Source organism: Agelaius phoeniceus, chromosome 8, assembly GCF_051311805.1.
Source record: "Agelaius phoeniceus isolate bAgePho1 chromosome 8, bAgePho1.hap1, whole genome shotgun sequence".
Taxonomy (NCBI): Eukaryota; Metazoa; Chordata; class Aves; order Passeriformes; family Icteridae; genus Agelaius; species Agelaius phoeniceus.
Window position 1 is genome coordinate 21,886,129 of NC_135272.1, and position 221,372 is coordinate 22,107,500.

At 40.0% G+C, this 221,372-nt stretch overlaps 4 protein-coding genes across 15 annotated transcripts in view; 3 read left to right on the forward strand and 1 right to left on the reverse strand.

Annotated features, from left to right (window-relative positions):
- Nucleotides 1-40,092: 40,092 nt before the first annotated feature.
- Nucleotides 40,093-56,269, reverse strand: CDC7 (cell division cycle 7). The gene is made up of 11 exons (XM_054638249.2): nucleotides 56,141-56,269; nucleotides 54,050-54,136; nucleotides 52,189-52,324; nucleotides 51,455-51,548; nucleotides 51,211-51,353; nucleotides 49,300-49,549; nucleotides 48,664-48,759; nucleotides 47,490-47,668; nucleotides 46,209-46,291; nucleotides 43,363-43,512; nucleotides 40,093-42,398 (listed from the first exon to the last, which is right to left on the reverse strand). The coding sequence occupies exons 1-11, from the start codon at nucleotides 56,232-56,234 to the stop codon at nucleotides 42,022-42,024; spliced, it is 1,689 nt and encodes a 562-aa protein (XP_054494224.2). The 5' UTR covers nucleotides 56,235-56,269; the 3' UTR covers nucleotides 40,093-42,021.
- On the forward strand, nucleotides 56,207-113,133 carry HFM1 (helicase for meiosis 1). Its single transcript, XM_077182263.1, has 41 exons — nucleotides 56,207-56,314; nucleotides 72,818-72,893; nucleotides 74,467-74,521; nucleotides 79,961-80,059; nucleotides 80,355-80,476; nucleotides 81,935-82,232; nucleotides 82,989-83,254; nucleotides 84,765-84,812; nucleotides 85,970-86,040; nucleotides 86,509-86,641; nucleotides 88,837-88,988; nucleotides 89,327-89,404; nucleotides 89,548-89,709; nucleotides 90,132-90,332; nucleotides 90,414-90,502; nucleotides 91,154-91,197; nucleotides 91,289-91,390; nucleotides 92,667-92,812; nucleotides 93,211-93,305; nucleotides 94,080-94,213; nucleotides 95,127-95,174; nucleotides 97,119-97,199; nucleotides 97,831-97,922; nucleotides 98,584-98,690; nucleotides 98,778-98,825; nucleotides 99,019-99,116; nucleotides 99,204-99,335; nucleotides 102,204-102,289; nucleotides 103,189-103,272; nucleotides 104,285-104,442; nucleotides 105,160-105,263; nucleotides 106,743-106,898; nucleotides 107,150-107,245; nucleotides 107,653-107,771; nucleotides 108,597-108,679; nucleotides 108,771-108,880; nucleotides 108,985-109,083; nucleotides 109,515-109,605; nucleotides 109,872-109,977; nucleotides 110,343-110,500; nucleotides 110,766-113,133. The coding sequence occupies exons 4-41, from the start codon at nucleotides 79,989-79,991 to the stop codon at nucleotides 110,830-110,832; spliced, it is 4,335 nt and encodes a 1,444-aa protein (XP_077038378.1). The 5' UTR covers nucleotides 56,207-56,314; nucleotides 72,818-72,893; nucleotides 74,467-74,521; nucleotides 79,961-79,988; the 3' UTR covers nucleotides 110,833-113,133.
- A 7,593-nt stretch (nucleotides 113,134-120,726) lies between these two features.
- Nucleotides 120,727-195,933, forward strand: ZNF644 (zinc finger protein 644). 8 transcript variants are annotated; one of them, XM_077182268.1, is made up of 9 exons: nucleotides 148,974-149,097; nucleotides 168,483-168,538; nucleotides 177,639-177,711; nucleotides 178,967-181,010; nucleotides 181,437-181,992; nucleotides 182,163-182,768; nucleotides 185,313-185,435; nucleotides 192,715-192,817; nucleotides 193,310-195,933. In XM_077182268.1, the coding sequence occupies exons 4-9, from the start codon at nucleotides 178,998-179,000 to the stop codon at nucleotides 193,500-193,502; spliced, it is 3,594 nt and encodes a 1,197-aa protein (XP_077038383.1). In that variant the 5' UTR covers nucleotides 148,974-149,097; nucleotides 168,483-168,538; nucleotides 177,639-177,711; nucleotides 178,967-178,997; the 3' UTR covers nucleotides 193,503-195,933. The 8 variants fall into 8 exon arrangements, with proteins under 8 accessions (XP_077038382.1, XP_077038380.1, XP_077038383.1 ...); XM_077182267.1 differs by lacking the exons at nucleotides 148,974-149,097; nucleotides 185,313-185,435 and adding an exon at nucleotides 120,727-120,845 and having other exon boundaries at nucleotides 178,967-181,992; XM_077182265.1 differs by lacking the exons at nucleotides 148,974-149,097; nucleotides 185,313-185,435 and adding an exon at nucleotides 123,867-123,990 and having other exon boundaries at nucleotides 178,967-181,992.
- Nucleotides 195,934-212,845: 16,912 nt separating this feature from the next.
- The window catches only part of LOC129124059 (uncharacterized), a 14,077-nt gene continuing 5,550 nt past the window's right edge, over nucleotides 212,846-221,372 (forward strand). Inside the window, exons 1-4 of one of the 5 annotated variants that reach the window (XR_013183288.1) lie at nucleotides 212,846-213,570; nucleotides 214,826-214,969; nucleotides 219,447-219,587; nucleotides 220,218-220,264. Coding sequence is in view for 1 of the 5 variants with exons in the window: in XM_077182269.1 (XP_077038384.1) it covers nucleotides 212,988-213,570; nucleotides 214,826-214,969; nucleotides 219,447-219,451 (732 nt within the window). In the remaining 4 variants the exon portion in view is untranslated. Of the gene's footprint in view, nucleotides 213,571-214,825; nucleotides 214,970-219,446 lie in introns of all 5 variants that reach the window. The other 4 variants (XR_013183286.1, XR_013183287.1, XM_077182269.1 and 1 more) reach the window with 4 other exon arrangements.

Here is a 221,372-nt window from a genome sequence, read left to right on the forward strand (position 1 = left end):
GGGGAGTGGCTCACGTTTTTATCCTGACTGTTAGCTTGCCGTCTCAGTGGCACACTGTGTGGGAGCCGTGAGGGCTCTGCAGGGATCCCTGCCGCAGGGAGCACCGGCCCAGCCTGGGGCTCTGGGCATGAACAGGCCACCTTCACTCTTACTTTCCGTGGAAAGAAACCCAAAGGTGGGGTTTGGATCCCAGTCCTCTGATGAAATGTCTCAAACCCCTCTTAGAAGCACATGCTTGAGAGGCAGCTCTGATGAGCAGGGAGTGAGCAGACACACACGGGTGTGAGGTGGTGAGGGGTGCTGAAGGTGGGGAAGATGGTCAGCTGAGAGGCAATAGCAGGTACGGGATGCCAAACACCACGTGAAGAAGGTGAGGCTGTTAACTTTGATCTACATATACTAAGCTGGTTGTGCTCTCAGTATGATGATGTGGGGAGGCAATGTTGATAATTAAGAGTGGAAAAAGGAAGAAATCCATGATGAGGTTATTGTCAAGTTGGTTGACAGAGCAAGTTGGATGAATGCTGTGATTATGAGTGTTGCAGCATGACTGCTGTATTTCTCCAGAGAGGGCTGAGGGATGATTACAGTGGAAAGCACGTACCCCACTGACATGCTTTGTACCATTACAAAGACACAGTGAGTACGCCCATGTTTTTACTGGCAGTGCTTAGTGAACTTTTCTGTGACTTCTCTCAAGTGTGTGTCCCTGAAGTGAGTCATATTTTACTACATGCTAGACAACAAGGGTCTGTCATAAACCAAGAGGTCTTGCCTGGGTCTGCTGCTGTCCCTGTGGGCTATGGAAAGCAAAGGATGATCTGCTCTGAGGACAGAATTATTTCTTCTGCTTGGGTTGTGCCCATCACCTGAATCTGGGATCCCCTACCAAGGAGGCCACAGTTATATTGGGAACTTCACAAATCTAGCTTTGGCAAGGCATTGTGAATGGTTAATTTTGTTTTCTGGTTTAATGGTAGGAGTAGGGTTATGCCAAGCTGATTTTTCTGTTTGTTCTTCTGAACTTTTGTTTATTATATTGCTCTTCCATTAAAAGATAAAAATTTATAAGATGTTGAAACTTAGACTTTTAGACTGCATGCCTTTTAATCAATATCAGGTTAAACAGCTATGAGCCAAGACCAAATTTGCTATTCTCTCATCTAGCTGTTGTAAGAAATCTTAATTGCAGTGTTTATTTGATTAACAACAAATTGTATGGTTACATAGACCAGAGCTACATTGTATAGATTTCTCGTGCTTTTATTAAGCAAAAACAAAACTGTTATATCCAACAGTTATATGGTTGTGTTATGTTTTCATATGGTTATGTTTTCAATAAAAATGCACATGTATATACAAACACACATCATTCCAACTAGCACTGGGTGAACCCATGAAGGGAAAGTTCCAATGTGTATTGTAGAATGCACGTGGCCATGAGTAGTGCAAAAAGCATGTAGAGTATGCAAGCCAGTGCTCTTGTGAACAGGCAACTTACATCTGGAAGTTTTGACTCAGTTGTGCTGTCTTTCAAAATCTTACAGGCCTGACTTTTGTTGGCTTGCTTCAGGCAGTTAGGGGAGCCATCAGCCTGTGCCTCCTGTATGGTGGCTGGAGGAGCAGCCCATGGAGATGTGAGAAAAATCCCTCTACTAACTGAGCACTTGCATGGGCTGGGGTGAATCTGCAAGGACATCTTCTCCAGAGGGCATTGCTCATGCTGGGAACCAGCTCCTAAAAACCCCTGTGCTTCAATCTGAATGAACTCATCATTCCCAGACCTTTTCTGTCTGGTGGTGCCAGTGTAGGAATATGTCAGCACAGGTTTATTTTGACACAATCCATAAAGGAAACAGTTACATGGAAGGAGACTGGAGGAGATCAGGGTCACTGCCATACAAGCATGGAGCTTCTCTCTCTAGGAGGGATAACTCCAGTCTTGTCCCCCGCTTACAAACCTTTAAGATTTTTCACAGCATGGAAAGAAAACAATGTGTGTAAAACTGGAGGCATTTGCCAGGATCCAGGTTCAATGCCACATTTGAAGAAAAAATAGTTTCTGTTATTCAGAGTCCAAATTTCATTTTTAAAGCAAACTAAGGGCCAAATTCTCACCTGGTATAAACCTGCTCTGTCAGCTTCCATCAAATTCTGTCTATTTACACCAACAAAGCATCTCTCAAGTGTGTAAGTTCTTCCTTAGTACCTAATAACAGAAACATAATCTGGCAAGCAGACAGTTTTGACAGCTGCCAGTGTACTTCAGATCCAAAGATGATTTCTTGAACTTCAGCTCTTCCCTCCTTCTTTAGACTTTTATTAAAAACAGGACCTATTCCCTTGTCTCTCATGTCATACTTACTGCAATGTTAGTTCAGCACACTACCCATTTTCTCCAAACATCTGAATTCTGCTCCGCAGCTGTAAAGTCCTTTTCCTCCACTCTAATCAGCATTAAAATCTCTTATTTCCAGCTGTAGTTCTGACAATTGCAGTGCTGGTCCTCCTATTTGCATTTAAGTCAAGAAGGCTCACATTTCAGACCAGCCAGTGCAAAATGCCATGCTCATTTTTTACAAAAAGATGTCTTTTGAGCAGGTAAGGCAGCAAGGCATAAGAGCTATCCTAGCTTCAATGAGGTGAGAGGGTTTTGCTATGAAAACCCCAAGAGAAGGTTGAAGCAGGTGTTCTGCACACCTGATCACAGCACACAGACGGTGGCACTTGAGGTCTCCTCACTCACACTGTGGCTATGGCCTTGCCCAGACAAGTGCCCCTTGTTATATTTGACATTGTCTTTCTGTGGCAATGTCACTCCCATAAAGGGAGAGAAATGTGTGGAGCACTGAGCTGTGTTTCCCAGGTGCTGTCACTTTGGCACTTGAGAAGGTCAATGGCTGCCAGGCTGTCACTGCAAGGGCCCCTGCTGCTCTCGTGTCCCTTTCTCAGCAGCACTTGCTCAGGTCTCCAAGGAAAACACCAGCATTAGTCATACATGCATCAGCTGTGCCCATCCCACCCTTACACATCCTACTCCCATTGCCTGCTCCCAGATGGTTTCAGCTGGCAACTGCTTTGAAATATGTCCCTGCTGTGGCCAGGACTGGAGAAGCTGGCACTGCATGTGATGAAGCCCAGTCATCAGGGAGGCTTGAAAACTGTTCTGTTCATCCAAGTTTTCAGGAAGGTTTCTTCCTCTTTTCCTTTGAACTCATTGCCATTCCTGCATTGAGTGCTGTCCATTCACACTTCCAAGTATGCTTTTTGGACAAAGCAAGCACATCTCTATCTTAACACTTCTGCCTTTGTCTTCTGGGAGTCAGTTTGTAGGTTAGGTGATGTCACTGAGACAAAGAAGTAGCATGTGGCATTTGAATTCCCGAGTATTAAAGAAATATCTCCAGATAACAGTCTGCAAAAAATTACATAGACTGCAACTTGCATTCAAGGCTCATCAAATGCCTTCAAATATCAACTAAAATAGTAAAATCACAGAGTGCTCTTGGACAAGTAATAGATAAGTGGTGGTGGTGGGGGAATAACTGTATGGGATAAGTATTTTCATTGTATTGAAGCCTTTGGAAAAGATTTAGAGTTTGTGGAAAGAAGTGACCATTCAGTTTTGCAAACACAGACACATGAAACTATTGCACAGTGCTAAAATATTTTTGAGGAATTAGAGTTGTTCTTTTATCAGTCACCAAATTTGAGGAAACCACTCTTCATGTGTCATGGGCTGTGCTTTCAAGATACTCTGTGATTCATTGCCAAGGACTAAGAAACTTCAGGGATGTTCTCTGAACTTCTCACCTTCCCTAGGACTGACTGCCTTTGAAATGCACATTACATGACCCCTGACTAAAAGCTTCTAATGTGTGATTCAAACTGAGACTTGACCAAGTATATAATGGGAAAACTTGCATTTTCCCTGAAACTTTGCTTTATTTTCCTGAACAGTTTAGTGCTAAAATTAAGCCTATTTTAAATGGATTTACTGAATTACATCACATGACTCTCTATGCCTCTGGCTGTGAATTCAAATAGGCAGCCAGCTGAGGAAATTTCAGACTTTTTTTTTATTCCTCTAAAATAACTTGATAACTTCATGTGGATGTCATTGGGATAGTGCAAAACACTTTCATAGAAGGATTACCCATTTCTTTTTTCTTGAGGAAGATTGGTTCAAAGCTTTCATATAAATCTTGCAAACCTGTCAGGTGTTGCTCTCCATAACACAGTAATAAGAGCTATTCACTGGTGATGCTAATTAAGAAAAACATTTCTCCCTGGCAGTGGTTTTCCTTTGATGTTGCTGTTGGGCCAGTGCAAACAGGCAAATGCCAGAGAGCTGAAACCTGATTGCTGCTAGAGTGTCACTGGTATCTCACACTGCAGGTCTGTTTGCCAATCAAGGCATAAGGAGTTTTCTGGATAAACTGTTCAAGGCCTAATGGGAATTTCCCCCTAAAACTCTCTCCTGCAGATCCAATGAAAAATGGGCTCTTTACTGCTGTTCTCTGAGTATGCATCTTCCTCTTCTCACAGTTTGAATTCATTTTGCAATAGAAGCAGCTTGTGTTTGTTCCCTTTCTTTTTAAACCCTGATAGTGACAAATAGGTCTCAGCAAGCTATTTCTTGTTTTTCTGCATACTCCAGGTATTGCAATACAGTGGAATTACCTTTGTAATAAAGTACTCAACATTGTAAATGAGACATAGCAAAATATCTATTTAGGCCACCTCGTCTGAGACATCTGGAGGTTTGATGCACATTTTATAGCAGAGAATTAGTGCTGGTTTCTGTGACACAACTCCTGATTATCACATGAGTGAGTCAGGTACTGGTACCCAGACACAAAAAACTCAGAGCAGATCTTGATAGGTCTAAATGCAGGGGATTTGGGGTGTACTAATATATTCCTTGAGATTTATACAATCTACTTTAAGTCCTTTGGGGGCAGGCAGCTTTTATCTGCTCAGTTTCATTTAGACATTAGTTCTGAAGAATGACATTCCCTGGCCAAAATGCCATTTGAGAAAGGTAACTTGTACTTCCTATGGAGTGGTGTAAAGCACTCTGAGGGCACAGCACAGTGGAGAACCCAGCTCTGCCAACAACCATGTCAGGGCATTTGGATTTTCTTTGGCTCACTTTTGTTTTTTTGTTTGTTTGTTTTGGTGAGGCTTCCCTAATAATTTCAGCAATTTAAAGAAGATGTATGTCTGAGACCTGATGTTCTGGGGGGAGGTGTCTGTTCTACTTTCACTACTTCAGCAATCTGAAATAAAATGTGAAAGGTTAAAACTCTTTGCTCTAAGTGTTTTTGAAATTTTCTTGCTGAAAGGCACATTCTGCCAGGCGAAAAAAAAAAAGGAAGAAAAAGAAAAAAAGTAGTCCTTCACTGTATTTTTAAAGCATTACATCAAGAAAATTTCCCTAAACTTTTGAAGAACCTATTGCTTGTTCCTCTTGGTAGTTTTCTTCCCCCATTCTATCTGCCAATGCAGCTTTTCAGTTGTAAATACATAAGCTACATTAAGGGATAGTACGTAGGATGTAAGAGGCTGTTCTTTCTCTTTCCTGCTCCCAGCTCTCATCTGGTGTGTTTACAGCACAGCACCTTTGTCACAGCACACAGAATTTGTGGAGTGAATCTGCACAAGTGTTAAATGCCAGGCCATAAACTAAACACTCCCAGGAATGGGAAGCATCATGAAGGGGTTCATGTGGTGAAGAAACATCATTTTCCTGGGTAAACTTGGAACAACTGTGTTTCCCACTTGCAAAACTAATTGCATATTCTGAGATTACTTTGGCTCTAAGTGATGAATGCCATGCCCTGTAATATTTAATAAGCTTTTCACTCTTACATAGAAGAGTGCTCTGTAGAATGATGGATATAGAAAATATCCCAGATTAATAAAGCTGATTTGTAGGTCAATGGAATTAGTCTAATAATGATCATTGATTATTAAAAGATGTTGAAATGTACTGGATCCTGCACTTCAGCTGTGGCTAGTTTATTTTAAAGTTTCTCATGCTGAAAGGAGGAAAGTTGTGTCACAGCTGGGTGATTCACACCATCCAGTGAGACCTTTGGTACAAAGTATTTTCCTCTTTAGAGACCTGGGTGACCTCTGGTGTGGCTGAGGCTCAGAACTGCTCTTCTCAGCTCCATTCTGAGGCTGACCCCCATGCTGGGAGCTGGGATACCCCAGTGTGATCCTAACCTCTGTCTACTCTGTAATTTGGATATATTATAAAATGTCCTTATTTGTACCACTGTTGTCTTTGCCTAGTCTTTTTCTACAGGAAGTCTGAAGTTTGGCTGCAAAATCTGCCTTTTGTTTTGTGGAGCTCTGCACTGCAGTGCTCTTGTCTTGCTAGGAATGAGGGGTATCCTGACTCTTTGGGATCTGATGGACTCCTGTCCACCATCTCCTGCTGCTGGACCACCTGAAGCACCTGTGTTGCTCCTGCTCTGGGACATCTTCCTCCACTTCCAGCCAGACATGTCCAACCCACAAGAAAGACTCCTTCTGTAGATTGTCTTCTCCATTTTTAATTCTTCTAACTGTGCACTCCATTCAGACTGGTATCCAGCACATTCAAAAAAACAAAAATACTTAATAGTGAAAAAACCACGGGTGATAGTTTTGCTGGGGCAGGCGTGTACTTTATCCATGATGACTGCTCTGAAATTAGGATGAGCAACTGGAAGAAGTGCCAGGGGAAGTTCAAACTGTTTTGGAGATTTCTTGGAAAAACACATGGGGTTTTGAGATATTTATTTTGTGTGATATGATCAGTATATGCTGGGTGCACTATGGAGGTGACTCACTCGTTGCTTGGGTGCAGGGGGGTGGAAGAGAAACAAGAAATGTTGGCTGTATCCTTGTAGAAAACTTTGAGTTTTCTTTCTTTTAACCATTCTTGTTTTAACTTTTCATAGAAAACCCTCATCCTATTCTCAGTGTAATTATGAAGTTACTGACAGAGGAAGACATTTTCCCATCTAAGCAGCCAGCACAGAATAAAGACTACAGGGGACATGAGTAAGTAACACAGGAAAGAGAGGTGGAAGGCAAAAGGAACGATAATTAAAATCATAACTTCTAATACATTGCAATTTATGGTTGTTCGGGGTTGTATAAATACTTTCCTGCAATGCAGGAATTTAGATATCCTTACAGAAATCCATTTAGTCAGATAAATCAACAGGCACAAAAGTATGGTTCAGGTTTTTTTACTCCCATTACCTCTCCCATGTATTCACTAACACTCTTGGTTCTACTTGGGTATTTGTTTACACAGAGTATATTATGTCCATAAATCTTAATTTAATCTTTGACCATGGCAGTGATCAACTTCTTGCTCACTAAAATCCACCAGGCAGAGCAAACTGTACATGGAGATGGGACTCTCTCCAGCAGGGAGACCACTTCATTTGAAAGGTGACTTTGGGGGAATAAGATTACATGAAACCATTCTAAAGGTTCTTCTTCCTCATCAGAGCAGTTCACTAACTTGAAGTTTTGGTGCCAAAAGTAGTGTTTTGTTTTCAAAATATTTGGATAGGATTTCTTGTATGTGCCTTCTGTTGTTATTTCCCCAGCCCAGTGGAGGTTCATTAGGTGACCATCACCCAAGTGGGGTCAGCTGTCCCCACGTGCCCCAGGCTCCAGGTGTGTGGGGTGTGGCTCCTGGGTCCCACCCAGGTGGGGCTGCTGCCTGAGGACTCTTTGCTGGTGCAGGATGCAGAGGGAAGGAATCAACCCCCTTCAGGGCTGGAGTCCACTCTGAGCTTGGCAAGCAAAGGTAAGGCAGACTAAAAAAATGAATATGCTTGATTTTTGCTTTTGAAATAAGGCTTTTGAACCTAAAATTTCATGAACCCTATGGTGAATTTGTCTCTGAGAGTAAAGCTGTAGCAAATAGTGGGAGAGTGGGGGATGGGTGCATGAAGAGCCCTTGTGCTGTCTATATTTGACTTTTATCAGAAATAATTTTAAGCCTAATTTGAAAGGCTGTATGGGCAGGTTTTGCAGATGCTGAAATGGAGGGATTGCTTTAGCCAACATATGGAAAATATTTACAGACCTTACACAATGGTGATATATAAGAGTAAACAGAATGTCAGATAAGCCCTGCATTCCTTTATTTTCACTTAAGACTCAGGAAAAAATGCATGCTTCTTTCTACAGGGAGAGAGGAGGGCATGTTGGAGGGCAAACTGATCTGGAGAAAAATGTGCATGTTAAGCAAAGTGAACTATCATGTTTAAAATTCCTAAATAATTCACGTGTCACGATGTCTCCTCCAAAGTCTGTGCAAAGGCTGACCTTTGTGGACTGGGAGCTTAGGTTATGGCGCCGTTTTCTGTCCACCTCCATTTAACTTGCAATTAGAATTTCAAATATCAGAATTACTTTGGCCCTGCTCGCAGTGGGGGTGGGAGTCGGGGATGTGTCTGTGCCAGCTGGGGAGGGGGACAAGCCAGCCCCTAGGGCAGGTTAAAGCTGTTCTTCCTTTCCTTGGCACCAGAGCAGCAGCCGAGGATTTCTCATGGCAGCCCAGTCTGGGACGCTGAAGGCAGAGGGTCTCCGGGTGGCAGCTCTGCCGGGGGAGCAGCGCTGGGCTCGGTTCTGCCCCGGGCTGGGAGCCAAGGCCAGGCTCGGCACTGAGCCTGTGCTCCCAGGCTGAGCTTAGCTGCTTGCGCTTAGGCGTGGCTACATTTTCCTGTGGTTTTATCCTGTTTCAGTGTCTGTATTGCATAAATGTGTGTTTGCCTGCTCTCCGGGATTCCCTGGGAGCATCGCACAGGAACAGCGCTGTGTCCTGGCCGAGCAGCCGGGGGCATTGCTCAGGCGGGAACGGCAGGGCAGGCTGACAGCTCCAAGGGGATGCAGCACAGCTGCTGCAAAGCGTTTCTCATCCTCCTCAGCGATGCCTCTGAAAGAGAAGAAAAAGAAAAATAAAAAGAAGCAATGTTGCTAATATATAGGAAATTCAATACATTGCTAGCTAGGTGAGGGAAAAATGCATCTTTGACCACGTATGTTACCAAAGTGGAGATCTTAAGAAATGTTAGCTTGTGCAAAATACTGGTGGTTTGACACAATGACATTTTTAAATGTTGCTGGCCTAAGAACTTTCTTTGACTTTTGCTGTTGTTTCTTTTGGATATGCTTAGTTGTTTATCTAAGCAACTCTCGTCATTGAATGAGGTTTTAAGAGAAAAGGTAAGCAGAGGAAAGAAAATAATACAGGCAAATACAAATAACTTCTGCTGTAGCAACTATGTTTCTTTCATTTCGAAACTCTGAGCCTATTTTAAAATGTATTGACTTAGTAAAATTTTTCATGTTTCTAAAAAGAGCAGAATTGAGAATATTTACCCATACTGAAATGCTTAGGAACTACCTAAGGTTTGTTAGTTTTGGCACAGGCCTGCAAAGGCAGTCTAATGTCATCATGTTTGAAAAAGGAGGACAGTGGCAAAGGGTGATTCAAGTGCAGCATAAACTGCACTTAATTACAGCTGTTAATTTACAGCACAATCTTAGTTTTAATAAAAACAGGAGAATTGGTACACACTGCTGGCAGAAAGCCTGAGGCAAAATCAGATTTAGCTGTGGATATCAATTAGGAAGAACAGCCAATGTTTGCCATTGCTACATATATATTTTGTTGCTTAATCTTTTCAAGATTGCTAAATCTGAATGTTGGGTTAGGGTTTTTTTCAATTTTGCTTGTTTTGTTTTGTTTTAAAGGCCAATCTGCAACTGTGTCTGAGGTACTTTTTATATGACTTTGGTGTCCTGGTCTGCTCCAAGTTCCACTGACAAACACTCACCAGGTCACTTGCTGCCTGGTGCTCACTCATGTCAGTGCTGGGTCCAATAAGAACCAGCTGTGAATGCATCTGAGCTGTCTCGGATACAGTTCCAAGTCTGGAAAAACTAATTCCTCCCTTTCTTTGCAGACAGTGTTGTGCAATGGCCTGAGCTCACTAAATTCTTCTGTTGTTCAACAGCAAGTAACCTAGGTACTATATCTGCTTTAATGGCAACTGGCTTCTTGAGGCAATACATGTTTGGGAGTTTTTTGCACCCTAAGGTCTGTTTATACCGACTCACCTTTTTATGCTGATGGAATTACAAGAAATCAGTATAACTGTTACATCTTGGCCACTATTTCCATACTCTTTTGCCAGCTAAGCAGAACTGAGAGACACTGTTTTCTGGCAGAACTCCAGGAATCAGGTTAATTCTGTTGCTGCTGTACACACAAAACCACTGTTAGGGAGTTTCTGTTAGCTGCTTATAAAATGCTTTGGGGAAACATTTTATAGGACAGATTTCCTTAAGATGTGAAATGGTACCATGATCTAAGGTGGCTAATTATGAAACCATATGGAAAATCAAACGATAAAGCAAGAAAAACAACCCAGGCGCTTTGGAATGTGGTATTGTAATGTTTCCTGAAAGGGGTGAGCTTGGCTAGCAAGATTTCCATCATTATCCTTTTCGCCTTCTACCCACTACATCCCTTGGCTCTGTAGTGCTCCTGCAGGTGGTGTTTGTTGCAAAATACATCTAATCCCCAGGGAATCTTGATGAGTACTCAACATACAATAAGCTATTTGGGCCAACTGATCTCTATTTCTACTTTTGGAGAGAGAAGTTTGCTGTGGTTTTTCTTCACGAGGTTTTTACCATCTGCCTTAATAATTTTAGTGTTTACAGGTCTGCAGTTGTTGACAGCATTAACTGCCTTGTTTGTTCCCTTTCCTTCTGCAAGTAGTCTGATGTTACACAGAAACACCATCTCAGCCACTTTCCTATTTTAGTATTCCAGCAAGCAATGTTGTTTTCCTGGGCTGTTTATTCTCTGCAGCTGTACTCCAAGGATCCAAAATGAGGGCTGAAAGGTAGAATCAGTTAAAGCTTTGCCATAGTACAGCATTAATATTTGTGGTTTATCTTCATAAAATACTAATGCTAAGATAAGAAAGTGGCCACAAATACAGTTTACAACAGCACTTGCAATGTTAGCAGCCTACAAGCTGGTCTTTGTAACAAATAGATATTCTAATTTCCCATCTCCTTTCCAGTAAATACAGCCCATATTCCAGGCCAGGATAATCAGCTCTCTGAGCTGGTGGAACTCTCTAAGATTTCCAAGGACTACATGCCCACAGCTCAGGACTAGCTTGGGTTTGGAAAGACTAATTATCAAAGTGAAAAAGCAGTAAGAATCAGCTCTTGAAAGAGCTCCAGTGATCTCAGGGGAGGTGGCCCAGCTACAGTTAGGGTAAAAATTAGAAAAAGCCAAGGACTACAACTGGTGTAGAGGCAAAAAGTAGTTACAGAATGGAGGGGTGGCCTGCACAAGGACTTGGCAGTTTAGGAAATGACTGTTGAATGTGGAAAAGGGTTCTGCCCATGCCTGGCGTTATACTTGGGTTTAGGGTTAACAGAGAGACAAAGCCTCAGTAAATGCTGACCCAAATCAGAACCTGCATTGTTGTTCCTGGCCTGAGCCCATGACCCCCAGTTATGCCCAGAGGCATGAGCTGCCAGGGATCTAATGTTTGCACAGCCTACCCCTCCCTCTGATCAGTGTGTAATAATGCCCAGTTATGGCCCAGACAGATACTTCAGTATTTATTAATTTGTGTGGCTAATCTATTATTTTGGTTACCCTTTTGCATTCTGTCCTCCCTGCCTGGAGCTGTCTCTCTCCTAACCCTAGGAATGGGCTGAACCTCAACTTGTGGCCACATAGCATGACCCAGAGGCCATGGGTGAAATCCTTGTGCAGCCATCCTCCTGTTCTGGCAGCCCTTTTCCATCCCACAGCAGCTGGAGCTATTCTTTCAAGGTAGTGAGCAGACGGGGTGGTGATCATCCAGCCCTCATTACATCATGTTCCTAAGAACAAGTACATTACAAAGAGAAGAGAAGAAATGCCTTTTCTCCAGCCCTATTCTGCTTGGCAGACAGACAGCTTCTACACTGGTCTGTACTGAGGCTTGCTGTAGCTACCTCCTGACAGAGCCTTCCCCAAAACTTCCCTGTCATGGCCACAGTTTGTGTTCTTCTTGAAAAATGGCCTCTCTGGTGGGACAGTTTGGAATGTCCTTTGTCCAAGCTCACAAATTTCAGAAGGCTGAACAAGTGTGATATTTCAGGACTGTTGTTCTGTGTTCAGCAACTTCATTTGAAATGTAGCCTTGAATAAATGATTATTGACTCAAGCCACTTAGTAGGGGACCAAAGCACTGTCAAGCTCATGGAAACATGCTAACAAATGTAATGCTGACCAAATGTCCAGTACATCGTGTCACATTTTTGAGAAATGTCACAAGGTAAAATAGTCATTCTTTGGCAAGGGGAGGTCTCAGCTAGGAGGTGCCAAAGCAATTCACAAAGCTTTGGAAATCTCTACGTATCCCTTTCTCTAGGGAAAGAGAGAACTCAAACATGAGTTTGAGCATGACTGTTTACATCTCAAAGTGAAAGCTGGAAGCTCAACAAGGACACACGAATTTCAAGACAGTTTCTTGCCACAGTTAGCACTCTGTGGAATATTGATTCTGAAGCTGTTGAACCTGTTCTCAGGGGTCTGCTTTGTAATTTATATTGTAGGGTTTGCATTGTATAATCTAATTGGAATTTGCAAGATTTTTATGCATGTTTGTTTATAAAAATCAAGGCTGTGTACTAGGTTTTTTAGTCTCTTCGGTGCTAACATAGATATGAGCAGGGTGTATTCAACAATCCAGTCACTGTTAACTCAAGCAGAAGCAGGTAAGGCCCTACCTGGCCTTGGATGAAACAGCTAAGATCAATTAAGGTATAGAAGGTCATTAGAGCAACTTCTGCTTGTAGTATTTCTGAGATAACAACTGATACAAATTCTGATGTGAAAGAGTGCACTTTGTTCAGCACTGGTCCCCCACACTGACTTACCATGGTCTCAGTACTGTTATTTGGTAGTTTAGGACTCTTCCCCTGGGGCTGGTGGTGTGTTTGGTGTAAGCACAGGTGTTGCAGCACAGCGCTGTCTATAGCAGCAGTACCTGAATCTTCACAGCCTCCCCACTGGTGATCAGATCTACTCTGCTCTGGAAAATAAAGTGGATCACAGGTCTGAGGATCCTGAAGTATATTGTGCAGCAATATTATTGTGGGCACTTGGGCATCTAAGAGGCTGCCATAGTCTGTGCACTTCCCAGCCTCTGTGTCCTCCCTTGCCTGTGTTTGGGTGGAAAACTGAAAGAATTTTATTTTAACAACTAAGGAAAGGTGATTTAGGGACATTCAAAATGCACTCTGCTGCAGCTCCTGGGAAGAGTTGGTATTTTCCGTGATGGTGAATTAGCCAAAACTAGTGGCAAAGACTGGTGGAAGTTAATTACCTCAGGTAACTGGGGAAGGCAGATTCTTTTGTTTGAATATACTGTGAGCATTTGTCACATCATTAATAACATGGCATCAATTGCTTCTCTTTTGTTTCTCCCTAACTGCTTTCGTCAGGCATTCCTGCTCTTAATCAGGCTTATTTCCCTATGCATTCATGTGCATTTTTCTATTTTTCTCCTGACCTTTCTGTTGTCTTTTTTGTCTTTTTTTTTTTTTTTAATTTTAGTTTCTTCTCTTTTTTTCTTTAGTTTTATTTTCTTCCCACAACACCCCTTTGCTTTTTATCCCCATGCCCTGTTGGCTGTGGTATTCGGTTAATGCTACAATTCAGGCCTTCTAATCACATCTGTTAAAAATCTCATGATTGAGCTGGGTATCATGTACTCAGGCTTGCTGAAGCTTTGTGGTACAGGGTTTGCAGAAGAGGCTCAGACAGAGCAAGCTGCTCCAGGTACTTCCCCTGCTTCTCTAGTGGGTGCTGAAACCCATGTCAAAGTGTATGCTAGGAAAGAGAAGTTACTGTTACTCATTTTGGCTGTCTTAAATTTGGCATGGATTTATCGTCTCTGATCTGAGTAGCAGGTACCATAGGATTAACCAAAGCTGCAAGGACAGCTACAAACAGCTTACTCTCCTTAATCAAATCCGAGGGATTTATTGAACAGGTTCCCAAGACAAAATTGAAGAGTGCTGATAAAATTACAGTAGTTGCCACCATGGACTTCAAACAAACTCTTAATCAGCCTGTCATTTCATACCCCCATTAAAGGACAAAAAGTGAAGCTGGGTGCCATTTCTGCTCTGAGGGTTTTCTGTCCACCAAAAAGCTCCAGGCTAGCTCACAATATGTAAATTCTGTTTATGTCAACCACTATTTTGTGTCTTTGCTGATTTATGTCCTACTTGAGTGAATAATGCCTTGTACTAAAATTGATTGGCAGATTGTTGGTTGTCCTTAACCTCTGGTGTTTCTGAGGGTGTTGAACCATTAGCAGTGCTGGGAAGAAGCAGAAGTTAGCCAGGAACTGGTATTTCATCATGTCACTGTGGTGGTATGAGCTTGCTGATAGCCTGTGATGATGGATCAGGACAGTTGGCCTTGGAGAAAGTCTTGCCTGTTTAAGGACTAACATGAGGAGAGGCAAGATAGCTGTCATGCCTCCAGGCTGTTTCTGTGTAAGAGAAACAGACCACTGGGCTGTTTTGCCAGTTAGGATGGAAAGTGTCTTTGGTTTATGTCTCATATAAATAATAAAAGTAATAAAAAGACACAAATACCTCACTGCAAATGAAGCGGTCAGGAACAAATTTGAGAGAAAAACAAATAGCTGACCAGAGCTCATTAACCACTTGGACTGAAGTCTGGCTTCAGTCTGCAATAAAGGGCTTTATTAGCCTCTACACTTGATGTGCTCTGTTGATTTAAGCACCTAGGGGTTTTTTTCCTGCTTCTGGCAAAAACAAGAATTGATGAGGACAATGGTGCTCATGAATGCCCCTCACTGGGGAGAAGAAGGGTGCCAGGACTGCTTGCTCACTCTTGTCTGTGCCCAGAAGGCCAGTCAGTGCTTGCTCTGTCAGGAGACGCTGGCAGGAGTGTGTGTTTCCTTGGCAGAGGTGCAACCTGTTACACACACACAACAGTACACAATGTCCTCTTTCCTCAAGCTGGAGGTGAGTGCAATGCTGTTTCCTTGCTCAGACATCCAAGCCTGCCTTCCAGAGAGTGCAGTGCCTGAGTGCCAGCCCTCAGCCCCAGGTACAGTGGCCAGGCTGGGGCTGGGCTCCCCCAGCTGCACCTGACACTGCTCTGCTCCCCAAGGGAGCTGCTGAAGCCAAGCTCACAGGCAAACAGTCTAAGTCTTCATCAATCAGCCTATATCCTGGCCAGTGGCTTCTGGTGTCTGTTTCTTCAAAATGCAGAGCTATTAAATTTATTTAGCTACTTTATTTAGATCAAATATAGTTTTATGGTGTCTTGTAGTATGTGAAGGTTGTTGTCATCTCCTCACACAGTCTTTTGTGAAAGCTTTTTTTGCAGTGGTTGACTTTGTGTTTGTGAGGACCAATTAATATTTAGGTCCTCGTAATATCTTTTTTAAAAAAGATGCATACTTTAAATATATGTTTTTCTGCCTGTGCGTGGTTCACAAAAGTCAGCTTTATTCAATGCTGAAGAAGACACCATGGGCACTTTCTGCTGATATAAGCTGCCATTAGCAGAAACATATCAAATACATCAGCAGACAACAGGAGTTCTGAAGTGCTTAGGAAAGATTATATTAGTTAGTGTACATATTTTAGTTATTACTACATTTCTGACCTTTAGTAGATGATTACTTCACACAAGAAAACTCACAGACCAGCCATGCTGCACCAGTGTGGAGGGTAGGGACAGCTGTCTCTTTGCTCTAGAAAAAACTTATTAAAACTAAAATACTTTGTATATAAGCATTTGGTTGCAAAAGAATCTACCTGGGTATTTCTTAGGGAGGAATGAATTTTGGGTCTGCAAAAAGAAGCAAGCAATTTTCAAATGCCTTGGTCTGGTGCATGATGCACCAGCTGGGTGACACTGCACCCAGGCTGTGGGTGCCAGTGGAGAAACAGCTGAGACTGAGCAGACTACCAGGGTTTGTCTGCAGGCATTTTTTCCAGATACCAGGAACTATAATCTTTCCTGGCTTCCTTGAAATGCTGAGTGCTAAAATAAGTGTTGTAAATGGAAAAACTGAAGGAGAACACACAAGCAACAGATCAAATTGAATGGAGGCCCAAATTTCATGTTTTAGGTTTCCTTCAGAAACAGGATTAAGAAAGATGAAGATAAAGGTGATGATACTTTAGGAAAAACAAGAAAAAACTCTGTGGGATGTATATTACCCCAAAGAAAGCATACAGCACTTATAAGTCTCAAAACCAAAATAATTTTTTACTGAAGACAATAAGTCAGTTTTCAGGATAGAACAAATAATTTTTGAAGTCTGAGGGAAGCAACAGTTCTCTGCTTTGGAAGCCAGGGCCAGACAGGATGGTGCAGCCTGCTTGCCAGGACAGAGCCTCCTGGGACATGTGTCTTAAGGCACTGATCAATCAGCTGTTGCAGTCTTCTCAGGAATCTCTCCGTGGAATTTGTACAATATATACTTGTCACAATTTATACTATGGTTTAAAAGCAATTATAATAACCTGTGATTACCAATTTTTTCTGCATTAACTTGAGTTTTAAGTTATAAAATTTAAGTGGCTTGGACACCCCTTGTAAAGAAAGTCCTGCCTCTCTAGAGGTCAGCAGAGGTGTTGGAGCTGGAGTTCCCTGGATAAATGGGAAGGAGTATCTGGTGCTGTCTTCCCATGCTTTTTGGGAATGTTCTGCTCCAAGAGCATGTTAAATATGTTAGCCCTGAGCACCCTGCACAGGCTATCTTCTCCCCTCTCTGCAAAATCTCTTGGAGTGTGTGTGTCAAGGTGGATATGTCCATTTTGTAGTTCTTTATTCTGTGGGATCCGTGCCAGAATACTGCAGGGGTGCCTCCAGTTGTATCACAGAATTTTGAAAAACTGAAAAGAAAAAAACATGTGAAACATAACCCTACAGTATTTCAGAGGAGCAAAAGTATTCTAACTGAAATGAGGCCTGGAAATGCAAGAGTTATTTAGTCACCTTCTATCCTGACATTCTTTCTCTTTCTCTCTTACCACAGCACATTTCCCTCATAGGTGAAGGCACTGTCAGCACTTCATTGCAGTTAGCTTGGGTGCACTGGGAAAGGCAAAAGCAGCTTAATCCTGCCTGCTCTCAGGAGTGCAGCTGACAGCAAGGAGTTGTGTGCAAGAGATGCAAAGATATGGAGTTGGCAGGAAAGTGTGAGCATTGTGTAAATAATCCTGTGGAGCCAATGTGTATGTTCTGGATATTGATTATGCTAGAAGTTTAATTTGAAGTGATCAGGAAAAGAGACTTATCAATGGCTTGAATCTGATGGTTGCTGAATGCTCTCAGCTCCCTAAGGAGCTTGAAAAGATGGTTCCTGTTGCTTGTTACTGTTCCCTTCTTTAATCAGTATTCTCTTGTGACATTTTATTTTATCTTTATTTATGGATCTGGTTTTTGTCTGGGATGTTAATTGAAAGGTTTTTTATAAACATGACAGGCATGCATGCTAAGCATGGAAGCTGTGTACCCACAAAGGCTACAGAGAATTTTAAACAGAGGAGTCGGGAGTGCCATTGGGTAGGGACAGACTGTTGTGCATGCAAGGCATCTGTCTTGGGGAATCTGCTGTTTGGTTAAATTGATTTTTGGAAAAAAAAATGTTCTGGGGACAGTGTTTGTCAGTGTGAGACTATCAAACCACACTGAGGAAAAACTGAGAAAAAAGAAGGATGCTTTTCCCCCTTTGTTTTAAGGGGAAGCAAGTTTATTTGCAAAAGTAGAATCAAGTTTTGAAAGCAGGGCTATGCTCAGTGGGACTGTGTATTTTTTGCACCCCTTGGCTGCACCAAGATGTCCAAAATGTTAAAGGGTTCTTAGTCTGACATTGCTCATGCTAGTAAGAACAGACAGAGTGCAACTCTTCTCTCATTGAAAGCTTCTTTTAATAGCCTTGTGTAAAGCTCTCAAAGGCCAGTGGAAATGTTCTAACAGCTAACCTCAGTGGGCACTGAGCCAGGTAATACATCACATCTGTCCTAGTCACCTGCAGATGTGCAGAAATAACATGCAGTAGAATGTGCTTAAACTGTGCAGTACAGTTCAGGAGTTTTTATAATCTGTGACATCCTCCTTGTAAGAACTGGAACACAATGCAACCCTTTTAAAAAACATAAAAAGACCCCCCAAAACCCACCAGCACACAACAACAAAAAAAACCATACCTACAACCAAACAAAAACTCCCCAGCAAACAAACATAAAACTCCACCAAATAAAACAAAAAACCCAACTCCAAAACAAAACACCAAAAATATTGAAGGCAAATCCTGAAGATCTGCTTCTGAAAAACGCGTTTATTGTGTGAAAACTGGAGTCCAAAATCGGTCCAGGGAAGTTCTATGACATTAAAGGAAAACAGAATTTCCTGCTGTAATACAGCAGATGGGGAGGCTGTGAGCCACTATATTTGGAAAGAACAGGTATATGAGCAAATGGATTACAAGTCCTTTAGAAACTTGCTCTCTTTAGTGTTCTCAAGCTGAAGGCGCCTCTCTGGGCAATAGAGAAATAGAACTCCTGTGGCCAAGAGAGGTAAAAAGCAACTGGCCTGGTGTTTTAATTCTCCTTCAACCTTCAGATTTGAAAACATGATGCCTTGTCCTTTGAAATTTTTTTTTCAGTATCTTTAACATTACTTCAGACCTGTGGTACAGAGATCCATTTCCTAAGATGCCTGTGACTAGCAGGTGATGAAATCCTTGTCAGAATGATGTCATCTGTTATCATTAGAGATGACTATTTTCTGACTCTTTTGAGGGGATTCTGGCACCGAAGGAGTCTGAAGAGGCAGTGGAGGGGCAGCACCCCTCTTCTTTCAGCAGGATCTGAGCTCCTTTCTTGTTAGCTGTAATAGCCCCTTCCTCTGGATCTTTGTTTTCTATCCACATGCTGCTGGTCTGCCAAGACCTTTCTCCCAAGTGCTGGAGGTGCCCACTGACAACTTAGTCTTTCTAAAACCTCTTTGTATGCTTTTTCTGTGCTGGACTGGAAAACTTCACTACATTAATGACAAGCCCATTTTCAGAAACGAGCACATTTTCCTTAAAAGCCTTTGCTGGGAGAGGGTGAAAGTTTGTATTTTCTTCAGCTGTTACAGTTGGCTTTTAAGTCTTTTTACTTAAATAGCTTGATTTATTTTGGTTGTCAGAAATTTGCACATTCAGAGCTCTGGTAATATGTACAAATATTTACAGATGGCAGCAACAGTTGGAATAATGTCTGAACAGCCTTCTTCACAGCAGTTAGCAGGATATCCAGAAAGAACTGAAACTACAAGAGGGTTTGCTAGACACAAGCAACAAGAGACAAACAGCTTATTCAGTGGAGATGGCTAATCTCCATTATGATTTTGAATTTGCTTTCTCTATCTTATTAGTCTACATTACTGGAAAGAAGTGTTATCAAAACCAACTTTCTTCACTTTTAATAGGGCCTCTTGCAGAGCAATTTCTCACACACTCTGGATTAGATGCCCTCTCAGTTTGAGAAGAGTTAATGTTTGACATCTCACCTCATATCTTGTGAGCATTCGATGAGAAAATGGACATTTTTATGTAGCTGGTGAGGCAGCTTCTCTCCACAGCTAAGGTATGGGCTTCTACACATGGTATCTTTTCCACAAGAAAGAAACAGGATTACTCTGCAGAGTCTACCTCTTCTATTGAGATACATAAGAAAATTGGCAAAATTTCCTAGGCTAAAGCAGGTCTTCTTCCTCGTCTCTTGTAAGTCATCAGTTGCAGGCACCAGCTCAGTCTCTGGATCAGCTCCTGTGGAGCTCGGGTCATGGCAACAGCGATGCTCTCATCAGATGAGAGACTCTGCTGCTGAGACTGGGGAAAACCTGCCCTCCTGATAGTTCCTGCCTTTGTGTCAGAACTGGTGCTCACGTACATGACTGTCAAGCAAACCACACTGGTGGCATGTGCAAAGGTGAAAACTAAACATTTGAGACAGAAGGAAAGGGAGGGAAATTAATTTTCACCCAAATCATCTCCCTTCTTTATCTCATGGTTGCATTGCTATTCCTGCTGATAAAGAAAGAGGAGAATATAAAATTGGCTCTTGTGACAGCAGCCTGCACTCAGATCAGCATGAGACAAGTGTAAAACCACTGCCCAAGGCCCAGTCTGTACAGCCCTCACATTTGGCAAGAGAATCAGAAGCACAGTTCCCCACAGCCATTGGTTTGCCATTTTAAGCATCTGGTTTAGCCAAAAACAGTGAATGAAAAGTTGTAACTATGAAGAGTATGTGGTATGGAATTCATGCAAAATATTGAAATTCAAAACAGTTTTAGAACTCATATGGGACTAACATGCTCTGAGGCCATAACTGTATTTTGATCTGATTTGAATGTGTCCACAATTCCACAATGTGGCATGAGATGCCACAAATGCTACTTGATTATTGAGTTCAGCTTTCAAGGCCTTGTCCCTTTACCTCCCTGGAGGGGAAATACTGAGAAGATACTAACAAGAGCCTGATAGCGTTGACCTGAATGAGTCCTGAAAAAATATCCATCTCTTTCTAGAAGTTGTAACAAGCTTCCTAAAAGGCTTCCCAAAACCAGGCAGTTCAGTTCCTCAGGAGGAGGCGAGTACTTGGAATGTGGCTGGATTATGAAGCCTGTTATTTATTCCAAGTGTATTGCAGCATGACTGACCTAAATTCCATCTCTTTAAAATTCCTCAAGAAAAGTCAAGCTCAGTATGTAAAAGGCTAGCGTGGTGTGTTGTGCCATGCCTAATAGCAGAGAGCAGCACGGTGCTGTGTGGCAGGGGCTCGGGCTGGTGCGTGAATGCTGCACAAGTGCTGCTGTCCAGGGAGTGCAGCGTGGCCAGGGCTGGTGAGCCCCAGCAGGCAGGGTGAACACAGCTGCAGGGTGTGTGGTGGTGCCCACTGCCCTGCTCTCTGCAGCACCAGGGCCAAGCTCTCCCTCAATTCTGGTGTGGACAAGTGGCTTTAGGACACCACATTAGGTAACGTGCCATGGGGACAAGGTGCACTTCAACGTTTGAGCAGGGAGCAGAAATCACAGCTTCCAAACAGCTTTCAGAGATAAAAAATTGCCTCTAAAGCAAGGCTTGTTAGGCAATGAAAGATGCATCTAGTGATCAAACAAGAGGTGACTGTGCTGTTCTCCTTGTAGGATTTGATGACAAGTTGCTGAGAGTGATTTCAGCCCTAAGATGTCTGTACAGAAGTTTTTTCAAAGATCCCTGGCCACTTATCTTGGCAAATCCAGTCTTAATCAAGTTATGAGAAGTATTACTTAACCTAAAGATGTCAAAAAATTATCTGTGTAGTTAAACCAAAATGATGGAAGAATAAGTTATGGCAAATAACCATGTTAAATGAGGGTCAGGTTGCTCTCTTAATCAAATAACTTTGCCAAATATTTACTAAAATAGGACAGACTCTTGTAAAAGTATAAATAGTTTGTTAGTTATTTAAATAAAAGATCCTTACAAGCCTTATTTGGTATGATTCTTTGATAGTGTTTATGAGGGGGGTTTTAATAGCAGGATCTCCATTGTGATTTTTCACTAGTGAAAAGTAGTGAAGTTTTGTTTTTTTCCTGGCAAAGTAGATTTTCCCTATGAAAATCTGATAGAAAATATACTACTTCATAAATTATGAGATTGTAAACACTCCATACATTAACTTTAGCACTAAATAAATATTTAATTAGAAAGGGTGTTGCCATTTTTGGATTTTGACTAGGTGTTTTGTTGCCACTTTGCAACAGACAGATTCTGAATCCCTGATAAGAAAATACTTAGATATGCATGGAGAAGGGGGAAGGTTCTGGAAGAAAAGCTTACAGTCTTTTACCCAAACATGTTCTTTGTGCATGTTTGTATTTGTAGAACAGGATATGTTCAGAACAGGCGAGACGGATATTTTTAAATGTAATATTAGAGACTATACATAAAGTAATGCAACATGAATATTGAGAGTAAATGTGCATGTTTTCCATCTCCCGGATCTTGTGGAGTGGGGAATGCCTGTATTCATGTCTTGTTCTGTCCTGTTATGTACAGTTTACAATATTCCTTAAAAGAGGCCCACAGAAAAGAGTTAGAAGATACAAATTACTCTCTAGTAGTATGGAAGTCCTGCATAAGGAAATTAAAAAACTTTAAGAAGTGAAAAGTAAAGGATAATTACATTTTGGACACTTTTTAATATGTGAGAAAAACTGAATCAGAATTCTGCTCTTGGTGCCACAGGTGTTAATACCATGCATCCAGTGTAATTACAAATGGGATGAGGATGGGAAAGTGTTAAAAAATTCTAGTATGAATGGATAAATCAGAAAACATCCCTGATTAGGCAATGATTGCTCATCAGGTTAACCTGAATAATCATCTTGGTTATCCTATGTCTAGTATATATCAAGTTTTTGCAATCACGGTCCGACTTAGCTGAATGGGGGACTCTTGGGACAGCAAATGTCACATGAAAAAGGTGGGGTTGTGTTAGAGACAAACTAAAAGATTCAGTAATATTTTCAGCCAATCTGTGTACAATAAGCAAATTGGCCTGAAGTATTGAGGGCTGATCTCTCTGGCTGCTGATTTGAAAGTAGGATTATGTCAATATCTAAATCTTGCTGCTATTTTTAGTATTCTGATTGTGTAACCTGTAGTTGTGATGGTGAGTGTTTACATGGGTCCTATCTCATATCTTTGGCTTTGGTGGAAGTGGCAATAAGTTTTACCAACACCAACTTCTGCTTTCTAGTTTTCCTCTTTTTGTCCAACCCTGCTCAAGGCATTTATCAAAGTCAGGTGCATATTGTACTGAGGCACTGTCACAAGGATAGAAGCATTCATTTCTTTCTGGATGTGAAAATGACCTGCTCTGAAGGGACTTCAACTCCACAGAAATAGCTGGAACTATTGGAAATTACTGATTCCAAGAAGGGATTGAGCCTGGTGTTCTCCAGGCGAGGTCAGAAAACCAACTGGAGTCCCAGCTGCCAACCACCAGAAGCCAGACCATGAAAAAAATGGGGGCTGCTCACTTTCATTTACCGAGGCTCCATCCTGACCTCCTGTCTGTCTCCATATTGTAAGGAGTAATAAGATATAAATTTATTTTCAGTTGAAGATCAATTCCATCCATACAACCATAAAAATGTGGAGTATACATCATTCCCTGCAGTCACCCAAGTGGAAAATACAGCTAGCTAAGAGCTAGACTGCCATCTAACTCTAAGCATAATACCCTGTAATATTGTTTCAAAAGTCTGGAAGTATTCCAGTATGTGATCAGATTATTTGAGTCCAAATGATACCTAAGCAAGTGAGTCAATAAAGAGATTAATCATAGATGAAGCAACTAAAAACATGTCAAACAACTGAAAAAGGACCAGTAGAAAATGGAAACAAAACATAAGGAGTGCAAAACCATAGCAACAGTCAGTGTTGCTGGCTACAATAGGCTTGTGTTAACTAGAAATAGAACAAAGTAATGCAAGGGATCGGAAAATAAAAGATAAAGGCAGTTTCAGTATTTTCTGTTATAAACCATACCATTTATGGAGTAATACAGCAGAAAGCAGTACAGTTTAAACAAACAGTGTTAAAAATGGGAATAGATAATTCTGTGAATGAAATGCATTCTACATTTTAAACTATTCAATGAGAGAAAATTCGAAGTGTTAGCAGTTTTTTGCTTAAAAAAGAAAATACTGCTGATGCAAGCAGATTGTGCTGGACTTTTCCTGTGCAAACATCTGCAAAATAATCAGTCATGATTAAATGGCAATTTCTAACTGGTGACACTGTTTATGTGAAAAGCAATTTCAGTGCTAATGCCTTGTGGAATATAATGGCAAAGTGAGATGTCGTTTTCAGCAAAAGAGAGACAAGCAATAGCACCAAACTCATAATACTCAAAAAATTAGGGAAAAAACCAGAAAACCTGAAAATAGACAACTGAAAAGAAAGTGAACTGCGAAATCTTTCAAGTTGTCTGTTAATGTGTGGTTGGGAGTTTGCCAGTACAATGTACAAGGTGGCTCTCCTTCAGGAGATTTTAAAGCCTGGACATAGCTTATTCCTGCAAGTATTCTTGAAGAGTTGAGGGTGTAGAAATCGATCTGGGTGCTGATGCCATACCTCAGGCTTTCTGCTCCCAGGTTTCCTAATATGCCTGTGGGTGGATGTCTTGCTATTCTATGTGCTCTTTTATATATACTAGAGATAGTCCTCTTGTGGGGAAGAAATTTGGGTCTGTCCCATGGGCCATCTATTAACAAATCTTAGAGGTTTCTACTCTTCAGCAGTTTTGGTAGAAAAAGTCCAATGTGGGTTAGTGGATAAACAAGAGATGCATGTACAAACAGTACAATCACTAAAACCTCCTTACTGCAGGAGATCAGACCACAAGCCAAGGTCTGCTAGGTAATATGCAAGGAGAAATGTATCAGTTGTTTAACTGAAGGGTGTGTTGAGTGAAAGAACATGCTTTGGGATGGGGAAATAAACAGCTGGGACTCATTTCATTGTAACACTCAAAGCACCAGACAGTAGTGTCAGAATTTCTGCAAAGCCAAGAAATCCTCAAGAGACAATATTCATCTGCTGACTTGAATGGAATAGTGGGAAGAATAGCATCAGCCAAATTACTTAAACCTAGCTTTGCTCCAGTGAATAGTATCTGATGAGGCAAATTCTAGAATATTCACTATAAACAAATTGTTTGCACAGCATCAATTTCTGTCTTTTCCTAGTGTTCTGTTCCCAGTGTTCCTCTGGACACAAATGAAAATATTTGGTGGGGACGCAATATGTTTTGAGCAAAGATTCCAGAAATGCACAAAAGCAGCTAAAACTAGTGTTATGTCTTTGGAATTGAGACAGATCTCCCTTTTTATTTTTTTTTTTTAATAGATAGATAACATTGATACTGGGAAAGTACAGAGATGGGAAAGGCTGAAACAAACAGAAGAAGTTGAGCAACTCCAGTCATGCTAGTGCCCTACAATGGAGGAGATGCTTCTTGCATATTTACTTTTATGTGGAATTCCTTTCTTAATAATATAGGCAAAACTGTTTTGCTGTCTTTTCAAAGGTGAGGATGGATGGGAAAGTGAGCTGGTTTTAAAGCACCTTATCAGTGTTGTTATTTTATCCAAAAAAATCAAACTCTTAATCAGCTATTTCTGATCTGAACTTCAGACTTCAGCACCCACACAACTGCAGTTGTAAAACCACTAAAATAAAAATTTCCAGGAAAATATTATTTCAAAGGCATTGAGCAGAAGAGATAATTTATATTTTTTTAAATTGTGAACAAGGAAACCATAGAACTGTGGTAGTATGTGTTCTCTATACATGCATGGGGGGATTTTGATGTGTCCTTTTCAATGGCAGTGTGTTATCCATGAATTTGGAGTAAATCCGCTTGAAAGTCTAGTTTGATACATTTGCTCTTCTAGCAAGGCCTATCAGAAAACAAATCCTGTCTCTCCCACAGCCTAGCCCCTTCATCCCCCTGTGTTCTCCCTGTAGTTCATTATCCCCCAGGTTGTGCTGGTGCAGTGGTGAGATGATCTGCCTCTCTGAGGGGACGCAGTGGGTGCTCCATTGTTTGTGGTTCACTCTGCAGCAAGGTCAAAAAAAGCAGTTGTGTCAGTGTGACAGAGTCAGGGGGTGGGAGGGCAGAAGATGTTCTTCTGCAGGAGGGATCCTCCTAAAAATGTTTCTGGAGCAAAGGTGGTTTTGCTGCATCTTTCAGGTATTGCATCTCAAGAGTTTGAAATCTGTAGATTGCTGTCACAATCTAGAATGTAAACCTAGTGAAACTGCAGCTGATCATACCATGCATTTAGTTTTTTCGAGTGATTTGAGGAAACTCACTAAAAGCTGTGTGCTGTATTCTGGCCATAAGGGTCTATGGCACTTCTCTATAGGACATAAGGATTACCCTTCAATTCCTACCTTATTTAAACTTTAACTTGATACAGAACTGTTGTTGGGGTCTACAGACAGCTCGGTCAAATCTGTTCTGGAGGCGTCTCAGAGCAAAGAAATTGGGCTATTAGTCACACCAGTTTGCCAGGAGACTTTGCCTTATATGTCATACAGGAACTGCAAAGGGGAACTTTGGATTTATGGTACTGTGCACAGCTACAGAAATACACGAATAGCAGCAACAGCAGAAGGCACAAGTGAGTCAGTGTTGGAGTTGGTGTTCCCCCACAAAGCCAGGATCTGGTGGCTGACTCTGCTGCTTTGTACTTTGACAGAAAATGTACTCTCAGGCAATACTGTTCTGTGATGGCTGGGTCCTGTGTGCTCTGACATGTCTCTGCCCTGAATTTCTTGTTTAAAGAAAGGTTTATATTCACGAAATCTTTGTTTATGAGTCATCTTTATCATCTAAGAGGAGGTGGCCTGTGCAGGGAGGCTGTACCCTGATGCAGTGACCTGAGCTTGGTGATGAGAGATGCAGAGTTTGGACAGTGGTCTTGGCTTTTTGCATCTGTGAAATCTGATTGTGCACAAGACTTTTGGAGAGATGAAGGTTCTGGGGTGAATGTGCATGTGTTACCTATGTGCCCCAGATGGCTTAAAGTAGCTTCATCACCATGAGAGGAATGGGGAAACAGACTCAGTTCCTCCCATGGTAGCTGCTGACATGTAGAGGTGGGCAAAATGGGATCCCTGATACATGCTGGCATCTCATTTAACATCTTGGTTTTATTATTATTTTGCTTAGATTTATAAACACCAAGTACTGAACAAATACTAGATTTTTGTGGGTTTTCCCTACACAGGAACACCCACAGTTCTCTCTGTAGCATAACATCACTTTCCTTCAGGGCAACTGTTGTCAGGAACAATCAGTATGGCCAAGTATTTCCCACTGCCTCCACCCAGTCAAGAGGCTGTTGGACAAATCTGACTCAGCCTGCACTCAGATGGAAGCAGGATATTGAGGAAGTTTAGGGGTTTTTTCTCCTCAAAGAAATAAATAGACTTGTTAAACTTAAAAAATCTAATTGATTCCAACTTCGGAAGTGCAAAAAAGATCTAGAGAACTAAAGTCTCACTCTTTGATTTTTCTCTATGAGACAGTAGATATAAATATTTTAGAATCTAATTTTTTTGAATGCTGATGATTATAAAAATCAATTATACTCAGGCAAATTAAACTCTTCCCTATGAAGATCTTTTGATAAATCAGGATATTTTTTTCCTCTGGAAATGACAACTTCCTACTGAGACACTGGCCAACATTTTCACTTCCACGTTTTGGGCTAGGGACTTGAGCTAGCCCTAATCTTATCAAATATCTATTTGACAGAATGCATCCTCAAAGGAAATTTAACTGAAGTAATCTATTATGACCATACATTGATTTCAGGATGAATTTTCAATGCTAAAGAAAATCAGCCCTGAGGTTTTGCAGCTATTCACTGGGAATCTTAGTATGATACAAACAGATTTGGGTTAAAAGGCAGACATATAACAGCTGTGTTGTTGGAAAATTAGGAATCTTATTCTAAATATTTTAAGCCAAAAGAAATGTTTTTAAAAATCTGCTATGCTTCAAATTTGTCTCATGTGAGCAATTTCATTATCTTTAGGGGAACAAGGACTATTTAACTGTTTCTGGATCTTGTCCTAAACTGGTGACATGTTTATATATTCCTAATTCAGGAAGCAAAAAAAATTAAGAAACCCTTGTGTTCTAGAGATTATAATTGAAGTTACTAGTGTAATTTACAAAAGTAACTCTTTAAAATACAAAGCTCCCCTATATCTGTAAAAAAACCCAAAAAACCAGAGAGGATTTAATTTCGAACTTCAGCGAAACCAAGAAATCTAGGTAATTCTTGGGGTTTTTTAAATTAGCAAAGCACATGGGGAGCAGTGGGTGGAGGAGCTTGTATTTCCCTTCACTTTGGCACGGGAGGAGCTCCATCAGTCAGAGTCCTGAGCCAGGTCACAGGGAAGCAGCAGAGAAGCAGATGTGAGCTACAGGGGCCAGTGTTGTGTTTTCTTACAGCAAATGGGTCACTCCTGGGAGAAACAAGGGGATAGAAGAATGTTAGTTGTTCCTCATGGGCTCCATGCTGGTGAACTCTGTTCATCATGGACTCATCAGTGCTGAAAAGAGATGACATTTACCAGTAACTTGCTGGGTGGCACACACTGGTGAAACCCTCAGACTGGGAAGAAAGGATCATACCTGGATCCTTCTTCAATTATGAAGAGCTGCTCTGTGTTCTAGCATGAAGAAAGTCATCTCTGCTTGGAGAGGCAGAAATGAGGAGGGTTGCTAATGCATGCCTACTATATAACATTTTGTGACAAGTGACACTGGTGGTAACTGGAGCACTTGCTTGGGTATGAAATAGGGTGAAATTTAAGGAGAAGTGGGATTTGGAAGGTCTGGTCTTCCAGGAATAGCAGGTGTGGATTCTGTCGTCAACACTGTAGGAACCCCCTTTGCAGGGAACTTTGTATGAGTTGGACACTTCTATTCTGCCTTCTGTACTAAACTTAAAAGAATTCACAATTTTGTTTGTACAGTTTATTCAAAACTATCTAACTATCCATCTCCCCCTTACAGAGTTCCCAAGGGTGGAGATAACCCTGCCTAAAACAGGCAGCATGAAACTTCTTATCACTGTTATACTCAAGCTTTCATGCAAAAAGTGAACCACATGTCTTGGAGGGGAGGAGTGGGACATGTGTTTCTGTATTTCCACTGATGAACGTGGCTGTTTATGATTTGGTGCAGCAATTCAGCACAACTCTTTCAGGACAGGGGATTTACAAATATTTTCTGTATTTCACATTTCTGAAATGTGGGATCCTCTATGGAGTCTCTTGTTGCTTAATGCATTTCCACAATGCTCTGAGTGTTCAGAGAGGGCAGCTATCTTGCCAGGGTCAGTGGGCCTGTCCTAACCCAGGACTCTAGGGCTGGGCAGCCTGTCCTGAAGCAACATCTCCAGATGTTTGGAAACATCTGGGGTCCTTGGTGCCAGAGCTTGAGAACAAGGCAGCCCTTTGTAGATCTCAAAAGTAAACCCAGCTCCCCTTTCATTGCTCATAGCAGACACCTGATTGGAAATCAAGCAGTTTGGAAATACTTGGAGAAGTTGGGATAGGAGTTAGAAGAGAAGGACCAGGGCAGGCTGACTTTTCTGAGTCCCATTCAGTTGAAAACCTGCTCTTGAGTGCTCTGCTGCAGCCCTGTAACACACAGGCCATCTGACAACAGTGACCACGTAGAGGTGCAGTGTGCTGTCCTGACACACTCGATTTCAGCTGAGCCCCACTCTGCCGGCTTGGCAGGAGGCTTGCTTCAATGCCTGCCTTATTTTCCTTTTGCAAACTAACTCTTTAGTGGAATAATTACTGTCCAAACTCCAAAGCCCTGCAAGCTGCTCTGCGTTCCAGTTCCACAGGAAGTAAATTCCGAGCTTGCCAAGTCTGCTCACTCCTCTGCGGCTGCTCGGCATCCCGGATCCCTGAGCCTGTCAGCAGGGGTTACGTAACAGGCACACGCCAGGGCTGTGGCTTTTTATACAGAAAACCAGAAATGAATGAGTGTGATGTGGCAGGAAGCAGCTTGTATGAAAGGCCCAAATGGAGATTGAGAGATGACAGTAATATGTTTTCAATACTAAGTTGAAGCAATGAAATACTCACTTGAGCAGCAACTCTAAAGTCCCTGAAGCTGGTTTTAAAAGGTAAAAATGAAGTAAACCTCAAAAATTGCATGGTCAATTTATTTGACAGCATGAGCTTAAATTACCCTAACAGCTGGTTTAAAAACTGCTCTCTTAAGAGAGAGACAGAAGTATTAAGGCAGCTGCCTTTCTTTTTGGAAACACGATGATAAAGGCAATAGGATTACAACAGTAACAGCCTCTTGCAAGGAGATGAGCAGTTAAGGTTTGAACCACTATCTTGGGACCCTGAGCGCAGCCACCGGTCCTGGGGCTGTGTTTCAGCTCAAGCTTTGTCAGTGTGTTTGTCTCCAGCCCTGGTCCTACCTCCGGGATGCATCTTGGATCTGCACTGTGGTCTTGCTTCCACCTTCACCTCCTTTTGCTACTGCCTGGACCCTCTGCATAAACCCTGGACCTAATTTATGTCCACTTCAGGGACTTCAGTGCTGATGCGCTGGCACCCAGCTCCACCTGTCCTGGTCACACATGGCACGACTGGTTTGTGTGTGAGGGCCCTGTCTGCACTGGGCCACCTCAGCCTCTGGCTGACAGCCCTTCATGGAGCAGCCCTGCTCATGCTGCTCTTTACTGGCCTTCAGTGGCCCTTCCTTGCTGCTGGATTGAAGCTGATGCTCGTGCCAGAGGCACTGGACATGTCCCAGGGTGGGACACCCCAGCCTCAGCAGTGTGGTGCTGAAAGGGTGAGACACACCAACTCCACAGAACTGTTGGGCTGAACTGCCCTGCACATCACCAAACTGCTACAGAAGCTGATGGAAATCAACTTCATCCTGTGCCATTTATGCTTCTCAAGGGGTAACAAAACTCCTCAAGGTGTCTGTCATGTAGTCAGACTAAGCCAATTGACAGCATGTTTCCTGACCTCTCTTTTCAGATCATATCTTTTTCCTGTGTACTGAGGGCATTGATTACTTCTTGGGATGAGCTCAAGCTTTTGTTCAACAAATTTCCTGTTGCTGTGGGGACCAGAGCAAGGGCAACAGTTTCTTTAGTGTTCTTCTTACAGTGTGTTACCAGGCTTTGGGGTTCTTGCTGCAAGTTTGAACCTTGCTGATGTTTGTTGAAAATGATTTTATGTGGTGATATTTGGAGACCTTCAGAGTTGTAATGCAGATATGTTAGACTTGAACAAACAGAACTGTTAAGCAAAATACTCTGTTTCCTCCAAGAAGAAGAGAGATTATACAAGGAGGAAGCTTTTGGGTTTGCCTGACCTGAATCAGGACCTGCAGCTCCAACAGCACAGCAGTGGCTGAGCTTCACCTGTTTGGAAATGATTGGAAATGGAAATGCTATGTAAAAGCAAACCTATGTTTTGAAAGGAATATAGAGTAAAATCTTTCTAAAATATCAGCAAATATTTTCAGGTGATTTTTGGTCCTTTCAAAATAGTAACTAGAATTTAGAGAGAGGAGTGGAAATATTGTGCCTGTTCTGTAGAATTAGAATCAAAACAGAGAAAAGATGGAAGGGAATTGGTGATAATTAATTTACCAGGATGCTCCCACTCTCATTCAGTGTGCTCCAATAAAAAGTAAATGTAAATCCAGATTATGTCTGAGCACATGAAGAAATGAACAGTTCCTGTGTGTTTCAGAGAAGAATGAACTTCTCATTGCTGTGGTTCCCAGTGGTTCCTCAGTTTACCAGAGATGGTCATTGTCAGTACATTCTTTAAACATGAGCTAAACTAGTTTTTGTTTTGAAGTTACGTACTTCTATCATCATCAACACCCTAAGCAAGACACTTTGTAAACTTTTCTCATATTACAGTTTCATAATGATAAAACCAGACTAAAATACGTTATATATAAAATTTAGAAGATCATAAGGTACTGCCAGTATCTTTTGGGGGTAAATTCTCTGGTTCCTCTGAAAGGATTGCTAACCTGATACTGCAGAATTCTGGTGCCTCAAGCAGTGCCTCATCTGAGCAATCACTTTAAAAGTATAGCTCTCTAGGGATGAGAAGAAGAACTGTCTTACCTCTACCATTGTTTATTATTATGAAAGCTAATGGAAAAATCAGATTTGGAAAAGATATTATGCAGATTCTCTGCTACTAGAAATCCAGCAATTTTAGAAAAAAAATTTATTCCTTTTTGCTATGGGTATCCTGTTTCTTTCCTTGTGCTTCACTGTGTCCTCTCTTTGTGAAGAGGCAATGGAATTTGTTTGAAAATCCAAGCAGGGCCTTGGTCATTTTTACCAACCTGACTGGGCAGGTACAGCCAGCACTTACATAGGCTATTGATCATTTTTAGATCTGGTTTTAAAATCATTGTAGAGTGTTTAATAGAAGGAATTTCATAAACAGTGTAAATTTCTTTTATACTTTTATATTTATGTTTATGTATTTTTAAAAAAATTATAAATGAAAATATTTTCTAGTACACTTACGTGCTCTGTATTGTAGTTCATGTTCCAATGGTTCAGATTGCTTGCACTTGCATGTGTGCATTTATCCCCCTGAGGGATGATCTTTTTCTGTGCAGCTGAAGTTTTTGGGGAACTAGTATGTTTCAGCAAACTTAACTGGCTTAAATATGAAGAATGTGCGCTTTATCACTGCAAATGTCACATGTGAAGGGAGTAAATATATTTAACCTTTAAGAGAAATGCTTAGGCTTTCTCCCATAGATTCCTCTTAAATGGATCATTTAACTTGCTTCTTCATCGTATGCTTCAGAAACTAGAAAGGACTAGAAAATACTTTTTTTTTAAATTGTGACAAGAGTTGAGCATTTTCTGGCCCTCTTATGTCTTCCTCCCAAATGATATGTGCATCTGCAGCATTTTTTTTTTTGAAAAGACAACTCTAAGGAAGAGGTATTTTCAGTGTAGCTTGATTAGCAAGTCAGTTGCTGTGTGTCTGGAGCACCAGGGAAGGATCTGTGTGCCAGTTTGCCTTTGTAGTCAATAATCTTTTGCAGGAATACACTCATGTATTCACAGACTGCTTCTGTACCTCTGGCATGGACTTTTAACCAGCACATCTTGCAATCTGTTTCACTACCACCCTTGACTCCTGTATACGTTGCTTGCCAACTATAAATAATGGACTGAGTTTTACAGTAATGCATGAGCATGCTCTTGGTATATGTCCTAATTCTGGAAAAAGTTGTGTTACCCAGGCCTCAGTATGGACTGTATTTCTGTACTAAATCTGAGCATGTGCTGGTGCCTTCAGAAGGCTGTTGCAAACCTGTCTTTAAAGCTTTCCTGCAAGTCAGACTATTCTGAAACTTGGCATGCAGCATTTGGAGTGGGTGCAGTTCTTTTTGTTCAATCCAGGTCTGTCTCCTGCTCTCTTTTTATAGCCCAGGTTCCCTAGGGCAGAGGGAAGTACCTAATTGCAAATCTGTCCTGCCAAGTGCTTGGCAGCTGGAGCTTCCCCCCACAGTGGAGTCTATCTCTGAACTAGATAATGTCCATTTGGAAGAACCTGACATTTTAGGCTAGAAAAGGGCAAAGAGTTTTGAAGAATAACTTAGAGATTAAACTCAACTAACACACTTATTTATAGACATTGTGGATAAGACAATTTTAAACATGTGATTGGTTGAAAAGAATGTCTTGTAACAAAATCTGTATTTTTTCCTTTCTCTTGCATTTTTTTGTCTTTGGCCACTATTGCTTTATTGCATTTTAGGATATTTGGGTGAATGATAATGTTATGAAATGTTATTAGTTTATTAATGTTATTATATCATAACATTTTTATGATAACGTTACGTCATTTTGTACTTGTGTATCACACAAATATATCTATATCTAATTTTCAAGAAATTTATGAGCTTTATTTGAATCAACTAGATAGCTAGAGTTTGAAAAGTACTTTTATGGCTTTGTGTATGTTACAGAAATCTGGCATCTGGGTCTGTGCTTGCAAAGTGTGCATACCAAGGAGCACATATCAGCAGAGCAGAGGCACAGCAGAATGAAGGGTTGGGGTTGCTGTGAGTCAGTTCTGTAAACCAGCAATCCTGCAGAGTCAGCACAGGCCCCACGAGCAGAAACCTAAACATCTGGTTAACTTTAAGCTTGTGCTTAAGCTTCTTTGACATGAGCTGCTAAGGGGGGGTGGGTTTGCTTTTAATCTCCGTTCCAAGAGCTTTCCTTTGCAAGGTTACACTTAGGAAGCACTTTTCCAGCAGGATGGAATTTGTTCCCTAGCTTCAGCCTGCCTTCACATGGTGGGGCAAGGCAAAGGCATACAAGTTCCCAGGTTTCTCCCTTCCTTTTCTCTCTCTCCATACGTGAGCTCTGCAGAGGGGGGGAGCCAGCCTAAGAGAGAGCTGTGGCTTGTTCATGTAAATATCCCAGGTGGAGCATCAAGGGATGCAGAGGTGCTGGGTGCACACCTGCCTCAGTGTACAAATAGCCTACAAAAAGTGTAGTGCTGAGATTTCCCTTTTGGCTGGGTGGTGTGTTCAGTAATACCTCAGTGTGTGGGCTGAGGCACAAACCAGTGTTTGTGCAATTATCTGAGGGACTCTGGCTGTAAACACTTGCAGTGGGCTTATTCCTTTACTCCCCCAAGCTATGAAAACAAATTGCTCTTCCTTTTGGATTGAATTCCATTCCCATTTCAGTTTATTGCTGCTCTTCCTCTGTTTCTCTCTCATGTATTTTCCTCTGTTTGCCTCTCAAGATTTTCTGTATTCATATTAATTGTTACCTGCAATAGTTTGTATACATATATTCTACATTTGTATACATATTCTATTCTATTTGTATACATATATTCTATATATTACTTTATAATCAAGTTCTGAATTAAATTCAGTTTAGTTCTAATGATAGCATAGTCAAAGAGAACTCTACAAGAACAACCATGACTGAAAAAGCTCGGGGGAAATTGCATTCTTGCCATGACACGGATGTTCTATCCGAAAAGCTGCCAGAAAAATGGCACTAGGCTGTCAAAGCTTTTCAGCTGTGCTCTGTTCTCCCAGACAGTAGAAAATGTTGCTTTGATCCACCCAAATAAAGGAACTCAGTTTTGGAGGCCTCTTCTGACTCTTTGGTCAGAAGTGGGTTTGGACCAGTGAGTTCAGTAAAGTTCTTCAAGATCCCTGCAGTGCTTAGGTCTGATACCCTTAATTACACATTATAAACTTGACAAACTCATTTTTGGGAAGAAGAATGTAGAAGTCAAAGGAAGAGAGTGGGAGGCAAACACCTTGTACTTCTAGAAATACTTAATTCTGAACTGAGGCAAATAAGGCTTGACAACAAATGCTGTTTCTGTTAACTGACCAACAGGATGATCTCCCTCCATCCAAGTGGGAGGATGTTAATGACTCATTACAGTTTGTTTGATGGGAATTGGAATTTATTGTGGTATCTGGTCACATCTATCTTTCAGTCCTTTGTCTGTTTTGATTAGGAAAAAATCCTGTGCTGCTGTATCCAGCTTCATTCCTCCTGATAAATAAGCTGCATATCTTTATAAACCATCAATTACCCTCTGTTTGTCAGTTTTATAAACTGGAAAAGATTAGTGGGAAGAGAAAAGGAGGGTTGCAGTTCATGTTGTGTGCAGGACTGGATGGTGTCAGGGAGGGAGCTGAGTGCTCCTGCTGAGCAGGGAAGGTGGGTGGGGGACACCCCACCAGGGCACCTCCCTGCTGCCCCTCCACACCTGCAGCTCCTGCCCAATCCCTGCGTGGCCAAGCATGAAGGAGCAGCCGTGCTCAGCACTGCCCTGTTCTCCAGGGCTGGGGAGCCCATTGCTTGGACCAGGGCTGCTGGTGAAGGATAATGTCTTCTCCTGGGCTGAAAGGTGCCCTGGGAGAGCTGCCCTCTTTGTAAGCACCACCTTGAGAGCTTGCAGTGGGCAGAGCTCCTCCTGCATCCACAGCCCCTTGCTCAGTCGTACGTGGGGATGCTTTTCTAACTGTGCAAGCTGCAGTGCTTTTGGGACCATTGGTTTCCCCTGCCACAAACACTGAAACTAGCAGAGGCAGGTGTATTTCTTGTGCTACCTGAATTTTACTTTTGATCTCTTATTCAATGTAGTCCTAGCTTTTACAGAAGCCTGCCTCATAACTTCCAGTAAATTCACAAGGAGCTTTTTGCACTGGAAGATAGAAAATAGACCTGCTGGGATTAATCCAGACTACATGCTCTTGGCTGAATCACACCAATGTATTTCTCCCCTGGATATTTTGAGACTTCTTTGAACATTTCAAATTAGCATTTCACTCAGGCTGATGCTAGTGATCAGGAATGAGTGACGTTAATATTTGAAAACTCTGTAGTAAATCTAATTTTCAGGTTTGCATGCCAAATCTTAGCATGTACTAAGGCACTTGAAGCTGACACATAGATCTTGTAGTTACAATTTAAATGTGTGGCTTGTCTCCACATTTCATGCTCTAATATACAAATGTTACAGGGTTAAAGGCAGTGTGTTGTAAGCAGGATGATATGGCTCTTTTGAATAATTAGTACCTGGAAGAACTAAACACCATGTCACAACCTGTGATTATGGTCTGTCACCGCATGAAAAACAACTGGGCTGGTAATTTTAATTTACTTCACATTTTACTGGGAGGCCGTGGGCAGAGTGATGCATGTCTAGATTATGCTCTGATCTCCAGGGATCAGTTTGTATTCCTAAGGGCAGTGTGACAGCAGGAGCTCAGTGGTTCAGCTGAAGTGGCTCAGTAATGTCCTATCACACTCATTAGGTTCCAAAATGGCTACAAATAGTAGGCCTTGATTAATCAGTTTGATGCGCTCTATGAAAGTCGTAGGTGATGAAACTCCATGGAAATGTTTCAAGCAAAAGCCCAACATTAAGTCTCCATTTTAAGCCCTGAAATAAGGCCAGGGAATGCCGCTCTGGAGTACTGTTGGTCCAGTATTTTTGTATCCTTGTCCAAAGTAATTTACCACAGATTTTACAGTCCTCTTTTTGCTGTTGTGATAGAGGACTTACCACACGTATGTCACAATGCAGCAAATTAATACAAGCATTGATTTTTAGTGAACAAAAAGCTGAGCTAACGGGAGGTAATTAACAGACCTTCCTCCCCTCCCAGCACAGGCTGCCTCTAAGTGAATATTTCAGAATACTGTCAGTTTTACAAAGACAGCTGGGGTAAATACCTATAAATTCAAACTGCACACTGTTTTTTCATTAAGCAACTGCAATGAATGTGACTCAAGTTACAGAGTTCCAGAACTAGTTGTAAGCAGATCTGCAATGGAAAACATATGCCAGATTATGAAGGATCCCAGCAGGCAATAACTGCTTGGCTGTAAGCTGTGTGCAGGACAACTCTGTGTCCTGGTGAATTGTCAGTAGTAAATACCACAGTTTAATCCATTAAATGCACTAAAAGAACAGAAAAGGGCCTCGATATATCTGAGTTCAAGAAGCATTTGGACAACCCTCTCAGGCCCATGGTGTGACTCTTGGGAGGGTCAGGAGTTGGAGTTGATGGTCCTGGTAGGTCCCTTGCAGCTCAGGATACTCTGATGCTGTGTTTTCCCTGCTGCAGTAAGTGAGCCATTGTAATCCCCTCACTTCTGGGATGTGGAAGGAGCCCCACAAGCAGCTAACACAGCCCATGAAACTGTGTTGGTCTTCAGAAGGTGGAGTAACTTCTTGGAGTTTTGAAAGAAAGTTTGAAAAAAATTTATAGCTTAGTATCAATCTGGTGAAGGAAAAAGATGTTGTTTATAGAACAAGAAAAAAGCTGGCTGTAGCATTTTGTGTCCTCTTGAGATCCACACTACTCAATCTCCCCTCAGTGCTTTCCTCCTGACAAGTGTATACTCACACAGTAGAAATTTCAGCAGTTCTCTTTGAAATTGGCATTCCCAGATCTGATAAGAGACTACAGACAAGAAAACTGAAATGCTACAGAGAAATTTAGCATTCTTACCTCTACTACCAAGTTCAAGTGGGGGGAGGGGGGGCTTTGATAAGGAAACTGAGCTCTTTGGAACAAGTAAACAGACAGAAAAACAGGAGCAGGGCTCAAGAGGACTCCCAGGACACTTGGAAATAATTGGTACTTTTCACATAACACACAGTAACTCTTAAAGCAGCAAAGAATGATTAAAGCCAAATGCCTTATAGCAATACAGAGTGCATCTGAGTGGAGTTTTTGGGGGGAGATGATGAGAAAAAACAGCAATGGGAGGTTTTAAAAAACGAGAGAGGTTTTATCAATGAGCTGCCTGCTGTTATACATGACCTATGGCATTCATTATATCAGTCATTTAGCCTTTCCTCCCAAGATCTTGATTTTTATTTTTTTTTAATGTCAGTTGTTGGGCTACATCCCTATCTCATCACATCAAGAAGTAAAACTAATTATGTATTATTTTTTACAATTACTTTGTTTATGCCATATAAAAGACATGGAGCAAATTAATACCTTCCACAAAACACTTTTAGCACTAGAATTTTTGAAACAGAAGTTTAGGTCTTAGATTAAAATCCAACTCTTCTGAAAACTATGGAAGAACTTTATGCAAGAAACCAAATAACATGTAGCAAAACCACTCTCTTCCCTGCCATATCCCCAGAGGAAGATGTGAGTCCTTCCATAAATGGAATAAACAATACTCTGGGGATACTCAGGAATGCATATAGTGGTTAGTTTTTAACATGATACAATAAACCATTGTATAGGGATAATTCTAGCAGTCAGTGGACATGAAAGTAGAAAGGGTTGAGTCATGGAGAGGCAGAATTGAGCACATAACAGGCATATTTAAAAACTCTTGGTTATCTAGGTTATGCTGATGCAAAATATCCAATTTACTGGACCCTCAGCTCAGCAGTACCAGAATTTTTTTGTTACCAGGGTAACAAAACTCTATATGCTGGCCTTTGTAAGCCTATGATCAAAGGGACTATCCAGTTTCCACCCACTGTGTGCAGGCTGCCAATTTAAATATTTACTACCCCTTGAACTGGCCAGCCAGGAACACAGCAGCAGAGAGGGGTATGAACCACATATGTACTGCCACTGACCTGGGACGTGTTCTGTTTTCTGGATAAGCTACAAGAGAATTCTGAAGTGAACATGCTGTGGCTACATTAGTAAAATAATTTACTATGTGCTCTAAAAAAAATAAACATTAGAAACACCCAACCAAGAAACATTTACAATTGTGCTGCAGGAAGAGCATTGCTTCAGTAATGTCTCAAGAGAACTGTCCTTGCTATAAGCCTACCACTTGATCTGCATAGTTCCATTATAGATTTGGAATTTATAAAGCCATAAAGTACTAATTTCCTTTAAAATGCTGTTGTTCTATTAAGTGATTTGAAAGGTTAGTCATTTTCTCTATACAGCCAAGAGGTCTTTTAAATGCGGTGTAAAATTGAGCAAATGAGGAACCTGGGTTGTTGAGGTTTTGACTTCAGTTGCCTTGTGTGGTCTGCCTTCAGGAGGCAGAAAAATTCAGGTGTCCCCTGCTAAATGCAAGCATTATTTATATCACCTCACTCAGAACATACCTTTTCATCACCAACAAATATATGAAGCAAGTTCTAAAGATTTTTTTCTTTCTTTGTATTTTGCTCACTAGTAGAATGTAATGGCCAGAAAGGTGCTAGGAAAATAAATATAAATATGCATTTGTTACCCTTTTCAACTAGGATGAGCATCATAAACATGTCACAATTTCCTCACCTAGTCTGGCTTAGTACTGAGAATAAACTAGTCTTCCCTATGCTAAATACACAGGTGTATTTAGATTTGCTCCCAGCATCCTGTTCTCAGAATTCTAGGTACCAGTTTCTATTCATCTCTCCAAGCCCATGCAGCTTTTTGCTGCCATTTTTGGTTTCTGCCCAATTAGTTACTAACCTTGTCATAGATGGTGTCCAGAACTTAACACTCACCCAGCTGTGACCTCACAACCAGTGAACATTTGTTGAAGCAATGTAATTTCTGTGCAGAATTTTTTCTAATTGCAGCTCTCATGGTACAAGATTCATGTTCAGTTTATAAATATCTCAAATCATGTATTTCAACTTTAAAGGAATCTTAGTATTTGGCTCTTACCTATGGTTTTTAGAGACCACTGCTCAGCCCTAGTGTTTTCTTGCTCTTTTCCTTCATATTTTTCTTTCTTCTTTTTTTTTTTTTTTTTTTTTGGTCCCTGTAAGAGCCCATTGCATTTAACGTTTTGCTTCTGGCTTTCTTCTGTAGAATGCGGCAAAAATTACTTCCTTCGCATATGCTAGTTCAAGCACACTTTTCTTTTTACTTCATCCTTCATCCTTCCACTTGAAACAAGAATTCTCCACATTTTAAATAGCTGACTGGAAAAAGGAATACCAATGTGTTTTTCCAGCTTGTTATGGAATACGCAGAGCTTAGAACTGTTCCTTACGAATTTCATTTACCCTTAGTGTTTTGGTAAAAATACCATTAGCAATGATTTTTCCTTTTTGGCTTTTAAACCAATGCAGAGTTTAATTGCTGTGGGTCTGAGGGGAGGAGCTGCTGAAGGCTGTTAGCAGGGAAAGCTTGAAAGCTCACAAGAGATAGCTGACATATTTTTGCTTGTTGTCAGCTGGTGCTCTCATAAGCCCATAGACAGCACGAGTGAATGTAGGAGGAAACAATACATCTGCAGACACTGGCAGACAGCATTGCTTGCCAAATTTGGCCACAGTTCCTTTAGATAAATAATTTCTCAGTGACGTGCTGTGTTGAAATTATATAAACAGCAAAAATTACAAGACCTGGGCCCCAGGGTCTTGAGGGTTTCAAGATTTTCTGCAATCAATATTCTGACATCTGCAAATATTTTTCCCCTAACAGCTGATGCCAGAAACAGAGCAACGTTACCATTATTTTCTATGTATTCAAGATTTTGAAAATATTGATATCTTGTCTCTTCAGCCCCAGTCCTGGTCAGGATCTTTGCACTGTCATAACCATCAGCTCATATGAGAAGGCTTTTACAGGAGTTATCAAAAGAACCTCTTAGAGCAACTCCATCAGCATCTCAAGAAATGTATATGGAAAAACACTGTATTATGTTTCAGTCTCCAGAATCATCAAGGGATTTAGAGAAACTTCTGTTGGATGTGATGTAGCTTACTTTGCACATTGAAGGTGTGGGATTTTCCTCCTCAGGACCAGAAAACAGCTAGCTAACTCTGTCTAAGAGTTCCTTGACAATTAGGATAGGTCTGCTATAAGAGCCATACGCACTAAAGCTATCCAAAGTGGCTTCTGTCACTGAGGAAGGAATGCAGGAAACCAATGTGGAAGACTCCCTGAACAGAAACATCCTACAGGAAAACCTTACCTGAGTTTTATAGAAGCATCTCTAGACAAGCTTCTGAAGTTATAAAACCAAATCATTTATTGAACAAGCATTTTTTAAGAAATCAGTTTCTAGAACAGAAATCAAACCTATGCCTGGCACTCGACATCCTTGAAGGCAGCAGCTGTGGAATACTGGCAGTTACCCATGGCACTGAGGAAACATGCAAAATGAGTAACTGCATTTATTACTGTTTCCTAAGTAGCAAAGACCAGACAGGGACAAAAATGTACTTTTAAAAGTTATGCTTTTCTTTTGATGATGTAATCTCCAGCACCTGGCCTTTCTTCTAGCAACACTCCCAAAGTAATACTGTTCTCTGAATATAGTCTGAACAAAATGAATACTCTTTGTTCCATTTTCAGTCCCCCATGTACCAAACAGGAACAAAGCAGAGATTTGCAAGTACAGAAAAAAGTATCTCAAACACTTTCTTATTTCAGTCTTACCTTAAGGCAAACTTGTAAATTTTAAGGGAATATATCGAGAATTAAGCATAGATCTTATGAAACTCTTTTTTCTTTGTTGTTTTTGATCAAAGTTAACTTTTTTAGAGAACAGGTATACACAGCAATAACCTCTCAGAAGTGTCCTAGGATAAGACACTTAGTGATCACGCTAGTGATGTTTATGTAACTTTTGCATCTGCAAGTATTTCTTAAACTGACATTTGCAGTCTAACTGTACAAGACAAAATTTCAGTAGTTCAGAGCACAGTGTGATGTTATTTCAGTGAGCGTAAATGTTGAGGGCAACAAGGTAAAACTGCCTCAGTATTTCATTTCTACACAAAACATATGAAAGGAATAACAAAGTAAGTTATCTTCTCAGAGCCTTATGTCTTTAAAAAAAGGATGCAGCAAAGCCTCTTTTGCAGTTATTCTTGTTGCAGGGTTTAAGTCTAGTAGCTTATCAAGTAGGTCATAGGCTTCATCAGGAACCTGATCCCATCCTTTCATGTCATTTTCCTTCATTTCCAAAGCACCATCACCTTCCTGAAGACTCTCTAAGTGTTGAATTTGTTTTCCAAGTGTCTCAGGAGCACAGGGTTTGTCTGCTGCAACTGACAGAGCTGTGTTGTTTTCAGACCTGCTGGGCCCTTCCCCCTGAGATCCCTTACAGCTGCTATTTGTTCCTCTCAGCTTTTCACAGAGGGTTCGTAGGTTTTGAGTTGGGACAACTTGGGTACACACAACTGATTTGCCTAGGGGAAAAAAAGTTGTACAGGAAGCCACATCTTATTATACTTTCTATGCCACTGTAACTTTTGTTTCAGAGAAACTTCATGTCTCAAATTATAACCAGCATGAAAGAAAAACAAATCTATCAAAGAACCAAATCCAGCCCCCTGTGCCTCCACACCAGCCCTGCTGCTACAGAAGCAGCCAGCAACCCCTGAGAGTCAGAAGGAAGGGGTCATCATCTCAGTTCTGCTCAGAACAAAGAGCTTTGGGTTATGTCAAGTTATGTAGTGACAGGTTGTCAGCCACCCTGTACACCAACTTGCATTTCACTGTCATTAAAACAGAACTGAAGACAATTAAATACCCTGATTTTTACACCCATGTCTGGAGAATGAAAATTGATGCTGGCAGTTACACATCCAGGTAGCAAGTGCTGCAGCATTTAGCCTGCAAGCAATTAGGGGAATGGTTATTTGGATATTTTGTGTTTTGTGGTGATTGTGTCTTTTTTAAACAGGCCAGCTGTTGGGTATTGGGTTTTTAGCTTGTTTGTTTGTTTTACTAGGCCTTCTGGGGAAAGGGGTGGGGGAAAAGGAAGGTTTACATCATCTAAATTTTAAGTCACATTGACTTAAGCCTCCAGGCCAAATTTTGTAGAAATAGAAACACTGTCTCAAGAATTCTAACCAAATGCCAGTAGGAAACATTTCATTGGCATACTTCACCTCAAGTAGCCCTGACTTAGTGAAAGGCAGTAGGCAGGCTGGGAAAACTATGACATAAAGTACCCCATACACAGACTGTAAAAGACAGAAAAACACAAAACTGTCTAAAAAGTCTCTCAATATACACTTCAAAAAACGTGATTTACTTCCAAAATTACTCTCAAACCTAAAAATATATTTATTTACACAAAAAAATTGATTGTAAATCACAGTATTAAGTAACATTTCCCCCCTTCCCCCAAAATGAAGGTTTGCATACCAAAAGTTCTAGCAGCCTGAATGGTTTCTCTGGATCCACGAACTGTCATGATTTGTGCCAAAGCAGTTAAATCATCACTTGCTTTGAAAAATGGATACCGTCCACTGAGTAAAGAAAGGAATATGATTCCTGCAGACCACATGTCTATTGCTGCAAAGGAAAGCAAATTTATTAATAACTAAACTCACAATTTCATCACAAACACAATCTCAACTTTAAAAATAAATTATGATCTGAAAAGTTTCTATGAGCAAAAGTTATGTTCTGAAGTACTTCTTGACTTTGGTCACACAGATAATACTTCAGATAATAGTGGAAACTTCTGTAATTAGATTGAAGAATAATTTCCTACTTTAATGCAGAGGGAGTTTTTTCATATGAGTAATTCCATTAACTTGCTAAACTTAAAATGAACCAAAACAATGTTTGAAGTTGTTTTACCTGGGAAGATGAGAGGGGGCAAATGAAATGGCTGGTTTGATAAATATTTAACTTTACTTTCTATGGAGAAAATCTATATAAGGGTCACAAATAAAAAATGTTTGTGAAAATCTTTTGGGGATTGAGGCTGGCAGGTAGGCAGTACTAAGAAACTGATCTTATTATGAACTTTGTTCTTCTCTCGTATGAACTCACTCGACAAGGTAGGCAGTTTAAAAACTGTAATAGTTCAAAGCTATTCATCACTTTCATTGTGTTATGAAGAGTACAGAGAGTACTCTGGGGATAGAGGCCAAAGCCTGATGGAAACTTCAGTGCTGGAAGTTACAAGAATACCTGTCTGCCATAATTTTTTGGCTCACTAAGGTGCACATTTTAAGAGATGGCAAGGAAAGTGAAGGAGAAAGTTTGAAGGATCTCAAACTCCAAAGAGAAAAATTAACAGTTGGGAAATAGAGGCATATTCATCCTAGTCCTATTGAAAAAAGTAAGCAGCAAAATAGGCAGTAATTAATTTGGATGTTCTAATTAGAAACACTCAGCACAGGACTTTGATTTGGACAAAAGGTATTAGGTTGACTTTAGTTGCAAAACCAGATTTTATGTCTTTTATTTAGAAAAAAAATCCAAGTTAATAATTTGGCACAATTTACAGTGGAAAGGTTTTCAGCCTTCTGCACAGTTCCTGTAAAATGTTTTAGTATCATCTTTCCAACAGTGATACAGTAATACTATCTGTTTGAGGGGCCATGCATCCCCCTGAGGATGTGGTTGGGTAAGCTGGAGTAATCAAGGTCAAGACCTTTGAGAAGGTTTAATTATGTAACTCTTGCTGAAATTATAAGGCTTTATCCATTTGAGTGGGCAGTAAATCCTGGCCCCACAATTGTAGTAGAGCTGTGATCATCAGCAGAGTGCAAGATCTTGTGGAATGACATGAAAATCATGATTCCTCCCTATGCTATTGTCTAGTGTTACCCAGCTAGTGAGGAAAGGGGAGCAAGGGACAAACCAAGGGAAAGTGGAACTGGACCTGTGTAGCCTCAGCTTGGGAGTTTGGGTTGTACTCCCAGCACTGTGAACCTGGGTCAGACGTGCTGTAGTAGCTCTGGGTAGAGTCACCTGGATTCAGCCAGTAACTTGGGGTCAGCACAGAGGCCAAAACCAGGAGTGACACTGCTAGGAGTACAAGGAGGTGACTCCAGCAGCCCCAAATGAAAGTGGACAGTAATACTTGCTAGTTCAAATAAAACATGGTATCATAAAAATTAGTATTAGTGTACCCAGTTTGAGTTCAGGGCTTTGTTGATGTACTGCAGGAGCTCAGCACCACTGACTCAGTCCAGGGATGTCTGTGCCATACCCAAGGGTGTCTAGATTTGCCCCTCCTTTTTGTAATCTCATTACCCTAAAGAACAGAGATCCATCTGAGAGCGTGCTGAACACCAGCACATGTCCAAGATTTCCTAGGTACATCTTCTTCCTGCCTCAGTTCTGTCTAGACAGATTCAGAGGTTGTCTAAACTTGTCCTAGATTTCTGGATGACTGCTAGCCCATAAAGCTGGCTGTTACAGCACAGGCACAAGAACTCCAAACAAGCTGCCATACCTTTGAAATCCCAGTCATACTCACACCACAGATGCTGTTTCAAACAGCAGTAAGCTACCTAGGCATAAGGTGATCAAATATATTGATAATTCTATTTTGAGTGTTCTTACATACTTTACTGAAAATTAACAGCTTTCTCAAAAGCTATTCAGAAAAAAATGGCCAAACCTTATATTTTAAATCCAGTTTTTGGGGATATTTGTATTTTTTGTAAGTTAGAACTCCTGGCCATACAGCAAATATTTAATGGGTAACTTTGCTCCTATTGGTTCTCCATCCTGCAGGTAGGCACCACCTCTCCCACCTTGCTTGCACCAGGTAATGCATTAACCATCCCTCTGCTCTGTCCCAATATTTACCCAAACCACTGAATCTTATGAACTAAATTTTAACACAGGGAAATTAAAATTTTAGTTCAGAAAAATTATGACAATTATACACCATCTACTTAAACCACTAACAAAAAGTAAAAATATGATAAAAAGTCATTAAATAATGCTTTCTAGAACACATTTGCAATTATAACATTAATTATGCCTGCTATGGCAGCATAAGTTACAACTTGCCTAGAAAAGGCTAAACAATGCTCCCTCTCCCCAAGATTTATTCAAGATTTTTCTTCCTCTGAATAATAAACTTTTAATTAAAATCAGGAAATACCTGAAAAGCGTTAGAAAGATGACAAATGAATTTCAGAAGTTAAAAAAATCCTCCCATAAAAAAGACAACAAAATATGCATAAAGGAGAAGGATGAAAAGGTGAAAAAAGCCATTGTTTGAGTCTGTTGGGCAGTACCTGTGGTCTGAGTGGGGCACTTTGTTAATACTTCTGGTGCTCTGAACCCAGGTGTTCCTGCCCTGGGAGCCACTTGCTGACGCCTTGTAATAAGAGACAAAAATATTAGAATGTAGAAGTTGATAAGTAAGTTCTAAATCTAATAATACTTACTATTATTTTTAGAATATACTTGTGTAAGATGTGTAAACATCCTAACCCTGCTTTATTCAAGTTTTACAGAGGTTTCAAGCATCTTATCTAGCATGAAATCCTAAGATACACACATAATATCTGTATTATCTATTATAGTATATTTTAATTATATTATCTAGCGTAAGATAATACCAGAGAAATACTTATTGTGTACTTAATTCACAATGACCTTTTCTTGGTTTCATCTAAGAGAAGTGTTATTTTTGTTAAAGGCTTGTTTTCATGGGAAACTTTAAAGTTGAAGCTAATTAACCCAAGGCAAAAACTATATGAGATTCTTGAAGGTGGATGCTATGACTTTGTGTCAGTGCAGAGCAACCTAAGGGTTGTTCTGAGTGTTGCCAGGAATTTACTTTTTGTTAGATTAACTAAAAGGTCCAAGGTTACCATTATTTAAAAGATCATGTGTGGATAAAAGGCAATAGTAGATCATAACCAGAATACCTGCAGAGGGATGGAGTTGAACTCAGCTGCTAAGATTGTCCAAGATGAGGCACTGGAGCAGGCTGCCCAGAGCAGCTGTGGATGCCCATGCCTGGCAGTGCTCAAGGCCAGGCAGAATGGGGCTTGGAGCAGCCTGCTCTAGTGGGAGCTGCCCCTGCCCATGGCAGGGGGTTTGGAAAAAGATGACCTTTAAGGTTCCTTCCAACCCAAACCATTCTGTGATTCTCTTGGTTTTTTAGATGAACAAATACAAAACAGTCATCCTTCCTTTTTATTCTACATCTCATGATTTCTGACTGTTGCTATAATTTAGGCCTATTAGATAACTACTAAATGACAGAATTTAGAACACTTTTCTAAGTGTTGAAATTAACTCAAGTGATTTTCTACAGCACATGTAGGTGAATAAATAAACACAACAAGAAAATAATTACCAGTGAATCTTTCTAGCTGCAGATAGCAGTGGACTAATCCATGAATTCCATCAACTATTTTTGTTTAAAAAGAGCATACTCAGTCTCTTAAGGGCTGCAGAGATCAAATACTATCTTCCACACTAAATCAGCAGTCTAGTAAATCTAAGTTTCTGACTTTGCTTGACAGCAGAGTAGACAATTTAACAACATTATCAAAGCAAATTACCTTGAAAGGCAAACACTGCAGACTCTGTCCGTTGCATAACAGTCACAGGGCAGGTTTAAAGGGCAGGCACTGGCAGCTTTCCTGGCTGCCCCATTGCTCACAGTTCTGGTAGAAATAATCTTCTTCTTTGTTATTAACTTCCTGGATGAAACATCTATCACCTTTGATTGTTTTAGGAGCTGCAATGGAGATATTTTAGAGAAGGTGACATATTTAAGAAGTCTTCCTTTACATATAGATAGGACAGTTCCTAAAATACTGACCTAACAGGTGGTGATGAACAAGAAGAATTTTAAAACAGACAGCAAACCTCTTTAACAGTACCAAAACTACTATATAACAGACACTCGAACTTTCTAGATAGCTTGACTTCCTCCCCTGCAGAAGACGTTTTCAGTGTTTACAGAAAAACCAATATATATTAGATATTCTGAAGCTACAAGGCAAATATTTTTCAAGTTAGTATAGTGTTTCAAGGTTTTTTTTGGCTCAATATGAAAATAAGAAAAAAAAATGAAATTACACAGCAACACACTAACTCTAGTTCTACAATAAAATACCATAAACCAAACCCTCTAATTAGTTGGGGTTTGCCCCTTGTCATATTAAATACTGATTACAAAAAAAAATAGTTACAAGTTTTATCCTCAGCTTCAACTGCAAAATAATTTTTTTTTTTAAATTTCACAAGGTAAGTAGGAAGTAGTTTAGCACAGGAACAGGCTCCCCAGGGCAGTGGTCACAGCAGCAGCCTGCCAGAGCTCCAGCAGTGTCTGGACAATGCTCTCAGGCACACAGTGTGACTCTGGGGGTGTCCTGTGCAGGGCCAGGAGTTGGACTCTATGATCCTCATGGGTCCCTTCCAACTCACTTTATTTTGTGATTCTATGATTAGCTGCACAGATAGATGTATAGGAAAAAAGATTAACTTAGCATCCAAACAAGATCAGCTAGGGAGACAGCTACAGAATTCCTTGTTTAGGAGCTTCAAAAGGGACTCAAACAGAAATGAAAAATTCTTTGAGCCTTTCAGGAAAGACATGTTTAATGGTCTGCTCAAAACCTTTGAGTTGCACAGCATTCTAGAGCAGTGCTCTGTCTTCCAGAACAACCAGTTCTATACTTTTTCAAATATGCAGCAGATTGATCCTACTGATGAGTCAATACTTCTTACTTTTGTGCTTGAGTTCTCCTGGTATGTGGAGCTGTAGACATTGAAATTCCTCTCTCCAAAGACAGAGCGCTGGACAGAATGGTGCACAGAGTCCTCCTACAGACCAACAAAAAGGACAGTAAGGATCCTGTTTAACAGGCATCTGGGTACTGACAGTTCAAAAATGTGTGGAGTGTCACAAAACAAAAACAGCTGCATGTAAGTAATTTTCAGGCATCAGGTTACTGTGGATGAAGAAACATGGTCTAGACAGAACAGCAAACACGTTTACAAAACCACACTTCTTAAGTGCCCCAAGACAATCCAAGTGTAGTCTGTATTGCACTTGTTATGCAACTAGTAACTAAACATAGGTGAATGATTATTGGCTTGGGGAGGAGTTTCCCCATCCATGCCTCTAAAAAAGGATTTAAGGCTATTTAAATAGTAACTCATGTTAGGGTTTATAATGCCTTCAGCCCTGTATTACATCTAACAGATAATGATAAAGCCAATAGTTATGTAGAAGTGGCTCCTTAGATATGAACACTGTGCTGCTGTGCAGGCTCAGCTTCTGTGCAAGTACTGCATCCCCCCCTGTTGGATGAAGGAACACATTAAACATATACAACAGCATTAAGGAAAGAGATTGAGAACCTTTCCTCCTCTTCCTTGTTTCATCTGTACTTTTGAAAGTGAGCTGGACCTTCTGTCAGCTGCTTTTGAGGCTGACTGTTGAGCTATCTGTTTGGGTGCTGTGACACTGACAGAAACCCCATTTCCCAAGGTTACAATGGGATTCATTTGTAAGCAACTTCCCTGCTGGTCTTCAGAGTGGGCAGTTTTAAGAAGCTCAATTTTCGTATCAGGGGTTCCTTGTGCCAAGCCAAAATCTACCAAGGCATACCTGAAAAGACAAATTCAGAATCAGGAGTCACAAAGTATCTATTAGTCGTTCAATTTACTATTCATTACTTATTTATCTTTCTTTCACACTTCATTCAACGTTGCTTATCTGTACTCTTGCCAGCATCACAGTCCTATTTTCTTCCTTCTCCTCCTACTGACCCATCTTACCTATCTCCTCAATGTTTTCACCCTACACCATTGTTCATTGTTTCTTGTCCCAAAATCTTATCAAGTGCATCCTTCCTCCAAAGGTGTTAAAAAAATATTTCCAGCAACTCCTTTCTGAAGTTTTTCTAATCCTACAGCCCTGAACCTTCAGCCAGCAATCATGTACAAGTGACTCAACTCGTGCAGGATTCCCAAGGGCACAGGACAAAGGTAGCAGTGAAGACAGACAAGACCAACAGTGCTAAAAGTTTTGACAGAGTTCTGGCAAATACTACTGGAATTTACTTTAGTCTTCAAACAGGTAAGGCTACATTAGTTCACAGTTCAGATCTGTCTCTAAAAGGATTATTTTTTGCTACAACCAGTACAGAGACAATCCATCTGTCCCCGGGTCTCAAACTCAACTCCACACCTCTAAACACAAAGGAGAGATTAAGGCTCAAAAAAATGTAGGAAGAGCAAGATGACAGTACATGTTCATTTTGACAGATTAAAAAAGCCAAAACAGTATTTCTCAAACTTTTAAGCTTGTGGTTTAGCAAAATGCGATCAAATCTCCCCTACAAACTTTCACTGCATAGAATCACAGAAACATTTAGGTTGGAAAAGACCTTTAAAATCAAGTCCAACTGTTAACCCTGCTGTGCCAAGTCCCACAAAAGCGTGTCCCTAAGTGCTGGATCTACAGGTCTTTTCAATTCCTCCAGAGATGGTGACTCAGCCACTTCCCTGGACAGCCCATTCCAATGCTTGATAAACTTTTTTCTAATATTTAATCTAAACCTTCCCTGATGCAACTTGAGGCTGTTTCCTATCATTTCCACATTGGGGATGTGCATCCTGCTACAGTGCTTTGTTTTGGACACACTCCAATACCTCAGTGTCTCAGCTTTGCAAGCACTATGCTAACAAGTACAGCTATAGGACTGCTAGCACTGTAGCACTCTGTCTATTTCAGCTCTTCACAAAGAAGCAGTACCTCACTTTTTACAGTCTTTATATTTTGTAACTTACAGGCAAAAGAGCCAACTCTACTAGTTATAAACATTCATTCAATGTAAGGTGAAAACAGCCCAAAGCCAGCTATCTTACCTGTATCAGTTTTACTCTATCCACTATTAAAAATGTACAAGGATCATTCTTTGCACCACAAGTTATAATTGACTTTCTTATTTAAAAAACCCCCATATTTTATTCTTCTCATTCTTATTTGAAAATGCAGTACTTTTACTCAGTAGTAAAATCTTCATTTTATCAGGTCTTTGTCACTCTATGAAGCAGATACTACCTTAAGTAAAAAAAAAAAAAATCCTTCCCTTCTCAAGTCCCTTAACAGTGAAAGAAAAATTTTACAAATAAAACTCCACGTTTTCAGCTTTATTATTTAAGCACATGTTATGGAGCTGGAAGGAAAGAAGCTTAAAAGCCTAATTGACTCTGTTCTGCCAAGGCACACATCCCCAGATGAGATCACAGTATGGCCAGACTCACTTTTTTAGCTGCCTGTTGTAGAGGAAGTTGCTGGGCTTGACGTCACGGTGAACAATGCCGAAGTGATGGATGCGCCTCAACGCTTTAAACAGATTAAACATGTATTCCCTCACTTCTTCAAAGGAAAGGGAATTCAAAATGTCCTGAAAGAATATTTGGATACCGTAATTTATAGAATTGTAGAATAATTATGCATCTGCTTTTAATTAAATGTTTTACTACATATCAGAAGTCTGAGACTCACCAAGAAGGACTCGTGCTCCAGATATGGCATAACAATGACAACGTGATCGTTTTTCCGAAAGCAGTATTTAACTCCCATAACATTATCTTGTCCCCTAGAAGAAAAGCAGTTTTACTGAACAAAGGACAGAAGATGGATGTCTATTTTCCTTTATTTTTTCAAAATAAAAACTTCACTCAAGCTTTCTTTTAACCCTAATTTATATTTTGACAGCAGTCTTATCAGCAATCAGCACTTGTGCTCTTGCTGCTCACAGCTCTGTTCCATTTGAACTCCATTTTATGCTCTATTCTCCAGTTTGGAATAGAACTCTGCAGATTATCTGTGGGGTGTAGTTTGTAGTTACCACTGCAATTAATATAGGCCCTAACTTTCATGATCCTACTACTTTAAGAAAGTGCTATTCAGCACACTCCACCAACAAATATCCATTCCTAAAACCACATTTCTAATGAAGTCATTCTTTTTTCTAAGCATTTCAGAGCTGGAACTTTGTTACCACAAAGATATATAATGGAATTTCTCAGCTGGTAAATAGAGCACCCCTCCAAACTGAGACTATCAGCAAAGGGCATCCATTACAGGTAAGACACTCCTTTTGTTATTTGCTCTCGAGAAAAAGAATGTATTTGTGTGTGTTTAAATACAAAACAAGAGAAGTGCCAAAACTTAAATACAGAACAGTGAGACAACGTTCAGTAGTTAGGAAAATCATAATTTTTTAGTTTATGTACCCTGCCACTGTGAGGCACTGAAGTTCAGCAGCTATTCGCAGAGGGTGGCTGGTTGGAATCAAGTGTTTCAGAGCCATTTTCTCCTCATATCCTCTTTGTAGCTGTGCTGTGGCCAAGTAAACAGAACTAAAAGTACCTGTAAACAAAGGAGAAAAACACAGTCTTCAACATTTTTAATTAGGTCAATGCAGATTTTTACAGAAATGATCTGACTGTTCACAATCCTGCAGTACACTTGATACTACATCAAAAGCAGATTCTAGAAGAGAAAAATCCAGTTCCTTTTTTCTACTACTGAATTTACTGATCTTGTATACAAGTTTTTTATGTCAGTAAAAATGCAAATATAACACTGTCTAACTTGCCTGGGACACAGTGCTCTTTGAATGTAAATTTCCTATCTTTGATTTGCTTTCTTGTTTAGGTAGCTTACTTTCATCTGACATCTACCTCCTCTCCCTACAATGTAAGAGGAATATATAATGCTAATCTGGAAAGCACTGCCAGTGCTACTCAAAGCACTTCTGAAATTGCTACATTTTCCTTAATTCTGTACTTTATCTATAAAGTAAGGCTTCCCACATGATGTCTCACTGCACTGTTTATCTGCCCAGAGCATTTTACCACACCCAATGTGATACCTGTGCTTGAGCAAGGGAGTATTCAGCCTGTATGATAAGCTTACCCAGCCACTTCATTTTAAGGATGCCCTAATAAGCCTCTTAGGAGGTTAATTTATCCTAATGATCTGAGATATCTGAACATACAAGTTGAAGTGTTCTTCCATATGAATAAAGAATTACATTTTGATTACATTTTAAGTAATGTGTTTGCATCATGCTGGTTCAACAGTCTGAGTGCAAACATACATCAAAATGCCAGCAAAACCTAAATACTTCATGCAAGCATAAAAAAAAATCCCAAACAATCTGGAGACCCACACCTCCAACAGAACTAATTGCAGCAACAAGGGTTACCAAATTTGACTTAAGACATTATTTTTGGTGGTGAGAACTGCTAAAATGAAAGTGATTCCAGAGCGGAATCCTAAGTTGAAGCTTGTTTTCTCATAATGCTGTTGTACTGCAAATAGTATTCTTAAAAAACATTGTTTGTTCCCAAGAGCAATATCAGAGTATTATTCATAACCAGAAATTTTGTTTAATTACACAATCTTTTTTATGATAGGAAAAAGTTTTGGGTTTTTTTTTAATTTTACATTCCTGTGGGGAATGGAGCTGGGGGTTTTTAAGTAGCTTGGTGGTTTTTGAAATAAAAACTCTTAGGCATCTAAAAAAGTGCTGAAATCCCACACTCAGAAGAACCTGGATCTATTTATAGTCATGGCTGACACTAATTTAAGGTATTTGCAACACTGTCTTGTTGAAGGCAAGGTGAACAAAAGCATCCTAAAATTTGATACCGTATGTCTTCAACAATAAAAAAATTGTTCATTTTTTAAGTAAAGCAGCTCCAACCTTTCAGTTTCCTCATCCACTTCTGCCCAAGAGATTTTAGTGGAAACAAAGCTAACTTAAGGAACACCAATTAAGTATGTCAAAAACACAGCTACACATAAGTAGATTTCTCATATAAGGGAGAAAAACGAATGGATTTTTAAGACTATTTACTTGAATCTACCTAAAAAGTTTTTAATTGCCAAAACTGGAATGCTGTTTTTTTAAAAGGCTTTAATATACCAGATTTTCAAGAAAATAGCTTGAAAGTGTTCCTAATTAATACACCTATGTGCTCAGAAAGAATTCCTACAGAGACCATTTGGGATCTTAGATTTATACTTTTTAAGTTAGAAATGCCAAAAGAAATCTTAACTCCAAGCAAGATAAAATGAAACATTTACCTTCTCCGATTTTTTCCTTTATTTTGAACACATTTACAAGCTGTGGCACTGCTTCATAAAGTTTTTCAATATCTTTTTTTACTCCTGCTGTGGGAAGAATGGGGAAAATAAGTTAGAAATTTTATTACTTGATTCAATATCTGATCTATTTTGGAGATCACAAATTACACTTCATAGGACTGTGGGTTCACATACACAGAGGAAAGAACAGCACAAAGGTATTCTAGCCTATTGACATTACTATGTGGATACTTGATATTGCTGTTCTTCATCACACTCCTTTCTAAGCTGCAGCATTTAAACTATTTTTTTACTTATCTGACATATAGCAGACTCTGAGAGGGCAAAAGCTGCCTGGTTTGCAGGACACCTACAGCTCATCACTAAATGTTTATGTGGCATTTGCAACAGCAATTTGACAAAAGGCAAAACTATAACAATTAATTTCTGTAGGCACAGGTGCAAATCCATAAGATGCAAATCACAAATGCAGAAAAAGCAGTATTTTTTAGAGATTTTTAAGATTGGTAATGTGATCTTTCCCACTGTTACTTAAAATAGCTGGCACCAAAGCCCATGTTTGCTCTGCATTTCAGCTGCTGCACTTCATGCTGCAGTCACTAGATGGCACGACAAGGATGCTGTACTGGATTATTTCAAAAAAATCATGTAGTTTTCCATTCAGTTTACAAATCCTTGTTGTTCAAGCCTTTTCTATACCCCACATAAGAATACACTTCCTTTGAAGCTACCAATTGTGTAGAGGCTGTAACTAATTTCTGTGAAGTCAGGGGTAAAGAATATTACAGTATACAGAACTAAGCACAAACTGGTATTTGAAAAGTCAATCAAATGAGTATACATTTTTCATCCTAAAAATAAATAAATTAAATTTACATAAACAGATAAATTGTAATGTATTGTATATGTCAAAATGGATCATGTTCCACCAGGGCATTAAGTCATAAGCAATAAGATTTTGTTTTTAAAAATCAGATGTGCTAGAACCAAAGCATGGATTAGCATGTATCTCTAGGCTTCTGTGTAGCTTACTTTAAACAACAACAAAAACTGCCTCAAGAACATTCTTCTTGCTAAAACCCCAATAAATCAGCTAGTAATTCAAGTCATAGTTAGCTTTCACTTTCAATTTTTTTTTTATTTCAAGATTTTATAAAAACTAACATACTAAAAATGCTTCTGAGAAGTGAAACCTACTGCCTCACTTAACTATCCACTTACATTCCTTTTTTTTCCTTTAAGTTGTTCTCTCTGCTTCTTCAAATTGTTTTAAGACATTTTGGGAAATATTTTAGGAATGAAAAAATCCTAAGGTATATACTAACCACCATGGAGAACTAACTCAACAACTGCTATAGAATCTGCCAGATACCCCATTTTGTCCAACACTGAATTCAGATTCCTCCCTGGAGAAAGTTAAAGCTGTCAGACCATTTGAAGCAAGGTGGCAGAGGCTTCAGGCAAGGCACTGACAGCATTAGGAGCTCAGTAGAGCTGGTTTGGGTGAAAGAGAGAAGTGCTGGAACAAGTCAGTGACTGTCCATGCTGAAGGACAGCAGTGGAAACATCACCCGCTCTCTTCTGGGGGCCTGAATCCTCACTGGGTACAGAGAGCATACAGTCATGGTGCCATCAGGGTAGTGATACCAGTCAGTAATATTAGCCAGCATTTTCTGTCAGCAGATTTTAAAGTGATTTCTTCTCATATTTGGAAAGCAATACCAACAGTATTCAGCATCAATCTGGGCAAAATACTGGGTCTGTGCACTTGTCTGGTCAGTTTTATTCTCAAGGGCTGGCTTTTTTTATTCTGGTATCTTCTTATAATATGTTCTGTAATATATTAATAGTAGGTTTAGCAAAACTACTGTTGCTGAATTTTTGTAACACACAAATAGCAGGAATAACCTTAAAATCAAAAGCCACCTCAAATGTTTTCATTTCATTAATTCTTTATATAAAAGGATTATATAGAGACAGGCTTATAATCAATACTGAAATTTCCCTAAGTGATGAAGCAGCCTGTCAACACCAAAATGTAATGTTGACAATCCCTGTTTCAGCAGATACCTGAAAGCTTGCTGTTCTGCTCCAGATTCCCGTGGAAGTCTTCAGCCTGCTGAGGGTGCTGTTCATCACAGGGAGACTTCAACACCGCCTCCATCACAAAACAAGTCTCAAGTAAAAAAAAAATCCAAGACTCTGAGGGCCACTTCTGGACACCTGGGGGAGCAAGCATATCTGGTAAGACACTTCCTAGCCCTGCACTCAGTTCCTGAGATGAGATTCAGGCAGTCTGGGGAGTTCCTCTGTGCTACCTAAAACAAAGCGCCACCCACCATCCCAGTGAAACAGTAAACCAGTAAAGCAACGAGGAAAGAAGGGGGAGGGAAAGGGAAGGAAGACTTTAGCAGGATAAGCTTAAATACAGCTGATTTTCATCTCTCATGTTTCCTCATTCGCATTAAAGCATTGTCTTTTCCCTAAAGTTTGCTTTGAAAGGCAAGGAATGGATGCACACAGAAATAGCTGCACTGCACACTGCAAAAGCTATAGAAAGCCAGAAAGACTGAAAGAAACTATAAGAGAAAAAAAATACCTTTTCCATATGAGAAATCTCTCCCTCCTAGATAAATTCAGCAAAACATAATTATTCATTGCCCTCCCACCACAAGAAAAACAGAACATGCTTATTTTGAAATGCTTATTCCCAAATTTTGGAAACACTACATAAAACTGTGAACTAATAAAGTCCACTAGTACTGTACAATAAAAAAACCCAAACTGATAATCCCTTTTCAGGAACAAAAGAGTGGCAGGGACTCCCAGGGCAGTAATACCAGTGATAAGTAAGACTGGAAGCAGCAGCTGACAGTTACTAAAACTGGTTCCATTGAAAAACTTTCCTTCCTTGTTACTTTGCCAAACCTTTAAAGATCTGGATGAACTTTTCCACACAGGGGAAACAAATTCCAAAAAACTCCTGATGAAAGGATTCATCTGTTTCAGCTGTGGAGCCAGAAATACATTTTGTCCCCAAAGAATTTGAGCTCCCTTTACTCTGTCATCCTTGTGCAACAACAGGGCCAAGAGGCAGGAGCCGTCTCTTTGGAGCTCCGTTTTTCTGCAGGAGCTTTAGTGCAGCGGGCCTGGGACGCTGCTGGAACGGGATTAGAGGCGGTTCCAGTCTCTCACAGGTAGGCACTCCCGCTGCTAGAGGTCAGCAGGCACATTGGCCTGTTCCCAACGCGCACCACCACGGCCTGAGCAGCAGCGCAAGCACGGCAAGCTAACACACAGAGCTGCCGTCCGCTGCAGGCGAGCGAGAGCCGGCACCCATCCGAACGCTGGTGCTGGCACCAGGGCCGCACCGAGCGGGAACAGCCCGAGCTCGGCACTGCCCTTACGGGACAGCCCCCGCCAGCCAGGCTCCGGGCCCGGCGCACGCCGCGGGCTTCCCCATCGGCCCCGGGGCTCACGGGACGCAGACGGGGCCCTTCGGCTCCCCGCGTGGAGCCGTCACTCAGCTCCACTCCGGCCGGCCAGGGGAGCCGCCCCCGCGGGGATGGCGGGCACCGAGGGGCGGAGGGTGCGCGGAGCGGGGCCCCCCAGAGGAGCGGCTCGGTGCCGGCTCGGCTCAGCTCGGCTCGGTTCGGTGCTGGGGCGGCAGGGGCGAGGCTGAGGGAGGGGGGGGGGAGGGAGCGGGGGGCACTCACGCGGACACCGGCGCGCGCCGGGGTTTCGCTGCCGCCACCTTTCGCGCCCGCGCGCCGCCGCCAATCCCGACCCTCGGCGGAAGCCGCGGCCGCGGCCAATGGCGGCGCCGGGCGGGGAAGAACGCGCTGCCATTGGCCGGAACGAGGGGCGGGGCCCTCCCGCAGCGGCGCGCGCGGGGCGGGGCGCGGCTGTGCCCCCGCCCCCCCCGAGGCCCGGCCCCGCTAGGAACGGGAGCAGCCCGCCGGGTCCTGTGCACCGGAACGGTGTTTGTGCCTTAGAGTTCGTTTGCTACCCGTGGTTATTGCGAAATAACTCAACCTCAAGTCCGCAGCAAATTCTTGTTCTCTGTAGGTTCGCTAAAAATTCAGTCAAATGACCCAGAGGCCAAGGAAGGCTCCACCCACACCATTGTAACGGAGCTTGGCTTGCAGCTTTGCCTTACTGCTGATTACACAGCGAAAAGGATCGCACAGAGTACAACATTACATTTGCACCTTGGCTCTGGTCTGCGCTGTAACTGCTGACCAGCAATGGGTAGGACTAGGAAACGTAGTGGAAATTTTGGAACTATTCACTGTAAGGTTTCCTGAGGTTTGGAGTAGTTGGATTTTACTGAAACTAATGCAGTTGTATGCTTGTAAATGAAAGAATTTAGCACTTCTTGGCTATTACCCATTTTTGGTCAATTTTTCTTTTTTTAAAGATAAAAAAGCTTCTTTTGTTGAAGAGTAGCTCCACTGCACTTGATAATACATAAATCTCTTCTTCACTACAATATGAACTGAAATAATCTTGTTTATTGCATAATTCAGGCAGAGATCTGTAACTGCAGCCCTTATAGCAAGCTGTACTTGGGTTAACAAATCGTTAAATGCAGAAACAGGTTCCACCACTTTTGTTAAGCTGCTCTTCCTATTACAAATTTTAGAAGGAGGGTGCTGAAATGAGTTGCTGAGCTGCTTTGTTGGTTTTAGTAGGTTTTGATTTGATGTGTGGGGTTTTCTTTTCCTACAGTTGTTCTCATTTGCACTTTCTATTTAGGGCTCTAAGAAGTCAGTGCAGCAGTTTGAGATTTAGCGAAGTTAATTTCAGTTAAGTGTGACTGAATTTAAAAGCAGATTATCCCAAACATTAATTAAATGAGGTATAATGACAAAATAATGTAGGCCAAATTCTGTTCTTTCTTTTATCCATGTAATCTTACAGAAGTTCAAAGGGCACCCTAAGCATTCATGAGTGCAGGTTTGTCCTAGTGCTAATGACAAGCAACATCATTCTAAATTAACCTCTTGGGACAATCTTACCTACAGCCATTTCTGAATACTGTTGAACCAGGAATTCTATCTGCCAGTTAATACTTGCAAAATAGCTGCTGATTATTTACAGGTTGCATACTTAGCTCTGCTGCCTCCTGGCCAGGTCAGAGTTTCATCCGCCTTCCTTGGCCTCCCTGCCTTGGAGTTGTCCTCATGTGGAATACCAAATCACCATTTCTATGCAGCTCCCATTATTGGCACTTCTCTGTCAGTCATATCCATGCTAACTTCCTCCTCATAACTTCAGTTGCACTTTCACATAGCAAGAAATCTGCTTTCTGTATGTCTTCTTATCAAGACCCTGTCTAGCTGTGGTTTCTTTCCCTGCAATGTCTCAATTCATCTTGGTTTCAACACTTAAAATTATTTTCATTTAGACCCAGGTCATTTATCTAGCTTGATCATTAGCTCCTCTCCATTTCCTCCTTTCTTATTGATCCAAATATGTTGTGCTCTCTCATGCCATCCTTCCAGTGATTCTGGTTCTCTATCATGTCAAATTTATATTTTTTTGTTCCCATGAGCATAACTGGCCTTACAGTATAATCTCATATTGTTTCTTAATTTATTGCCCCACCCTTTCTAGCCTGCCAGAAACGCCAGCCTTCATGCTTGCTTTCATTTGTCTTTTTACCTTCTTGTTTCTCCTCTGTTTAAGGAGGAAGTTAAGTCAAATTGGATATGACTGTTCTCATATCCTCTCAAAAGTCACCTCTTCATCAATGTTTTTCTGCATGTACATCTTCACAGGAGAGAGATTATATGTGCCATTTCCACTCCATTTCCTCAGTACTTGCTTAAGTACCTTCAGCTTATTTTTGCTCTAATTTGAATGAATTTAGAAAAAGTAAAGGTATAGCTTCTGCTTTGCATCTGCACAGCTTCTGTGCCTTTGCTGTAGCATGAGACACTCCCTGTTTGCTCTTGGCTTGGATAAGCAGAAACTCCTCCTTCACTCGTGGGGCAGAGAAGGCTCCATCTTCTCATTCAACACCGAGTGTCCAGTTCCAGCCTTGCACCATGGCAGGAACTTCTCAGAAGGAAAGAGAAGAAATGGCATTAACTAAAATTGACAAACAAAGCAGCACATATAATGCTCTGTGAGCCAAACTGCTGCACTGCCTTCTCTTGTGGCTTTATCTCCAGGTTGGAAATGAAGGGTGAGAAGCCAGATGACAAGCCAGGCCCGTGCAGAATGTTCCCTACGGCTGACAAGCAATGGCCAAAACCCACAGCTGGGAGCTTGCCAAGAAAGGATCCAAACATTGCTGTGTGATTGCATCCACTGCTGCCAGAATCTGCAGCTGAATCAAACTTTTGCTGTCTGCTGACAGGCCTAAAAGGATCTGTGCTGACACTAGAGCACATCTATTAACAGCTTCCTAGGTCAATTAAACCAGAAGCCTCCCTGTGTTTGTGCTGTCCTCCAGCCTTAGAAAAACAATAAGCAAGATCCAGGAAGGTAATTGATGAATTGTATCCAGCACAAACAGAGGCAGGAGATCCTTAATATCCTCTTGCTGCCAAGAATATCCATTCATAAATTAGAAACTTAAAATTAGAAGTCAGAAGCTATTTAGAAATGGGCAAATAAGAGCTGGTGTTGCCCTGTCAGTATTAGAAGCGTACATATACCCATATAGACAAAAGTCAATTTTAATGACAGTAGAGACTGTTAAATGTACTACTCAGTTTTCATTAGCCTAAATGACACATGCTTTCCTACTTCTAATTACTCTTTTTGTTAGCAATATGAGTCTATGGCAAAAGTTTGCTCTCTTTGGCACCAGGTTGAGACACATCTCTTCATGCTATTGTGCCCTTTAGGAATACTGTCAAATTCAATTATTCAGGACTCATGAGTCTTGCACTAACATGAAGAGATTGATTTGAAAACCATGAGACTTAAGTCCTTTTTTCTGTTTTTCAATTTCCATTTCTTAACCAGGAGAACTGAGATTGCCAGCTTTGCTCTCACATGCAGATGAGTGCAGCCCTAGAATAATGAACTCAGATGTGTCAGCGACTGTCTCTGCCAGCATTTTCTGATCAGCTGTATCTGAAATATCAAGAATTGTTGTGGTGTCAGAAAACATACCACAATAACAGTCTCTACAGCCTATTTAAAGGCAGTTAAAAATAGATAAAAAAATTACTTCAGGCAAAGACAGAGGAATTCTCAACCTTTTATAAACTGGGTCTCATTCAAACAAAGTATGTTTTAATAAAATCTATTGATATATACCTAATAAGGAATGTAGGCTCTCCTACACAATAGAAAAGTTGAAGAAGGCCAAGCTGAGTAAGCTGATGAGTTTCCTGTAACAGAAAGGGTTTGTGCAAACATTGACTTATAGACAGAGCACAGCTGTTAATGGTTACAATTTTTATCTGTATGTGCAAAGTGCTGAGAGTGGTTGGGCCATGGTGTGCATGGTTCTGATGCTCACATTGCAAGATGGATACTAAAAAAACAAAGAGAAGAGCTACAGAATGATCAGGAGTCAGAAAATGCAATGAAGAACTAAAAACCTTAACTTACCTACTGAATCAAAAAGATTGAAAGGTGAGTCAGTAACTGTATACATAAATGCACAAAAAGAATGTTGAATATCAGGGACATTTGAACCTGGCAGACCAAAATAAGAAGGAATAATGTCTAGTAGCTGGAATCAAGCAAAATAAAATAGTGTTCAGTATTGTCATAAAGTATTCCTTGGAATAGTTAAGGGCTGTCATTGATTACTTGGCTTTGGGTGTCTTCAGATTGAGAGCCAGTGCTTCCCTGGAAAACACAGGCTAGCCAAACATAGGCTGTGCTGTGTTTGAGTACAGCAGTGTATTCAGGGTTGAATACACTTGCCTGTAATTTACAGATCACACTATATACTTCCATAGTCTTCTTTAGACTTTATAAATAAATTTATGTACTTCGTAAACTCTCCAAAACATCTATAAATAATTCTCTTCTTCCTCCCACCCCAAGTTTAGCTTTACTTTCCATGTGTGTCTCATCTGTATATGACTATTTTGTCCCACTTGCACAGCACTGTGGCTGGATAAAATATCACTGACAGGTTAAGGAGGCACCCACTTCTTGTCTCAGCTGCTGAGACTGCACAACACCTCTCTGAGAAGTTTCTTAATTAGTGTCATGGCCCTCAATTTCATTTGACCTCTAGGAGAATGTGCTTCATCCAGTTCAGCTCTCTCTCTAGCTGCTCTGGGGTTGTGCTTCAGAGATTTTTCAACCTTTCAAAGAAAAGGGATAAAATCAAAGCTTTCCTCAGCAACAACAGTCTGTCTGAAGTAATTCAGGTGTTCTTGTAATTGCAGCAGCTTTTGTGATTGCTTACACCTAACAGAAGTATTTGGCTTGGCCAAACTGGTACCTGTGTAACTAAGAGCAAATCTGGCATCTTATGTGTATGAGCTGTGTGCTTTTCCTTTCCTCATGTTGTATATTGTCTCTTTGAATGTAGAGCTACAGTTTTCTGTGTTCTTTATATTTTATCAACACACAAGAATTTCCTCATGGTTAAATAAGAGATTCTGGTCTCCTAGTAGATATGCAGATAACACTGTGGTTTTGCTCTAGTAGCTGACTTAAAGCTGAATGTGCTAACTTCACTTACTGAATGATTGTGTTGTCATTGGGAATACTCACACATGTAAAATGAGTAGGATTTGGCCCTTTGGTCATATTTTTGTAATAAAAGATAAAATGAGATTTTTAGGAAACTGCAGCTTATGACCATAATATTTATGAGGCTGTCAAGACTGCACTGTAAAAATTCATATTATTTAATTCTTCACTCTGACACTAAAGCATCATTTCATTTATATGCAAATAGGAATATGCTGTTTCTTCACAGAAGAAGCTGTTTGAATTATTCAGATTTTATTAATAAAGCTTCATAAATAAGTATTTTTTCTACTCAATTGGTAGTGGCCAGGGGAGAGAATCTATTTATCAGATTTTGTTATTAGGAGCTTCATAACAAAATATGAAGATTTATGGAGTACATAATTAGACATTATGTGATTCTAATGGAAACACTAGGTTATCCAGATGAAATACTGTTTTCTTTATGCATTTCTCCTTGGCAGAGGCACTTTCTGGAGAATGGACAAAACCTGTCTCCATCACTAAGTTCTAAGAAATGCCCATGAAAGGCAGAGAAACTTAATACCTTTTTTTAATCATACACACTGAAACAATTTTGAATAAAAGAAGGTGTCTAAGAAAGACTATAAGAAATGCCAGGGAGAAGCAGGTAGAGAAAATGCCTCCTCTGGGCAGAGGGGCTGGGTTAGCAGCAGTGTGCTGCTGTTAGCAGCATGTGCCAGGTAGATAAGTGAGTTTGTGAGTGTGTGTAAATGGGCAGGCAGCTACCTGAAGGATCCTGCTTTGGATAACGCAACCACAGGGGCAAAGGATGTTCTGCATTGTCATTGTGGACATAATTATGGTCAGAGCAAAACTTAATAATGTAAATTAATTCTAGCCCTTTAACATGTGACCAGGTGTTTTGAATGAGAAAATTCCTAAAAAACCACCCACTTTTCATGCTAGCTTGTATAACCACTTATTTTATTTCTATAACATTGAATAAGACTTGAAAACACTACACCTAAAGTAGTCATTGCATCAATTTTTGAATAATAACTCTGTAATTTTAATTTCTGAAGTTTAATTAAAAAGAAAAAAGTCAATACAGTAATGATGAGCCTGATCACCCCCACCTGAGGCCTCTCCCCACCTTGCCCACCTCCCTATTTCAGCCCAGCCTGGGCTCATTGCCCTGGCTTTGGGTGATGTTGTAGGACTGCTGCTCTCTTACTCCTTCCAGGCCTTCTTGGCTGTGGGCTGGTGTCCTGGGCTGTCCCTGTGCCCAAGGAGGTGACAGAGGGCTCTGGGGGCTGTCTCCTCCCTGCCCTGCCCCTGCCTACACTGGAGGTCCTTCCCAGCCCTCCAAGATTATATTATCATTATTACAGGTAAATTTTACTGAGGAGGAAATGCCAGACTCTGTTCTCCTGTACTCTTCTCCTCCAGAGCAAAGATGTACAGCAGAGACTCTCCATGGAAGCCTTCCAGAGCAGGTAGGTTTTGGCCCAGGTGTTTCCAGCCTGGCGGCTCTTTGCACATAACTGGATGTGCTGCTGGTTCAGACTCCCAGGTTCTTTGGCCATAGGAAGCAAATATAGAAATTTAAATTGGGTGCCACATATCCTAGTCTGGGCAACTAGGCAACCTAATATTTAGGCTCTCACAGCCCAGGAGTAAATTGGAAGAATTCCTTGCTCTGGACTGTGATATATTTGTAATTTTCTCCTGTTGCCACTTCAATTTTTCCTTGGGGCAGAAACAGTAAAATCTGAGAAAAATTATTAATTTCTTGCAATCTCTCATACTGAAAGTAGTAATATTTCCAAGTCAGCTGCCACCAATACTACTGTAGTACTTGCCAGCCACTCTAGGAATAACAGTACTGAATTTGAATAAAGAGCCTTTTTTGGTTGTTTTTTGCTTTGGATTGTTTTCCCTTTCACTGAGAGGATAACATGCCTTGGAAAGGCTTTATTTTAAGTGTGTACTGGTGCACTGCAGAGCTTGTTCTGTATTAAATTCCAAGGATGAATTCTCTTGTGAGTAGTTTGCTGTGACTTGACTGATTCATTTATTTTTAAAGACAATTGTCTGGGGTTTTTTATTTTTCCTTTTTTTGTTGTTACTCTCAGCTACAGGTGATGAAATGAAAACTAGCTTCATTGTTATTATATGAAAAACTACAATGAGGTGACTTTTCTAATGCCAGAATAAGGTGGTAACTTCTGTGGGCTGGCAGAGGAACAAGTTGAAGTTTTCTGTGGCTTCAGCCCCACGTGTCAGGATACAGCAGAAGGCTTTTCTCAAACTGGTACAGGGAAGGCAGGGATGTGATCATGTGGAAAGGCAGTTCTGCTTCTCTTCCTCCCTGCATGGAAAAGCATGCCATGTTTCTAGTCTGCTGTGACCTCTGGCCCATACATGGGAGCCATGTTCTCCTTGTTACCAAGGTCCATGTTCAGGTGTCTCAGACAAGCCCTCTCCAGGCAGGTGAGGCAATGGACCAAATAGCACATATGGCTGCATCTGGAATAGACAGGACACTCACTTAAAAAGGAACCCTTTTGAGCCCTCAACTGCCTCAATCTTCTAATGTTCCTTTAAGCACAGAAACTCACCTAGAATACTTTATTTTGTGACACTGCCTTGCCTATATCTGGTTGCTTGCTGTCTGCTGTAGTATGTTTTTTGTGGGGAGGCATACAGGACATTAGTTGTTCCAAAATTGTTCCTACGCACCACCATTTCTGGAGTTTGTGGATCCCTTTTGTATCCTCGGTGAGGAAATATTTTAGTGCTGTAATTTGGTGTGAGCATGCTCCAAGTAGTGGGTTTTTGCTGCACATGAGCTTTCCATGGAGACTTTTGGTGACTACATTCTGGTTTTAGTTCTGTTCTTCACTCTGTGGTATGCAAGCCACAGGACCATATGGTATAGCTACAGAAATATGTGTGCTCATTACAAAACTGCTTCCTATTACAGCTACAAAATATGGAAACTATGAGTTAAATTGATCAAAAGTTATGTCACTATTCAAGAAAGCAGCAAGCCCAAAACACTTACCTGTGAAAATGGAAATGTTGTTTTCTAATAGGCATTTCTAAAATATCTAATGTTAAGAAGGAAACTGGAAAATAATTTACTTCACAAGTAGCACAGGGAGTATTCCAGGTATTTTGCCGAACTGAAAATAGATTTTCTGCTAGCATTCCCTGAAAGGGGCATGAGGGATGCAATGGCTGCTGTTCATATTTTGTCCATAGGAGTTGTCAGCTACCTAGTGACAAATGCATGTATTCAACAAACACAGGATGTTGAAATGTCCCTGGTTTTGGTACAAATGTGGTAGCAAACTGGCCTTTATGCAAGTCCATGGCATTCTCAGATGTTGCTCTCTGTCACTGAAATCTCTTGTATTCTCTCTTTTGACCCTCTGTTAACTGAAATTTGTATCAAAGTACAAGGAGTCATTTAGAAACAGGTATTATCATAGGAATTTTGAAAACAAATGGGAAAGCAATAGGATTGGATGGAAGGACTGAGAAAAGGATTTTTTACAGATAGCAGAAGCAGTTTTGTAACCAATGCTGGTAAAACTCTAACAAAGGACAGAACAGACCGGAGCCAGTGGTGCTTAATGAGGGGGTGGGAACTCACAGGAGCATCACAGAGCTCATTTGGAGTGACTGGAGAGAGATGAAGTCTTGGTGTTTGTTCTTCTAGCAAGGACCTAAAGCTGTTGTGGAAACACACAGCTTAGCAGGGTGTCTTCCTTCAGAGATTTGAGTAGGGAAAGGAAATAAGGCAACTGTAATGCCTCCCTCTGCTATGAACACTGCCTTTCATGCCAGAAGAAAGGCACAGCCTCTCAGCCTTTCTGATCCCTATTATATTCAATATTCGTATAGCCACAGGCTTTGTGTCCTAACCATTCCCTCTCAACTCAGAAAACTCAATTTCCTCTTGTTTTTATCCAAAATACATCCTTTCGGCACAGTCAGGGGTATTGTGTTGTAGATGGTCTGTTTATCCCAGTGCATTCTTGCATAGCACTGACCAATGGGACCTTATTCTCTGCTGACTTTATCTGCATTTGCATATATACAATGCAAACAAAGCTGTATGTAACAGTTTTACTTGATGGCATTTGATATCCACACAGCTCTGATGAAAGTTACTTCCTAAGGAGAGGTGGAATGAAAAGTCCAGCCTTAGATGAAAAGGTAGTCTGGAGAAAATCCGTGGAGGAAAACAAGGAGAGACATTTCTTAACAGAGCCTGCAATCAATGAAGAGCTGGTAGGGATAGCTGAAGATGAAAACTGACATAATTTTACATTAAAATTGGCCTTTAGAGGATTAATTTTAATGTTTCTGCAGGGTGCTTATACTGAGAAACACTGAGGTCAAAATACAAGTATTTCAAATTAGGAAAGCAAACAGCTTCGATGATAGCTTGAAATGATCAGATTTCTTAATGGGAGACTTCAGTGAGGATGAAATGATGGTAAAAAATAGATTGCTAAAGCAATGAGAGCAGTAATGTGCAGCCACAGGAGAATCAGGGTGTGGAAGAAAGCCAGGGTCAAGGATGAAGCCAGCATCCCAGCCAGCAGGGACAGCCAATAGGTCAGGCTGGAGCAAAACAAGAGAGGGAGCAGCACATGTATAATAAATGTGATAGGCAGGGCCAAATCCTGCCCGAGCCTGCATCAGTACAACTTCAATGGCTGAAACCTCTTAACACAATGTCACTTCCAATATGATCTAACAACATATATGCAGGCTTTTATTTAAATCAGTGCACAAGACTAGACTTTCCACTTTCCTGTGCTGTTTCTAGGCAATGGTAACTTCATTGTTTCACTGCTATTACTTTGGGGTCTTAGCTGAATTTCTTCTCTTGTGTATCTTCTATGAGTAAAAATTCACCTGTTTGTTACTGGCCTTCTGTTTTAGCAAGACTAAATTCTTCAAGTTAAAAGATCATTTTAGGAAAGCATGATATTGTTCTCTATTTCTTGAACAGTTTTATTCCGATTTTAAAACAGAATTCTTTGTGCATTGTACCCACTGATCCTCATTTTAAAAAATTAGAGGTTGTTTTTCTTTGTTTTTCTTTTGCTATGCTGCTTAGTATTCATGCTCTCCATATTTTGGCATCAGTGGTTTACAAAAAGGCGATAAAGAGGAGAGTCAGCTCCCAGAATTAATAAGCTGGAAAACTGACTTTGTTTGAAACACCTTTCTTGTCATATCTTTTATACTTGTAGCATTTATATTATTTTTGAAGTCGTCACTGATGTGAGAACAGTTATTTTAATCTAACACTTAGCTTTCCAGACAAGTAAAACTGTGCCCACTTATCTGTAAATATGCATGCACAAGGATTTACTGCTCTAAACCCAGAAGAAATTACAGGTATTTATGTTTTTGAACTGTAGCTTTTAAACTCTAGTTCTTTTTTTTCATTGTTTGGCAAAAAAAGAAACAAACCCCTATGGGTGATGTTACAAATAAAAATCAAAAGATTGCAAATCTCTAAAAGCTGCCACATCCCTGCTCCAAAACTCTAGGCTTTAGTTACTCCTTTTAATGTATACTTTCTCTTAGCTTAGCCTTGTAGAGTAGACTGTATTTCCTCCTCGTTTCCATCAGTATAACGGAGGTGGAGTTAACCCTTAGCTCATAAAATGGGACTGTCTGGGGTTTCCCTAAGCCTGCGCTTTCCTCCCAAGAGCTGCCAGCCCAGGAGCAGGGAGCCGGGGTTCCCGAGAGCAGGGTTCCACAACTGCATGCAGGAGGAGGAGGAGGAAACGCACACAGGAGAGAGAATCTGTGTTTGCCCGGCCGGCAGCACCCTGGTGGAGCTGTGCCGGCATCCCGGTGGGCACAGGGAGCGCCCTCCCACCGGAGCACTCTGTCAGAGGGAAGTGCCATACCGAAAGGAGAGTCATGCATATGTCACTTAAGGCAGCTAGCTTAAAATATTAACAAGGAGGACAGAGCTGTGGTAAGGAGAGTTCTTTTAGAAAATTGCCTGTGGACTGTATTTTAATGTACTGAAGCTGTTCCCTCAAGCTATTTTACACAATACCCAGTTTTCTTGACTTTCAGAAGTACTAATAATTCAATGGATGCAGAATCACAGAAAGCTCCTGAACTCATACTCTCCTCTAGTGCCTTGAAGTCCTATTTTCAGCTAGTGGTTCAGAACTATAGAGCATTGCAAAGGGGTACAAAACTCTGGTGTTAACTGATACCTCCTTTGAAAGAAATTAATTTTAAACCAGAGAAACTGGATGTATATGAATGAAATTTTGTTTCTTTTTCCTGAGAGCTGGTAGATTACTAACCTGGATGCTTGGTTTAACTCAACAATTATAGTAATGAAATTCAGCGTTGTCTTTTGTGTTTGGTATCAGGGGTTTTTTTTCCTCTCTTTTCCAATATTTCTGTAGATATTTCTTGAGGGTTGTTATGCTTAAAATAGAATAAAATTTCTTGAAACACTGTAACATGAATAGAAATAATGTAAGTAGCAAGCCCCTGTCCCCAGTTTAATATGAGGATAGTGCTTTTTTAATCCTCTCCAAAAATATGGCACACAATTCCTTGTATAATGTCAAAATATATGTTAGAAATACCATTTTGTGAAAATTTCAGTTGTATAGGACTTGAGATACATGCTGCATACTGTCTAGCTATATAAATCATCAGAAGAAAATTGTTTTTATGACAATAGCAAATAACATTGCTGAGATTTTTCACTATTAATGTAAAACTAGGAAAAATTTGGATCATGTAAAAATATAACTGAAATGTTTGAAAATCCTGCACCTAAAAATCTAATTTTAATGCCTTTTTCTACAAGACTGTTCTGAATGAATTAGAAATTACTGAAGTACTGTTGAAGCAAAGCCACAATCTGCTGAATTTTTACCATAATAAGAGTATTCCACTTGAAGATAGAAACTTGGCCCAAGGTTTTTATGGAAGTTTAGTTCTGTTTAGTGCTAGAGGCATGTTTCATGCCCTCAGTGTCAGATAAAAAGGACCAGGTGACACCCAAACTGTGTTTTCAAACCTTGAAATAGACACAATCCACACCTGTGAGCTAATGACAAAGCAGAAAGACTGTGGAAGACAAATTCCTTTTAATCTTTGGGAAACAGATGACAAGAACCAGTAGTAACAACCTTGATTAAAAGCTTGGAACACATTTGGAGAAATAGGAATTTTCTTTTGAAACATGAAATACCTGTAAATAAGATCTGTAACCAGATCTTTCTTTTCGTGCTGACCTAGGCAGGTGCTACAGAAGGGGCTTCAAGGTCCAGATGCCCCTCTCAGGAGCCCCAGCCGCTCTTGGAGCCCTTTCCTATGTTTTTTGGGGTTTTCTGGTTTTGGGGATTTTTTTTTTGAGTAAACTTCCTCTGTTTTTCTGCTGTCTCCTGTTTTATTGCAGAGTTGTTATTGTGGTGATAGATCTCAGCTCCATCGGGATAACTGCCTTGTGCCTCTGCTCTCCTCTGCCATCTGGAAAACAGTGGTTGGAGCTGACTGGCAGTATGATAAATGTGTGCTCTAAAACAGCATTATTGCTGGGCTTAATATTTTAATGCATTAAAATATTAAAATATTTTAGTGCATTTTTCTTGCTCACGCTCCAATTTTTAATTACTATTATTTTAAAAATATACTGTAAGTTTTAGTTAATTCTATAGATCTATATTCTGTATCTTGTGCACAGGTGGTAAAGATTCTTCCCCATACCTATAGAGTAGCTATGAGGAACACCTTTTTTGTGATTTTTTTTTTGTTGTTGTTGTTGTTAAGAAGAGATTTATCCTAACACTTTGTTTTCCTTGGTACTCCTGCTGTTACCACTTCTATTGCCCAAGGAAATGTTTCTACCTCAAATCCCTCTGCTTCCACAGACTGTGAATATAGGCCATAGGTCACGCTTTGGAGAAAACAGGAGGGTGGAGAGAAAAGTTACAGGTCTCAAAAAGGGGGTGACTTAGTGAACTTTAATGGCTTTTTACATGAAGCAGCTCAGGTTGGGGATTCTTACAGCCTCCTTGGTCATACCATTCTGGCTCTGTAGAGGTTAAGTCAGAACAGAGAGCTAAAACAAGGAGATAGGAGATAGATTTCTTTTTGTATATGTATAAATAAAAATACTGTCTGAATATAATGAGAATTTTATCTGTCAGCCACTTCTCAACAAAGAAAATAAGACTTTTTATGAAATAATTTATTTTCACATTGGGTATTTTGTAGTCAGCTTATGAAGACCAAATGTTAAAGTAATTTGCCTAGATGTTGCAAATATAGCTTGTTTAACAGGAAAATATGACACAAGTACAAAGAAGTAATAAACACTAGAAATTCACACTTTATAACATTTAGCTATGCTATAGCATACTAACTTATTTTTTGTAAGTTAGTATGACTTGCAGAAACATTCTGTTAAGGCATGGGGTTTTAATCTTTAGTTTCTTCCATACTAAATTAAACAGTTTAAAGACATATATTAAGTCCACTCCTGCAATTCAATGTTATTAGCATGAGAACAATTTTTCACTTTTAAATAGTGATTTGACTTTTTGGCTTTTCTTGCAAATGTGATCCAGACATCACTGATGTCACTAGAAATACTTTGCTTACTTATAGTGGGTATTTGGTTCCCAAATATAGTGGGTTTAATTCCTTTGCATGAAATAACCATTTGGACAAGAGCACAAATGACTGTGTTCTCTGTAACTAGGGGAATGCAGTGATTTGGTTTGGGGGGTCTCACAAGTCTAAGGTTAGTGGTAACCAAACAGTGGTTATTGGCACATATGTGCTCTTTCTACATAAGGTTTAATTATTCCAAAGAACTTTAAATGATTTTACCCTCAAAGAGCTGGTACAGGCTTGGATCACAAAACCCAATAATGGAGTGACTGGAGCTTTCACTCATGAGATGGGAGATGTGGACTGAAATCACTTCACAGAAAGGGAAGGGATCTCAAGTGAATACTGTAATGCTGTTTGGTAAAATGAGAAGGGAGAACCCTACCATACTACATAGTGCTGGGCTAGACTTAATAAATTCCCAAGTCCTCTTTAGAAATACATAGGAAGCCAGGGCTTCCAATTTTCTACAGAATGTTTCAGCAGAAAACACACATACCACCTTCCAGAAGAAGACTCACAAAACTGTCAGACCATTATGACACCCTGAATTCTTCTGTAGACAAAGTCCAGTGATCATTCTGTCTTTTCTTTGTGTATTTAAATGTATATGTCCTCTTCTGAACATCTTAACCCAAAATTTACCAATAGGTCTGTATGGTCTGAATTAATACATGAAAGGGTTGATTAGTGAATAGCTGGACTAAATATGCAAATTACAAAGTTTTCTTTGAGGCTTTATATGAGAAGATGTTTTAAAAACTTTATCAATGTCAACATGTCAGATTGCATTTCTCTGTGAAATCTTGAAACTGCTCTTTCATCTATGTTGTAAACACATCAACAAGTATGTAGAATGTCTTGACTTTGAAATGCTGTCACCTACTTTCTGTATCGTTGTCAGTAGTCAGCTTGTTATAAAAGTGTTTCATATCTAACTCTGTTTCTTTTGGTAGTGTGTCAACATACTGCATTTTTCAGCTGTGCTCCTTGCTGCCTCTTCCATTTTTATCAAAAATTCTGTGTGACAGAAGTTTTTATTTGAAACATGTTGATATCTCAGGTTCTCCACTGTCACCAAAGCAGCCGTGCTACTTTGAGGATAAGTTGAGTCTGTGTAAACCATCTTCAGTGTTTTGTGCCAAAGTTCAGTGGGATTTTGTACTCAAATGTTTTTGTGATGATGAGAAGTCCCCAAGCTTCAGTCATTGTCTTTACTTCTTAGTTTGGAAGTTTCCCAGAATGTCTTCTATTTAGTACTGTGCCTACTCCTGAGATGCTCAGCTGTTGGGAGTCCACAGTTTGCTTGGAACAAACCCATCTGGTGATGGACAAGTTCTTAAATGTGAGTGTACTCAGACATTCTATTCTACTGTTTCTCATAAAATTTTTTTTTGTTTTGGGGTTGTTTTTCAGAATATATCAGGAACAATTGCCTCAAGTGCCCCAGCTGGAATCTGAACATCTGTATTGAGTTACTGCATTCCAAAATGTAAGACACTTGCTACTTTAAAATTTTGAATTATACTGTTTCACAAGGATTTTCAGTTCCAAAATACAATACTGCTGGAGTTTACAGTGGTGCAAATTTGGTTGAGTTGGAAAAAAATATTCTGTTCAAATGCCTTTGAGACTTGTGCAATGGAATTGCATAGATTTGCAAAGAAGGGCAGTGAGCCCATGGACTCTGATGAAGTACTGAACAGATAACCATAGAATCCCTTAGGTTGGAAAAGACTTTTGATATCATGAAGTCCAACTGTTAACTCAGCACTGCCGAGTCTACCACTAAACCACATCCCTAAGAACCATGTTTGCAGACATTTTAAATCCACCCACAGATGGTCACTCCACCACTTCCCTGGGCAGCCTGTTCTAATGCCTGCTAACCCTTCCCATGAAGAATATCCAATATGCATCCTGTCTGGTGCAGCTTGAGGCCATTTCTTCTCATCCTGATATCAGATACTTCTGTCATTCTTGTGTGTTGTTGGATCTTGCTGCATCTACAAGAGTACAGTTTCAAAGGTCAAGTCATGTTGAGTTCCTACATCGATTTAGTTCCCGTGCTGTAAAACATAATTTCCTAGTATCTGATATGGGTCAGGAGGGTTGGCTTGTGTCCATTCCATCATCTGCAAGGATGCACAATACTTCTGCACTTGTACTTTCTGTTGTGCATTACTTGCACTGCAATAATATCCCAATGATCTCCTCAGGACTAGACCACCTTGTCTTGTACCTGTGTACAAGACACACAGTTTTGCACTTAACCTTCTTATGATGTATCAGTAAATATATTATCCAGCATTAAGTTAGTAAATTTAAAATCATAAGGTTTAAGGCAATGATCATAGAAGTTGAAATAGGGAGAAAATATAAACTTTGAAGAATGTATTCTTTCTCCCTTAATGCAAGAAGAATAAACTTCATTTTTGAAGAAAGATCAGTGCATGAACTTGTTTCCTCCTCTATCAGTATAGATCACAATCCTGATAACTAACATATCATAAAGAAACATTTTCTAGTTATGGTATGTTTCAAAACCAGGTTGACATGAACCAGAGATCAAACAAAATCTGTATACACGGACCTACTTTGAAAGAGTGAAGGATCTGTAGGGTGTTCAGATCATATAGTCTGTAGAAATTTAATTGGCATATTGTTGCTGTTTAACTTAAAATGCACAGCATAGCTACAGTATGGAGGATTATTAAGGAGGATTATTATAACTGAGTAAGTAGGCTGTCATTCTAGGAAAGACAGTTTCAAATTAACAGAATTATTTTTGGAATATTTATGTGTCTTAGCCCTGACTACATCAAGCTGTTAATCATACTGGCTGGACCCCCCACACTTTGCATATGGATCACACTGCTGCTTTAAACACTGTTTGTGGTTGAGTTGTTTAGTTCCACCTTAATCAGTATAAATTTAATAGTTGGGATGTGACCAGGGAAGGCAGAAAATGAAGATTAAGTTTTCTAGAAATACTTGGATGAGCATTTCAAAGAAAACAGTACCTAAAATATTTGTTTCTTTTTTTTTTTCCAAACAAAATGGAGCGGACACAAAGCCAAGAAAATAAATTCCCTTGAGGAGGAATCAGACACATAGTTGGTAAGTGGCCATAGTATCACGGTTTCCTCAAATCATTGTTTGCCAGAGTAATAAACCACACTTGAAAAAATATAAACTTTCTTGATGAATAAAAAAGCTATGTGTAAAACAAATGTTTTTGTTTTACAATACATTTATGATGTATTCTAAAAATTCATCATATATCAGACCCGTATTTTCAAAATTCACAAATTTTCATCATTTTTTCCTTGACTACAGACAAATATTTATTTTTTACAAATGAAAAAATTATTCTAGGGAAATAATCTATAGATTTCCTACTACACTTATCTATTTAAAGGAAGAACTCAAAAAAAGTTCTACTTTTCAGGAGTTCTGGATATTTTTAAATTATAGAATTATAATTTCCAATCCCAAGCAAGAAATCTTGCTGACAGGAAACATTTTCAAAGGGCATGAACCATTAGATGATCTGGAATCCAGATGTTAGCTGTATAGCTGCAAGCAGAATTGATTCATAGTGATTTAAAACAAAAAGCTTAAAAAATAAGAGCATGCGTTGTATTTCTGTTGAGAGCTGGCTTCAACAAAATAGTTCTAGCTTAAAAAAATCCATTCCATCCCTACCTTTAAAAATATATATTGTTGGAATTGACAAGATGAAAATAGCCAGATATTTTCCAAACCAGGGGTTGCAGATATAACTTTCAGGTTTGTCATCTGTGCAAAAGCAGACTCCATGGACACTTTTCAGTGAGACATTTACGTTTCATTTTTAAGGGAAGCAGCAATGACTTGGCTTCTAGGAGGTGCATTGCAAAAGAGCAAATATCACTACAGCATTAATCTAATTTTCTTTCCTTCTGTGTATGTCTTGTTTTATCAGCTGAGCACTTGATTTAGGTATGCAGGAATTGTCAAGTATCAGCTATTGAACTATTAAGTCTATACTCAATACGATATCCCCTTTATCTGTGTGCAAAATTGCTATTGCCTCTAATCAGTATAGGACATAAAATAAGTGTGCGTATGTGACAAGATTTGTTCAGGGTGGGGTTGTAAATGTGGAATGTGCTTGGTTTGTTAATTTGAAGCATGAGCCTAATACTATACATAATGAAAATACTTGGTTAGTCCGTACCAGAGGGTTCATCTCTTAAAAGCTTTAAAAAGAACCCCAAAACGTGTATGGGTAAGAAATTGAAAAAGGAAACAAAAGTAAAACAATACAGGGAAAAAAAATAGTGCTAAAAATATTTTAGTTTAGCCACACAAAAGTCAGAGTTAGGAGGGAGCAGCCTGTGCGCGGCCGAGGGCTGGCGGCAGCGCCCTGGGGGCCGCGCTCGCCGCAGCGCCGGGCCAGCCCCGGGGCGGACACGCGCAGCGGGACTGGGGCGGCCCCGCGGGAGCGCGCTCCGCTCTCCCAGCGCCCGGCCTTGAAACACTCGTGCTCGGGAGTGACTGCAGCTGCCACAAACCTACTGATTCACCTGTTCCAGGGTTTTGTAGGGGTGAGGCAACATCCGGCCCACATTTGTAAATTCTACGTTTAAAAATGTTGGCGTTAATCCATCAAAGCCTACATGATAAAATGGAAGGAACTCCCCTTTTCCTCACCTAACTAGCTAACTTCATTTTTGCAGTATTTCCACTTGTATTTTATTTTACTGGAAAAGGTTATAGGTGCAAATATTTTTTTAAAATTATTGAGTTTTACAATTTCTTTCATGAATGAATGATTGCAACTACCTCAAGCACTGATAAAAGTCATGCAGTTCAGGGGTTGCCTGTGATTTCATGCCTTCTAACATTTCCCAGTGGTTTCTGCCATGAGGAAGGCAGAGACGTCCTCCTGGCTTTTTAGAGACCTCAGGCTTTTTAGAGACCAGTGGTGTTGTCATGTCTCTGAAATTGTGGATAAAGCTCAGCAAAGGAAACTGAGAGAAGTCTGCACCAATTGTGAGCTCACATCTTCCTACTTTTCTACCCTTAATTTGCTGATTTGTAAGTTCTGGAGAAAACTGAATGTTCTAACAGCCCTGTATTTAGCAAGTATGAGAATTATTCTGTTCTCATATGGATCACTGACCAATGTCTGGTGTTCATGATTTTCTAGTTGTGTTGCTCCAGAACATGCAAGTTTATGACTTAGTATGTGATCTCTATGAGCTGGAAAGACTCAAAACATATGGCAGATCAGATGTTAGGCTTGGGGAAAATCAAAAATTAAACTGTCTCAGAGCAGTTGAGAGACTGCTTTGCTATATATTTTATGTGATTTGTGTGTGTGTTGAGGGAGATGTCACCTAGGGAAAGGAATTGAAGAAAAAAAATAGCTTGAAAAAATGAACTGTTTGTATTATGGCTTTAAACATTAAAGTCTGGTCAGCTAAAAGCAGATGTTGTGAACTAAGATGGAAACTTGCCTGAGGCCAGAATCAAAGAAGGCATTCACTAATAGTAAGAAGGAAAAATGCTTTCTGGTTTCAGAATTTTTTGTAAGCAAAAAAATGAATGCTTACTGCATGCTTATGCACAAACATTTTCCCTCTTTTATTCAGATTACTGAATAAGATTGATGGTTTCAGAATCTAATTTCACACAATGGGTTCATTATCAATCCTGATTGTATTCTAAGCTCCTTATAAAATCTTTTGTTATTCCGTGCTGGCCAAGATCCTGTCATGTTGGAAGTAGGAATGAAGTGCTTCTCACCTTCGGCTGTTTGCCCAGTAATTAGATGGGGAGGTGGGTTAAAGCATCTAAATGTGTGGTATAAAAATTGGAATACTGTAATACAATACAATTCGGATGCAAGTCTTTTAAATGGAAGAATAAATTAAAGGAAAGACATGAATATGCACTAGATAGTAAAAATAAACATAATATTTCTTGCATTGACCTGGATCTTAATTGATCTGGGCTTGGACAACTTGAGTGAACAAACATTAAGTAAATACACACAATGTCTAAGAATTTGAAATGAAAAGTTAAAAATTAATATTTTCAAGAAAGAAAAAAAAGTTGATTAAATAAAAATTATTTATGTTAAAATCAATCAATATTTGAGAAAATATTCTCCTTTTCATCTATTTATGTATGAGGAAATACATATTTACAGTAGCTGCCTCTATAGTATTTGTTGAATGTCATGAAGCTTTGAACCAGCTTAAAATTTAGACTTCTTAGACAGTTGTGCCATTTATTTAAAATTTGCTAGTTCAACAGCTATGCTCTAATGGCAAGTCCAGAATTTTATGTTGCAGTATTTCAGGGAGGAGCAAGGTAAGTGACCTAATTCTGCGTTTTGCAAGTACTTTGTCATATTGTTTCAATTCATATAACTTGAAGAATTTTGTTGTACCATTTGAACAGCAAGGAAAAAACCATTATTTTCAAAAATCCACAAAAAGGATCCATATTTTTGCTATCCTTATTTCTGTCTCCAGGAATAATTTTCCAAACTGAGTTGTATGGCTCAGAAATCAGCTGCCTTTTCTAATTTCCATCAGGGTTGAAGTGAGTAAGGACTTCTCAAGAGAGTAATTCCCAATAAATCCATGCTTGGACAAGCTCTAAATCCAGCACCAGTGGAGTGTCTGCACATTCTTCTCTGGCAGATTTTATGGGGAATTTAGGCCAATTCTTTCCCGTTAGAGGATCTCCGAGTAGGGGGCTTGTCAGGTGCTGCTGCCGGGCCGCCCCTCAGAGGGCAGGCAGCGGGCGTGAGGCGGGCCCGTGCCTTCCATTTCGCTTCGGCGGGAGCGCCGAGCCCTGGAGCGGCGCTGGGGCCCCTAAGGGAGGGCCGGGCCCCTGAGGGGGGAGTGTGGGAGCCCGTGAGGGATCGCCGAGCCCCTGAGCGGAGAGTGGGAGCCCCTGAGGGAGCGCCGGGCGCGCACAGTGCGGGGGAGGTGCGGCCGCCATCGCCGCTTCCCGCCGGCAACGCTGGGGCGGCTGCAGCGCGCGGCCCCCGCGGCCGCCATTTTGCTCGGTGGAAGCGGCGGGAGGCGCTGCCGGTGAGGCGGGAGCCTCCGCGTTCTCGTTCCTCGGTGGAGGGAGCGGGGGCCTGGCCGTGAGGGGCCTCAGGGCCTCGCAGGCCCGGAGAGCAGCGCAGTGAGGCGGGGATGCGCTCGGCGCCGCCGGGGCACCGGGCACTTGCGGTTTGTTTGGGTCAGCACCCTTAAAGGTTATGACCTTCACTTTGGGCCCCTGGAGAGAGCACTGTGATGAAATAAGTGTACCGAGGAAAGGATTTGTTTTAGGAGGGAGGTGAAAAGTAAAATGGCTTCAAAACTGAACAAATTCCCTCGTGGCCTGCGGTGTTTATAGTAAGGTGTTTGTTAAAGCAGAAGATACATGAGGGAGGTCTTTGCTCCCAGGATTTGGCAAACACCTCTCAGTAAATGTGATTCAGTGGTCTGTGCCGCTCCTGCGAACACCTACTCCCTCATTCTGCCATCTGGAATATGCATTTTCCCTGTGGAATCCAATAGCACTGAGCGTGTGGAAAAGACGCTTTGTTTCGTGGCTATCTTGGAAGCGTTTTGGGCTCCTCCCCACCACTCCCGCACTCGCCTTTTTTTCCTTCTTCTTTTAATTGTTAATTAAAATAATTTTTTTGGGTAGCAGTATAACTTTAATTTTTTAGATAACAGTATAATTTTGTTTTGCAAAAACTTGACAGACTGTGATCATAACAAAACAATTGGAGAAAAAGAACATTGGCTGCAGTTGTATAAAATATTCAGAGAATATGCTGGGTTGGGAGGGGCCTCAAGGATCATGGAGTCCAACTCCTGGCCCTGCACAAGAGACCCGAAGGGTCACACCCTGTGCCTGAGAGCATTGTCCAAACACTTCTGGAACTCTTTCAGGCTGCGGCTGTGACCCCTGCCCTGGGGAGTCTGTCCTAGTGCCCAAACACCCTTTGAGGGAAGAACCCTTCTCTAAGGTCCATCCTAAACTACCCCTGACACAATTGCAGGCTGTTCTCTTGGGTCCTGTCACTGGTCACCGCAGAGAAGAGATCAGTGCCTGCCCATCTCTTCTCCTCACGAGGAAGTTGAAGAATGTGGTGTGTCCCCTCAGTCTCTTCTTCCCTAGCCTTCTCCAGGCTGAATTTTAGCATTGTTATTACACTTTAAATACTTCAACATTAACTTTATCTGGATCTTGATTCCTACCCACTTTTTCTTCCCAGATATGTCATGATAGTAAAATGTAGCTTCAAGGGCTGCCCCATAGGGCTTTTTTAGCAGAAGCAATAGGAACCACTTTTATCAGGAGAGAGATTCTCTATTTGAAGAAGGATTAAGAATGCAGTCAAGAGCTCTAAAAGAAAACATATATAGAATATAGAAATATAGAAATATATAGAAATTAAATATTGCTACTTACAACTAATAAACTTTGTATTGCTTTAGACAGGTTCAAGTCTAGTAATTTCAGTTTTACATTTTCTTGTGCTGCCCTTTGCAGACTAAGAGACTTCACATTTGATCTAAAAATGTTCAACTCTGCAGACATGGTCTTTTCACTGGATAATTTATTTTATGAAAAACCAGATATGAGACAAAGGTAAATCTTTATATATATATAATTGTTTTCCAAATGGAATAATTTTGCAACAGTGGGCGTTTTTTTATGACTCACTTTTTCATCCACTGATAGAAATGCGGGGCTGGAAATTTCTTGTTCCATAACCCATACTTTAAAATGTTTCTCCAAGCACATTCAATGATGCAGGTGTATCTTAGGGCTATGAGAAATAAGGGTTAGCAGAAGTTAGGTTATTTATGACTAGTGATTTTGAGCTAATTGTTATGGAGGGTGCTTAAAAATGCTTTTACCTCACATTTGTGTGTTAAAGTAGGTGTCTGGAAAATGAAGATCGTAATACTTGGTTTATTGCACCTGCTCCAGCTATTGCTGAAATTCCAGCTGCAGAGGAGTTACAGAGGGAACTGGAAAAAAGCTCAGCTAACACTCACATGGGTAAAGTATCAGAGAATAGAATCATTGCAACCATTGGAAAAGATGTTTAGGATGATTGAGTGCACCCATAAACCCAGCACTGCAAAGTCCAACTAGTGTCAGACAATGTCAAGTATTTCTTGACATTGATATTAAATTACTCAACAAATAATTAGTGTGACAGATCATTCCTCTTTTGCTGTGAAATATGACATATTCTAGGTATGCAAGTAGAGATAAAGAATGTATTTGAGTTGAGAATGGTGGTGTTAGATGTGCCAGAAACCTAGCAGTCCTCTTTAGGCATAAACATGCCACAGGTTTGCTGTGCAGAAGTGTGCAAGGTAAGAAGTAGAGTCAAAATTTCAGTTACTGCACATTGTTTCACAAAGCACTGTAACACAGTGGAAAGTGGCTGTAAGAGCATAATGTTGTCACATGGATCTGATGGCCTGTCTGCCACCCAAGGAACAGAGAGTTTATATGAAACTCACTTTTTTCCTCTCCTTTTTGGGGCTTTAATCAAATTGATCAGGCAGCCAAATTTGAATCTGGTTGTGAATTGCTGCTAAGCGGCATATTCCTAGACATTCAGGATTATCTTAAGGAAACTTATTTTAAAGAATGCCATTTCTTTATCTATGTCAGCTAGATCTGTGCATTTATTAGTTGCTGTGCTGATTTATAATGTTCCCTGTTTAGGAATTTTAGTAAAACAGAAGGTGAGGTTTTTTCTGCTTTATGCAAAAATAATTCCATTAAGAGCTACTTATTCAAACAAGCTTTTTGATTTTTGTAGAATTAGAACTGCTGGGGTTATGCTACAAACAGGGCATTGTAATTTTGAGTTTCTAGATGGATAACATTGAAATTAAGACAGCAAAATAGAGCTGTTGTTATCTTGTTGCATTTAGTTGCTTGTTTCTGTTTGTCCCTTTCCCTTCCTGTTGCCAACAGCAAGGCTTGTTGATCTGGTCAGCCAGATCAGGACACTGATTCTACTGAGAATTAACCCTGCAAAATGTGATAATTAACCAAGGAGGCTATGAAACCAGCCTGTCGCCACCATCAGCACCAGCTCTGACTGTTGAGATTGCAGTAGTTATCTCAGCTGTTTGTAGCAGGAACTTCAAGCTTGGTCATTGTGTCATTTTTTTAAAAGACTATCTTTATTCTGGGACAGGGTGAAGAGCTCTGTCATACAAACTATTTTGTAGTTCTGAAGGATAGTTTTTATCCTTTATTTTGCATAGGAAGGAAAGAAAGGGACCTTATTTTTATAACTTTTTATTGACAATGCATGCATTACATTCATTAGCATAAGTCATAAAATACACACTAAAATTCTTGCAATAAGATAGAAACATCAGTTTGTATAATAGATGTGAGTTTGGCTGATTCTCTGGGAAAGGTACTTGATTAAATAACTGTGAATAAGAATATGAATATTAATGAAATAATAATTTATCATTTTTGTAGGGGGGAGCAAGCATGAGAAGTTTATTCAACAATGTAAGAGTAACACAGAGAAAGTGGAAGATAAATCATCAGCACCTATTCATTTTGGCATAGCCCCTGAAAAGGAAGTCCTACAATTAAGTCTAGGAGAAAGAGATAAAATTAGTTTTCAGCATGAGAATCTGAAAGTGATTTCATCTTTTCTTTCCTTTGATGAAAATAAATCTAAAAGAGTAATAGATTTTTCTCAGCAACCACAAAATAAAGCATTAAGTGAAAACAGTGATGATGAGAGCGTCCATTCAACATTAAGAAAAAGGTATGTGTCCAGTCAACTCAGACAATTTATCACTGCCAGAATCATATTATTATTTTAGATAAATCTCTTGAACACAAGTTTGGGATCCATCAATTGAAGCTACTTTAGCAGGCTCCAGATGCTAACTCTTCAGTGTAAGGAAAAAAAAATTTCTTTTTGGCAATATTTTAGTAATTTAATTAAATGTGTCCTGAACTCAGCTCATTCATGAGAAAAGTAAGCGTTGGTTTGTTGCTTAAATTTTAAATAAGTCTTTAGATAACAAAGCTTTTGGAAAATAATGCTCTGAATTCTTTATCTGCCTGGTGACGAGGAAGAAGGCTGAGATCATTTGCTTTGCTGAGCAGAGGTCAGCTAGTCAGGAATACCTTGAGCAGTTCTCAGTGTGATCTCAGTGCTGCCTGGGAGGAGAGATTTTATCAATGAACTGCTCTTCTGTGTCCAGCTCCTCCCATTCCTCAGAACCTGGATGTCTCTATTGGTTTTAATGATACAGAAACCCAGAATTAATCTGCTATTAGGAGTCAGGGCCCATCTGCACAAGCAATTTATTCTTTCATATTCTTTCTGGAATGAAAGTGAAGTTAAAATGTATCTTGAGAGGAGTCTTTAGGTCAGATTACATAAAGTTAGATACAATTTTACTATTTATCTGACTAGTTCTGCTGCTAATACAATTGTATATCTAGTATTTTTCAAATATTAGATAAACTGTAACATTACAACAAGCTAATGAAAATTTTGGGTTTTTTGCAGCTTATTTAAAAAGTCTGGAAATGCGCATAAAAATACAGAATTTAAAGCTGGTTCTGTTGATGTGAAAGAAATCGGTACTTACTTAAATACAAGTGAAAACATGAAAGAAGTGACAAAAGAAGGTTTTTTGAGGAATAATCATCATGCTCCAATAACTAAAGACTCAGATTTTACTTTGCATAGGGTAAATAATGAGGAGATTGTGTCTGAAAATGGAATTAAAATTCAATCATTTTCTAATGCTTCAGAGATTCTGGATATGACAGGTAATTATTTTTACTCTATTTCAAGAAAAATAGTCCATTGTCTGTCTTTGGTATATAATAATAAAGGGTATCCAAGATCTGAGGAAGAGTGAAGAACATTTTCCCACCAGCTCAAAGTGAGATAATTGGCTAAAATTGATAGACTGTATTGCAGTCCTGTGGAACTTGATTGCATTGTTTTTTAATATGAACTGGCTAAACAATTTATGAAGAAGATTCACATTTTCAGAAGTGCTAAGTCATGTAAACCTGTTTGAAAATGTCATTTCACATCCCCTCAGCAATTTGAAAAAAAACCAGCCTTGTCACTTTGTGTGGTAAAGAGTTTCATCTTCATTTGCAAACAGAAATTGAAAATTAAATGTTTATTTGTGGTGTGACTCATATTTGTATCTTCGTAGAAATATATTTTGAGTAGGAGATATCTAGAAAATGGAGGGAAGTGGTGAGATTTTGATGAAATTATAAAATACGTGGTTTAGAAATTATTTTTGGCTTTAAATAGTTTTTAAGTAAGTGCAGTTTATTTCTAGATTTTAAACTTTTTGGGACATGAGACACCTGTGGAATGTACCTTATATGCCTGACTACTACAGAAATATGGAGTGGAAAATTAGTTCTAGCAGAAAAATGTAGGGTAGAGTAGTGGCTTAGGATGGGATTTGGAAGCAGGTCAGGAATGGAAAGCAAGATTAGATTCCTCTGATTGCTGTATGAGCAGTGGTGATTTGATTTGTGGGTGAGGGGACAGCAGTGGGTACCGTTCACTTTGCCTTCAGCAAGGGTTTTCATCCCACAGAGAGGTTGGAAAGTACTCCCACGGCATTCTGGTACCCACGTGGGGCACTAGGAGTGCATCAGCCACTGCCTGGTGTCCAAGTGGCTGGCCAGGCTCAGAGGGGTGGTGAATGGGTCACACTGCCCACGTGCCAGCACCAAGGGCAGTATTGCAGGAGTGTGCTCTGCAGCAGGGGGCTGACAGCAATCTCATCAAATTCAGTGGGAACAAATCACAGTCCTGCCCCAGGGAAAGAGAAGAACCCCTGGGCTTCCTCTGGGATGGTTTGACTGAGGGCAGCTCGTGGAAAAGTGCCTGGGGCCTGGCCAGCAGCTTGCTGAACTTGAGTGGGCAGTGTGTCCCTGCAGTAACAAAGGCCACCACCAGCATCCTGGGCTTGGTTAACTAAGCTAGGAGGTTTAGGGAAGTGATTATCCCTTTCTTGGCACTTCTGAGACCACAACTAGATACTCCATCAAGTTTTGAGTCTCTGCTACATGCAAGATACCCTTAAACTGGAGTGAGTTCATGAAAGGGCCACCACTATGGCCTTTTTAAATGATGAGTTAGTGACCTCCCTGTCCTATCTCATCTTCTCCTTTCTATCACCTGAACCTTGTTGCAGCCTTGAAGCTCCTTACAGAACACACAGCTTGGGGTCAGGAAAATACTTTTCATGGTTATTGGTTGAAAATGAATCTTATTTTATAAATGTACTCTTTTTTACTTTAGGAACTACAGGAAGAAAATTGGAAATTTTGAGGGCCGTTACAGAAATACGTATCCTTGTATTTGCTGGATCTGGTTTTCCTGATTTTATTACAGTGCTTTTACATTTGCAAAATTATTATGTTTGATTTGTAGGCATAGAAACTAATGCATTACATTGTAATAGTTTCAGTTTGTAGCATAATGCTGGGAATCAAATGTTCAATACGTGTTTCTTTTGACTTCCAAAACAAGACTGAAATAAGACAACTTGTAGATCAATCATTCTTAAGAAAGCTTGTTCTTATTTCAAATGTTCAAATTTTATCCTCAAAACATTCTTTATAAAATATAAAATGTAAAATTTTAATTTGCATAATATATATTTCAGACATTTTCTATGCAAACACACATATACACATATATCTCCATACACTTTAAATAAAGGAAAAATAATTCTTATTTAGGCTTATAAGAAAACTGTGTCTTACTTTCTGTCCCATTTTCTTAGAAGAAAATTAATTTTACATATTCCTTGTTGGTCTGTACCTATGTTGTAGTGTGCTTATACTGTATTTCCATTCTTAAAGCAGATTTTACCATCATTTTCTTTCTTCTTGGCCCTGCCTCGAACATGAAGTATAATCAAGTATTTATCTATATCTATCAAACTTCTGGGTTTTTTACACACTCTTTTCAATATTTTGTTTCTAGAAACCTGTCAAATGGTAGGTTAAATATGAGGAAGAGGAAATGTCTAAATTTAGGCACCATAAATTCATGTAAATTGCTTTAAAAAGTCACATTTTTCAAAATTAGTAAGGATTTCATTGTTGTGAATTTACCAATTAAGGATCATTAATGCTTTCTAGTTTAAAAATAAATCACTTATTTAGAGCAGGGATTTTAAAAAAGGGTTTTTTTTATATCCTTATTTTCTTTATTCTAATGTTACTTGCTTTTCTTTACCCATTTTTAACTGCTTTGGTTCAAATAAGTTGTGGTTTTTTCAGTGATATGGAAAACCATTTCTTACTTTATATATGGCACACCAAGAATCTAAAATTACTGAATCATTTAATAGGTTACTTTTGGATAACTTTTACAAGCATGTGTAATATGGTGGTATGTTTTAAGTTTGCATTTAGATTGCAAGGACAACATGCACTTACATTCCTATAATTTTATAATTTATGCTCTAGTATTTTAAATTCCTTAATGTTCTCAAGCAACCCAATTTAGGAGTATTTTTAAGGAGTTCCCATATTTTAACTATGCACAGTCAAAAGCTTTGGATGATGTAAGTATGTAACATAAACTGCAGCTGCAAGTAGTGCTTTGTAGATAAATTTAAGTGGGAATTTGATATTCAGAGCATAAAAGGAATTAGAAAACTATAATATATCTAGAATCTCTTCCTGGAATAGTTTATCAGGGTTGTGCTCAGCTGGGAGAAGAGACTGGAAGAACTTTAAAAAGTGTTTTTCTCAGTTTAAAATACTTTTGTGTTAGGATGAGAATTATATTTATGCATACAGATTGGTAATATATTTGCAAGGAGGAGGAAGGGTGGGTGAATGAGTGACATGGGTGAGTGACACTGCAGAGGAGGAAAGGGAAGAATCAGTCTTGTCAGAGGAAAATGAGGGAGCTTGACATGGACACACTTGGCTTCTAAGGTGCTGAAGGATAAAATATGAAGGAAGCCCAGTCATGCAAATCTTTCATTTGTCATTATTGAAAACTTAACAGGACAATTCTTTCCTAGCTTTTATATACAGATAGGAACTTTGTGATTTGTGCTCCAACTGGCTCTGGAAAGACTGTAATGTTCGAACTAGCTATTACCAGATTACTCATGGAAGCCCCACTGCCTTGGTTAAATATTAAAGTTGTTTACAGTAAGTATTATGCAGCTTTAAATATTTTGGTGACAGAACAGAAAATGTCATTCTGGGAATTCAGAGATCTGGAGTGAGTCCAGGGATAATATTGAGATTAAATACATTAAGATTCATTCTTTAAAAAGTTGATTTAGTGTTTATTTGTGGTACCATTGTAATTATTATTAGTATTTAACAGCACTGTGTAATTGTAGTGTTCAGCATTGCTTATACAAATAAAAATTAGGAAATCCTGTATATGTTTGTCCTCCAAGAAGGCGAGATGTACACAAAAAGGTAAGGAGGAGGCAAAAGAAATTAAAACCAATTATTCATGCGTGGTTTCTGGCTGACACTATCTTTTGTATGACTGGCTGTTGCTCTGAGATGAGGATCAAATTTTCCAGTGTTTACTTACCTGGCAAAGTTTCCTGCTGTTTTCTGAATACTACCTCGGAGGCACCAGAACTGTGATCTTCATGAATTCGACTGATCCGTGGGGAAATATGAAAATACTTGGAGATACTCACATCAGTTACACTTTTTTTCTTTCCTTTCCTGGAGAACTGAGTTAATATTGTGTGAATTTGGTTAAATTGGTGATTTTTTTCCAGTTTTAATTTATTCATACATGTTTGTCAGCCTTGCTGTTAAAGGTTTTATCTTTATATTTACAAAAATGTCATATTTGGTTTTTTATTCCATTTTGTTCAATTTCTTACAATAAAGCTAGTGTTGCTTTAGAGTTTACTGTGTATTGTAAACTGATCTTAGAAGCAGGCATGTGCTACAGGTTCTCTGTCAGCTGGACCAGTGTATGGTAATGGTTTCCACTTGCCTTGGTAGAATTGCTACAGCTTGGTTGGTTGTAGCAATTACTGCACAATTTACTGCACAATTTACTGCAGTAAAGAAGCAGTCAGCTGCCAGTAGAGTTAAATCTGCTGACCTTTCCAGATTCCACAATGATGGAGAAGGAGACTTGTCCGTTTTCTGAATGTTGGAGCAGAGGTGGTAACCAGACCATGTCCTGCTGGTGTGAGCACTGGTGCCTGGTTCATCAGTGGCCCCATAAATGTGCATTAGCGTGCAGTAGTTCTGTGGAGTTGTTTTCCAGTAGCTTTACATGGAAGGACTGGTGTCTGTAGTTCCAGGAGCAATCACTTGCATCTCACATTCTTGCATTGCTGAAGATGATTAGCTTTGTGATTTTGTGAATTACTTGCTGGTAGCTTAATCAGTTTGCTGGAGCTAATTATTTCTCTGATACTCTTATGAGATTTTACACCTCTTTCTGAAGCAGACACTGGTTCTTTAAAAAGGTCATTTGTGAGCTAATAGGCAGAAATCATTCATATTCCAGTGCCTCTAACTAACCTAGAATCTAATCACTGCAAGATATATTATACTAGAGCTGTTTAGGGCTCATAGATTGTCTCTTTCACTTAAATCACTGCATTTTTCTTATAGATTAATCATCTAGTATAGCCTTACATGTATTGTTAATACCAGTCCTTATTGAGAATGATGTCTGATTTCTGGGAAAAAAGAGTCTGCAAAAGTACAGTGTGTATTCTCAGGAAAAAAAAAATACAAGTAGATTGTTTTAGGACTCTGTTCATGAGAACTGCTACCTGCTGTGTTAGCTGCTTCATATGACCCTACACCTAATTGTACATTTGTTTTTGATAGACTACCAGAAGAAATAAAGGTCTGTTTCTTGCTCTTGGATGGTTTCTCACTTATACTTTGTTGTCTGAATACAGAGTATTCAAATCATTCTTAACTGAGAAAAGGTTGGTATTTGTATGATCTGCCATTAGAAAAGATGTATTTCCTGTGGTTTCTTCCATCTGTGAGAAAACCTTTGATAGCTGAATGATTGTTTCCATGTGGTACTGCAAAAAAAAAAATCAAACCCAACAGGATAAAGGATTAAGAGAGAGCATAAATAATCTTAATTAAAGGGTTCTGTTTATGCTTGCTGATGGGAAGAACTAGGGCCCAAAGCTCAACATTGTTTGTGCACATGGAGCAGGATAATAAGAACAGTAACACCAGTTACAGATGTTATGGTTCTAGAAGCAAAGCTGAAAATTAGGGAAATTAAATTCACGAAGGCATCTTACTAAAGAACTTAAGGCATACATTTCTAATACAGTTGAAGATTTAGTTTTCCTGATTTAATTCTCATTATTTGGTGTTGTTTTTAGTGGCTCCAATAAAAGCTCTATGCAGTCAGCGTTTTGATGACTGGAAAGAAAAATTTGGACCTATAGGACTCACCTGCAAGGAGTTGACAGGAGATACACTGATGGATGATTTATTTGAAATACATCATGCTGACATTATCATCACTACACCTGTAGGTTTCCTTCCCAGTTCTTACAAGAACTTAGAATAAACAGACATTAGTGGTCAGACTGCCTTTTTTTTTTTGGTAATAGACAGTGATTTTATGATCCTTTTGTTTGTCTGCACACTGCTGTACACTCTCTCAGTTCATATAAACAAAAGTTAGTAATATAATAATGTGCCAGATGAAACATAGATGGCATTAGCTTGAATTCATTTAATTGTTTTTGTTTAAAGATTTATTAAGTTTAGGCATGTCTCCATGTACTATAGTTGTGGCTTGTGTTGGCATTTAAAACATCTTTCAGCTTCTGTTGTTGTTTTGATGTGTTGTTTTTTTCCTCCTAGGAAAAGTGGGATAGCATGACTAGAAGGTGGAGAGACAACTCTATAGTCCAGCTTGTGCGACTGTTTCTCATCGATGAGGTAAGAAAATGAATGAGGATTTATGCACTGCTTTTTATCTTTTGCTAAGATAAAAAGGAATCTTAGAAAATATTAAATGTATTTAGCACATGTCTAGATTGTAACTGGAAAATATTTAGCATGTCTTTTAAAATTCCTGATAGGTACACGTTATAAAGGATGAAAGCCGCGGCGCAACTTTGGAAGTTGTAGTCAGTCGGATGAAAACTATTCAGTCTTCTCTTTGGCGTCTCTTGGAGAAACATGACACTGTTCCTCCCTTGAGATTTGTAGCTGTTTCAGCCACAATCCCAAATACTCAAGATGTAAGAGTTACATTTTAATGTATTTTGATCGGTGGAGTTGTGTTTTATTAAATTTGTCTGGAATTACAATTTTAGATTGATAGCAAAATAGTAATTTTTAAGCTGTCATCTGAAGACAGCTATGAGGCTGCTGCTAATGTAAGATTACCTTCAACCATGTGGAAATGTCAGCCATGTATGAACATGCTTCAGTTTTAGATCTCTGCTTGTGATTTTTGCCTCTTACGTACAAATCACAACAGATTTGAGATTTCAGTCCAAATAATATTGGTCCTGCAAAAAGCAGACCCTCACCTGTGATTTTCAATGGTAAAAAAATGTGTTAGTAGTTTACTATAAGTTAATTATTCTGTGATGCTATTAGAGCTGGAGCACAATTAAAAAAATTAATTTCTCTTTTCTGTTCTACTTCTTTTTTAAAGATTGCAGAATGGCTTTCAGATAGTAAGATGCCTGCTGTGTGCCTGAAAATAGATGAGGATCAACGACCAGTGAAGCTACGCAAAATTGTCCTTGGTTTTCCTTGCAGTGACAATCAGACAGAATTCAAATTTGACTTAACTCTTAACTACAAGATTGCTAGCATTATACAAACATACTCGGAGCAAAAACCAGCACTTGTGGTACAGCAGCTTTTTTTTATCATGTTTGAAAGGATTTCTTTCTTGAAAGTGTTGATTCAAAAAAATATCTTTTATTTATAGTTTTGTGCCACAAGAAAAGGAGTACAGCAGGCTGCTTCTGTTCTTGCAAAAGATGCTAAATTTCTACTGAGTATAGAACAGAAACAAAGGTATTTTTCTATTTAAATTGGAAATAAGTGTTTGTACATTTTAGTAAACCCGTGATATCTGTGAAGAAAGCTGTTGAGCTAATACAGTTTCTAGCAGAGGAGTGTGCAACAAAATCATCATCACAGTTGACATTCTTTTTGGTAAATTGGCACTCTTGGAAAGTTTTATTTGCTTCTCAGAGTTTTAGGATACTTTTCACAAACGTTGTTTCTCAAAGCTGCTTTCTGAACATAAAGATGCTAATTCTTATGGCCCTCTGAGACCTTGTAATGCAAAGATTAAGCATATGAATAGTTGAATTGGATGTGACTTTACTAATGTTTTGAGTTGTCTTTACTTTTTCAGATACTGTTAATAAATAGAGCCATATTAATTATTATTTACTTCAGGGTTGCCTAGTCATGGCAGCTGCAGAAGCTACTCCTGGCTTTAGACCTAAAATACGATCTTACTTGCTTTATGCGAGCAACACATAAAGATTGTTGATTGTCACTTGGAAAGATGACCAGGCTCAAAAAGCTGCAATAGCTGCCCCAGAGAGTCACTCTGTTCTCTCTGTGAGGATGGGAAAGGTAGTGGTTGAAAATAACCAAAGAATGTATATTTTCTAATTTTTTTTGTTGTTGTTGTTGTTTGTGTGTGTTGCATAGATTACAGGGGTTTGCAAACTCATTGAAGGACTCCAAACTGAGAGGTAAATATAACCTACAACTTCTCTGTTCTGTGATTGAATATTTGCTTGAGAAAACCTAGTCAAATGAGGTATATAATAATTTCATTATCAGACCTTTTGACGTGTGGTGTGGCTTATCATCATGCGGGTATGGAGATATCGGACAGAAAAATAATTGAAGGAGCTTTTACCGTAGGAGACTTGCCAGTACTTTGTAAGTAAAATTAACTTAGAAAGCCAAAATTACATTTATGTATCCTGAGAAGGTTGCAGTTTGGAAGTAATATTTTATGGTTCTGTAGTTTGCTTAACCTTTGGAAGTTGTGAAATCCAGGTAAAGGTGTTTTTGTGTTTCACATGTACTTTTACCTTGTGAGCCTACATACGCACTGTTACTGAAGACCATAGATCTTCCTTTCACCACACATGGAAGTGATCCCCGTCCTATGTCCATGTAGGTCTGGCCATGTCTGTTTCCTTTTCCTACCATTGAACCCTGCCATTGAGGTAGAGTTCTGTGCTAGTGAATCTTTCCTCCAAGTTTCCAAGATCTTTTCTTTGCAACTGTGGCTTCCCTGAAGGTAATCATTTATGCATCCTAGGTGGGTAGGATGCGATCTTCAAATTCCCATGCAAGGTGTTGTGACTGATGGGGAGGTCCCTAAGAAATATTCCATCTGTTGTTATGTGAAATGAGAAGAGATCTGAGATGTGATTGTCTCATCTCATCTGGGCTTTCTTTTCCTGTAAAAAAAAGATCCAGACCCTATGGGGAATTGTCGGTGTGGCTCATATACAACATTAAATGATTTGTAGATTCATTTCCAAAAGAACTGGAAATTCCAATAATCCTTTGTTTTCCTACCAGAATAGTAATATCAGTTGGCCCATATGACTGGCTTTCTGTGTTGAATTCTTGCCACTCTGGAGAAAGTGAATTAGGAAACATGAGTGTAAGATTACTTGCCACATACTTGACTGATGTTTCCTGTGTGAGAGTGTGTATTGGTAAAGTGTTGTGATAGTATTGGTGGTGGTTCTGGTTTGGTACCATGGGTATAAACAATGCTAATGACTGATGACTTAAAAAAATATATCTTCATACTGACCACTACTAAGCAAGATGAAGCCATGGCTCTATTCAAATACATACCCTTGAAGAAATAAGAGTAAAGTTTCTCCATTGTGTGTCTGTTATATTGAACATGGATCATATTCTGGATTATCTCCAAGTATAAAGGAATGTTTAAGCAAAAGTATCTGCGATGTAATTTGTTAAAGAATATGAGAACAAATGAATGCTGATGATCAGATGCACAGAAACTGTTATGTAAGTACTTGTCTGTAATCTACATCATTTCTTTGTGGTGCCCACTGATTCCACTAGAAACTAAGAACTCTTAGGCATCAAGAGTTAAGTTACCTATTTGCTGTTTGATTAGAGTCTGCTGGACATTTTGATGGTGTTTGTATACTTTGATCTGATGTAGTTACTACTAGCACCTTAGCTATGGGAGTCAATCTGCCTGCACACCTGGTGGTTATAAAATCCACAATGCATTATGTTGGAGGAGTGTTTCAAGAGTACAGTGAAACTGATATTCTGCAAATGATTGGGAGAGCTGGAAGGCCTCAGGTAAGTGAATGTTTTATTGTATTGATGCTGTCTATAGGCATATTAGTAGAAGCTATTCTTGGCAGAAGAAAGTAAAATACTAGGAATTTTATTGCAGCATTTATCGATACTTAAATTACTCCTATGTAAATTTTCTGTTGAGAAAGAAATCTGTTTGCTTTTGTATTGTCCATCAAAAATCACTGCTTCACCTTGCAGTGGAAAAAGATCTAAGATTACATTTGGGTTACATAGTGAATGAGGATTAGAGAGAAAGTAGGAAACTGGCATTCAATAACATTTCAGACAGGATTTTGAGAAAAGAGTTTTAGTGAATTCAGCAGGTATGTGATGCTTATTCAACTGTGTTTTTTTCTAAGAACTAAAGAGCAGCTTTTATTTGGGGTTTTATTTTTCAGTTTGACACTACCGCCACAGCAGTTATTATGACTCGTTGCAGTACCAAGGAGAGATATATACAGATGTTAAATGGTGCTGATATAATAGAGAGCAGGTAACTAAGTATGTTTTTATGAGACTCTGTAGATAGTAGCTAAACTTCATTGTGTCTACAGAATGTGTTTTTCTTCACATGCATTTTGGGCTTCTGCTTTTGTCTATTTAGAAGAAATCAAGAAAGAATTAAGGAAAATAAAGTCAAGCTATTCCATAGTTAGTAGTCTCTTGTTTTATCAGCCAAAAGAATCTTTAGGACATCTTAAGCTAAAAAAAAAGTTTTAGATTCCTGCTGGAAGACTGAGGAAGCTGAAAGAGTATTTATTGCAAAGACAAGGAGCAGGAATTTAATGCAGCCCATGCCTCTGAATTTTTAGATTATAGAGTCTGGGAAGTACTAGACCTATATTTGCTGTTAACAGATTATCATGAGAAATATGTAGGAAAGTTAGGACATTAAAAGGTAAAATAGGAAATTTTACTCATTTAATTTTGTTAACACTTAATTTTTCAAATATATTTAGAATATCAACAGCACAGAATGTCTGTGCTGTAATTTTTAAATGCATGTAACTTTGTTTTCTAGTAAATGTGGAACTTCACAGTTGACAGTTTATTTTTGCTTGCTAGGCATTATGCCATAATGAACAAATTACATTGTTGATTACTTACATAATCTTTACTGTGTTCTATCAATTTCACTGATTACAGTGAACAGTTGTGGTTTGGGGGGAGGGGTTTGTTTGATTTTGTTTCTTCCCAAAGATTAGTTTTGGCACTTTTTATTTTGCTCATTAGTAAATGTCCTTAACTCTTGTTTTTTTTGCACTAGCTTGCACAGGCACCTTGTTGAACACTTAAATGCAGAAATAGTGCTACATACTGTCACGGATGTCAGTGTAGCTTTGGAATGGATACGATCAACATTCTTGTACATTAGAGCCTTAAAAAATCCAACTCACTATGGTTTGTTTGGTTTTATTTCTTTAATTCATCTAACTATGGCATTAGAATGTGTTATGTCCATATTACTTGTTTCTATAATTTTCTTATGGACTGTTATTTCATAATGTGATGAAAACAAGATGTGCAATGTGGCCTGTAACATTTTGTTCTTTCACATAAGCAGTGGGAGTTACAGCATGGTATAACATTTAAAAACTGTGAGGAAGCCATTTACAACTTCATAATCCATTTCTTTTTATCTTAATATGCTGGACCATGTATTAATACAGTATCAAGCCATAATGTATTTTGTACTGCTGAATATGTAAACTGTTAAGAAAAAAAATAGTCTAGTATTTCATAGTTTTTTCTAGAATAAAATTCTAGATATCTTAATTCCACTGTCTTCAGTTTGTCTTGTCCAGAACATTATCCCAGTCCCCAGCCCTGACCATATCTTTGTTCCTGCCCACTTGCTCTATGCCTGATTTTGAAGTCATTGGATAATTGCTGGAGACAACTTTTTATAAGGATTTATAGCTTAAGGAACATAGCACCTCTAGTACTTGAATGGATGTTACAATTTACGTGGCTTCCTAAATTCCAAAATAAGAAAACTGTACCTGGAAGTTTCTACTGACATTTCTGAAACTTTTGGGACTCTGATATTTTACATGGGGCAATGTTTGCAGCTTTTACCTTTGCACATCTGTTCTAGCAGCCTCTTACTGATACTTAGAGACTTACACCCTGTAAGACTTCTGACTTGTTTGCAGTGTAATAAATATTCCCACATATTACACTTTGGGGTATTTATCTGCTTCCTAAAAATCAGCAAATCAGTTTTAATGGGTGATGACATTGAGGAGGAAGTGTATCATAGTACTAGGTCATGATATGATAGGTTAAAACAACTTTTGTCTTTGCCATTAAGGTTTTTCATCTGGATTAGATAAAGTTGGAATTGAAGCAAAATTACAAGGTAAGTGGCTTCCTAGCTTTTTTCAGTAAAATGTTACAATTTAGGGCAGGTTCAACCCTGTTTATTATCTATGTCCATTAATTTCAATAGATCCATTTGCAGAACAAATGTAATTTACTGTGTATTATTAATTTTATTTTCTTATTAATATTTTTGAAATACTATCGGTACCTTTTAACTGGTAGAAAATTTTTTCTCGTATGGAGGAAAATAATTAAATGCCTTTACCTACCTCATCTCCATATACATACTCTGAAGTGTGGAGCAGAACACTTTAATTTTGATTGTTTGTCATTCTTCCTAATTTTCCTTTAATTGATCTCACTTGCTTTCATTAATTTCTGTTACTATACTTTCAGAAAAGTTCTTTTCAGACAATGTCATCTTCCATTCATAAATTTAGCCTTGGAAACAAAGGATATAAAATGTAAACATCTTTGCCTTGTCCAGAAACAATTTAAAATTGCATGAGTTTAAGAGGCTTTTTTTGCTAAGACTTGAATATTAACCTTTTTTTAAAAAAAAGGTTTAGACTCAGTTATTAACCTTTTTTAAAAAATATTGCATTTTAGCTGTTTGCAATTCCATTAGAAAACATACAGTGGACAAAATCATTTTGGGAATCAGTGCCTATTAACTTTAAATACAGAAATAGCATGCAACTCTTCGTGTAGTTTTGTTTTGTTAATTTATTTCAATGTAAGTTTTCTGATACTTTAAATGTTAGTATATTTATAAAAGAGAACTTGCTATCAAGTTCTGCAAATCTACAAATAAAATTTTGTTTCTTCGGTCAAAGTCCTCATGTCCATGCAGACCACTTGGAGCTAAAATATCTGGAGGAGGGTCTGGTCCATGAAAACATGAACAGATAAAATGCCCAGAAATTTGTAGAGCTTGTACTTGGACTCCACTTACACATTTTTAACATAACTGTGGAGGAAACATTTGTGATTGATTTTGGGCTTCATGGAATGATGCTGAGGCTGTTCATTGTGTAAGGGTTTCAGGGGCCTTCAGGAACACAGTACATTTGCTACCACTTGAAGTCCCCAAGTGTGAGAGACATTGACTCTAACTTGCAGACAGTGAAAAGAGGAGTACTTCTCAGTAAGAAATTTTGCCTCTTTCAGTAGTTTTCTACCTTTTCCTTTCTTTTACATCAGGAGTTTTCTATTCTTGCCATGTAGATTGAAAGGAATAGAGGGAATGAAGTGTGATACTACCTAAATAAGCCTTTATGGGAGAAGGCATGGTCTAAGATGTACAGATAGTGCTAGAAGAATTCAATTAATGCTTTTTTAGTGTGGCAGTTGTGATGTTAAAAACTAGCTCCTCTTCCTTGCAACATGAAATATTTTGTGGTAATGTATATAAAGTTTTCTTATATTTCATGTGTAAAGTGAATGATTGCTCGGGGAACTATCTCTGAGTGCTGTTCTAACTGACTTTTAAATTCTGAAAAGCACTTTGGTCATTCTTATGCAGATACCTGACACAACAGGTTTTGTGAAATAAATACAAATGCACCTGATACAGCATGAAAATTTCTAATGAAGGATTCATGAATACTTGTGGGTATTTGAAATTTGAACCCTTTCAGTGTTAACTGTAGCAAAGTCTTTTGTATAAGTGCTTGTGGGTTCTCTGACCTGTCATTCAAAATTGAATATGGCAACCTACATTGCAGCATCTAGTTTCTTTTCCTTTGCTACTTTTGCCTTACTGAAAAAGAGTTGGCTTGTCCTTATCAATTATCTTTCAGTGAGTTTCCCCAGAGAAAAGTTAACCACCAACTTTAATAGAAGGATTCCAAAACCTTTACTTGTGTTCAGTGGAATTACTTGGGTATACATTCATACCATTTTATGATGATGTTTGTGGTTTGTACATGGATAAGGTATTTTTAGTACATGCAGAAAACATTTTTCAAATTTTTGGCAGAACTGTGTCTGAAGAACTTAAATGATTTATCAGCTTTTGATTTGATCAGGATGGATGAAGCAAATAATTTCAAACCAACAGGTAATAATACTTGTTTCAAATAAACTAATTTTCAGAAGTGATGTAGAGATAGTAGTGAACTACGAAGGGTCTCAGCTACCCTTGTGACCCGTTAATAGGAGTACATAAATGTAGGAGAGAGTAAAGTCTGAGGAATTTTTTGAGTAGAATATATGGACAAGTTTCTTGACCAAGTCATGGATGTTCATTCTATTAATCTTGTTTCATGAATAGATCTTCTCTTGTTGATGAAAATTTGTTGCAGATTAGAAGATTGCAGAATACTGTGACAAGATAATCGGTTGTGGCACAGTGCAAGGAAGGGCAGGTTTTGTCAATAGCTGCTCTGCTCTAGAGTCCTCTGCAAGAGGTGTTTGGCTTCTTAGCAGCCACAGTTCACTGCCTGGTGTGTTAGTGGGACTTAATCTCCATGGGAGAGAATTGCCACTGGCACATGGCTCCTTCTGCCACTCTGTGATCGGGTCAGTCATGTCCATCACACAGCTGGGGACAATAACATACTGACTAGTGGGGGTAAATCTCACAGAGGCTGTAACAAGAAAATTAATTTAATTTTGTGGCTTAAAAAACTCTAAGCTACTAAAATACACTTGACGTACTTATTTTTTTATGGTATATTCTTCTTTTACAGAGACTGGAAGATTAATGGCATGGTATTACATTGCATTTGATACAGTGAAGCAGTTTTTCACAATTAAGGGAACTGAGACACTAAATGAATTGGTAATTTGGGTTTTTTTTCAAAATTACATATGTTCAATTTTTTTAAACAGTCTGAGAAAAGAAGCATAAGGTGTTATTTATTTTAAAGAGCTCAGGCTTTGTTTGTATAAAGTTTTAGAGAATACATCTAATTAAATTATATATGGAGTATTTTTGAGACTTTGTACTTTGAGATCTTTTGATTTCCAACTCTTTCTTCACTCACTAACCTTGCTTATGAAGATGGAAAGTTGCTGAAGCTGTTCTGTTTATGTATTTTCTGCTTTAGTAGGTTTTACTTGTTGAAAAAAAAGCTGCATCAAGAGCAGGTTTTACTTTTAAAGGAATTGTCGTTCTGTTTTAAGTAACTTTCCTCTTTCAGCTAACAAGTTGCTATCTGAAGCACAAGACATTTTGTTTTCAAGTGTGGGGTTGATTTTAGATAACCTCAACTGAAATAGTAATCTAAAAGCTGAAAGAAAAATTTTCCCCTTTCATTAATAGCCTTTATAGGAAGAGGAAAGAAAGTTGGTCAGTATTAAAAAGAACTGATGGACTGTGTCTTCATGGTCATACTGTTGAGGCAATACATTTTTTAAATGTTCTTTTAAAAACAAATTAGAAGAAGTAATAGAAAAAATGGCAAATTAAAACAATTACTAAAAACATTTAATTATTACAGATTACAATGATCTCCAACTGCACAGAATTTGTGGATGTGAAGTTAAGAACAAATGAAAAGAAAATATTGAACACTTTGAATAAAGAGAAAGACAAAATAACGATCAGGTATTTAAAAAATACATTGAAAATTGAAAGTACATTTTTAACAATAAATAAAATGAATTTAGAAAATATTTATGTTTTTATGCATAGGTTTCCAATGGAGGGGAAGATAAAAACAAGAGAAATGAAAGTAAACTGGTAAATATTATATTACCTTTTTATTTTTTATTGAAAAACTGCCATTTTATGGCTGTTGAAGTCCCTGCTAAATTTTTTGTCATTTTGCAGAGGGACAGATCTTGTATTTTGTTGTTTCTATTCTGAATTTCCTTTTTTTTCCCATGAAAAACTTTGATGTTGTTCTTTGTTTACAAACCCATTCTTTTTCCAGTCTTATTCAGGCTCAGCTGGGATGTATTCCTATTCAAGATTTTACTTTGACACAAGATACTGGCAGAATATTTAGAAATGGCTTGAGAGTTACTAGATGTATGGTAAAATTTAATTTTTTTTCCTGGTACATCTCCTAATAAGGTACATTAAGTTTATTAACATAAGTCACTCTTCTTTTTACAGGGCTATCGGACTTTCTGGCATCATCTAAGAACAACTTCTCTGCTTTATTAAACTCTTTGATTTTAGCAAAGTGTTTCAGGTGCAGACTTTGGGAAAATTCACTTCATGTGTCTAAACAATTGGAAAAAATTGGTAGGTACTAGTTAAAAATTATAAAAGTGTAATCTTGACAGAGAATCACAACTCATAATTAGCCTGCTGATTTCTGTGGTATCTATGAACATAATTGAATTAGTCTGCTAATTACTTATTTGCCACAATTAGTACCACAGTTGAGAGAAGAATCTGCCATAACAAAAGCAAGCTATTTAGTAACTTTCTTAAGGCTTTCAAAGTATTTCAGATTTATTCTTATTCCTTACTATTCCTCTCAGTATCCCAGGCATATTCCACATTGATGTGATTGCGTGTCCCTGACTAGGCTGTGCCTTCCTTTCCAGGCAGCTGTTGCTGTAGGTCCTCTTATTTGTATGCATTAAAACCTTTTAATTCACATTGAAAAGGATAGGAATCATGAAATATAAATCAATTTATTATGCATGAGGTTCTTATACACATGATGATCAAAAGTTTCTAATGATCTTCCTTTCACTGTATCCTGTTATTGAATGAACTTCTGGCTGGAAGTACAGGCTTGTCATAGTTATTTGAAAAGGAGTTCAGAAATTTTTGAGTCTTCTGTTTTATAAAAATGTAGTCATACTTGTTTGAGGTAGTAGTGTATCTTCCTGCTTTGATGTCTGGTCTTATCATACCTTCATGCTTTCAAAATTCACTGCAGCATTCTCTGTATTTCTTCTTTAGAGATACATCAGCTCTGCACTGAAGAGTGTAGTACAGAGATCTGCAAATTAGAGAATGGCTAAACCCAGAGGTCCATCGGGTCCAGTGCTTTACAGGCTTTCCTGCTCAAGGGCAGAGGCTGTAATGCTTCATTCATGTGGATTCAAAGCAAGGGCAGGGCTTGTTAGCTTGTGCACAGCACAGTGCACAGTGCTGGAACACATTTCCACTACCCCACACCTGTGGCAATGTTGACACCATCGTCTGAGGAATCTGCCTCATGTTCAGCATTTCTGTGGAGTTAGGATGAGTGGGATAAATATGGCACTTGCAGTGTAGACAAATCCTTCCCTGTACACTATATTCACTAGAATAAAGTCACGTTTAGTTTTTTAATAAGAGGTGTATATACAGACATCTCTGTCCAATTTTCCTTTTTTGGGTACTTTTTTCTTATGCTGTCATAGCTCTTGCAGCATATGTTACAAAGAACTGCTAACTTCCAAAGTGTCATTTGTTCCCCTCACAAGCTTCTTTTGAACATTCTTCTGACAATTCACTCTTTTCCTGAATCAAACACTGAATTGATGCCTGTAGTCTGATGCGATTTTTTTAACCTCTGCCTATGGCTGCTAATCTTCTGTTTCTTTCTGAAGTTAAATGAATTAAGTTCCTAGAAACTTACTGATACCGTGTAGCATTCAGAAATCCTTAATTTTTAAACTCTTACCTCACTGTGCTGTTTTTGAACCTTAAAATGCCTTATTAGTTGGTATTTCCATTATAAGAGTGACAGTTCTTTGACTGACACTTGGCCTTACTGGGACTGATATTTCAGTTGAATTCTTACTGCATTTCTACAGCTCCTGTCCAATAATGATGCTCCCTCTTGTTACTGAATGGTAGGTTTGATTTCTGTTTCCTTGTTCTGACAGACAGGATAATGATCAGTTGTCATACAGGATTTATGACGTTTACTACTTGTTCAATTTTGTTTCCACCTTCATTTATTCTTTTTGCTCAGAAGTGTAGATGAAAATAAAGAGAAAAAGTCTTATTTATATCTGGTGTTCTCTTCACTGGCAGAAATCCTTCTACCATTTTAGGAATTAGGATAAAAGAGTTAATCTTCAGCTTCAGTTATAAAGAAACAGAGCAGCAGCTCTAGCAGAAGAAGTTATATGTGAGAATTCTCAGTATTCAGACTGCAGAGCTTCTGCAAAGGAGCAGGAAGATGGTAAACGACGTCTTCCCCAAGTCACACCCATGTGTATTATGTTCAAATACACATAAAAAGAAAAAAGGTCTTCTGTTTCTTTAAAGTGTTAAATTCTTGAGTTAAGTATTTTCTTATAAGATTACAGGAATGTCTTCCAAGAAGCAACCTAAAAGTATATAAAGAGTTTTCCCACTTAATTTTCAGATTTCTTACACTTGTTCTTTAGCAGAGCTCTTTAGCAGAACTTACACAAGTTCATAGCAGAACTGTGTGAGAAGGATCCAAATACTCATTCTAAGTATTTGGTACTATTTTTTACATACAGTCATTGCAGTTATTATGATAGGCTGTAATGCCAGGTCAGTTAAATGCCTGTTCATATGCTGTGATAAGTCTAAATCTCACTGGAAGTATGGTGAATCACAAAGAGAAGTAAATGTGTACGTGGAATTCTCTGCTTTTGTGGCTTACATGCCATGGGAAAGTTTTTTGCTAAAGCTGGAATGACTCGTCGAAGATTATAATAAATAATTCTTTTTCAGTGAATTTCATTATTAACTTCTTCAAAAACATTGAGGTCTTTATGATTTTAACATAATTAAATAATTTCTTGAATAGGGAAAACATTCTGAGACAAAGAAGACTGCATGGCATGCTCTTTTATCATATATATACGGAACACATTTCTTGACTCCTGCAGAAAGTGATTTAAAATCTCTTTTACTGTAAAAATGCAAAAGTTGTCATCATTGAAATATTGTATATTTTCATGTTTGGTTTGTATTGCATTTCTTTTTCTCTTTACTAATGGAGAAATTAATTACTACTGAAATACTTAAGTGAAAATAAGTTTAGTGATTTGCTGGGCAGAAAGCTGCATCAAATGTAACAGAGGTATTTATGCTTTGGGTTTACCTGCTGTAATGCAGTTATTAGAATAATTTGAGGTTATTCATTGTCCTTTAACAGCATAAAACTGGTATACATGTTTTTCACAGGTGTATCGTTGTCAAATGCCATGGTAAATGCTGGGCTGACATCATTTAAAAAAATTGAAGACATAAATGCAAGAGAGCTTGAATTGGTAACTTATTATTTTGTACATAGATAAATATGATAGGGAAAATACTGAGGATTAATACTGTTAGCAGTAAAAGCAGTATAGTTAATGTATATTTGCTATATGACCATAGCAAAATTTAGATGTTTAGGTAATTTATTCATTTTAACTAGTAGAATTTTTAAAACTGTGTAGCTACTGCTGGTTTTCCTTGAAAATGTCTATGATGTTTTGTTGTAGCAAATTTAATGTGAATGACGATTTCACTGATTTGGTTGGCTGTGGAAAGCAGATGCTTAAATATGTAGAATTTCATCATTAACATGGTTTGAAACATTCTCTATTAGAAATGTTGGAAAAATATAAAAAGGAATATGTATTTACAGTTTCTCTTAGTGTATCACAATTATGAAAATCCCAAATTTCCATTATTGCAAGTTTGAGATAGGAGTAGAATAAAAATCTTCTAAATCATCTATAATGCACTTCTTATTTTAGGAAAGGTAAATGTTACCCTAGGACTGGTTCTTTGGCTTTTGGCTTCTTTTCTGTGGAACCTGTTTTTCCAGTGTTCTGGAAGATATAACAGACTTCTAAATCTTACTTGGAATTTTCTGTTTTGACTTTGGAAATTTGATTTATCATTCTGGCTCCTTTTGTGTTTTTTCTTGTAATTTGTTCTGTTTTAGTTAAAGCTTGTGCAGCATAGAAGAGTGATCTCATATAAAACCTGAGTAGTCATTGGTAGGTGATTGAATTAACTGAACTGAAGCAGTAGCAACTTGCAAAAGTGTTGGAATTTCCTTTTGGTAATGTTGCTATTCTGGGCATCACTGACAGTAGAGAACCAAGAGTGCAAGGGGCTTTTGTTGCTAACATAATTACTCAGGTGACTTTGATTCCTTGGATTTACATCTTTGCAGATTTTAAACAGACATCCTCCTTTTGGAAACCAGATAAAAGAGTCTGTTTTGCACCTTCCAAAATATGAACTTGAAATTGAACAGGTACATTCTTTCATATTTATTTTATGTTTTTATGCTGGTTGTATTAAATGAAAAAGCAAGTACTGACTTAAAGCAGTTCTGAGTCTTCACAGATAGAAGATCATACAATATTGTGACCTCCTTCCCACTTAGCAGGTAGAATGAAACTCCTAAATCTCAAAGGAGAGCCTTGGAACAGACATTCCCCATAATATATTGGCCTCTCTTGTTGATAACATTTTATTTTACAGATGTATACCAGTATATTCACATTCTAGCATTATATGTGAGTCTGAGAGGTCTCTTCTATCTTGAATTTAAACAAACCCTAGAGACAGCAAAACATCCAAATACAGCTTACTGAAATAGTATTAATGCATGTTTATTTTCAACAGCACACTTAGGAATATAGAGAAACAGTAAGTTATTACATTAACCTAGCTGGTGCCCTTTCAAAAGAAGGGTACAGTTCTATGTGTAATCAAGAGCTTTGAGGTTCTGATATGCATTTTGTCTTTTTATGGATCACAAAGACACTCTAGCTTTCTAAAATGCAAAATTTGAAAAGTAACCTTAAAGTTGATAGAAATGAAGACACATTTAAAGTTAAAAGCTCAATAGATGTGTGAAATTCTATTGGTATAACAATCAGTTCTAGTTTACTTTTCCCTTGACATAATACCAGATGAGTAGCGCAATTCTCAGAATGAAGATTTAACAATTATAAATATCTTCTAGAGGAATGTTGGGATGCCAAAATATAACTTCTATATAACAAGTCTTATTCTTGCATATTTCTCTTTGCATTTGTCCTTGATTCTCAGTACTGAATCAAACTTAGGGTATTCAGCTTATGACCAAGTTAGTACTGAAAATCAGTGTCTCAGAGGAACAAATAAAATTGTACCACAAATTCAATCAAATTGCTTGAGTTGAGTTTTTGTGCTTGTATCAATGGATAGAAATTTATGGAGGGGCATATATTTTCCTCTGCATATTTTAGCAGTTCTGTCTTCTGTATCATTTTCCCTAGCTTCCCAAATACAGTGACACGTTGGCAGAAATCTTAGTAACCATCAAATTAACAAACTATGAGCAGCTCCAGACAAAGAGAACAGCGCCAGACTTTCACTATGTTACATTGGTCATAGGAGATGCTGACAACCAAGTCATTATTAATCAGAAAATTATGTATGTATGATCAGGTTTTTTTGCCTCACATAGTTTTTATGGTGTTGGTTTTTCATCTGTTCTGTGACTTTAAGGCAGATTTTCAATACTTCATACTGATGTCTAATAGTACAAAATTATTCTTTATCCTACAGCATTTTCTAGTCACTGTTGTCATTTAAAATGCTACATAAGATTCAGAAACCCCCAAAACATGCCAGTGTGCTTGTCAGTGAAGACAGCACATGTAAATATCTATTAAACATCAATGTCATATTACGGAAAAGTCATAATAATTTTCCCATAAATCTAAAACAAGTAAAATACCTTTAAAAAATACAGGTAAACTAGTTGTTACTTCCTCCTGTTAGCTATATTTCTTTAATTATATTTTAGAAATTCTTTTTTTCCCTCAGAGATGGATTTAAATTCTCCTGTTGGCTAAGAGATGCTTGGAGCAAATGGGAAAAGAGAAACAGAATCTTTTCCAACTGCTTGACCTTCATGAGAATTCTGGCCAAAATCTGGCACTTTGGGAAAAATTGAAACTCATCTGCAGGATCCTGGCCCTCCTATGGCCATAAATCAAACATTATTGAAGAGTTATTCTTAGGCCAATTATCAAGCAAAACGAAAGAACTAGAACCAAATGCAGGCTCTTTCACTTGGTTACAGATACCATAGTATGCATACCATAGTATGTTGTCCTTGTCTAACAACTTTGCTGATGCATTACAGGGATTCTGTGCTCCTGAAAACTGGAAATTGGATGAAGAAAATTGAAGTTAAAAGAGCTGATAAATCAGAAGACATTAGTATAAATTTAATTAGTTCTGATTATGGTAGGTTAAGGTATTATTTGAATTAAAAAACAATATGCATAAGATTTTGGAACAAATAACTAAAACACTTTCTGTTAAGCCAAAGTATAATAAAGTGAGCTGGTCTGGAAACAAAGCTCTATAACATGTATTTTACTGGGTTGCATACTACCTCTCACAATTACTTACCAGGTTATTTAATTTACTACCACATTAAGGAACTGAGAAGCATCAAAACTAGGATGTTACTAGGAGACAGTATTTTGCTCTGTTGATACAGTTGGGATTCTCTGTTGTCCTTCTCCTTCAAGTGAGTTAACTTTCAGTAGAGATAACCTAGCAGCCTGACAGGTTATTTATGCTGAGCAGAGCTGTCTTTGTGAATGGTTAGGTTTTGCACTGTAGTAAAGAGGTATTGGATGTGGTTCATCTCCACTTTGGTAACAAGAAATTCCTACAGCTGGAAATGTTGTGCCTTACTATGTGCAGATTTAAACATGGGTCCCCTCAGTGATAATTTTCATTCAGTTTGAACTATAGCAGCAAAGGATCCCCTTATGACCTTGAAACACAAAACTTCAAGAAACAATTTAAAGATAAACTGGCTCTGTTCAATTCTGTCATCGTGCCCCACCAGTAAAGAAAAAGTGCTCTGTGTTAGGTTAACTGAAGTGTAGTTGATGCTTCCATGGTAAATATTGACATTGAGATTATTACAGTAATCAAGCCTGGAATAATCTATATTTCTATAGCTAGACCTGTGGCTCTGGAAAAAAGGGTTTTCTAACCACACAGAAATGAAAATTGTCCTTTTATCTGCAGGTACAGTAGATAAAGTACTCAGTACTGAGTCCAGTAAAACTCAGCACAACAGTTAATTTTTCTGAAACTGGTAACAGTGAAATTAGACTAAAAACAGGTCTTCCTAGTCTCTACTTATTTTTAAGTCTGTTCCTATTTCAGACTTCAAGGAAATCTCACATTTTTTAAAAGCCTGTCTGGTTTTCCAGCAAATTTTATTTCCCTAATAAAAGACAAAATTACTCTTTTTACAAAGGGTGTCTCTCAGTCTGTCATGAATATTGGCCTTCAGCTTGAGAAGCATTATCAACATATTCATTTTTTGCCTTTGCCAGTACAGAGCTCCTGATACTCCTGAACACAGACTGGAGTAGGGTTTAAAAGTTAAAATTTTATCAGCTGTGCAAGTCATAGATAAATGTAGTTTTAACACAATACAAGAACATTTGGTTAAAGGAACTAATTTTGTTTTTCTTCTAGTAACTATGTCTTTAATTCTAAAAAATGTTTGGGGTTTTTAATCTCAATCCTAAAGAATCTGGTCCTACAAGAGTGTACTCTAAGGGCAAATTAATTTTTTAAATTTCCATGATCTTTGAGTAACATTAACTTGGTTAAACACTTTAGAAAACTGAAGATAATTGTAGTATAGAAATAGTTTAATGCAGTTTTAATATTTTTGTCTTTTTATTTTCCAAGTTGGCCTTGATATACAGCAAGCATATACAGCCTTCTACTTAACACCAAAACCAGAGGGACGTAAGGTGGTTACAAATCAAAAATTGAAAGCTGAATCTACACTTGAGAAATGTTATAGCTCACCCCAAAGCTTGCCAGCAGCAAAAGTAGTTACAGGTAAATGGTCAGATCACAGTATCTGGCTGATACTAAAGTCAACAGAAAATTGAATTTTGCTTTCACTAGGGAACTAAATCTTTATTCATCCCTGCTGTTCCTTTCTCATAGGTAATAAAAATACAACTCTGCTGCTTCTACTTGTAAAGTACTACACTGCAATTCTTTGATGATTTTGAAAGTAAGAAAAAAAATCATGGGTGTTTGGTATCCAATATTACTGTTTGAATTTCTGTATTATATTTATCTAGGAGGCAGATTTAAACAGGAGATTGCTTACAAGAAATACGGCAACAGAGAATGCAACCACCGCTGTAAAAATAAAGATGTGTGTGGGCATGACTGCTGTGAGTTTCATTAAATCTACTACTTCTGATACTTTTAGAGAAATGAAATTGAGAACAGCTCCCATCATGCCAATGGCTACGTTAATAGAAACAATACCAGCAAGAGATTGGGTTGTTATGATGCAGTCATAAAAGCAATTATAAGTAGCTTTGGCAGTAGCACTTTTATAGGTGCTACAATGATTAATAATACTTTTTGTACTTAGCATATGATCTTAAAAAATATCAAACTTGTTATGCTTTTATATAAATACTGTGTTAGATCTTGTAGTTAGCATGTGAAATCTTTTAGAATCTTTTAACAGAAGATATTAAGCTTAGTGGCAAAGTTTTTCAAAGTAATTTGAAAACAATTAGGATTTATCCCTTATAACTAATCTAAAGATTATTTTACTTCATTTTCTCAGGTAAAACTGGAGTACCTCCAAAGTCACAGATGAATGGAGACACAAACGTTTCTTTGTACCTAGCTGATTTAAGGAGCAGGAACTCAGTTTCATCTATACCCCCAGTAAAACGTCTAAAGGTTCGCTTGAATGCAGTCAGCCATTTCATAGGTTTATTTAATCTGTTACATATTTGTAGGCATTGTTTGCAGAGAGAATTTTATCTCTAAATATGAAGATCCAAGTTTGACTTTTCTGTGTGGAGTGCAAAAAGTAAGGAAGTACAAAGGTCCAGGAATCTTTGAGAGGTTCTACTGTTCTTTGGGACATTTCCATTGGTCCACTTTTGTGCACATCCTCTATATTTTTTCTTTTATGGCATTTGATAGGTTGTGGTTGGTGAGGTTGAGAGGCATTGTTGGAAGGTACTGCACTGTGACTTGGTTTGGCAAAATATGACCTGAATGAAACAAATTGTGGTATTTATTAGTCATGCTACTAAGTCCTTTTTTCACTGGCAAGTACATCCACTTGTTTATAAGAAAACTATCCCTATTGGTTTTAAACTTCTGAAACATTTCATGGCTTGCACTTTATTCCTCTGAATGTAGTGGTAAACTAGGTCTTTCTGCAGCAAGAATGACATTTGAGGTATTGGAGGGTTTTTATTTCTACCTCACAGTTTTGTTTGCTTGGTTGTTTGCAGTAGAGGATTATTTAGCCTACACTAACACAGATGAGAGTCAACCAGTCTGGCTTTGCCGGGGTGCTTGCATACCTCCACCAGAAGCACATAATTCAAACCTTTTTAACTGAGTGGATTAGATAGACAGACATCAGAAAGGTTTTACAACATTTAAAAATTGTGCTAGCTAACAATATTAATGATGCCATCAAGCCTGTTAAAAAATAATAGTTCTTAGTATGTTTATATCTTATAAGTTAAAATATTTTGCTTTCTTTAGATGCAGATGTTAAATCAAGCTGAAAATGTGGATCTCAAACAATTTGTTTTTACACCTAAGTCTTTATTGCCAGCCTTGCCAAGGTATTACTAAGAATTGCTTTCTGAATAAATTTATTTTGCAACTTTCTGTATTGTTTTACAGACATGTCATTGATTTATTGTTTTTAAATAGGTCTAGCAATAAACTGTCATCTTTATCACCTTCAGTGGACCAGGAGGGTAATATTAATACCTTAGAAGTATCTCAGAAACAACTGCAATCCCAGAATTGTGGAAAGAGTAGTAAGTTATTGCTTATGTTTAAAATTGCAGGGTTTACTGTTTTGATGTTTAAATTAATGCTTCATGCTTTTCTGCCACAGATAAAAGCAGATACTGTTTTTCAGATGCTTTGAATGTGGACTTTGAACTGAGAGATGATATTTGGGATGATATTGATGATGAGAAATTGGTATTTGCCAGTAATTTTGTCAGTAGAGAATTAGGTAAGGTTATTTCAACAAACTTTTTTCTTTCCTAAAATTATTCTACAGGCTATTATTTGAGAATAAGTTATAATAATATACAATGAATAGAACCACCTGAAATTTTTGGTTAATTGTCTAGACTGACAGATTTATTATTCTGCCTTGAATGTCACATATATTTTGACAAATCCAATACAGAAGGGAGAGTTGAAAAACTCACAATTAAAGTTTTTTGATGGCCTGCAACTGCATAATTGTTGTTTCATAATGTATATTGACTGTATATCTCTGCTTATCTTTATATTAGCCCAAAACCCAAAGAAGAAATATTGCAAGAGTTAAGACATTTTCATAATTTTCAAAGTATTATTTATCATAACATGGAAAATATTTAGAAGGGGTTGTGGCTTCTTCTCAACCCTCTTTTTAAAGCTTTCATTCTTTCACAGAACATGGAAATATCTGCCTTAGAAGTCCAGATGAATGTCAGCCCCTCTGCCAGTATACATCAAGCAGAGTCACAAATAACATTTCAAAAGAGTATGCCTTACATAATTTACTACCGTTTTATTCAGTTTAAAATATTGTCTGTATTTCACATGTATCTGTGTAATTAAATGTATAGAAGGTTGTTCACTCATAAAAGTGAGTGAAATTTCAGTGTTTAAAAGGCATGCCTTGTTGCATTATTTTAATTTGGTTTTTATTTAAGTGTGCAGAGAAATAAGTAGAAAAACCTGAATTGAACAGAAAATAATTTTTCCCTTCCGTAAAAATACTGAAATTATTCAACTTGGTGTTTTCAGTTCATGCACGGTACAAGATGAGTCCAGTATTCACAACTCAGATGTTTCTGTGGTCAATAGCACATCAAAAGTGAATTTATCTGTACAGAATAGAAATATAACTTTGGTGAGTAAAAATATAGTGACAACTGAATTTTCTATCATTTGAGTACTTATTGTGTAAATATATCTGCCATATCTGACTGATGAATCAATTAGGATATCATTAATTTCAAATTGTTCAAATCATTCTCTGTTCATTGGGATATTCCTGATACAAAGAAAAAGGATATGAATTTACTTTATATAGCACAATCTCAAAACTATTTACTCAATTTGATCATTTCTCTGTCCAGTATATATTTAGATTCATCACATGCTTGGTCCTTGTCAAATATCATAATATCAATTAAATACCAGTACTACATTGTACAACAATCTGGGAGTTTCAGTTGGTTTAACCATGTATACTTTTAAACGTTTGTGTTGCAGTTCAGTTTTCAAGAAAAAACACATTCAAGTCCTTCTCAAGAGCAAAAAAATTTACAGTGTTCTTCCATCCGAGAAATAATCTCAGACTCTTCTAAATTCACTAGGAAAGAAGATTTTTTTATTTTCACAAAAGAGCAGGAAAAAGAAGTAGATCCAAGGTAAGAAAAGCTTACATATGTTTTTCTGTTTCTTCAGTGTTACAGTGCTTAGTTCTTCATGGAACACAGACTTTTGGGCAATGTGTTAGTTTCTAATATTCATTGCTAAAAAGTTGAGTTTTCACAATAATAGTAACAAATAATTTTTCTTAAGAGACATTACTTAAAATTGCTTGTCTTGGTTTCTCTTGACTCTATAGCGTTCCTGATTCCATAGGTTTTGATGTGCTATACCTTATTTGTTTGTTTGCTTCATCTTCTTTAGATTTCTTCTTGATGATGAAACCAATGATGTCAAGCCCTTTCTTGGAATATTTGATGGTATTTTGTAAAACATGTAAACAAAATACATTGTAAGTGCTGGGGAAAGAACTTATAGTCAATTTTACAGTAAGGCTCCAGTCAAGAGAGTTTGATTCCTGTTGTATACCTATTTATTAATAGCTGGATTGCTGCATAGAATATACAATAAATTAGACACCAATTTTGTTGTAGAATTTATAGAACATAAGAAATAATATCTTGTTTTACAAGTATTAAAGTATTTTTTGTTGACCTTGCTGTTTTCAGGATTATAAAGAAAAATATTGAAATGTGTCAAAGGAGAATAGTTCATAATTTGAGGGTACTTTAACAGATAACAGAAAATCCCATTAGAGAAAGTAAAGGATTAAGTGTCTATAGTAACATGTCCTGCTTCTCAAATAATCTTTAAGTGAATGAAAAATTCTTTTGTTGGAAATTTTGTAATATTTTTCAGGTTTTTCTTTCAGTTTCTCTAAAGTTGAATTTTTCATAGTGCTGTAAAATAATTAGATTTATAAAGAGAAGTAATAGGATGATAGATTATCCTAGATTCTAGATATTCCTTTTGACAGTGCTATGTGTTAATAAAAAAAGTGCAACTTAAGCAGATATGTTTCCAGATTTTCAGCAAACCAGTTGTTAAATGTCTTTTAAAATACTCTAAAACTCTCTTGCCTGTTCAGTTTCCTACCCTAGGTCATAAAAGGGACATTCATGTGTCCTAATACAGATTTAGGCACCAGGCATTGGATTTGGATATTTTCTTGTAGCTTTAGTGTTTGAATAGTAGACTTTGCAAGTTCAACAGTTAGTAGAATATGTGATATTGCCTAAAATCCAAGAGAATGTTAAATTTACTGTTAATTATTTAAAATGTGAGGAATTAAAATGCTACAATCACATGTGGAACATTAGCTGTCTATTCTTTCAATGTTGTTTATGGTGCAACTAAATGCAGCTGTGTTTTTCTCCACTACCAGGTTGTAATTTTCTCAACTAATAACATTTGGCTTGACTCCAGTGTTTCCTTATGCTTTTGACTTAATATAACTCTTTCTCTGCATGAAAGAATGGCCTACTCTAAGCAGCCTCAATACTCACTCCTCAATATGTTTTTGACTATGCAAATGCCAGCAGGCCCCACTACACCTCAAGTATTTTATTATATCTCAGAGTTATTAGAATGTCAGATTTCTTTTTGTCAGATTTTTTAAAATCAGGCTTCCAAGCTGATGTAAGTCAGAATTACTGTACTACTGCTACATTTAGCCCAGCAATCCTAGTCATGTACACATTCCAGTTCTGTGTCAGGGTAAGATTTAAGAATGCAGATTTTGTCTCCTGCACGTCACCATCTTCTGATTTCCATGGGAAACAGGTGGCTCCTAGGCAGACACAGTGGTGTTTCTCAAAAGATGCTTCATATAAATAATCAGGAGACCAAAACCCCAGGTCACACCCTAGAAAGTAAGTATTGACATAGCTATGGAGAGCTGTAATTGCCATTGTTTAATTGAATCCCATTAAGAGATAAACCTAATTCACCTGGATTCCCTGTCTAGTCACTAGAAAGAGGCAGACACTGTCAGAAGATATTTTAGATTGTAGTGGGCTGAATTGCTCTCTGGTGCAACTGTCCAAATTACCTGTGTTGAGAGTGACATGGAGAAGCTGGTGTGCTGTAATTTCACAGAAAGGATCACTGAATATTGCTTTGCTTGTGCATGTGAGACACTGAATTCCTTTATCATCCTTGTAAGGATCTAATTTTCCTAAGGTGAATAAAAGGGGAAGAGATGGCTGTGCTTTGTTTCAGGTGCTGACCAAATGCTAAAAAAGACAAATTCAACAGGATATTATCAGACATTTTCACTAAGCTACTGACAATGAGTAAAATACAGACTAAAGTACATAAAAAATTTGTTAGAGTCCAAACTGGTCCTTATTTTAATTCTACATAGAGTTGAAACATTAAATGAGTGGCTTGAGTTTCAATCAATGGGATTGTGTAAGTAATTCTTTGGGGATACTGCAGGATGCCACAGACTTTAGTCTAGGGATGATTCTACAAAATTTACATTATAAAAAATACTGTTTTCTATAATGGAGAAGTGAAAGAAAATTCAATGTGATGAGAAGTCAGATTTTACTATCTTACTTGTGTGATTCCCCATAATAAAATACATGCTTATACCTGCTTTTAATTTAACTTCAACTTCCTTATATGCTTCCTTGTCCTGTCACACATACTGATTTCAAGATATAAACTGAGATCAACCATATCTGTGCCTGAAGAAAATGCAATATGTACTCAAAACCTATAATCTTCAAAAGTAGTGGGAAAATAAGTATAGTGTTTAAACATGTTGCGAGACATCTTTGTGTATAAGGTAAGTTACAGCATACAGAATACTGCAAATGTATTGTAACATAATTTTCATTGTGTGGGCAATGTCTTGAGCACATTTTAATTATATAGCTTTTATTCCTGTATTTGAAGATTTTAATGAGTTAAACATTACAGTAATTGTCAAAATAAGAGCAGTTGCAACAAGTCAGACCCTTGTTATTTGGGTGTATTTTTACTTAGATATACCTTCACAGAATAGTTATGTGATGTATAAAAGTTGGTGCTCTTAAAGGCAGTCAGAATAATGATAAAGAATGAACAGAAGTCGCTGTATGAAACCAACATACACAAAATATTTGAAATTAGTCATTTTGCAGAGCACAAATGATACCATTCTAATGCATCATTATGACAGTATTCAGATGGTACCTCTTCTGAAAGAAAGGGTGTCTTGCATTAGCTCTTTATGTCACTTTGTCTGCATGTTATGTAGATGAGCAAAAGAGTCATATCATGTCAATTGTTTTACTGCCAGAATCTTTAATTATATCTCTAAAATGAGATCTTTGAATGCCTGGGTTTTTTCCAAGCTCCTTTGCTTAACAAGGAAATAGAAAAGAAGGTACTAATCAGGGTAAAATTCTCTTCCTGCAGAGGGCTAATAACACACTGCATTTTTGGAAGACTTCCATGAGAATTAACTGAGGCACATACAGTGCTTTCAGTGATTAATTCAGCTTGACTGAAAACAATCAGATAGAAAAAGGACAGGTGTTTATTGGCTGTTTATTGGCTGTTCAGTTGAGATAAACCTGGCTTAGCCATGCTTCTGTATTTGTTCTTGAAGTCTGTGTGACATTAAATGGTATCAGTTTAAGCCTTCACTTTCTCTCAGTGTTGTAATTCCTGGTCTGCATGTGCCCTGATGGGGGTTTCAGATGGAATGGGCTGGGGTAAGGAGTGCACCTCTGTAAGCAGAAGGTCTGTCTGTCTCTAGGCAGTGCTTATCACTGTTGCTCTTCCCTCTGGTTGTGAAGAGACTGGAAAGGATGTGCTACTGTCGACTTGCAGTCCTGCCTTAACAGGAGCTCCAGTCCAGACTGTTTATACCAGTCAGGAAGAGTTGGTTCCCAGTTTGCTTTAGTGTGCTACCTACCACACTGAAACACTACACTGTGGGGAATGTGCTTTGAGTGGTCCGAGTCTGTCCTCTTGTGCCTCTTAAATGGATTATTTCCCTGTGCCAGGACTTGAGGGGCACATCTAATTGGTGGTGTGTGAAAATGTTAACGTGTTTTGCAGAAATGCAGTAGATGGTACTGGGTGGATAAAGAAGAAGGACACATAAATAAGGTATATGTCCTTTCAAATATAATAAAATTGCCCAGATATAATAATAAGTAATTTCTTCCTGTATTTAAAATATATACTGCATGGAACTAGCATGTCTTTTTGACTGGGGCTACATGACAGTTTCTATATTTTAGATAGCTGAGCATAGGGAATAAGGCAAAACATTTTATTTTGAAAACTGTAAGGATATTTTGTTGATATAAAGGAAACAATGTTTCTTTTGTAACTGTGAAACTTCCTATTAAAGGATGCATATAGCTTTCAAAATAAAAAGATGTTTGTAACTGTAAATGGCTATGATATATTTGCTGTTCCCCCACCACTTAGAGACAAAACCTATTTATGAGGCTTTATTAAGTGCAAATAATTCCCATGCTTCTGCAGAATATAGTCTGATTTGCATATAAATGACATCTCATGATTTCTGCTCAGAAAACTATATTGAAAAATACATAGTTCTGCACTGGAAACCTGATATTCACACATCTTAAGGTCAGCTTGCATAACTTGTTTTAAGCTGCTGCATGTTGATACCTGATCATACTTCTGGCTAGATTCAGGCTTTATCCTTTGAAATTATGGATTTCTTATTTTGATCTAATTCCAAAACATTTATCTCATCAGTTTAAGCATTTAAAAGTACTCAGAATATTCATCAGTGCAAGTGGAAAACTCCTAACTTGGCACTTTTCCTTATCTCCAGTACTGTGAATTTGTGATATGAGAGAATTCCTGCTGTTTGAGTGAGACAGAAAAAGGCTGCTAACTTGCTAACTAGTCACTTTAATAAATGGTAGGATGTAATGAAAGTAGACACAGAAATATTACTCTTTTTTATGCTTTAATTTGTATAGTACAATAAGTAATACAGTGAACCTTGCCATTGAACTCTGTATATTTTCACAGATTCTTATATCCTGCTTTGCCAATACCTTTGATGGTGTTTCTTTAAACAGCCAAGCCACTCATTCGGGACAAGTGTCCACTTACTGACAGGCTCCTGCTGCTTCTTAGATCCATCCTAAAATAAAAGAAAGATGTTGGAGAGACAGGCATTAAAAGGTTTGGAAGAGACCTGCCATGCCTTGGTTTTCAAATTCCTGCCTGGCAAAGGTCTTAGTGAGCTGATTGCTATTGCTGGAAGCAATAGGTTCTCTGCTTAGAGAGATTGATTTGCCACAGTAAATAGTCGTTAGTTTTGAATGCCTCATGGAGAGCTTGACACTGTCTAGTAAAGAAAAAATGAAAGTAGTGCTATCTAGAAACTTGGATGTGCAAATCAGAACCTCCTTTTTAGCAATTTCTTTCAGTTTATAAAGGCCATTAAATTATCTGAATGAAAATGAGGCAGTACGATTTATTCCTATTTTTCCTGGTGTGGAGTAATATTTTAGCTGTTTTATTCCAGACTTGTTAGGTTCCTGTGTGTAGGAAATACACTTCTTTTATCCCACAACTCTATCCTTGTGTCTTATGTGTTATGCCTGGAGAAGGTTTTTCTGTCTAGTTGGGAATTTCCTCTCAAAGAATAGTCACCCAGCAGCTGTATCATTTATCATTTTCAGTATCTTCTCAATTATAAAGATTTCAGGCTCTGAGGTCAATTTGGTTTCTAAAAATTGTACTAACAGATGTAAAAGGTGCATTGACCAAAGCATCAGCACATTATCAAATAATGTTATTTCTTAAGTATGGCAGCAAAAGTGATAAAGAAAGTGTCGGCCATGAAATAGATATGCTTATCTTGTGATACATCCCAGAGATGCATTTCAGACACTGGAGGCTTGCTTAGTGAGGAAAATAACTTGTGTTAGGAAGATAAGAGGTACAAGTGGATGGATCTCCCTCCCTGTCTCCTGGGTGTGATTGTCTCAGACAACCGTATTAGCAGAAGCTTAGATACATTCTTAGCTCCTGGAATGGATTTGCTGAAGTGACAGTGCATACTGAGGATGATGGCAAAAAGATGGGCAGTGTATTCTGGAAGAAAATAAAGTTGGCAGCTTGCAATGGTGGAACACAGCTCCAGATAAGCATGTGGTTCAATAGAAATTAGTCTCTGTCCATAGACTTTATAGCAGCCGATCAGACCTACTCTTTCAGTTCAAGCAGTTAATAATATCTCAGCACTGTAGCTTAAGGGATACAATTTTCAAAATTATTGTAGTGTGGGACCGATAAATTTCAGCACAAAGAAGGCACTATTCCATATAATTTATTTTAGATTTCCATCTAGGGTATGTTCTGACACTCCACATGAAAGTCAAATTGTCCATGTAAAATGGTTTTCGGGTGATAAGTTGACCCCTGGGGTTTTAGTAAAATAATAGGTTCAGAATTCCATCTGACTCTCCAATCTATAAAAGCTAGTTATCAGCTGTTTGAAGGATTTGATAAGAAAGGGAAAAAAAGAGAGAGCTTTTGTATAGTGACATTTTTCTCATTAATGGGGACAATGTAAGAATCATAAACTCCTTCTGGATTTGGCAGTAAATACTCTGCTGATGTGTTCCAGGAGGTAGTTGTTCTGTGTGAGGAGTGTTTGTGTCTAATCCTCCACATGCATATGGAACAAGGAATATTTCTAATAGACATGTATGGCCTGTCAAAAGAAGGACGTTTACCGTGCCATCATCTGGCCATCATTTCTAAATGCATTCCACCACCAGAGCCTACTTTGGCAGAAGTTTTGCTGCAGAATGACTGTCTCACACTGCCTAGAGACACGGTAGAATATTTAAATGTAGTGCAAAACAAATGGTAACCTGAAAAGAAATAAGGTGTTATTTTAAGTTCTTGTCTGAATACTTCTATAGGACCTGCTGTGATTTTTTTTCTAGTTTTGTTATTTAATTGTATTTTCTTGAGAATACTTAAAAGTAGTTCCTGCTGTAACTTGTGACTTTACTGTCAGTTTAAGCAGATCCAAAGTTGGGTAGAGGCTTCGTTGCATTTTGTTCTAGTAGATGGGTGTATCTGCATGTTCATGCAGCATTAGTGACTGGGAAAAGGTCACAGTAAGATAGGACCAGTCATTGTGACAGTTAGAAGCAGCTTGCTTAATAAAATGCTAAAAGCATGTTTATGCTTAGTGCATTTGAGTGCCTCTTTGAATTTTGAGAAAAAAAATACCTCCTGCTTTTAAAAAGCAACTGTGCTCAAGAAAATATGACTTTCTAGAGTCTTTGTATGTAAAAAGGATTGTCTCAAAGCAAAACCCAAGTCCCTCCACAGCTGGTTGTGATGTTCCTGTACTTCCCCTTCCTGTGTGGGTGGTGAACATTGAGCTCACTGCAGAAGTACTATTATACTCTGTTACTGCAACTTTTGCAGGTGTGAGGAAAGTTATACAGAGAGCACCCGTGTGCATCCTGTGTTCTGGAAGGGGCAGACATCTCCTCTAAGAGGAACTGAGCAGTGCTCAGAGGTGAAGATACCTGATGCTCCCAGGTTGGGTAGAGAAGGGAAATCTGACATCTTGTCGGCAGTATTATGGAGGATCTGGGATTTTGGTTGTGGGACAGAGCAAGCTTTAGAAGTGACAGGAGAAAGGTGAGTTTCTTAGAGCAGGTGTCTGTGGCACCTCTGTGAACCATTTCAGATTGAAAGGACTGGAGAGAAAGATTTGCCCTGCAGTGACACAATGGAAACATTAATTTTCAAGCTTTTTTATTAATTCTAGCTCTCCAACAGTTCAGACTTGTTGTGATTTAAAGAACAATTCTATCTTCCCATTCCAGTAACATTTGCATTTATAAATCTGGATTCTGTGTGTGCTTATCAAACAGAAAAATATCTACCTAAACACAATTGCTAGTTTGGGTCCTTGTGGACAGGATGAAAAAGAGCTAGCTGCTCTTAACACCTTACTTCTTCCTGGTTTTGTTTGGTTTAGCTTTATAGAGATAACTGGGTGTTAGTCCTGCAAGTGGGTAAGTTATAACAGATGTGGGACAGGCTGGCTCCCTCCCTTGAATGAACTCCTGCTTGTTCAGGTGTACATGAGCAGTACTGAGATCTACTGGAGTGTGCTCAAAAGCAAAGCATCTGTTGCATTCTTAAAGTGCTTTTCTTCTGGAAGAGCAGATCTGAGAACCAGAATTTATGAATAACTCTGACTTCTGCTATTGACTGGATTTAATCTGCATTAACACTTTCCAGAGTAGCTATATGTATTCCTCTGGGTTGTTTCTCACTCTGAGGCTGTTTTGAAAATATGTCACCAAATTTCAAGCTTTCAGATGTTAGTGCTGAAACATTTACCTCTCTACTGAGGTAATTATAATTTGTATTTGTGGCCCTAGTTGATTGTAGTCCTCACCTTTTGCTTACTTAAGCCCTGTTAGAAATTGCTTCCTTTCCTGGAGTAGGATGATGGAAGTGAAGTACTTTATCTGCATTCTTCCATACCCCTAATATTTGGGAAATGCTGGACTGATATAGTGTCAGGTGCTGTAGCTATGTAAGTGTTTACTGAAAAATCTGTGAGTGCAGCCATAGGTAGAGTTGGTGTCAGACATGTAAACATCATGATCCAGCCCTGGAAGGAGAGTCCCAGAGCTCTGCATCAGGGAGGACACACAGAGCAGCCACATGTCCAGGATCAGCTCCCTCCAGGACAGGGACAACAATCTGTTACCCCAACAGAATAAGTTTACTAAAGAAGCATTGGATAGATGTGGTTCTATAAAAAAGTCTCTCCCATAACTTTTAATGCAGGAGTGGGGTATCTGTTCTAAGACTGAATTTAGGACATAGCATGACTAAAAAGCAAAACAGGAGAAAAAATAGTGGACAAAGTATTGCCTCCTTCAGAGGCACAGTTTTAGGAACCACCTGTTTCTTACATGAAGCACTGAGGCTTTGCGGGTAATGCTGAGTTTGGAACAAGCATCGCCTTCATGCCTGTATTTTGCCTTTTCTCCCCTGTAGGCAAACTTTATGCAGATGCCATTTTGTCTACTGCTATACAAGGTTGTGCTGACTGGCCAGATACTTTTGGAAGTATGACTGGAATGTGCTCGTGAAGATGTGGAAACCTAATCAGTAATGAAAATAGTCACTGAGTGTAAATCTGTGTTCTGTCAGAAAAGCTTGTTGACGCTGTGGAGCTCCACTCTTGCCCTGTGCCACTCAGCTGTTGTACCAGGCCAGTTGTTCTGTAAGGTTGTTTTGTGAATTATCTTTTGAGAAGCCTGTCGCTTATCCCTTGGCAGTGCTGTTATTACCAGAAGAAAGTGCATGTGTACGAAGAGCAAAGTAGACTCAAATGTTACCTTCCACGGTTTTATTTCACTCATCCTTGATTGGAAAGTAGCCTTTGTTTCATGTATGTGGCAAGTGAACTACATAACATTAATGAAACAGAGGTCCTAAATCCTGCTTAGAATTGTCATTGGCAGCTATTAGTTTATTTTCAAGAGTATTTTTATTTGGAGCTTAGTCATAATTTACCTAAGTATGTAGTAGTAGTTCTGCTTGTTAGCTATAGAGGTGGTTGGAAGGGCTTGGGATGCTCCAAGATTTCATCCCAGCTTCATAGCATTCCTCATTGTCTTGAAACTGTGCTAGGCTTTGTATTTGTAGTGAAAGAACTAAAAATAGAGCACCACTAAATTGACATTTCCACTCCTTGTGTGGATGGAATGGGAAATGAGGAGCTCTTTGTCACCAAGTGCAATGGGTAATTCCAAGTACTGGCTACCATGTGTAAACAGCTGTGTCTTTCCTGCAGACCCTGACAAGAGATTTCAGACCATATTTCTTTAAAAAGGTCATTGAGAAATACAACCCCCAGGACGCACCGCACACTTAAGTGTTTTAATGTCTTTCACAGAGGGCTGACATCGGAGATTTCCCCTCCCTTACTGCGCTCACAATCGCCGGCCTGAGGCGCATTGAGGAATCGCCTGTCCGCCGTGCAGGAACCGTGCGTGGACGAGCCCTCGTTCACTGCGCACCCGCGGCAGCTCCGCGCCCCCGGCGCAGTGCGGGGGGACAGTGCAGGGTCGAGCGCGGGGGCGTTGGCTCCGCGCCCGCTCCCTGCAGCCCGCGGGCCGTGCGGGACAGAAGCCACCGCCTCGCTGGCCCTGCAGGACGGAGGCCGCCTCGCTGGCCGTGCGTGGGGGCGGCCCGGGACGGCCGGGATTGCCGCCCTCGGGGCGCCGCCCTCCGGGTGCTTTAGCCGATGGCACTCGAGTGTCACCGTGCGCCTCCCCTCGGTGCTGGCACCAGGCTCAGGGCGAGACCGAGGTATGGCACGGCTTGTGCTGCAGGCACCCCATGGTGTGTTCCACCGTGCTTGTCCTGAGAGCTCTCGCGTCTCGGCACTGCCGGGTAGGTGACACACAGAGCCGCGGGCAGGGACGGCGGGAGGGACCCGGCCGCCACCGCCGCCCACCCGCGCCCCGCAGGGACTTGGTGGCAGGGCTCGCAGCTGGCCTTGCTCGGGCAGGTGTTTCCGGACTTAAAGGGAGCCCTTAATACTGTACACCCCTGCAAAATGCAAGCTAAAAGAAAGGGCGCCGACTGTACCGTAGAGTAAGAGTTGTAATTTTAAACGGGGAGAGGCCTACGTAAGATGGCCAGTTCTGTGGGCTTGCAGTGTATTTTGACCATGTTGGTTAAATGGTTAACAAGGGACTGATGTGCTGCAGAGGGAAGGTGACGTATCATCCTTTCGGGATATTTCCAAACGAGGGAGTCGTGTGACCCACTTCAGCACCGCAGTTTCCTCCTGACTCTTACTTTGTCACTCTCGGGTGACAACTGGGCCAGCCAGAGCGGACGGCCGAGCCGGGGCACCATTTCCAGCCACTGCTGCGTGGAGCGCCTCGGTGTGCTGTTCCTCTGCACCGAGCCCATGCGCGTCTGCCCGCCTCAGCCAGCCCCTCACCCTTCCTGTGGGAAGGAATAGGAAGAAAAGAGCCTTTTCCTTAATGCAGAAATAGGTTTTGGGATAGTTTTTGTCTCAGAATTTATTTTCTCCTGAAAAGGAAAGTGCGTGCCCAAAGCAGCTGTAGCGCTGACCTCTCTTCCCTGTGTGCGAGGTCCCTGTTGCATGTCGGTAGGGGAAGGGAGAGGTGGCAAGACCTGGCTTGGCTCTGCGGCCTTGCGGGCTTTGGCTCTGCGGCCATGCGGGCTTTGGCTCTGCGGCCATGCGGGCTTTGGCTCTGCGGCCATGCGGGCTTTGGCTCTGCGGCCATGCGGGCTTTGGCTCTGCGGCCATGCGGGCTTTGGCTCTGCGGCCTTGCGGGCTTTGGCTCTGCGGCCATGCGGGCTTTGGCTCTGCGGCCATGCGGGCTTTGGCTCTGCGGCCATGCGGGCTTTGGCTCTGCGGCCTTGCGGGCTTTGGCTCTGCGGCCATGCGGGCTTTGGCTCTGCAGACGGGACCCAGGAGGCCGGCGGCGGCTCTGGGGCTGGGGAAGGCCTGGGTGTGCCTGCGGTCGGAGTGGGGCCGCACACAGATCCTTCCCTACAGAAAAGTTTTGTCAGCACATGGACTGGTATCTGGCTTCACATTCCTTCTCAGAGTTCTCGAGACTTTCAAAAGGGAGGTCTCCCTTGTGGATTTATGTCAGTGATTTTGGGTTTTAAACTATTCATGCATGAAAAATGACTTAGGAGCTGTATACTCCCATGTATGAATAATGACTACATGGGAGCACAGATTACAGCAGTTTTGCACTGAGACTGCTGCAGTTTACATGCTCTCTTTGGGAACATTATGAAACGTTTTTAAATGCTGGTTCATGTTAATGCATTGATTTCAGTCAGTCTCTTTTTGTCCCTTTTGGATTTGTTCAACTTAACAGCTAGCTTGTTTCATGTTTGCTCTAAAATATGCTTAGCAAATTAGGCAAATAAAAAAATGCATGCAAAAATATGGTGCTATGCACATGTATCAGGTTTTTTATTTATTAATAGACTTCAATTTTCATATGATAGTCTGGGTTTTTTTTTTTAACTTTAGCTCAATGGATAGTTTATGCCAATTACACGTAGTTTAACAGCTTTGAAATCTGTTTTTGCTTTTCTAATGCATGAAGACATTGATTCTGTTTCAGGTTTTAATTAAACTCTACACTGACTTTAAATTCTATTGTCCTTTTCATTTAAATAGGATTTTTGTTAGATCTTTAACAAGACCTCAGTGGGGTAATAAATCTAAGCAATTGTCCTTATTAGGAGTAGATTATCCTCAAGAGATGGAAAGTCACAGAAGTAACTAAAACCATTTGCAGAGACTGAACTAAAGCTTTTTCTTCCTAAACATTAAACAGACTTGAAAATTACTTGCTTGGGCACTCAAATTAAATTAAATGATATTTTGTTTATTTTTCACATTTTCAGTGTAGGCTATTTGCATTTACTTAAAATTCACATTTCATTGAGTAGGATTCACTCCTGAATAAGGATCCTTACTTTCTGTATACATGCTGTAATTGAAACTCAATATATCCTGCCATTTCTTTTGTTATTAACCCTTGCAGTGCTTCTAATGTATAGGACCGGCTGACACAGTGAGTGTGTATTCTTAGCTCATAGTTTTTGCCATAGAGATGAGTCTTGGCTGAAGAATTGGTCTTGTGTTTGTCCCACACCCCAGCCAAGGAAAACTGTGGAGTATTCAGGAGTGTGGAGCTTGTGCAAAGATTTCACATGCTGGATTAAAACCACAGGTTCTTGGTGAAAACTTGTCACACACCCAGCAGTTCTGTCTAGGTTTGACCTTATTGTGTTTACATACTGCTAGGAGGTGAAAGGGGATATAACTCTAATGGTTCTCTTTTTTTCAGCTGTTGGCTTCATTCGATGGTATTCTCTGTTCTGAGGTGCTCCAGGTTTGCTTTGTTCCTGGCTTTAGTCATCGGTTGACTTCTGATGGGACAAGGCCTCCTTTATACACAGTCAGATCCTGAATCTCTCCCCAGTGTTTAATTCCCAACTTCATTATACACATTGTGGTGCAGTTTCTTTAAGCATTCTGTTGTGTGGAAGCTCCGTTTTGGGGGACACTCGTTTCTAGGACTTAGTTCTAAACCAGCGGGCAAAGGCAGGGATGTCGTTCCGGGACATTCTCCCAGTGAGCCCTGCCGAGACAGCGGCTTTTCCCCGCTGGCCGCAGTCGCTGCACTGGCCAAGCCACTGCCGTCCGCGGGGGCCACGGCTGCAGGAAGTGGGGCAGAGGGGACACGGCTGAGCGGCCGCGGCCGCAGGAAGCGGGGCTGAAGGGACCGGCCTCAGGGACGCGGCCGCAGGAAGCGGGGCTGAAGGGACCGGCCTCAGGGACGCGGCCGCAGGAAGCGGGGCTGAAGGGACCGGCCTCAGGGACGCGGCCGCAGGAAGCGGGGCTGCGGGGACACGGCCGCACGTGACGCGCCCACGTCCGCCTCCGCCGGGAAGGAGCCCGCAGCTCTGCACGGCTGATGAGGACCAGCCCCTCTTGGTTGTTGCAGCTCTACCGGCTCTCAGCCAGCAGGTATTTAATTTCTGGAGCCCTCCTGTCCGTAGGCTCCTCTGCCCCTGTCCTGCAGGCCGGCGTCTCTGCACAGCAGGTCCTGTCAGCCTCCAGGCTGCTGCTCCCCGCATGGCATCTGCTGTGTTTCTCTACTAAGAAACTTCACCTCAAACCTTCTCGTCTTCTAAGTGATACTCTAGTGATACTTTGGGGCAGAACGAATTATGTTAAAGGAACACAGCTCATAAATATTAATTTCTAATTAGACTCTATTTGCTGCATATTCTAGGCAGCATTACAGGTTTTGAGCCTTCATCTGCCGCTTTCCATATCACTCAAATAGGAGAGATTTTGGCATGGTAAATCACAGAGGAAGGTGGAAAATCTGATGCAAAGTGAGATAATGTAGTTCTTCATTATTATGGCTCTTGTGTGCTCTGATAGAAAACTTTAAAACATGAAAGGTGCTGACAGCAGGTAAGTCACCTAGTTCCTGCTCTGCTTTAGGTATAAAGCATGGGGAAAGTGGAGGAAAGGAATGCACACTCTGGTTTTTAGGCTCAGATTGCAACTCACCCTTCCCTCTAAAGCAGTGCACTGGAGGAAGTGTAGCAAACCTACAACTTGTTTAATATAACTCGTGCACAAGATTATGAGTTCTAAGAGTGCTCAGCCTTTGGGACAGAGTCTGGGGAATTCAGATGTTCTTCATCCTATCTTGCATAGCAATTAGATCTGATTTAGGCAATGCTATACCTCGGACAAATTCCACAGGGCATAGTTTTGCTCTTATCAGGATGTGGGATTTTCCCTCTGTTTTCCCCAGCAGCAGGGCCAGGAGTTTGTGGCTCTGCAGGGTAAGATTGAGAGGGCCTAGCTCTGTCCCTTACTATGAGATTTGTCTTATCTCCCCCTCCACCCCTGTTTCTGGGGATGTATGCTGTAGTCAGAGGCAAGTGCTGTGACTCTGCCTGCAGTATGAAAGTGATGTGAACATAAGAAATGCAAGGCTAGCTAAATGGACTTCCATTGCTTGCTGATGTGCAGTGAAAAGAATCCTGTCTTGCCTTGCACTCTGCAGCAATGTGTGTTGCTTTCCAGTGCCAAGTACATACCACAGCATCAGATGTGGGGAGCTGCTGTTTGCACGTGTGCCATGCGGTGAGCTAGCAGCATTCCCCCTGTTCCAGCAGCCTCCCTGGAGGGCAGCAGGCTGCTTAAAAGGTCAGCGGGGTACCTGTGCATCACGGGCGTGAAAAGCTGCCCTCTTTAGGCCCTGAGGCAACAACTTGCTTTCACTTTGTGAAGCCGAGCAGAAAAGCTGGGGTCCAACAGTGGCAGGTATCCCTGAGCACAAGACAAGGCAGCATGAACATATAAGAAATCCAGTTTGCTTCTCAATGTGAGTAGATGAGGTTTGGGTGGGAAAGTAATGGGAAGGCTAAATGTTTGCTGCTAACATTTACAAAAATGACAGCAAATCCCGTCTGTATTAATGTTTAGCTTTTGAGATGCAGCAGAATTTTACTTTGTTAAAGAAGGTTAAGGAAACCTAGAAGTAGCTCTTTAATCTTCAACTGGAAAATACAATTTTGAAATCCATTCTCTTAGGAGTGGAATAATCAGAGTGATAATGGATGTTAAACCTACTCTGAATGTTATTTAAAGGATTTCTCAGATGGAAACAAAAGTTGATAGGATGGTGTCAGGCTCAAATGAACATCACTTTTACTTACACAGTTGTCCACATGAAGGAGAGAGGTTGATCAGCATGTATTTTCTGGTTATGTGATTGTTTAGGAATTATCAAAAGTCATTATGTATTTCTTAAATACTTCCATTTGCTCTTTGTTCCAACAAAAGGCTGTTGGAACTGTATCCATGTGTTTTTACAAGCTCTATGCATGAGGACTTCACCACAAAGGGTTTCCAGTGTCCTGCATCGGCAGGAGTCTTCAGCATTGAGGAGAAAAAAATTGTTAGTCTTTCCCCTCGTACTGCTGACCTGTTCCTCTTGGCACATTTTTGATCTCCCTTGGTCAGTCTGTGCCTGATGCCATGTATACGTGTCTTGTTCCCCACACTGTAATGCTCTCCTATTTTTCCCAAATGTTGTTACATTTCCTTTGTCCTTCCTCTATTTTTCATTTGTCTTTCCCATTTGTAATGCATCAGCTGTCTCTGTTGTTTTTCACTTCTAATTTAATACCACCAGTGAATTTGTGTCTCTCTGCAGATCATTAAAAAGGGGCTATGTGGGATTACTTGTAGAAGAAAACACTGCATTCCCAGGACAGGTTACAAAGTGCTGTGTGTCAATACTCTGTTTTGGAACTCTTAGCTTTGTTTAGTTCTTTAGCAGATGAAAAGTGATCTCTGGATCTCTTGTTTGCCACTCTAGCATGAGAATACAAGGAACAAATTCAAGAGCTGCGGGACTTGAAAGGACCTGTGCAGCCCTAGGAAAAGGGCAGTTTCCTGTGTAAAGCAGAGCAAAAAATCAAATTAACAAAATCCCCGTCCAGCCACAAAACTAATCTGTCCTCAGCCCATGGGCACATTACAGGAGTCCTTTCCTCCTTGCTGCCCTCTGTACAGGCTGTTTCAGCCCACCATTGTGATCAGTGGCTGGGGAGCTGGCGGGAATGGATGTGTGCCTGAAATACCAAGTACTAAAGGGCCACACCCGTGCTGAGAGAGGAGTTCTGCTCCCCTGGGAAGCCAGGAGTCATGTGATTGCTTTAATCCAGCACAAATCTCTGTGGCTGATGCAGCCAAAAGGAGCATTTGTTTTCTGTGGTGGGTGGCAGAGTTGGATGAGGGAACAAATCCGACTGTGGGCTGCGTTGCCTCATGAGGCCAACCTGAATGCTGGTATTGACTCAAAGGAGGGAGTTTTGGAGGCAGGAAGCGAAGATGAGCAATGTCACCACATGGTCAGTGGAGAGAGAGGCTCTTGGAGCCTGAGTCTCTCCCGGTGCCTGGTTTTAGGATGTGGATGGCACTGCTGTGCCTGTGAGGTCTGTACGTGTACGTCAGCCGATGCCCAGGGTCAGTCCCTGCCCAGGTGTTACAGCAGCGTTGGACTGACTATCCCTTCATTTTGCTTGTGCTCCCTGCTGGAGTGTTTCACTAGGAAAACTCACATTCTCAGCCCTGTGAGGGAGGACAAGATGGGCTCATAGTGGAGCTCTGACTGGGTTAAAGGATGGCCTCGGGCAGCAGCAGGGTTTCTGAAGGCCCCTGTAGTCTGCATCTCCTGGCACAGACTCCCTGCTGTCCTTGGACCTCCTGCAGTGCAGGAGCCTGCCAGCATTGCCCGGGTGGTAGTTTTAACTCTTTGTTACCTAAAATGCAGACGGTTTCAAAGTAAATAAACCACTAGCCCATACAGTCACATCTCTCATGTTGCCCCTGCCACCAGTGTTAATAATGTGCATAATTTCCCAAGCACAGACTGGGAGTTGGGGAGTGTGAGGTGTGCCTTAAGGGGATGGTAGCAGCAGCGAGTGTTTGAAGCTGGATAATACCCACTGGTTTGCATGAACTTGCTGTCAGGGAACTGTTTAGATAGTGCTTAGCATTGCTCAGTGGCAAGACTGTAAACTGAAGTAAATAGCTTGGTCCTGATTACATTTTCTAGAGGGGATGATTCAGAAGAAAATTGAGTTAAAAATTAGCTGTGAAATGAGCTTAAAGTTTTTTTACCAAGCACGCAGGACTTTGAAACATCTGACATTAACAAAAAAACCTATTTGAAGCAATAGTAAACTGCCATCTGCTGGTAGAAAAGTAATGCACATAATGAACATGCAGACTTAGGAAGTGATAATTCTTTTGTGTTTGACATGCTGCAGTCAAATATGTACATGACATGGAAGCTGCATATATTTATTTAACGGGTGGTTTTCATCTCTATTTGCATTTTCATATAGAATATGCTAAACAGATGCCTATAATATAACTAACTTTAACGACAAGCACAGAAAACAAGACAATAAGAATAAAGAATGAGGACTAATAAAAGCAGATGAGCGATCAGGATGATGACAGGCTCCAAATGTGTCCTATTTACATTGCTAATAATGAATCACAAGCACTTCCTTCTATTGTTTCCCCCTGTCTTAGACCCTCCTCTATGACCAGAATTGTAGCACTGAGAAACATTTCCTGGCATCTTCATTGTGATTTGTGTGTGTGTGTATGTGGTTCCTTACACAAGCGTGTAAAAAGGAGCTGGGTCTTTAATTGTTCCTGATTTAAGTAGGTCATCTTCTCCAATACACAAATCTCCTGTCTTCTGGTAAGCCAGGTCAGCTGTTGAAAGGATATGGAAAATACTTACTACACAAATATGACCAGAGAAGATGATTTCACAAAGGACCACTCCCAAATTATATGGCATTACAGAGCCAGTTTCCATAAATCACCAGCATGATGAGTACACTGCAGGGGAGAGACTATCAGATTTCATGTTTGTATAGTGTGTACCAAGTGGGTGTGCTGAGCATGACTGTGTCCCTAAGGTGCTGCCGCACTATAAATAGCGGTGTTAACGTGAATTACCTCCAGTGCAAACATCAGGCCACTTGCCCTTTTCATATGCATGCAGTTTTGTTTTATGATCAGGATTATTCCAAACACAGCCTATTGTTTTAGCAAACTGATCTTCTCATAGGAAATATTTTAAATGGGCAAAGAAAAAATAGGTCAGTTCTTCCTTTGAAATCAGTGAGAAGTGTGTATTTGTAATATTTCCCAGGCTTGTTTCCTTGGAACAGGTTTGGCAGGTATGAGAGGAAGTTAAAGATTTATTTTTGGTGCTATGTACCAGATGTCATACCTGCTCTTCTGAGACAGTTGCTTTTATCTCCAGCAGTACCTGCTCTAGTAGCAATGAAAAAGTGACTTGAATCACATTTAAAGCATGTAGTGTGCACTGTTCTTGTGCCACTAAAGGAAGGGGAAGGCTTGTTTGGGAGACTCCAGGCAGAGTCCTTATGTGTCATTATAAAGCAAACATGTTTGCATCCCTCTCAGCAGTGTTGAAGATGTGGTGAATTAATATACCCAATTCCAGGGCTTGTGACCCCAGCAGACACTGAAGGGCTACAAAGATGTCCAGTTTGAAGTGCTGTTATATTTATGAGATCTCCACATTTATGGCTTATTTTGTAGCATCCAGGTGGTTCTTTCTAAAGGACTATTTCTGGGGAATTTCTGCGTGCTGTGCACACTCCACTCACATTGGCCTTAATCAAATGCTGTTCAGCGTCTCGCCTGGAAAGAGCCCTGCTTGGTGGCAGAGTGACATTAATACTGTAGGGCCAAATCCTCAGCTCAGGTAAACACCACAGCTTTTTCTGACTTGTAATCTGTGGAGGATTTAGCCTTGGTGCATGGTCACAGAGGCAGACACCCTGCTCTGGGTCCTTTTTACTGGAATGCTCCAATAGCAACACAGCGTGATCAGATGGGAACAGCCAGGGGAACAGTGATGCCCATGGATACCTGCTAGCAGGTGGGAGCTGAGGTACACAGTTACCATCAAAGACACCACTGTCCTCTGCTTTGCTCTGGAGTCTCCCTGCCAACAGGACTCTGCCTTCCAGCTGAAGAGTGACTGATGGTTGAAACAGCAAGCCCAGTTTATTTCAGGTATGCCGGTGACCCACATGACCCATAGGAAGGATAAGGTAAAGGCAATCAAAGCAGCATGTTCCTGTCGCCTCTAAGGGCTGTAAAAATGGAAACATGGGAAACAAGCTCATAGATAGATGAAATGAGGATGAGGGTTCACTGTTACCTGCTATAGGCTAAATCAGGAGTTGAGTGAGACTGACACTTCAGCCAGCAAGAGAAAGGAGGAATGATGAAAACTGTGAAAAGATAAAGCTGGTGTTTCCTTCATGTTATGCTAGAATCACACTGTTCAAAAAGGCTCCCGAACCACAGAGAGCTGGGGCAGGCAAGGGTGAAGAGGTGGGTTGTGGTGATGGAAGGGTATTGTCATTACATAAATTGGAGGATTTCAAGTCTGTTTAACTGTTTGGTGCCATATCCTGTTAGTCTTTTCTGAGCTTACTTTGCAGTGGAATGGGGGAAGCTGTGCTGATTGCACAACTGGTTGTTTGTTTCTTTTCTCTGTGTTTCCAGCAAATTAAGCACTGTGTCCTGCCTGGGCTATGTTCAAAGTTTGGCAAAGGGCTTTTGAAGGGTTTGCCCAGCACTTAATCCTGCTTCCTTTTACTATGGCTTCTGTACTAAAATGCAGTGATCAGACTGAGTAACATTAAAGGTACTGGTGATTTACCAAGGAGCAGGAAAACCCTTAGTTGGGGGGCAGTTTCTAGCAAAGTGTAGTTCTCAAGATGAATTGAGGTCCTTGTCTTTACAAGGATTACTGCATGGTGGATGCAGAAATGATAACCTAGCAGTTAGTGCTGTTCAGAAAGCAATAAAACACTCACTTCAAAAATCAAGAAGCATGAAATAGGTACTATTTTACTGGGGCAAGAAGGGGGGAACACTAGGAGAATCATGAAATGGCTGCATGTTGTTAATTTCTGTGGATATAGTGACATTAGGAGACCTCTGGTATATATTTGAAACAAGCAATGAAATAAGGCTCATGTGCTATATGCTTGTCAAAGCCAGGCAGGGGGATCAGCTAATTTGCTTATCAGTCAGGCAGTGTACGTGGAGATGCTCTGCTTTCACACTGTCTGCTGATTGGAATTGGGCCCATGAAGAAGCCAGGTGATTAATCTGCAGGGCTTTATTTTTTCTGAACTGTTAATGTCCTCTGTTTCAGAGCAACAGCCCATGGCTCATTAAGCAGGCAAGATTTGATTGCAAGTGTGAAGGGCAGCACACAAAGATTCTCCACACATCTCTTGTTTGAGCCTTAGAGGGTAGGAAAATGAAATATTGGAGAAGTTTGTCCTGTGCTGGGGCAGAACCAATGCTTCATGAAGAGCAGTGGTACTGTTAGAAATTTGAGTCAACCAGGATAAAATTTAAAGCCACAATGCTCTTGTAAGGTGGTAGCAGACACTTGGTACTAGCCCAGAAACACAAAGCTGCCGCTTCAGCTGACCTGCTGTGAGAATCATGCCCTTCTTAAATCTGTTGCTCCATTTCTTTGGGGATGCCACCTCGCTCTTGCTGTGTTCTTTCCACCCATACTGTTGTGTACTCTGGCATCTAATGCTGAGAAAGCAAATGGGGCTGCTGAGTCCAACTGCCTCAACAGAAATGCAACAGGGGAATTGAATACTCAGTCTCAAAGATTTTGCAATATTAGAAGAATCTTAAGGGGATTATTTTGAGATTATTAGCCACCATTTATAGTCTGTGTTGTACCTGTTTGTAAAATTAATTTCATCAGCTGAAATATTTGAAAACATGTTGACTTAGGAAAAGTACTTTTCTGACAGCATGGTGTTATGTGAGCATTCATTTATTAACCCTAGTAACTTCCTTGAGAAATAGGGAAGTATTTCAACATTGTTTTTACAGACTGGGATACGTAAGGCTCAGATGTATAGATTTAGATCTGTATGTTCTAGTGTCTGCTAACTAGCATTTGGCCCTGCTTAATTCCACTCAAGTCTTTCCTCACCTGAACTCCTGGTCATGGAGCAGCTGTGTTCTCTACAGCTCCTGGCACCTCTCTGGTTGCAGCCTGTGAGCAAGTCTGTGCTGGAGGAACATTAGCAGTGAGGATGGGTTATTGTGGGAAAGGAAGAAAAGTGAATTACTGTCTTGCTTCAGGCTCTAAGAATGATGTACCAAGCTCCCATTTTGAACATGGGAACCAGGGAAGGAGAATGGCTGCACAGGAGGGAGCAGACTGAGGCTCTGTGCTTCCATTCCCAGACATCCAGGTCAGACAAGAGAAGACAATGAACCAACATTGGGAATACAGACAAAATCGTGGACCCTGTAATAATTTACTGGCTCCAGGAACAGGAGAGTGTTGTAAACTGTAATTATGACAGACGACAAGGTCATTGGAAACAGGAGTACCCAGGATACTGGGTACAAAAACAAGGATACTGGGAACAAAACAAGTCTCCCAAAAAGATTTCTCAGTCCTATGGTGCAATATTTCCATGCTCAATGGGCTGCTCTAAATTTAACTGTTATTAGATATTTACCAATGATCTGGACTTAAACTGCGCTGTGGAATGCAGTGACAATGGGGAAGGATTGAGAATACTTGTTAGAAGCGGCAGCAAGAAAGTTTCAAGGGTCTCTGGCTTTGCTTTCTTCTGAACCTCTTTTGGTTTTGGTTTGGGTTTTTTTCCCCCTTTATTTTTCTCATCTTTTTTGTTATAAAGTTCTACTATAAACAATTAGAGGAAATTTAGCAATAATATTGTCTGTGGATGCTAGGAAGGTAAGAATACATCCTACATCACTGTTTTCCTTTGTTTGTCTTTTTTATCTTGTTTATCTTTGATCAGCTGCAGATGAAATAACCAGCTAACTGATTTCCCATACAGGGCTGCCACTCTTGCTGATGAAACTGTGCTGACATGGGAGTATGCTCTGTAGCAGTCTAGCAGTATCCATTTCTTATTCCAATACACTGACAGGTCATTCAGGGAGACAAAAAACGCTATTCTAAAGTGGAAAAGTAACTGCAATTTCAATTTTGTTTTGATTTGAAATTTTCCAGCTACCTATCAAGACCAAATCCTTGAACTATTTACTTAGAGTAACTGAAATACCCCTATTTGAAATAGTGGATATGCAAGATTTAGCCATTAAAGAGTTGGGGTAAAATTAAAATCCCCTTCAATAATAACTAAAGTCGGAGAAAATCTTTCAAGAAAATTAAACACTTGATCAAAAAGAGAGAAGGGTTATTGTTGAGAGCATAAAGATTAACAGGAGAGTTGTCTCAGAGAATAACCATCAATGATAAGTAGCAGGCAGTTAATAATATCCCCTCAGGGATCTTCTTTTACTCATGTAGGTTTTTTGGACAAATACAATATTACATTTTTTATAGTTAAGGTGTGAGGGAGCTTCATGTCATTCTAGAGCAGCAATAAAGCTTCAGTGGAATAAGGACAGCTGGAATGGTAGGGAAGGGGTGAACCAGAAGTTGATACAGCAGGAAATCAGTGACAGTTTTTCCACATAACTCTCCTTTTTAACCCACAAATTCTGAGATCTCTCTCCCTGACATTCCTTTTTTTTCATATCCACAGCATTGTATTAGTGCTGAGATTAGTGCTATTGGCCTTCTATATGGAAAAGAAGGAGAGACCAAGGAAATGAAGAGTGTGATTCCATAAGAGCTGTTTCAAAGCTTGATTGTGCAGATGGTGGAATTGGCAGAACTAAAGGCATGGTGATCTGTAGACAGGGGAAGGCACACGGGCTGGGAAGGGTGGGGGCAGAAGGGTCTGGAGAACCTCTGCAGCCAGCTCTGCAGCTGGAGAAACTGTAACATGAAACAACTCCCTTGATCTCTCATCTTTCTTCCCTTATTCTCTCCGCCTATGTAATTGCAATAATAAATCTTTTCTGTTCCTTAACCATCTTGTGGCCATTGCAAACATTTAAGAATTAATGCAGTTCTCACACATGATGCACATGTTCTTCATGTCCCCTTGTGTCCCTCCATTTATTCATTTATCATGTACACACAAAACTCCCATAAAATATTAATCTGAAATACAAATCTCTCTTTGCATCCTGGGAGCATTTGCATATAGTAATGTTAACGAGAGTATTAATTCTGCATGCACAGTCTGTGGACTGCACACAGGGCCAAATCTCTCTCGGCAACTGTGCTGAAGTCAGTGACAAATTAAGAAACATTATTTTCATATTAAAAATGCTGAGTGGAAGGTGACAGTTTCCTAGCACTGAAATGTTGTCCTTAAAAGTCAAACAAGAATATTTAAAGCCTTATTTTCAATTTTTCCTTTTAAGAATTCCTTTGTAAAAGGAGTTTTATACTGCTCCATGTTTCTACCCAATGCTTCCTAATAAATTGGTACAGTCTAGAAAGAAAAGGATTTAATTTTTTTAACAGTGCTGTAATTCATGGGTCCTGAACATTTATTTTGCTTTTCTTCCCTGTTGGGAACATGAGGAGTAGCTACACCTCTTCCAGTTTGGGAAGGACATGCAGTTGCAGATGGACCAAAAATAATTCAGTTAGGCTGGAGAGAGAATCATTTGCTCTGGGGTAACAAAGAGTGAAAACTGTCTGAGCAGGCATTTGATGAAATGGAAATAGCAGGAGGATCTCCTGCGGTGGAGTAAATCTTTGTACCTCACTCCTGGCTGTGGGCACAGGTGGGGGGTTGTCCTGCCTTTGACCGTGGTGAGAGCCCTAGGGCACCTTGGAGGCCCCCGGGAGCCATGGCAATGCCTCTGGAACAAGGACACATTTCTTGGCCTGGATTTTACTCTGGAAAGAGGGAGGGAACAAACTTGTCTGATCCTTCACTGTCCGAGGCAGGTTTAAGACAAAATAGTGCCAACAATGAAAGATGGGTAATGTTTTTCTCAGTGGTGGATTGTTAAAGGGTTGCATTTCCCTCAGTTAAACTCACATCACTGAAGGTGTACAAAAGATTTTTTAAGGGAAAGTCCCTGCAGCTGAAATTGGACCTTTCTTTCTGCAGGGACAGTCTCTGGTGAGAGGCAGTTGCCAAAGCAGATCAGATGCCTGCTGCCAGGAGCTGCACCCCTTGGGAGAAGGCTGGAGCTCTCAGCAGATCCCTGCCTGCTGTTTATGGATCTTGCAATTCTCTGTCGATGCTGCAGAAAATCAAAGCACTCTTGTTTCAGCAACAATGTATTTTGAGTTTGACTTTATTTCTATTCTGATACTCAAATTCTGATGTCTGCAGTTTGTGAAAACACTAAGTGCCTTACTGTCTTCAGGAAAAATGCCATTGATCCCTCAACTCTTTACTGTAAAGCATTCATTTGACTATACAGCTTTTAAAAGTATTATAAATGAATCATGTGAGCCAACCTCCACAGCTGGAGTTAAGCACTTCCATGTGCTTGCTGAATCAGGGACCAAGTTGTTAGGAAGATCTTTCTGGACTTACTGGAGATCCATAAGAAATTGTCTTGAGTTAACCAAGCCATGGTATTTCTCTTAATCTTTCACTTCCTTCTTATTCATGCTTAAATGAGACACATCTGTTTCCATTTTTCACATTGTTCTGTTATGTGAGTAACGATATCAAGCTTTCCCCCACACACACACACTGTGAAAGAATAAATTAGTGTTTTGTGAAGTTCTTTAAAACACTAAAGCAAAACATCTGTTTCAACTGCAGGTCATTAAGATAAAAACCCCTAGTCTGTGTACAGTGCAAAACTGCCAAAATTTTATCAGCTCAAACACATTTCTTTACCTGACTTTTACTATAACAAGTGAAGATGGTGAAAGGACAGTAAATCTTTGTCAGGGATGGAGCAGTTAAAAGTGTTCAGTGTAGTAATCCACAGCAGCACCTTGCAGTAATCTAGTGAATCTGATCTGGAGATGCCTGGACATTGCTGCAGTGTTACAGACTTCAAGCTGTCTCCTTGACCTCCACATCTTCCAGCCAGGCACAACACTGTGTAGGGTTGCCTTATCTCCTGTAGATGTTTGTATTACTGAACTTCAGCTATGAACCTTCCACCCACCCCCAATAATTTAATTGTTTCCAGGGCAGGTGGCCAGAGTAAAGCTGAGCTGGCAAATCTACTTTACAGGTGAACTGTGACACTCTTTCCATGCCAAAGCCCAGATGTAGATGTCTGTGTTCTTTTGTTGGTAATGATCTCCTTTATAAAGCATTTTGAGGTATAGAGATGAAAAGCCAGCAGCTACCTGAGAGCTTGACTATTAATAAATAATCAGTGTTAAACCCGAGTGCATTTCCTGCATTCTGTAGGAAATGCCAAACCTTGCAGACAGGTCCTGGCAGGCAGGTAATAACTTACTCCTACAAGAGGCAGTGTCCACCTGTGATTCCCTCTGTCTTTAATTAAAAGATCTAGCACCTTCCTTAGTGTAAAGGAGGTGTTGTGTATCATGAATGTGCTCCAAAACTGGATGTGGCTTTTTTGGCATCTTAAGATAAAGTACTTTTTTGTTCTTCCAATCTGCCAAAGCAATAGCCAATGAAGTCTTGAGCAATTCTGCTCCACTATGCTCACACCCTCCCTGGAGCAAGTGAATGGGATGTTTGGGGTCTTTAGCAGCCCTATGCACTTTTTAAAAGCAGCACTGTGGGTCCCCTTTCATTTAAACCCTCAGTTTCTGAGACAGGAGAGTGTATATATATTGCTGCACTGAATCTGTTCACCTGCAGCTCTCCCCCACCCCCAGCTTATGAGCATGATTTCCTTTTATGCACTGCTCTGTCACAGCTTGGCAAGTTTCCCAAGACAATCCATACCAGAAAGGAGAATATGGCTGCTGAGCAGCTTAGACAGGAGAAATGCCTTATGTAACAGATTCATTTAAATACTATGAAATGTTGGGACAGGCGAGACAACTGAAAGCAAAATGCAGCCCTTAATCTCTAGCATCACTTCTGCTTGCCCTCACCATCATCAGCCTCTGATAGTCACTGCCTGTCTCCATTCACATCTCCATCTTTTTCAAGAAACTGCCTGCGGCAGAATGTTCAAACAGCTTGGCAAGCACTTTTAGGAGAAGGGGTTTTATTTATTTTTTTTTCTCCTAATTCTTCATGAGCCTCATGAGCATTTCCCCACTAATATGCCTGTGGCATCATTAGGTGTTTAATGAGAGTGATGTTGCTTGAATATTATTGTTTTTATAGCTCATTTTGTTTTGACAAGTCTTCAGTTCTGTGACACTTTATAGTGTGCAGACTTCCCCTTCCTATATATTACAGATTTTGCAGAAATATTACCACAGAGGTGTTGTCATGAAAGCTGAAATTAAATTGTCAACATTCAGTATGTTTGAGTGCAATACGTGTTCAACACCACAGCAGTTTAATGACATCAATTAATTATTTTAGTGTATTCCTTTATAATACTGAAGCACCAGGAATACTCCAATTAATGGCCATGTCTTAGACAGCAGTTCAGTCCAATTCTGCACAAACAGTTCTGTTTGGAATCTTCTAGCAGTTCCCCAAAAGACCAGCTTGTACTCCAGTGGATAGTGGATCAGAGTCTTGTTCCTCACATCCAGAATCTGGATCATTATAGGTTGCGCTCAGATGAAAAGTTCCAGGATTGTACCTGCAGAAAACAAGGTTGCTGAAATTGGAAGTATTGAATAGACCCATATAATATCATTTTACCCCTTGCATTTTATCTACATGTTGATGGTACTGCATCCATTTCTTTACTGATTAAATTAAATGGATACAGGTTTTGTGTCAATGCAAGAAAAATGGCTGTATTTTTAACATACTAATAATTACCCATTAAGTTCTCACTGTTATGTTATCTTCCAAGTAATTTTACCTGGTTTAGGCTGCCAGCACATACTTTCTTACTGCCACAGTGGCAGAGCCTTTTAAACAACTAGCTGCTGTCAGGAATTTGACTTGCTGGCCTTTACTGAGATAAGGGAGTTACTGGGGAGAAGGACAGTGAAGGTACTCTTGCTGCTTCCTTGTGCAGTGTGTCCTGCCTGACAGGAAAGGGGAAGAAGCTGCATGTCTCTGCAGTGCCTGTTCTCCTCCCACCACTGCACAGTGTGGCTGCACAAATATTCTGCTCTCGGGATTCCTGCTGCAGGTCCCAGAGGTCTGTGCCTGTGTTCCCAGCACAGGCAGTGGAGCTGCACAGCTCCAGGAGTACATAATGTTAACAAAGCGCTAATTGTATACATAGCCACTGTTTCAAACATTCATATACTGGCTTCCAAGGACCATACTTTTATGTCTTTGTTTACATTTAATAGCAGTTACAGTGGTTAACTGGCTTTATTTTGGAAACTTTGATGTTTCTCTTGCCAGTACTGGCGCTGTGAGGATCAGAAACAAAGATGTGCCTTTTTACTCTGTCTTCTGATAGGTTTTGTCATTTGGCAACTGTTGTTCTGTTAGACTTTGCAGAATTCGGACAGGATTCTGATCTCCTATGAAGTGACACACACTTATTAGAATGCAGAAACAGGTTTGGGGCCTTTTTTCTGATTACACCATGCTGAGTGCCATGCATGAGGAATTAGAGGCTGTCTGTTATTATGTGGCCAAATAGCTGCAGGAACTTCCAGTGAGTGCTTTTAAATACTAGTAAAATAAAAATCAAAATAACATTCCCATGAAGCAGAATGTAAAGCACAGGCACTCTTGCAAGTCTCCCAGGCTCTGGAAAAGAATGATCAAATCTACACCAGGCTAGTCTTCTTATACTTAAAGTTCCATTGAAGTAAAACATAAAATAAGGAGAAATTTTGGGGTCTTCTACAAGTTCTTTTGTGGTAGGTGCTTTTTCTAGTCTCTTTTCAAACCCAGTCCAGTGTAAGAAAAAAAAATCAAAATTTTTATTTCTAAATTAAATGAAATTCAAGGCTTGAATTTGTGGGGTGTTTTTGAGATCCCATATCTAGGAGGCATTTTAAGTTGAGGTTGATACATACTACATTTTATATTAGGCTATTTTTCCTTTTAGGTGCACAGATAATCACTCACATGACATTTCCAGTGGGGTATTCCCCAAGCCATTTAATTTTCCTGCTCCTGCTGGAAAATTGTTCGGTCAGCCTCCCCTCCCTGCAAGTAAAATATCCTCATCCTGCTCAGAACAAAAGAACTGCCAGGTGTAGGCAGGCCAAATAGTTTTGTTCTTCTGTCCAGTAAAAGTGCTCCTGTGTTACCAGTAAGGCTGTGTTGCCTGAGCATGATGTGCCCTCTGAGACTCCCTGCGAGTGCTCCAGCTGGGATGCTACAGGAAAATTGCTCAGAAACCTTCTCAGTTTGCCCCCCACATGCATAGAATCTGGATCATCTCCACTAAGTGACTTTCCCTGAAGCACCTCCCTACCTGTCCAGCAGAGCCATGTGGCTTAGTCTTTACACTCAGCTCTGCACCTGTGTGTGTGCCACGCCTGCCCACCTGTTCAGCACCAGCTGGCCATGTGGCCCTCTGCTTAACAGTGATGTGTTCTTCATTACCCCTCCACCTGGCCCTGGCTGCCATCTGCAAACACTCTGGGCTTCTCACAGTCTTCTTCCACATTTGGGCGGCCACAGCTACAAGCCAAGGCTTTTCTGCATCTCTTAACCCAGAGGAGGATCAGCTATCGTCCTTCCCAGAAGGAGGAGTGACCTCCCCCCCACCTCCTTCTCTAAATTGTTTGCAAAGCAAAAGGAGGGAGCACTACAGATTTTGTTCCTGAAGTGAAGGCCTGAATGGGTTGTCTCAGAATGGACTGAAGGACCAGAGTGGTACTCACCATCCCAGGGAGGACACCAGCTGGCTGCTGCAGCAGGATCAGAAGGCTGGTCATGGATGAGGTTTTGAACATAAAGGTAGGGCTGTGTAGGTTGTGGGTTGTATGTGGTACATGTGTTCTGGTGTCACATGAGTACTGGAAGGGCTTCACATGGTATGCTGCTGCCATGGGATAGGGGTACCTATAAGCCAGCCCCTGTGCACGTGTCGTGGTTGTCCTGTCTTGATTCCCAACACCTCTGCATTCAGGAGCTCCCCAGCCTGCTGCTGCCCCAGGCTGTACTTGACAGTGAGCCTTTCTGGCACAAGAGGTACAAAGGGCCAGAGTTCACATATGCCTGGAGTTAGAAAGGGTGGCTCTGTGTCCTGAATGCTCACCCTGGTTTGCAGCCTGGGCCTCTTGTTAACAGCAGGTATCAGCTCCCTGAACTGCTCTGAAGCACCATGATCTCCTGTTTCTGGGTCCTGTGCAGCAAAAGCAGGATGTGTTCTCAGAGGGCGTTTTCAGCCTCTCTGCTCTCAGCAGGCTGCAGAGCTGTTTGATCAACACAAGCTTTGACAGTCAGGCATCATTAATTTTCCACAACCTACTACTTGAAACTCCTGAAAGGATGGGCTGTCACTGTTCCTTGCAGCCCTTGCTGGCCTGAACTGCCCTCTGCACTGTCCTGCTGCAGCACAGGAAGGCTGCATGCCTCGAGCCACTGCTCTCCTCCTTTGGGCCTGAGATTTAAATCCTGTCAGCTCTGTCAGTGAAAAAAAAGGAATTCTCAGTATAGAATTACTTCTTTTTAAAGGATGAGATAAACTGTAGTGCATTAATGGTGGAAGTGATCATATACAATTCAGGCTTAGTGAGTACCCATTGTCTTAAATTAATCCTAATAAGCACTGTTTCCCCCAACATGTGCCATTTTAACAGTCACTGTGGAGAGCTCTGCTTCCTAAAACTATCACAAATGAGATGGCACCCTCCTCTTTCGGAAAGCATAATTGATAAAATGTGACAAAACATGGTTATTGCTTATTTGTAAGTGGGATCCTTTAAAAAGTACTCTCTTACATGGATTGAGTTAAATGTCTTGCTGATTAAGACATCCACATGAAATATTAAAGTGCCATTATTTGGCTCCTGTTAAAATTGAAAATCAGGATTCTCTTTTGTGCAGATTAAGTAAAAACTTCTATGCTGTTTTAGAGTACAATATAAATGTGGTAAGTAAAAGCTAGAGGTATATTTGAATGACAATTCACACATAATGTCTTAAGAAGAAATTCTAATACGCTTGGGATGAAATTAGAGGGACATGTTTGACACACTAATAGACAGATTTGAGTGCTTCCTGAGTGTTCAGATATAGCTTCTTCTGCTGAAATCCCCAGAATTACACTGCTGACTATTTCTGCTTTTACAGATACCCCATTTTTATTCTGTGAATTATCTGCACAATCTAACTAAGAATACCCTTCCAAAGCTTTATCTGAGTCCCTTTCCGCACACTTTGTTGGAAGCCAGAGCCAAGGCCTGTGAAACTGGGACAAATTTTAAAACTGAACATGACTGTTCTTCTAAGTTTCCTCACTCATTCTTTTGACTGAGAAACCTCTACTCAGCATGCATTCCAGGATACTGAAATAAGTATTTTGCAGTTATTTTAAATACATAGATCCTTGTTAGTAGGAAAATTAGTGCTAGAATTTTCAACCAGAGCCTGGTTGAAAGCTCAATAAAGTCTTTCAACGAGCAGTTATTTCAATGAGCTTATAATGAGACACCTTAGTTCATATGAGCCTCACACTAAAACCAGTAGTGAGTGGTATAATACAAGATCTGCCTGCAAATCTCAAACCTGACAGTATTTCCTGAATGAGATAATGGCAAATGAACTGCTGTTCAAAATAATTCACCTGAGAGTTTAAGTGGGATGTGATATGGAAATACTGGCTGGACAAGAGAGAAGCAAAAGTTTTAATATAGCTTTTGATCATTGCACTGAAGATACGTTTTAGCAGATGAGTGGTAATGGATGTGGGTCAAAGTGAGGAGCTAAGAGATGCTCCTCTTCCTTTGGCATAGAAAGGGATTGTCAGGGAAGTTGGAAAGGAAGAACTTACTGAGTAACAATGCTGTCATTATAATAACCCTAGGCTGTACCTTGGTCTTTTTTGTTAACAAACCATGCCATATACTGATTCTGTGCAACTACAAAATTTAATAAATCATTTTTCACAATTGCATATTAACTCTTAAGACTGTATAGAACTATCACAATATCACAATTTTATGTAATTTCCCTCCCCCCCCTTCCTTCTTTTCAGAGGATTCAATTACAAAGATGTCTGGTTTTATGCCCTGAAGATATATACTTATCTGTACACTACAATATAGTCTAAAAAAGCTTTTGTAGTTTTTTTTTAAGCTTTATCCCTGACGTTAGAAAACTCAGGTATATTCATAATTAATTGTCTTGGTCAAAACCAAACTCCTTACAATTAAGAAACAAACAGAAGGTATGGCATATCAAACAGACTTTCTGCTGCTGTGATCTTACCTAAACACAAAATAAGATCCACAGTACTTCCACATTAATAATAGTAAAATGGATTTTTTTGCTTTCTTTACTTCTTTAAAAGCGATTGCTATGTCTTCCCATCCTCAAACCTCTAGTACTTTACAAATAAATAATAATTAGTCTTTTTGCTTTATTATGCTTAAAGCATAAGGAGAGGAAGGTGTGTATGTCCATGAAATGGTGAGGGAAATCAGAATTGCTGATGTAGCAATTGCCTACCAGGCAGAGGAGTAGGAAATTGCAGGGAAAAGAAGGCAGTTTGAAATCCTGCCTGGCAATGATTTTGATGATTGAGAGACACTGTTCATTTTTCAAGTGCTGCTAAAACATATGGAACTTGCTTCTTAAGGCAGAGGGTTTTGGTGAAGATGTCTTCACTTGGATCTTTGTCCTGGCTTCCATCTGGCCAGATGACTTTGAAGTACGGAAGCGGTGGGGGTTGGCTAGCAATGCCTTTTCCTTTTGGGGAGGGTGTGGAAATGATCTTTGTCTGAGGGAGGTGACTTCCCCATGTTGTGCCACCTGTGTCCTTCACTGGACATAGAAAAGTCACAACTTTGGATATGGAGTGTGCCTGAAAGGATTCTTGTCACCAATTCACCAATGTCACATTGACATTGCTCTGGTCTCTGATACGTGCTGCAGCCCTGGGTGTGACCCTGATGGTAGTCACAGAGGTGGATGTGGGAGGTGGGGTGACACACCCTGAAGGAGACAGAATGTGACACTCTCAGGCCTAGTGCAGTTTCCCTCTCTCACTAGCACTCTGCCAGCGTAGCACAGTCATGACAAAGGCCCAGCATGTGGCCCACAGTGGCCCAAAGTGGTAGGAGCTGGATTCATTCATGCTGTGACCTCTGCAGGGGGATGTTGAGGCTATCAGTGTGACACTTGAAACAAGGATCTTGAAATTACTATGTCTGTCTTCTCCCTGAGTATCATTTTGGCACTATAATGTGAACTGAATCATCAGGTAAGCTGAGCTATGATAATTTATACCTTTTAGATCTAGGTCCTTTTCCATCATCTATTGAAGGCCAGTTTATTGCCACTGCTTTCTTCCCCTCACAGTAAATTATAATTAATCAACAGATTCAGGAAGCAACCTGTTATGGTTTCGTTGCTCATAGCATATTTTCATATATTAATGCTTCCTGTGTGTGATGCAAATGGCAACTCTCCAAGGCAAAGCATTGTTTTTAAGAAGGTCAGTGTTATAATGTATGGTGGTATTTTCCTACACTAATCTGCTTTCTTGTGATCTTTGAATTCTGTGAGACTTGAGCTCAGTAACTCAAATGTGAGAAGAGAGATGGCAGATCCTCCTGAAAGGAACACAGATGTAGGCTCAGCTATTGTCTTTTTTAATGGAAGATCTATTAGAACAATACCTGATGAAATAAAATGAGCATGAGGGCTAAGGTTAGTGAATGACTATTGATAATTAATCCAGGATTTGTAGTGTTTACAGTAGTGGTACCTGTAGGACAGCTAAGAATGGAGCCTGGTGTGCCAGGCAGGCAGTGCTGCCCCCGCAGCTGCTCCCCTCTGATGGGTGGCAGATGACAGGAACACTCCATAGTGGTGAGCCTGAGAACAGGAGACGACTGTGGCAAGCTGGGCACGAGCTGCTGTCCTGACAAAAGCTGGTTTGTAACTGCGAGCACAGGCCTAGCCAAGGGCAGCAGGTCTGAGCAACAGCCACGGAAATCTTCGTACCATTGCCTATGGACAGAGGCTGAGCAGTGAGAAAACAGTGGCAGTTGTCTCATGTAATCTGAGCAATCTTCTCTGAGATTTCAAACACACACAACAGTAGGACAGTTCTAAAGGCAATCCACAGTGCAAAGCAGTAATGTTTCCCTAGGCACGCTGTCTAAACACCCTTCTGTTGCAAAATACTTTATTTCAGGACTAACCTTATCTTGGGATCACTGTTAAGAGAGACAATTTTATCTATATGTTCTTACTGCTCTCTTATTATTTTACTGGTAATTTTAAAAGTTTAATTCATTTTGACAAAGATGACTAGAATATCTTGATTTATGGCAGAGACTAAATTTATAAATAAAATACTTTTTTTGTTCTGTCTGAAAAATAGACAAGACAATCCTCTTTAATTAACATGACAACTGTATCTCAAAAGGGCCTGTGAAAGAAGCAAGCCAGCAAAACAAGAGAACAAACAAAAAGAATCAACAGCTCAAGCAGAAAAAAAAATATTAGGAAAAGTCACCTTCCCCTTTTTGTTTCTACAATGTTGAAATAAATTAAACTGCTCCATATAATTCTTTTATTAGTTCTTCTAATATTTCAGTTGAAATAACGTTGATTACTCTTTGTCGAAACAACCAGTACATTGAGGTCCTAAATTCATGGATATTAGTGAAATCTGCATTATGTCATTGTAGGAAAGGCCAAGAAACCAGAAACATCTCAGTAGAGTGTAAAGAAAAACTCAGTGGCAAGTTGAGCAATGAAACACAGATACCTTTCATATCATGTTTCTGTGTGCTTCTTTTTGTAGTTACTAGGGTCTAAAGACAAAGACAAGACAAACTTCATACATAAAGATAAGGGATTTTATTAGTACAACCATCTCACCTTAAAAAAATCCCATCACTATATCTCAGGTACTCAAAAACTCTACTTTTTCAGACTGTAGTAGTGTATTTCATAAAAGATGCTACTTTTGCCTATAGAGACCTTTTTTGTCTGAAAATCAGACATCAAGAATCATTTCAATTTTAAAAATGTTATGGAAGACAAAATTTTCTACCAAGGGCTATGGTATAAAGATGAGATTGAAATAGTAAATGGAGAAGGAAAACTAATGGGTTAAATGTAATGTATCCATTACATGACAGCATTTTGTAAACCATACAGCCTTAAATTGTTCTATAACTCAAAATTATACAGCTAAATATTTTATCTGTTGTTATTTTGTTTGCTGTACACAGGATAACCAGAATATATGTCAACTGAATATGAAATGTTCAAGGAATGATGCATATAGTGGCTCTATTTCCATGGTGAAGCTTTTTGCATAGAGTTAATGAAGTGCTTGGGGTCCTAGGGAATTAAAGGTGCTATATAAATGTAAGAAATTATCATTAAAAAGTTTTTCCCTCCAGGCATTTGGGATTTTGCTCTGTGTTACAAGGAGGCATTTGCAGTCTTCTTTCATTCAAAATGCTTCAGCTTAAACATTTTCCAACTCTCCCTCTGCAGCTTCAGCTACAAAAACGTTTATATGAAGAAACAGTTACTAAATTGGTTCCAGTTAATCATACTTTGCTGCTAACTTGAAAGAACCTGCCTTGGTTTAAGCTTTTTATAGCCATGTTGAAGATCAGGAGGAACTAGGAGCATCATTTTCTCAAGAGATTTTCAAATGCTGTTTTAACCATTATTAGGCTTTGTCTGCATTGGTGGAGAAATAATCCAGGCCACAGCCAGAATTCCTGCAAACAGAAAGCCAGCTGTGCAGTATCTGGCTTGATTTTCAAGGATCCTATTGTGTTGTTCTCTACTGGCCATTACATGTTCCTTTACTGACATTAGAATGCTTCACTGGTCCTAAAGTTTCTATTTTGTGCAGACATGCAATCCCAATTTTGTGTCATTTGGTGTCTGTTTCTCAAGTCTTCTTAATCCATCAGGCAACCTTTAAGATCATCTACTACTTTTCACATACTACAAATGGCAACAGAAGTGGAATTAGAAATCAAAAAAGACTTCTGACATCACTGGACATAACCTTTTACCACACTGCCATTTTAATGAAATACTGAATTTATGTTCTTTATTCATTCACACCAAATGTGGATTTTTTGATCCACAGATTATGTGAATCATAAGCATTTTTAAGAATCCATTAGTGCTAATGGAATTGGGCCTCTTAGTTCAAGTATTAAGTTAAGAGATTAAAAAATTGCTAGATATCTTTAAACTATTAATAAGTTGTAGGATTTGGCAGAATTAGAACTGAAGTTCAGGTTTTGTTATGCTAAGTATTTTACTTGTTCACAAATAGATGTGAAATCTAATAAAACATTGCATCTTCTATAAGTTAATACTTTTACAGAATTTGGGGATTTCCTTCAGTTGTTAATTGCAGAATTGAAGCAAGAATTGCTATTCCTTAAATCTTACCTTCTATTGGGCAACATATATTTAAATTAAATAAGGGTGATGACCTTAAAATGATTGCGTGCAATAAAATATATGATTTTCAGCAAGAAGCATAGGGGTAGCATTAATATTTGCTTTTCACGTTTTTATTGTTTGTATTTTGGTTAATGTGGAGCACATATCCTGGTAAGAATCTTAGAAGGAATCTGTGGATTGCACAAGATGATAATGTTTCTTTTGTTTAAGAGCAGTGGAAAAACTGTCCTTACAAGCTCCAAAATAATTAGAACTCGATTTTATAAATGTATATTTTCAGAAAACAGGCTTAATTCTCAGAAGAATAATATTAGCACTCATTAGGGGACTGAATGCTTTGGGGTACTGTTAATGAAATTCATAGCCTTTTGCCTGTGGGCTATCAGTTTGAATTCAGTCTAACTCAGTGGAGATTGAAAATTGGCCTATTTAATGGCCTTTTAGTCATCTCTAATGAGTTGAGTTTGGTGGGTCTCAGTCCTGCAACATAAGCCACTCACACTGCCTTCTCCTAACTGGCAAGCTCCAGAGAAACCCCTGAATTTAATGGATTTGGGGAAAATTAGCCTCTGGTACCATGGAGAAAAAGCAAAGAAAAGCAAAAGCTGTGATAGACAATGGTTACATGAGCACTAACACACACATTGTTTTTAAATGTGGAATTTATAATGATATATAAAGTTTATAAATTAGCAAATTAGCTGAGCATGTGACATATGTTGCCACACAACTATACTGATTGTAACATGACAAAGACTCCCAAAGGGGATATCTACACCTGTGCATAAGATCATGACAACACATTAAATGTTTAAATGCCTCTGGGATTCACTTTTGTCAGGGAAAAATAGGATCAGAACAGATATCTAGGTATCTGGATAGTAACTGCAGCTACAGAAAATTATGCTGAAAGCAACTATAACCTAGTGTGCCTCCATTACTTCACAGCAGTCAAATTCTTCTTTATTTTCCTTATAGATAATTAACTTAATATTAAAAAACATACTAATACCATTTCCAGGATCCTGTAGGTATGCCACTTTTACTTATCCATATGGCAATAGAACTGTTCCTAATGTCTAACTGAAAATTCTCAGTACAGTTTAAAGCTGTTACGTTTAGCCTTGTCTGCAGTGCACTCAGTGCAACAATGGATTTTTCTCCCCATGGTCTTTTATTCTCTAGACTAAAAAATCCCACACATTCCTATTTTCAATTAGGGTCACAACTTTTAAAATGGTGACTTTTTTCCCCTCCATTCCTTGTACTGTCTTCTACTGGAAGTTTTTGAAAGACATTTTTCTTGAAATGCAGAGGCCAAATCTGAACACACAGATGAGGCTTCACCAATACTAAAGATGAGGCATTCTTCCTATGTCCTAGATATGACAGTTCTGTTTATGCATCTTTTTGTACTGCAGCTTTTTTCACAACGGTGTGACATTGTTGATGCATGTTCAGTTTGTGATTTACTCTGATCCCCAGCCCCTTTTCTGTAAACCTGGTGTTTATTCATCTGTTCCCAGTCTTGCAATTGTGCAATTGTTATTTTCCTGCTTAAATGTTGAAGTTGGCACTTGTATTTATTCAATTGCATCATATTTCTGCAACTATTTTTTCAGGAAAGTTTTGAATTCTTTTCTCGTGCTCTAACATGCTTCCCGCTCTGCCAGTTTGGCATTGTTGGCAAATCCAGTCCATGTAAACTGTATTCTGTCACATACATAATTAGACTTGGGACCACAGTCATGACATACCCACCTCCAGGGAACTGTATTTGCTGTCCTGCTATTTGTCACAGTGAGACGTCGCTGGTGTAATTTTGCACCACTGCAGTCAGTTCATTATGTTATGTCTTTTGCTTGCTCAATTAAGACTTCTCTGAGATGGTGTCAAAAACCTGACTTAAGCCATAACCGACCAAGCACTACTCACATCCAAGGCCTGTTATTCTGTCACAGCTCAGGACGAGTTTGGCTCGATATGATTTTTTTTGACAAATCTATGTTGGCTCTAACTTACCACTTCATTAGTTATCCTGTACTTAAAGATGTGTGATTATTTGCTTCAGTACTTTTCTGAGAATAGAGGCGGGAATGATTGACAGTGCTTGGCTCTACCTATTCCCCCCTTTTGAATTATATGTGCCGTGTTTTTCCTCGTCCTCTCTCCTGACATCTGTCGTGTCCCTGAGCACACTGACCACCGCTCACACCTCTAACGTTGCCTTTATCAGCTTCTCACTCGAGTGTGAAATCCCCCAGGCCCGGCAAGTCTGAAGGGAAAAAATTAACTCATCTAAGCAGTCGCTATGCACTTAACATTCTCCCCTGACTCCGGGAGAATTCCCTCTGTGAGCCGGGGCTCGCTTCAGCAGCCTTAGTCTGAGGAGAGAGTGGCGCCGAACGTGTCTTTTTGTCACCTCATGGCTTCTCGCCCCCCGCTGCGCTCAGGTTCCCCGCGGCCCCGGCACCGGCCGCAGCAGCCGGAGCCCGAGCCCGAGCCGGGCTCTGCCTCCCCGCTGCCTCGGGAGCGCCCCGCGCACATCCTGCCGCACCGGACCCGCTTTCCCAGGCCTGCGCGAAGGGAAGCCCGCCGGACGGGCGGCGGCCGCGCTGGCAGCCGGCGCTGTGCGCCCAGCGTGTTTGGGGAGCCGCCCCGGGGGGACATTCCCTCCGGGCCCGAGGGGGATGGGGACATTCCCTCTGAGTCTTAGGGGGGGACGGACATTCCCTCCGAGCGGGCGGGGCCGCTCGCGGGACCGGGCACGGCGGGGGCGCGCTCCCGGCGGGGGCAGGGAGGGGATGCCGTGCGCGTGCGCCCTTCGCCCACGGTGGGGCGCGTGTGTGCGTGTGCGTGCAGCTGCGCGCGGAGTGGCGGGGCGGTCGGGAGGCTTGCGGGATGACGTCACGACGGCGCGCGCAGGACGTAACCCCGGCGTGACGCACAGCCCGGCGAGCCCGTGAGTTTCCCGTTACGATTTAGTTTTTTGTATCGCGCCCCCGCCGCCCCCGCCCGGTCGCGGAGCGAAGGGGGAGAGCGGGAGGCGCAGGGCCCCGCGGGGCGCGGGCCGGGGCCGAGCGGAGCCCACCCGATCCGGGCCGGGCCAGGCCGGCCGCCCGCCCTAGCGGCGGGTGGCGGAGCGGGCAGCTCTGCCCCATCCTGCCGCATCGGGAACATGGCGGCCGCCTCCGACCTGGTGCGGCACCGCGGCTCGGCCGCAGCCGCCCGCGCCGCGGTAAGTGGCCGGGCCGGGGCGGCGGTGGCGTGGCGGAGGCCGAGCGGCCGCGGCAGGCGCTGCCCTCCCCGGCCCCTCCTTCTCCAGCCCGCCTTGTGGCCTCTCTCCGTCCCGAGAAGCGCCCCTCGCCACCTCCCCGAGCCGACGAGCGGCGTTCCCGGTGCCCCGGCCGGGCGGGACACAAAGGGCTGTGTCGAGGAGGGTTTTGTTCGGTCACATGAAGCGGCGCAGCCAGTGAGCGCGGAGCGGGGAGGGGGAGCGGGGCCGCCGCCATTGCCAGGCGCGGAGGAGCTGGGCAGCCCGGGGCCGCCGCTCGGGGCCTGGGGCCGGGCCGGCGGCAGCGGGAGCCAGGTAATGCCCCGCGGGCGGGGGCGGCCGGGCGGGACAGCGCCGTCGCTCGAGGGTGGCCGGGGTCACTCTGGGGGCCCGCAGGCCTCCGTGCCCTGCCGCCGCCCGCCCCGGCGGGTCCCGCAGGGCCGCTTGTGCTCCGCCGCGCGGCTCCCTAGTGCGGGTCTCGCCCGCGCTGCCCCCCTCTGCTGGCGGCCCACCCGGGAAAGGTTGCGCTGCCGTCCTGGGACAGGGGGAGCGTGCGCTCCTCACCCTCCCCTTCGCTCCCTTCCCTTCTCGACGTGGAGCGGGCAGGCTCTGAAACGCCCGGTGTCGGTACAAAGGGCTGGCGAGTCCCCGGCCCGCCGCCGTGTACCCTCCGGGAGCGGGAGTAGAGCTCCCGGCGCAGAGATGGTTTACAACTGCGAGGGAAAAGTTACCAGTTCAGGTACCAAAGTCGTGTGTTCGGGCTTCCAACAGCTTCAGGATCTGGTGGTTTCTCTGACTAAGTCTGTGTTACCAGTTTGCAGTGATGAGCATCATCTTGACAAATGGAACGGGTGTGAAATGTACAAAGTTTTAATTCTTCTTATGGCATATGTGTAACCTTCAGCCTGTTGGCAGTACCTCTGTCGTGGTAGTGTGGTCTGTAAACTGACAAGTCAAGTGGTCATGGAAAACAAGTATGATATATCAAAATAGGCTTCCATCAGTACTGTACAGCTCTAGCCCTTTAAGCAAAACCTCATTTGCAGTGGTATTCTGATTCCTGCCTCCCTTTCCAGCACATAATTTAATTATGAAGATTGTGTCATGGAACTTTACTTTCAAACGCATATGAAGAATGAATGTGCACCAGATTTTAGAGTGAGAAGTCATTTCATCTTGTATAGAGTAATGAATTAACACATTAATTAATTGACAGGGTTTTTAATACAAGTTGCAACATAATTTTTGATTCAAATCATAAAACAAATTTTAAAGAGAAGATTCTTATAAGTGGATGGCGAAGTGCTTCAGAGTTTTGGTAACTTAATGTGATTCTTCTGTGTAGAATTCTTTACTACCTGACTTGTGCAAGGTTGGTGATTTGAGGACAGAATAAATGGACTGATTAGACAATGCAGGATAAATCTGGGGAAGCTTTTAGTGGGTCACATAGGTGCAGAGAAAATGCAGCAATTTTCTTATTGGAGAGGAGTTTAAGCAGGGTGCATCAAAGAGCAGTGCAGTGTGACAATCCTGTTACACTGACTTGGAGTCAGAGCTGATGTTGCAAACCTGCTTAATGTAACTGCAGAGGAATATGGTGCAGAGTTACACAAGAAATACACTGAGAATTGAAATCAATAATCTTCAGAATATCTTCTTGGAATAGTTTCTTCTGATGTCTCATATTCATTCCTACAGATTTCATTTTTAATAATAAGACCTATCCAAGGAAGAGAAATTTTGTAGAGGAAAACACCCATAATGTCACTAAAGAGACTTGACTTGTCTTTTTATACATTTTTTTTTCTTTTGTTCAGTCTGAATGATTTTTTTTTTAATTTAAAAAAAGGCTCTGGGCAAATATCACTGTAAAAAAAACCCCAAAACCAACCAAACAACCGAGGTGTACTACTCTGACTTTTTTTTTTTTTTTTTGAGTCCAGTGTCTGGTTTATGCTTAGTAGCACTAGGAGGAGTATGCCAAGGAAAGTATGAAAGTTCTTAATGCAAAAAGATAGTTGAACTCTCAACAGTTGACCTGGCTAGTAGGAGAAAAAGGCACTGACCACTTGGGGCATCTTTGTGAGGTTATTTAATACAGAAAATGTTGACTGAAATAGGAGCATCAGCAGCTGAAAAAACAGGATATTAAACAAGAATGGCATTGCCTTTGACTTTAACTGAATTTCATATGGACACTGAAGTCAAGGGTTGTTAGTGGAGTTTCTTGAGCAATAGTTTGTGCTTAAGCTTGCCAGTATTAGCACAGCCTACCAGTGTGTATACTTTTTTAATTCAAGCCTTTTCAAGCCATTTATGGAGTAAATGGAACTAAAAAACTAATAAACTTCTCAATAGTAATAAAGCACACACAAGTTCACACAGTTATTAGTTTCAAACCCCTTCAGGTTTTTAAAAGCTCTGAGAACTTAAAAATGGAGAAAGTATGGAATAGTAATGTCACTTGCTCAGCAGCTTCACCTGAAGTTGGTTTGAATTAAAGGTTTTTGAACAGCTGCTGATTCACTGTCCTCATATTTTTACATTTTCCAGCAACTTTTTATCTTTAGCAAAGTCCAAGTGATGTGGCCATCAGGGGGCTGCCTTAAGATACTTGTTTATGCCTTTATTCTTTTAGTACCAAATGCATTGCTCCAGTGTTAGTTACTACAAGACACATTCAATTAGTTTCCTCTGTGCTCTGGATTGCAGAGCATTTTGTATTATGTATTCAGAGATTGGGAAAATGACAGTAAAATTAAACAGTGTTGCACTCATTTAAATTGATTTTGAGACTGAGTAAACTTGGCATATACTCCAAAACTGGATTTGTTCAGATGAAAATAATATCCGCCCTGCTTCAGAGTGTAAAGGAATCCCAGGTGAAATGAACCAAAACCAGTTTGTCTTCTCTGAAAATGTATTTGTTGGTCTTCCTGAACACTCTGCCTATAAGCCAAATCTATAATCTGATTTTTGTTAATTAACATTTTTCCTTGCTGCAGTTTTACCAATGTAAATGTAAATTTTATATTGGTACTGCATAAAGAGCTTAAGTTACCAGTGGAAATTGTGATTGTTGGTCACTCTGGCTGATAAACATAAAGATGCTGTCAGAATGAGTTAAAGGATTTCCTAAGTTTATAGTATCATGAAAAAATATTCTTTTTATGCCTAATTAACAAAAAAATCCCAAAAAACCCAGACAGAAAGCTCACATAAGCATTAATGCCTGTATACATTGTGTCCCTTAGATCAATTAATAAGAACCTTTTGTGCTAGCAGTGATAGTAGCCCACATTGTTCACAGAATTGTAGAAAAGCTCTTGGATAGCAAGGATGTGAAATGGCCATGTAAAACCAGATGCAAATACTGTGCACCTCTATAGTGCAGTAAACCTATGGGATGTAATTTGGTGCTCAAATCGCAGTTTACTATCAAGAAAGACCATGTAATGAGTTTGTATAAACTTCTAATGTGCATTGTTTTCAAGATTTGAAAAAGCACAATAGGCTCTGTTACTTACCTAGTCTGCAATTCAGTGTCATGTAGTGAATATTTCATCTTGGTACAAAGTCTACCCAGAATCTATAGGATTTAGTGGTAGAGGAAGAGGAGAGCAAGCTTTTTTAAAATCACATAATCAAATGTATTGTATAATAATTTCATATAAAATAATTTATTTTAAATCCAGTTGTGCTGCCTTCCTGTCACTGTTGAGCTGTACACAGCAGCTGTTAGGTTCACAAAAGCCAGGCCCTTACATTGCCAGTGAGGTTAAATGGAGGAAGACAGTGGCTTAACAGTGTGTGTGTGTGTTCTGGTTGCACTAATGTTAACTGACATAACAGTTCTGAGCAAACCTGGGATCACAGAGAACTCTCACTCCAGGAGAAGTAATTGTAATGCTCTTGGAATGGGAACTGATGGTTCATACTAAATCCAGATACTGGAAATGGAATTCTCTAGTTGATCTTTATTGATTGATATTGAGTGCTTTGTCTTGCAAATAATTAACTAGTTTAAGGATGATGGGCTGTTTAGTAATTCAGTATTTCTTGAAACTTAATCCAGTTTATGTGAAGTTCATGCTCAAATCAGAATAAAGGTCAGATGGCTGGGTTTAGGAATATTTCAGGCCCCTGGTTACTGTGTTGTAACTTTTCAGCATGCTGAACGCTATGAGTTAGATACTTATCAAACTTAATTGGATTTTTTTTTCTTCATAAAGGGACACTATTTTGGGAGTATTTGAATGCCTGTATTTTTTGCTTGCCTTAAATGGCTACTTGATAACATTGCATTTTGGGAAACAGGATGGGAGGAATTACAGGGTGCCTTATTGATTGGTCCAATTGTAGCTGAAGTCATCACTGTACCTTCGCTGTTCTCTGGACCAACTGTTAGCACCCATTTGTAAAAATATTTTTCACAGCAAAATATCTCTTGTGTAATTTACCTTTATTTACAGGCTTTCACCTGATGCATCCATTTTTAGTTTGAGTGAAAGACAAGGAATTCCTTAGCAAATGCAATCATTGAAATGTAGCAATGAGTCCCTTCTGCCTGCTTTTTCACAGAATAATATTTTGGTACATTGATGGCATTGAATTGTGCTTTATCCCATCTACTTTCCCAGTGTGGCTCTTTGGTAGGGACTGGGCTGAATTTTCCAGAAAAGACAAACAGCAGGAGGTCAGGTGACTGCTTTTGGAAAACTGATCCTTTTCTGTCTGCTGGTAAAGCATGGCAGCTCTGAAGCTGCTCCTTGCTGCTGCTGGTAGGAAGTGGCTGTGGCTGCTACTGGCCTGGCTGCAGTCAGTGGGTGATGGGTGCTGGTTATGGTTTAAGGTTTTCATTGGTTTGGTTGGGGTGTTCAGGCTGACGGTTTTGGTTTTTTTGGTTTTTTTTCTATTTTAGCTTCAGTTTTTATTTTCTGGAGTGGTTGTCCTCTGTATATTTCTGCTGTTTGCTTCTGCTTCTATTCAGCTCTCCTAGGAGCACTATGTGATACAATTTTTGATGCTTACTTTTGGAAGGCCCTCAATGTTTGTTGTATAGTGTTTGTTGCTGATACCTTTCTTCATCTTCAAATGTGCGCATATACGACAGTTTTGTGACTGTTGGATTTCAGGAACTGTCTCTGATATTAACTTAGTTTTCTGAATTTATCCTTTTCAGTCAGAAGAGTTTGGAAATCAACTTAGTTTTCTGTATTTATCCTTTTCAGTCAGAAGAGTTTGGAAATCAACTTAGTTTTCTGTATTTATCCTTTTCAGTCAGAAGAGTTTGGAAATATATAGAATTTGTATCCTAAAATTAGGCTCCCAACAACCAAAACAGTGGCTGTAGGTTGTTGTATTTATTATTGTGTTTATTCTTATGTAGGTCATTGAATTTATGCATATAAGAATACTGTGTATTCTTATGAATGTTCTTAGGAGCCTTCACCAAAACCACCATTCTGAGATTCTGTGTTCTCCCAGTGATAATTGGTAGGGAGGGCAGAGGAGGGGAATGTTTTTTTTCCAACAGCTGTATTTTTGTTGTTGCTACCCAGTCAGCTTGGTATTAGAAACAATATTTTCAACAGAGGACAGGCTCTGCCTGCAAAGTTCCAATATAAATAACTTTTTTCCTTCACACAGAAGTGCTGGGCTTTTTGTTTTAATACCATAGCTGTGAGTGTATCCTCTGTGAGAAAGTCTTGATTGTGTGTGCTATCGCAGGGAGTGGGAAGTGGCAGTTCTGCAGCTGGCTTCTCACAGTTCTCTCCCACACTGAAGTGAGCACTCTGCCCTCTTTTCCTTCCTTTTTCATAGCATGCTTCTTGACTTATTGAAATCACCTGATCTTTTGTGTTCTTGGGCAAAACTTTGGAACTGAGAATCTGTGGCATGTAATGAAAATAGCTGCATGTGTATGAATTGTAGTGAATATTAGTATTCTGAAATTACTTTTAAACAGTTTCTCATCTTGTAGAAAGTTGAAAACAAAATGGCACTTAGAACTCCCTAATCAGGTAGTTATTAACAAAAGAAATATATTATGTTGTTACAGTTTTTTTGCTGGGGTAAAAGGGAGAAAATAAGTTGGGGAGACATGTGATGGTGAATTAACCTAGATAAGCCACAGTGAAAAAATTGGAAGGGTTTGGAGCAATTACAGAATGGGAGGGAGTAGAACTTGAATGTCTGGAATGCAAGTTGAGCTGAAATGCTGCAGAAACAGAGGTGGAAAGGTTGCTTGTGTGTTACATAAACCAAAGATAGTAGGTACTGTCTGTGGTCTTTCTAGATCTTTGCTTTGGGGAAACTAGTGAACATTTGTTTTATTTAACTTGTTTTCTTGCAGAAGTGGTTTAGGATAGTGATTGGCTTTTTCTGTGTCTTTTTAAAGCCTTGACTGTGTTGGACAGTAGTGACTCAGGTGATGAAAAATAGTTGACTTGTTGGTGAGCTGCTTTAGCAGGGATTCTTAGAGACCTTTCCTTTTGTTAGTGTTTTGGAATACGTACATCACTGGTGGTCTGTGCCATGTTCCCCTAAATGCCAGGCCCTTGTTCCCAGACTTTGGAGGTGGTGAGGCTTGCTGAGGATGTTCAGTGTGATTCTCACTGCTGTCCATGTGGCTGAAAGAGCTGGTGAATGAGAGAAATTGTTTCTTTCCTGGCATGTGTAAGATTTGGAGAGGAAGAACAGCTTGTCATGAAAAAAATTGTTCTCCAGGTCTCTCTCTCTACTACAGTGGTAAGAGTGCTCTTGCTTTTCAATGTTTTACCAGCAGTAATGAACACTAAAAGGTATGATGTATTTTTGCACAAAGGAAGAGTGCAAAAAATAGAAATTATGCTTGGGAGAAGGTATCCAGGTTCCTATATAACTGAAATGTCACAGTATTTCTAAAAATACCGTACAGGTACTGTGATAATTCATTTTTAGAAATGTCTTTTAGACACTAAAAACAGCTTTGGGATTTGCCTTCCATTTTTTTAGTCCAGTGAAGTGTTACCAGAGATGGTGACTTGTCTAGTAAGGAGTTATGTTAAGAACCAGTTAGCAGTTGTGTTTCTTTGTCTGTTTATCTTTACAGATATTTATCAATATTTGTATATAGACAAACAATTTAGAGTTGGAGTATTGTGGTTTGGAACATCATACAGAGTTCTAAATGAAGGCAATATTTAGGATAATGTACTCACATTCAGTAAAACTGAAGGCATCCAGGTTCTGTAGTCTTTTCAGAAGTTCAGCTATGTCCATAAGGAAATTAGATGAGTTTTGCATAAGAAGTACTGCAGGACCTTCCTTCATGTCATTTGGAGCATTAATGATGAGTTAGTTTTTGGGGTTTTTTTCTTGTGGAGCCATTTAGAGAAAGTAGGTTTGTTTGACTTCTGCAAGGTGATTGCTTTGATCTTTAGGATACTGGGTGCTGTTTTAAATAAAGTTCTATTTAATATATTTCTAGCAACTTGGCTTTAGGTCCATCTAGTAAGCTGCTCCTGAAGCGTGCCTGATGCATGCTATTTTCAAAGGATGTAAATATAAAGGAGGGAGGATTAATTAGAGATCACCTGTGTTGTGGTTGCCATGATCTTCTTTGATCAAAGTTTTCTTCCAACTTAGTGATACTAATACTAGGAACTAGGGTGCTTTTGTCCAAAGAAATATCTCTGTGATTTCACTTTTGTTATGACAGACAGTTTTACCTTAACTTTCCTTCCATTTTTTAAAGTAATTTTCCAGAATGCCATTTTCAGCAGGAAAGAGTGCTCTGGTTTTTACCTGCTTGAGGCTGTTCTTTTTCTTCATGTTTTCTGCCGCTGTAGATTCATTAGCATTTCTTCCTGTCCTTAAAGGAGATTTTAGCATTCAGAAATAAAAACCAAACCTGTATGATGTTAAATCGGCAGCTATTTGAAAGAATGCAAAACTGTTAAAGTTACCAGTACTTTTCCACAGGACAATCCTATTAGTGTAAAAAACCCACCTCGCTTCTCAGCCCTCCCCCCAAAAAAAACCCCGACTGGAAAATACCAAAAAAAAGCTCCACCCCAAAACCCTCTTGGCTTTTTAAGACCAAAGTACAAATCTGAGTGCTTTGTGGCTGCCTATACCTCATAAAAAATCAAGGATACAAATATCTCTGTTTTCCTCTAAATACTGTAAATTCCAAAGAGTTTTCTGGTTCAAGGAAGAGCTTTGGTTAGGATATTCTGAAGGCTTAAATTTGGAGAAGTTGACCTGTTCTGCGCCGTAGCTTCCTTTGTTTTTTGTTTTATTTGTTCTCGGAATTTCTTTAGTTTTGTGAATCTGAGGATAAAGACAGGTTATTTCTTAATTTTTTAACAATCCCTTATGTATTTCTGTACTTTTATCAGAGTTCTGCAGCGTCATTCATGGCTCTTGTTTTCTCTGAAGCTGTTTAAAGTTAAGTAGGTATTAAGTAAGTGCTGAAGTTTTTTATCAGAATTGCTTTAATTCAGTGTGCTTCCATATGTTGTCTTTGAACTTGAGGAAAAGTTACTCTTGCTCCTTTTGTCCATTTAAACCAGATTTCATATTCATACATATTCTCTCAGCATTGAAGTATTGGTTATATTTTCTTCAGTGTTTCAGTGGAAAACAAACAGGAGGTCTTGAAATCTAACTTGTATGCTTACGAAATTGCTGGTGATGATGAAACATAGTAGCTCTGGGGCCAGTCAGTAGGCAAATAGTCAGCTGTGCTTAGGGGCCCAAAAGAAGGCACAGATCCTGTGCTGATGTAGAACACTAAGCTTTTGGGACATATTACTCATTGTGAATTTATGAAGCCTTTGAACAAGGTAGTCAGAGGTTTTTTATTTTAACTGTGAATGTCCGAGACAGTGGCCAAGTTTCCTTTATCTTTGGTGCTGACTTTGGTTTGTTTTAAGAAGCTTTGTTATTACTGCAAATAACATAAGCTGTTTACTTGCTAGAAGAAAATATTTCTGTCTTGGGGTTATGTCATTTTTAAAGTGGGAAACATACAGGTTTCTTTGTTTCAATTTAAAAACCATGTGTATATTCTGAAACAGAGTAATGATGTGAATGACTTGTGCCATTTATACTTTTGGATTTTATGCAATCTTAGCCCATGCAGATCCAGTTCTTTGGTGCTATCCTAGTAATCCACTGTAAAGCATATGAAATAGGCTTAGAGTATCTGTCTTGTCTCTCCTGTTTCTTGAGCTACTTTTGAAAGTTTGGTTGGGAAACCTGCTCTGGTTAGGAAAACTGACAAATCAAGGACAGCCAATGGGCTGGATATGCACAGGTGAGGATAACTGGTGTGGCGTGCTGGAAATACCAAGTTCTTCCATTTGCCTTCGTGTATTTGGAAGAACTAATTAAAATAGCAAAAGAATCAAAGACTTTAAACTTTTCCCTGAAACAAAAGGAATTGAATAAGTCCACAAGCATTGAAAGAGTTCAGTGCTGAGAAGAAAAATATTAATTAAACTCTGATCTTGAAGTGAAGCCTGCATAGAACTGTTGTATCTTCTTGCAATCTTGCATGGAGACTCCATAGATGTTTATTAAACAGTTTAGAAGGTAGACCTCAAGGTACTGCATAACTTGAGTAGAGTCCTTGGGGTAGATCTTGAAAACACCTGCTTCATAGCAAAATGTTTTTCGTGGAATAGTTTTGTAGCAAAGGCAGTAACTTTAGTAAACTCTTGTGACATTTCACTACAGGAAACACTCCTGTATGATGAGTATATTAGTAATAAAGCTTGTGGACCCTGTCCAGTTGAACACAGGGACCATGAATAGGAGCTTACTAAAGAGATATGGATGCTGTGTCAAACCTGAGCTGTGGTTGTGGTGCTGGTGGTGTGCGACTGTCTCGATTGGGTGTTCATGACAGTGGTCACAAACTACATTTCAAAGAGGGATGTGGAAGCATTTGTCCCAGTTTGCTTGCCAGGTCTGGTAGAATAACCTCAGTTGAAAAATGACTGTTGTTCCTATTCCAAAAACACTAATGCAGCTATCTGACATGAAGGTGTAAAATAAAACACAACTGGCTCAATTATGTTACATTGCTACAGCTTATCTAAGGCAGGAAATAGTTTTTACCTATTTATGGAGGCCACAGACAATGCTGGAAACTTAGAATCTCACCAAACCAAAAATGAACACTGAGCACCTCAGCGAGGAATGGATTTTTTATGTTTTCAAAGGCTATTAAGGTGATAGTGTTGACTGCATATTATAACTTTTCCTTCTTCACCAGAACCATTCCTGTGTTACCAAAAAGCATGCTCCAGCCAAATGAAGGGAAGTCCTTATGTTACTGGCTAAGTATATGTGGCTCCCCAAAGTGCTCTTTCATAGATTTTAAAGATTATAGCTTATATATCAACCCAATTAGGAAGCATTTTGTAGCTTCACTTCAAATCTGATAAGCAGTGGCTGAATTCTGTTGTATGAAATATGTGTATATTTTATTTGGAAAAAGATTTTGCTAGAAGAATGGCGGTGCTGAAATTTATATTTTTAGGTGATTGGTTTGGAATTTGCATTTTTTGGGAATTGTTTTATATGGTTATTTTCTTCATCTTGGAACATTCATTGTAGTCACAGCTTAGTCCTCTGATTAGGAAGAAGGCTGTTTGAGAGTTAGCAGTGCTGTTTACAGGGAATGATACTCCAGAGTGTCTGCTCTGTCCTCTGCTGGAAGGTACTGTCGTAGGGATATCAGAATAAAATCTCTGCTGCAGCAATTCAGAGTTCACCGTAAGCCTTCCTTCATTTTAGTGTAAGCCCTCAATGAGATTTTTCTTAGCACTTAATGAGCAAAGCTTTGTGAATACTTATGCAAAGTGTGCATGAAATCTCTAGGAAATTTTTGTTAGATTTTACATTTTCATGGGCACAGAAAATAGACTTCCTCTGAGGCTAGGAACAGGAGATTCCCTTTCCTGCTATGGTCAGGAAATGTCAGAAATGCTGTCTAGACAGACAACAGCAGGCATTAGAGCTCGTGATCTCAGCATAGCTACCCTTTCAACTGGAACAAACTTCTGAGGAACTGAATTTGGGCTTAGGATCCTGTTTTGTAGGGGGTACTTATGTGCTAATACCGGTTCACTATTTCCTGCCATTGCTGTTACAAATGTTTATGTAATTTACTTTCTGTTCTCTACTGCTTCTTTTCAAACTGTCATGATAGCAAGAAGGGGAGATTTTTTGGTGATTTTTTTTAAAGGAAAGAAGAAAATAGTAATTTATCACTAATTTTGAGCTGTAGGATTTTAGGCTCAACCTTTTTTTGAAATCTGCATTGCAGTCTTAATTCAAGAAAGTGTTTCAAGTTTTGTCATTTTTAAGACTTTAGAAACACAGAGAAGACTTGGAAATGAATGTACACTAGTCTGCCTTACAACGTAGAAAATTCAGAGGTATTCAGAATGGCCTATGAAGAAATTGTTTTTGGCTCCAGCACTGGCTTTGGTGTGGTTATCTGTGATCTGCGGAGGTTGGTGATCCTGTGCTGGGCTCTGTTCTCAGCGCCTGCAGGTGACAGTCATGAACTACAGCGCTGCCCTCCCCTTAAAGTATCCTTCAGTAGCAAACTGTTCAATCTCCTAAATGTGGGGGTTGGGTCGTTTGGGGTTTTTACAAAGGGAACTGCCATGCTGTCACATTGCCATGAGTGTAAACTGAAATTGAGTCGGGTGCAGCGCTAGAGAATGCTGGTCGGTGAGCACACGGGACTGGAGGTGTCTGCAGGGAGGCAGCCAGGAGTGCAGCCAGAGGAGACCGCAGAGCACTTTGCTGCCTCTGGGTTTGTACTGAGCTTGCAGGAACGACTGTTGGCTTTGAGACACTGTTAAAGCTGGAAAGAAAATGGCTACCAGAAATTATTGTTGCTACTGTAAGAACATGGCGTGATTATTAATGTGCTGCTTTAACTACTGTTAGAAATGTTGTGTGAGATACTGCCTTGAAGTAAAAATGTCATTAAAGGGAGCAGATATTTTAATCCATTTAGATATAATGGATATCATCAGGCATTCTTGTTTTAGAATGCCAGTCTGCTTAGTGGAGAAACTAATTTCTAGTAAATATCTTTTAAAACCTCATTACTGCCTTTTCTACACTAAAAAAAATTGCTTAATGGTTTTAAATTTTAATAATAAACATAATGCCCTTATAAAACAACTTGCAGGGAAAAAAAACAGTAACGAGATACTATTTCCTATTTCACAAAATATGTTGTATATGGTAACATAATTCTGGCTTTCTAAAATTAAGCCCTGAGTGTTTTTTCTGCATGCAGCAAAGCTTTTTTTTTTAAGATTTTTTTTTTATATTTTGAGTTTGAAATAAATATGCCCAACCTAGATTCTGTTTGAAGGTTTATAAATAAGGTTGAAAATATATAAATAAGGGTCAGATTATAGAGTGGAATCTACTTGGGAAATGGTATTGTACTTTGATAAGGACATCAGTGTATGCATTGTGTCGTAAACTTCTTGCAGTTACATTGAGGGATTTCAGAGTTATTTTATGCATTACATTAGGAAAGGGATATGTCAAGTTCAGTGAATGTGTGAATAATAATTTCTGTCTCTATCAGGATTCCACAGGTGGCATATTGAGGACAGGTATGGTCTGACAGTAAACTGTGTCTGCTCTTCTTCCAAGTCCCATAGGTGATGTGTTTTATACCTAGAGAAGATCCCATTTTTCTGTACTTTTTTCATTTTTGGGGTTTTGGTTCTCTCTCAGACTTCTTTGACTGAAAAGGCACTGGACTGATTCAGTAAGAGGTGTGGCTGATAAACTCTTTACAGTAATGTGTGCCAAGTATGTGTAAGAGAAAACTTGGAAGTTGTAGAAAAATGTGTAGTATGTGAGGACAGATGTTTGAACTGTAGAATGGTATTGCTTAGTGGTACACTAAAGGGGATGCACTAATTTGATGGACACAATCTTAGCTTAAACTTTTTTTTACTTTTATGCTTAACTGTAATAAAAGCTTCATGTTCTTATTAAAATTCTGTAGTTTTGGAGAAAGGAGAGGACAAGACTACAAATGTGTAGCATCACTGTGCAGTTTAGAATTTTTAAAACAAACCTTGAAATATAAGAGGTTGCCTCAGATGTTTCTAAAAGCTTGCTTTTTTTAAGACACAAAATGCATGTTTTTTACTTAAGGCTGTTGGTTCCTTAGAAAGCACTTCAGTGATCAAGCTTTCCTGGTTTACATTTTCAGTTACTTTTCAGCTGAGAAATGGGAGGTGCAAACTTGGACTAAAAGTTATTAAGGAACCATAATCCAATTTCTTACGAGGTAGGGAAGATTTTGTGTAAACATCTTCTGGAATGCTTTTTTGCAGTGCCTATCGTCATAGGGTATGTCACTGTATTTTTATTTGCTCTGTGTAAAGCTTACATGATGATGCATGGTGAAGGAATATATATGTGTATGTATATTACTGGGCACAGAGTGATTGTATAACTGGAAGGGTAGAGGCAGTCCCTATACAGGTAATGTATTGATGAGATTTTGCTGCCAGCAAAATGAACAGAGATGAGTTCAGAGACAAGGATGATGCCAAGGATGCGTACAGTGCCGTTAGTAGTTTGGAGTGGAATGGAGAGATGATGTTATTCTGGGCTTTAGGCTTTCCCCATTTAAGAAAAGCTGTTATATTTAAGGTATATAAGTGCAGTAAATGAAGAGCTAGTTCATGTGGTCAAAATGAATAGGCTGAAGGGTAACTGAAAATGTATGGATGTTTATTATGCAAGTGGTAAATTGATCTGTAGCTTAAATGGGCAGAGAAATTATAAAGATGGTGAATTATTTCCCTGTAGTTTATTGCTTATGGTAAATCTCATAGTGAAGAATGCTATTCAATTTAGTAGGGTATTGATGGACTGTAAACTTTTTAATATCAGTGATACTTAGAATGTTGCACCCATCTTAGCTGAGGGGAGAAACTGCATTGGTAAGTAACCTTCAGAAACAACATGGTAGTATTTTCTCATAAGGTCTTGAAATTCTAAATGTTTTCAGGACTCACATCTTCAAACTGATGCTTCAGTTTAGTACTTTTATGATGCTTTCATTTGTGCGTTCATTGTTACGTATTTGCTTACTGGATAATGTATGCTCAAAGTAAATAGCTCTCAAATTGTTTGTTTCCCCTTGATTCTCTGTAGACATCTTTGCATCTTTATTGTGTGTCTGTTGTGTACATCTTTGAGTGATTGCATCTGCTCTCTTTACTGATAGAGGGGAAAAACAACCTTTTCAGCCAGTATGGTAGTCCAAACTTCTTCTTAACAGAATACTTTCTGCTGTGATGACTTCAATTTTTTTAAATTTATGATATGCACATTTTTGAAATAATAATTAAATCACTCGTGAGACCTAATTGATGATATAAACAGAGGTTCCTTTTTTTCCATTCAAGCTACTCTATGAGACTACTTTTTTTCCTACTGTGATATTCCTATTAATGTTGCATTCAACTACTTGTAATGTTGTTTGGACTGAAACAGCTTCCCAGTCTGAGGTATGATCAGTTGTGTTCATCTCCTATGCTGTCACACGTTCCCTTGAAGTGCTTCACTGTCCCATATGGAGTGTTGTCAAAAAGCAATACTTTCTATGAGTAGAAAAATGAGAGATTTCAACATTTCCACGTGAAAGCCCTACCACAGCTTTGGGAACTGTGCGTGTGGCTTTTACTGTGATGAACAGACAAAGGAAGAACTGTAACTTCTTTGAACTACTTTTCAGATAACTCTCAAAATCTAGCAGGAAATTCAAAATGCAAGAGGCAGTCATCTCTCTTGCAGTTTTTGCTTGCTTTTGTTCACTCACTGCAGATTCTTTGAAGTCAGAAGCATCTCCAGTAAAGACTTAATATTTTGTCTCTTCGCATTGTAAAGTGTTAAGCTCTTGCTTAATTTGGCTTCTGGGTAATTCAGACTCTGGTATAGTGCCTGTTCTTAAGTGTTACTCTTCATTAACTATTTTAAGAAGAGTGATTATTATTTTTTCTTTACAAATTTAATTTTGGTAAATGGGATTGTGGCATATATCATTCAGTTGGTTAAACTACAGTTGGAATAGCATAGATTGAGAGGTTCTACAAATCCTCAGAAGGGATTAATTTTGTGGTTTTAGAAAACCTCATGTTTAAATTCAAATGATTATTTAATCTACACTGGCTGTTAGTTCTAGATATTTGTGGGTACAGAATGTAGATTAAGTTGTTTTTATACTTTTTAAATAGAAATCAAAGACAATCAAAGCTCCTTCTGCAAATAGAAAGCAGGAAACTACATTTTTGTACAGACAAGGTCATTGCTGAGCACTTGTTTGGAAAATGGCAGTATAGGCTTGTATTTAAAGAGCTTTTCAGCTGTCTCAACTGATGTAGGACTCCCATCAGCTGAGGTTTTGCCTTTTCAGTCATCTTCTGAAATTACTTTATCCCCGATACTGCATGTACAATTTTGGCAGGAACTTCTGGCTTTCTTGTAATAGCCTTTTCTTAGTAATCTCTGCTTTCTGCTGGCTGTTTTTTCCTGCATTGATATTTAGGATTCTTAGATTTTTGTAAGAGTATAGATTTTTTTTCCAGAGCTGCAACAGATATTAGAATGAAATTTATTCCACACCTCACACTCTGCATTTGAATTTAATGCTGGGATGATCATACCCTAATAAATGTAGCTGCCACTCTGGACTAACTATCAAATTTTCTAAGCCATGAAGTCAAGTCTACAGTTACAAGCCTTTTTGCTATGTTACGTCAAAGCTGGTGGAATTGACTGTTTATCCACAGTTTATATCAACAACAGTAGTTTGTGTAGTATAGTTATTCTACTCCTTGTTTCTTCCTCTTTATTTCTTCCCACACAGGCATAATCAGCTATAGGGGCAAAACTGGTTTTGTGTAAACAGCAACACACAGCAAAACAAAACCCGTTGAATAAACCACCTAAGAGGCTTCCATATGAATTACATTCCTAGCTGCAGTCATCCCAGGAGAAGGTGGTAGTTAAAGGTGATGGTGTGTTTTCCCAGATGGATGTGGAAATGTCAGTTACAATGCAGATCTATTATGAAATGAGGGCTGCATAGTAAACAAATGGGTCAAAACTCTTGTTATGATTAAAACAAACTTTACTTAGTCATTGTACACCTTTGCATTCTAGTATTTCTTAAACTTTTTCCTCAGAGAGGGAGGGGATGTGCTGTTAGGAGATAATTTTATTATAGCAAGAGTTTTCAGTCCATCTTTTTTTGGTTACTGTCACTGGGGGTGCGTTTGTAATCTCTCATCTCTACCATTTCGGTTTTCTTCCACTTCCTGTTCACTGCCCATATCAGAACAGGAAGCTGCTTATCAGAAGCCTGACCATTTTACAGCAGCCCTTTTTCCCTGCTGTGGTCCCCCTTCTCACTCTGAAGATCAAGGCCTTCAGGTGAATGCTCTGTAACTACATGTCTTACTCAGTTCTGTCACCCTTTTCATGCCCTCTTTTATTACCTGGTATGGGAGAGTGACTTTCATTCCCACTTCCTTTCCTGATAATGAGAATTAAGACAGGCAAATTGAAGCAAAAGCATTTATGATGTTGAAATCTTTGCCTTTCCTAAAGGAAATTTTTGGAGAACTACCTTTCTCAAATCTGCTGGTAAAGAATGTCAGGTGCTCAGTTATTTCAAATGTCATCACCCTTGAAATTAATAGTAGGTGTTAGAGTTTGTAGTGGAGTGAGAGAAATCTTATTTGACAGCAGAAAGACCTTTGAGAGGAGATGTGAGTGCTGGTTAAGCACTGTAGGTGGGTGGCTTTAAACAGTCTCATGCTGTCAATAGTTTGGGCTAAGATCTGGTGTCCTGTGGATTGTGTTGCCTTCACAAAGATGTTTGCATGACTCTGCAAGTACCATCTCGCATTGGTGGAGCTTTGTACATCAGCTTGGAAATCCCAAAAAGGGGAGTTAATTCTGTAGGGCCCTTTGAAGTTTTTGATGCAGGGCTACAGTGACCAGCCCTTTGGTCCTTCAGCAGTTTACTTGCTGGTGATCTCTTTGTGAAACTTGTCACCTCTTCTTCAGCTGGACGATATCCAAATTAGGATGGCCCATCTTCTCTTTTCCCTTCTCTTTCCCTCTGTGGCAGGTGTAGAATAACCCCAGATTTATCCCCAGCATGGTTTGTGAGCTCCCTGTGATCCAAAGAATACTGAAATGCAAGAGTACTTGCATTTGAGTTTTCTGCCAAGTGCACCTTCAGTGAGTATAAGAGTATTCTCTAGATAGATTGTTCACATAAAATACCCTGTACTAAGTCAATTGATTGATCCAGAGTAAAGTGCTCCTGTTGAAGGGCTCTTACAGAGAGTAGTGGGTGGTATGACACTGTACTGCTCTATCACCCCAGTGATCTGCAGTTGTCTGGGCTCAGTCCTTTGACTGAAATATTCTGTCTGCACTTGAGTCACAAGCCATGAAATCTGTGTTGAGAACAGTCATTACTAATGTTTAATTCATTGCAAAGTTTAGAAGATGTAGGTGTTGAGGCCATTTTGCACGGGGGCAGAGTCATTGTAATTCTTAATTAAAGAAGTGTTAGACTGGGGTTGTCGCTCCCCAGCTAAAGTGCACAGGCTTATTGAGATGTCTGGTTTAGTGCTCATTATAATGTTTGATCATGTAAAGCCATGACCATTGACTGTTTTTCTCAGTTTTTGAAAGGTGTTTTGGCTCTTTGTATATGGAGGCTGTTATTTTTGTGGGAATATAACTATAGCTTTACATTTACTTTCTGTAACATACAGTGGAGCTACAGTGCTGTTGGAAAGTAACACTTCTGCTTCTCTAGGTGAACGAATATTACTTTAAAATCTGACCAAAGAATTGTATTTTTTCTGTAATAAATCTTACTTGAGAAATGAGCATGTATATTGAGTAACATTGATGCATAAAGCTACAGTTTAATGTGATAGTTGGGACACAATCCTGGGGCTAGGAAGAGGAGCTCAAATACTTATCTTCTGTTGCTTTATATTATCCAGTCAGGCTTTTTTGAAAGGTCTGTCTTCCCTTACTCTCTGTCTTTGTAATTTCGGCAAAAGGCTTTGAGACAGTTGCAGATTGATTGGGGAACTCTGAATCAAAAAGCTATGTGTGAATAAAATAAGGACGGTGTGTGATGATAGTTACTTCATTCAGAGTCAGTTCTGATCATGCCCTAAACAGTCTAGATAAGAACAACCTACCCTTTCTGTAAAGCTCTCTGCTGGTAATTGTGTCTTCATTAGTAGACCCAGTTCTGTAGAGATACCATACCCAAATCCATTCTTGCTTTTGTGCAGCTTCAGTTGCTTTTGGAGTCTCTTCAAAATTTCCGAATAGGAAGTGAAAAATGACCTTGTATAGTTAGTTCTAAAGATACATGAGCAAAACAAGTTCATCTGATATTGATCAGCTTTCATGCAGACAAATAAATGATAATTTTTAAGTAGGCCAGCTAACCTTAGAATCATAAATGCAGCTTTGCCTTAGAAAAGGTGAGAAATTAGAAAGGCCCAGGCTTCAAGTCCTCCAATACTTAATCTCAGATATGTTGATCATTTTTGCTGAAAAGATTTCTTTAAAGCATTCATTTGTATCAATTTCCTTTCTGTGCATCATTCCTTATTCAGGGACATTGAGATAGCTGACTTTGAAGGCACTAGCAGCAAATGCAGAGCTTTTCTTTCCATTCAACTTCCTTTTCCCCTGTTCTGTCCACTTAATTTAATGGCAAGTGTATATTTGATACAACTTCCTGGTAGATTTTTAAAATTAAAATGCCAGTAGCTATGTTATTTGGAGATTACACGTGTTTGAGAGAAGACCACTGGAATGTTGATACTTTTACCCTGAGATAAAAAAGATAGAATACATTTATGGCTGGGGATCTCTTACTTCCCTGCTTTGCCTGTCTTGTCTCACAGCCTAGGACACCAGCAGAAAGCAATGACAGCTGTACAGTAAGTTCTTGTTTTATTTTGCAGGTTTGTTTTAATGTGGAAGTGGATCTTACAGCATAATGTAAATCAAACAAGCAAAGGTGAGTAGGAGTTTTGTGTTGGTGGGTTTTTTCCCCAAAAATGCCATTTGCATATACTGCTAAACCTGCAGAAAAGTGGTCAGTGAAAATTCTCTTGAAATTTGTATCTTGATTAATATAATGTATATGTATGTACTGTAATGGTGCAGTGTTACTTCTACAAAACTGAAAGAGGAACAAAAGATATTTCCCCCATTGTTTAATATTATGATGATAATGTTTTTCTTCCATACATTATTATAGTTAAAAAGCTATCAAGGTGTTCTGCTAGCTGTTGAGAGACAAAATTATGAGCACTTTAAATAATTTTGTTGTCAACATACTATCCTCCTGGTTTCAAAGTACTGAAATTGTACTTTGCACTGTAAAAGCAGCCTGTTAAACTTGCACTTAATGTATTAATAAATAACTGCGTGGGAAATTTGACCAACTATCAGAATAGCATTTCAAATTTCAAACAACGAAATTGTGTTGGAATTTTGTCCTCTCTTCCTGTCTTTAGGAACCCATTTGCAAGCTATTTGAAAGACAAAGTTTATGGAGATTTACTCCTGGTAGAACTTAAGTGTTCGTTTGCAATTGCAAAGTGTCCATTTAGGAAAAGTTTCCTGTAACTAGCATTTTCCTCCTTCCCCCCACCCCCTTTCTCTGTTATTTTGAGAAAAAGAATTAAGAATCTTATCTTTTTCTCTCCCATTTACTTGCTACCCCAGGAATAATTAGAACTATAAAATTAATCTTGTCTCCATATAATTCTGTGAAACATGTAACAATGAACTCTAATCCGTTTTAACTTGAGTCTTTCAAGAGAATCTTTGGGTAAGGCCCCACAGGTCAGTGAGTTCTCTCCTTTGGAGACATGGCATGGTGGACTCAGCTGCAGAGACCTGTAACAAACCAAAGCTGTCTCCTCAAGTTTCCTGCTTGCTGTTTGACTTAGGTGCCATCTCAGAATGCAGCTGCTTGCAGTGACTTGATATTTTGAAGAGGTGAGAGGGAGATCCCATTTGCTTAAATGAGTTTGTTCCTCAATTCCAAGCTTCAATTATTATGTAGACTTAATATTGCCTTGAAATTGTAGTATGTACATATTAAAATAGACATGAACTGCTTTGTTCATATCTTCTGTTCCACTAAGACTTCTTCAGAGCTGTTGCTGTCAACATTTAAATACTGATTATAGAAGAGTTCTTTGTGGGGAATTTAAAATAACTCTTCTATTGAGTGCTGATCTTTTGTATAATGTAAAACTGATTCAGGACTTTGATTATGAATTGTCTTCTGAACTATGAACAATTAAAAATAAGCTCTACCACTGTGTTATGCATATACTTACGTGTAGAAGATGTTTACTGCCTTAGCCTGACTTTGCTGGTTTCTGAAATGTGCTGCTTTGAGAGAACAAATGAATATAACTCTGCAAAAGGAAATACTTCATCTAAGGATGAGTGTAAAACAAGAATATGGCTAGAAAAGAGACTTGAATTGACAGTAAAATTCAATAAAATTCAGTTCAGTAAACTGTTCCTTGTGCCTTCTAATGCTTTCAGTACTTAAAGCTTGCCATTTATGCTCTGTTTCTTTTTAATTTGTGTGGTTATCTAGTTGCTCGTTTAAATACAAAAAATTAGTTTAAAAGTCTGATGTATAAATAACTGTGTGTTTTAAGCATGAAGTCTTCAGAATGAAACTCTGAAGACCTTTCATCTTAATGGTGGTTATCTGTGTTTAGTAGGGAAAAGCTGGTCTCTGAGGAGAACACCTGTAGGATTGCATTCATAGCAAGAGGGCAGAAAAACATGTAAAAGAATAAGTGGAAACAGTGTAATGATGTTTGATCAGTATTGCTTTTGCTTGGAAGAGATCTTGAGGTTCCCAGAGATCAGTAAAAATGACAACTGAATAGTCAGTAAATCAGTGAAATGATTGTGCTTTATTAGGGAGCAGAACACAACCCAGATCCAGTTCTGTGAATTTGTGGTGTACCACAGCTGCATTGCATTGCAATGTGTATTGCTGCTTCTAGTCAGGTGACTGAAAAAAAAATAGAAGAGCTGAAAAAGGTTCAGAGAGGGGCAGCAGGGATGACTGAAAGAATTTTAAAATGTCTTGTGTTAGCAGAGCATTGCTCATATTTGGCAGCTGCAGGAACGTTTTTCAGTCTGTATGTTATACACGTGGGGAATAACTGGATTTGCAAATCCAAATTTCACCACCACTTGGTGGCAGTACCTGGCTTCAAAAGGACTTGTCTCTGATCAGATAAGGTGGCTGATCCTGTAAAACTATAGGTTAATGAGGAGTAGATTAGTTTTTAAATTTCTGAAAGTTAGTTATGTGTTTTAGAAATGAAAATACTTTTATTTAACCCACTGGAAGGATTTGCATTTGTATGTCTCTATGGAAAATCTAGCTATCATGTCTAATACGCAATTTAAGAGTAATGCTTGTGTTAATAGTATTCTCAGAAGATGTATTTAATGTTCCCCAGTTGAATTATTTTAGCATTTACTTCTAGCATTTTGCTTCAGTTGAGTAGTTTAGTTCAAATAATTTTAGAACATAAAATTTGCTTTCATGGTAGAATTCTTTATAGTGCTGCATTCTGCAGTTTAATAGAGGACTGTCAAAGCTTTTTTGCCTTATGAAACATTCTCTACATTTTTACTTTTTTATTTATTCATGTAGATTTTAGGAAAAGATTCCCCAGTGGATTTTTCTGTCAACAAAGCTAGTAAAAGTTTGTGCCCTTACCCATAGTCACCTCTTGACTGTGCTGATTCACTGGTGTTTGGGTCCCCAGCCTTTTAAACTGGATAGTGAAATGTTGATGAAGTGTGAATGGACGAACTTGGAAGAGTGGAAGAAGGCAGCAATTATTTAAACTGGTTTTGCTTCAAAGAAAATTCCAATGAATAACCCAGTAATTTGACAGTATATGATGCCATGTTGAAAATACTTCCTCTTCTCTGCAGGCCAAAATCTGCAGTGGTCAGCAGGTTCTTTAATTTTAGTATAATGCCCCATGTAAGGACTGTAGTGGTGATTTTAAAGTCTGGAAGAATGCAGATACTTTCCTACACATGATCTCTTTGTGAAATGTCTCACTTAGTGTGACTGGAGAGGAACATTGCTGGTGGCAGTAGGTTCTGTAGGGAGGAAATACTTTTACTGTATTGCCTGGAGAGCCACACTGAGAAACCTCTCTTGAGGTGTGACACATCGGGAAGGTATTTAAGTATATGGTGGTGAAGAAGAGGGATTCTTCCTGTGTAAAATCTGAAATTGTAGAAATACAACTAGAAAATGAGGTGAGACTTGGAAAATGCATGTTTATAAATTTGAGTGTGATTATAGCACTCTACTAAGTGATAATGTTATTTTATTTGGAGTGAGAACTCTGGAAAACAGGATCCCTGGAAGGGAGGTAGAAGGGAGAAGAGCATTAAATTATATATATTAAATTTGCTGTCAATATATTCTACATAACTAGGGATAGAGAGAACATGCTTTTACCGTATCCATAATAATTTTTGTGTAATTTTCTCCAGCTGTCAGAATGGTAAATTCAAAGTTGATAATTGGAAACCATTTTTAAAATACTTTTGTACCTATATTGAAGTTAAGAAGAGAAATAGTGTGTGTTTTCACAGAACAGTAATTTTGTATTTTTAATACTTCTGTGTCTTTATTGGAATACTGCTAGTCATTACCATGTATGTCTGCATTTAGGACAATTCAGTATTTGATTGTGGTTCTCATCTCTAGTAGAGCTAATGGTAGTACAATTCAAACTACTTTGCAATACTAAAAATCCAATCTAGAGAGCTGCAGGAACACGAAGACAAGTACCTGGCTGTCCTGTGTGAACAGGGCTGTGGAATTCTGGGCAGGAGTTACAAAGCCTGTGGGGTTGCCAGACAGTGTGTGACTGTTCTTAAGTTACCAGATTCAACATCTTGGTTTTGTGTTCTGGCTAGTCATCTTTTAGAAATTCCTAGTTCATTTTCACCTGCCCGTGAAACTGTCTTAAATGCTGCATGAGCAGTTAAAACCAGAGGAGTATTTTCTATAGTGATACATGTGGTTCTTGTCACACTTAAATTGTACAGTCATTTATTATTATTGATTTCAGTATTGAATTTTATCATGATGCCCCCCATTGTGACAAACTGGTTGTTTCCCCAAGCAAATCAATACTAGACGAGTAAGATTAAGAGTGGTTGGTGGCAATAATGGAATTCTCTTTTGTGATTTCTAATTGTATGATGGTTATTCTTAAGTTTTGTTCAGTCTTCTTTCACATGAGATGTTAACACACCATTCTTAGATGTTTTAGACCAGAAATCACGTTTCTGAACTTTTGACATTTTAAAGGCATTTTTGGTTTCCTTACTGTTCCTGACAGAGAGCTTTTGAAGACATTGTTGCATTAGGAACTAAGCTGCTTTTGTCATGACTGCTCTATAAATGAGAATTTCTCTGTGATCACCTTTTTCCGCAGTTGCCTCTTTCACCGAGACAACTCAGTGAACTTTCTAACAGTGTTGTAAAAGACTATACTGTGGATGGCAGTAACTTTGTATTTATTTAGGTATAATACAAATGTTGTATTGGTAATATTTCATACTGTTTTAAAAAGTTTTTTATATGGCAGTCTAGTTAGCTATGGGAGTTTTCCAGTGTTTGTATTGTTATGTGAACAGCTGTGGATTTGGATTGTATTGAAGATAACTAGTTTTGAATGGAACTCTTCATGTTGTAGTTAGATTAATAACTGTGGACTGTGTGTAGAGTAGGTGGGGAGGGCAGGACTCATGGTGTTAGGCATATTAAACAAGCTGTCTCTTCACTGCAGAAGTTTGAAAAAATGCAGAAGTGTTCATTTGTAGGTTTCAAAGCTAAGTAAGGTGGTCTACAAATAATGTTTCAGCTGTGCAGAAGGAAATGTATTTTCAACAACTTAATTTGCAAACACAAATAGAAGCTGAGGGAAGTCACTGACTCACCTCTAGTTGTCAGGCTTTGTGGTTTTATTTCCATCTGAAGGGTGGAGTGGGATAGCTTTTTAAAAAAATAAACTGGAAAACAAGTAATAGGTATTCTTCTAATGATCAAAGTATCAAGATTTTATTGATTTGCACCATAAATATTGCTAGATAACACCCAAAGCTCCAGAGGCATAAACTCTGTGCATTACTATATGGAGGAGGCAAAAATATTGTGCAGCTGAATTCTAAGGTTGTTCTTTGTTTCTCAAGATGTGGCTGGTTTGTGCTGGTACACTACCAGTTCCTCTATTACTCTATACAAACCTTCATTTTCCAGAGGTTCTTAAACCTTTCTCTTTTGGCAGAAGTTCTGTGCTTGATGTTTGCCATGATTAAGGTTTTAAAGCATAGACTGATGGTGCAAAATGGAATGAGATGCTTTTTAGTCCTGTACCATGATGTACTTAAACTCTCTCTGGTCTTCTGTTTGTTGCCTAAAAATCTGTGACTTTGGTTCTAACACCTTTAATACAATCTGTCTCTTGAGAAAGCTTTATTACAGGGACACTTGTGGAAAAATGGTAGGTTTTGTTAGTTTTCTCTGTTTACATAATGAAGTCTCAAAGAAAAATCTAAATGGGAGCGGTGCAGACCTGAAGCACCTTTCCTATGTCTTGAATATTTGAACAATCCCTTGAGTGTCCTGGATATCCACATATCTGCTTAAAGAACTTGACTTATGAGGAGTTATTTAGCACAGGACAAGTATGTTTTTGCCTTTGTTACAGCACTGCTGAAAGACATTGGATTTCTTCAGTTTCTTTAACTAGGCTGATGAAATTCAAACCATTTAGGAGATGGCTTCTAAGTGTTTGTGCTGCTTAATAGTTGCTCTGTGCTTTTAACTCATTGGCTCACATTTATGAATTTAGTGAGAAACTTGATATCAGAACACAGAAAGGCACTAAATGCTTTTCACAAACTCAGCCAAATTCTTCTGTCCTAATTTTCGGCTCCAGTGTGCTTTCAAATTTATTGTAAATCCCTATGAAATGACACTGGGCTTGCACTGAGGTGCAAGCTTTACTGAGCTAGCATTGCATGAAGGCAGTGCTCCTAATTTGGTGTGTGACCCTACTGCATAGTAAAGGTTGTAGTTATGAAATAAGAACTTGGAAAGGTCATAAACCTACTGGTCATAAATACAATTAATAATGTACATAGAACAATGGATTTAAGTACATTCCTATCAAAAAGAATTATTAATGAACAGAAAGTGGACAGCATAGATCTGATGACAGGAAGGTTGCATCTAATCTGAATTACTGAGTGACCTAGGAAGCCTGCTTGGAGGGATTACCAAATAATTATGTTAATATGCAATTATCACCTCATTTCTTCTGTAGTAACCTCAAGATGTAGTGTAGGAAGGGTGTTATAGCAAGTGCTGATAGTTTGCAAAAATACTGATGTTCAAGATTTTTTGAGACAATAAGATTAGCTTAAGGCATTTAAATTATGATCTGTCAGCTTGAAGATAGATCTGACCTTACACTTCTTTAATGCTCGGACTGTCTGGCCACAGGCAGTCATATCTGCAGAACACATTATGATTTTTAAAACTGATACTTTATGAATAAAACCAGTATTTTAAAATTAGGTAGATTTCAAATCAATTAATAGAGAGTGGAGTGTGGCTTAGCTGAATAAATAATTGGTTTCTTTCTACTTTTGAATATGAAACAATTTCTGTATAGTAAATAGCATAGCATGTAAACCAAGAATAACGCTGTTAAGTGTATTGCAGTTATTCTTAGGCTTAACTGAACTAATTGAATTAAACTGAATAATTGAATTTAAATAATTGAATTCAACCTAGCCTTTAGATAAAGTGTGTTTCAAAGGTAGGAGCTGGAATTGTGTATACTTGTGTAGGCTTTTCCAGACACTTTCCATCACCATTTTTACATGTATATATCTCCTAGGTATATTGCACTAGATGCTTAAATAAAAATTAGTTCAAACATTTAGTTGAGGTAATATAGTCCTGGTAGTGGATATGATAAGCAGTACTTTCAACAAATTGAAAGTTTGATCTCAATTTTTAATTTTTCAAATACACCAAGTATTAAATGCTATATATTTTGACACAATAATTTTGCATTCCTCATATGTTGTAGAGAAGATAATTTTAAAACTCTGATGGAAGCATGCAAAGTGTATTGCATAGCCTTGATTACATCTTAGTTACAATGAATAATTTTTCTTTTTTTCCCTGAGAGACAAGTTAGATGATAACATTTCCTCAAGAAACATGGCATTGGGTCTTTAGTTATACCTGTCATTGTTACTGCATAAATTCTGACATGTGGAGTAGATAATGTAACTGGATTATTGCATCTTAGTTCAGTGTTATCACAAGACCAAATTATTATAATTTAAAAGTACATTTTCTGTTTTCTCTAATGCCACACTGTTAAAACTGTTAACTTTATTGTTGTTGTCCTGCACAAAAAATAGTGAATTGTACCAACTTGATAGCTGGAAAAATAATAATACATGATGATAAGAATAAAAGTGATAATTAGCTGAAAATTATTAAAATGTAGTAGTGATATTATTGATTCAGTAAGCATTTCAGGGTTGATTCAAAGACTGAAATCTGTAGGGCTACCTGTTTTACCACAGAAGACTTCTAATCATACCCATATGGAATAGTTCCCAATCTCCATACATACACAGTATGGAGAGGAGTCTCTTACAAGATTGCATTAGGTAATGCTTTAGATATCTCTGGTAACTCTGAGGAGAATTTCAGTTTAATGGTGACCACGGGGTGTCTTAGCCACTTTCTTAACTTCAGCTTTAATACTAATATTCATTAGCAGTATGATTTTGTACGTAGAGCAACATAATTTTGTCTTCATCTTGTAAACCTGTGAGCAGTTTTGAGGAGCCATTCTGATAATGAGGATTGCAGGCTCCAAGCAGCACAGTATTCTCAGTCTGCCTCCCCGCTGTTCGGGGGTACCACTGAAGTTGCTTTGAATGGGAAGCGTCTGTTCTTCCTCTGAACCCCTCACACCAGAACAGATGGGTGGAACTTGGAACATGGAAGGTTTTACCTCAGAGGTGGTAACAGTGAAGCCACTCATTAACACTGAATTTACCACTTTGTTAGCAACGTTGCTTCCTGTTGAGCAAAGCTAATACAGGCTCTCAGATAGACTGAGCAGGCTTTTGTCTGCTTCTGCAGCAATAAACCAAGGAAAACACACATCTTCCAGGCAAAATTGGCTTACTCAATTTCTTACCAAGGTTTTGTGAACAGTTTTATACCTTGCTGCCTGATACTATATGAAGCCTACATTTTTGAGTTACAAAATTGCTGGAGCTGTTGTGCATCATTGTAGGCTTCACTTCTTTTAATTGACTTTTGCATTACTGATTCTTAGCACATGTTTGCACTGCCCATTTCTAACTTACCAAGGTGATGTAAAGACTCCTGCTGGGTGGTGCATTATCACCATTTTAGGGTGGTAGCTTTGGATGTGATCTTATTGGAAGTCGTTATTATAGTGAAAAACAAACCATCTCAAAACAGCAAAGCAAAGAAAAAAAATCTAAGAAGATTTTTTGGCAAGATGAGGAACCGGGTGTCCAGTAGAACATGTGCGTAAAGGTATGTTACAGATAATAATACAATAAAATATTTCACGCACTTCAAACATTTATTATGCCTCTGATGTGAGCATTGCTGTATTTCTAAATTGGCTAGTTCAGTGGTGGAGTAGCAAGGGAAATACTTTTTTAATGACTTAATTTTTCATTGTATTTCTGCTCCAAATAGAATTACTTTCATCTGCAAAAGTAAGTTACCTTACATTAGGGTTTGTTTTTTACAAACTCAGAAAAGGTTAAATAATTGTTTTGTCCTTTTGCTGATTTGAAACAAAACAAGTGCAATAAAAGAGAATTTCTGTGAAGTTGTACTTAGCTTTGAATTGTGTGGATAGCTGTCATTCTGTTGAGTTTAAAATACTGGACATACTTTAAAATGTTATATTTGGAGATGAAAATCGTTTAACTAGGTTGTTTTCTCTCCTTAGGAAAAAAGGATGTCCAAAGTGGTCTTCCTGGACTTCGATAAAGGACCATTGCAGGAAGCCATGGATATTAGTTGTGAGTTATAACATCTTAATTCAAAGAGTCTAGGTAATAACTCCTTTTAACTGAGTTCCATTCAAAATGTTAATTAGTAACTGAAACTATGTGATTGCAGGAATCAAATCCCATAAAAGATCAAAGTGAGTAATACTCTCTAAGGGTAAAATATGTGATTTTTGTAAAATATAGATGTCCTGACTCCAAGATGTTTTAATGCCTTATGCTCACTTATGTGTTCTGGGACCTGTATAAAAAGTGAATGCCAGGGTAGAGTAAAGTTTACATTTCTGTTGGTCACACATTGATTTTCATGTGTAGGCAGCTCCTTTGTGCTCACTAAGCATTGAATAGATGATTAGATGTATGAGTAAGAGTCACTTGTAGAAAGACGAGGCCACCCATGGGGAATTAATATGCAGTAGTTCTCTGTACTGGAAGATATTGTTAGTGTCATGCTCTGGATTCAACACAGTGACTTCATCTGGTAGGTAGATCCTAATGCAATGTTTTGTTCTTACAGTATTTTTCCCCCACCTTTGATAAAATGTTGTTTAATATGCTTATCATTTAAAATAGCCTTATAAGCAAATGGGATTTATTTGTTTTAAGCAATGAGGGTTCTTTTCTAAGAAGGGAATAGGAAGACATCTGGTTTCCTCAATGAGTTTGATCTTTGCTGTGTCTCTGTCACTAATCAGATACTCAAAATCAGCTTCATTGTGTTTTTCCCTTCTGCAGGCTTCCATGCAGCATCAGGTCAGTTGTATGGAAGTACTTCAAAAAAAGTGCTACCTTGAGAAATGTAAAGACTGTTTTAGTTTCCTAAAGAAAGTATGTTTAAAAAAAACAAAAACCAGAATTGCTAGTAGATGTCTGGGTAGCCTTTACTGCTTACTTCTACTTCTGGAGAACAACTGAAGATAATCTATATTTATGTACATATAGAATGCATTTGCTTTTGTTTTGGCAATCTGATTTTCCCTATCTTGCTTGTGTGTAGGTCTCAGGTTTCTTTGAACTGGGATATTTGGCAGTGACTAGTTTGCTGTATGGTTATTAATATTGCATAGCAAAAAAAGAGTGGGTTTTTTTCTTTCTTCATTGGTTCACTATAAATATTCTGGATATCCTAAATGAAAAGTAGATTTTTGACAAGTTCAAAACATCTTTTTAGATTACAGTGTGAAGAGTGATCCTGAAGAAAAGCTCTAAATTAAAGTTGTCATTATTTATTTCTGCTATTGCCTGATTTTTTCTTGTTTTTTTTTAGTGTAAATGTACTTAATGGACAGACCAGCAATATGGATGATTTAGAGACAAATACCGAAGTCACTGGTGCTAAAGAAGAAGAAATCCTATGTGATGATAATTTTGTATCTGAGGAAGAAGGTGGCATTCCCAAACCAGAAGAGAGTGACACATCATTTCAGAACAATACATTGACTCTGACTGAGGAGCTGTCAAGGGACAGATCTGAAAAAGCCTTAAGTGGAGGCCAGGCTTCTCTATTTATACACACTGGTGCTCCTACTGTTTCTAGTGAAAACTTTATGTTGTCTAGAGGAACTGCTGTTAATGGACCAGTTTCACACTCCACCTCAACAAAGACTTCCATTATGAATAAAGGCAGCGTTTCATTAACCACTGGACAGCCTGGAGGTCATCTTGCAGATTCCTGCTCAACTTTGACAGTGGTTCATGATCTGCAGCTGCCTGCGAAGAGTACAACACAGAAATCCAATCAGCACCAGGTTTTATTTTTGTTACCTGATGTAGCACATGCTAAGAACCTGACTCATTCCATTAAAAATCTACCTACCTCTGCTTCAATTGGTTGTGATTCACAGAAAACAGTAGGAAATAGTGTAGATAGCACTTTAGTAGACCAAGTAGAAGTTTGTGAGGATGATAAAAATTTACTATTAAAAGATGATTGTGTCGATACATTAACAAGCATTTCCTCAGGTACAGGTGGCTTTGGATCGGGATGTGATCCCAGCTGGGATCCACAGAAAGAGTTTATACAGTTTCTTATGACTAATGAAGAAACAATAGAGAAGTCTCCCATTCACTGTAAGGTAGGGCTAGAAAAGAAGCGAAAAAGGAAAATGGATGTTAGTAAAATAACACGCTATACTGAAGACTGTTTTGATGATACCAGTTGTATTCCTAGTAAATCAAAACTGTTAAATGTTGAATTCTTAGAGCAGAATGAGGAGCTACAAATAGTAGAACCACAGAAATACTCGTTGAGTAAAGTAAAGCCTGAATCTACAGATGAAGAGCTGGAAACTGTTGATGGTATCCAGCAGCTCATTTATAGTCCCACTAGTAACTGTGCAGAAGATACTTCTCCTGTTCACACTAGCACTTTTCTATCCAATACTTTGAAAAACAAATGTGAAGAGAATGATTCTGAACCACCATCTACTTTCAGTACTGATGAACCATCGTTTTATCCCTGTACAAAGTGCAATGTGAATTTTAGAGAGAAGAAACATCTGCATAGGCATATGATGTACCATTTAGATGGGAACAGTCATTTCCGACATCTCAATGTCCCCAGGCCCTATGCGTGTAGGGAATGCGGAAGGACATTCCGAGATCGTAATTCCCTTCTTAAACATATGATAATTCACCAGGAAAGAAGGCAGAAACTGATGGAAGAAATCCGTGAGCTGAAAGAACTTCAGGATGAGGGTAGGAGTGCACGGTTACAATGCCCACAGTGTGTATTTGGTACCAATTGTCCCAAAACGTTTGTGCAGCATGCAAAGACCCATGAAAAAGATAAAAGATATTACTGTTGTGAGGAATGCAATTTCATGGCTGTGACAGAAAATGAACTGGAATGCCATCGAGGGATCGCTCATGGAGCAGTAGTCAAATGTTCAATTATTGGTAGTGACTTGTCCCAGAGAAAAACTCAGAAAAAGGCATCCTTGAAAGATCCTTATTTAGGATCCTCAAGAAAGTCATCGACCTATATGTGTAAGCTGTGTCCATTTGCTACTTCAGCTAGAAGCATTTTAAAAAAACACATGGCATATTTGCATTCAGGATCATGCCTTGATCCCTTTGGTAGCCATCTTAGACAAGAGAAAAGAAAAGGCAGTATAATAGAAGAATCTTTAGATTTTCGTAGCAGGACAAAACAGTTGATCAAACATTCTTCTACTTTTCCAAAGAACTCTGCTTTAAAACAGGATGTAAAAAGATCATTTGGCTCTACTTCACAATCCAGTAACTTCGCAAAACTTCACAAGAGACCCTACAGGATACAGAAGGCTCGGAAAAGCGTTTCACAGTCATCTGTAAGTGTGTGCAATCTAAATTCTACAAACAAGAACTTTTTTATTAGAAATAGCATTGACCAAAAACGTAAATGTTTTCATCAAGCAGCAAAGCAGAAAGCTAGTGCCAAAAAAAGTAATTTATATAGACACAAATATGAAAACTACAGGATTATTAAAAAATCTAGTGACTCTTACCCTTTGCATTTAAAAAAGGAAGAGTCCAAATCTGTCAGTGCTTTACATTTATTTTCTTCACCAAGTAATGATTGTTTTGTCATGGATTCAAATAGCCTTGATTGCAAAAGGGCAGAAGGCTGTAAAGATCATAGGCATGTAGCTGTAAAAAGAGTGGTTAAAGAATCCAAGAGGGAAGGCTCTGTTACAGGAGATGATTTGGATTGCTATCCAGATTTTCTGCATAAAATGACTGTTGTTGTTTTACAGAAACTAAACTCTGCTGAAAAAAAAGACAGCTATGAAACGGAGGATGAAAGTTCATGGGATAATGTTGAACTATGTGATTACACTACACAGTCTGTGGAGGATGAATCTTACAGTGATATTAATCAGGAGCATGTAAACCTATTCCCCATATTCAAAGGTAAAATGGAAGATAATGAAGCTGGTGATAGATCTTCACTTGGTTATGAGCAGAATGATGGCTTTTATTTTGAGTATTACGAAGATGCTGAGGGTAGTAACTTCTTGCATGATTTGCATGATCCTCAGAATTTAGAAAATGTAGGATCAGCATTGCCAAAGCATAATTCAGTTTTCCACTGGACTGATTTGTCGCTTGAAAAGAAATCGTGCCCATATTGTCCAGCAACCTTTGAAACAGGTGTTGGTTTGTCCAATCATGTCAGAGGACATCTTCACAGAGCTGGACTAAGCTACGAAGCCCGTCATGTTGTTTCACCAGAACAAATAGCAACAAGTGACAAAATGCAGCATTTTAAAAGAGCTGGAACAGGGACTCCAGTTAAACGTGTTAGAAAAGGTAAGATTTGGTTTTTTATGTGGGTACGAAGTTGGGTGGACAAAGGGATTTATTGAGCACTGAACAAGGCTTGCTTTAGCTTCTTGTCAAGCCTCTCTTCTTGTGATTTGCAGTTGTCATGTTTAACTGTATATAATTGTCAAAAAACATTGTAATTATTTTCTTTGTAGCGATTGAGAAATCTGAAACTTCCTCTGAGCATACATGTCAGCTGTGTGGTGGCTGGTTCGATACCAAAATTGGATTGTCTAATCATGTGCGAGGACACCTGAAGAGGCTTGGCAAAACCAAGTGGGACGCACACAAGTCTCCCATCTGTGTTCTGAATGAGATGATGCAAAATGAAGAGAAGTATGAAAAAATCCTAAAGGCTTTGAACAGTCGCCGTATTATTCCCAGACCATTTGTTGCTCAGAAATTTGCATCAAATGATGACTTTTTATCTCAGAATGTTATACCTCTTGAAGCATACCATAATGGCTTAAAGACTGAAGATATATCTGTGTCTGCATCGGAGGAAGAAGGGCTGAGTTTCCTAAATGAATGTGATGAAACAAAAGCAGTACTGCATGATGAAAAAAGAAATCAGTCACTTACACTGATAGAACTCCTGAAAAACAAGAGGTTAGGAGAAGAGAGGAATCCTGATATTTCCCCTCAAAAGATTCATAATCAAACTGCAAGAAAGAGGTTTGTTCAGAAATGTGTTCTTCCATTAAATGAAGACAGTCCATTGATGTATCAGCCACAAAAAATGGACTTGACTATGCAGTCAGGTAAGAAGGTGTTTCTTGACAACATTTCCAAAAAAGTCATATAAGTCATAGAAAATGTACAAGTGCAGAGTATTTTATTTGGGATTCTCTTCATTTAATTCTTGTTTCATTTCCAGAGGACACTTGACTGCGAGAGGTAGCACAGCAAATTTTTCTGACTTGTTTTTCCTAAAGCGAAAAAACCCCTCAGCAGCACTGAAGGGTTTTTGCATGGAATATAGTTCCTGTTCTGCATATGCCTGGGCATGCAAATTGAAAGTGGACACAAAGTGAGCCTCAGTAAGGAAGAAGACACATCCTGCAGTAAACAAGTTGAAGTGTCTATGCATATTTGGTAGACTAACAGTTCTGAAATGTTTGGGCTTGCAACCCTGTTTTTGGGCAGTAAAACAGCTGGTTTAGAAATACTGCATTTAAGTTGTCAAGGTTTGTGCGAGGCAGCATTTGCTCAAACTAACAGAACTGTTGATCCCATTATAAATGCATAATACTGCATTGGTAAATCACTAATTTTCATGGTTTTAGGCAAACATACTCTTACAACATAGATTAATTCTTGTTTGTTGCAAATTGTGGCTGCTGTGAGAAACTCATGCTTGCTTAGGGCCTGTCGATCCTGAGTGACAACCTGTGCTGGTTCAAGCTTTGCTGGCATACAGTTGTAGCCAGCAGGTTTCCAGTGCACGGCCTCTGACCAATAAGGACCTAGATTGTCCCTCCACTGAGAATTGTGCTAATGAAACAATTCTACAATCAACTTCCTAGCTACTCTGTATACTAATAGAGCAGGCTTTTAGGGTGATGTTTTTAACTTACTTGTCACATGAGAATTATTTCTAGTCTTGGGGAACTCTTACAACATCCTTTTTAATGTGTATGTAGAGCTTGCATTTACCGGTTTCTTGGTTGGACACCACCAATGCTGCAGGATTCTCAAGACTGGAGAGCAGGATCTTATTTTTATACCCCTGACTTTTTTTGTGCTGTTTCTTTTCTTGTTATTAACTAGGTTTGTAAAACTGGCAGTGCCTAGTACTTTTTCACCTGTATTCTTTTCTTTCTTTAAACAAAAAACCCTAACAATCTGATGCGCTCAGAAGTTCTTTTAGGGGCTATAAAAGTGTGGCAATAAATTTCTTAAGAAGGGTGGCTTTCTAAAATGACATAGTAGAAGTGGAAAAGAATTACATTTTACGATTTTACATCTTCTGTACGTCTGTGGTTGTCCCTTAAGACAGGAGATTGCTTAATAAAGGAAGTGTATCTTTGACAGGTTTAATGATTTGAAAAATAATGCTCAAGAATAGTTTGCCAAACCTGACACTGTGTTTTGCTTTCTGTGTAATATTTACTGCTCAATACTAGGTAGAACCCGTTTGGTTATGATGAACAACCAAGTAAAAATAAACATATGCTCGCATAGTACTACTAACAGTTCTGAATGGAGCCCGATAGTTTTCTGTGGCTGAGGTAACAGAATTTGATAACTAATGCACTGTGCCAGTTGAGTTAATAAGAAAATATTTAACATCAAGTTGAAAATCTTCTTTTTTTTCCTTAAAAAGGCAAATATTCCTAATTCTGGTTTTAGTTTTATAAAGGCTTTTACCAATCTGGTGGTCTTCTTTTGTAACTTGCCTGAAAAAACAGCATGTCTTCTGTGGGCTGCTGGAGAATAGCATTCTTTCTTTCCTGCAGAGACTTTTCAGCTGAGTAGTAGCTTTTCATTTATTCTTCTAATAATTTATTAGTAGAGAACCTGAAATATTAGTTCACCAAAACAATATATCTTTGGTAAAATACAGGGAGAAATATGGTGAAGTTGAGCAGGAGATAAGTTATAATGGTTTCTTTGTCTGTAAATGAGGAGTTCAGTATTGTTTCATTGTTTTCTGTGATAAATAGCATGTTATTTTGTTGATATTTATTTAGCACAAAGATTTTAGCAAAAAAAAACTTCAAATCATTTACTTTCATTATCAATTGTGCATCTAAAGTAATGAATAGAAAATGCACTGAACAAAATGTTTTGCCTAGCAGCTGTTCAGTGGTTTGTTTTACCATGTTTTCTCTGAGCCTTCAACAGCAGCCTAATTTTAGTATTGAGTGCTTTAGTCTTATGGGTAAAACACTTTTAATTACCACTTTGTCAACTTGACTTTTCAAATTCTCTTTATTGGAAATTCTGGAAACTCTGAAATTTCTCAACAGAATTGTGCTATTCATATTGCAGGATTGTATTTTGGAATTAGAGTTTCTTTATGTGGAGATCTGTAGGAGCTTGGTAGTAGGTATTAAATGCAGAGTAGCCTACTGGGCTCAAGTTGCCTCCTTTCTGTTCTTTTTCAAATAACATGGTTTGGCTTAAAGCACTAGGTGGAAAACTAATAACTGTTAACTTGGATCCTTCTAATATACTAAACAATTGCGTCAATGCAGTGAATATATTTTAAACCATCTTTATTGCAGAAAACTTTTTACAACGCTTTGAGAATTTCATTTTTTGAAGAGAGAACTGGATTATAGTTTTCTTTTGAATGATAGGTATGCCTGTGAAGCTTAGAACGTGTGTGCATTGCAATACGACGTTTACAAGTGCTGTTAGCCTGTCCAACCACTTACGCGCTTATGCACGAAAGAAGAGTGCTGGACTTTTGACTGGGACAGGTATGTTTTGTTACAGATGTAAAAGCAAGTCTGTCTATGATACATTTTCTTCATCAGACTGGACAAAAGCATATGTTAATTCAAAATAATTTTGAAGCTTTTGCTGGTAAAGAATTTATTTGCCATAAAACTTCAGCAACTTGTAAGAAAACGTATGTTGCTGTTGTCCACTCTCATGTCTGATTTTCATTCTTAGTCTTTGATTTTGGATCCAACATTTAAGGTATGTAAGCAAAACTAAGAGATGGTTGCTTAAATTCATTCTCCTATGATATCACAACTTCCAAACCAGATAGTTGGCCTTCAAATGAAGTGTTTCAAAGTATCTCAGAAATGAGAGCGGTGGGGAGGAAAAAGGCAACGATACAACAAGTAGTTTTTACTGTCTAGTACATACAGTTACAAAGAATACTTCAGTAAAATGGAAAAGCAAGTCATTTTACACTCTGTATATTTCTAACAATATATGATACGCAGTTGGTTTCATATCTTATTTGGCTCACAATCCAAAAACTACCTGCTCTGACATTGAGTGAGGGTAGTACAGTAGCATTTGGCACTGCTATTAATGTTTTTTATTAAAACACACTTCATTTTGAAATTCTTCTAATATGCCATATTTTGATTTGTTTTCAGAGACCTGCAGCTTGCTTGGCTGTAGGCAGTTTCTGAGTTTACTTGGATTATTGCTGAGATTAATGGGACTTCACATGGTCAACAGCAAATTGAGGAGCAGAGATGCAATATAATGAGGAGAATTTGGAGATATGAAGCCTGAAATACTCTGTAATTAAGAAGGGCAACCATCAGTTTTCTGTGTCAACAAACACAGACTTTTACATAATGCTCTTGGAAAATGTGTAATCCTTTTTTGATCTGCAAATGTAATTCATTATGCTAAGAATGGCAAACTGAGTAGCAGGCTTACTCTGTAGAAGGCTGAAAGTAATATTTTTGTAACACAGGCCTGTGGCTGCCAGGTCTTCTGTTCCTATACATTAGTGCCGTAACAAAGCAGATTTGGAAGGAAGTCAGCAGATGCAGTATTACCTAACATGTAGAAGAATATGCCTTTAGTCAGTGATTCTGAAAATTTTCATATTTATTCAGTAGAAGGTTGATAGTAGTGAACTTCATTTACCACTGCTGTGATTTGATCTTAGTCCTGTGGTAAATCCCTTTTCTTATAGACTTACTGAGGAAGTATTTTTCAATAGCTATATATTTAAATTGCACATTAATAACAGTAAATCAATGAAGGAGACACTGGCAAATAGGATACTACAGAGATTGAATCCTAGACAAGCACTTTGTACCTAGCTTCCGTTTTGCTAAGTGGGAAAAGTGAAGGAAGCTGGTTTAGGTACTTTCAGGGATTTTTGTTTGTTTTCTCTAAGAAACGTATTTTGCTAGTCAAGTAGTTGCATAGTCATCAGAACAGATGCCACTTTTCTTAAAAGAATGGAAAGAAAACTCATGAGTCTTCTATCATTGCACCTAGAAGTTGGTTTTGAATCAGATTGGAAACAAAATGGGGTTAGAAACAAGGTTTAAATAAAAGGTTAGAAACAAAAGTTTGGGAAAAAAATTTTTTTGCTCTCAGAAGCTGGAGCTAAGCCAGATAAATAACTTATACCATGGATAAAGGCCTGTCGCTGGAACCACTGACTTAAGGAGTCAGTGTTGAGTTCTAACTGTAACATCATGCAACCAATGTGTATCTACAGCAGCATAGTCATTACTCTCCTGCAACTCTGTGAAGGTTGTAAGCTTTGCTCAGTGACTTCTCACTCAAGCAAGCTTAATGCAAGGCTTGTAGATCAAAAAATACACTTTAAACAGTTGTTCTGTTTGATATTCCACTTTATAATACAAGTTTTGTGAAGAGAATTATTTTAATGCAAGATTTCACTAGTAGACACTAGTTTTAAAGCACATAGAAGTACAGTCTTGTTATGAGTGTTGCTCTTGAGTAGATCTCAGGTTTATCTTACTAAAAGATGGTTGTGGTTGAGAGCAATTTTGAGATGTCTTCAGTTGGGCCTCAGCCGCAGCTAAACCTTTAATGGTCTTCAACCATTGTATGGAGACATTGAGGACATGTTTATACATGTTGCTTCTCATTAAGCCTTTCTTATATCTTCTTAAAGCAAACATAACTACCAAAAATAAATCACATCAGTTGAATAATTATCTCCGTTTCTTCCTGTAACAAAATAATGGTGTCAAAACATGAACACTTTGATTATCTGGCAGTTGATATGGGACCTGTCTAGGCACTACCATTTATTAGGAGAAATAACATGAGAAATGCAAGATCCCTGCATGCCACCAAAGTGAGGCCTTTCCCAGCATTACATTAGCTTATGTACTAGTCTCAGATTTTCCATTTGTCTGCACGTGTTTTTGATATTGACTGTTACCGTGTTGCTCTTCCAGCAGGTGTCCTACTTCTTCAGTCAGTAATGTCATCATATTTAGTTAAATCTTAGCCTATTTTTCTTTTCAAATGCAACTCTACAGTTTTAGCATATAGTAGACATGGTTAAGCATAATGGTAGCTTTGGAGAATGGACTGAAGAAAAACATCCTAGAAGTGAAAGTTCCTAGGCTGTTGGCTGTTTGAGGTTAATCTTTATTAGACTTTATTTGTGCCTATACCAATGCATTATAGATCCACTGTAAAGCAAATACCTGTGTCTTCAGATGTATGGCTGGAACTTTTTTTGTTGTTGTTATTCAGTCCAATTTTTAACAATGTAATTGCTCATCTTGAATAGATGTTAAATTTCCTTTTATACCTATTTTGATGTATAGCAACACATTGGTGTTTCTCAGAGCAAGTGGTCAACTTGCTTCTTTCTTCTGAGTATCTTTAGAGCATTGAACAAACCTACACAAAATCTTCAAAATGCATCTCGCTCTTCTTCGTATAGTTGTATATTCGGCTTCCTTTCTTTTTTTCTCTCTGGGCTTCTCTTGCTCCCTCCTGCCCTGGCTCTCCCCAAGTCTCTTGATTCTTTCTTGCACCCTGGCTTTTTACATCTTCTCTTTGTTGACCCTTTTCACATACTCAGTCTTTTCTTACTGGCTTTCATCTTCTGGGAATCACCACTTTCTTCTTTGGTCTCTGCTTCTATAGGTGGAGACTGCTCTGTCAGAAGTTTGGGAGGGAACAGTAAAGTACAGAGCAAGGAGTCTGGCCTTCAAGCCAACAGTGTGACTGAGGTAGTGGTTCATGAGGGCTGCTACGCGTTCAAATAATTTCAAATGTTGTTTTGTCAAACTTGTAGCTTTGGGATGTTTGTGGTGGAAGCATATCAAGTATGCAGGAATCTGAGATCCCCTGGCTTTGCGTGTCATTGTTCTGTGCTGTTACAGTCATAATGAATCAACTGGCATGATGAGCTCATTTTCAGCATCTTATAAAATCCTACAGAGAGCAAATGATAGGAGGGGTTTATTTAATGTACTTCACTGTGCAGTAGTGATGAGGATAGATAGCGATTGAATTTGAAAAGTTAGTGACTAAATGTACAAGATAGTTCATTATTTTTCACTTGGCAGTGTTTTCAAATGTTTATTTAGTTCCATTTCTGCGTCAAATTATTCAACTTGTTTTAGCTTATGTACACTTCGACAAAAGTAATGAAGTCCAAATAAAAGACCCAGCTTCAGTTTTCCTGAAATAAGAAGCATTTCATGTTGGCGACATCAGGAAACAGAGCAGTGTAATTTGGAACTGCAGACCAAATGTCATGGCATGAAAGGACATCTAATTGTGACCTGTCTAGTTCACTTAGGCATGCTCATTGGAACCTCCTATGTCCATCTGCTTGTAGTCTTTTTTGATAAGTCATCACAGAGGTTTTTGTATGCAGAGCTTTTACCTAGCATATATTTTTCAAAGTAGTGTGCTCTGAAATTGTACGTAAGTACCTCAAGTAGGATCCTCCAAAGTTTGATAGTCATTTGTTTTAAATGGATTGTTTCTCCACCATGTTGTATCGGCAGTTTGAGGATGTTGTGTGACTGGTTGTTTACAAGAAGTTTTTCAGTTATCAGCTAGGAAACACCAGGTGGCCAAACTTGAAAGAAAGAGAGTTCTTCCAAAAAGAAGTAGGCCTTTATGGAGAATGAGGAATGATAGTTTGGAAGCTGTGATAACTACAGAGTAGCTGTTAATGATCAGTAGTTCCTACCTCTCTATAGCAATTTGCTGCAGTTTCCATGCAGTTTACTAGACCTAATTTATCCTTGGTCTCTTCCCAGACATGATAAAAGACTTTCTGAGGAGGTCATGTTTTGTTACAGTAAAGGCATAGAAAAAGCAGGAACTGAGTTTTGGTCGGAACATGGCTACTTTATGGGGAGGCAATGGCTAAGGCAATTGTGTGATTTAGTTAATGTTTGCAACTTCTTGTAAGCATTGTATCAACAGAGTACTCAAGTGTGTGCATGTGACTTTATTTAAACTTGTTGTTCTCTGGATAGACAAAATGAAATTAATGTGATGGCTACTGGTACACATGCCTCATAACTGCTGTTTGAATTGTAGTTTTCAATGAGCTTTACTCAGATATTCCTCCTTCTTCACTCACTTTCCATCTTCACTGGAGTAACTTCAAAACATGCTGGTGCTGCTTTGAGCTCCCTAAAATGTAAAAGAATATGTTCACTATCTCAGAAGACAAAGGGAAAAAAATGACCCTTGCAGAACACAGGATTTGTGTTGTTAGTGTTTTCTGTCTTTTATAACTGCTTCTTCCTTGGGCAAATCTACTTTCAAATTTAGCTAAGTTGCTCTGAGAATTCATAGCGTAATCTGAGTCCTTTTTCGTGGTCTTTTACTGTGGTATTTTCTTCTCTTTGTTTTATAATTTCCTTATATAGAGTCTCCATCATAAATAGCTGAAAGAACATGCCCTTGCTTTTGTTTTCCTTGTTTTCTCACTGTTCATAGAAAAGGTACCTTTCAAGGAAGTAGAAACTGCCTCTCCTGGTTCATTATGGCAATTTCTGTCAGTGTTGCTGTTGTTTGATTGCACAGTAGTTCAGAGGGGTTTTTTTCTTAGAAGATTATACACATACACACACAAACCCATCAGTGTCAGCAATCTGTTGCAGAATACCAACCCAGGTCTTGTAGGAAAGGGAAAGCTCTCTGAAATGCTCCAGATGCATGTGAGTAGAATCAAATTTCTTGATGAGAATGAATGTCTTTGCCAACATCAAGGAAATCAGCAAGTTCTTGTTCCAAGTGCAGTTTGCCCTCTCTAGGAGGAGTCTGTTGTCACTATTGCTTCTTTTTTTTCCACTCATATAAGCTGACATCAACTAACTTATCAGGTGCAGCTCATGGACATGTTTGCATTCAGGTAATACCAGCTTCTGTTTCCCTTCTCCCCATGATGTTCCAGAAGATGGCAAAGGCAGAGCTTTTGCTGCAGTAATTGCTGCAGATAAGTTGTGCCTCATACAAACAGTTCTCTTCAAAGCATGGGTGTCTGAGTTCCAGTGTTTTATCTGCTTGCATTGCTGATGGTGTTACTGAAGTTGTGGTATGTAAAACACATATATGTGGTAGTTCCTACCTGATATGATAGTTAGCTTTTTTCTTCCTAATTAAATGAAGAATATGTTTCTTGTGAGAGAATGAAGTATTAAGAACCCCTTGATGCTTTTCCAGAAGCATCTTGGCAATTTCTCTCTCTCTGTCCCCCCTGCCACCTTGGGTTACTGCCTTTTTATGCAGACTAGTTTTGTTGTTGCTGTCAGAAAAAAAATGCTGTTAAGCCTCATTTTCCTAATGTTGATCTGAGGAAGTCTCTCTAGGTTGGTGTCGTGTTTCCACTTATTTTATTGGTTCTCTGATACCTTCAAACCTTAGATATTCATTCTAAATTTTAGATAGGTAGGAATCCTTAAGCCGGGGATAGAACTGGAAAATGTCTAGTATGTCTACCAAGTTGAAAGTTGGGCTACAAGGTAAAAGCTTGAGAGGTGCTCATTTGGAGGGCATGAGAAAAATTAAGGATACAGTCAAGACTGTGTGTTCTTTAAATCAACATGTTTTACCTCACCAGACAATGTCTTATGCTTCAGAATGCTAAGAGGTTAATTCTTCTGTTTCATATTCTAGGAGTCAAAACTTAAGCCAAGTGTAACAATTTTTTTCCTCATTTTACTGTTAAGATGCTTCAGTAGCATAGCATTATGCCTTCTTGGTATCAAGAATACCACCTGGTACTGTCTTTCTGGTTTCTGTGGAGTTTTTGTTGAAGTGGTGTAACTGGTTGTTTGCAAAAGTTTTTGTGTTGGATTTACATTGTTGGTGTCTTGTGTTTTGGAATAGAGTGTAGCTAGATACACTTCTCAGTTCAAGCAGTCACAAACTTCTTGAGCTTTATCAGCTGTTCGCATCATAACAATATTAATTCAGTTTAATCCACTCATCCCCCACTTTGGCTGCTTCTTAGAATCTCCAGGTTTTGTCTCAGATTCCCATTACATTTGTTTATGGGAGATGCAGACCTCAGAGCTGTCTGAACTCATTTGCTATGTTTCCTATTCACACACGTTATTTTCATATGCAGTTTCAAATGCTTAGACTGAATTTAAAAAGGGGCCTTGCCATCCCTGTTGATTGTCCTAATACCAGCTCCCACTGCCAAGGACTAATACATAGTTTTTGTATGCCTCATTAGAATTCAGACAGGAGTGAAAGGGAAGCTTCCTTTGAAACTCTTAGAACAAAAGGACAAATTTTTGCTTTGTGTTGAAAACAAATGGCAGGTGTTTTATTCAAACTAGGAATTCCTGATTGTACTAGCTGAAAGCTACAACTTCATAAAGTTGTAACTTGGTTGAACATGAGTGGTCTTATGATGGTACTTGAACTACAAAACAAGTTCTGAGATTTTGACAGTGTTTTATGCATGAAAGGGAATTTCCAATGGTGCTTTGCTTCTGTATAATTCTGCAATAGGTTTATAGGTGCTTGCTGATACTAAAACAACAGTTTAATGCTGAAAGTCAATTATCTAGTCTTTAAAAGAGCAAGCACAATGCTAACCTAAAAAAAACAGCTTCATGTGTTCTCCCAGTATATTTCTTAGAATACACTGTAATTGTTTTGGATTTACGTTGTAATTAACTACAGAAAAACAAGGAGGTAGATATCTTTTTATTATTGCTATAGGGAATACTTACTGAATATCTCTGTTTGACTAACACTCATTGAAGTATTATTTTCACATATGAAAATTTCTCTTCTTAGCTTTAGACTGTAAACAAAAGAAGTCAAGGTCAAGATCTGGAAGCAAGAAGAAAATGCTGCCGTTACCTCATAGTGCTGATGAAGTTTACATACTCAGATGCAGGTACATAGTGTTGCTTTAACTGGCAGAATACATTCTTAAGAGTTTACTAATGTTAGTCATAAAGAGTTTCATTATTTTATCCATAAATGTTTGTGATTAAATTGAATAATGACAGGGGAAAGGAATTGCCTGTTTTCATTAATTTGAACAAGAGGATTTGATTCAGTCACACTTGGGTGTTAGATTGCCAGTAGTTTCTCTAGCTAAAATCTTACTGGTCGTGTCTGAGTAATATTCTGAACTTCAAAAGAAACCTTATATAAGAAAAACAGATTGTTATTACTGGTATTGAGTGTGAGAATGTGAGTTGTATAAGCTGCAGGGTTTTGTGCTCACAGTTAGTACTAATGAACTCAATTACTAAGTTTTTCAGCTAAAACATGTAGAAACAAACTTCAAGAAAATTAAGACTTTTCCTCTTACTGTCTTTGTTTTATAATTTTTCAGTAGAGATAGATGTATCTTGATGGATTAATTTTAATATTTGCATAGGTTTTGTGGTCTGGTCTTTCGAGGACCTTTGTCTGTTCAAGAAGACTGGATAAAGCACTTGCAGCGACACATTGTCAACGCAAATCTTCCACGGACTGGAGCTGGCATGGTTGAGGTCACATCACTACTTAAAAAGCCTGCTTCAATTACTGAAACTTCATTTTCTTTACTGATGGCAGAAGCAGCATCATAGAACACAGAAACATTTTAAATTTTAATTGGATGTAAATTTGAAATACTTCATCATTTTTTAAAATAAATGGCTACACTAAATTATGTTTATAAATGCTAAAGAGAGAAAATAGAGGAAGTGGATTACAGTAACATCATAATAAATTGAATACTTAACAGTTACAGTAAGTAGTCTTTATATTTTATATAGGGTGGAAGATGTGTTTTTAAGGTTTATTATGTTTTTGTCAGTTACTGTGTTCACTATCAGTACAAGACCATTATATGTATGGCAGCCATTTTTAAATTGTTGCACATGGGTACTTAAAGGACAGATTTTAATAAAACAAAGAAACCACGTTCTCTTCAGTGTTACCCAAATCAAGGTTCTGTTTATTCCAAAAAGAATTACATAGTAAAATAAGATACTATTATATTTTGTTTGTATGTATGTAGTGTTTTGTATAATACCAAGAACTGCTAATACAATTTACTCAACTTAGGGCATTAAATACCATGTACTTCATAGTTCAAGAGACTGTTTTGTTCAAATAGGGCAATTAGTACTATTCTATCTAGGTGTGTAAGTGTTTTTTTTAAATCACATGAGGCTTTTTGTACTAAAAAGTGGAGGGAAACTTGTTTAAACAAATTTCTAAGAGAAATATGTACATAATACTGGAAATTTGTGGTAAGGAAATATTCTTTACTTCAGTTGCATTTCTCACTGACAATAAAGTGGTGCATCCATGCTACCTCCTACTTGTCAACAAAGATGGTATTTACCCTTATGTTTTGTATCATAGTAGATTCAATCCAACTTTCTTTATTACAAAGCATCTTTTTGTTAACAAGTTTGTTACTTTTATGACAATTTACTTAAAGTCTGACTTGCTTACAGAAGTTTGCCTCTACTATTTTATTTAACACTGTAGAAATGTACTAATAAGCATTGCTCACTACACGGTTAGAGTAGGCTTTTCATTTATAATTCTGTTTAAAAGATTGATCATTTTAGAAAATTCAAACACAGATTGAAATGTTTCCACATATGAAGAGAATGTTTACAACTTAAATTTTAGAGCTTGTTTTGGATGTGATTATATGTATGAAAACTGTAACACTATGCTCATGCTAAGGACCTACTTACAGAATTATTGAAATAAATGTGCTGTGAGGATGGAAATATGGTGCAGGTGTCTTGGTCATGATGAATTGTGTTTGTTCATTTAAACTGTCTTCAGAACATGATTTTTGTTTAAATCAAATTAGATTCCTCTACAAATCAATTTTGTATGCAAGTAACATTTCATTTTACTCATATAGGGTAACAGATACTGTAGTTAAGCCAAGGATATGCATTGATATTTTCTTTATATGTAAATAAAGTTAAAAGCAGTTAAAGCAAGAGGAGTATTTTGGTAGAGTATATACATACCTCACTGCCAGTGAAATTGCTTTCCTATGGTATATCTCCTTACCAGAAAAATCTCTAAATAAAAAGGTTTAAAGAAAATATAAATGTCTATAATGTGAAGCATTTATTTGCATTGTGTGAATTAAGTTTGTGGAATTGATTTGTCTTGCTTGAGATTAGAATCTTCTCATGATCTTAAGTAAAAGTACATTTACTTGCAATAAACTGAATTGTTCACAGATGCATTACATTTGATTGGTGGAAAGTATGAATAAATGTCTGTCTTCCTGGATGCACAGAGTTCAGAGTCAACACATGAGGCTTGTTAATGTTCTGATAGAATAGATGGGCTAAAAATGCACAGCTGTGCAAGACAGAGGCCTCAGACAAGGCCATCCTAGCTCTGTCAAGGCTGTCATTAAATTAGTGGTGTCAGGTGTTTACCTGTACAAATTGCTACAGTTAAGTTTAGCTTTCTTGTTGAAATTTATTCTCTTGTAAGTGGAAAGATCTACATCATTACATTTAAAGGCTGGAGGAATAATACTTTAGAGATTTTAGAAAAGATAACTGGGATGTTGAAGTGTATTGCAAACAAATAGTGTATGCAGACTAACAAATTTCTGAATTTGTGGATACTTGTGGAGCTTTTTTATATGATGTGAAAACTGAAGATTTAAAGCAGTGTGTTGAAACAGAATAGAGGGAAGTGATCACATCACCTTGAATGTTTATAATGCTTTAATAGAGTGCTTGTTTACCCTTCTCACCAAAAAAGGTGCTTGTGAGAGCACCATATTTTATGGCTGTTTAGCAAATGAAAAAATCAATTAAGTGCAAATGATATTTATCTAGTGTTGTTAAGAATGCTTGTAAGGTGAAGCCATACCGTGCAGAATTTTGCGTTAGCAAAAGACTCTTACTAGATTCATTAAAATAATTTTTAAAACCCTAGTTAATTCTATTTAATTAATTAAGCCCTAATTGTGAGCTACTTTATGTAATACTAAAATAAAAATGCAAGGTTGTGTCTGAAGAGCAGTGAGCTCTAGGCTGATCAGTTTCCAAAATGAGATTCTATTGATGAAGAACAGTTTTCAGTGACAGGCTGTGTGCCCTGCTGGCATCAGATCCTTGTGATATAGTTCAAAAAATATGTAGGAGTTTTAGAACTCTTCTGATTATTAAATTAATTGTTTATGTCGTTGATACAGGCTGAATAATCTTTTTTAAAGTAGAGTACTATTAGCTGTTCTTAGCCTCTAGTCCTCAAGTGGGGCTGTTTGTTTTCCTGGGTTCAGTTGTGTGGAAATACAGATATTTTTTGTCATTATCTACAAGGAACTATAAATCCCCCTCTCTGGAGTTACCAAAATTCTAAATAATGTAGTAGAAGAGGGTAAATTAAATGGGTCACTTTGTGATGCCAGTCTGATGTTGTGTGGCTTGAGGGGCTCTGGCAGTCTGTGCTAAAGGGCTGGACTTGCAGAGTTGCTCACCTAAACACCAGTTAGTCTGTTCAGGTTGGGGTAAAGGCTGCAGTGGCACAGGGATTTCTGTTGGGTTGATTTTGGTTCTTTATCACAGTCCTACTCGTTTCTGAAGTTATCCTAGTATCTGGTAAAGGTCTCTTTAGTAGTAGCCTCAGGAAAATTGTAGAAGACCACCCCCATACACTTTTCATAAGATGATGGCCTATATTCCCTAGTCCCAGTGATATTTCCAAATCAATCCTCTAAAGTAAAACTCTGTCTGCATTCCTTGAAAAGATTTTTCTGCAGAGCCTTGGGTAGGTGATGCAAGTGCCCATGGTAGCTGCTGCCAAGGGGTGGTTATGTTCAGGCATGGAACATGGGGGTGAGCAGTCAGCACACGTTGGGCATTTATTGCGGTTTGCCCGGTCCTGCCCGTGTGTCCTGGGGGAGCTGTTTGAGGTGGGCTGCTCCCAGAGCCGAGGGGGCCAGCTCTGCCTGCAGATCCAACTTCTTCCTCAGGGCCCGCTCTCTGCAGGCAGCAGCGTCAGAGGTGAGCTGCTCGCCCTCCCGCCCGCAGGGGACGGACTGACCGGGGGAGGGAGTGACCAGGGAGGGGACTGACCGCGGGAGGGAGTGACCAGGAGGGGACTGACCAGGGGCAGGACTGACCGCGGGAGGGAGTGACCAGGGGCAGGACTGACCGCGGGAGGGAGTGACCAGGGAGGGACTGACCGGGGGAGGGAGTGACCAGGGGGGGACTGACCAGGGACGGGACTGACCAGGGGGGGACTGACCAGGGGGGGGACTGACCAGGGGCGGGACTGACCAGGGGAGGGACTGACCGGGAGAGGGAGTGACCGGGAGAGGGAGTGACCAGGGGCAGGACTGACCGGGGACGGGACTGACCAGGGGCAGGACTGACCAGGGGGGGACTGACCAGGGGCGGGACTGACCGGGAGAGGGAGTGACCAGGGGCAGGACTGACCGTAGGGGCCGTAGCTGCCGGGGAGGGGGGAGTGAGTGAGTCCCGGGCTGTGTGCCTGTGCTCGTTCCTGCTGCTCCAGCCATGCTCAGGGAAATCAGCAAGCTGTTTGAGGTAAGTGATCACAGGAGAAACATGAGTTACCAAGTGGGGCTCGGAGAAGAGCATCCAGAGTTTCTAAAGGTCAGTGTCACAGGACTGAGATGGGAAGATGCAATGTTATTTTAAGTGTGATGCTTTTCCTGGGCTAGTTAGGGTTCTAGGTTTCCTGCAGTGCTTTAAAGAGGGGTTATGCATTAAATCTGGCTGATTCTGAAAACCTACAGAAGATAAATTGGGCTGAACAAACGTGGAAATATTAGCAGTGAATAACAAGGACTTGCTTTTAACTAAATGGTTATGGGCTGTGAACAAACCCTGTTTAGTTCAGCACTATGGTTAACAGAATTTTTCACTTTTTATAACAGTAGTTAGTGGCCTGGATATTTAAACACCAGTCTCATATTTTAAAAATTGATTTATATAGTTTTGAGTTTGTTTAAAGAAAACCCCAAACTTTTTAGGGTGGTACTTACTTTAAAAAGCTGACTGCATTATAATTTGTTATTTCAATCCACCGTGCTTTGTAGGTGCTGTTGCCTGATTCATGGGTAGCAATTGTGATGTAATGGAAACATTTGGCCATAGTGCCAGGTTTGTAATCTCTTGCAATAAAATGTTCCTTTCTAACACTGCAGGCTTCTTGGTGTTCTTCCCATTGCTCGGAGGTGAGCTGCACTGCACGTGTTTATCATTTAACTGGGGAGTTCCCCCCCAGCCAGAGCAGCTGTGTGTTGATGCAGAGGGCAGATCTGCTGGCTGTAGCCACCTGAAAATTCAGAGAGGTGAAGCAAGGGGGGGTATTTACATTCCAGTAATGGAGACTAAGGATGAAAATCTGTGGTGCCAGGAATGCCACCAGAGCCAGGGACCCAAATCTGAAGCTGAATCCCAAGTGGCAGTGGCTCTCATCTGTGCCCATCTGCCCACTTTTCACTCTGTACAGCCTGGTCTCACTGCTGCTTTCTCCCCCAGTTAAGAGCAGTTTCTCCTTGCAGCTTTGGCTGCCGTGTGTACCTGGGCAGAGCACACTGAAAAACCCAGTCTGCCTGTTGCTCTGCAAGTCCTGGGCTCCTCCTGCAGCATGAGAGGATCCATTGCCATACCACAGCCATTCACACACACTGTAAGAGGAAAATGCAGAGGTTGATCCAACACAATATAAGAGAATGTTGAGGGATGTGTTTGCTTTAAATAAGGGCTGGAGTGGGGATCCCTTCCATGTTTTGCTAAGGCTGAACTCTGGCACTGTTCATTTTCATTTCTAGTCGCACTATAGGCTAATAAACTTGTGTTTTTAAAAAGCAATTAAGAAGTCTCTTAACTTTAGTGCCCTATCCCCTTATTAAGATTTGAGCACAAGTCAGCCAACAGCCTTTTTATAAAACTGCTTGGTAATACTGAGTATTTTTATAAAACTACTTGGCAATACTAATTCTTCTACATCAAGTAGAGGAACCTTGTGGTCCAGTAGCTGGTGTGTGGCTGCAGTGCTTACTCCTCAGGGAAGTGGTCCTGGCTGCCTTGGCTCATGGGCTCCAGTGTGCCAGAATGGCAGTGGAGGGATCTGGCAGTGTGTCACTGACTGTGGGTGCTTTGCACACATTTCCTCAAGACAGACATGGAGTTATTTTGGCTAAAAAAAAAACCCAAAAAACCTGGAATAAAGGCATTCCTGTGGGAATGTTCTTTAAGTAAATGCAAACTTTTTTACAAAAGCCCTAAAAGATCTTTCTCATGCAGGCTCCCATGCTCTTTTCATTGCAATTAAAACCCAAGCAAATGGCATTCTCACTAACTGTGAGCCCAGAGGTTCCAAAATTCCAACTCTTACTGTCCAGTTAGGGAACAAAGGGAGCCTTGGAGCCTTTTGAGACCTTCCAAGGTGCTTGTACTCCTTATGTTGTATAAATCACAACACTTTTGGGCTTTCTGTACTATATTTTCACTCAAAACTACACTTTCAACTCATAAGGTCTGAGGTTTGTGTACCAAGTGATGATAACTCTTCTGCTTTTGTATTAGAGACCTGCAACATGAAACATGCTTACATGATACTCATGGTAAGTGTTCCTAAATATAATCTACCTCTTTTTAAAAATCTGTTTATTGGAAACTGAAAACTTCACATGTAAACCTTTGATTATGTATCTAAGTCAGCAGCAGCATGTTTATCTCTCTGTGAAACTCAGCCAAATCCATCCTCACTGCTGTAGCAACAAATGCTAAAGCTCTGAATCCCATTGTGCTCTTTAAAACAGCTTTGGAAAATAGTAGACTGATAAAGGGAAAACACACACCACTAGTCTGTGTTTTAACCAAATAAGGAATTGTGTGTCACCCAGGTACAAGTCTTGCTGACAAGAAGTAATTCTTTCATCTGTCTTTTCCCTGAAAAAAACTTAATTGTGTGAAAGTAGGAAAAAGAAAACAGCCTTATTTGGATAAAAAAGCAGGAGAAAAAAAAATCTTTTAAAAACAAACAAAAACCCCATAGGTTGAAAGAGAAACTGCAAAGAAGAAGACAGTATAAGCCTGGGGTTGGCACCTGTTTTGTAGTCCCTGAAATCTAGCTGATGGCTGCCTTTGTTGTGCCTCCAAAGCTTCAGAGGTGCACTTGGGTTCCTGGCACAGAGGAGGCTAGGGCAAATATTATCCTTAGAGGAACAGCCATGGAAGGAGTTGTCACCCAAAACTGTTAAAGAGATAGGCAGTGACAGGTAAGAGGCTTTAAATCCGATTTCTTGTGGTGGAAGTCAACTGTACCCATTCCCTTTGCCATCTGGAGTACATTTACTTTTTAAGTGCTGCATATAAAGCATATAAATCCATAGACACTTAGTCCAGTCATAAAATAACATTAACTGCATTTCCATGTATAGCCTCAGTTACAAATTTGCTACTGAAATCTGATTTGTCAGGTTCTGTTCATGACACATTGCCATTCATTGCCTCCAAAAATTTTCTCCTTTCCTATTTGGCATCCATAATTTTGCAGCATTCTCTTCTCACTGAAATAACTCCACTGCTAAACCCAATGTTCTCTGACTGCAGCTGACTATGAGTGCTAATAAATGAGTGAAGACCCTGACCCAGAATGTGAGTGTTCTTGCAGGATCCCAAACTCATTTCTTTGCCCTCAGGCCCAGGTTCCCATCTGGGAGCAGCACTTAGCCGCGTCTCACTGGGTGCTAACCTGACCGTTTTCATTATCTTCATTCCCAGCTTGGTTTGTTTTCCCCTTCCTCAGTTTTTGCTTATATCCACATCTGGGATTTTGTCTTCATTTTTCATCTCTCTTTTTCTTTAGGACTTTATTTTACTGCTGGCTTGCAGTGAAGAAGCTTTTTGGGAAAGTCCTATATGACTGTGAAAACAGATAGAGTACTGCTTAGTATTCTTAAAAAGCATAGCTCTTGGCCTGATTTATGATTTATTTTATATAGAGACAGTAGCTGTCTCTACCTAAATGGAGGAGGAAATTTAGAGTGGTTTAGGGTGTTTTTGGGTTACACAAACCGAAAATCCCAAGTTACATGGTACCAACCCTTGATACTGCTGCTGGAAGCTGAACTCATAAGTTACCTTTCTGTTTTGTCTGCACAGGGCTGAATTTACTGTCTTTTCTTTTTTCTTTCTTTCTTTTTTTTTTTTTTTTTTTCTGGCAGCCTTTCTGAAATCACAGAAGTATTTAGAAAATGGAGCACTTGCTTGAATGATTTTTTGTGAATACACAGCTGGCTGGGTTCTTTGAGCAAAGCGAAACAGGGGTATTAATAAAAAATGTTAAAAACACTGGAGATAGAATCTCAGCCCATTTACTTCAAAACATAAATGCATGCATAGATGGCATCAAATTCTTAGGAAGTTAAAAGTTAAACTGTGATTTCAGATTCAGGTGGAGAACTGTGCAAGAACAATGTGAGCAGCCCTCTCCACTACCAGCAGCAAAATCAGCAGCCTACAGGTTTGTGTAATTTCCTGCATTAAGGAGCAGTTGGCACCCAGTTCATAAAGGGTGGGGAGGAGAGGTCAGCCCCGCTTTCCAGTTGCTCCTGCTGCAGTGTATGTTGTGTGCTGGGCTGTGGAAGTTGTATGATGGCCCAGGCTTTTCTTCTTGCTGCGTTAGAAGTTGAAAGCAGTGTGTATGTTACAGGAGAGTATTTACAATCTAGATGTGTGTGATACTTGCTGCTGTAGTACCCAGATTTACTGTGGGCACTATTTTTTCCTCTACTGAAGTGGAAGGTGCTTATCTTGCTATGTCTTACAGATTTCAAACTTCCCTCCTACCTTAACAGATGAAGAATGTTAGTCCTGGCTGTCTGATGCTAGGCACTGATCTAGAGTCCTGGTCTGAGAGAGATACTGGAATGGCCTGTGAGAATTCCCAAGTAGTGAAGGCTGCATTTGAATTTAGGTGCTGTGTTGGGTTTGCAGGACAAGCTTTTGGTAGCAGGAGGGGTCATGGGGTGGTTTCTGTGAGAAGGCACTAGAAGTTTCCCTTATGTCCAGTAGAGGCAGTACTGGATGGATCCAGGACGGCCCCACTGCTGAGCCCGTCAGTGATGGTGGCAGTGGCTCTGGGATAGCATATTCAAGAGTATAAAATGTACAGCTTCAGCCTGAGGAGAGAGAACATGTGAGAGCCACAGCTCTGCTGACACCAAGGTCAGTGCAGGAGGTGCCCGGTGCCAGAGCAGATTCCCCTGCAGCCCTGGTGAGGAGCATGGGGGGCAGCTGTGCCCCTGCAGCCCAGGGAGGTCCAGGGTGAGCACAGCTCCACCTGCAGCCTCTGGAGGACTCCACACTGGATCCAGTGAATGCCTGAAGGAGGCTGTGACCCCATAAAGGACCTGTGCTGGAGCAGTTCATGAAGAACTACAGCCTTTGGGAAGGACTCATGATGGAGAGGTTCATGGAGAACTGTCTCCCAGGGGAGGGACTCCACTCTGGAGCAGGTAAGAGTGTGAGGAGTCTTGCCTCTGCAGAGGGAGAAAAAGCAGAGACAACCTGTGATGAACTGACTGCAGTCCTCATAGGGAAAAAGTTAAGCCCAGGAAAAATAGTGGATGGTGGGAAGGTGTTTTAAGTTTTATTTTTTCATTTCTCAAGATCCAACTCTGATTCAATTAGTAATAAATTCAACTAATTCCCCTAAGTCTCTTTTGCCCATTGGTGAGTGATTTCTCACTATGCTTATTCTGACCCATAAGCCTCTTGTTATATTTCTCTCCTGTGTCCAGTTGAGAAGTGACAGACCAGCTTTTGTTGGCACCTGTTGTGCAGCCAGGGTCAGCCCACCATGCAGGTGCTTTATTTCAGCTTTTTGTTTCCGAGAATTTGACCAAAGCTGAAAATACGTTCTACTGTTGCTGTTATCACTGTTGCACAGAGAGAAATTCTGACAGGTTTGGAATCACAATAAAAATTGAGCTGTTACAGAAAATTGGACCAGATGTATTCAGAGCTTCAAGTGCTTCATGTTTCTGCTGCCAGGAAAGAGCAGCACGTGCTGCCCGCAGCCAGAGCTGCTGTTTGCTGCTGTCACAGGGAGCTCATTTATTATCAGAGCAAACCTGAGCACTTCCCAATTTTTTTTAACTTTCCTTGCATGTACTTTCTCTCTCAGTTCCTTTCCTCTGCCCTCAGGAAAGTGTTAGTTGTGTTGTTTTTTAGCTGGGAAGGTTCTTGTTAAAATTCTCTCTTAATTCCAGAAGACTTGCCAAGGTGAGATTTTTACCCCTGTTCACTCTGCAGCTCTGAACTGCTGCCCTACCCGAAGGTGGTCTCTGCACACAGGTTAATGAGACCCATCTCCAGTACCCAGGAACTATGGATCTATATCTGGAACTGTGCTAAATCAAATGAAATAGCAAGGATAATTGTAGCCTTTCACCATATGGGTACTTTGCCTTGATTAACAGTCAAAATTGTTTTGATCTTGCTCAAGAGAAAGGCAGTATAAAAACTCTGTGTTGTTTAGGTATGGTTAGTGCTGTAATTGGAAAATGGGGGATGGCAGAGCCATCGACAAGGATGCAGTTATGGACTCACCAAACAAAACCACATCCTAGTCCTTAAGCTTTCCTGAACATTATTAAGTTCTCCATTAAAATTCACATGATCTCTGACCTGATTAGTGCTGGGAGCTAATTGAATAGGAGAGAGGATTTGTGTCTACTGCTAAAAAGATTGCTCAGAAAAAAACTGTGTAAGTCATGAGAAGTTACAGAGATGCATCTCCTTTAAAATACTCTATTTGAGAAGTTAATAGGTGGGGTATAAAAAAAGCAAAATGTTAAAAAAATAAAAGAATTGCAAAATCTTTAAAAAACAGGTGCAGCTAGTGTCTGATATAGAAAAATGTATTGATACTTCAAGAGCAGAAATTATGTAAGAGAATAGTAAAAGTGATTAAACTACTTTGGGGAGCCTTAACAGATGTATCTGCTATTTCTAAAAATGCATGAAACCCTGAATATTTTGTGGTTTCTCCCCCACAGAAAACATTTTACACTTCAGAGTGGGAACTGCAAGATGGAAGGAGTTATCTCACTGCAATGTTTTCATTAGGATCGTGCAAGACAAGCCATTTACCATAAAATGGGAGGAGGAGCGAGCAGTGGAACCCACGTGTGCTGCAGCAGGGCTGGTAATTAGAATGTAGCCAGGCAAAACCACAAGGGGATATGTAATAAAAGAAAGCTTTAATGTGATTTAAATACCGTGACGGAGTTGCATTCGGTGGCAGCCTGGTCACCGAGCAGAGCGGGGCAGCCTCCCCCGCAGAGCCCCGGCCATCCCCGGGCACACGGGACATGGCACCTCGGGGACACGGGACATGGCACCTCGGGGACACGGCGCTTCTAAGCTTCCTGTGCCACCTACACACGTGCCATCCAGTGTGCGCTACTGTCCTTTAAAGCATCTTGGATTAATTGTCGCTGTTCCTCAGAGACTGTCACCAACAGAAGGCAGGGCAGCTCCCAGCCCAAGCTGCTCTGTGCTCCTCCCGGGAAACAGCTTTTGTGAGAATCCATCTCAGCCACTTCTCTCTCTGTCTTGGCTCTGAAGGGAATTGTCTCCTTACATCTCTCTCCTTCTGATTGCACTATGTAAAAAATTGGTATTTTTTTTCCTTGCATGTCATAAATAGAGAGGCATAATTGTTGCCTTATTTGTAGGACTCTACTTGGACCACACGGTTTTGTTAGTTGAAATTATTCTGTAAAGTAAACATGTCAACTAATATTTTATAGAAATAACTGTTACGTAAAGAGTTGCTGTAAGTTACATATTTTTATTTTGAATATTTAAATTAAGTTGATCTATTATTTCTGAACAGTCACTCGTCAGGTTGGATGTTACTGCTGTTGAAGCAATGTGGGAGAGAACTGCTTCTCAGAAGATTTCTTTACACTCTAAGAGGATGGAGGTAGGTAATGATAAAAGTATCAAATGCAAAACCAAAAATGGATAATCTGGAAAATTGTCAGTGATGGATAATTAGTCTCCAGGGCATTGTATTTCTAATTGTCCCAGGCTGTGTTTAAACATGTCATCAGGATTAGGGGGAAAACATCTGTTTTCTATAATATTCTAATAAAATAACTTACAGAGCTCAGGGTCATTTCCAGCAGCTGTATATAACCAGGGTAGATGACTAATTAAGAGATGATGCAGGTACAGTAATTTGGATCCTGGATCTAAGAGTTTCACTGGGACAGAGATTGTATCAAGCAGGCTGATGCAGGTATGGGCTTTACCTGCAGCCTGCTGAGCAACAAATGCAGCAAAAATGGAAAGCAGCAGCTGAAGCTGGCTGCCTATAACTCATTTACTGCACCCTGCAATAAGCCTTACAAAAAAATTTATGGAGCAGATGGGCTAGAAATGCTCATAGCCTTATGTGCCTTCAACTTTTGGTAAACAGATACAAGTGAACGTATCTCAGGAGTTCCTCACTGAGACTCCGGGGTCATGTAAAAACATAAAATGGGTCTGCTGGGAAAGGATTCTTGAGCTTTGAAACAAAACCAACGTGGATGTGGTTAAAAATAGTACTTCACACTGTTACAGATATGGCATTTGTTCATCTGAAACTCCTTACAGAAGACCAGGATGATGTAATTAGAGCATCTGGTGCTCCAAGTGGGACTATATTGAAAGTGCCCTGTACTGCTTAGGAATAGGGGTGTTCCTGGCAGGGATTGTCAGAAGCCAATGAAGGTGTTATCATTTCACACTTCTCTGCAAAGCAGGATGGATCACACCAATGCATTGCCCATCTTTCTGTGGATGGACTTCTGGTCATGGTTCTGAATCACTTCAGAACTGTATGTGAGCTAATGGGTGGAGACACAAGAGAGCAGAGTGAGAGGGGCTTTCCTCCCTTTTTCAGTCTGTTTGCTAGGGCAGCTTGCAATGGAGCACCAGCCCTGCTGCAGGAGCCTGCCCAGCATTCCTGGGCAGGGGGCACAGGCAGCAGGGCTCCTCTAAATCTGTGCCCTGACTCCCCAGTGCCCTGGCTCCTCCTTTCTGGAGAGGGCTCAGGAGAGCCAGACCTGTGTTTGGGGCAGGTTTAGTGCTGCAGACCAGAGAAGGCAGGGGCTGTAGGCTTTGTGCTGACAACTGGGTGCTGCACCCTCCTTGATCTGGGCTTTGGGTGTCTGCAGGCCAGGGCTAAATCTCTGGGTTTGAGGGTGCCTGAGCTCAGTGACTTCCTTTAGTGTTTACAGCCTCTCTGAACCTTCATTACAAAAAAACACCCTCTCTTTAATCCAAAATAGCATGAGACTCCGTGTTTTCCTCTCTTGTATAAACTCAGATTAAAATTACCATGAGAATAAGTACTGTTATTTTTCTGTAACATTCAAGATATTTTTGATTGATATAAAGTTTGAATGAAACAATGAGCATATATATACAGACTGACACACCCATTCACACATGCACATCAGATGCAGATAATTTTCAACAGCATTTTCCCACCAACATAAATGGTTATAAGAATCCCAGATGTTTCTTGCTTTTGAGATTAAAGTTTACCTTGATGGACTGTGATTCATGCTTTTCCCCAGAACAAGCCATTCATTCACTATTTTCATTTCTAACTCTAGTAACTCCACAGTTTTTTATAATTTCTAAAATCAGTGCAAAGGAGAGAAAACATTAATTCTGGGAGCGGTGGTTTCCCTTTATTTGTGCACACAGTTGGCTCTGATGACTGTACTTGAAAACACCCTGCTCCTTCCTCCCACCTCCTGTCTCTTTAGAGCACTGGCTCTTTGATAGGGGAAGCATCCTAGCTTTGTATCTGTATAGCTTTTGATACTAGGGATTTCATTTGAAGTTTCCTCTTCATATCATGAATAAATAGCAATCTTATAAAGGTTTGTTCTAGGCTACAATAAATGAGTCACGCAAGCAGGAGTGCCACGGTAGGACTGGGTACCTCACAGAGGGGGAGGGACAGGAGTTGTCACAGGGATATTCTCAGCCAGTTTTGTGCCCTGATTTAATTCTTGTGTGAGAACAGTAGCAGAAGATTTATCTCATTTAGTGTATTTGAGGGTATTCGCCATGAGAAGCGAGATGCAAAATACTCTGCAGTGTACAGAGCATGCGAGTGTGATATGAGAATCCTGTTACTGATGGATGAGAAGAAAAGGCCTGAAGCTCTGTTTTATTATTCTGTAAATACGCTGTGCTAGAGGCTCTTACAGCAAGATGAAAGTAGGGGGGTTTTTTTAATGTTCATTACAAAGGAGTCCTTCTCACACTTGGATGGGTGAATCCCCTTCTCTGACTGTGACTTTGTGTGGCCACTTGTCTGAAGAGTCCCCAGAGGTCAGCCCTAATAAAAGGTTATCAAATACCAAGAAATTATAGGCTTCTCAGTAATCAAAGTCTGCTCCTAAGATGTGCCAGATAATTTATTTATCTTCTGGAAACAATAGAGCAAAAACCAAATAAAGAAGGATAATTCTTTCAATAGAAATACGTAGTAGAAAATATTTTAAAATACCATTATTAAAATTGTTCTAATTTAAAAATTGGCAAAATTGTAGCATTGAGGTGCCAAATTTTCCTAATTAAAGAAAATTTCGGCTGATCTCACTGGTGCCATGAAAATGATGCATGTGAACTACTATGTGCAAAGCTTCCCTGCAAGATGTGCATAAAGCTGAATGTTTCATGTGTTCAGTTCTATACTCAATACTCTACAACTAATTTCTGGGTGAGTGTAAGCTGCTTACGAAGCTAATTATGGTTAAAAGGTACAAGAAAAGATGGCAAGAAAGTAATAGGTTCACATTACTGAAGTCTTCTTAAGGTCAGTCCTTCCTAACATCATGGGCAATTTGCAACCATAGAAAAAAAATTGATTAGGTCAGTAATTGAAATAGTAGCAAAATGTGATTAGAAATGCGGAAGAGATTTAGGCTTAGAGGAATATGATATTTATGTAAACTTTATATTTTTAATTTTTTGAATACTAGCCTATTTCTCATTTCCTGGGGGAAGGCCCTGGTATTATGCTATGGAACAAGGAAGGACTCACATCCTGCATACAGCACTGATGCCCAGACCTGGGATCACCTCTGTGCTCTGGTTATGGATGCACCTCAAATTTTTTGGTGTAGTGTAGCTGTGAGTGGTCTGAGCCACTGAAACTCCTGCACCTGGCACAGGCATCTCTGCCTGCTGAGGCACAGGGCAGTGAGGGCAGGCTGTGGAGCTGGGCTGTAGCCAGGTGAGGGACACACACACACCTTCCTGCCATGCTGAACACCTGTGCAGGAGGGACAGGCTGAAAGGAGACAGCAGGGAAGGGCCCCTCCAGCACTGTGGCTCCAAAACTCTCCTTGGAGACAGAGAGATGGAGGTTCAAATCCCTCCAGGCAGGAAAGGGATTGAACATGGATCTCCCACATCCTGGGTCACTGCCCTAATTACTGGGTTAGGGGATAAGAAGGGAATGACAGCAGCTGTGGTGAATCCAACCTCTTATATCTTAGAGGATTTTTTTTTTCTCTCTGTTGCAATTGTCTGAAATAAAACATTTTGGATGAAACAAAGCACTTCCCTCACCGCAAAATGTATGGGATTTGTTTTAGTTTCAGCAAAGAAAACCAGAAAATATTATTTCAGATTGATCTGATTGTGGGGTTTTTTTCTCCCTTAAGTTTCATTCCATTGCTTGAAAGCATAATCAATTATTTGCACAAACCAATTTGTAAATGTTAAAAAACACAATTTGAGCTTTGCTGGAGGACATTTGCCTGCAAAATCTCAGCCTGCACTGGCAGACTGTAACCCCAATGGCAGTAACTTCCAGCAGAGCAGAGCTCACTGAGGTGGTACAAGAGACATGAACCTGAGAGTAAATGGGTATGTGTACACACTACTGAAATACTGAGCACTGTATATATAGCTCACACTGTAAATATATATTTACATTGATTTAGAAACTTCAGTAAATAGGAGATACTCCATATTCCCTTGATGCCTTTAATTGAAAACAAGTGACAGTTGGTCCCAGAGTGATTCTCTTCAGGAAGTGCAGTAGGGTCCACATTGGAGTGGCCTTTTTTGGGGAAAGATAATGCCTGGTGCAATCCTTCCTGTGGCTCATTTTGGATGACTGTTTAGATGCTTGTTTGGTGGCTGGACAAGACAGTAGGTCATAGGAGTTCTGAGTTACTATAAATCACTGGTAGGAGGTGAGGTGTGCTGTGAGGACAGAGTGAGGTCTGTGTCTTCAGGCAGAGAAAAGCTGAACATCATTATGGAGCCTCTGCTAAGTGAAAAAGAAGTATGGACAACTTTGCTATGCTTTTTAAATATTTAGAATTGTTTCATTTTTGCTACTCATCTGCTGGTTGGGAGTCACCACAGCCAGCATAATTGTAGGAAGAAAATGTACATGCTTACTCTACGTCTGTTATTCCCTTCTTTGTGCCATTGTGGATTCCACTATGTCTGTTAATTGTATTTTATAAATGACATAAATGTACATGGAACATTACAACAGGGAAAATATGACAACAGTAATACTACAGAGCATAATCCCTGCCTCAGGAGCTTCTTATCTGAAGGCCTGAACATATTTGTGGTACTTAGGGAGGGAGTAGTGTGGAGATGTTAGCCATGCTTGGCCTAACATGAGATTTGGGGTTCTGAGAAATGGGCAGGAAGAGGAGCTCAGAATAGACCTGAGCCTCTCCAGGGACAAGACATCTGGGTCTGAGCATCACCCATGAGGTTCTGGTGCTCTGACAAATTCTTCTCCAAGGTGATTAAGAGGGATTTGGGGCTCCTCGTTCTAGCTAATGGGAAGAGTTCAGGGGTTGCTTTGGATAAACAAAAAAAAGACATGAAAAAATTTACATTTAATTTAATTCAAAATGATCACTGAAAAAGCAAACCCCAAAGTATACTTGGCAATTCACACAGCCTTGTTTAACACTTCTCAGGTGCAGCACAGTTACTCTCACAGGATCAGGCCCTGAGGGGATGCCAAGAAGAGAAATGCTTGAAAGCAACATATGGAAATTGAACACGAAGTAAAAGCTCGATTGGAGATAGGTGGGTTAAGGAGCTGTCTTCAGGAGAGGGAGCCAAGGCTAGGCAGTGGAAGTGTGTAGAAAATGGAAGTATGCAGAAACTGAAAGGCATTCAGCAGCAGTCATGTCAGCATAATCCATGCAGTCATTTCCCCCTGACGAGTGTATGCAGCACATCACAGAGCTGGGCCTGTTGTCAGGAGAAGGCAAAGCAATGCACACACGTGTGCCTGTCATGGACAGCAGCGGTGCCAGCGGATGGGGCACGCAGGGGGAGCAGCCACTGAGCAGAAGGCTGAAAAACATGAAAGTGCATTCAAGAAGGGCTGGTATTTTTGTGATAAAACTGACCAGTTGTTCATAATTAAAAATATGTTTCCCCAAGGTCACTTGAATTTTTTCGCCAGGATCACAAAGCTGTTCTAATCTCCACTGGTGTTCGAGCTTGAATTAAAATGTCTGCTGACATCTGCCAGGGTAAGTATCTTTGTTTCTTCCTCCCACCCCTTACAGGAAGCTTGGTTCATCTGGAAGAATTTAAGTTCTGGAAGGCCCCAAGCCCCACAAGAAAAGATTTGGGGCACAGTAAAACTTCTCCTGTAAGCTCTTGGTATCCTATGGAAAGCCAGTATCTGTCTGATCTGAATTTCTGTAGACCTTACCTTGTGCTGGTAAATGTCCCACTGTCTTCCTGATGTGCCAGTGAGGTTTGAGTTCTGTCAGGGACACAGGAGTGACAGCTGCATTATCTGTGTGCAATGAGCTACTAAGGGAGGACAGACCACACTTTGGCTCTCTCAGACCAAAAGTGCTTTGTGGTTTTGAATCTTTGAGCTATTGATTTTTCCCCCCGAGTTAAACCTTTTCCAGGAAGGCTGCCATACTCATGTCTCTTCCCCTTTAAAATTATAGATGGTGTATCTTATTGCAAACAGTCCATCCAATTCTGCAAATCTTTAAACATTGATCTCCCCCCTCCCAAAATTTCAATTGGACTTGCAGTACTTTTCTATCCCAAATCATCTCAACTCTATGAGGGCTGCTGTACAAATTTAAGATTTCACCTTGCCTTACTGGATTTTTATTAACCATAATTTATTGTTATTGCCTGACATCCTCCTCAGCCCAGAGCATTTGCTGTGACACAGGATGGGGTATGATTTACTTAAGCATCATGGACTCGTTCAAGCCTTTTTGCTTTCCTGCAGGTGGGAGTTAATTGTGGTCCCTGTTGGGTTACATCTCCTGGCAGCCTTTGTGCCTGTTGTTAGTTCTCTCTGAGGCTGGTGGATGGCTGTGCAGTGTGGTGTCACTCACCTACATGCCTGTTCTTCAGTGGCAAGGCTTAAAACCTGGAGAGGCTGTCGTGGGTCTCCTTGGTTAAAGGGACAGCTGGAGTCACCACCACACCTGGGCTGGGTTTCTTGACATTTTCCTGGACATTGATTCCTTGTTGCTTATTGGGAAAGGGGGAAGACTGGGAGAGACCACTTCATTGTTTGTATCCATGTTTTTTGTGAGCAAATTGTCAGGATGGGCAATTGTCTCTTTATCCAAGTCCAAGGGATATCTGAGTCCAAGACAGCTGATGACATTATATTGGGCATTCATTTTAGAACTGCTGAGCCCACAGAAATCAATAGTTTTCCATTATCAGGTCCGGCTGGGTCACTAGTCTGTCAATGAGCTGTTACAATTGCTGTACAAGGGTGAACCTGACCAGTCAATTGCTGCTGACAAAAGGAAAACACGCTGACAGCCCCTGGAACAAGCCAGAACACAGATTTGCACTTTGGTTTACCATCTGAGAAAGCTGGGAATGGGCCTTTTCTGAGATGTAGGGCACGCACTGTGGGAAAAGAGGCCCCTTTCCCCCTCCCTGCCTCACGTCAGACAGGCCTTCCCTGCCCAGGGAATCAAGGTTTGTTTCCCTAGTCCCAAACACCAGAGAACTTACCAAGGGGAGATGAAGGTACCACCTTCCCCAGCACTGTGTTTTTCCAGCCAGAAGGGAACATGCTAAAAGGGACTCTGCTGCCACAAGGCCAGAGGAGCAGCCTTTGGCCACTGCTGAGGGACGTGGGCTCAGGGCTTCTTGTCCTGGCAGGGCAGGAATGCAGATGATAGGGTTGACTCCATCTCCTCTCTATGTTTTAGCACTGACTTCCTATCAAATTTGAGAGCAGAGCAAAAATAAATATTTGGAAATCATCCCAATATTATGATTTTTAATTTTCAACTTTATTAACTTCTTTCAAGTGTTAAATCCTGACCGTTTTATTTATGCCTCTGGCCGTCTGTTTGATTCTCACAGAAGTCAATATTCACTTGTGCTCCATCATCAAACAAAAAACTGGTAATCAACTTTATCACTGGAAGCCAACTAGCTGGGTTTTAAAAAATACACTACCCAAAAGAAAGATCATTTGCTTTAAATGAGAGGAGAGGGAAGTCTTTTTAACAGAGAAGAGCAAACCTTCCTTTACTGGTAATTAGAAGCACCAGTCTTATATGACTTGCAGCATTTGGTAGCTCAAGCTGCGTCAGATCTCTTACAGCATTAATTAAAAAGAATTTATGTTTTTTTAATAAAATGCTTCATGTTTTAGCCCCTTTTCGTCCTCCTTCCAAATGTGATTACGGGGGCTGAAGGGAATTCAGGTTAATATGTTGACACACTTAACAATGCGGGGTCATGTAGCACAATCCGCTCGGCTGGTTCGGCGCGGCGCGGCCCCTGACAGGTCCCATCAGCCGCTGCCCTAAAGGCAGAGGCGAGGGGAGGATTTTAATTACTGCGCTGTGCGCGAGTTTGCCAGCATTAAATTGAGACATAATTAGGCCCCCGAATTTTAATAATTGTCCTAGCTAATTGGGCAGACAAGTACGCTCTGCAGCGTGGCGTGATTAGATAATTAGTGTTTCCAAATGACAAAATTGAGCTCTTGATTGCAGATTCCAGATGCGGGTGGGGGAGCGGGCGGCTCCCTGCGCGGGCAAAGCCGAGCCGAGGCCGGGTGAGCAGGGCCGTGGCCGGGCGAGGATCCCGGCGGGGAGCGGGGAGCTGGCAGCGGGGACAGCAGCGGGGACAGCAGCGGGCCCGCGGGCACGGCACTGGGGCACCTCGCGGGCGCCCGATGCGCGCGTTCCCCCACGACGCGGCGTGAGGCAGCTGCCCTGGCGGCGCCGATTGATCGCCACAGCCCGCGGACAGCGCGGCACGCGTGGCGGCCCCGGGAAGGACACCGGGCCGCGGGAAGGACACCGGGCCGCGGGAAGGACACCGGGAGCGCGGGAAGGACACCGGGAGCGCGGGACGGACACCGGGCCCCGGGAAGGACACCGGGCCCCGGGAAGGACACCGGGCCGCGGGACGGACCCGCCTTGGCGGCACCGGCGCCTCCCCTCACGGCCGCCAGGGGGCGCCGCTCCCGCGCGGCCGGCCCGGCCCCGCTGTGCCCGCGCTGCGCGGCCCTCGGCACGGCCCGGCCCGGCCCGGCGGCACCGCAGCCACCGCAAGCACCGCAGCAACTACCGCAAGCACCGTAAGTACCGTAGGCACCGTAAGTACCGTAACCAACTGCCGCTCCTGCCGCTCCTGCCGCCCGGCCCTGCCTGCGACCCGCCGCTCGGCTCTGAGGCGGCATCGCCGCCCCGCCAGGCTCCCCGGCCCCTCGCATCCTGCTGGGGAGCCTCGCTAACGAGAGGGATAGGGATAATTAATCAATCTATCAAGTTTATATAAATCTGTGTGTCTGTTGAGCTAGAGCGGGGGCTCGGATGGCCGCGGACACGACCCCGGCAGCCACGGCGAGGCAGCGCCGGCGATGCTGGCAGGTGCCACCCTGCCGCTACCGGTACCTGCGGACTGCAGCTCCCGCGGGGAAATAAAAGACTTCCCATTAAAAAAATAATTGTAATGATACAACCGAGGGCATTAGTATTTTTATTAGGAAAAAAAAAAAAAAAAGCTGTAGGCGCAGAGGGCGCTGGGGTGAGCCCGTGGCTGGGCGGCGATGCCGGGCCCCACCGTCCCGCCCTGGCCGCGCAGGTGAGCGGCACCGCGGGCCCCGCTCCGAGCCGCGGCAGCGGTCCCGCCGCACCCGGGGCACGGGCAGCCCCCGCAAAGGCTGCAGACCCGGCTGGCCGGGGACTTGCTTTTGTTTGTTATTATTCTCTTTATTTTCTCTGAGAAGAAACAGGCGTTTTCATGCGGCAATGTAAAGCTGTATCGCTAATAACTGAAAGTTAAAATGTAAACGCTTCACTAGAAAGCATTTCACTCAGCTGGTGCAAAAATTGCAAGGTTTTTCGCTCTTATTGTTTATCTACAAGAAAGGGAAAACAGTGTTATGATTTTTTTCCTGTGTGTGATAGTACTGTCATCAAAATACAGATGCTTTTCCTACATCAATGATTTTTTCACTACAGCCTAAGGGCTTCTTGGTTTAAAAGGTCTAGTTATTTTTTGCTAATATATCAAGATTTTAACTCCTGACTATTTCATAAATCAACTCCAGATGCAATGTACAGTTTTAAATACTTATTTTCAGAGGCACATTCTGGCTTAGTAGATTGCTGTCTCACCATTTCAGTGCTTCAAAGCGATGGTGCTGGGAATTGTCAGCTCTGAAGACAAGGTTAGCTCACAGAAGCAGGATGTGTTGTGTAAAACGCTGATTTATAAAAGTGTTACAATCTATATATCTTGCAGGTCAAATTGCATGCACTATATGATCAGAAATATATAGAGGATTAATGTGCCAGTGCTTATTTTAAAGCATCATGTTGTCTCTAAAGGTGAGGGTGCCAGAGATGTATCGGAGCAGAAGCCAGAAGGAGCATCTTCCAACCCACCCCAGCCTGGAGAAGCTGTGGCAAAACAATCCTACCCCGATAACAAACCCCCAAGACCTAACCCTCAGTGCAGCCTTGCCGGGAGCGGTAAGCACCCTGCCCCGCCCCTGGTGAAAAACACCTGCTGCAAGCCAAAAAAATGCCTGCTCATTTTTAAAAATCTTTTCTCACTTTGATGGGTTCTGGACCAGCAGGTGACCCATCCTCGGGCCTATGAGCCTCCGAGGGTGTTGCTTTCCCATAAGTGGTTGCTTTCTGAGAGGCTTCAGGAGCCTCTGTGCCCTAGGGGGCTCTGGGGGACTGGGTGAGGGTGCTCCTGCAGGCTCCGCTTTGCCACCTCCCGCCAGCCTGCAGGTAGGCTCTCCTATTCATAGGTAGGCTTGTGGTGCCCATAGGAAGGTCACATCCAGCTCCAAGCTTGTGGTTAATCAAGCCTATTTGGTGAAGTTGAACAATTTAATCAGTGCCTGATGAAGCCTTGGGTATATCTGTGGTATATCAAATTGTCTTCAAATCTAAAGCAGTCGTTATAGGCCAGGCGGGGAGGAACTAACACCACAACTAACAGCACAGTGGTAGTTCCTGCCCTGATCCCGGCAGAAATGCTGTGTGGGTGCCTCACACCCAGCCACAGGAGCACAGCAGCCTGCACTGCTGTGTGGCCATTGCAAGGCCAAGGTGAGGCTCCCATCCCCAGAACGCTCTGGCACTGACTGCTGACCAGATTACAGCTTGGGCAGGCATTGCTTAGCAGCCCTTGCCAGGGTCGCTTTCTGTCTGCTTGGGGAGAAGGCTGGCACTCTTCCTTCAAGGACATTCTCAGACTGTCCTGTCGTTTGTGTGCAGAGGTTTTGTGATACAGTGGCAGGACGATGGGAGCTGAAGGCCACTCAAATGTGGCACTGAATGGCCCATGGCCCTGTGTGTGTCCTGTTTCTTGCAGGAAACATGCTCCACCCATGCTTCACGCCCTGCCCAGCCTGTGGCTTCACCTACAGGTGGAGAAGGAGGGTGGGTTTTTTTGGTTAAGATGTTACTGTCTTGAGACCTGGTTATTTTACAAAGTTTCATTCGAATTCCAAGTTAATGCAACGATTCTGATGAGTTGGAAGTACAGAAAAGGGTATCCCCGTCCTGCCTGATGTCTTCTTGGTCCAAGCCTAGGCTGTATTTATTGCTTCTCAAATGGTAGCTGGGTTTGCCGGGTTTTGAGATCTTCCCTGGGGTGACAGTGTTGACTGTCCACGCTGGAATTGGCAAGTAGAGTTGAAGTTACTTGCTTTGTGAGTAATATGATAATTTTTTCCTGAGTACCAATTCATTAAACAGTTCATCATTTCATTAAACTGTTTTGTGGGGATTGTTTTATTAATTTAATGGTGCTTAAAACATAAAAAGTAAAATTAGACTTATAAAATAGGGTGCTTGTTTTAGTGGTCTAATTGAAGTGGCTCCAGTTGTTAGTGTTTAGTATAATCTCCTTATGGTGCAGGCAGCTCTAGAAGTAGGAAAGCATTTTAAACTAATAGACGGGTTTTCACACTCGCTTCCTCAACGAGACGCCGCCTTGCTTTTCCTCTGGTCTTAAACACGACTGCAAACCTGGTTCCGTCGGGGTGTCCGTACGCACCTGCCCTGCAGAGCCCGCCCGCCCGGCCGGAGGAGGTGCGGCTGCCGCCGCTGTTGGCAGAGCGCCGCTGGCCCTGGGCCTTGCCAGCATCCTTGTCCCGCTCTGGGCGCGGGGAGCCCCCCAGGGCCGCCCAAAGCCAAGGGCGAGCCCCGGCGCGGCCCAGGAGCGCTGCCCATGCCGGCGGGGCGGTGCGGGGCGGTGCGGGAGCGAGGGCTTCAAAGGAGCCGTCGGGGGCGAGCAGAGGCGGACAAAGCCAGCGCCGGGCTACCGGACGCGGCGCTCCGCCGGCGACTTTTAAGGCGCTTTAAGTCTAAAGGAGAAGTGACAGGGGAATCATCTCCTCGGCTCGGCTGCGGATGGGAGGGTGGAATCTTGCTAACAGCTCGTGTATCTGTATATTTAATTGCGACCTGGCTGCATGTTCCTGTTGAGGAAGGATGCAGATCACAAGCGAATCCATAAAAACGCGGTTGACAAGCCCGGGAAAGGGATAACTGACAGATGAAACGAGAGTCAGCGCGGAGCTAAGTGGCAAACGCATCGGTACAAAGTCAGATACCTTCTGAGAGGAGGAGTAGTTTGTTTTATTCCGGTGCTCCAGAGTTTAGTCTCCTATCGGTGTGATGGAGTAGAGAGGAGCTAATGTGCCCTGTTTAGGATACAAACATGCAGATTAGATCAGACTTCAGACACCGTGTTTCACTCAGGACAGTGAGAGGAATAAACCGGGTTTCCCCCACCCGAAAACATGGAATTTTCTTTTAATGTTTTGAGGGGATTAAAACTTGTTTAAACACAACTGTTGTGCATTCCGATTTAGTGAGCTATCGGGATTTGATAGGGTCGGGAGCTGGGGCCCGGAGCTCAACGCCACCGTAGAGCAAGGCTGGGGCGCTGGTAGAGTATCAGCCCGGCTCCCGTTTTCTTCACTTTTGTGTTACTTTAAGTTTTCAATGAGGCTAGTGTAATTACGAGGCGTTTAACTTTTTGCCAGGCTCTTTCATTATGGCCTTTCATTTGCACCTCGCTTTTAAGAGAAGTAATAACATTCACAGTCAGGGGCAAATCCTGTTAATGAACAAATTAAAGTTCAAACAGTTATTCAAGTTCACAGCCCCGCTCGCTGCTCCTTTAATAAGAGTTATACATGTTACTTTCTCTCGGGATCACTCCCCCTTTTATTACTTTTTAAGCTTTTCATAAGCACTAGCGGGCTATACGGGCAGCTCCCAGCCTCTAAAGAGCCCACAAATCCTGAATGGAGCCCTAATCCGACCTTAATTTGGCAACTTTTGTAAAAAACATAAAAGCTCGGGTGCCACCCTTGTGCGCTCAGATTATAATGTCGCAGGGAACAAGCTGGGGGAAGGCCCCCTCTATCCCGCACCCACGCATTTGAGTTGGTTCCCTCGCCTCAGGAGCTGCGCAAAAAGCCTCTGTGAGCGCCTCGTGGGTACCGGGAGAGAAATTAGATCGATACCCTGGGAATTTCCACCCCCTGCCACGATAGCTCTGCTGGGCGTGGGCTGCGGGGCGGCCGCTGCCCTTGGGCCGGCTGCCTGCCCCAAGTGCCAGCAACGCGCGCTAGAAAAAAAAAAAAAAAAAGAAAAAAAAAGGTAAATCCTTGCGCTCTTCCCGCCCCCTGCCCCTGTTCTCTTTCTTCAGACCTTCCGCGATTAGAGTGTCTGCGCTCACCTCGGTGTTTGCACAGCAGGAATCTGAATTCCCCGTGTCGGGGCTGCCCCGGTGGGAGCGGGCGGGGAGCGGGGCGGGCTCCGGGCACAGCCCAACAAAGCCCGGGGAGTTTGACACAGGTTCAAGGCAGCGCCGGTGCAAAAGCGCTGTCTATGTACAAATAGAGGAGATCACACTACCCATTATCTACCTCCTGGCGAGTGTTTGATTTGTGACATCAAAAGCTTATCAAGGCAAGCTCACAAAAAAAAAAAAAAAAAAAAGAGAGAGAGAGAAAAGGGGGAGAAAAAGGTACCTCTTCATGGAGGGACATCCCTGCGGTTTGGGTGATGCAGGGGAGGGAGGAAGGGGCCGGTGTTGTCAAAAAGCTGCCAGGGAGGCGATTCCTGCTCCGCCCGTGTCCCCGCGGGCCGAGCGGCGGGGCTGGTGCGGGGCCGGCCGCGGGTGCGGGCGCTGCCGCGGGCGCGCAGAGCAGCGGGCGGGCCCCGGCGGACGGCTGGAGGGAGGCCCTGATTCCTCGCAGCCATCCACACAGAAGTGGTTTGATATAATCACCATGACAACTGCCGCCTATAAGCATACAAATAATAGAGATGAAATAGACAAAAGATTAGCATGCCATGAAAAGTACAATAAGTTTCTTATTTAGCATTTAGATAACTGTCTTTCCTTCGGAGCAGGCTTCAAAGTTGAACCCAGTTTAGACCAAGAGGATTAATTCTTTCTCCCGCATGCTTCATTGAATCTCTCATTACCAAACTTTGTCTGTATTGATGTAAGATTTGATTGAAGATTAGAGCATTTAGCAAATCTTGCTTTTCTGCATGTATCAGGCCTTTTCAAGCGCAGACCGCGCTGCCCAGTGGTCAATACCCTTACTTTTATCCAGTGTCTGCTTCATTTAAACTTAATCAACTCCCTCAATGAACTGGAACAGGGAAACGTCCCTGAGGTAAGAATGTTGTGCTTTTCTTAGATAATTCTTTGCTCCCTCTCCCAATCCGCTGGCGTTAAACCTAAAATTGCTCTCTGATGAACTTAATCAATATGATAATGACAATTGGAGCTGAATGGCTCGGCCTGTACTCAGCACGGAAAAGGTAGACGGCTGTGCCCATTGCCCAAAAGCAACTTCTCCTTTCTCGCCTCTCCTTTTGTGTTCACTTCTCCCACCTTTCTCTCTCTCTCTCCCCCTCTTCCCCCCCCGCCCCGTGACACGGACCGCTGTTCACGCTGGAGAATGATGCTTCTTTGTGCGGCAGGAGGACTCGTATGTCACCGCCCGGAGGAGCGGAGCGGAGCGATTGGCCGGGTGAATTATCTGCCTTGTTGCAGTGAATTATTTGCGCTGTTTCCTTTCCCAGTCAACAAGTTTCTGAGGTATGGCGCAGATCAATCAAAGCTGACAGAGCGCATGTGAAGCTTTTACTGTGTAAATCTGGACCTCTTGTCCCGGCTTCGTTGGCACTGGCATCTGTATATCATTTTTATACTGCTACCAGTAGAGCAATTTCAAAAGTATTTGCAAGGAAAATGGATGTCCCCATCTGTTCCTGGAATCATAAATGTGCCACTTTCGGAGGGTTTTCACTGGTAATCATATCTTTAATGATGAACAAACTTGTGATATATACCTTTCCATAAAATGGGGTTTTCTTCACTTTATTGTGATTGGCTGGGATAAATAGCTTTTCCATATGTTAGGAAGATAAAACATAAGATTACCAGACCTCGTTTCTTTGATCATAAACAAAAGAAACAATTCGCTCCAAACACTCTTTAAACAGAAACAACTGCAGAATTAAATTGTATTAATAAGCTATCGATGGGCCAGGAGGTAAACAACAGTCTCCAAAGAAAACACAGCTGGTTTAAAATACGAGCAGTCGGTCCTTCTCGCTATTCGGGTGACCTTAACGCAGACGTGGATTTTAAATACTCGATGCTAATTTTAATTTTGATTTTCTAAGATTTGTCTTGTCTTTATCTCTTTTTTTTTCTTTCCTCTAGCTTGACTTTGAATTTCCTTAAGTGCCAGAGCGAGGATACGGTGCTGGGTAATGCATTGCCATGCACTATATTTAGAAAGCAGCTGGAAGAGAAAATGTCCTCAGGAATCCGGACTGTTTTGTTGTAATTGTCCCTCCCGTCCCGGCCCTGTAACGCAAACGCTCGTTCTGCGGACGTGTGGAACTGGGCAAGGGCGGGCTCGGGGAGCCGCTGCTGGCCCCGCGGCTCTCCTCGGCACCTTACGAGTGTCCAGGGCAGCCAGAGGTGCCGTGGCCAGGGCTGCCTGGGTTTCCCTCCTTTTGAGGGACCCCTCTCCATCCGGGGGAGCCCCCAGGTTGCCCCCATTTTTCCGTGCAGGGTGCCCCAGCCGCGGGCTCAGCGCCCGTTTCGGCGGGACAGCGCTCCCCGCCCGGGCCGGCCACCGACAGTGCGCTCCCCTCCCGGGAGCGGCCGCAGCACCTCAGGAACCACTGCCGCTCCCCGCAAGCAGCGAGGGGGGATGCTAAACGAGGTCCTGTCCGCTGGGGTTTGGCCCTTCGGGGATGGGGACGGGGCTCCCGGGGCAGACCGTGCCGAGGGGACGTTCCCGCCTGGCTGTGATCCAGGGCGGGAGCCCCAGCGGCGCCGAACAGCGCCGGGATCGCTCCGCACCTCGGGGACCCCGAGCCCCGACGGCTGCGCTCGTCATGCCGAGCCCCGCGTGTGCTCCGCGGCCGGGCAGCTCTGCCCGCTCCCCAGACCGCAACGGGGGCAGTGGCCGCCGCACCGCCATGCGAGGAGACGCCTCCGAGCGCCGTCCGCCCGGCCCTGCTCTCGGCGGGCACAGGGAGGCGGGTCCCGGCTGAGAGCAGGGCCAGCGGCAGCCTCCAAGGGCGGGGCTTCCCATCCATCCATCCATCCATCCATCCATCCATCCATCCATCCATCCATCCATCCATCCATCCATCCATCCATCCATCCATCCATCCATCCATCCATCCATCCATCCATCCATCCATCCATCCATCCATCCATCCATCCATCCATCCATCCATCCATCCATCCATCCATCCATCCATCCATCCATCCATCCATCCATCCATCCATCCATCCACCACACCGCGTTCCCGCGGCCCAGGGGAATGATCAGTGTCGGCGGGCGGGAAAGTGAAGAAG

Excerpts from the sequence above, each read along its gene's own strand:
- CDC7 (XM_054638249.2), bottom strand. The coding sequence starts at position 56,234 with ATGGAGGCGGTGTTGAAGTCTCCCTGTGATGAACAGCACCCTCAGCAG. Across the intron at positions 52,325-54,049 it reads AAAGGAAAAAATCGGAGAAG|GTACTTTTAGTTCTGTTTAC; the intron begins GTAAATGTTTCA and ends CTTTGTTTACAG. Across the intron at positions 47,669-48,663 it reads AGGAGAACTCAAGCACAAAA|CTCCTAAAACAATCAAAGGT; the intron begins GTAAGAAGTATT and ends TCTCCATTGCAG.
- HFM1 (XM_077182263.1), top strand. The coding sequence starts at position 79,989 with ATGTTCAACTCTGCAGACATGGTCTTTTCACTGGATAATTTATTTTAT. Across the intron at positions 90,333-90,413 it reads AGCAAAAACCAGCACTTGTG|TTTTGTGCCACAAGAAAAGG; the intron begins GTACAGCAGCTT and ends TTTTATTTATAG. Across the intron at positions 92,813-93,210 it reads GGAGAGCTGGAAGGCCTCAG|TTTGACACTACCGCCACAGC; the intron begins GTAAGTGAATGT and ends TTTATTTTTCAG.
- ZNF644 (XM_077182267.1), top strand. The coding sequence starts at position 178,998 with ATGGATGATTTAGAGACAAATACCGAAGTCACTGGTGCTAAAGAAGAA. Across the intron at positions 182,769-192,714 it reads GGACTTGACTATGCAGTCAG|CTTTAGACTGTAAACAAAAG; the intron begins GTAAGAAGGTGT and ends TTCTCTTCTTAG. Across the intron at positions 192,818-193,309 it reads GTTTACATACTCAGATGCAG|GTTTTGTGGTCTGGTCTTTC; the intron begins GTACATAGTGTT and ends ATATTTGCATAG.